The 288,358-nt window shown below is 41.6% G+C and overlaps 1 protein-coding gene across 3 annotated transcripts; it reads left to right on the forward strand.

Annotated features, from left to right (window-relative positions):
* The first annotated feature begins 64,797 nt into the window (after positions 1-64,797).
* On the forward strand, positions 64,798-223,496 carry KCTD8 (potassium channel tetramerization domain containing 8). Of its 3 annotated transcripts, none has more exons than XM_043544425.1 (3): positions 64,798-66,203; positions 76,463-76,563; positions 77,195-77,669. In XM_043544425.1, exons 1-3 carry the CDS (start codon positions 65,333-65,335, stop codon positions 77,195-77,197), a joined length of 975 nt encoding a protein of 324 aa, XP_043400360.1. In that variant the 5' UTR covers positions 64,798-65,332; the 3' UTR covers positions 77,198-77,669. The 3 variants fall into 3 exon arrangements, with proteins under 3 accessions (XP_043400360.1, XP_037753789.1, XP_007069400.1); XM_037897861.2 differs by lacking the exon at positions 77,195-77,669 and adding an exon at positions 222,195-223,496 and having other exon boundaries at positions 64,809-66,203; XM_007069338.4 differs by lacking the exons at positions 76,463-76,563; positions 77,195-77,669 and adding an exon at positions 222,195-223,496 and having other exon boundaries at positions 64,812-66,203.
* Positions 223,497-288,358: the final 64,862 nt, after the last annotated feature.

Here is a 288,358-nt window from a genome sequence, read left to right on the forward strand (position 1 = left end):
AAATCTCCCATTTACTCCATGCTAATTCTACCTCTTGCATGTCTCTTCCAAGAAAACTGCATTTGTTTTCTAATTATCGAGTTTGTAAAGCACACATTATGTATGGAAAAATATGAATGTTGTTGATGTAACTGCAAAACTAGAGCATTTATGCTTATCAGAAAGCAGCCAGCCCAGATCACCACTGTACTGTGTTAAATATATTTTAAATACTTTACTTAGCTGTGATGGGGTGTGCACCACCCTGGCCAGCCCTGATGGGGGTAATGAGGGCCTGAGAGGCCAATTAGGTCACTCAGCATCACCTGAGAGGAGGGCTAGAGTTAATTGAGAGTGCTGCCCATCTGGGGAGAGCTGGGCCAGCACTGTCAAGCCAAGAGACTGACAGTAGAAGGGGGCTATAGAGGAAGGAGTCTATGGTGAGTCCCTGGAAGGAGAGTGGTTGTCAGGAGCAAGCCCAGGGGAGCGTAAGCACTGGGATCCTTCCCTGCAGTATGGAGTCTGGCAAGAGACGAGGAGAGGTGAAGTAGCCACAGGGAGCAACATAGGCTCCAATGGTAAACCCAGAGCCAGGAGAGAGAAGCTAGGGAGGGATGGAAAGAAGGAGCCCAGAGAAATAGCAACAGGGATGGATGTAAGGGGACTGTTGTCCCTTACTAACATTCAGTGGGGGTGTTTTAGTTGCTAGCTCCCAGTACTAAAAGGGGGAAGGGTCGATGGGGAATCGGGACACTGAGACTGACAGTCCCTCGGAACAATGGGGAGAGGCCAGTGCTTCAGGTGAGCCTGAATGACGGGGCGGGCAGGCTAATCGGGGAGTCAGGAGGCCAGGGAGGTCCCATCCTCCCTGTGAGCTGGAATTGCATGGGTCAGAGTGGGGCTGAGCTAAGGAGCAAGCAGGGGCCCAAGCTAAGCTGGGGAACAGAGCTGTGCCAGATCCAGAGGGACCAGAAAAGCAGCCCAGAGAGAGCAGACCCTGTCCTGGGAGCAGAGCTGCAGCCTTAAAGCTAGAGGCACAGCCCAGAGAGCAGACTCTCCCTGGGAGGAGAGCTGCAGCAACCAGAGCCAGAGGGGCCAGAAAAGCAGCCCAGGAAGCAGGTCAGTGCTGGGAGCAGAGTCACAGGAGCAGCCTGCAGAGCAGACCTGTCTTGGGAGCAGAGCTGTAGCAACCAGAGGCAGAGGGGCCAAAGAAGCAGCCCAGGGAGCTGGAGGCGGAGCAGCAGCAGTGCTGAGACAGAGTGGTGGAGCTGGGGCTGGAGCAGTCCAGAGCTGGGTGCAGTAAGCAGTTGGGGAGAGCGAGGGGGACCCTGGGCAGCGGGCCCAGCACAGGGAGATGCCTCAGCCAAGAGGCTCTGCAGGCCAGTCTCCCCAACAGGGCAGGGGTGACACTGGGAAGAAGGGTCCTACCACTGAGAGTGTGTGGCCACCACCAGAGCAAGTGTCCAACCTGTAGCACAGCCAGGGCCTAAGAAGAAGGCCTGGGACTTACAAGGAACAGACTGTGAACTGCCCTGACATTCCAGAGACACTGTTTGTGATGTTCCTGCCACAGAGCAGGTTGATGTCTCCTTTAAGCTCTTCCATTTTTCCTTATTTTTAAAATTAATTGATTAAATAACGGGCATTTGCTTAAATTGTATGTAATGGTCAGTGGATCAGAGAAGTGCCCAGTGCAGAGAGAGTACCCCGCAGTGGGGACACCCTAGCCCCTGTCCTAGGTGTCCACAGCAGGGTTGGGGGTCAAGACCCCCAGGAATCCTGGGCCCAGCCTTGTTGGGGTTATGAGGACTCCGCCAGACAGAGTGGAAGGGGAGCCCTCAAGGGCAGGGAGGCCAGTGGGTAAAGGAAGTGGGAGCAAGGACTCTGATCCTTTCGCTAGCCCACTTCACTGGGGTAGTGCAGAAGCCAGGAAAGTTCCCCACGGTAGCGGGACTATTCCCCCGCTTACATGGGGACTGAGGGCTTGGATTGCTGGCTGTAGGGTCCCTGGGCTAAGGTCTGATGTAGCAGGTAGGCCTGGATTCCCCTGCCAAGCACTAGTATAGTGTTACACAGCCTGAGGGGGTGAATGCTGTCTGGCAACAGCACTTTTGTAATACCAGAAGGGGTGAACTATGTGGTAACCTGGCTGGAGGGCCAAGTTACCAGAAAAAAGACAATTGTAGAGTGAGCTGCTGGGGGCACCTAATGCAACAAGAGCTGCATTCCTAGCCTGAAACACAAGGAGTTATATTAGCGGTGAGTAGCAACCTGGCTACACTAACACATTCTATAACTGTTTGCTACCCTAAATAGCTATAATCTCAGATAACTAATGCTAAATGACTGCTGATCTGCTGACTTCTCCCACTTTCTTGCCTTCTAACTGAAGGCTCACAGGAGCTCCTGTTACCTCTTTAGCATCAGTGATGTACAGGTTCTCACCAGTGATGCTAGATAAACAGTGCTAGAAATGCTGTGCGGGAAGGGAGAGCTAACAATGGCCAATAATTGATTTTCTACTTACAAGCCTTGATTTAACTGTTTAAACAATATTGTACCTGCATGAGATTCCTGCTAGCCCATCTTTAGAAGTCAGTGAGGTGCACAATGGTTGTAGTTTATCTATATTGGATGCCCCTAAGTGATTTTAGAAGAATAACATCTGTGACCATGACAATATGCTCACTGTGACCCTGTGATTTCCATGCACATTTTCTAGAGTTATAGTCCCATCATTAGCTTAAAGAAACCCAGTGACCTTGGTGCTGCATCACTGAACCAAATGAACAATGCAATTCATAGTGATTGCTACAATGTTGCAGTAATAAAAAATTGTGAACACACACTGCAATGGAAAGACTTTATCTGTAATTAAAGAAAACAATCACTTATTTTGCCATAATTCCAAATATAATGATATTGAGCAAGAAGTGAACACAGAAAAACAAAACACACTTTTAAAACACAATAATAAGAGTGGCAGTAAATCGAGTTCTTTTTGTAGCAGCCAAGGGCAGATTTTCAAAGGCACAGGGCAGCTAAGTGCCTAAATACTAGTGAGAGTTGCTGGGAGGTGGGACTGTAATGCCTCTGAGCTTTTTAATACACCTCCACTAATTTGTAGCAAAGCTAGTATTCAGAGAAATATACATTGTTACCAAATGAAAATCCCTGCCAATGCTTAGCAGTTGCATCTCTTAGTTTTCAGTTGATCCAGAGGCTGGCAGAGAGGCTGTTCTTCTAGTCAGATAGTACACTTAGGAATGCAGAGGGGACCAGCAGGAGTGCTCTAGAGCAGTGCTTCTCAAGCTATCTGATGTGGGGAAAAAAATTGCTGGTTCCCCCACATGTGCATGCAGACTGGCAGCTGATGGCTTGCAGACTGGCACCAGTCCATGGACCACCGTTTCGAATAGCACTGGTCTGGAGAGCCTCTAAAGGGTGCTCTGAAGACAGCCGGGTGAATAATGGTTTTTCAGTTCCCTGGGATTTCTGGAAAAATGTTTGTCAAAACTTTTGGGAAAATGTGTAAGTTTTGGCAAATCAAAAAGCTTCAGTTGAATGAAATGTTTTTGTTAAAACTGAAGCTAAACATTTTTATTTTGAATATTTAATTTTTTTAAAATTAAGGGAAACTTCAAAGTTAAAGGGTTTCTAATGTTGTGTTTTGAAAATATCAAAATGAAAATGTCACAATTCAGGGCAGCTGCACCTATATTTTCACCTTCCGAGGTCCACCAAGTGGGCACTCTTTTGAGGTTCCTGGCTCCTTATGGGTAGTCTCTCATGGCTAGAGACCTATTTCTGTCTCCCTACTGACTGCGATTTCTTCCAGGCTATCCAGTTTCATTCTTATACTGCTATCCCCAGCAAGCCAGACTGCCAATACTGGCCACGGTCTATCCTTTGCTCTCTTTTTGAAGGCTATGAAGCTGTAACTGCCCCTAGTTAAGTTATCACACAACTCCTTGTAAGCAAGCACATATATTCATAAGGTGAAACCATTACAGAGAGAACATATTAAAGACCATAAAAACCTATGTGCATTAGCTTACCAGAGATCACCTCCTAACTCCAACAAGGGCTCTGGTCACAGTCAGTCCTTCAAACCCCACCAAGGGCTTTTTCTCTGGTTACCAGTTTATAATGTAGTATTTGATAGGGAGAGGATGTGTGTGTCTACTCACAGTATCCAAGAGGAATCAAATTATCTCACTATATAGCTGAGGAGAGGGAACAGGAGACAGCCTCCTGCCCAAGGGGAAGAAGGAGACCTATTGACTTGAAGTGAAATTCTGAGTGTTAGCCAAGATCTGGCAAAACCCATCAGTAGGGAGAGATTTCATAATAGAAAGAGGCAAATAATAGGGTTCCCCAAGGATCTGTACTAGAACCAGTGCTGTTCAACATATTCATGGATGATCTGGAAAATGACATAAACAGTGAGGTGGCAAAGTTTGCAGACTATTCAAAATTACTTGGGATACTTAAGTCTAAAGCTGACTGCATAGTTAAAAGGGATCTCATAAAACTGGATGACGGGGCAACAAACTGGGAAATGAAATTCAGAGTTCAAAAAATAATCCCAACTATACACACCAAATAATGGGGTCTAAATTAGCTCTTACAACTCAAGAAAGATCTTGGCATCATCGTGGATAGTCCTCTGAAAACACCTGATCAATGTGCAGCTAACAGAATTCCATGCCAACACTCTGATCTCCTCAGCAAGCCAGTCAGCCTAAACTGGCTAGTGTCTGTGCTTTGCCCTATCTTTGAAGGCTTTGAACAGCTGTAATAGCCAGCAGTTATAAAGGGCTGTGTGGTAACTTATAAACATGCACATTTATTCTTAAGGTGAAAGCATTAGAGAGAACCTATTAAATAGTAAAAGAACCTGCATGCACAGTAATGAGTTTATAAGAGATCAACCTCCAACGAAGGGTCTGGTAGGAATCAGCTCTTCAAACACTGCAAAGGGGTATGTGTGTGCTGGCTATTTGTCCTCTATGGCTGCATGTTCATAACAGCCTATGCTTAGGGTTGTCAGGTGTCCAGTTTTTTACTGGAATGCCCAGTCAAAAAGGGACCCTAGCAGGTCTCATCAGCCCTTACTGGGCCATTAAAAGTCCAGTCAGCAGGGCTATGGGAGGCTAGTCCCTACCTGCCCTGGCTCCATACGGTTCCCAGAAGCAGCAGCAGCATGTCCCCACTCCAGCTACTACAGGTAGGGGAAGCCACAGGGCTCTGCACACCACACCTGCCCCAAGCCTCAGCTCTGCAGCTCCCATTGGCTAGGAACTGCAGTCAATGGGAGCTGCAGGGGTGGTGCCTGTGGATGGGGGAGTGTGCAGAGCTGCCTGGCTGTGCCTCTGCATAGGAGCTGGAAAGGGGATATGCTACTGCTTCTGGGAACTGCCAGAGGTAAGTGCCACCTGGAGCCTGCACCCCTAACCCCCTCCCATCCCCATCTTAGCCCACAGCCCCTTCCTGTACCCCAAACCTCTCATCCCCAGAGCTCTGATCCCCCTCCTGCCCTCGGTCCCAGTCCAGAGCACCCTCCTATGCCCCAAACCCCTCATCCCCAGCCCCACATGAGAGCCAGCACCCCCAGCTGGAGCCCTCATCCCCCCTGCACCCAACCCCTGCCCCAGCCCAGATCCTCCACCTACCCTCCAAATCCCTTGGTCCCAGCCCAGAGCACCCTCCTACCCCCCAAACCCTTCATTCCCAGCCCCACCCCAGAGTCTGGACCTCTAGCCAGAGCCCTCACACTCCCCTCCCAAGCCCCTACTCCAGCCCAGAGCCTCCTCCCACAGTCTGAACCCCCTCAGCCCCAGCCTGGAGCCCCCTCCTTCACTCCAAATCCCTCATCACTGTCCCCACACCAGAGCCCATACCCCCATCCAGAGCCCTCATGCCCCCTGCATCCCAACCCTTTGCCCCAGCCCAGAGCCTCTGAAACCATCCTTTCTGGTCGCACCCCAGCCAGAGCACTCGCCCCCTCCTGCACTCCAACCCCCAGCCCAGTGAAAATGATTGAGTGAGGGTGGGGAGAGCAAGCGACAGAGGAAGGGGGATGGAGTGAGCGAGGGCAGGGCCTCAGAAGGGGGTGGGGCAAGGGTGTTAAGTTTTGTGCAAGTAGAAAGTTGGCAACCCCACCTACACTCAGAACTCACACCTCCATGAGTAGTTCGGTCTTTCCTTTATTCAGGTGAGGCCTTTGATACTCAGATTCTGGGAACAGGTAGTCAACAGACAATGGTCCTCTCCTTAGTATGTAGCTTCAAAAGACAGTTTGTGCATAACGAGATGTAGGAAATTTTGCATTCATATCCCCCTAGAGTTTCCCCAGGAAAATGACTTGACACTGTTTGTCCTGAAAGTCCATTATTGTCTGGCACATTGTTCCTTTATAGTCTTTTGAAGTTCATAACACTTCCCAGGGTTCACATCAATCTGTCCCCTACAGAAAGATTACATGGACTCCCTGCCCACAATAATACAAAACTATTCATTTATTACAGAGGACACCAAAGATAATTAAACTTAATTCATTAAGATTTTTCAAGGATATTGTAGGAAATTGCCATATCTGTCACAGAAATTTGATTTTTTTCAGAATTTTTGACCAAAATAATTTGAAATTGACCCGAATTAACAAAATGTTTGATGCTGAATTTTAAATTTTCAACCAAAAAATGTTGGTTGAAAAATTTCACCCAGCTGCAAAAATGAATACAAATACTATTTGTATTTCAATAGTGCTTAAAGGTGCCAAAGAGAATCGGGACCCCTATTGTACAGGATGTGTACAATGGCATATTAAAGTGAAACAGTCCCAGGAAACAATATCCTGAAAATTCGGGGTCATAAATTGATGCACTAGAGTGTATGTGTTCATTATAGAGTAATATGATAGTCGTGCATTAACGTTCATTAGCTCTTCTGAATTGCTAACCTAATGGTGGGAGTCCACTTTTGACACACTACAGAATGGAAAATGCTACAGGCAGTTGTCCCTTATGAAAAGCAGGAATAGCACTTTGGTTTTCATAAGTAGGCGTGATAATGTGATCTTCTCTAAAATGCTCTTGTGCATTTTGCAGAGAGTCAATTTGCCAGAGGAAGGTATTACTAAATAACACTACTGTACTCATCCTTTTTTGTAGATTATACATCTGTTTACTTTTCAATCTTTGTGCAAATGGCATATATAGATCTGCAAAGCATTGCAGAGTAACAACACAGTGATACGTTCCACCTGCATTAAAATTCCATAGTAAGGTGTGTACTGAATAATTGTTGGCACTGCATAAGTAGTCCCATGACTGAAATTGGAATGCCCCTGAGGCTTCCTGTGCTATGCAAGGACCACCTGTCTGAAAAAAAAAAATTAATCTTAAAGGATAGCAAATTCATGAGAGCAACAGTGAGGGTTATATATTTTTTTTGTCTACTACTTCACAGGTCGCTACACTAAACACCACTCTGAGTCCCTTAATGTGGTCACTTACTTGCAAGCTGGCTCTGCATTAGCACTGCTGCTTTCCAGGTTACCGGTTAAGTTATTCAGTGGCTCCTGCTGGAGTAGAGTTAGAAATCAGCCTATAAGAGCAATTGTCCAGAAATGCCCCCATGAATAGATTACGTCTCAATCAGTGAGTTGTCGCTCAAGGGTTTCCCAAAGTGAAAAGGCAAAGACACAATGCACAGGAATAGCCCTCAGAGCATCAGTTTTTTTTATGCTAAGTGCAGAAAATAGCAAAAGTGTTTTCTGAGGCATATAACACCTACATTGCTGTTGACTGTATCCCAGCTTTCCTTGGTGGTTATATGTAAAATGGCACATGTGCACACAGCATGGCTGTGTGTTTCATTACTGAAAGAACTGTATTTCTCTCATCATGACCACATCTCCCGCAATGGCCGTTTTTCGTAAACGCTACAGAAGTATTACTTGATCATTCATTTTATCATATGGGTATCACACACCAACGTGTAGGTGGTGTAACCTAGTGGTCAGAGCAGAACTGGAGGAATGACCGTGAGCCAAGCCAATTGGAGTGAGGAGTCAGAACAGAACCAAAGGGCAGAGTAGGAGACAAGCTGACCAGTGATCAGATCCTGGAGTCAGGAATAAGGGCTTCAGAGGTAGACGGGGACTAGGTCTAGAGCAGATCAGTCAAGGGATGGCGCAAGGGCTGGACAGGAAGTAGGTCTGTGCAGCTGTCGGCATGGAATGCTTTGAGCAGCACTCTGCTGCTGTTGCTACCAGGCTTAAATAAGGATCTTCTGGCCCTTCTGTCCAATCGGGGAGCACAGTCACTTAGTGAGGATTTATTAGGCCCAGCTGAGCTCATTGGGTTACTAGGTTACTATGCCCAGAACCAGATGAGTTCCTGACAGTACCACCCTTGAGGACTCTTTCTAGGGGTCCAATGGCCCTGGTTTATCAAGGTATCTTTGGTGAAATTTCCTCAGGAGATCAGGAGTATGAAAATTTTCTTCTGGTTCCAAGGATCACTACTCTGAACTGTACCCCTTCAAGTCAATCAGATACTGGAACTTCCCTGACCCATTGGGAATTGAAGACCTGACAGACTTTAATTTGCTCCTGCCTGTGCACAATTACTGGGGTGGAGGAGGGTCTACTCAGTCAGGGAAGGGGTTGTTGATGAACATTTGGGGGAAAGAAACATGGAAAACAGAGTAAATCTTGAGAGATTCTGGGAGCTGCAGTTTGGAGGCCGCTGGGTTTATTTGCTCAATGATATAAAAAGAACCCAAGCTTGGTGGTCAAGCCTGGCTGAAGGATGGTCCATTCTCAGGTTCTGAGTCAAGAGCCAAATTTTACCTCTACTGCAAGATGAGAGGCAGCCTGTCACTTTCAGTTCATGTAATGCTTATAAGTTGCTCTAGTGTCTGTCAAGTAAGTGCTCCTTGGATTCCTGGTGTGTTTTGTGGAGGTCCGGGTCTGTGCCTGTCAGGATGGAATTAGGGGTGAAAACCAAAATTTGCAAAGAATGGGGCCCGTTGGGTTGAAGTGTGGGTTGAGTTGTTGTATGAGAACCTGGCCAAACACAGCAGTGGGAGTGGGAATATAATGGGCCATCTTGGTCAGGAGGTCCACTACAGTCAGGATAACAGCATGTGTTTGGGAGCACAGTTACTCCACTATGAAGCTAATCAAGAGGGTAGAACAAGGATGCAGAGATGTGGGGAGGGGCTTAAGAAGGCCCAAAGGCTTAGCTCGCTGGTTCTTTCTATGCACTCAGAGGCTGCGGGACCAAACGTAGTTTTTAACATAAGTGCATAGGGTCAGCCACCAGAAGTATCTAGTGATAAGGTGTAGGTTTTAAATTGGCTGAAATGTCTTGCCATGATCGAGTCATGACACAGCCTTAGCACCTGAACCCAGAAGCTGCCCTTGGGAATGTAGAGATGATCCCAGTGATAAAGGAGGTCTTGTTGCAGATGAAATCTTAAATTCACGGAAGCATTGGTGGTTCTTAGTGTGTGACAGATTTGTGCCTAAAACAGGTCACTTGAAAGCAAAGCATGAACAGTAGTCGTCAGGTGACAAGTGATGGTCCCACAGACAAAGTGGAAATAATTAAGGACAGCGGTGAGGGCTTCCTGCTCCACTTCATGGCACTTGTCCTTGCAGAACAAGGTGTCCACCTTTCTGTTATTAGTCCCAGGATGTACATGACATTAAAGTCAAATCAAAAGAGGAAAAGGGTCCAGTGAATTGGATGTTGGTTGTGTTGTTGTGTTTTCTGTAGATGCTCCAAATTCTTCTGATCTGTCCAGACTTGGATGGGGTGTGGGCCCCTAAAGGAGGTGACACCACTCCTCAAAGGCAGTTGTGATGGTCAGGCGCTTCTTGTCCCATATGTCATAATTTCTCTCAGCAGGAGTCAATTTCTGAGAAAAGAAAGCTGAGGGATGAAGCAACTGGCAAGGGCCTGTAAATTGTGAGAGGATCACAACTATAATGAAATCTGAGGCATCTGTCTCAACTGTGAAGGCCTTTGTGGGGTCCAGATGGGTCAAAATGGAAGCAGAAATAAATGCTTTTTTCCCTCTTAGTGGTTGAAAGCCACCTGCCTGTCAATTGACCAGGTGAACTTATCCCCCTTCTTGAGGAGCAACGCAATAGGAGCTACCAGGTCAGAGAATCCTTGGATGTATCATCAGTAAAAATTGGCAAACCTGAGAAACCACTACACACTATGTATATTTGAGGACACCTTCCACTCAGTGATGGCTGTAACTTTGTGGGGGTCCATGGCAAGTGCTGCCGGAGAGATGACATGGTATAGAAACTCCATTGAATTATTGTTAGATTTGCATTTCTCTGCATTTGAGCAAAGTTGATTTTGGCAAGATCAAGAATGGTGAGCACATGGTGGTCATGGACTTCTTGGTTTTCTGAAAAAATAAGAATAATTTCTAAGTAGATTTCTCAATTGATGATATCCCTGAAGACTTTGTTCATTAAATGCTGGAAAGTAGAGGGGGCATTACATAGACCAAATGGCATGATCAAGTATTCAAAATGTCTATATCTTGTTTGAAATACTGTCTTCCATTCATCCCCCTGTTGGATTCTGACCAGGTTGTATGCTTCACATCTAGTTTTGTGAAGATCCAAGCTGAATGGAGTCTTTCCAGGAGTTTGTTTATGAGAGGAAGAAGCTACCAGTTGCCGAGGGTGATCTTGTTTAGGGCTCAATAATTGACATAAAGTTGGTAGGAGCCATCCTTCTTAGTCATAAAGAAGATAGACACTCCCACTGGGGCCACTGAAGGGCATATGAACCCCTTCTACAGATTTCCTTCAAGGTACTTACCAGAGGGCCTGCAGCTTGAGTTCAGATAGGGCATAAATGCATCCAAAAGGGACCTCCTGTTTCTGGTTGAAGGTCAATTGGGCTATATTAACTTGTGAGCAGGTAGAGCATCCACCTTCTGTTTGTCAAATACCTTGGCATGTTCTAGGTACTTTGCAGGGATTAAAGGCCATTGCTGATGAATCTTCAGTTTGTGACTCTGGATTCATCAGGGACTGGGGAGGCATGCTTGTTGGCACTGTGGGAAACAAGTATAGATAGTGAGTCCCGGATGCTTTGGGGGTCCTGAATGATGAGCCAGGGGACACCAATGATAACCAGCGAGTGTGGATACTCCAAACTGCTAGATCTCTTGGTGGCCGCCAAGAGTAACAACCTCCAGGGGGACTGTCTGTTGTGTGATGGGGTTTGAAGACAGAAGTGACCCATCAATAGACTTGACAAGTTCAGGGGCGTCTTTGCAAAGGATGGGAAATATATGCCCTTCAATGAACTCCTGGTTGATGAAATTGCTGGAGGCACCCAAATCTTCCAGTGCTTCTAAGTGGAAGAGGGAGACAGAGCTGGGTAGTGTGCTGGACAGGGATTGCCAAGATTCTGGCAAATAGCAAGCAGCATGGTACACCGTGAGGAGGAGTAGAGTGCTAACCAACTTTAGCCCACTTACTGGGCTCTGGCATATCTTGACTTGGAGTTGGTCCAGTCTTTGGCTGGGTACCCTGCTGCAATGTGCCTGAGCGTGTTACTGTACAGGCACAGCCCCAATGCCCAATGAGAGTTTTCTCTTTGTCAGTGGAGAGGTGGGGCCTGGCTGGGCTTGGTCAACTTACACTGCTTTGGGGCCTGGTAGGGCAATTGGGGCCTCAGGAGATGGAAGAATTCTGGCCAGCAGGGATTGGGTGGTGTCATTTTTAATTTGGCTTTCTCCATTAGTTGATTTTGTAGTAGGATTGATGATTGTCTAAGGCTCCCAGGCTAGGCAGAGGTTCCACCTGTGCTAATTAATCTTTGATATGGTCACTGAGTCTCTGCCTGAAGTGATGTCATCCACTGGACTGAAGCTGTGCAGCATCTGCAGCCAGACAATGAAATTCCACCACTTATTTGGCGATGGACCTGGCTCCCTGCCTAAGGGTGAGGAGAGCAGCTTCTGCAGTATGTTCTCAGTTAGGGACACTGAAGATGCCTGCCATTGCCTGTACAAAGTTCTTAAATTATTCATGGACAGGACCAGACCCATCTGGGATGGGGAACACTCATGTTCAAGGTCTCTCCATTGAGCAGAATAAGTACTAACCCCACTTATACCCTGTGGATGAGTCCTGACTGTGGCCACAACAGGAACTGAAGACAACATTGGTTAACTTGGCATGATCCCCATCAAACTTATCAGGTAGGGGCAGCTTAGGCTTGCAGAGAGTGGATGCAAGAGTTGAGTAGACAGAAGATGCTGCTTGCACCTGGGCCTGGAGGGCTGCATTCTGGTCACACAGCATGGCAACATGAGCTTGCAGTTCCTATAGACCCCCAATGTCTGAGAAGGTGGGTTGGGCTCTTGCTTGGGGTCCTTCCAGAGGGGAGCTCCATGCCAAGGGGTAGAGTCCCTTCTTACCTTCTACTGGGCTGCTCAGACTGTCACACACTGAGATGAAGGTGATGTGACCTAGTGGTTGGAGCAGGAGTCTTGCCTAATGGTCAGAGCAGAATTAGAGGGCAGAACTGGGGTGCGGTCAGGAGACAAGCCATTGGTACTGTTCTGGCTCCTGATTCTGACCAAATGGCAGAGCTGGACTTGTGGAGACAGGAAACAAGCCAGTGGTCAACGCCAGGAGTTAGGAATTGGGGATTCAAAAGTAGGCAGGGACTAGAGCTGGAGTGGAGCAATGGCTGGACAAGACCCAGGTCTGGAGCAGCTGTGGGCATGGACCACATTGAGCAACCACTGGGCTGCTGTTGCTACCAGGCTTAAATAGGAATCAGTCAGCCCTTTTGTCCAACCAGGGAACACAGTCACTTAGTGAGGGCTTATTGGGCCCAGTGAAGCTCATTGGGTTGCTAGGCAACCACATCCAGAGCCAGCTGAGTTCCTGACAATGGATGAGGAGATTCAAAGACTGTCCCCTACCTCTGGATAACTAAACCTGATGTCTCTCTCTGAACGTTGCTGGATGATATCACAGCAAGGATTTCTTTTGGAACTTTAGCCTATATGTCAATGGAATGCATTCTTGCAGACATGCTCCTCACCTTTAAAGGACAAGTGAGGGGGGGGAGGGGAAAGGGCGGTGTAGATGTTACACATATATAGCATTGGCCTGCTGTCTTTTTCTTGAGCTGTTAGGTTAGTCATTTGACATTGAGGATCGTACAACACAAAAGCTAGAGGACAGCTACAAAGCCTATTTTATACACTGGATATTTACACTTGCAAGATGTAACTACTGCAGCAAAGCACAACCTATTATAGTGCCATATAAATGAAATAATGACAAATATGTTCTTGTATGTATCATGGGTTAAGCACCAGGGAAAGCATGTTGCATGGATTCTGCTCTTGGAAAATGTTATACATGGCAATAATCTTTGGGATATGGTGCTATGTCACTAGCTAAGGTAAAGGAATTGGTTGTGGTTGTTACTTCATTGTTTTCCGGCAATACCTGTGATAGTGGTACTTTGACAAAACAGTTCTACAAATTTAATGGAAGCTACACATATGCTTTATCACCTCTGCATATACAGGTCAAAGTGTGTCGCTGACAATGTTCTAGGGGCATGCATGCACAATGGTTTACATATAGGTATGAATGATATGAAGCCTCTGACATCAGCTCACACATAAAATTCTATATACAGGTGTTTATCAATACTTCACAAAATATTAAGATACTGTCACATTTAAGGAACTATTAATAGATTAAGTGAGGTGGTTTTATTATTAAGGGAAAAGTATGGTGGTTAGCATGCTAGCCTGAAACTGGGACTTCCTGGGACAACACACTTCCTGTGTGACTTTGGTAAGTTGCTTCCTTTCTCTTTGCCTCTGTCCCCCAATAAAAATAGAGATAATAGTACTTTCTTACCTCAGAAAGGTGTTGTAAGGGAAAATGTATTAAAGACACTTAAATATTATTGTGATGTAGGCAATGTGAGTACTATATTTAGTACTGTTTGCATTGTCATTAGGAACAGTCATTTTCATTTGATTATTGTTGATCAGCATACATCTCTGAGTAACAATGCATTGTAGACTTAACCAGGAAGAGATTTTTACTAGTAATTTTGCTCTGCGGTTCAATAACTAACATCTTTCAGTGTCCATAGTCAGCAATAATTTGATACAGCTATTTATCCACTATACACTGTTCATATTCTGACAATTACTGATTTATAGTCTGCTTCCCTTTACCAAAAAAAGAGCTTATTTTCGCTTTGGGCTAGAGCTGGTTGAAATTTTTCTTCGGAACTTTTTTGTCCAAAAATGGCTTTCTGCAAGAATTGCCATTTTTGACACCATTTTTCATCCAAAACCTGAGAAATGAAAATTTGCAGGGTTTAATTGTTCAATTTTTCAAAAAAACCCCCAAAACTTTTAAAGACATTTTCTGACAAATGTTTTTGTTTTCATTTACATTTTTCTGCTCTAGTTCTGCGTATTTTGTCCTTCTTTAAATGTTGTTGTTGTTGTGCTTTATATTATCCTACTTAATCAACACAGTCATGTTTGTTGGTTTCTGTGAGAAATGCTGTCATAAATATAAAGGGAAGGCTAACCACCTTTTAAATCCCTCCTGGCCAGAGGGAAAAACCCTTTCACCTGTAAAGGGTTAAGAAGCTAAAGATAACCTCGCTGGCACCTGACTAAAATGACCAATGAGGAGACAAGATACTGTCAAAGCTGGACGGGGAGGGGGAACAAAGGGTTCTCTCTGTCTGTGTGTTGCTTTTGCTGGGACCAGAGCAGGAATGCAGGTCAGAACTCCTGTAAAGGGTTCATAAGCAATCTAGTTTCTGTTTTGTTTAAATGGCTGATAAAATAAGTTGTGCTGAATGGAATGTATATTAAGGTTTTGCCGAGAGGGATTCTCTATGTTTTGAATCTGATTACCCTGTAAGGTGTTTACCATCCTGATTTTACAGAGGTGATTCTTTTACTTTTTCTTCAATTAGAATTCTTCTTTTAAGAACCTGATTGCTTTTTCCTTGTTCTTAAGATCCAAGGGTTTGGGTCTGTGTTCACCTGTACCAATTGGTGAGGATTTTTATCAAGCCTTCCCCAGGAAAGGGGGTGTAGGGCTTGGGGGGGAATTTGGGGGGAAAGAGGTTTCCAAGCGGGTTCTTTCCCTGTTATATGTGTTAGATGCTTGGTGGTGGTAGCAGTAAAGTACAGGGACAAAAGGAAAAATAGTTTGTACCTTGGGGAAGTTTTAACCTAAGCTGGTAAAAATAAGCTTAGGGGGTTTTTCATGCAGGTCCCCTCATCTGTACCCTAGAGTTCAGAGTGGGGAAGGAACCTTGACAAATGCATATGTAGATCAGAAAGCTTAAGAACTAGTGTGAAAGTTTTACAGATGCCTGATATTTGCTACTACCATAACCGACACTAAAAGCCATTCTATGCATTTATCCTCCAAATCACTCTCCTTAACATATTACTGGTGGCTGGATGCTGCTGTCACAATGGAAATGTAATTAATACACATTTATGGTCTCTAGCGGACCATCTTTACCACAAAATCAACATCAATGCACAGCTCCTCTGTCTATTAGCACACACCACGCACTGCTATGGCAACCATTAGTATGAGGGACAAGGCAACCAGAAGGAGGGCATGAAGGTATGGTTGTGTTTTCGCTGAAGATGTGACTTGCAGTTCATGTACGCATACCCATGCTAGCTTTCATCTAGCTAGCTCCCTAAAAATAGAAGTGAAGAGGTGGTGGTGTGAGTTTCTGCATGGGCTGTACCAGCCTGCCTGGAATCCTGGGTACATACATAATTTCATTTTTTCCGGATCACTGCAGAATCTCTAAGTAATTTAGCACAGTGAGAGTCTCCAGATTGCATGTGTAATGCAGTCTTCCACACCTCTTGTATGCACACAGCACAGAACTTGGGCCACTATCTCTAATAATATTATCGCATACTATTTCCACATTAACCTTCACCCCATTCAGGGTGCAGGTTGCACAGGACGTAAAGAATAAGGAACTGAAATCAATAGGAAGGCTGCCAAAAAAAGAACCCTTCCTCAACCACAAGCACTTGCTGTCTATCCAAAATGATAAAAAAAAATTGTCTATGTAAACTCATTTGATCATAGACTTATTTTTAAACATATCTTAAACATAAATGTAAGTTTTAATATGCTGTTATGGATTGAGTTAAACCTTCTTATGTGTCAGATGTATCCACCAACTTACTATGGCTTTTTACATTTATTCCAAATGTAGTAATGTGGTTGAAATAGTTAAGAGGCCTCCATCCCAAACACAAGCCCATGACTCTGGTCAAAACAAAGGTCTCACCCAGGACCACTCATGAATTTGAATGCTGTGGGCTGGGGCTCAGGGTGTGTGGGGGTGGGAGAGGGCAGAGGGGTGGCTGGACAGAGACTGAAGAGGTGAGAAAGCTAAGCAGACAGTAACAGGAGTAGTGGTAATGTGGTCCTGCAAGAAAGTGTGCTTGTTTGTTTTTTGGTTTTTTTAGGGCACAGAGTGCTGGCTGGAAATGCAGGCTTGAAACAACAAATAAAGAAACTGTATGCTGCTGATCAATCCCTACTATGTTCAGGGAAACAAACTTTATGCATATTTTGTACATAAACAAGATTACATCAAAGAAAATACCTGACTCGATCATCAATTTCTCCTCCTAATGGAAACAACCCTCAGGACCCTGAACTTTGGCTATTGGGTCAAAAGGGGATAAGGATACTCTTTTCAGTAATTCATTTTAAGCTCTCTGTTCAGTGGGTGTAGATCTCATTTAGGTCCTGATTAAGAACCTAGCAGAGTCACTAGAAATCCTTCCACTGGCTTCAGTGGTCTTTTGAGTCAGGCCTTGACTGCTCACCATAAAACCTGTGCAATACATAAATTCATAGGGCTAAAGCCTCAGCTTGTGTAAACTGGTGTATTCCTGTGACTCGAACAGGGCTATGCCAATCAACACCAGCTGAGGATCTGGCACATAGATTCTAATGACAAAAAACTCCTGTGATCATTTTAGTCTGATGCTCTGCATGACACAGGCCCTAGAAATCACTCAGTGATTTCTGAAGTGGAGAGAATTATTCTTCCCTACTACATACGTAAACACTATTAAACACAATTGCTTGTGCTTGAACTAGGGAAATGGGGCCCTGATTTTGCTCTGTTAAATGAGTAAATTTGAACTAAAGGAGTAAACCATACTATTGGATCTTAAGGCTGGAACTGCAAGACCGAAGTTTTTGGCCCAAAGCCAATTTCAATGGGATGAGAGAGCCATATAATTTTATGGACAGCAAAAAATTGCCTTTCAAACTTTCTGTAGACTGGAGAATTACTGTGAATGTCTGTCAAGAGTTTCAGAATGGCAGCCGTGTTAGTCCGTATCAGCAAAAACAACAAGGAATCCTTGTTGCACCTTAGAGACTAACAAATTTATTTGGGCATAAGCTTTCGTGGGCTAAAACCCACTTTATCAGATGCATGGAGTGGAACTTACAGTAGAGAAAATAGAACATACAGCAGAGAGAATGAGAAACTGCAGGACTGGAATTAATTTGCAAACTGGACACCATCAAATTAGGCCTGAATAAAGACTGGGAGTGGATGGGTCACTACAAAAACTAATTTCCCTCTGCTGATACTCAAACCTTCTTGTCAACTGTTTGAAATGGGCCACCTTGTTTACATTGGCCTCATTAACACTACAAAAGTGGTTTCCACCCCTTCTTGTCAACTGTTGAGAATAGCCCACTTCCACCTTAATTGAATTGGCTCATTAGCACTGACCCCCCACTTGGTAAAGCAACTCCCATCTTTTCATATGCTGTGTATTTATACCTCCCTACTGTATGTTCCACTCCATGTATCTGATGAAGTGGGTTTTCGCCCACAAAAGCTTATGCCCAAATAAATTTGTTAGTCTCTAAGGTGCCACAAGGACACCTCATTGTTTTTATCAAGAGTTTGTTTAAAGAGAAGTTGCCACATTTTTAATGGAAAAAAGCTTGAAAGCAGATTCCTTGTGGTTCAGACAGATATTAATCACTAGAGGCAGGGACTTGTAAATAAATTAACTGATACCATATTCTCCTCCACTTTTTTTATCCTTTCTTGAGGTGAGAAATCACCACTGCACCTTAGGGGAAATGGTTTTATTTGGAGTTAGAATCCAAGCAGGTCCTTGAAAAGCCAATAAATAGTAATGAGACGTAAAACAATGTTTGTCCCTAATGAAAATAGTAAGAATATGTGGATAGTTTGTGATTCTTAGCAAAATGAGGTCAGCACTGTGAGGAGAAGCTGTCAGTTTCTAAGTCTATTTGTTTAGTATACTGTAGTACCAATTTATCAGCAATGTAAAGGGAAAAGACTGAGAGCTTGTGACTTGGGCAGAATTCATTATTCAATACCAAACTTTCTCATCACTGAGAGTTTACACAAGATGCATGCTAAATGATGCAGCTGTAATTTTACCTACCAAAGAACTCTGCTTGGAGTTCAAAATCTTCCTTAAAGAGGCATCTGAAAAACCTCCTAGCTACTTCTCTGCAACAAGCATATTGTAATAAACCAGCAGATGGAGCCTAAGTGTGAGCAGCCCATTTCTGGAGGATCAACAGCCTAGAAGGGCAAGAAGTTGGAGGAGTCCAGCCATCTTGGCTGTAGCGTGTACAGATGTGTGGGGCTCTGTGGAAGGAAGGAGAACAGTGTTGCTCTCTGGGTAGGGAGGGGGTGCCTGAGCCTGGGGAAAGGACTGTGATGGACATTGCTAGATGACAGGTTTCAGAGTAGCAGCCGTGCTAGTCTGTATCCGCAATAAGAAAAGGAGGACTTGTGGCACCTTAGAGACTAACAAATTTATTTGAGCATAAGCTTTCGTGAGCTACAGCTCACTTCATCGGATGCTGTAGCTCACGAAAGCTTATGCTCAAATAAATTTGTTAGTCTCTAAGGTGCCACAAGTCCTCCTTTTCTTATTGCTAGATGGGGATTTGTAAGTACTCTGGACTCAGACTCGTGGGTGTCCTGAGGGCAGGTGAAGACCAGGTGGCCAAGGAGCAGCACCTCAGCAGGCCAGGGGCCCAGATGGAGCAGCCACCTCACTTGCTAGTGCATCTTGCCTCTCTGTGAGCCACTGGTAGGATCAGAGTCCTTGTCGGGGGTGAGTTTGGGGCCTCTCCAGAGGTGGAAAAAGGGATTGTGCTATTGTTTCACTATATCACTGTTGCTGTTCCCTATCCCCATTTCGGCGTCTTGGTCTGTACCCCTTCCCTTGCCTAATATTCTTTTGTATAAATGGGTTCAGAACTCTTCTGTGTGTAAGGGGTCTTAGTGGCAGAGGCTTCCAGATCCATTTAAGCAAAGGGAATCGTTACGTGTTCCCTTATTTCCTATTAAAGGCTGTGGGCCAAATGATCAGTGCAAAGACTTACGGACACAACAGCTATGGTTCCACATATCTCCCCCTATGCCCCATGCTGGAAGCCCATTTAAAATAAGACTGTACCTATATTTGGAATAGACCACTCAAAGCCCATTTTAAAATACTGTACCTATATTTGTATTTAGGAAAAACTAATTCTTTCATTGTGTCTGCAACCATAGTGAGCATGAGCCTTGAATTATTTCTGTCGGCTTGATTTTTCTTAATGTGAAACTTAAAAATAATGGACCATATGCTCACCTTTTCTTCACAGCACGGGGGCAAGTACACACACTGTTCCCAGCAATACAGTCCCAAGGAACAGCAGCTATGTGCCATGCTACCCCCTGCCATGTAGCCACAAGCAGCCCCTCTAAGGTAGCAACATAATATTAAATTATGTTGTTGCAGGAAGTGGCCAGCCAGAAAGGGGATGTCATGTTCCCATAGCAACAATCCTTGTGTTTGTAACATAAATTAATACTGTTCACTGCGGCATGAATGCCCCTTTTATAGTCGCTTTCTCTTTTGAAAGGAGAGCACGGTAGAGATGTGATTACGGAGCCCGCATCAGCTTGGCTATCATGTCAGTCATGCTTCTAGAAATGTGAGGGAGGGGAACAGGACTGCATGTCGAAGACAGACTGTCAAGGTTCCTCCCCCACTCTGAACTCTAGGGTACAGATGTGGGGACCTGCATGAAAACCTCCTAAGCTTACTTTTACCAGCTTAGGTTAAAACTTCCCCAAGGCACAAATTAATTTTACCCTTTGCCCTTGGAATTTCCACTGCCACCACCAAACTTTAACTGGGTTTACTGGGAAATGTAGTTTGGACACGTCTTTTCCCCCCAAAATCCTCCAACACTTGCACCCCACTTCCTGGGGAAGGTTTGGTAAAAATCCTCACCAATTTGCATAGGTGACCACAGACCCAAACCCTTGGATCTGAGAACAATGAAAAAGCATTCAGTTTTCTTACAAGAAGACTTTTAATAGAAGTAAAGGAATCACCTCTGTAAAATCAGGATGGTAGATACCTTACAGGGTAATTAAATTCAAAACAGAGAGAATCCCTCTAGGCAAAACCTTAAGTTACAAAAAAGACACACAAACAGGGATAGTCATTCTATTCAGCACAGTTTTTTTCTCAGCCATTTAAAGAAATCATAATCTAACACATACCTAGCTAGATTACTTACTAAAAGTTCTAAGACTCCATTCCTGTTCTGTCCCTGGCAAAAGCAGCATACAGACAGAGAGAACCCTTTGTTCCCCCTCCCCGTCCAGCTTTGAAAGTATCTTGTCTCCTCATTGGTCATTTTGGTCAGGTGCCAACGAGGTTACCTTTAGCTTCTTAACCCTTTACAGGTGAGAGGATTTTTCCTCTGGCCAGGAGGGATTTTAAAGGGGTTTACCCTTCCCTTTATATTTATGACACAGACCTACCACAGAGATGTCCCAAGATCTGAGGGGTTTGCATTGGGATTCCTCTCTGGAGCCTCAGGCTCCTTGTAGGTGTAAACTCTCAACTTCTGCTTCTTCTCATCACCAGATCCTTCTCCCAAAAAGGGAAGAATGAATTACAGGTACTGTATTGTGCAGCCAGTTTAACTGCTGGCCTTTACAGTTTTGTTTTTGTTTTTTTCTTAAAGGAGAAAATGACCCGACAAAAGCTAATTTTAAAGTGAGTTTCCTGGTGCATTTTCAGAGAGCAATTCGTTTTCAGCCTGTATTTCACAGAGATGGAGAATTATAGAAATAAGAAATGGAAAATACATATTAGGCGTTCTTGTTTACCCCTCTGCTCTTGTAAGAGTGTTCTCTACAGTACTGTAGCAGAAGTGGTAAAAGCATGATATCAATATCTTTACTGAAATATCTGAGATGAGATTTTCTACAAAAAGATTAAACTTCAGGGCCTGTGCAGAAGACTGCACAATGTTTGAATGGGTCAGGCTGAATGACTTAGCACTTTCTGCATTTTAATGAACATTTTAAAGTAACACATGGACAACACTTCAGTGACTGCTTTCCTTGTGGGAAATGGTCTCTTAATGCAAAGGATTGTTGGCTCAAGGCAAAGCCTATAGGCACAACAACAAATGGGCCCACACAGAAAACATGCAGATCAGCACAATCACAACCTCGTTATTAGAAGATTTCAGAGTCATCAGCTTGTAGATGACAACATGGAATGTGGAACATGAGAATGTGACAGCAATTCTCCAATTGTTTTTTATTTAGAAGACAAATGAAATGTTGTTGTTGGTTACTTTACAAGTAGGAGTAAGATTTAAAATGGAGCGTGATACAGAGTCTGCTGTTTCTGTAATTTCACAGCAGGGTTATCAAAGACAATTTAAAGGGGTGAAGTTGCAGAGAATCTCAGTATTACTAAAAGCATACTGGGGAGAGTGTTGCTCCCTGAGGCATTATTATAGTGAAGGTAACTTTTATAACTGTAAAGATATATGCTAAACCTCTGTTGCAAAGCCAGGAGTCCGGAGGTTGTTTGGTAGAGTGTGGCTGAGAGAGATTCAGGGGGATTAGCAAAACATAAAATACCTGCAGATTTAAAAAGCAACTAGGAATAAAACCCAAAATAAAAATTAGCTGAACTTTTGGACAAGGCAGCTAATGTCTTTCAGGATGATATTGGAACCTTAAAGCATGTGAAAGCAAAGAATGTGATTGAAGAGGGATAAATTCCTAAATATTGCAAGTTTGTGCAGTACCTCTTGCGATATGGCCAAAGGTAGAGGCAGAATTTCAGCACTTACCGGACTCTGGAATTTTATCCAAGTTTAACTCAAGCACAGGGAACATCCCTATATAGTCAGTAATGAAAAAGAATGGCCATAGCTGTGGTGACTTGAAGGTTACCATTAACCTAGTTTTGGATGTAGATATAGGCTATACTTACTTCATTTACTGGGTGTAGGCATTTCTCCAAAAGTAACCTAGCTTAAACCTACATATGCATGGAGATTGATGACAGACAAGAAGTACCACATAATTATCACACAGAAGGGCTTATTTCAAAATAACATGCAAGTGTTTTCCAAATAGCAGGTGTGGATGCTATTCCAATGAGCCATGGCCAAGGTATTACAAGATATGCCTCACACTCACTATTACTTGGACAATCTAGTGCTCACCTGAGCTAGTGAGGAAGAGCACCTAAGAATCTTCAAAAGTCACTTGTGAAGCTGCCTAAGGTATGGGCTCAGAGTAAACCAAGAAGAATATGAATTTTTTCAAAGTCTGAGTTATATATTGTAGCCATACCATTAATAAAGATAAGTTGCATAAATCATAAGACAGTAATTAATCATTTAATGTTATATAATGTGATTGGATTATGCATTCGTATAGTCATTCATCCTTGCAGTTAATCAATGTGTGGTTAATAGGTTTAACTTAAGATAAGTAAGGTAAGGCTGCAACGTAAGGGTACAGGCTTTAGGTCTGTGAGCAATTTAGCGTGGCCGTAGAAGACCTCAGGTCTGAAACAGGTTGACGTGAGTAGTTGACCGAGGGATAACCATGTACCAGTAAATTACAAGATTACAGGAAAAGATTAAAGTGCTGATGTTCTGGAAACTGTGCAGCAATATGCTGGAAAATATGCTGCACTGTCCAGTTAATACTGCAAGATGCCTAACAGTAACATTTTGGGGAATTCTGTAATAACCTGAAGTTGCTATGGGAACTCATTCTCATAGATGTTAATGAGAATAAGGGCAACGAAGGGGGTAGCCTATGAGAAATGCGGCACTCTAAAATTCATGGGGTGTGGAAGTGCAAATAAGAAAAAGGGATCAACACTTTCGTGCATATGCATGAGCATAGAGGGTGTAAAAGAACCTCAGTTTAAAGCTGTTGCCTAGCCTAAGTAGGCAAGGAACCATATCGGGGAAACATCCAACAGGACAGCCACCTGCTAATCATCTTACTCATCTTGATGTTTCCCCAGGGGATGTGAGTATGAAAGCACGGATGCTGGACCCGTTATGGTTTATCTCTCTCTGCGTATGTTTTAATAGTTGTGACATTGTTCATCTGTACCATAAAATTATTAATAAAAGGGCAGTTGATAACTTGTGAGTTTATTACTTGTGGTCATGGTTCATCCTGTGCTCCTAGAGTGTCCAAACCTAATGCTATCTGTTGGTGATTCTCACCCTGGTAATCCTGTTACACTAGTTATTTGGGAGCTCGAACCCTTAGCACTGATCACTGTGGTGGTCTGAGATACTATGGGTAATACCAACCCATCAGGACTACAAGACAAAGCTAAAGCATCATAATTGCATTCCTTTCTGGTGATAGTCTTGCCTAATATACCAGCAGTGTACAATAACTTCTATGTACTGGACAGAAACAAATGGATATAAACTGGTCATCGGGAAGTTTACACTTGAAATTAGACAAAGGTTTCTAACCATCAGAGGAATGAAGTTCTGGAATAGTTTTCCAAGGGAAGCAGTGGGGGCAAAAGACCTATCTGGCTTTAAGATTAAACTCGATAAGTTTGTGGAGGAGATGGTATGATGGGATAACAAGATTTTGGCAATTAATTGATCTTTAAATATTCATGGTAAATTCATGGTAAATAGGCCCAATGGCCTCTGATGGGATGTTAGATGGGGTGGGATCTGAGTTTCCATTGAAATGGGTTTTTTAAGGAAAATGGCTTTTTTTTTTTGACGATGGACAGTTTTGTGGGAAACATGCAATTTGTCAAAGAAAAATCAGGGTTTTGACACAATATACATGTCAGAGGTTCAATATCTCATACGTGCATATTGGTGTTTTTCTGGAGGTAGCCACTTAAACATATTGCCATTTTCCCAACTTTTAAAACATGAGCTCTACAAATCAACATCAAGCTATGTGTGCATTAGAAAACCAGCATCTTTACATCTTTCTTCACCCAAAAGACCTGATTCTGAGGGTTACTGTGTGATTGCAACGTCATTAATGTCAGTCATTGACACTCGATACCTTTCAGGTCAAGCTCCACATTTAGAAAGTGATACATATTGTGGGCTAATTTTTCAGTGAGTGTGTTTCAAGGAAAATAAATCCCATTGTTATAATGGCTATGTAGTTTACAGAGGTATTTTTATGATGGATCTCTTAGTAGTAATCACTCTCCATTTTTTACTATCATAATGCACACTAAGATGGAACCATTGTTTTCAAAACTCTAACAAATGGCGTGTGTACATAAGTATGTCTCTTTGAAACTGTAGTCAGAAGTGGTAAATAGCCAATTCTTCTGCCTTTATAATGCAAATTGATGGAAGGTAGATTCGCTGTGGATAATTAGATTGATTTTAGTTTTACCACTCTAAATATAGACAGTTTTTTTTTTTTAAATGATTGCAGTAATCCTATGAAATGAAAAGCTGGTATAGAAAGATACTATTTCAGGCTGGACAAAACGTAGCTTAAATAGGCACATTTTTGATCATGAATTATATTTTACATAAAATTCATTTTGAATCAGAAAAACCAGTTATGTTTTGTATCTATTGTCTTTCTTTTGAAAGAATCTCCACATCAAATTCTTCTGTCTTCAGTAGCTTTCACAATGTGCGTTTTCATGCGGAGGGCTAACAAAAATTATAACAAAAAGCAGTAATTTGTATAGCAATTTAATTTTGTTCAATAGAACAAAATAGAATTACTATAAAATCCTACAAAGTGTGTGTGTGTGTGTGTACACACACACACACACACAACTCTAGGTTGTGCTATATTACCACATAACTGATGCCACTTTTGTGTCCTGATGTAACGGTCAGCTACTGTATAAAACCTTTTGGTTTAGTATGTGTTTCCTGTTATGAATTATTGAGACTATATAAAATTTAACCAATTAATTTTTGGATGTTAGCAAAGCAGAACACTAATCAAAATGGCGCTTTCTTTTTTTTTTTTCTACTAAGGAAGTGGCATAGCAGGAACCAATCTAATACTTGTGCAGAACAGCATCTATTTTTAGCAAAGCGGTGTTCACTAAATATAATTTGGGCATCCTGAATGGAATATGTGAACTATTGAAATGTAACTCTTCCATGTTAGGAATTGAAGATTTACCTTAGTAGTGACACATGGCATATTTACTCTAACTTTGGGGTAAGATCTTGATTTTGACCTATGACTTCACTGTCATGAGGTATTAAAGATCTCCACATGATATTTGTATGTTTTCTAAAATAGAAAATATTGACAAAGATAAAATCAGTTAGCAGAACTCTCGTATATTTTTCTAAATAAATCTTATTTTCACTGGGACAGACTGTGCCCCTGAGAGGGGACCCTCTGAGCGGAGGCACAGGATAGGTATTGGATGTTTTCAGTCTGCAGTGTGGGAAAAGTCTCCTGTACACTTTGCATTTGTTTCCTCTTCCCCCATAGACGTTGCAGAAGATACATCAGAACAGGACTTGAGAGCTTCACTCTGGCCTAATGTGGGCTCAACCTGTTACCTCATATCTATCTGGCTGCTTACCTAGATTTTTAACACCTAGTCTGTCAATGTAGCTAGGTGGTAACATGATGAGATAACTGGCTCTGTGGATGAGGGGACAGCAGTGGACATGTTATTCCTTGACTTTAGCAAAGCTTTGGATTCGGTCTCCCACAGTATTCTTGCCAGCAAGTTAAAGACGTATGGGCTGGATGAATGGACTATAAGGTGGATAGAAAGCTGGCTAGAACATCGGGGTCAACGGGTAGTGATCAATGACTCCATGTCTAGTTGGCAGCTGCTATCAAGTGGAGTGCCCCAAGGGTCGGTCCTGGGGCCGGTTTTATTCAATATCTTCATAAATGATCTGGAGGATGGCGTGGACTGCACCCTCAGCAAGTTTTCAGATGACACTAAGCTGGGAGGAGTTGTAGATACGCTGGAGGGGTAGGGATAGGATACAGAGGGACTTAGACAAATTAGAGGATTGGGCCAAAAGAAATCTGATGAGGTTCAATAAGGACAAGTGCAGAGTCCTGCACTTAGGACGGAAGAATCCAATGCACCGCTACAGACTAGGGACCGAATGGCTAGGCAGCAGTTCTGCAGAAAAGGATCTAGGGGTTACGGTGGACGAGAAGCTGGATATGAGTCAGCAGTGTGCCCTCGTTGCCAAGAAGGATAACAGCATTTTGGGCTGTATAAGTAGGGGCATTGCCAGCAGATCGAGGGACGTGATCGTTCCCCTCTATTCGACATTGGTGAGGCCTCATCTCAAGTACTGTGTCCAGTTTTGGGCCCCACACTACAAGAAGGCTGTGGAAAAATTGGAAAACATCCAGCGGAGGGCAACAAAAATGATTAGGGGACTGGAACACATGACTTATGAGGAGAGGCTGAGGGAACTGGGATTGTTTAGTCTGCAGAAGAGAAGAATGAGGGGGGATTTGATAGCTGCTTTCAGTTACCTGAAAGGGGGTTCCAAAGAGATGGATCTAGACTGTTCTCAGGGGTTGCAGATGACAGAACAAGGAGTAATGGTCTCAAGTTGCAGTGGGGGAGGCTTAAGTTGAATATTGGGGAAAAACTATTTCACTAGGAGGGTGGTGAAGCACTAGAATGTGTTACTTAAGGAGGTGGTGGAATCTCCTTCCTTTGAGGTTAAGATCAGGCTTGACAAAGCCCTGGCTGGGATGATTTAGTTTGGGATTGGCCCTTCTTTGAGCAGGGGGTTGGACTAGATGAGCTCCTGAGGTCCCTTCCAACCCTGATATTCTATGATTCGATGAGCACCTTACCTCTGTCAGGACTCCATTCTTCTTTCCATTAGTTACAGTGGGAACATTAGCATGGACAGTGTTGTAATGGCCACTAGAGGTTTAGGCACTGTGTTGTCTTGTCCTGACTTGTTCCAGGCAGGGTCAAACAAGGTAATATTTAAAATGCTGTTAGTAGTTCTCTAAACTAGTGCACCCACTGGTTCTGCCAGAAGTAAAGCTGCACCAAAAGTGGCAATAGTGGGGGGGAAAAAAGGCAAGACACAAAGAAATCCCCACTGCCAGATTGCAGTCTCTGCAGCTCATGGCAGATGTTTCTGGGACTTTAGTAGGAGTGCCTTACCAGTATTCAGAGGAAATTGGGTTAGTTTATTTAATTTACTTTGCAAAGATCTTTCATGTTTTTTCACCCATCAATTAATTGATTTCTTAAAGGGCTGTTGTATGTATTTCCACCAATTCAAAACACAAGTGCATGAGATTTAAATCTGGTGTACTGCCAGCTGATGGACTCTTCTTTCAAGCCATTGGATAGTGTTCATGTCACTATCTCTGGCTAAAGATTGCTTTCTCAGAGCAAGAAGAGTTAGTGAGCAAGATAAAAGTTCTTATGGCTGACCCAACTTGTACCATATACCACCTTGAGCAAGTAGTTTTGCAAGACCTTCTAAATTTTTTTCCTAAGATGGTGATGCCATGCCATATACACCAGTCTATAAATGCCTTCTTCCCCAGGCATGACTCACCAGGAGATGCCAGGTTGTATAGGATGGATGTGAAAAGAGACATGAGCTGTCATATGTACAGGACTAAGCCTTCCAGTTTGTCATCTCAACTGTTTGTGGCTTTTGCAGAGAATAAAAGTCATAATCTTTGCACTGAAGCAATATCTTACTATTATGCCTGTGCCACAAAGGCCTTGTCTACATTAGAAAAATAGTATCCCTATTACAGCCACTGTTAACAATGGTTGAGCTGCACTGGTGCTAACCACAATGTAAGGGATAATGTACGCAGGGCTTGGCTTCTCTCTACTGTGTTGTAAGAATCTGCTCTGAGTCCTCTTTTTTCCGTAATGACCTGAGTGAGCATCAGTGTAACTTTTGCTGGCTGTTGCTCTGATACAGAGTTTTTGTTTTTTCTAGTGTAGACGCACCCTGGGAGTTCAAATCATAATTTTAAAAAATTACTCCCCTCAACTCTGGAGCCAGACTTGATGTTTGTTGGGGACAGTCCTTCAGCCTCTTTTTAACGAGTACTCCTAAAACCTCCTCCTGGGAATTGCTATTGCTTGCTAGACTCAGAGGGCGGAGAGGCAATTTCACGAGGGAGGAAGAATGGCTAGTTAGCAGTAAATGAAGTTGTTAGCATCACAATGACCCTCTCCCTTCTTTAGAATCTTTAACTAGACTTCACTAAGGGCATGGCTACACTTGCAGATGGAGAGCGTTGTGAGTTAAACCTCCCTTCGGAGAGTGCAGTAGGGAAAGCGCTGCAGTCTGGCCACACTGACAGCTGCAAGCGCACTGGCGTGGCCACATTTGCAGCACCTGCAGTGGCATTGGGAGCAGTGCATTATGGGAAGAGGTGCTCTGTGGGATAGCTGCCCATTCTGGCGCTGTGGCTGGTGGGAAAGGGGCGGGAGGGCAGGGCATTCTGCATCCTGTCCCAACGCCCCGTGATGCATCGGTTCGCATCCCAGGATTCCCTTTGTTACCGTCTACATTTGGCGCCATCTTTCAACGTTTTTTGTACTGCGCGCTCTGTCTTTCCTTTCGGTCTGCGGGAATGGAGCCCGAACTGCTGAGGAGTATGCTGACGAGTCTCGCCAGCACGTCACGTTTGGCAGTCGAGTTATTCCTTATGATCCAAAGTGACAGTGAGGACTCCAACAATGATATTGACTCGAGTAACACATATGACACGAGTTTGCTTGTGGCATTCATGGACATGCTCACCACCGTGGAACACCACGTTGGGGCTCGGGAAACAAGCACTGAGTAGTGGAATCACATCGTCATGCAAGTCTGCGATGATGAGCAGTGGCTGCAGAACTTTTGGATGAGAAAAGCCACTTTCATGGGACTGTGTGAGGGGCTCGCCCCCACCCTGCGGCGCAAGGACACGAGATTGATGGTGGAGAAGCGGGTGACTATTGCAATCTGGAAACTGGCAACTCCAGACAGCTACTGATCGGTCGCTAACCAGTTTGGAATGGGGAAGGCAACCGTTCGAACCGTGTTGTTGCAAGTTTGCAGGGCCATTAATCACATCCTGCTTAGAAGATCCGTGACTCTGGGTAACGTGCATGACGTGGCTGGCTTTGCATAAATGGGTTTCCCTAACTGCGGAGGGGCGATAGATGGGATGCATATTCCAATTCTGGCACCAGCCCACCTAGCCTCAGAGTACATTAATTGGAAGGGGTATTTCTCAGTGGTTCTCCAGGCACTTGTGGATCACCGTGGGCGTTTCATTGACATTAATGCAGGCTGGCCTGGAAAGGTGCATGACGTACGCAGCTGCAAGCTGGGACTTTTTTCCCAGACCAGAAGATCACCGTAGGGGAAGTCGAAATGCCCATTGTGATCTTTGGAGACCCCGCTTACCCTTTAATGCCATGGCTCATGAAACCGTACATAGGGAGCCTTGACAGCAGCAAGGAGTGGTTTAACAGGCTAAGCTGGTGCAGAATGACCGTGGAGTGTGCTTTTGGCTGTTTAAAGGGCCGCTGGCGCTCTCTGTATGGGACGCTGGACCCGGCCGATCACCGCATCCCCATGAAAGGAAGGGTGAAAGATTCACTCAGGCATGGAACTCAGAGGTTCAACACCTGGAGGCTGAATTTGAACAGCCAGAGAGCAGGGCTATTAGAGGGGCCCAGCGCGGGGCTGCAAGGATTAGGGATGCAGTGAGGGAGCAATTTGAGGATGAAAGCCACCAGTAATGTCTGGTGCCCTGCACAGGAGTGAAGTGCAGTGGTTCCAATGTTAGTAGGAATCTGTTTGCTACGCTGACTTGCAGTTCCTATTGCTTTCCTGGGCTACTGTATCTTTTACTTTTATTATTGCATTAAGAATGTTTTCAAAGCCAAAAAAATCATTTATTGAAAAGAAAATTTATTTGTTGAAAAGAGACACAACTGCTTGGGAAACAGAAAGGACAAGGGGGCGGGGAACGATACACGCAAATCTGTGATTGTACCCTGTCTGGAGTGCTGTGCAATGAGTGCTGCACTCCAGGATGGCTATACTGCATGGTGACGGGGGTTGAGTGCAGTGGGTAAGGGTCGTAGTTTTCAGGGCTGGGTGGTGAAGCTACAGGTGTGGGAGGCAACTGGTGGTGGTAAGAACCCGGATGATGGGGAAAGTGGGTTGGAGGTGACATGGGGCACAAGGGAAAGAGTTTTGGGACAAGGGCTGCGGGGTGGGGGGGCAGGCGCGGTAGTTCTCTGCATGCATTGCTACGAGCACCTATATTGAGTCCGCTTGCCGCTCCATGATGCTTAGCAGCTGTTCCGTGCTTTGGTGCTGGCGGGCCGCATCTGCTGGCGGACCCTCCTTTCACTCTCCTGCCACTCCTGCACTTCTTGATTTTCATTACTTGAATGCTGCATTACTTCATGCAAAGTGTCTTCTACGTGGCCTCTTTCTGATTCTTTGGAGTCTTTCAGCCAATGATAACACGGATGGCTGATATCTCAAGTTTGCATCTGTAAAGGCAAAATGCAACACTTAACAAAGGCAGCATTGCTCACACCAGAGAGAGCAATGATTCTCCTGTACTTAAGGGCAAGCACAGTCTACACAATAGCATAATTTGCCCATCCCAAAGTGAGCGCACATAACCCCCGGGTTAAATGGTGAGTAAGCACAGGGTCAAGCGTGACTGATTGTTTTATGGCTGTACTGTCCTCTGGGTTTCTGTGCCTTGGCAGCCAAGAGGGGCCCCTATACCGAACACTGTCCCCACATTTTCCACAGGAGTTCATCCTGGAAGATATCTTGCTGCTGAGGGTGATCTGGGAAGCAAGGGAGGGTCTTCTACTGCAATGCGGCTTCCGCCCTGGCCCATATGCAGCTTGCCTGTGTGCAGCAATGGTCCCCACACCCCTCACAGCACAGTGACATGAACAAGTTAACCTGACTGGGACAAGGAGCACAGTGGCTCTCCCGAGAAACCTGTGCAAGCGCATTGCCCAAGTTCTGGATGAGACCTTTGAAGAGATCACTGAGGCCGATTACCGCGATGTGAGAGCACATCAATGCCCCATTCTGCCTCTAGACATGCATGCAGCCCTAACCCTCCTCACCTCAAGAGCCCGCACCGAATAACTTCCTTCCCAAAATAAAAGCTGCTTACCTGGAACCTCCTCTGGTGTTTGTCCTCCCCCAAGCACCGACCGCCGCGACTGGCTACCTTCCTCCTGGCTTGAGAACAGCTCCTGGCTGCACGCATCTAGGGATTCCTGGGTGTCTTCCTCCACTTCAGCTGCTCCTCCTCCTCCTGCTTTGTTGCACTGGGCTCTGAAGTGTGCATGGCGGTCCCTGGAGTGGAGGTGGGGTCACCCCCAAGTATCGCGTCCAGCTCTTTGTAGAAACTGCAGGTCACGGGGGCAGCACCAGAGCTGTGGTTTGCCTCGCGCTTTGCGGTAGGCATTCCGCAGCTCCTTCACTTTAATCCTGCACTGTAGTGCATCCCAGTCATGGCCCCTTTCCATCATGTCCCTTGATATCTGCCCGAAGGTATTGTAATTCCTATGGCTGGAGTGTAGCTGGGACTGGACAGCTTCCTCCCCCCCCCCCCCCCCCCCCAAACACTGAGGTCCAGCACCTCGCCATGTCTCCATACTGGGGCTCGCCTGGCACGTGGAGGCATGGTCATCTGGAAAGATTCACTGAGAGCACTCCACACCTGGCTGAGCAAACAGGAAGGGATTTTTGAAAATTCCCAAAGAATTTAAAGGGCGGGTCTGACAGTTGATCACCTGAAAGCAGGGCAGTAGAGTTCAAAGTGATGACCAGAGAGGCTAGAACAGGCATTGTGGGACACTTCCGGAGACCGATCAGAGCATGCTATAGGACCAGGGCATCCACACTGGCGCTGCGGTGCTCCAGCGGGGGCACAGCAAACGTTATTCCACTCACCAAGGTGGAGTACCAGGAGCGCTCTAGCCGGGGAGTCAGAGCACTCTACATGCCTTGCCAGTGTGGACGGGGAGTGAGCTAGTGTGCCTGGGGCTCCTTTATTGCGCTGTAACTCACAAGCGTAGCCAAGACCTAAGGCAAAGAGGAATTGAGAATGGTCAGAGGAGCAAAGCTTTTATAACCGTGATGTGGAACGTCCTGAACCAGTCAGTCAGCGTATATACATGCCTGTTTATTGCTTGCGGTGGTTCTGGCACTCACTTAGCATAACACATAGCTCCTATAACAGGGATCAAAAGAAGTCTGAAAATTTCAGCCACCAGCAGATAACATTCTTTGGTGTTCTATTATTTGTATGGTGCAATGCCCATAATCAACCCCTCTGTGCTATGCACTATACAGACACCCACAAAGATACTGCCCTGAGGAGCTTGCACTCCAATTGCTTGTTTTACTGATGTATGAGAATCAATCAGATCAGATCCATTTTATGTTGTCATCTCTGCAATGCACCTATAACCTTTCATAGGAAGACCTTCTGGTGTGAGATTATGGAAAGTTTCACCACAAAATAATTCTACAGAGGAAGGCTGATGCTACACTAATAGGCCACGATTTTCAAATTGACTAGTGATTTTTGGGGGTTCACCCATTAAAGTGTCTCAAGTTGGACAATCAAAAACTGAAGCACTTAAAATCACTAGTTAATTTAGAAAATCTTAGCCATAGTCAATACTTTTACTGTATTTATTAATGATGTTGACTGTACATATTGACAACTTGTACTAGGGCTATATTTCCTCTATACTAATTAATGGCTTTATAGCAGCAGGCTGATGCAGAATTATTGCTTGTACTTGACCTGTTACTAATAACTTAATAAATTTTAGTAGTAATGAATTACTACTATTAACTACAGCTGTTATTTCCAATATCTAAAAGCAAACAATCTACAATTAATTCATGCTTTAGAAATTGAATATTACTAGTGATACAGATCACATTATTTTTGTTCTATAACCCTCTTTGGCTCCTTATTTCCCATCTAGTCGCAATAGAAAAACCACTGTTCAGAAGAGTATGAATCCTAAAAGATCCTGCTAAAAAGGTAAATTAAAGTCAGCATTTCATCACTGAGTAAACACAATGCTACTGGTGAAAAGCAGATAGAAAGGCACCAGCGTATGTATGCAACATGAAAACAGAAATATAAAGATGCTCAATCTGATAAAAAGAAAAGGAGTACTTGTGGCACCTTAGAGACTAACCAGTTTATTTGAGCATGAGCTTTCGTGAGCTACAGCTCACTTCATCGGATGCTGTAGCTCACGAAAGCTCATGCTCAAATAAACTGGTTAGTCTCTAAGGTGCCACAAGTACTCCTTTTCTTTTTACGAATACAGACTAACACGGCTGTTACTCTGAAACCTGTCAATCTGATTAGTTTGCTAACAAAGTGTCTGATCAAAGAAAAAGGAACTGGATGATAAAAACAGGGATATTTCCCCCAGATTTTTTTAGTCTTATTTCTAACTCCAAGATCTGATTGTTGCAGGGCAACTCCTTTGCAGCGCTAGGCACAGCGTCATCTGCTGGGGGTGGGAGAAGGGCTGGAGTAAATCAGTCCCACGCTGGAGAGTTTTTATTCCTCACATATGGAAAACCTATTTACAAGGTGGGCCTCAGGATAGGCCCAAGGAGTACTTTTCAGCCAAACAGAAATAAATTCATAATACAAAGAAGGGAATACTTTTCCCTGCCCCCTCTATGGGAGGTTGTCTTAGTGTGCTGCCATCTGGATATCAGTCCTTCCCCTATAGGGAGGAGAGCAGCCTTTCATTGAGTAGAAGCCTCTCCCCCCCAGCTTATCTCCATCTCTCCTCCCACTCGCTCACCAGAAAGGAGCAGGTGTGTTAAAGGTCACAAGCAGCCCTTAACTGGACTCTGATGTCCCTAGTTGACCTGGTGTAACCTCTTTTCAGCTCCTGGGGAAAAGGGTCTTTACCATTCTAGGGCTGATATTCCTGTCGTCAGCCACTCTTTTACAGCTGTCCTGGCTGACTTGTCACCCAAGGGAAAAACATTGAACATAAAAAAGTAAAAGCTCTTCCTTTGTTTTCTTTCTGTGATTAGTTCTCACTGTTTGACTGCTCCACATGTCTTTTATTATTTTTTCCCTTTTCAGTCATTCATTTTAATCTTGGGTTATTTTTGTCCTTTTTTAATGTTTCCTATACACTCGTTTATTTTCTGTTCATCTTCTATGCTTATTTTTTTCTTCTATATGGTTACTGTATTTTTTCCCCCTGTTTTCTACTACATTATTTTCTCCTTTGTCTCCCTCCCCATCTGTCTTTTCCCCTCACTCCATTCTCTCTGCTGGCTGGCCTCCATTGAAAATACTGCAATATATTGTTCACAATATTTTTGCCAGCAAGACTCTATCCCTGACACAGAGGAAAAGTAAGTGCTGCTTGAAGGTAGTCAGGGAGCTGGCACAACACCAGTGAACATAATCCATCCCTGGCAGGAGGCAGACTAGATGACCTAAACAGATTTCCCTACATCTAACTTCTATGATTCTATGGAAACAGTAAGGGAAATGAACAGGATCCAAAACACCCGACAGTGGCATGAATATCCAGCTCATTTGCAGAGGACTTTGTGGTCTCTAGGGAGATCCAGATCTGAAACAAAGGCTTCGCTTTCTCTTACTAATGTTTATTTTGCATTTCATCTTGCATATGGAATAAGAATAATAATAAAGCATCCCCTTTGATTTCTTTAACTAAATGCTTCACTTTTATTAAATGGATGAGAGAGCGTCTGTGCTCAGAATGCCAAAGGGCAAATCCAGTCCCCTCATCTGCTGTGATGGAGATCTGTGTGAGATTTCTTTAGAGATTTCTGTGGAGAGGAACTGGTGGATCCTGGACGTACATCCTCTCTGCAGCACCGATACTAGTTGTGTAACACAGATAGATTAGGGTATGGATGCGCTAGAGGGCCAGGGCCAGAGGTTAAGATAAGGCCCCCAAAGTTTATTTTCTCCTGGACTGGAGCAGCTCCACAGCCACTCCATTCCATTAGGGATGTCACACAGGGAATGGGAATGAATCTGCCCAATATCCAACCCTGTTCCGTGAGTCAGGCACTGCCTCAAGATCTCAGCCCCAATGTAATGACCCAAGAGTTAAAAATACTTTTCACCTTGACCTCAGTATATCTAGTCAGTAGTTTATGTGGACTTCAGGCCATGTGCCTATGTGTTAAAACTTAACCCAATAGTTTCTGAACACACACACACACACACACGCACAAAACAAAAAGCAAAACACATAGCAGAGACTTGCTTGGTATCTATCAGAATTTATGGAAAGGAAGGTATCCGCTGAGTATATTCTTTCATTACGGGATACTGTATGCGATGTGCAGGAGGTAGGACGGAAGAATCCAATGCACCGCTACAGACTAGGGACCGAATGGCTAGGCAGCAGTTCTGCAGAAAAGGACCTAGGGGTGACAGTGGACGAGAAGCTGGATATGAGTCAACAGTGTGCCCTCGTTGCCAAGAAGGCCAATGGCATTTTGGGATGTATAAGTAGGGGCATTGCCAGCAGATCGAGGGACATGATCGTTCCCCTCTATTCGACATTGGTGAGGCCTCATCTGGAGTACTGTGTCCAGTTTTGGGCCCCACACTACAAGAAGGATGTGGATAAATTGGAGAGAGTCCAGCGAAGGGCAACAAAAATGATTAGGGGTCTAGAGCACATGACTTATGAGGGGAGGCTGAGGGAGCTGGGATTGTTTAGTCTGCAGAAGAGAAGAATGAGGGGGGATTTGATAGTTGCTTTCAGTTACCTGAAAGGGGGTTCCAAAGAGGATGGATCTAGACTGTTCTCAGTGGTAGCAGATATCAGAACAAGGAGTAATGGTTTCAAGTTGCAGTGGGAGAGGTTTAGGTTGAATATTAGGAAAACTATTTTACTAGAAGGGTGGTGAAACACTGGAATGTGTAACACAGGGAGGTGGTGGAATCTCCTTCCTTAGAAGTTTTTAAGATCAGGCTTTACAAAGCCCTGGCTGGGATGATTTAGTTTGGGATTGGTCCTTCTTTGAGCAGGGGGTTGGACTAGATGACCTCCTGAGGTCCCTTCCAACCCTGATATTCTATGAGGTCAGACTAGATCATCACAATAGTCCCTGCTGGTCTTAAAGTCTATGAGTAGCCTGGAGTGATGCCAAGCTCATTTATAAACATGGAAACTGGATAAAGTGGAAAATTATAGAGACAATTACTATTAAATGCATTGGCACAATAGTTGTTTTATTGCCTCAATTTGTCAGCCACCTAACATGAAATCCATAGATAACTTGTTTTATTTTTATTTTATTTTAAAACTATATATCTATGAGCACTTGGGACTAGCCACCTGGTTAGAAAAAAAATCACGAATTAAAATAGAAAAGATTCCCCAAATTTAAGGCTAATTTGTGCCATTTAAGTACATACCTTAAGGTCCCAGTCTTAAGCATTTTATTTGCACGTCTTTATGTCTCTTCATCAGCCTGCTCACATTCTCCAAATTGGTACTAGTTACATTTCTGTCTGCACTGAAATAGGGCATGAAATCCCCTCTACCTCACAGCTCTAGAGGCAAGGAACTGCCAGGACACAGTTCTAAATAAATATTATGCTAGGGCTTGAGTCTTTTATTGTGATTTAAGTAGGCTTTTTACTGAAAAGTTGGCAGTGTTAGGCCTTCACTGCTGGGTGTCGGTGTGCAGTTCTGTACTACTTGACAATTTATATGTGTGTGACTTTTGGCTGCAGTACCAGCCTTTCTAGAATTTAAAAAATAAAGTGCCATTGGCCTGGTTCTTCGCCTTTTAATCTCTGCATAGAGTTTATTCTTGCATTTTACTCTGAGTTTTTTGTTCTTTAAGGACAAGATGGAGGGTTGCCTGATGTATTTGTCAAGGGAGTGTATTCCCTTAGGTGGACTACCTTCATCACAGGCACAGTACTTGAGGGTCAGGAGAAAAGCAGCCTTCTTGGATGTTATCCGTCCTCCCACATAGGTAGGCAGGAAGTAGGGGGGCAGGGGTGGGGAAAGGATGGAGCCTTGACTGCACTGCTCAGTGTCGGCAGGGAGGAGAGGGAGAAGTAATGTGAGCCTGATAAAGGGCTGACAGTTTACTCCCTGCCCAAAGCAAGGGGAGAAGCAGAGCCCAAATTGTGACTGTGCGATTCATAATTTCCTCTTTGGTCTGCTCCTGGGGCAGCACACTTATGAGTTGCCCCTTACTCAAGGCAGAGTGTAAAGTGGCAACATAACTCTAAGTAACTAAAATGAATGTAGACTTTGAAAACCAGAAGATATGGATCAGCCATTGGGTAAAACATGACCCTGGGACCAATCAGAAAAAATCTTCAACACAGGGTCATCTTTAGAAAATAAAAGGGAGGGTATCTATTCTTGAATGATTAGGTACTGATTTGTGAAATGCCTAATGGTGAGCAGAAGCCACAAAGTGGTCTCCAAATTGCATGCCAGATTAAATATAATTCTGTATTGTATTTAGCTACTAATAATGCAAACCTCAGAAAAATAAAGCAAGGAAAAAGGATTAAAATACATTCTCTGGAACTGGGAAATTACAGTTAGAATATTTACAGGAAGGAAATGTCTTCCTACAAATAAATCAATACAACTGCAACTATGCACGTGTAACTCATTAATGTCAACGGGAGTCTTATCCCATTGATTGTAAGATATTTGGGGCCTTTTTGTTCAGTGCCTAGTTTAGGGCCTTGCCCTGGCCCATTACTAGGTCTCCTAGGAACTACAGTAATACAAATAATAAGGGATTCACAGATGAAGATGGGTAAACTTATTTTCAGTTCCTCAGGCCCCTGCCCCCTGATCAACACACACAGTCTGTGCTCTAGACCTCCCAAAACTCCTGATCTATTCCTTTTTCTGTCCATCCTCAACACAGCAAGAGTCTTACTATCTCTCTAATCCTCTTGATACTATGACCCTAACTAGATGTCCCTCCAGTTACTTGATTCCCTCATGCTATCAGTCATCTTCACCACACCTGCTAGCATTTCCAGCTGCTTTCCTTACAGACTTCCTCTCAGGTTTATGCTCTGGCCAAACTCTCATGCTTCAGATGGTTCTTCACCATATAGCTGGGTCAAGAACTAAGAGTGGTAAAGCAGGTATAGGGGGAACACAGTTCCAATACCAATGAGGGTATCTGCAAGACTCAGGGATTCAAACAAGGCAAGTATTAATGCAGGATTTGGGATACATTTATTTGCTCTTCTGGTGCTTTCAGTCTTGGTAACTGCACTAAAGAAAAAACAAATTGGGGAGCAAGCAATGCAAAAGTATTACATGCTGTAGCTACACATACATTCAAAGTAGGGCTTGGTCTACATTACAGAATTAGGTTGTCGTAAGGCAGCTAATTATGTCAGTGTCTACACTAGAATGATGCTTCCACCAAAGTCAGTGGCCTGCTACACTGACATAATAATTCCATCTCCATGAGAGGTGCAGCACTTATGTATCGGTGTAGCTAGGGTGACACAATGTCGGTGTTACTTACTTTGGCTGTAGGCTGTCCTTCTTGTCAATTTCAAGGCTGCAATTGCCTGGACTCACAGTGGCAGCTCATAGCTGGAGCTGTGAAATTGACAAGAATGTCAATTTCATGGCTGGTAGGCTCTCTCCCTTGGGCTGTAACCCTTGGGCCTGCGGGGCGCCCCAGCTCTGAGCCCCGCAGGGCTGTCACTGCTCCATAATGCCCCACGTCAGTCAGTGCAAGCGCTCCTTGTGAGGACATGCACCACTGGCAGAAGGAAGGTAATGTGGACACCAAGAGCTGATTGAATTACAGTGGTGGCTGTGGATTGACCTAAATTAAGCTGACCTAATTTTGTAGTGTAGACAAGCCCTATGAGTCTGTGGAGCTTTACTCAACATTATTCTGAGTGAAAATGAAATTGTAAGTGAATGTGAGGGATGGAAAATGTTAAATGTGATGAACACTTCAGTGTTACTGCTAAAGATAGCTGCCTGAATTATTGCTGGAGCTCTGCTATAAGAGACATATAACTTTCAACTACATTAGAAAAGACACTTCATGGGATAATAGGACAAAAAGAGCTTAAAACATAAACTGCTTTAAGCATCATATGTTACTGCTGGTCATCTTTTCAAATTATGCTGACAATACTTTCCCATACCAAACATCAACTTAAGTCAACCTATCTGTAACAAAGTGGCTTGCCCTGGGAGCTGGAGAGCCTGGGCCTAAGCCAATCTGCTATCTTTGAACTGAGAGTTCCCAAAGGACTCTGAAGAGGGGGAAACAGAGGCAGGGTGCTACAGAGTGACCTCTGGCTATGAGGGGGTGCTTGGCAGGCAGCTTTCCCTGTTACGCTATCCTCTGGGTGCAGATTGCTAAGGATAACTACAGAAGAATAGCACAAGAATGTAGGGACAAAATCAGAAAGGCTAAGGCACACAATGAGTTACGCCCAGCAAGGGACATGAAAGGCAATAAGTAAAGGTCCTGTAAATACATTAGGAGCAAGAGAAAGATGAAGGAAAGTATATGTCCTCTACTTAGTGGGGAAGGAGAGCTACTAACAGACAACATCAAGAAGGCTGAAGTGTTTAATGCCTGTTTTGCTTCAGTCTTCACTAAAAAAAGGTTTGTTATGCCCACATACTTAATACAATTAATATTAACAAAAAGGGGGAAGAAATGAAGGTCAAAACAGGGAAAGGAGAGGTTAAAGAATATTTAGATAAGTTTAGATGTATTCAAGTCAGCAGGGCCTGATGAAATTCACTCTAGGGCACACAAAGAACTAGCTGAAGCAATCTCAGAAATGTTAGTGATTATCTTGGAGAACTCGTGCAGTATGGCTGAGGTCCCAGAGGACTGGAGAAGGGCAAACCTAGTGCCTTTCTTTAACAAGGGAAACAAAGAAGATCCAGGAAATTATAGACCAGTCATCCTAACTTTGAAACCTTCAAAGATATTATCAGATAATCAATTTGTATGCCCCTAGAGGATCATAGGGTGATAAATAATAGCCAGCATGACTTCGTCAAGAACAAAACATACCAAATTAACTTAATTTCCTTCTTTGACAGGGTTACTGGCCTAGTGGATGGGGGGAAGTGGTAGAGGTGATATCTCTTAATTTTTTAAAGGCTTTTGACATAGCCGCACATGACATTCTCATAAGCAAAGTAGGGAAATGTGGTCTAGATTAAATTACAATCAGGTGGATGCAATAGTGGTTGAAAGACAGTACTCAGAGAGTAGTTCTCAAGGGTTCACTGTCAAACTGTGGGGATGTATCTAGTGGGGTCCCACAGGGTCTCATAGATCTGGAACTAGTCCATATTTTTATTAATGACCTGAATAATGGAATGGAGAGTATGCTTATAAAATAGCCAGGTGACATCAAGCTGGGATGGGTTGCTTTAGAGGACATGATTAGAATTTAGAACAATCTTGAAAACTTGGAGAATTGGTCTGAAATCAACAAAATGAAATTAAATAATGACAAGTTTAAAGTACTTCACGTAGGAAGAAGAAAAATCAAATGCACAACTACAAAATGGGGAATAACTGGCTAGTGGGAGTGCTGCTGAAAGAGATCTAGAGGTGGTAGTGGCTCACAAATAGAATGAGTCCACAATATGATGCAGTTGCAAAAATGGCTAATATTCTGGGGTGTATTAACCGGAGTGTTTTATGTAAGACAAGGGAGGTCATTGTCCCCTCTACTCAGCACTGGTGAGGCCTCAGCTGGAGTACTTTGTCCAGTTCCAGGAGCCACAATTTAGGAATGATGTAGACAGACTGGGGACAGTCCGGAGGAAAGCAACAAAATGATAAAAACCTGACCTATGAGGAAAAGTTAAAAAACAGAGTATATTTAGTTTTGAGAAAAGAAGACTGAAGGGCCACCTGATAAGACTTCTAATGTGTTAAGGGATATTATAAAGCGGCTGGTGATCAATTGTTCTCCATGTTCACTGAAGGTAGAACCAGAAAAAAATCTGTTTAATTTGCAGCAAGGAAGATTTAGGTTAGATATTAGGAAAAACTTTCTAACTATAAGGATAGTTAAGCGCTGGAACAGGTTTCCAACTGAGGTTTTTAAGAACAGATTAAAGAGCTCTGTGTGACTCGAAAGCTTGTCTCTCTTAGTAACAGAAGTTGGTCCAATAAAAGTTATTACCTCACCCCTCTTAAACACCAATCCAGGATGGTCTAGCTATACTTGGTCCTGCCTCACTGCACGGAGATGGACTAGATGACCTGTTGAGGTCCCTTCTGGCCCTATGTGTCTATGATTCTGTGTGTATATGGTATGTAGTTAAATGGGATTATCCAAATCCTACTAAACAAACCATTGTTATGCAAAGGTTAGTATGTTCCCTAAGGATGTCTGGAAGTTCTGACCTGTCCTAAACTGCACAAGAGCTCAGATCCTGCAGAGCTCCTGATTGTCTAATCTAGCATATTATAGGATGACTATCACCCCTGCAGAGTTTAGGAGCTCTGCAGAACTGGACTGCACAGAGTTCTAGTCCTGAAGGGTTTGTAGGCTCCACATTAATGGAGTTACGTCCAGTGGAGCTCAGATCAACTTGGTGAAGAACGGCACTCAATCTGCTAAAGGGGGAAGGAGCTTGTTCTCCTATCCTTCTTTGTGGCTGGAAGGAGCACAGGTTCCCCCATGCCTCACGCATCCCGACTGGCTAGAGGTGAGGACATTTCAGATGGGGGAATCATGAAGTAGGAAGATCAGCAGGACCTGCTTGCTGGTAGGAAGATTCTTCGGCTTCTAGCCTTCCTCCTAGCAGCAGCCATAGATGATGAGAGAAGAGGAATTTCTTCTCTTTGTTTTGCATGAAGATCTATCCATTCATCAGTTCTGCCTTCCCTCCAGGTCTATAAGGAGATTGGGATGAAGGAGGAAACCCACCACCAGCACCTTGTCTAATCCATGGACAAAAGATCCCAGATGCAACAAAATAGCCCTGTCAACTATTTCTGTTCCTGTAGCAGAGTGGGGATGGAGAGTCAGGGAGGGAGGATGGAAGGAGGAGAATGACAGGAGTCAAAGTGAGAGAGCTGCTGTGGAGGAGAACCAAGGAGAGGGGGGCACAGGAGATTATGATGGAAGAAGGTGAGATGATAACTACAGAGAGAACTGAAAAAACACAGAAAAAAACTAGACAGAGAGAAGGAAAGGAAGACAAACAGCAAACTTGGGAGGCAAAGTATATACAAATATATATTAAATTCCTGTATAGAAAGTCTGGTGCCAAAATATTGCACTAAAATGTTTTGATATAGATGTTAGTGGACATGATCATGTAGAAGAGGACTGAGAGAGCTGGCCTTTGATGGGGAGACCATTATGCTAACAGCTAGAAGAAATCCACAGCAAATTCTCCTTTCTAGAGTGGGACCCTCTGGTTTTGGTGTCTCTGGTGCATGTTTGTTGAATAAAATCTAAAACCTATCTTAAAAATCTCCTAAAATACAGGAAATTGCCTCAGAATATCAAACATGCCCTGGGATAAGACACACCAGACCCCTTAATTTTACTTGTTCATTTGACATCAGTACAGATTCTCCTGTCTGATCAAGTCTAAATGACAGCCTTTATTGGAGAAGAGGCTAGGAGCCTCTTCTGTCTCACCTCTGCACATTGTACATAGACACACGCTCTTGTTTAATTGGCTAGGATCCTTCATGAGATAAAAATAGGGTGACCATATTTCACAGAGAGAAAAAGTGGACCCAAGGCTCCCCCTCTCAATGCTGTTGCTGGTCGCTGGAACCTCGCTGGCACCCTCGCATGCTGAAACGCTGCCTCCCAGCCCTATGCCTGCCTGCCTGTTTCTCCCCGCCTCCACAGGAGGGGGCTGGCATCTCTGCTCGCTTCCCCCCAGCACCCCACTTTTTTGACAAAAGTGGGCATTTGTCCCATTTGCCTCTTGCCAACTTATCAAGTTGCCACTTGCCTCCTTTTGGAAAAAAAAAAAAAGTCAGGACGGATGGGACAGGGCTTAGAAAAGAGACTGTTCCCACCAAAACGGGACATACAGTTATCCTACACAAAAATGCCTTTCAGTTATACTTATTTTGTCCTGATCCTCTTCCCCATGGCACATCTCATCATGGCAATATGGTGCAATACCTCATCTGAGACATCATGACAGCAACCAGAACTAGTAAGGTCCCCTTCTATTCTGATCTCCTACTTCTTTAACCACTGATGAGTTACACAAGAGCTGTGATCCTTGCATAGCTTCTAAGGTCTGCAGAACCATAACTCTGGGGCAGTTCAATTCCCGTCTCTAGGACTGAAGCCTTAAGATAAATAGCAGGCACGTTGTAGTTGGGGGAACCAGCCCAGCAAGGATCCTGCATGTAGATTTCAAAGCCTAGGGGGACCAGCTCCCTTCCAGTTATTTAAAGGTTCCCAGCATCTCACGAGGCTTTGGAAAATGCAGTGTTGGTGGATATAGGACCAGTTTTGTTGTACCATACCAGATTTTCCTCTGATAGTTTGTACTCTAATCCCTTACCTTCTTGTGGATGTAATTGCCTTAGCACTGTACTTCCACCAGGGTACACAGAAACATTAACAACTGTTGTGTTGAAGAGGTCATTCTCTTTATGCCATCAGACATAAAGAACATTCCCCTCACTAATTTATCACATCATTCGCTTTTGTAAACAGGACAAGGGGGATCCACTTTCATAAATGTTGTCTTTTTCCACCTGCTCTTCTGAGTCTTCACTTAATAAAAGTGCTAAGTAAACAGTAGCAGAAATGTTCTTTCTTTGTTTTGTTCAACTATTGGTTTTAAATGGTTTTGTACAAACAAATCAGACAAACGAGTCAATTAGGGTTTTCAAGTTACATACCACTGGAAGTTCATTACTTCAGCTTCATTCAGCTTCTTTCAGTTTATGCCACTGTATAAAATATCCCCCACTACTAAGTGATATGATGTTGTTTCAGCTGTCTTGTTTTTCCAGTGTTCAGGGATATTCCTAAATGAATCTCAATCTCTTTCAGTTATAGTCTTGAGACCAGTCTGGGGGTTTTAATAATTAGACCTTTCCAGGTAGCAGGAAGCATGAGCTCTGCATCCTTAGTTAGCAGCTGTGATCCCAGCTGGGTGTGTTTATTATAAATGAAAATGACTCCTTGAATTTCCATTCTCTGCATGACCAAGCTTGGCATCAGACTCAGTTTCTGGACGTCACTGAAAATAAACACTAAAGGCTGTGAGAATGTTGGATCATAAAGACTTAGATGATATAATGTGCCATAATTATATATTTCTAATCAGGCTATTTATGCTACCAAAGGATCTTTTAAATGAATCATAACTTGTCATTTGAATGTAAATGTAACTTAACTCAGACAAATCTCTGTATAATGAACATATGCACTATAGAGAGTGGAAATGGAGTGAAATATTTATCTGTGGGATGCAGGTGATAGCAAACAATGGGGCATTGTTGACCTGTGGTGGTGAGAATGTTTAGCTGTTCATTTAAAAAAATAATGACTTGCGTTGCAACCTCATTATAAAACCAAGAAAATGTGCTTATGTGGCATAATTCACAATAGCTGCGCAGAACTTTATAGTCCCACTTACACCCAATATTGAAGGTTTAAATGAGATTTATGTCATCCACAGGCTCTGTATTGGCCCTCCACATGGGAGAATTTCATTTATTAGTAATCCGAGATCAGCCTTCTGCAAAATCAAGGGGGCAGGAATTAAAATTACTTTCCACTAAAGTCTCTAGAGTACATTCTGACACAGTTGGAAGATTGTTTTATTGTTTTTTGTTTTTCTCAGTGATATTTTAGTGTGTTCAAAAAGTGATTCCTTTTCTCTTCTCTAATTTAACAGCTAATATCTCACTTTCTGCCCTCTCTCTGTGTGTATCTCCTTGTGCTTTCAGTGCCTTTTTGTCTGATTCATTGATCTTTTGGTTTCAAATGTTTCATTCAAGTGTAGAGAGTCCCCTCAGGTCTAGAAAGGGTGAGGAGTGGGAAAGGAAGTTATTTTGTATCAGGGTTAAATTCTTTAGATGACTATTCTGTGTTACAGCAGAGAACAAATTGGTGAGTACTATATCACACTTCAGAATATAATTTTGGAGCGCAGTGGTGCTGGATTAGTTTTTTAAAGGCTCTATCTCTCAAATCCATGAGTGAAAAAACTATTGATGGCAATGGAAGTTTTGCAACTGATTTCAGTGTGGCCAGGAATTCACCCCATTTCTTTATTCTCCATGCCTATAGCTAAAACTCTCCCTATATTCTGGTAGTTTCTCATCTATACTGCTCCATCCTCCTCTTCCTGGGCCTCTGAGTCCAAATTTGCTCCTCAACAGTCTGTCCCAAATGTTGCCACAAACGGATTTATCTTCCTTCACACAGACCTTGTCAGTCCCCGCAACAAACCTCTCCACTGGCAAATTATTACACATTTAGTTTAAACTCTTCACACTCATTTTAAAAATCTGTTTCAACCTACATTTATTATACAATGTCTTCAGAATCCCTGCATCCCTTACTCTTTTTACTTCGACACCTCCAGATAGATCCTCAACTGGTGTCAATTTAGTGTAGCGCCAATGTCTGTCATTGATTCCAGTGCAGCTACGCTGACTGACTCTGGACTGCAAGTTCTTCTGGGAAATGCTTGGCTCCATTCAACATCCTGTACAATGGTAAGTTCCTTGCTATCACCAAACAAATAATCATCATCATCATGATAATAAAACTAGAGGTTATATAAAGCATATTCACATTGTTTTTAATAAAAAGCTTTCACTAGGATAAAACATGTCTTTCCTTTTTACAGATGGAAAGGTTTAAATGTGTAGAATAGAAAGATGACGACATGGAAGTATAGTGTATCTCATCTTGCATGTTCCTGGGTATAGAATCATAGAATATCAGGGTTGGAAGGGACCCCAGAAGGTCATCTAGTCCAACCCCCTGCTCGAAGCAGGACCAATTCCCAGTTAAATCATCCCAGCCAGGGCTTTGTCAAGCCTGACCTTAAAAACCTCTAAGGAAGGAGATTCTACCACCTCCCTAGGTAACGCATTCCAGTGTTTCACCACCCTCCTAGTGAAAAAGTTTTTCCTAATATCCAATCTAAACCTCCCCCATTGCAACTTGAGACCATTACTCCTCGTTCTGTCGTCTGCTACCATTGAGAACAGTCTAGAGCCATCCTCTTTGGAACCCCCTTTCAGGTAGTTGAAAGCAGCTATCAAATCCCCCCTCATTCTTCTCTTCTGCAGACTAAACAATCCCAGCTCCCTCAGCCTCTCCTCATAAGTCATGTGCTCTAGACCCCTAATCATTTTTGTTGCCCTTCGCTGGACTCTCTCCAATTTATCCACATCCTTCTTGTAGTGTGGGGCCCAAAACTGGACCCATCTGCAGCCAGACTGGGTGTGAATTTAATGCTATTAAATAATTTGCTTTTATTTTAGAAAGAATGAATAGATGGCAGCCAATTAACTCTCTGCTATTGTATTTACAATCAATTTTAAGAAAACATTGAATACTTATTTCACAAGGCAGATCCAAAAATACACAGGGCTATTTTTAACTGCTACATTAATTCATTAGTATTTTATTTACTTTCTATTACTCTTATTTTGCAGCACACAGTATATTCAATAATTTTCTTGAAACATCCCCCATGCTTCCCAGTCCCTCAGTCCATTAGATTTTAATCTTCAGAGCATGTAGCATGTCATTTTGCCATCTAATAGTACATGCTTTGGGGTTTCATCTTTAATGTTTTTCTGAGCTCACTCTTAAACCCAACAAATCTGCCAGAATTGCCCTCCACATTCTGTCCTCCTTCACATTTTAGTCTTGGTTGGATCTGTCATTCTCAATGTTCTTCTTCTTCAAAGTATTTTGAAACATATTGACTTGAAAAGCAATCCTGTTCCACACCACATGCATACTGCTAGCTTCATTTCTGCCACTTAATTCACTTGCATCTATGACTGGGTTAAGAAAATCTCCCATTACTGCTCTGGCTCTCCTGACCTTTCATGTGCTGCTTCATTTACTCAGTCATTTCACAGTCTAGCTGTTCTTTTTGGCGAAGGTGGAGTATAAAATATTCCTGTAACTAGTTTATTCTATGAAACCTCTTCAAATTCAATCCATAATAACACTTCAGCACTAGTAACTATCCATTTCTCCACCAACCTTCCTTTAATGAAAAAACAAATCCAGGTCTATGTCACTGTCTAGCATAGAAAATCATACAGAAGGGGAAAAGTAGAGCCAAGATGCCCATAGACACACTACCATGTCATCCCTTTCGGGGGCAGAAGGGCTTGTGGGACTGTAGTAAGAGGAGGGGTTATGTTCCTCCAGCTTTGTTGATGTTGCAAGGTTGGCACGGATGGTTTGTGCCTCTGTGGTACCCCTCCAGAGTCCCCCTTACCTAAGAGATATGATGCAATTGGCTTGCCATCCTCACCTGTGCTTTCCCTCCTTCCCTGAGATGGAGCAGGAATGAATGCTGAAATGGTCAGTATGAGCTCCCACAGGAATTTACTCATAATACTTAGCCGATACTATATAGTCCTTTCCATCCATAGATCTCAAAATGTTTACAATGGAAATTCTCTGGGTTTGCCATGGGCTGAGGCTCCACAGAGTGCCTGTCTGTCCTACTGCTCAAACCTCTTGCCAATTACTCCCCTAAGAACCTGAAGAATCCCTGCCCACTTGATTCTCATATAGCACGGAGTCTACAAGCTTGGTGGAAGTGCCAGAATGCTGCCGCTTTGTCTCTGACTTGACTGATATTAAGGCGGCTTTCATCCCCTCCCTGCCTAAAAGTGAAAGGGGATTATGCAATCCCACCCCCATTGCTCATAAAAAGGGCCACACTTCCCATTTTACAATCCTGCGTGCTGCATCTAATCTATATTCTGTATTGTTAATAGCCCAGTTAATGTAATCTTCCAGCTAGGTTTAAGTTATGCCATAATATCCCACTTCTCTTCATACGACTAACCCTCTCATTCTCCTACTTACTTTGTTAAACTTCTTTCCATTTTTCTGAAGGCATTTTTACAGCCTTCTATTATTGAGCTTATGTTCCTGTATATTAATATCTATAAATTCCACATTAATTTGTTATATAGCACATTTCCATTGCAACAGTACATTTCGCTTTTAGCATTTTCTTCATTAACTCCTTTCCTTTTACATTTCTTCTATGTACATATTTGCTAGAGATGACACACTCAGTAAAGATTTGGGCTTCCTTGCTAATCTATATATATGCTATTTTATTTATCATGAGATGACCATATCTTCCAACAGTGATCATTCAGCATGCAAAAAATGAGCTGATGGTGCAAAGAGGTAATTCCTAAAAGTCCTTTCCCCCCCATAAAATATGTCAGATCTTGAAGACCTGGCAGGAATTGATAGATTAACTCACAACTGACAGGTGAGTTGGATGCTTATAATGTACTTGTCCTTTTTCTATGAGAGCGTTCTTCTCATAGTTTAGTAATTACTTGCAAGTTAGTCGCAGCATTATATAACTTAATGGTAAAGTTCATTTTAAAATGAGAGCCTTGTTGTCTGAAAATATTTTAACTGAAAATTTGAGACTGTTGTGGGTGTTTATTTCCATTTAGTTTACTTACAACTGACACTTTGCTGTCATGGGGAATAGATAACATACAGCTTGGACTGTTAAAATCCATGATGCCTTCATGAAAATTCTTATGTTTATCTGTTAATCACAGCACACAGAAGTTATAATCTGTCAGTATAACAACAGGAAATAAATGGGAATGTACAATATTGTTCCTGAAATACATGATTCTCAATACTATTTCCCCCCAAGGCTTCTTTTTTCATTCTATTTGGCCCAAAGTCTGGTCTCATTTTAACCCAGTGTAACTCCACTGAAGTCAATGGACTTATTCTGGATTTACACCAGTGTAAGTGGGAGTAGAGTTTAGTCCAATGTATTCCAAAGATTTTGATTATTTTATTCTTATTTATTTATTGTCTTCTAAGTAGTGGAAATGACCAATTTCCAAATCCCACTAGACAGTCCCCTACCACAAATGTCACTTTATTCCTTTTCCTTTGATTGCCAAAATAATTGTAATAAAAACAATGTCAACAGCTCCCTTAGCTGTAAAATCACATTTACATTGTTACTGGTAGATAGCTGATTTTGCTACTCCATGAAGCCTTGTCACTTCTAGCATCCTTCTTGTATTCCAAAGCTATCATTAATTTGTCATTACAATGAATTCTGCGGGTTTCTTTTTTGAATGCAGCACCCTGCAAGATGAAGACATTCTGTCCTGATGCTCTGATTTGGTGTTTCACTGAAACATTAAGAAAAAATATAAAGAATATAAGGAAAAAGCAAAAGATTTATATGTAGATGTTTATAACGAAAAATCAAAAGCCAGTATAGTTCACTATACCATTCTGTCTCGTACAGAGGCAAATAAATACATATTAAGCTCTAAATTATTATTTTATTGTTACATAATAACATACATACCAGATAACATGTTAAAACTGTGCATATCAAAATTGTTCAGGCCCCACTCCTATCAAAAACAGCAAGATAACTGAGACAGAAACAAAGATTTATCTGCCTTCTCAATGTAGTTTCTGATCCTGCAGATATAGATGCACATGAGTAATTCTGCATACATGAATAGTCTCATCGAACTTAATGAGGCTTATCATACATACATACTCACTTATGTGCCTAAAGTATTTACAGAATCGGAGCCATAACCTGGAACTCCTCCTCTTTTGTCACTTATTCTATTAGTCATGTATACATACTCACTGCACCTTTCAGTGTTAATACAAGGCTGTGGCTGACAGATGAAATGCATAACAATCAGGAAATTCCGAGTTACGGTTCCCACAGCAACTTTAGCTTTGCACCTTGCATGCATCTAGTGTGTTTGTGTGTATCTGTGTCCACACCTATGTATGTACACTGTGGTCAAGTTATGATGGATCTGGGGGCCATAACTTTGAATTTCCTGATCTTTATGCATGTAAATTCTCAACTATAATTTTATGTTAACAATGCTAATGTAGTAAATTTCCCTACCTTTTTTCTTAATAAGGAAAAAATAAGGATGATTGCCCAATCCAACAAAAACTTTATATAAGCCACATCTGGTAGGAAGAATCGGCACTCAGTTATGTGGTGTGCAGAATTTGTCACACTTTGACTGCAAATATATGCCCACTCAGACATATCGGGCCTGCTTACCAGAAGTGTTGAGCACTAAAAACACCAAGTGAGCTGTGAGAGCTCAACATCTTAAAAACATAAGAATGGTCCATCAGACCAATGGTCCATCAAGCTCAGTATCCTCTCTTCTGACAGTGGCCAATGCCAGCTGCTTCAGAGGGAATTAACAGAAAAGGGTAATTACTGAGTGACCCATCCCCGGTTGTCCAGTGTCAGCATTTGGCAGTCAGAAGCTTAGGGATATCCAGAGCATGGGGTTGTGTCCCTGAAAATCTTAGCTAATAGCCATTGATGGAACTATCTAATTATTTTTTGAACCAAGTTTTACTTTTGGCCTTCACAACATCCCCTGGCAATGAGTTCAACAGGTTGAGTGTGCATTGTCTTAAGAAGTACTGAGTTTTGTTTGTTTTAAATCTGCTGCCCATTAATTTCATCAGGCAATCCCTGGTTCTTGTGTCATGTGTAGGGGTAAATAACCCTTCCCTATTCACCTTCTTGACAACTTTCACAATTTTATAGATCTCTATCATACCCCTACTTAATCATCTCTTTTCCAAGCCAAACAATCCTGGTCTTTTTAATCTCTCCTTATATGGAAGCTCTTCCATACCTTTTCCAATACTAATACATATATTGAGATGGGGCGACCAGAACTGCATGTAGTATTCAACGTGTGTGTACACCATGGAATTATATAGTGGCGTTATCATAATTTCTGTCTTATTTATCCCCTTACTAATGGTATCTAACATTTGGTTAGCTTTTTTTGACTGCAACTGCACAATGAGCAGGTGTTTTCAGAGCAATATCCACAGTGACTCCAAGATCTCTTTCTTGAGTGGTAACAGCTAATTTAGAACTCATCATTTTGTACGTATAGTTGGGATTCTGTTTCCCAGTGTGTGTTTGCTTTGCATTTGTTAACATTTAATTTCATCTGCCATTTTGTTGCCCAGTCACCCAGTTTTGTGACATTCCTTTGTAACTCTTTGCAGTCAGCTTTGGACTTAACTAACTTGCATCTGATGAAGTGGGTATTCACCCACGAAAGCTTATGCTCCAATATGTCTGTTAGTCTATAAGGTGCCACAGGACTCTCTGCCGCTTTTACAGATCCAGACTAACATGGCTACCCCTCTGATACTTGACACCATGCAAGGCACTGCATTTAGCCATATGGAGTGGAAATCCATCAACCTCATGAAGAAACTTGCACAAGTACAGACAGATACCTTCGTTTCCAAATGCAAACGGATGGACATCATACCAAATGGACTGAAGGTGAAAAATCCATTGCTATCTACATACTGCACTGACCACAGTGAGAGATTATGCCATACACTATCAAAGAAACTGAGGAACCACCTGATCAGCATCCTATACAGCAAACAGGAAAACATCAAAAAAGAGCTCTCCAACCTGGAGACTCTCATAAATAACCAACTTTCCATACAAACGGACTTTACTAAAATAAGACAGGAAATATACATTACACCTCTCTAAAAAAGGATTGTAAGCTGTCTAAAATCCTACTTGCCACATGGGGCCACAACAGTGGTACCCCTAACTCACCCAGCAATATCGCGAATCTATCCAGCTACACACTCAGCCCAGCAAAAGAGTCTGTCCTATCTCGGGGACTCTCTTTCTGCCCTGCCATCCCCACAGACATGATACAGTTCTGCGGTGATCTGGAAGCCTAGTTTCGCCATCTCTGATTCAAAGAATACTTTCAAGATAACATTGAACAGCACACTGATACACAGATACCCTCCCAATAACAGCACAAGAAGAAGAATTCCACATGGACTCCTCCTGAGGCTCGAAATGACAGTCTGGACCTATACATAGAATGCTTCCACCGACGTGCACAGGCAGAAATTATGGAAAAACAACATCGCTTGCCTCATAACCTAAGTGGTGCAGAACACAATGCCATCCACAGCCTCAGAAACAACCCTGACGTTATAATCAAAGAGGCTGATAAGGGAGGTGCTGTTGTCGTCATGAACAGGTTTGACTACCAAAAGGAGGCTGCCAGACAACTCTCCAATATGAAATTCTACAGGCCACTTTCCTCAGATCCCACTGAGGAATACACTAAGAAACTGCACCATCCACTCAGGACACTCCCTACACTAACACAGGAACAAATCAACATACCTTTAGAGCCCCGACTGGGGTTATTCTATCTACTACCCAAGATCCACAAACCCGGAAATCCTGGACGCCCCATCATCTTGGGTATTGGTACTCTCACTGAAGGACTGTCCGGATCTGTGGACTCTCTACTTAGACCCTACAGCACTCTCAGCTATCTCTGTGACACAACTGACACAACTCAGCTAAAACCTCTCCAATGCATCATCAGTGATCTACAACCCATCCTGGCAACGATCCCTCACTTTCACAGGCCTTGGTAGGCAGGCCAGTCCTCGCCCACAGACAACCCGCCAACCTGAAGTATATTCTCACCAGCAACTACACACCTCACCATAGTAACTCTAACTCAGGAACCAATCCATGCAACAAACCTTGATGCCAACTCTACCCACATATCTACACCAGCGACACCATCACAGGACCTAACCAGATCAGTCACACCATCACCGGTTCATTCACCTGCACGTCCACCAATGTAATATATGCCATCATGTGCCAGCAATGCCCCTCTGCTATGTACATCAGCCAAACTGAACAGTCCCTACGTAAAAGGATAAATGGACAAAAATCAGATATTAGGAATGGCAATATACAAAAACCTGTAGGAGAACACTTCAATCTCGCTGGACACACAATAGCAGATTTAAAGGTAGCCATCCTGTAGCAAAAAAACTTCAGGACCAGACTTCAAAGAGAAACTGCTGAGCTTCAGTTCATTTGCAAATTTGACACCATCAGCTCAGGATTAAACAAAGACTGTGAATGGCTAGCCAGCTACAAAAGCAGTTTCCCCTCCCTTGGTGTTCACACCTCAACTGCTAGAAGAGGGCCTCATCCTCCCTGATTGAACTAACCTTGTTATCCCTGATTCTTGCTTGCATATTTATACCTGCCTCTGGAAATTTCCACTACATGCATCCAGCAAAGTGGGTATTCACTCATGAAAGCTTATGCTCCAATACGTCTGTTAGTCTATAAGGTGCCACTCTTTGCCGCTTTTACAGATCCAGACTAACACGGCTACCCGAATTTTGTATCATTTGCAGACTTTGCCACCTCACTGTTTACCCCTTTTTCCAGATCATTTATGAATATATTGAATAGGACTGGTTCCAGTACAGATCCTTGGGGTCCCCCATTATCTACCTCTCTCCACTGTGAAAACTGACAGTTTATTCCGACCCTTTGTTTCCTATCTTTTAGCCAGTTACTGATCCAAGAGAGAACCTTCCCTCTTATCCAATGACTGCTGACTTTGCTTAAGAGCCTTTGGTGAGGGAACTTGTCAAAGACTTTCTGAAAGTCCAAGTACACTATGTGCACTGGATCACCCTCACCCACATTTGATGACCCCCCTCAGATAATTCTAATAGATTGGTGAGGCATGATTTCTCTTGACAAAAGCTCTGTTCATTCTTCCCTAACAAATTGTGTTCATCTATGTGTCTGATAATCCTATTCTTTACTATGGTTTCAGTTAACTTGCCTAGAATTGGTGTTAGGCTTACTGGCTTATAATTGCCAGGATTGTCTCTGAAACCTTTTTTAAAAATCAGTGTTACATTAGTTATCCTCCAGTCGTCTGGCACAGGGGCTGATTTAAGCAATAGATCATATACCATAGTTGGTAGTTCTGCAATTTCATATTTGAGTTTCTTCAGAGCTCTTGGGTGAATACCATCTGGTCCTGGTGATTTATTACTGTATAATTTATCAATTTGTGCCAAAACCTTCCCTATCAACACCTCAATCTGGAACTGTTCATCCATTTTTTTACCTAAAAAGTATGGCTTGGGTATGGGAATCTCCCTCAGAACCACTGCAGTGAAGACCAATGCAAATAATTCATTTAGCTTTGCCACAATGGCCATGTCTTCCTTGAGTGCTCCTTTAGCACCTTGATTGTGCAGCAGTTCAACTGATGGTTTTGCAGGCTTTCTACTTCTGATATACTTACATTTTATTTTTGCTGTTGGTTTTTGGTTTTTTTGTTAGTTGCTCTTCAAATTCTTTTTTAGCCTAATTATACTTTTACACTTGAGTTGACAGAGTTTATGCTCCTTTCTATTTTTCTCAGTAGGATTTGACTTCCAGTTTTTAAAGGATGCCTTTTTGCCTCTAACCATCTCTCTCTTACTCTGTTTACCTATAGTGGCATTTTTTCGTCATCTTACTGTTTGTTTGTTTTTATTTGGGATATACATTTAATCTGAGCTTCTATTATGGTGTTCTTAAAACGTTTCCATGTAGCTTGCAGGCATTTCACTCTTGTAACTGTTCCTTTTAATTTCCATGTAACTAGCTTCCTTATTTTTGTGTAGTGCTCTTTTCTGAAGTTAAATGATACTATAGTGGGTCCTCTTTGGTGTTCTCCTCCCCACAAGGATGTTAAATGTAACAACATTTTGGTTGCTACTACTGAACGGTTCAACTACGTTCACCTCTTGGACCAGATCCTGTGAGCCACTTAGGATTAAATCAAGAATTACCTCTCCCTTTCTGGGTTCCAGGACTCGCTGCTCCAAGAAGCAGTCATTAATGGTGCCTAGAAATTTTATCTCTGCATCCCATCCTAAGGTGACATGTACCAAATCAATATGGGGATAGTTGAAATCCCACATTATTACTGAGTTTTCTATTTTTGTAGCGTCTCTAATCTCCCCGAGCATTTCAGTCACCATCACAATCATAGAATCATAGAAGATTAGGGTTGGAAGAGACCTCAGGAGGTCATCTAGTCCAACCCCCTGCTCAAGCAGGACCAACACCAACTAAATCATCCCAGCCAGGGCTTTGCCAAGTTGGGCCTTAAAAACCTCTAGGGATGGAGATTCCATCACCTCCCTAGGTAACCCATTCCAGTGCTTCACTACCCTCCTAGTGAAATAGTGTTTCCTAATATCCAACCTAGACCTCCCATACTGCAACTTGAGACCATTGTTCCTTGTTCTGTCATCTGCCACTGCTGAGAACGGCCAAGCTCCATCCTCTTTGGAACCCCCCTTCAGGTCGTTGAAGGCTGCTATCAAATCCCCTCCTCACTCTTCTCTTCTGCAGACTAAACAAGCCCAGTTCCCTCAGCCTCTCCTCGTAAGTCATGTGCCCCAGACCCCTGATCATTTTCCATTTTCGTTGCCCTCCGCTGGACTCCCTCCAATTTGTCCACATCCTTTCTGTAGTGGGGGACCCAAAACTCTACACAGTACCCCCGATGTGGCCTCACCAGTGCTAAATACAGGGGAATAATCACTTCCCTCGATCTGCTGGCAATGCTCCTACTAATGCAGCCCAATATGCCGTTAGCCTTCTTGGCAACAAGGGCATACTGCTGACTCATATCCAGCTTCTCATCCACTGTAATCCCCAGGTCCTTTTCTGCAGAACTGCTGCTTAGCCAGTCAGTCCCCAGCTTGTAGCGGTGCATGGGATTCTTCCATCCTAAGTGCAGGACTCTGCACTTGTCCTTGTTTTACCTCATCAGATTTCTTTTGGCCCAATCCTCCAATTTGTCTAGGTCACTCTGGACCCTATCCCTACCCTTCAGTGTATCTACCTCTTCCCCAAGCTTAGTATCATCTGTGAACTTGCTGAGGGTGCAATTCATACCATCATCCAGATCATTAATAAAGATGTTGAACAAAACCGGCCCCAGGACCGAGCGCTGGGGCACTCCGCTTAATACCGGCTGCCAAATAGACATCGAGCCCATTGAGCTCGACAATCTAGCCAGCTTTCTAGCCACCTTATAGTCCATTCATCAAATCAATACTTTTTTAACTTGCTGGCAAGAATACTGTGGGAGACTGTATCAAAAGCTTTGCTAAAGTCAAGATATATCATGTCCGCTTCTTTCCCCATATCGACAGAGCCAGTTATCTCATCATAGAAGGCAATCAGGTTAGTCAGGCATGACTTGTCCTTGGTGAATCCATGTTGACTGTTCCTGATCACCTTCCTCACCTCCAAGTGCTTCAAAATGGTTTGCTTGAGGACCTGGTCCTGATTTTTCCAGGGACTGAGGTGAGGCTGACCAGTCTGTAGTTCTCTGGGTTCTCCGTCTTCCCTTTTTTTAAAGATGGGCACTATATTTGCCTTTTTCCAATTGTCCGGGACCTCCGCCAATTGCCACGAGTTTTCAAAACTAATAGCCAATGGCTCTGCAATCACATCAGCCAATTTCTTCAGCACCCTCGGATGCATTAGATCTTGACCCATGGACTTGTGCATGTTCAGCTTTTCTAAATAGTCCTTAACCTGTTCTTTCACCACTGAGGGCTGCTCACTTCCTCCCCATACTACGTTGCCCAGGACAGCAGTGTGGGAGCTGACCTTGTCTGTGAAGACTAAGGCAAAAAAAGCATTGAGTATTTCAGCTTCTTCCACATCATCTGTCACTAGGTTGCCTCCCCCATTCATTAAGGGTCCCACACTTTCCCTGACCTTTTCCTTGTTGCTAAAAAACCAGTAGAAACCCTTCTTGTTACCCTTCAAATCCCTTGCTAGCTGCAACTCCAGTTGTGTTTTGGCCTTCCTGATTACTCCCCTGCATGCTCGAACAATATTTTTATACTCCTCCCTAGTCATCTGTCCAAGTTTCCACTTATTGTAAGCTTCCTTTTTGTGTTTAAGCTCACAGAAGATTTCACTGTTAAGCCAAGCTGGTCACCTGCCATGTTTGCTATTCTTTCTGCACATTGGGATGGTTTGTTCCTGCGCCCTCAATAAGGCTTCTTTAAAATACAGCCTGCTCTCCTGGACTCTATTCCCCCTCATATTAGCCTCCCAGGGTATCCTGCCCATCAGTTCCCTAAGGGAGTCAAAGTCTTCTTTTCTAAAGTCCAGGGTCCATATTTTGCTACTCTCCTTTCTTCCTTTTGTGAGGATCCTGAACTCAACCATCTCATGGTCACTGCTGCCCAGGTTGCTACCCACTTCTACTTCCCCTACCAATTCTTCCCTGTATGTAAGCAGCAGGTCAAGAGGAGAATGGCCCTGGTTGGTTCCTCCAGTAGTTGCACCAGGAAATTGTTGTCCCCAACACTCTCCAAAAACTTCTTGGATTGTCTGTGCACTGCTTTATTGCTCTCCCAGCAGATGTCAGGGTGATTGAAGTCCCCCACTAAAACCTGGTCAAGTGGTCGGTAGAATATTCCTACTACTATCCTTCTTTATTCTTCAAGCATGGAATTTTTATCCATAGAGATTTTATGGCACTGTTTTGATTCATTTAAGATTTTTACTATATTTACTCTGCTTTCCTTCACATGTAGTGCCACTCCACCATCCACACAACATACTCTGTCATTATATATATTTTGTACCCTTATTAATGTGTCTCATTGATTATCATTGTTCCACCAAGCTTCTGTGATTCTTATTATATCAATATCCTCATTTAATACGATGCACTCAAGTTCACCCATCTTAGTATCAGGGCCGGCCCTTGACCAAATGGTGTTCTAGGCAAGGACCGTCTTTGGCATCCCCCCCTCCATTTGTTAAACTTTTGAATACCGTATTTTTATTGCATTTGTAGTCAATTTCACAACTTTGATGTACAATTTTCATGCACGATTTATCCCTGTCATAAAAGATGAATAATTTGCATGCTAGGATCTGTAAATCTGTATTTATCCATGCCATATATAAGAAAATAAAAATAAATCATTTCCTCTAAGCTTATAGAAACTTTTTAATTTTAAGTATAACTGAAATATACTAATATCAAGAAACTGAACTGTTCACCAACATTGGGTGGACCAATATTAAATCGTGTTGCAGTAGGTGACAGCCTTAGAATGTTAAACCTAGTCCTTTAGTTCAAAAGGTCGCTTTTCTCGCCTTTGCCCTCGGGAACTGAAGCACCGGGTCAGAGAGATCCAAAGACTGACCAATGGCATTTTCAGGTGATAAAATAACAAGTGATGACAGTCGCTCGTCAGCCATCATCAATCAAAGATATATGTTTTAATGAGCCTGAGCTTCGAAAAGCTGCACTCACCACTCATCACTGTGACCAGCAGCATAAGCAGAATCCTCGAAGCTATCCACACATTAGGAAAGGTGTCCTTCAGCTCTGCATCACGAATGAATTGGAGAGCTTGGAGTTGAGTGCTTCCTTTGTGGCAAATGTGACGCATGTTGTCCAATTCGACATAGAGGTTTTTATCATTGACGTCCGAACATTCCCCATGTGTCAGCGTCCAGTGAAGTCCATATAGCTGTTCGCCAGCAGCTTACTAAGGTCAGACAAAAACCTCCAGGTCTTTTTGTGGAGCTCATCTCCTAAGTTTTCCACCATTTCTTTGGCAGCAGCAATGGCATCTCCAAATCTGTTTTCTCTGTAGGCCACAACAAAATCAAGGCAGCTTCTCATCAAAGAAGTAGTGGTCGTGATGTCCATCAACTGAGTTTGTAATGCCTTGCTTACAATGTTTACTTGGAGTAGAATATCATGCCAAACCACAATTGAGATCAGAAATTTGAAGTCAGTGATCTGGTTTGCCAGGCTTTGCACCTTGTGTTGGATTCCAGCCTCGGCTTTACCCAACTGCACCAGTTCCATCAGGGCGTTGTACATCTCAGTCATTTGGTACCTCACTGGCCTTACACTGTCAGTGTGGCTCTTCCAGTGAGTATTACATAGCGGCTTCATGGTCAGATTTTGACATTGTCCATGGGGATCTTCCGCCTGATTGTTGATGCTGAAAACAGGACTTATATCCTTTGTAGTACTCCAAAGAGAGATAGTGAATCTAAAAAAGATGACGCTGCATCTGACACAACCAGGCTGATGGAATGGCACCCACAGGCATGAAGATAGATCTTTGATTCAGCGCAAGGATCCTTGCCTGGAGGCCACTGTTTCTTCTCTTTATGTTTGCACCATTGTCACAATATCGCAGCTGGACTCTCATTTCACTTCATTCTTCTATCTCAGTGACTGACTAGCAACACCCTGCACCTTATATACCCACGAGGGCATTGCTGACAATATTCTAGGAGGTTCAAGGAAAATATAGTTCTCAGAAAGTCTAGAAGGTTCCACAAGATTCTACCAAGTTCCAGAACATTCTAAAAGGTTAGTAAAAAAATGAAGCCACATATGGAATACCTGAAACATTTTACTTCAAACATTCTATTTTCCCTTTTGTCACTAACAACAAAAACAGCACCCGAAGTTTGGTGCCCCCAAGCCCAGCACCCCAGGTGGTCGCCTGCCCCTAAATCTAGCCTTGCTTAATATTTAGACTAAGCATTTGTATACACTTACAAAATTTGTCAATATTTAGTTGTCTGCCTTCATGTGAGGTAACTGAATGGAACTCTTTCATTTGACTCTCTCTCTCTTCAGTTCCTACCGGCACTTTATCAACTTCTATCCTCTCCTCTTTAATTGATCCTCCCCTAAGGGTTGTCTCTGTTGGAACTGCCTGCTCCTCCGCACCTGTAGGTTTCCCTCCACCCCTTTAAAAACTTCTCTATGACCTATTTAATTTTACATGACAGCAATCTAGTTATATTTTGTCTTAGGTGGAGCCCATCCTTCTTGTATTGACTCCTCCTTTCCCAAAAGGTTCCCCAGTTCCTAATAAACCTGAAACCATCCTCCCTACACTGTCTTCTCATCCATGCACTGAGACCATGCAGTTTCGCCTCTAACTGGCCCTGCACGTGGAACTGGAAGTGTTTTGGAGAATGCTACCATGGAGGTCCTGGATTTTAATCTCTTACCTAGCAGCCTTCCCATTTTATAAATGCTTTTGGATCCTGAGAACACATCAAGCTTTACAGATGTAAACTCGCATAGTCCAAGAAGGGAATAATTCAGGCAAACTCATGCAGTCACAATACACCAGAGCTTACTTTATAGAAACCTTTGTAAATGCCTTTGGAACATGAAAACACACAAACCATTAAAAATCAAAACTTCCACAATCCTTGTGTAGCAAACTTCCCAAACTGTTCTTGATTAGCCTGTCTAGTTAAAGTTAACATCAGCTCTATTGCTGAACATTCTTTTTGGAACTCCAAACACAATAAAATGTAGCTATAGCAAAGTGTATAACCATTCTTACTTTTAGAACAATCAGTAACTATGTACTCTACAAGGAAAGTCTCAGTGTTTTTCTCAAAATTAAACGTACATGCTAGTTTATTCTCATTTCAGTCCCAGCAGTGCAATGTAATCGAAATGTATAAAGTGTTATGTAAATTTACAACACTGCTTAGGGTCCTGATCCTGCAGACTCCCACCCAAGTGGCTTTACTCACATGAAGTCCCATTGAACTCAAGGATTACTTCTGTGAGTAAAGTTACTTTACTCTGTGAGTTGCAGAATTGGGCTTCAAATGTTTTATTATAATATAATGTGATAAACATACTTGTGCTAGCAATAAATGAATTGGACAGTAAATGTTGTTGCACTATAATCTACAACTTTGTTGTCATTTGTTGGGATACAACATAATTACCTATCATTTCTATAATTTATTGTAGTGCTAAACTCTGTAGCATATTTATCATTTTGGACTGTTACTGCATGATAAACTTCTCTTCAGGCCTGACCCAGCAAATCTATACACAGGCACAACTCCCACTAACGTGAGCAAGAGCCTGCCAAGGACCAGGCATCTTATTAGCAGGGCATTCAGGATGTATAATTCACTCAGACATGAAGGGTATGGAGTTTCTGTAGTTCCTTTTTGTCCAGAATTATGATCCAAATTTCAATTGCACTTTGTTCTTTGCCTGAAATGTGTAAAGCACTTTATTAAGTTTTTGTTGCTTTATTTTGAAATTATACATGAAACAAAGTTAGTTAATTCTACAGCCTTCATTTATCAATTTAAATTCAAATAAACATATACATGCCATAAGATTGTAATGACCTTGGATTATAACAGTGAATGCATACTAAAATTAGTGTCTTTCAAGGATTTGCCTTAATCTGGATAACTCCTCTGCAGTAAAGTCATTCCTCTTAAAAAGAATTTACTTCCAAGTATTGCAATAGATACTTAACTATAAAAGTAGTTAAAAGCAGAGCTGGCTGAAACTTGAGGAAAAATAATGGAAATTTGTCAACCAGCTCTACTTGATTGAGCAGTAAATCAGACAAAAGCAGGTCTTTTCATTCTTACCATATTCTGTTTCCACTTCAAAACTGGTGGAACTGAGTGCAGTTAAACTGACTTTTAACCACAGGTGTAGTCATGTGAGTAAGGGTGCTAGGTCATGGCAAAACTTCCTCTAGTGCCCTCTCTTCAGTTTAAGCATCAGTCAGAGGCCCTCACTTAATAGAGGCATATGATTATAAAGAAAGAAATAAATAAAAATAAAGTTGTATTGAGTTAGGCCTAGAAGCCCCACTCATAGGCCAGGACCTCATTGTGCTAAGCACTATCCAAACACATAACAAAATGATGCTGCTTCCCTTACTGGGCCTGAGTATGCTGTCTTCATACCATTCATACCAGTTCTTGCTCCTTTGAACTTTTGTCACTGACTCCAGTGAGAGCAAGATTGGACTTTAGTACCTGGAACACAAAAAACCCCAAACATTGAGCCAAGCAGATGAGGGGCAGGCAAGTGTGATCTTTAATAAATCAGTGACTAGCATTAGGTATAAAGATAATTCAAATGACTGAGGCACTGGCAGAGCATTAAACAGAAGGATTCTCCCTCCTTCCTAATAATCCTGAAAGCAAATATTCTCATTCTCAGAGTAATATGTTAACATCTATTTTACACACATCTTTGCATATCTTTTATGTAAGTATTAAATGAAACTTGCTGAACTTGGGGAAACCTACATGGTGAATGATCTAATTTACATTGTTCAAGTTAAACATCTTTAGAAGCCTAAATGTGAAGGCTGTTAAATATGTAATGCTTCTGGAGCCAGAGCACCCTGGAGGCTGTAGGGGGTTTGGGGAGATGCATTACTTCCTTAATGGTGGCTGGAGGCATGACATCAGGCAGGAATAGGCATAAGAAGAGAAGGTAAAGAGAGGGAAGGGTTAGCTCCTTAAAAGCCCTTACCACACTTCAGTCCTACACTGCAACATCCCAGCTATCATGTTCCAGTCCTAGGTCTCAAATAGAAATTTGGTGCAATTGTTAATTGCAAAAACCAGCCTTTGAAATTAATGGCACAACTTTCACTGACTTCAGAGGAGCCATGATTTTAGCTAGGGCAAAACAATGAAATCATTTTCACTGGTGACTAAAAAGGGCCAATGAACAAACCAACCCCCATGTCTCCCAATTACCCAGCCATTTGAACACTGATCTTTCTGACCTTCATGAGCATTTCAAACAAAACATCTCAGAACATTGGAAAGGACAGGGGAATTAATTCCATTTCTGGTGAAACACCCTTTCCTCTAGTTCATTCATTCTCAGGACCACTTATCAGTTTTACAAACCCACACTTAGTGGTCAAAATCACACTAAATCAAGGCTTGTAAAAGTAGTACCAGAAATATTTGTAGTTTAATCTAAACTCAGTCAATCCTACCCGTTCCTTACTTCTGTAAAATGAGAGATTGCATTTTCTTATGGTCCTCTTTGACATTTCCAGTGCAGGCACTTGGTGATCAGTGCCTCCTACCAATTGGGTGAGAAATGCCACCCCCCCCCCCCCAAAAAAAAGATAAAAATGGAATCTACCTGCTGCCTACTGGTTTTTGTACCCAAGCCCTCAAATTCCATTACCTCAATGGAGATCAATTCTAACTCCTTCTACTGTACAAAAATACCTTGAGCCATGACACAACAGTACCACAAAAAACCTAGATGTGGCATGTGGATCCTGCCAGCTGCTGGCTCAAATTCCCAATTTCTATTACCTAAATGGAAAAGGAAAAAGAGTACTTGTGGCACCTTAGAGACTAACAAGGTGCCACAAGTACTCCTTTTCTTTTTGCGAATACAGACTAACACCGCTGCTACTCTATTACCTAAACAGAGAACAAGTCTAGCTATTCCTATTGTACTAAAAAAATGCCCCCAGACCTAGACATATCCAAGCATAACAGGCTGTAAATACCAAGATGGGCACCTGCATCGAATTTAAGCCTCAGAATCCCCAATTCTAATATTAAACCCCTAATTTTAACATACAAATATCTACAAACATATGTAGAAACTCATTTTACACCAAAAAAATCTAGACCTCTACATCCTTTCAGGACAGATTACAAATATATACACTGGGAACACTAGTCCAGCCAGTTTTGGGCTCCCACTTTGCAAATTCCACTGCTTAAACAAACAGAGAACAAGTTTAGCTGCTCCTATACTAACAAAAAATCCAGATGGCAATGCATCCGGGTTCAATGGTGCCACCAAAACCAGGATGTGGCACCTGGATCTTCATGGAAAAGGCAATTTTTGGGGGTCTAAATCACCCAAATTCCACTGCCTAAATAAAGAACATATTTAGCTGCTCCTATTGCATCTTGAAAATCCAGACCCTGATGAACCGCACTGAAACAGCACAGCAAAAACTCAGATCTGGCTGCTGGATCCTGCAAATTTTAGCCACAAAACCAGAAAGAGAGAAGACCTATTGATTCTTCAGTTCCACCAAAAAAAAAAAAAAAAAAAAAATCTGCTGCACTCCCAATACAGCCTGTAGCCTGCTGGATCTGGTTAATATTTGGTTGCATACCTGCAGTTTTACAGTTTTGAATTTAATAGCTGTGCAGCTTCTCCTAGCGGCGCACCAGAATAATTTAGGCAGTAGAATGTAGGGGACTGGGATAAAACCTGGCAGGATCCGGTTTTCCCCCACTCCCAGTAACACCCTTCAGGTTGCCCCTTTAAGGGACAGCTGCTTGCAAAGTTCCAGCCACTTCTCCTTGCTGCTGGGGCTTGACGTCAGCGCGGCTTTCCCGAGCTGCTGCCGCCTGGGGCTGGGAGTTGCTGCTGCTCAGGCACAGCGGGGAGGCAGCGGCGGGCAGAGGCAGGGCTCTTCATACCGAGAGGGAGCTGGTCCCACACACCGCCCTTCGCACTCCTGCGGACGGCGCGGCACGCTAAAGGGGCTGCAGCGCCTTGGGAAAGCCCTCTAGCTGGGGCGCTGGGACAGGCACCCTCTTTGGGGGCAGGGAGCGGGGCCCACGCCTGGGAAGACGCTTCCAAGGGAAGGAGGGCGGGGAGGGGGGGCACTGAGCGGAGCCCCGCCCGGGAAGAGCCCTCCGCATGGGGCAGTGAGGGGGAGAGGCCGCGCCCCGGGGAAGTTCCCTGCAGCTGGGGCACGGAGCCGGGCGCACACGTGGGCCGAGCCCTCCAGCCGCGCGGAGCCAGCCCGCCTGAGCAGACGCGCGCCGTCCGGGCGAGGGGGGCTTGGAGGCGCTCCCTCCGTCCATTGCAGCCATGGCTTTGAAGGACACGGGCGGCGGCAGCGGCATCCTGCCCATCAGTGACATGGGGTCCTCCTCCCCGGCGCCGTCCTGCTCGCCCTTCCCCGAGGTGGTGGAGCTGAACGTGGGCGGCCAGGTGTATGTGACCAAGCACTCCACGCTGCTCAGCGTCCCGGACAGCACCCTGGCCAGCATGTTCTCCCCGCGCCGGGGCAGCCAGGCGGCCGCCAGGGAGCTGCCCAGGGACAGCCGGGCGCGCTTCTTCATCGACCGCGACGGCTTCCTCTTCAGGTACGTGCTGGATTATCTGCGGGACAAGCAGCTGGCCCTGCCCGAGCACTTCCCGGAGAAGGAGCGGCTGCTGCGGGAGGCCGAGTACTTCCAGCTGGGGGAGCTGGTCAAGCTGCTCTCCCCCAAGGTCACCAAGCAGGGCTCGCTCAACGACGAGGGCTGCCAGAGCGACCTGGAGGACAGCAACTCGCAGGGCAGCGGCGACCTCCTGCTGCGGGCGGCGGCCGGGGCCGCCCTGGAGAAGCGCTCGGGCTTCCTGACCGTGGGCTACCGGGGCTCGTACACCACGGTGCGGGAGAACCAGGCGGACGCCAAGTTCCGCAGGGTGGCCCGGATTATGGTGTGCGGCAGGATCGCGCTGGCCAAGGAGGTGTTCGGGGAGACGCTCAACGAGAGCCGGGACCCCGACCGGCCCCCGGAGAAATACACCTCCCGCTTCTACCTCAAGTTCACCTACCTGGAGCAGGCGTTCGACCGGCTCTCGGAGGCCGGCTTCCACATGGTGGCTTGTAACTCCACCGGCACCGCCGCCTTCATCAACCAGTACAGGGAGGACAAGATCTGGAGCAGCTACACCGAGTACATCTTCTACAGTAAGTTGCCCACCTGGCAGTAGTCCCAAGGGAGGCAGGCCCAGGGCTTGGTGTGTGTGTGGTCGGGCAGGCTGGTGGTTTCCTCCGCCAGGACTCAGCCCGATTGCAGTGCCCAGGAGCAGGGGCCGGTTCTGAGCGGGATCTTGTGCATGCCTCAATGCAAAACCCTCCCTTATAAAATACTTTAAAATATTCATTACTCCCCCCCCCCCAAAAAAAAGAAGGTTGGAGGAAGAGACTTGGCAGCATTTATTTAAAATGTAGAAAAGGGCTAGCTGCCGACCTCCCCCCCGCCCCCAGGGGACAGATCAAATCCCACTTACTTTTGCTGCTTCTTTTGCTTTGTGGGGACAAAGCAAGGAAACTACTGCACTTTGGGGTTGGGGGGCAGAGTCCTAAAGCAATCCTAACGGAGGCGCCTTTGGAAGAACAGGTTGTGGTCCCTCTGCTTCTAATTTGTTCCAGTCAGACACTGTTTCCCCTTTCAAAATGTCCATAGGATTGAACTAAACGCCCTGTAGGAAGCAGCAGTCATTCATGAAAACTCATAGCTTTACAATGCAGGTGTGTGAGTATTTATTTGTACCATATGTAAAAAGAGCTTAATCTGGAATTTGTAAGAAGTTGATTCTGAATACAGTGCATAGGGACTGGCTAATAGCAGCGCTGGTGCTTGTTAGGTGTAATGACTGTTAGGAAGCAGGAGAGAGGTTCTGAGTGAATCCACGATATTTCAGATTTTTTTTTATCATACGTCAAAACCATAGTTATCGCTAGTCAAAAGCTGTCGAGAGTAACAACCACCAGCCTTGCTTTTATCTCTCTCTCTTTAAAGATGTACGTGAGTTTGGGAGAGAGCAGTGATGTCTGACTTTGAGGGTTTCACCGTTTTTGTTCAAGTTGGGCTTTGCAAAGATTAAAACAGCAGTGCTGGAAGCAAGGAAGGGTTTTAATATTTTATCGCTACATTTCCTTCCGTTCTCATTAACTGCAAAGTAAACAGACTCCATCTGGGCACATTTTCAGTGAAGGATAGAACTGAACCGTGATGAGAGAATCCACTTTCCGAAGGGCATCAGAGAAGAAAATTCCATGGCATGCACGCCTTAAACAATTCTTTTATAGTGTACCGTGGTATACTTATAGATTTCGTGTCTTTCGAAAATGGCAGAATGACATGTGGACGTTTGTTGTTAGACTGCACGCTTTAAATCGCACCAAGTGCACTGTGTAGGACGATGATAGAGAGCGATTTGGACTAATGAGAACACAGCGGAATAGAAAACACCAAATCATGTGGCAGAGGTTTGTTTCTTTCAAAGACCCAAGAAGCCTTAAACCTGTTTAATGTGTTGGAGAGTTGAGTTGAAGCCTGTGGAAGAGATAATCGTTTTCCCTTCAGTGGCTCCTCCTGGGTTTGTGTGCTTTCATGCTTTCTGAGCACAGGGGGCCTGTTTTAGTAAAACATCTGCCGGGGAGATTCGGAGGTAGATAGAACCGCTTCTAACTTCTCCCCTAGTAAGCCTAAATGAAGCAACCTGTTTTGCGTACAAAGCCATAGCTGGGCAGAGTGTTTAACAGCTTGGCCATCAGAGGAAAATTAATTCCATAACGCATACTACACTGTGTTATGTAGATGGTCAGCACCATCCAGCTGCTGATTATCTTTCAATAAGATATATAACAGTGTGTATTAAACTGATATTTTAGGTCTATAAAATCACACTGCTTTTAACTAAGACGACAAACACTTTGAGTTTTGTTAGGAGGGCTTTCATTTCACTTTTCTGGATCGACTTTGTAAACTATTTTAATGATTAGTTTCCCCCTCTGTGTGTGTGGTGGGGAGATATGCATAGATATTCCTAAATCTATAATACATTTCCAATGGTTATAACTGAGACTGAAAATATCCAAAGTTCTGTTTTTTCCAGAAATAGTTTTCCAAGTATGTAATTATATATTTCTGTGCATATTAATCTAATAGTGATTTTTTAAAAGATTAATATTCAATAAAGCACACTGATTTTTATTCAAATGTGAAAAGACAAACAGAAATATTATGGCTCTATTAATTATAGTTATTAATCCATATTTTTTCTTAGAACTTTAAGATCTGTTCTTGTCCACTGAAGCATTGCAAACTTTAAATATTCATGACAAAGGAGTAATCTTTATTTTTAGTTCGGAATTTTACTTTACTTTTAAATATATCAATTATGGTCTTGACTCTGTAAGCCTCATGTGGGTCATGAGAATCTTGCACATGGAGGGTTTACAGGACAGACCCTACATTAAATTAAATGTCCCCTTAAGGTCAAATCCTGTCCCAGTGAAGACAAGAGGAGTTTGCCACTGACATCAGTAGGAACTGGATTTGGCCTTTAGTGCCTGATCCAGAATTATTTATTGTCCTCAAACTATTTGTAAAAAGAAAAGGAGTACTTGTGGCACCTTAGAGACTAACAAATTGATTAGAGCATAAGCTTTCGTGAGCTACAGCTCACTTCATTGGATGCATACAGTGGAAAATATAGTGGGGAGATTTTATATACACAGAGAACATGAAACAATGGGTGTTAACATACAGACTGTAACAAGAGTGATCAGGAAAGGTGAGCTATTACCAGCAGGAGAGCGGGGAGGGGAAGGGGAACCTTTTGTAGTGATAATCAAGGTGGGCCATTTCCAGCAGTTTACAAGGACAGTAGGAGGGAAAATAAACAAGGGGAAATAGTTTTACTTTGTGTAATGACACGTCCACTCCCAGGCTTTATTCAAGCCTAAATTAATTAGGCTTCAATAAGTAGGCCTAATCACATCAGCCACACTGTCAGAGGCTCATTCACCTGCGCATCTACCAGTGTGATATATGCCATCATGTGCAGCAATGCCCCTCTGCCATGTACATTGGCCAAACCGGATAGTCTCTACGTAAAAGAATAAATGGACACAAATCAGACGTCAAGAATTATAACATTCAAATACTTCAATCTCTTTGGTCATTCGATTACAGACCTAAAAGTGGCAATTCTTCAAAAAATACTTCAAAAACAGACTCCAACGAGAGACTGCTGAATTGGAATTAATTTGCAAACTGGATACAATTAATTTAGGCTTGAATAAAGACTGGGAGTGGATGTGTCATTACACAAAGTAAAACTATTTCCCCTTGTTTATCCCCCCCCCCCCACTGTTCTTGTCAACTGCTGGAAATGGCCTACCTTGATTATCACTACAAAAGGTCCCCCCACCCTCCCCTCCCCCCACTTTCCTGCTGGTAATAGCTCACCTTTCCTGATCACTCTTGTTACAGTCTGTATGTTAACACCCATTGTTTCATGTTCTCTGTGTATATAAATCTCCCCACTGTATTTTCCACTGCATGCATCCGATGAAGTGAGCTGTAGCTCACAAAAGCTTATGCTCAAATAAATTGGTTAGTCTCTAAGGTGCCACAAGTACTCCTTTTCTTTTTACGGATACAGACTAACACAGCTGCTACTCTGAAACTATTTGTAGTTCTTTGTTGGGTGATTTTCATAATATTTTGTTTTGGATTGTGCAGTGTGTTGTATGTTACTGTAAAGACCAGTGCTCTGTTTTACATCATTGGGCGAATTAATCATTGGTGTAACTCCATTGGCTTCAGTGTAATTATATGAGGGATGAATTAGATGTCATTGTAATTTTTATTTTGTTTTGTATTTTTCCATTCTTTTTTATTTGTAAAAAGAAGAACATGTGGTTAATTTTTTTTTAAAAAATGACATTTCAACTTGACAATTCTCCTCCCGTTGGAGGGTATTTTTTTTTTTACCTACTATTGTTAAAAGTAACACCTAAGATTCCTACAGCTGAAAGAAATTAGTGAAAAATGCTTTCCCTATTTTTTCCAGTTTGTTTGGTTTATGCATTTGACAGAGCACTTTGTTCAGAATAATTTTATGGTTTCTTTTGTATAATTAGACCGTTTTCCCTACTGGTTGTCTTTCACACAGCAACAGGGGAGAGGAAAAAGTTTTGTAAAATCACAGAAACTGGCAGAGGGAAAAAGGCACAGTGAACTACCTGAAACTACTTTTAAATCGTTTTTTTGAAACTAACTGTATTTCAGATTGATGGTGTAATTCTGTGCATATTAAACAGAATAGTTTGATTGGTTACATTGCTTTAGAAATGTAAAGGCAAGCTTGTGCTTGGCCCAGGCACAGTATGCAGTGGGGGAATGGCTATCCCTTGCACCCCTGCCTTTGTGCTACTCACCATGAGTGGAAGGACTACTCAGGGCTAATGTATTTGCTGGCACTAGATTCTCCCAAAGGAGGGGAGAAGCTGACAGTGCCATGGTCTCATCCCCTCCTTACCCACAAGCTGAGCTGGCTGGGTATAGGAAAGAGTGGATATTGCAGTCTCTTCAAGTATGGCGCAGCAGCCACACTTCTGCTATGCATGCTGGAACCTGAGGAGGAATTGGGCCTGCTACAAGGGCGATTTCCCCAGAACTCTCACTGAGGAGGCTGGTAGTAGTCATACTGCACTCAACACAGAGCGGTGCCCTAAAGGTACAAGAGCCCTTCATGTTTTCACAACTAAAGCACTAGAATAGTTGAATCTTATTCTGTTACAAAGTTTTGTGTTTGTAATTTTTTTTTCATCTCACATCTGAATGTTAATTTGGTGTTATGTAGGAAAGAAGCCTAATTTCCTGTTACATATTCATGCTTTCATCTTTCAACAACTTAAAAAAATCCTTTAGCTATCTTGTTCATGTTAGTCTCAGACTTACCAGGCTCAGTGTTAATAATTATACACTAATCATATAATAGTCACACAGACCTCAGGATTTGTTGACTGTTTATTTGTCGATTGTGGACCTTTAACTGTTTTCTAGGAATGACAAGCTATACACTGATTACTAAAATATACTGATCCATTAGATTAATGAGAAATATACTTCCAAACAGCTTCTTTAGGGTCAGATCAAGCCCTTTGATACATAGGGAACTACTGATGTAAGTTTGAAGGCAGAATTTCTCCTTTAGTCTGTACCTTGTGTCTCAGCTCTGAAAAGTGCTCAGCAGATCTGCTTCTTGTATTACAAGTCATATCTGTTTGTTTAGTAATCCAAAATAAGTTATTACTTTTTAATTCATATTGGCACTGCAAAGCCCATACAGCTACAGGAGAGTGGACTGCTTTTTTCCCTCTGATACATTGAGTACAATCCCCCCATGAAAGTTAACTTCCAAGTATAAAACAGAATTTATCTGTCTCCCCCGCGTCCCAGATGACAGCAGAGTGACACAGCTTACTATGTATAATGATGCATACACATGGGATTAGGGGGAGAGAAAGAAGGGACCTCCTTCTCTCTGCAGGACACTTCCAAGCTGTCATCCAAAAGTGTTGATTAATTGGCTGGTTTTACATAGTATGTGATCACTATTGCCCTACTCCTCCCGTTGCCTCATTTCACAGGGTGCACCACTCACTGCTGGTCTGGCTCCTCCTTCTGGTTGCTCTGGGGATTAGCTCTTGAGGTCAATCCCCCCTTTGTGGTTTGTATGTCATCATCCTGTCACTCCCTCTGGTCTTTAGCCCCTCTGTCAGTCCCAGGAACCACAGTGTCCTCTTCGTGACTCAGGCCTCCGGCTAGGTCATTCAGTGTTCCTCCCTTCTGGGGTAATACAGTTCCTTCATCCTAGCAGTCCTAGGCACTTTTCCTTTTCACTGCCCCACAGTAGCACTCCCTCGGTGGCTGGCAAGGGAGCCCAGGCCCACCCTCCTCTCTAGGTTCCAGCCCACGGACCCTCAGCTCAACAGTCCTGGGCTTTCCTCTACCAGCCTTCACTGATACTTCTCTGAACGGCTTCTTGCCACACCTGGTTCCCCTTCTCTCTCTGGTTATACCAGCTCCTAACCCTCCTCTCAGCGACTGGCTGCTGCCTGCCTTCCTGCTGCCTTTCCTAGTAACCCCCATCTGTTTCCAGCTACCTGGCTTTATACAGGCCCCACCTGTTCTTGCACAACTGAGCCTGCTCTCAATTAGTTCCATGCTCCCTGGCTCCTCCTCCTTGTGCAACCTGTGGAGTTAATTGGTCTGCTTGGCCATTTGTGTATAGGCGTGACTACCTGCCCTTTCCTGGTTACTGTACGCATCCAGTCCGCCAGCCAATTCCAGTAAAAAGAATAATTTAAAATAGGCTATCAATCCAAATTTATAAGTATTTATTAATGACTTGAAACCGCTATCTGAAAGGATAGATAAATAAGTAGCAAATGGAAAAAAAGGTACTGATAATCCATAAATTTAAAATATGGAAAAATAGCTAAAATGTAAGTAATAGTAGGATATATGGAATGGAGCTCTGGGATCACTACTTGTCACTGAACATAAGCCGCCATATCTGCAGTGGCATATAAAATGAGTTTACAAAAATTTTCTTTAAAATTTTTACCTCTCTCAATTCCTAAAATTTTTAAAAGATCATCATTTCCTTCACTCCATTTGCCACGAGCCATAACCACGAGACCAAAGAAGTGGGCATTTGTACCTCCTGTTAGTTTCTTAATATCTTCCTCCAATTCGAGGTAATAGGCAACCTTCTCTTTGTGGGCTTTCTCCAGACTATCGGCGTTATCCTCCCAGTGAATTGTAACATCCACCATCACCACCACCACAGTATCTCCTTTTATAAAAACAATATCCGGCTTTCTCAAATTTCCTTCTTTAGTTCTCAGCTGAGGTTCTACTATTGATTTCCACCCCAATTTGAACACCTTATCTACTACCACAGAAACTACCCTATTATGTCGTCTTATCCTAGCATCTTTAGTTTTAAAACATTGTCCAGATATATGTGGTATTGTCTCCCTAGCCTTACCACACCATCTACAGGTGGCATTTAATCCTTCTCTACCGCTTGCCAATGTTTCCATTGTAGGGTAAACATTAGCCCTAAGCTGTAATGCAGCAATCAATGAGGAGGATTTAACCATACCAGATCTTTTCAAAATTGAGTTACTAATTACATCATTTTAAAAATACTTACCTACCCCCTGGCACCTCAACCCACACCATCTAAAAAGTCTAAAATCTAAAAAATTCCTCCTCCCTCCATTTCTTAGAATTTGGTGTTGCTGTACTAAGAATCAATATTTTATCAACTAAATTTTCTCCAGCATACATACAGGATAAATCTATCCAATTATCTTTAGACACAATATGTCTTCGCCATTTGCGGATAAGCGTGTTGGGTAATTGTACACTAAATTTGGTTAATGCAAGTCCTCCAGTTCTTCCCCTTGCATAAAATAATCCATCGGTGGTACTTTTTGGGAGATGTAAAATCTGTTTAGCTATTTTCCTAACTAAAACATCCAGCTCATATAAAAGATAAAAAGGGGGCTCAATTAAAAGTAAATTATAAAATAGCCTAGATAAAATATACGTTTGTAAAATCATCTGTTTTGGGGCAGGTTTAAGAGGAGTCTTACTTAAACTCACTCCATTCAATCAGGTTTCAGAGTAGCAGCCGTGTTAGTCTGTATTCGCAAAAAGAAAAGGAGTACTTGTGGCACCTTAGAGACTAACCAATTTATTTGAGCATAAGCTTTCGTGAGCCACAGCTCACTTCATCGGATGCATAAAAGTGGAAAATGCAGTGAGGATATTTTTATACACACAGAAATTGGTCTGTGTGTATAAAAATATCCTCACTGCATTTTCCACTTTTATGCATCCGATGAAGTGAGCTGTGGCTCACGAAAGCTTATGCTCAAATAAATTGGTTAGTCTCTAAGGTGCCACAAGTACTCCTTTTCTTTTTCCATTCAATCAATTTGTCCTTAAGAGACATTCCTCCAATCCCAAGGATCTATCCTCGCCCTCCAAGTATTTTTTGAATTCTCCTGGATGTACATTATTGATAATTTCAGTACCCATTCTCCAGTTATTCTTGGGGTTAATCACATAAGTCTTCTATTTTGCTAGTATGTGAAATCCCTTATTTTTTTTCATATTAACCCGAAGATTGTTTTTTGCAGAAATTAACTAATCTAAAATTCCTAGATTTTTGGCCATCCCTTGATATGACCCACTTAAAATTGCCACATCGTTGGCAAACGCCAACGATGTGACACTATTCCCTTGAACATAAAACCCTGAGCCCTCGGTTTCCAGCTTAGTTAACAAAGGATCCATGGCAATATTAAATAAAATAGGAGATAAAGGGTCGCTTTTTTAACCCCACTCCTTATTAAAATAGACTCACCCAAACCCTTGTAGTGCAGTTATCGTATAGGTCTTCCTTATAATTTCTATAATGTACTCATCTATCCCAAAGCTCCTCAGGCCGGACATAATATGTCCATATCCCACCGAATCAAATGCCTTAGCCAAATCCACAAATACTGTGACTAATTCCTCCCCATTCCACTTTGCTTCCTTTATCAAATTGTCTAAAATTGAGATATTCTCTTCACATCCTGGAAAACCTTTTTGTCTATTGCAAATTTTGACTGCAGATCCTATTGTCAATGGCCTCCAGGAGGATAGTTTCGTTATTTCTTCCTCAATTTGCACTTTGGGAATTAAAATAGTTCTATTTTCTTTAAAAATATCTGGGACCTGCCTATTTAAAAAACATATATTAAAAATTTTCATGAGAATTAAGGAGTCCAGGTTAAAAATATCCCATAAATCATTCACTGTTGTTTTATCTGGGCCAGGAGCACTATCTTTACAAATCTCTCTCAGGGCCTCCCTAATTTCATCCACCAAAATAGTACTCCATAATAAATCATTATCGACTCTTTCGCTGGCAGGGGGCCATCCTATTGTACTTCTATGTCCAATTTTTTCCAATGTATCTACATAATATGCCTCATTATCTTTGAGGGGAATATTACATTTACCCCATTTGGTTCTCCCATAATTATGCGTGCTAATCTTCTTTTATCCTTAACAAATAATTGTTGGTAACATTTGTATCTAGCCTTCTTAGTGGCATATATTCAAATGGTGTTAGACTGTCTCTTTCTATCACCCACCCCTCCATTCCCTTTTCTATTATTATTATTCATCTCCTGTTGCTCCTCATATCTACTTGTATCTGTCTGTATCAGTGAGTTACACAACTTTTCCACCATTGCCCACCCAACACATTTAGTCTGATTTTCCTTTAATAAAATTTCAGTTTCCTCTAGGCTATTCAATATTTGTCCAGCTTTCTTACTTTGTCTTCCTTGCCTACATACCTTCCCCACCTTGTCCACATATGGATGCTTCTTTAGTGGCAAGATTTTCTCTTTATGAGGCAGAACTTCCAATATTTTCTCTTCATTCCTATCTACCTCTCCCACTTCATCGATAACTCTATCTTTCTTAATCTTTCTCTTAGCCAATTCATGCCTTTTATCTGAAATTTGTTTATTAGTCTTTGTTTTTAATTCACTTTCAATACACTTATTTATATTCCTTTTCCCTACATACTTGGTCTCCAATTTAATAAGCAACTCAATGTCATGATCAGTCCAAATTCAAGATCAAGAGCAAGTAGACTCTCTAGTCTTACTCCTAGCCGCTATATTTTCTTTTCTCTGTTCATTTTTAATTGCAGGATGCCTGTGTCTACAATGCTGGCTTAGGCCCTATTTAGTATGGAAAGCCATTGCACAACTTGAGCAGGTATAGCCCTTCACTGCGGTATCCACTTCCCTGGGCATGCACGTGGGGTAGTGGCATGCTCTATTGTGGAATTGAAAGGATTTACCACGCTTTTTGCAGACCACTCTAATGGCCTTACTTTTGTGTACTACATTAATATGTTTTTCCCTTTTTCCAAACGTTGCTAAAATCTGTGGGCAAATGGGACAATTAAAACAATCGATGGGATATTCTAGATAAAAAACTCCATCTTTCCATGAGCTACTATTTAATAAATTTGGTAAATTAATTAAATTATCTGTATCTATATTGTTAAAAACAGTAGTTAAATTAGTATTAAAATGTCCAGATTCTTTAAAATGCGGATCTTCAAATGCATTTAAATACTCAAAACCAGGATTAAAATTGTCCACATCTAAATTATTAGAAGTGTCATTAGTAAAAACCATAGGTAAAAATGATAAAACATCATCCGCCCAGTCCTTATCTATCAATTCAATTTCCTCAACTCCCATTTCATTTTCAATAGGGAGGTCTCTTTTCTCAGACTCGTGAGAAATCCACTCATTAAAAAATGTCTTGTCCATAGGTCCAGCGACCCGAATTACTCCCCTAATATATTTAACACAGCCAGCCGGGGCATCAAAGCCGGCAGCGGGGGCGTTGTTTACCCGGTCCAGCGCCAATCCGGTATGTAAATAATTTTTTTTTTTCCATTGTTAAAAGATATAACCCTTACCAGGGGGAAGCTAACCCATACGTGGGGGAGACTACGCTTACCAAGGGGAAACTATCCTTACCAGGGGAGCAGATTTTTGTTGGGGCTGCCCACCCCACTCCCCACACCGACAATGCTGTGTGCTGTGGACACCCCATCACATCCTACAAAAGTGTTTTTCATATTGAAAGAGTAATCCAAAGTTAGTTCTTTACTTGAAATGATTACAGGCAGCTCAGTACGGAGATCCTGGTTGGTCACTTTTCAGATAAGGCGTACAACTTACATTTTGAGCTGTCTGACTTCTTTGTTTTTCTTGGTGCTTTTGTGTAATATGGAATTGCCTCCACATGCTATTACTGTACCTTCTTCTGGAAAATCTAATTGGTCTTAATGGATTTCACATTTAACATCTGCTCCTCAGTCTGAATTACGGGTGTTGAGAGCATGGTGCTCAGCTGGAAGCTGTCTCTTCTGAGTTGACATGTTTATTATAAGAAAGATCCAGTAATACCTCGTGAAAAACTTTGAAATTTTTTCTGTTTTAGACATTTTTGTTTCACATATAACATTTTCTGCTTTCCTGTTTTCATTTGTTACTAGTGACACTTGCATGGATTTATGTTGCTTATTTTCCACCTGAAGATAGCCCTCTGTGAGATCACTGTGGTTTCTGTGGAAATTGTCACAAACAAGTGATAATGACTTCTTAATCAGCAGGGAATAACCAGCAAGAAGAGATGAAGTTTTAGGAAACAAATACTGTGTTTTTATAAAGATAGTCCTTTTTGTTTTCATAATGGAAAAAAAGAGACAAGAAAAAACACAGTGCACTTTTCCCCTTTTAAAACGTCACTTTGATAAAATATTATGTGAGGTGTCAGCTTCTCTTAAAGTGCCAAATCTACAGCTCAGTACCTAGCATGAGTGCCTGGGGTGGGCTGATCAACAGAGATCTCCAGGGCCCTCTCCAGGCCACAGAGTGGTAGCTGAGCCATTCAGTGGTGATTTCTCTAATCAAGAGAAAAGGCTAAAGTAGCCTCTGTGGACTCTTACGTGGCATCATCTTGGGAGAGAAGACAGGTAGATCCACATAGATGTAGATCTTTTGGATCCACCCTCAGGTAATAAATTGGTACTAACTCCTCCCTCACCGATGTTTGCCTGCATCTAAAACTGACCATACAGCCTGAAAACAATTCAAAATTTCTGATCATGTCAGGATCTAGGCTTGTTGGGTCTGTAAGACAGTTGCGCAGGACCATGGCCAATTTTATCAGTCTCCTAGCTTTTAGAAAACCAAAGCAAAGCAATTTATTGAATATCCTGCCTTGCAGTGGTGACAGCTCACACCTTGATTCAGTCTAAAAATAAATAAATGATGCCTATTCTATCTCTTGTCATTCTTCCCAAACATAAGTCTCTGAATGCAAAGAGATGATCAAACTGGGGACCCGTGAATTGCTGTTCTAGGAAAATTATTTCTTTTTCTGCCACCTTTAACAAACCAAAATAGTATATCTTATCCAGTCCAGCATTCTGGGACATTAATTTCACTTGTTAGTCAAATAAGACGTAGATTTGGTTTATGTATTGATTTCAAACCATGCAAGAATAAAGAATATTAGTATGTATTTTTAAAGTATGTTTTTATAATAAATGAATCAACTATTAAAAACAATCTGAGCTCCTCTTCAAATGGTATGTAATTGTTGCAGTTAAAACTGTAGCATGAACCTTTTAAATACTGTTCTACTTTAATAAAAGCAAGCAAGACCCATGAGCTGATTTTTTTTTTTTTTTTTTTTTTTTTAAACAAGATGTCGGTACCTTCGACAATAGTCATATTTAAAAATAGGGTATGGTCACCCCCTAGGTTGGAGAGGGGTGGAGCTGTTGTGAGTCTAATCTCTGATTTTATTTTTTAAAATGACTGGGAAAACCTTTTCTTTGCATACTGTAGGCGAAGAAAGGTATTAGATGACCAATATGTATGTAAAATCATTTTTATCTGTGGTACTGGAAGCCATGGGCACACTGGTTTTGATGCCATTCCAGAAATGTACTGCCTGAATGTACTGCCTGTGGATGACTCTACTACTGAGAATAAAGCTAGAATGTCGGAGAAGCTGCCTTTGCTGGATTCGTAACATTTGCCGGATCTGTAACATCTTGTAGAACTGCTTCTTGATGTCAGATCACTTCAGTGTCTTTTGTAAGGATTTATTTATCGCGATACTTTCAGGGAAACTTTTTTACTTTTCCATAGAGGAGTGCGCAAACCATATGATATTTTTATTGAAAACATGAACTTTTACTAAACTACTGCTCAGACACTGAGAGATTACTATAAACAAACCAATTTTTTTTCTTGAAAACTTGACAATATCAGATGTTGATTCAGCGACATTTTAAATGGTCTTTAGAAAAATAGGTTACTATAACAAACTTTCACTATATGTTAGCTATCTCTGTACCTGCATGATAGCTGCTGTTCTACTACTGATCCTTCCCTGTGCCGCAAATGCTAAATGTACCACATTATGAAGAGAATCTGTGAGGTGAACAAATATTCACTAGGGATTAGATAGAGTGAGACCATAAATATAAATTTACTCAGTTTGTGATACAATCCCATGGTTAAACATGAGTCCCCCAAAGTGAAAGACTAATGTGTTTAAAGCAACATACCAGACTGATTATGAGGCCACTTTCAAAGATGCTAACAGTGTTTTTGTTTTGAGGTCATTGGAAGACAGCTAAATACAGGCTTCCCCAAGTCTCCTTCCCTGGCCATCCTTAACAAACACTAACACGGTTTGGGCAAAGAGATCATAAATATTAAGAACTTTTTCCCATTTCATCAGTTTAAAGGATAGATCTTCAGCTGTGTCTGAGCTCTAAGATGAGGAGGGAGAACAAAAGTGGCTGTGTGTGTCTTTTACACACCCCCAATCTCAAGGACTGTTCCAGACCAGTTTGGCTCCTGTATCATTCAAAGCCAGTTTAGGACTGGGCTAGATTATTTCAGTTTGTAGCAGTCCCCAGGGTGCTAGTCCCCCACCAGAGCTATGTAAAGGGGCCACAGTATGGGGCAGGATCTGGACCAAAGTTACCAGTCCACCTCCCCACTTTCCAAATTGAACATTCTTCTTGTAATCCTGTTTAATTGTTGAAAATGCTCGTAGTCACTACACGGGATGACATCCTAGTCACGCATATACTCAGACTGATAGATTAATTTCCAAAATGATCCCAGCCTTTATTTCCTTAGAGAGCAGGAATCCTGAAGTCCCTCCAAAACCATGCTCGTTTGCAAACTGGGCCAGGCCCAAACAGGGTTGCCAGTTTTGGTTGGATGTATTCCTGGAGGTTTCATCACATGACATAATCATTAATTAAAGATTAATCTTTAATTCCTGGAAGCTCCAGAACAATCCTGGAGGGGTGGCAACCATAGGTCCAGTGGAAGAGTATGTTACATTTCAACCTTAAAAAAGTTATGAGGTAGTCTGTTAGGTTGAACGAACCAAAGGTATCACAATGTGTTTCTGGGAAAGTGTTTGATTGTAGTTTTGATTAAAAAAATGTGTGTGCTTTTTGAGAAAAAAGTAATTTGTTTTCTTCTTAAAATTCATATGCTGGTTGAATGAACAGAAAAAACCCATATGTCCAAACTGAAGTTGTCATAACTAGCAAAGGGTCAACACTCTTATTTGCATTATCTGTGTACTTGATTTTTTTTTATTTTTTTTTATTTTAATCAACTAAATATCACTGTCCTTTTTAGGTTTTGCATCCTATATAATCATTAAGGATTATAGAATTAATTTACTCATGGATTTTTTCCTTAACTTAAATGAGTCTACTCCCATAAGTAGGATCTAATAATGGCTGAAATTTAGTCCTGTGTAAATGACCAGCAAAAAGCATATGCAACACTTAAGGCCTCAAAATAGGACTTCATTAAGATTTAAGTGGTGTATAGGTCTGTGTTAGTTCTCCCTGCAAGGGGACATTTTAATGCTCATGAGTGAGCGTTTGCATGATAGAATCCAATGTCTATTACTTAATTGGTGTTCTTGCTTGGATTTGACTAATTCTGGAGAAGAGGAAGGTTCAGTTTCTTAATTGTTTTTAATATATAGCCATACCAGTCAGGGGCCAAGCAGTGATAATTTGTTATTTTTATGTTTGTAGTAATTATGTCAATAATTTTTAATTGTTTTTAACTAATATATGGGAACTAATGAATAAGGTCTGTTTCATAAATATGGACAGACCATTTTGGGAGAGTAATATTGGATAGAAGAATACACTGATTCCCACTGCAGAATGTTGGCAAACTCTCACGTGTCATCATTTCTACAAAGACTTTAAGGTATAAAACATGTATATATAGAAAAGTGTCACACCCACACTGACATCAATGAGAATTTCACATGTACAACAAAAGGAGAATAAGCCCGCCTTGTTATCAATAATCATTTCTATCAAACGAAACTTCTCCTATTCTATCTTCCAAACATTATATGTATCTGATTATTCAGATGTCTGTAAAACTGTTTGAGTGCTGCATAACTGGAGATGGAAGAAAAAAGTTTGTGTGTGTGTGTGTGTCACTACAATTCATACTGTGCCAATGTGATGACTTACTTCTTATGACTGGAGCTGTTCAAAACTAAGAATTTTTTGTAAAACAACAACCTCCCCCCCCCCCCCCCCCCACACAAACAAAAGCTTTTTGCTTTGAAAAATGTTGGAATCTGAATATTTTTTTGGCCATCTGTATTTATGACACTTCACTTATGAGGGGAGTCAGTATGGGATAACCATAGATAATTTATCTATCATAGAAGTTAAAGATGGGAAAGATATATTGGGTCATATAGAACATCTTTCTGAAAACACAAGCTAGTGCCCTATTGTACTAGGGTTTTGTTCAATCTAGTTTTCCAATCTACCATTCCATCACTTCCTATGGGAGACTGTTATCCAGTCTAATAGATCTTACTGACGGTATTTTTTTTCCTGAAGGTTACTTTTTAATTTTGTCCTTTTTTTAAAAAAATTTCATTATTCTACTTTGGGTGGACAGAGTAAATCAAGCTGGCAGGAGCAAACAAAAGAAGTAGCCTCAGCAGATACTGCAGTATCATCTGGGGGAGGAGATAGGGTCCAACCTAGGCCTCATCTCCAGGGGGTGACCAGCACCTTCTCTAACATGACACCTGCAGACCAACCCATTGTTGACTCTGCTGCTGTGTTGTATCCCGTCCCCTACTCTTTGTCTGTCTTGTCTATTTAGAGTGTGAGCTCTTTGGGGAAGGCACTGTGGGGTCATATTGTCACAGCTGGCCCATTGGCACCATCGTTATACTTATATTAAAAAATAATACTACTCCTGGTTATATTCTTTGTACTCATTTAAATAATTACTCATCATAGTTGGTATTTACACCCTTCTAATATTTATATTTCTCTCCCTTCCTATTAACAATTTGTTAGATAAGACGTGTATTTAATTCTTTTAATGTCCTCGTACTTCAGAAGCCTCAACCTCTGACCATTTTCATTCTTTCCTGAAACTTCTTCAGTTTTTCCAGAGTCTCTGTGGGAAATAACTAAATGCAATATTCTACTTGCAGCTGCTCCAGGACTATAGAGAGAGGTACTGTTATGCCCCTGTTCTGTCCCATGACACCACTGTGTACACAGCTGTAATTGCATTGGGCTTTTCTGCTGTCACATTGTAAACTTCTTCTGTCTAATCTGCTGTCCATTATTTTCCCTACCTCACTTTCAGCATTACTGCTTTCCAGGTTCCTCCCTACTATTGTGTGTAGTTTTTCTAGGGCTGTCAATTAATTGCAGCTAATGCTTGCAATTACCTCAAAACAAATTAACTAGACTAAAAAAAATCATCATGATTAATCACAGTTTTAATCGCACTGTTAAACAATAATAGAATACCAATTTAAATTTATTATAAATATTTTGGGTGTCTTTCTACATTTTCAAATATATTGATTTCAGTTACAACACAGAATACAAAGTGTACAGTGCTCACTTTATATTTTTTATTTCAGATATTTGCACTCTAAAAAAGATAAAAGAAATAGTATTTTTCAATTCACCTCATACAAGTACTGTAGTGCAATCTTACAAATGTAGAACAATTTTTTTAAATAACTGCACTCAAAAACAAAACATTGTAAAACTTTAGAGCCTACAAGCTGAAGCATGAAGAGGCATATAAATGTTCAGCAAATCTGGCATGTGAATATCTTGCTATGCCGACTCCAACAGTGCTGTGTTTTCACTTTCACGTGACATTGTAAATAAGATGCGGGCAGCGTTATCTCCTGTAAATGTAAACAAACTTGTTTGTCTGAGTGAACGGCTCAAAAAGAAGTAGGACTGAGTGGACTTGTTGGTTCTAAAGTTTTATTTTTGAGTGCAGTTCTGTAAAAACCCAAATAATTCCACATTGGTAAGTTGTACTTTCATGATAAAGAGATTGCACTATAGCACTTGTATAAGGTGAACTGAAAAAATACTATTTCTTTTGTTTATCTTTTTAATAGTGCAAATATTTGTAATTAAAATAATATAAAGTAAGCACTGTATACTTTGTATTCTGTGTTGTAACTGAAATCAATATATTTGAAAATGTAGAAAAACATCTAAAATTTATTATAAATTTTTAAATTGGTATTCAATTATTGTGTAACAGTGCAATTAAAACTGTAATTAATCACAACTGTTTTTTAAATGTGATTAATTACAATTTATTTTTTTAATCGTTTGACAGCCTTAATCTTTTCATATTATTTTCCTCAGCTATATGGGGCTTTTAAATCATTTTTATTGTATTTTTGCAATTTGAATCTCATTTTGAGCTTGATTCTGCTACCGTCCTGTTGAGTAGCACCCTACATCACGAGTAGTCCCATTGATGATAAAATTGTTTTTTCGGTGGTGACAAGTGCCAGTATGGGTTATAATTGGTGATAAACCTCAACCTTCTTTAGGATCCTTATTGCAAGATAATTTGTGATGGCATGGTACCTTGTTTTTTTAAATCTGGGCCACAAATCTTCTTACGTATGGAGTTGCTGATCAGGATTATTCCTGCTTCTGTCTTCTAAAAATTTTCGTCCAGAGCTTGGCCCAGTTCGATAGTTGGTAGCTGAGTTCCTGGGTCTCTTCGTAGTGAGAAGTACCTGTTGGCTGTGTACTTGTTTCACTTCTGCTCTTTCTAACGGTTCTGATCTTGCTTGATATCACATTGCCTCATCATTCCTCATTTCTCATTTGTATCTGCTCTGTGGTTTCAATTTGTGACATCTCTCTTGTGGATTGTTTTTTTTTTCAGCTATGTCTGTAGTTCACAGATAAGTATAGATCATCCATAAATATAGCTTATTAATTGCCTCCTTTGCTGCTCATAATATCTGAGTGTGACCAGTCAGAGTAAAACTCTTTTGTTTGCTCTCTCTCTCTGTTGATGGCTTTGGAGCTGATCCTGTGAAATACTCAGTACCTCTAGCATTGTGTTCAGTACCCTCAGCCTTCATTCACTTCAAAGGGGGACTGGGCCAGTGCTGTGTTGCTGCTATTCTCCCATAGACTAGTGGGTGCGGTGAAGATGCTCTGTGCCGACGGGAGAGAGCTCTCCAATTGGCATAAAAAAACTACTCCTGTGAGCAGCATAAGCTCTCCTGCCAACATAGCGCTGTGCACACTAGCACTTATGTCGGTGTAACTTATGTCGCTTGGGGGGTGGAATATTCACACCCCTGCATGACTTAAGTTTTGCCAACATAGGCAGTAGAGTATACGTAGTCTTAGGTAAGCATATAAATCCTTTCCTGTGATGGGGTGTATAAACCCCACCCTGCCTGTTACTAAGGGGGCTACAGCTAATTGGTGGACTATCAACAGCTGGCACAAAAGCCTGCAGACCAAGCAGAATGGGCTGCTGTCAGGGAGTCTGAGGCCATGCCTACACTACAGCTAGTACAGCTACAGAACATAGATGCTTCCTGCATTGATAAAGGAGGTTTTCCTATCAAGGTAGGTAATGCATCCCCCTTCCCTAGCAGCGGTAGCTAGGTGGATGGAAGAATTCTTTCAGTCTGCACTTACTTTGGGGATTAGGTTGACTTAACTGCGGTGCTTGGGGGTGTGAATTTTTCACACTCTTGACCACTGTAGCTATGTCAGCCTAAGTTTGAAGCGTAGAGCAGGGCTGAGGGAGGAGTTTGCATCACCCACAAACTGGCAGAAAGTGGCACAAGGTGCCGATATTCTCAGGGAGAAAGCATTGTGAAGAATTGCTCTCTGAAAGGGGCCTGGAGGCAGGAAGTGGACCAGAGTCTGAGCAGTGAATCAGAGGAAGCAGACCTTAGCTGCTGAATACAGGGTCCTTGGATTGGAACACAGAGTAGAGGAATGGCCTGGGTTCCTTTTCTGACCTCAAGGAAGGGATGTAAAAGCCCCTGGATACAAAGAGAGACAAAGACTTTTGAGCCCAGGGTGGGACTGAAAGTCTGGGGTAAGATCATTAGACTTGTTTTATTGGACTTATTATTACCCTGGAAGAGGCGGGACTGTAAATGACCTCGTTGGAGGGCTGAATTGTGAGACGAGGTAAGCCATCCTAGGCTCAGAGAGGCTATTGACAGGTGGTGCCAGTTGAAGAGACTGCTATACCATGCTTATCCATGTGGGGGTGCACTGGCTGGTGGGTGACCTACCTATACTTCTCAGAACTTCCTTGAGGAACCAGGAACCCAGTGCGGCTCTCTTCTTATGCAAAGGCAAGACTGAGACTTGCATCCCCCTGAATAATAATACCTGTACCATCCCAGGAGATGCCCAGGCAACCAATAGTCACAGTTTCTTCCCTAATTTTCCCCTTATTCCAGAGGGAAAGGGATCATCTGCTACTGATTATCAAGAGCAGATTACTCCTCCTCACACTTCTGTTAAAGCTCTGCCTGGTAACCCACAACCTCTCCACCCACTCCTTGCCCACCTGGGGTGGGGGGAAGTATTCCTACAGAGCCTGCTCTTCCTTCCCCTGCAGAAAGGGTGTGCAAGACAGTACAAATGTGCCTAGGAAGCTATAAAATGACCAGTTCAAATGGCCGAAATAATGTTCACCTGTGTACACCGGTGTTAAGGGGTTTTTTTTGATTGAGTTAGCTTAACTTGACTGAGCAAACTCACTTGAATAATTCATCATCTTTTTTTGCTCATTTAGAAAAACTGCTTGTTTGCACAATGTTTAGTGCAATGTACAGCCAGTGCTGTTTCAGACCTTTGGGAATTATTGGAGCACAAATAATAAAACATAAAGATACTTAATGTGTTTACTTTTAGAACTTATAAGGAACTCTGATACTGCAGTGGTGAACCCATTGGAAAATTTTAGTTATCTAGGGCACATTCGTACAATGTGCTGACCATTCTTGGAATGAGTGTAACAAATTTCATTTAAGTGAACATCAGTTAAAGTGGCCCTTCTCTGAATGTGCTGAGGTCTACCTGCTTTTAAAATACTTCCTTTTTTCATATACCCTGCAATGTAAAATTTAAAAGATAAAAAATTATGAAATTGAAGAACTGGACTATTCCTTCCCTCCTACCCCCTTATAGATTTAGTATATATGGGTCAAATAAAATGTTTACTGTATTGAGGTATCACTTTACAGAGTTAGAGTAGTAGAATAATATTCCAAGTACTTAATATTGCTTAGTGTTGGGGGAGCCTCTAACAGGACCCATGTGTATTGCAGTGACTTGCACACTAAGGGCCAGTTTTAAGTATTGTGGCAGCTTCATCTCAGAATAGCTTTGCATGTGTGTCAGTCCTAACATTCTATTTATGTAGCCTTTTGTGTTTTAATGTTGTTTTTCACATGCAGAGATTTGGCATGCAATGAGGCATCTTAGTCCCCACTTACCTTAGTTTTGCACCATTGTAACTACAGTCATTACATGGAACTTTCATTTTGGGAATACATTACTTTACAAAAGAGAGCGATCAGGGTTTAAAAACAAATAAAACATTATACTCACAAAGCCAATACAGTTAACATGGTTTAAACATAATTCTAAATAAGTTCAAGTGACACAGATTAAAAATATGTCCTCCTAGTTTAGAGTTTAAAGTTAGTATAAGAATGGATTTTATTTATTTTTACAGCGTCAGCGAGCACACTGGGGACTGGACACTGTAAAATAAATGCAATCTATTATTATATTAACTTTAAAGTCTAAACTAGGAGGATGTTGTTTTTAAAATTCTTTTACTTTCACGCCATGCAACCACATTCGAGTCAATGGGAATGTACAGGGTGTAAATCAGTGCAGAATTTGGCTCATTGTCCATAGTGGATAGGTAAACTGTATTTAAACCCTGTTAAGTTGAACTTCCTTATTTAAAATGGTATTTAAAACCAATTCAGATAACTAGGCATACTTCCAACATATGTGGGGTAATAGCTTGTCCTCTATAGAAGACTATGGGCTACAAACTGTTTTTTGTTAATTATAGTGAAGTGTGGAGAGAGTGTTATTAAGGTTCAGTGATGTTAGGAAGAGAAGCACAATGCAGCCTTGTTATCAGGGGTGGCATTATAATATTGAACTTACAAAGAAATGTTTTTAGTTGCTCTTACTTATGCAACAGTCTATCAAAATTATGAACACTTCTATAGCAACATCTCTTCTCGTGGGCGATGGCTCCACAGATGTGATAATGATAAATTGAACTCTATGATAATTAAATTACTGTTTCAAGATTGCACTTTACAGGCCAGCCAAAGGAGTTAAATAGTTCCCGGTTGGTCTTAGGTTCATTTTCAGGTGGGAAAAGAACTTTCCCTAATCTTTCCTGGCACCATTTATATTCTGTTTTCTGCTGGGATTTAAAAATATCTAAAACTGAAATTAAAGCCCTGTTTTGCATTTGTGGTTGTCACAACCTTGTTATTTTTCCTGGTAACTTTCTGAAAACTGGCTGGGCATGAACTGAGTTTCTGCATGCTCACCTCTCCGAGTAAAAATAAATATTTAAATTAAGTAGTTTGAATAAGTTTACTCTTGTTGGGTCTACTAATTTCTGTACATTCAAACAGTGATTTTCAAAGAGTGAAACTAATACTACAATTATAATGGCAACTACCAATTCACTTTTTGCAGACCACATCAATGAAAAGAGAGAACAGAGTCAGAGAACAAAAACTGCTATTTTAAAAGCACCTTGTAGGACAGTAAAATGCATGCAGGGAAAGTGCCGATTTTGTCACTATTTTTAATCAATATTTGGGCGGGGGTGGGGGATGCTGATTACCGCCCCACTGTTCTACTCTGCATATTCTGTTTCTTGTAAACAGCTGAATTCTGACACTTGTCCTTTTTTTCTGAAACACAAGCAGCTTTAGTTATCTCAATGATACTGGCAAAGTAAGTTGAATCACAAGCTAGAAATTGGCTGAAGTGAGCTGTAGCTCACGAAAGCTCATGCTCAAATAAATTGGTTAGTCTCTAAGGTGCCACAAGTACTCCTTTTCTTTTTGCGAATACAGACTAACATGGCTGTTACTCTGAAGCTAGAAATTGTGATTCTAGTGGGGGGGGATGATGGATAAAAATCTGTGTTCTAAGTAGCGTTGCCAACTTTGTAATCGCACAAACCTGAACACCCTTGCCCCGCCCCCTGCCCTGTCCCTTCCCCGAGGCCATGTCCCTTTCATAGAATCATAGAATATCAGGGTTGGAAGGGACCTCAGGAGGTCATCTAGTCCAACCCCTGCTCAAAGCAGGACCAATCCCCAATCAAATCATCCCAGCCAGGGCTTTGTCAAGCCTGACCTTAAAAACTTCCAAGGAAGGAGATTGTACCACCTCCCTAGGTAACGCATTCCAGAGTTTTACCACCCTCCTAGTGAAAAAGTTTTTCCTAATATCCAACCTAAACCTCCCCCACTGCAACTTGAGACCATTACTCCTTGTCCTGTCGTCTTCTACAACTGAGAATAGTCTAGAACCATCCTCTCTGGAACCACCTCTCAGGTAGTTGAAAGCAGCTATCAAATCCCCCCTCATTCTTCTCTTCCGTAGACTAAACATTCCCAGTTCCCTCAGCCTCTCCTCATAAGTCATGTGTTCCAGACCCCTAATCATTTTTGTCGCCCTTCGCTGGACTCTCTCCAATTTATCCACATCCTTCTTGTAGTGTGGGGCCCAAAACTGGACACAGTACTCCAGATGAGGCCTCACCAATGTCGAATAGAGGGGAACGATCACGTCCCTCGATCTGCTCACTATGCCCCTACTTATACATCCCAAAATGCCATTGGCCTTCTTGGCAACAAGGGCACACTGTTGACTCATATCCAGCTTCTCGTCCACTGAAACCCCTAGGTCCTTTTCTGCAGAACTGCTGCCTAGCCATTCGGTCCCTAATCTGTAGCGGGGCATGGGATTCTTCCGTCCTAGGTGCAGAACTCTGCACTTGTCCTTGTTGAACCTCCTCAGATTTCTTTTGGCCCAATCCTCTAATTTGTCTAGGTCTCTCTGTATCCTATCTCTACCCTCCAGCGTATCTACCTCTCCTCCCAGTTTAGTGTCACCTGCAAACTTGCTGAGGGTCAATCCACACCATCCTCCAGATCATTAATGAAGATATTGAACAAAACTGGCCCGGGGACCAACCCTTGGGGCACTCCACTTGATACCGGCTGCCAACTAGACATGGAGCCATTGATCACTACCCGTTGAGCCCGACAATCTAGCCAGCTTTCTATCCACCTTATAGTCCATTCATCCAGCCCATACTTCTTTAACTTACTGGCAAGAATGCGGTGGAAGACCATGTCAAAAGCTTTGCTAAAGTCAAGGAACAGCACGTCCACTGCTTTCCCCTCATCCACAGAGCCAGTTATCTCGTCATAGAAGGCAATTAGATTAGTCAGGCATGACTTGCCCTTGGTGAATCCATGCTGACTGTTCCTGATCACTTTCCTCTCGTGTAAGTGCTTCAGGATTGATTCCTTGAGGACCTGCTCCATGATTTTTCCGGGGACTGAGGTGAGGCTGACTGGCCTGTAGTTCCCAGGATCCTCCTCCTTCCCTTTTTTAAAGATTGGCACTACATTAGCCTTTTTCCAATCATCTGGGACTTCCCCCGTTCGCCACGAGTTTTCAAAGATAATGGCCAATGGCTCTGCAATCACATCCGCCAATTCCTTTAGCACTCTCGGATGCAACTCGTCCGGCCCCATGGACTTGTGCACGTCCAGCTTTTCTAAATAGTCCCTAACCACCTCTTTCTCCACTGAGGGCTGGCCATCTACTTCCCATGTTGTGATGCCCAGCGCAGCAGTCTGGGAGCTGACCTTGTTCGTGAAGACAGAGGCAAAAAAAGCATTGAGTACATTAGCTTTTTCCACATCCTCTGTCACTAGGTTGCCTCCCTCATTCAGTAAGGGGCCCACACTTTCCTTGGCTTTCTTCTTGTTGCCAACATACCTGAAGAAACCTTTCTTGTTACTCTTGACATCTCTTGCTAGCTGCAGCTCCAGGTGCGATTTGGCCCTCCTGATTTCATTCCTACATGCCCGAGCAATATTTTTATACTCATCCCTGGTCATATGTCCAACCTTCCACTTCTTGTAAGCTTCTTTTTTATGTTTAAGATCCGCTAGGATTTCACCGTTAAGCCAAGCTGGTCGCCTGCCATATTTACTATTCTTTCGACTCATCGGGATGGTTTGTCCCTGTAACCTCAACAGGGATTCCTTGAAATACAGCCAGCTCTCCTGGACTCCTTTCCCCTTCATGTTAGTCCCCCAGGGGATCCTACCCATCCGTTCCCTGAGGGAGTCGAAGTCTGCTTTCCTGAAGTCCAGGGTCCGTATCCTGGTGCGAACCTTTCTTCCCTGCGTCAGGATCCTGAACTCGACCAACTCATGGTCACTGTTCCCCAGATTCCCATCCACTTTTGCTTCCCCCACTAATTCTTCCCGGTTTGTGAGCAGCAGGTCAAGAAAAGCTCCCCCCCTAGTTGGCTCCTCTAGCACTTGCACCAGGAAATTGTCCCCTATCTATGCACCGCTGTATTGCTCTCCCAGCAGATATCAGGAAAATTAAAGTCACGCATGAGAACCAGGGCGTGCGATCTAGTAGCTTCTGCGAGTTGCAGGAAGAAAGCCTCATCCACCTCGTCCCCCTGGTCCGGTGGTCTATAGCAGACTCCCACCACTACATCACTCTTGTTGCTCACACTTCTAAACGTAATCCATAGACACTCAGGTTTTTCTGCAGTTTCGTACCGGAGCTCTGAGCATTCATACTGCTCCCTTACATACAGTGCTACTCCCCCACCTTTTCTGCCCTGCCTGTCCTTCCTGAACAGTTTATAACCATCCATGACAGTACTCCAGTCATGTGAGTTATCCCACCAAGTCTCTGTTATTCCAATCACGTCATAATTCCTTGACATCACCAGGACCTCCAGTTCTCCCTGCTTGTTTCCTGCCCCTTCTCTGAGGCCCCACTCCCCGCTCACTCCATCCTCCCTCCTTCTGTCGCTCACTCTCCCCCACCCCCACTCACTTTCACTGGGAAGGGGGTTGGAGTGTGGGAGGGGGTGAGGGCTTTGGCGGGGTGAGGGCTTTGGCTGGGTGTACAGTCTCTGGGGTGAGGCTGAGGGGTTCAGAGTGCAGGAGGGGGCTCAGGGCTGGGGCAGGGAGTTGGGGTGAGGGAAGAGGTTTGGGGTGCGGGCTCTAGGAGGGAGTTTGCGTGTGGGAGGGGCTCAGGGGCAGGGGTTTGTGATGTGGGAGAGGGTAAGGGTGTGTGCTCTGGCTGGGATGTGCTTACCTCTGGTGGCTCCTGGAAGCAGCTGGCATGTCCAGCTTAGGGACAGCCAGGTGGCTCCATCCGCTGCGCCCACCTGGAGGCACTGCCCCAGCCTGAAGGCACTGCCCCCACAGCTCCTATTGGCTGAGGTTCCTGGCCAATGGGAGGTGCGCAGTCAGTGCTCTGGGTGGGGCGCAGGGGCAGCGCACGGAGACCCCCCTGACTCCCTCTGCGCCTAGGAGCCAGATATGCCAGCTGGTTCCAGGAGCCGCGCTGAGCCAGGGCAGGTAGGGAGCCTGACTTAGCCCTGCTGCGCCGCTGGTCGGATGTTTGGCCTATGAAAATCACCTGGATTGCTTTTAATAGTCACCAGGAGTTTGAGGCCAATTCCGGTGGACTCCCAGCCAATCTGGAGTGTTGGCAACACTAGTTCGAAGTCTATAGAAAGAGACAAGAATGGACACAAAGGGAAGAGTAGCCTAATCATGCTTCTCAGGATTGCTTTTTAGCTCACAAAAACCAATGGTAGTGTCAGCAGTAGAAACAATAACCTAGCTGCCTGGAAAGCCAGATTATAAAAGTAAATTTTGCAAACACCAGACTTTTTTGTGCAAGTTATACGTATATATTTCTATGGTTTTCAAATTCTGGACTTCAGTGACTACCAAGAGAAAATTAACCTACAACACTTCTGTCTTTCTGAATCTGATCACTATTTATGTTTATACATGGCTTCAATCCTGTGTACATGTAACAAATTAAGACTGTGAAAACTTGAATGAATATTGTTTCCTTTTTTCTAGTCTCTAAGTTTCGTGCTGTAGTTTTGATTATTAAATGGGGAAAAGAGTATGGAAAAAACAGATTATTTTTCTGTAGTTTTTGGAAAGTAGAGACATCTGGTATCTAAGTGGTCCAAATCTGTAACTAGACTGTTTTTCAATTAACAACAAGTCTAATTCAAAATTTTCTTTAACAAAAACATTATTTCTGTAAATATGGAAAACAAAAATTGGGAGGCGGTGTTGGCATAGCTCCACTGCTCTTCTCTTTTCCCATTCTGAGCAGTTTCTGTTCTTTTGCTGTTTTTACCTGCTTTCATTTTCATGCAACGTGTCTCTCTGCCTCTTAATTCTGTGACATTGTGTCAGAGAACTTGCAGTAAGAGAAAGCAGAGTGTTGTGAATGCAGCAGTAAAAGTGCTGTGAACCTAGTACGAATGTTGAAACATATTTTAACTAGAGTTTTAAGCTTTCCCGGATGTGCCCATTCTTAGATAGAATTATTCTAAATTGAGCCAGTCAGATGCATTTAGAAAGTCTTCTTTTAATTAACAAGAGACCTTTTTGTACATCTCTGGTACATTGACAAGGGAAGTCGCATAAAGTTGATTTGGAGAGGGCATTCTTGAGTACCTCTTTTCATCTCAGCATTTGTTCAAGTCATCAGGTAGAAAGAAGTGCAAATACTTAGCTGTGCTCTCCCAGTTCAATTGCCCTGGGAGAAATAACTGGAGTGTCTTCTGGGGCATGCTTCGTCAACAGAATTATTAACTAAATCTGATTGTAGAATCTCTGTTGTGGGTGGTATGTAAATCAGAAAGAACTCACCTTCACTTTCAGATTCCAGACTCAGCTTGCAGGGCTTAATCCTGACTGAGTTTGTACATTAAAGTAGTGACCAATGGCACAGTGAGGTAGTTAATTTGAGTATGCTTAAAAGTGAGAGTGCAAGAAAAATTGAAATTTTTATTTATACATTAAAACAATCTTTAGAAGCAAGTGAGACATAAAGATGCAAAATTTTTGCTGTTACTATATTTGGTCTGTTTGAAAATACCGTAGTGTTTGTGGTTGCCGTTTGCTCAGATTTTGTGCAGAAATTCAGCAGGCAGAGCTAAAATGAATAGACTAAAGATGTAACGTGTTGAAAAGAGCAGTGTGTTTTGGTCAGATAATGTTTCAGAGTTTATCTGAAATTTCTTGGGGATAATTATTAATTAGATAACTTTGGGTTGTGGTGTGATTATGTAAGACTTAGCCTATATTTGATAATTCAAGAAAAGATTTTCAGAAGTCCCTAAGTGACTTTGAAGCCTGTCCTATTAAATCACTTAGGCATTTTACCCATAACCTTGAGAAAATCTGGTTATTTAGACATCAATTTTAGCCAAGCCTCAACCCAGCCTGCAGTACCCATGTTTACATCCAGTTACATTCCTACCTACCTTTAAAGCACCTGCAATTGAGATAATTAGGCATCAAAATTGATAGAATTATGCTAATAAATAATAGCATCTACAACTTCACTCTCCTCTTTACTCTCCACTTCACTTTGACTCTTCTGTCCCTCTCTCCCAGTGCAAGTCGCCCTGCCAACCCCATCCTAAGATCATCCCCTTCATCTGCTTCCTCCACACCAGGTCTCATATTATTGAGCATCTCCGGTAGAATTCCTGTGACCAGTCTAACTTCCTCTACTCCATATTCACTCACGTCTCCTTCAGTTCTGCCATCTTCCTTGCCAAACAACTCTGTCTCCAGCTTCATTGAATCTCACACCTGCAATCCCAACTGCCTTTGACTCACTCCTCTATCCATCATCACCTCCTTCCTCTGTTGCTTCCTTCATGTAGGATCTTACTTATCTCTTCCAAGAGAAAATTGACAAAGTTCTCATTGAAAATTTCTCATCGCCTCAATTTGGCTTCTCTTCCCTGCGACTCTCATCTCCTTCTCCCCTACCAAAGATGCAGATATTTCTCATCAGCTTTCATCTTTTAACCCCTCCATTTCGCCTAGTGACCCCCTCCCACCTCTTGGTCTCCCTTGGGCACACTCTCATCCTCTCCCTTACTCTTCTCCTTAACTCCCACTCTCCTCTGTCTCTTTCTCTTCACAATACGAGCATGCTTTAGTCTCTTCCATCTTAAAAAACCCCGCTGTTGGCCCCAAATCCCCTTTTCCTTTCATCTCTAAGTTTATCGCATGTGCTGTTTACAATCCTTTTCTGGAGTTCCTCTCCTCCAGTGCATCGTAGGCCCTCTCCAGTGGGGCTTCTGCCCCTTGTACTCCACTGAAACCGCTCTTGCCAAAATCTCCAGTGACCTCTTCCTGGCCAAAGCTCAGAACCACTACTCCTTCTTCATTCACCGTGACCTGTCTGCTGCCTGTCACACTGTCTATCATGCTCTTCTTGAAATCTGGTCCTCCCTCTGCTTCTGTGACCCTGTTCTCTCTTGGTTCTTCTACTGCCTCCCTAATCACTCCTTCTGCTTTTCAGCTTAAGCTTGACATGGCTAATACTGACCTCTGAATCTTCCCCCCCACTCCCAGGTCGCCCTGCTACTTCTTTTTTGATCACTATAGACAATACCACCATCCTGCCAGTTACTCACCCCAGGGTGTCATCTGTGATTCTGATGTCTCTCTAGGTCCTCACATCCAGGCCATGTCTACATTTTGTCAATTCTCTCTACAAAACATCTCTAAGGTATCTTTTTTTTTTTATGTCATCTGCATAGCTAAAAATCTCATCCAGGCTCTCCTCGCATGTCTCAATTGCAGCAACATCCTTCTCTGTGGTCTTGACAAATGCAGTCCTGCCCTCCCCCACTTGTATCCATTCATGTTGCTGCTGTGAAGACCATTTTCCTACCTTGTTGCTTTGATAGTGTCACCACTCTTTGCCACCAACCACAAGGTCACCCTTCTCTATCACATCAAACACAAGCTACTTGTTTTCACTTTCAAGACCTTTCATTGCCTGTCCGCACCCTATCTATCATCTTCACAATCAAGCTGCTGACTCCGGTCTCCAGTTAGCCCATCACCTGCTTTTTAAAGTTTCAAACAAGGACCTTCATGCTTTCTCTCATGCTGCTCCTCACCGTTGGCTGGACTTCTCCTTACACATCTTCAAAACTAACTCATTATCTTCCGCAAAAATCTTCTTTTCTGTGATGTCTACAAAAACCTTGATAATGGTTAGGCTGCTGGTGCGCTGAGATCACTACCTATCATGCTGACCAATAATGTGTTGTTTCCTTATACTCCACTGTCAGTTAGTTGGTTTGTATCCACTTGTCTCTTGTCTTACCCTCGGTCCCTTCCCCAAGGGCCTTAACAAACTGTGTTTGTGGTCTGTGTCCATACAGCACCTTGTGTGGTGGTGCCTTGGTTCACTCACTACAAAGGCTCCTAGGCACTCTGGTAACACAAATTATAATGTGACCACATTTAATTGTGCGAGTGCCATTTCCCCCCTCCAATTAGTGGAAGCTAGGCTGAATCCTGGCTATAAATCCATTATAAATCAGACCCATATAGCATTCAGGCAGCATATTAATAAAATGCTATTGCCATAAATATGATAAATAAAACCTGCCAAATCTGTGAGAGTACATTCCTGGTGCACCATTTTTTTTTAGTCAGCTTTGTTTTCCTGCTTTGGTGAATGCAACATCTTACAGAAGAAATAGTGAAACTGCTGATCACCACCAGAACTGTATTTGGTACCATTTGCTAATTTAAGGAGAGAGGCCAAGGATTGACCTCTTATAGCTAGTCCATTTGTGTCAGGATAGAGGGTTATTGGTCGGGATGTATGGGGAAAGATTGCATTGTTCCTGCATCTAACCATTTTCTTTGAATATAAGGCGATAACTTAGATCGCATACTCCAAAGACTTACATGCATTCTTAACCATATGCATAGTGAACAGTGCTACTGACTTCAGTGGACAAATTCAAACATATGCAAACGTCTTTCCAGGATTAGGGTCTTAAATCCCAAGGGTTGTTAAGATGGCATTTTTTATGAGCAGTACAATTTCATGAACATTTTAAAAATATAAAATAGGAATAGGTCCTTGGATTTTTAAAAAAAATTAATTCAGTACTTTACTTTATTCACTTTTTAAACTGGAAAGCAGGAAGATAAAAGTTCTTGCTTGTAGGTAGGGAAAGAGGTATAAACAACACCTCTAATTGAATAAACTGAATGGCACACTATTCCTACATCCCAGATCCTGCTGTTAAAGATCTAAAATGAACTTAAATCTGGCTACAAGATATGGAGTAGAGTAGAAAATCTGAAGATGTCTTGCTCCTGGCATATGGTAACCTGGAAAACTCATTTTGTAAATTAAATGATTTGGGGTACTTTCAGACGTGAGTGAAAAATAGTAACTGCAGTTGTTAGTACTGTGGCTGATATGCAGCTATGGATAGACTAATCTTTATTGTGGTTAAAATGCATAGAGTGGTTTGCAAGAGCTGTGTAAAACTGCTTGGTTTCTCTTATTGCAAAAGTCTAAAATCTTCTGCGGTTTGACAGGATTTGCCATCATTTTGCTATTGTTAATGTATTTCAAGAAAAAAAAAAACCTTAAGGGTTTTTTTTAGTGACAAAACTAACAACAAATAGTTCTTACTGTTTTTTATGACCCACGGCCAATATTTTAATAAATAAGAATGTAAAGTTAGGTTTCTAGAGCTATACTTAGGTACCCCCCAAAGTGGACAATTTTCAAAAGGCTGAGTGGAGTTCAGTGGGAACTTTCAGGTGCTCAGCACTTTTGAATAGTAGGCACTAAGTGTTGATTTAGGAGCCCATGTTGAGGCTGCTGTTTTTGGAAAGGTTGGCTCTAGTGAATAGCCAATACTTACTAGCTTCACTCTTGGTGAGAAACTTCACCTGTTTCACTGTTGGCTGCTTCTGTTAATTTTGAAGGTTTAACAACAGAGAAATTATGGCATTTTTACTGACATTCCCACTGTTTTCTAGCAGTGATTAGTTCTCATTCTGTAATTCACTTAATTTAATTGGTCAACAACAGTGAAATTACTGTGCAAGTACAGTGCTGATAAAAGTGATCAACCACATAGTTAGCTTTCCAGTGGAATTGCCATAATGCTACTGCAAAGTGCCATGTAGTATTTGAGTATAACTCAGGAAGTGAAGCGTATTGAATGTTTCACCTTGTAACCCTATAAAAATTACTGTTTTGGAGCTAGTTAATGGATTTACAAGTTACTTATGTGTGTTTATGGTTTTACTGAGCATTTGTCTTTTGAAAACACTTCACTTCCCAATGAAGAAGGAGTAAACTGTCTCAGATAAAAATAACAGGACTAAACTTTATTTAAAACTGTGACTTGAATATTTCCTAAAGTTTAAAAAGTTAACTTTTAATTGTTATGCATTGCTGCTTTTCCTACTTACAGCTAGCACTGAAACAGAAATGTTATTAAAATAAAGAAACTTCAAGAGAAAGGTCTTGCAAGACTTCTGGCCCAATTTCTTAACCATGGAGTTTTGGATAAGCTTCAGCTATTTGTTGGAAAGGAGCCTTCAAACTCTTTGAAATTAACTCATTAGACAGAAACATGGGAACTGCCACATTGCATCAGACAATCCAATCCAGTATCATTTCTGTGATAGCAGCCACTGCCAGCTGCTTAACTGTAAAACTCCAATAATGCAGCTAAATGTAAAAGAAACAGTAATGACATACTAGGGTTCAGGAAAAGGGAGAGGACAGCTTCTTTCTGAACCCACATGATGAATTCATATTATTTACTACTTGTTTTATAGTATCCTTATTGAATCTGGGAACAGCACATGCATACTAAAGGCCTGATCCAAAGCTCATGAAGTAAAAAGTGTGGGATAGGAAAAAGCCACTTGGGTAGGACTGTCAAGCCTCCAGGATTGTCCTGAAGTCTCCAGGAATTAAAGATGAATCTTTAATAAAGATTATGCCATGTGATGAAATCTCCAGGAAGACGTTCACCCAAATTTGGCAACCCTGTACTTGGGCCAAGAAACATATTTCTTCCACACTTACCTCAACATTCTTTCCCCTTTTCATCATTGTGTAGACTTTAATTATCTCTCCATAATCCTGGATAGCTGTGTCCTAACTGATTTAATACAGTATGCTTTGGCCGTCTCATCTATTTTACCTGTTTCATGGAAAAAGAGTTCTGCTTAAATTTGCTCTTGTAGTTTAAACATCCTTTCTCTTAGGATGTGAAACCTGTATTTTTAAGTACTCCATATCACAGCATGGAGATTTTTGGTAATTTCATTTTATCAAAGCTTTTTATAATTTTGAATACATCCTTTTGGATGTCTCAGTCTTGTCTTTTCCCATGAGTGTATAATCACTTTTTTCATCTTTTCCTAATAGCAAGTATAGCAAACTAATATTATTCAAGCCTAGAATCATCCTACTTGCCCTACTTTACACATTTTACAAATATGTGGCAGGCAGCCCTGTTTTTTTTTCACTTTTGGTGTTTTGTTTTATCAATTTTGAGTTGCTTTAATGTGACAGTTCAATTCCTGCCTAAACTTTCCAGCTTAGACACTTATTTCCACCCAACTCTGACATGCTTTCATTTGGTGACTGAAAAGCTATCCACGTTTCTTTTGGGTAAAAAAGAAAGCCTTTCTTCAACTGTGTATGAATCAAATGTGAACAATGCAAAATTCTCTTCAGTGGGTTTCCTTGAGCTGTATTAAGATGACCATAAAGACTGAATGTTACTTAGCATCTGAGATTACAAAAAGCATGTATTGTAAAAGTGTTACTATAGCAGCATAGGAAATGTTGAACTGTGAAGTCAAAGGTACGAAATACTACACTGTTTGATGTCCTATGTTACATGGAAATGTGCATAGGGAAATTCCTATTAAAACAAAGTGGGAGTCAGTTTAAAATAGCCATTTGTCCACATGGAACAGATATCTTTGAAAACAGTGAAAACAATAGAGACTAGGTGATACAAAGAGAGTTGATCTATTCAGCTATACGTTACGTTTGTGGAAGATACAGTCAAAATCCTGACCTGAGTCACATGGAAATGGTCTTGTTTTCCTAGTTCTCACTTGATTACAGAATAAAACTACTCATAGTTTGGTATAATTGGCAGTCTCTACTCAATAGAGCCCCATGGCTGGAATAACATTTGACATAATGAGGAAGAATAACTATTTATTTTCTTGTTGCAGATTGTTTAAAATCTAGATTCTTGAATCATTCTTCTCTCCTGTATGAATAATTCAGTTATTAAAAAATTAAAAAAAACTTTAGCATATGTAGCATGACATAAATCTTACAACTAACATTGCTATTCCAAATGCTTGGACTCCTTTTGAAAATTTCAATCTAAGGGACATAAGCACCAAGCTCCCTTAGGGTCCTTTGAAAATCCCAGATTTAGGGCTTGACTGTGGTCCGATTCAAGTCAATAGAACTCCTTTTGCCAGCCGGTATAGTTTACAGTGCACATAGGAGCTAATGACACTGTCCTGCAAAGACTTGCACACATGTTTAACTTCAAGCACACAAACAGTGCCTTTGGCATCAGTAAGCATGTAACTATTTGAAGGATAGGGTTCTGTGGAAGTCTTGACTACAATGGAAATTCCACAATGGAAACTAGGCATATCCTAAAAGTTAGTGATTGAGGAGCAAGAGAAATCACCACATTACAAAAGTCAACCAAACAATTCTTTGGGGTCAAGAGGAAACTTTACCTAAGTGCAGGTTATTCCATAATTGTCTACCATAGGACTTTTCACATCTTCTGTTGTACTATCACACACACGGCACCAGATAGATGGACCACTGGTCTGATCCAGTTTGCTATTTTCTGTATTCCTACATATACCAACTACCTTAGTAAAGCATCCGTCAAGTGGACTAGATAGTCTTCTTGCCAGCTGGGGATGGAAGAGTGCACTTTTTTTGAATACTTGGGTTACCTGGGGACTAAGGTTGCAAATTTAGGTTGGACATATTCCTAGAGGTTTCATCACATGATATAATCTTTAATGAAAGATTAATTTTTAAATCCTGGAGACTCCAGGGCAATCCTCGAGGGTGGGCAACCCCACATTTAGTAATGAGTCCAACTTGGTACATTATCTTAGCAGCCAAAGGGCAGATGCTGTCATCTGTGGTCAAGTAGATGGTACCCACCAGTTCCATGAAGCATTTTCCCCTCCCACCTACCGTACTGTCTCTAACCTAGAAAAAAGCATGTTTTCTTTTATGCTAAACCCTTCATCTTGGGTTATTAGTTGTATAATTACCATTATAAAATAACCTTGACAGGCTTTAAATTATATGGCCCATGAGTGGCTACATAGATGTTTCTGAAGATGGGATATGTACAACAACTTTCACACTTGTTTAAAACATGAAGGACCTAATTGTGTGCTAGTGTGAATGATACAGTCCCATTGTCATGAATGAGATTTTCATCCTCTTCTGCTAATGCTGAATTTTGCCCAGAATCTTTTAAAATACACTACATTAGATAGCAGGGAAGACTGTTCAAAGTGCAGCAATATGATTTTATTACACAGAAAATTACACTGATTTACAGCCAGTTACCATGAGACACGCAGTAGAAAAACAGAATTCTGTTTTGAAATATGCATAATGAAGCTATTAACTTAAAAAAAAAAAAGACTGCGTTTTGATCTGATAGTTTATTAATACCAGTGTCAAGAAATGCATTTAAAATATTTGGAGTCCTCTCAATAAAACTCTTAGAAACCAAAGTTATAAACATTGAAACTCTATAAATTAGTACATTCAATGTCAGAGTATTCTCTCTTTGGAATACTAGGACTTAGCTGTGGTTTAGTGGACTGAACTAACATCTTTTTGTTAATTTTATTTGGTATGACGGCTAATCTATAGAATGGACTTCCATCCTCTGAAAGCTTCAGGCTTTGCAGTTTTACTAGAATGTTCCCTAACCTGTAATTATGAATATTTTTTCATGTTAGACAAACACAATCACTTATAACAGGGAAGGAGTAACACTTAAAGGAGTTTGATGAGTGTACTAAATTCTAGGGTTTCTTTGGTTATAACTTTGGTTTCTAAAAGTCTTTGACTCTTTTTTCCTAAGGAACATTTCCCCTTTCCCACCCACTTTCTCTTCTTTGTGCCTGTCACTTTCTGAAACAATTCTGTGATAACTGCTTCTCTGTACCCTCAGAACTAACCTCGCATTCATGTCTGTTTCATTTCCTTTTTCTCTTCTCATACACGGCAATATTCCTGTGCAGTCCTGGTAGGTGCTGATGACCAGTGGGATGAACTTTAAGACTTTGTACTTTCCCATGTTATAAGAGTTTTTGAAGCTAATTAGGGTATGTCTACACTATGAAATTAGGTCGATTTTATAGAAGTTGATTTTTAGAAGTCAATTTTATACAGTCGATTGCATATGTCCACACTAAGCGCATTAAGTCGGTGGAGTGCGTCCTCACTACCATAGCTAGCATTGACTTACGGAGCGGTTCACTGTGGGTAGCTATCCCACAGTTCCTGCAGTCTCCGCCACCCATTGGAATTCTGGGTTAAGCTCCCAATGCCTGATGGGGCAAAAACGTTGTTGCGGGTGGTTTTGGGTACATGTCGTCAATCACCCCTCCCTCCATGAAAGCAACGGCAGGCAACCGTTTTGTGCCTTTTTTCCGTGCAGATGCCATACCATGGCAAGCATTGAGCCCGCTCAGCTCAGCTCACTGTCACCGCGGCTGTTGTGCCCTGGGTGCTGCTGACAGCAGACCTTGCAGTAGGTCTGCTAACCGTCGTCATCCACAGCTTCTGCTGCAATTCTGCTCTCCTGGAGACGCCATACCATGGCAAGCATGGAGCCCACTCAGCTCACTGTCACCGCTGCTGTTGTGAGCATTCTAAACACCTCACGCATTATCCTGGAGTATATGCAGAACCGGGCTAAGAGACGCCAGCACGAGGAGGATTTTGATGAGGACATGGACACAGATGTTCCTGAAAGCACGAGCTGTGGCAATTGGGACATCATGGCAGCAGTGGGGCTGGTCCTGGGCATACAGTGGAATGCTGATCCTGGGCCCAGCAAACAAGCACAGACTGGTGGGACCGCATAGTGTTGCAGGTATGGGATGATTCACAGTGGCTGCGAAACTTTCGCATGTGTAAGGCCACTTTCCTGGAACTCTGTGAGTTGCTTTCCCCCACCCAGCACAGGAATACCAAGATGAGAGCTGCCCTGACAGTTGAGAAGCAAGTGGCGATAGCCCTGTGGAAGCTTGCAACGCCTGACTGCTACTGGTCAGTCGGGAATCAATTTGGAGTGGGCAAGTCTACTGTGGGGGCTGCTGTGAGTCAAGTAGCCAATGCAATCACTGACATTCTGTTATCAAGGGTAGTGACTCTAGGAAATGTGCAGGTCATAGTGGATGGCTTTGCTGCAATTGGGTTCTCTAACTGTGGTGGGGCGATAGACGGAACACACATCCCCATCTTGGCACCGGACCACCTTGCCAACCAGTACATAAACTGCAAGGGGTACTTCTCAATAGTGCTGCAAGCACTGGTGGATCACAAGGGACGTTTCACCAACGTGGGATGGCCGGGAAGGGTGCATGACGCTTGCATATTTAGGAACTCCAGGCTGTTCAAGCAGCTGCAAGAAGGGGCTTACTTCCCAGACCAGAAAATTACCATTGGGGATGTTGAAATACCAATAATTATCCTTGGGGACCCAGCCTACCCCTTGCTCCCATGGCTCATGAAGTCTTACACAGGCATCCTGGACAGTAGAAAGGAGCAGTTCAACTATAGGCTGAGCAAGTGCAGAATGGTGGTAGAATGTGCATTTGGACGTTTAAAAGCTCGCTGGTGCTGTTTGCTGACTAGGTCAGACCTCAGCCCAACCAACATTCCCATTGTTATTGCTGCTTGCTGTGTGCTCCATAATATCTGTGAGAGTAAGGGGGAGATGTTTATGGCGGGGTCGGAGGTTGAGGAAAATCGCCTGGAGTCCGATTTTTGAGCAGCCAGACACCAGGGCAATTAGAAGAGCACAGCTAGGAGCGCTGCACATCAGAGAGGCTTTGAAAACCAGTTCCATGACTGGCCAGGCTATGGTGTGACTGTTGTGTGTTTCTCCTTGACGCAAACCCACCCCCTCGGTTGATTTTAATTCCCTGTAACCCAAACCACCCTCCCTCCCCACTTCGAAATAAAGTAACTATTGTTTTGAAGCCATGCATTCTTTATTTTTTTTTTAAAAAGTGAGATAACTGACAAGGTAGCCTGGGTGGGGTGGGGGAGGAGGGAAGGACAAGGCCACATTGCTTTTTGTAGCCACACTACAAATCAAACTGTCTGAATGACAGCCTTCTGTTGCTTGGCCCATCCTCTGGAGTGCAGTGGCTGGGTGCCCGGAGTCTCCCACCCGCCCCACCACATTCTTGGGCGTCTGGGTGAGGAGGATATGGAACTTGGGGAGGAGGGCAGGCGGTGATACACTGTATGCAGCGGGGGTCTGTGCTCCTGTTGGCTTTCCTGCAGCTCCACCCCACACTTCATCCTGTCTATTTGCTCCCCCATTAGCCTCCACTCTTCACACTCCTGCCTCCGCCCTTTGTGCTCACTTAATGCTTTCCTGGCCTCTGCCACTGAATGCCTCCATGCATTAAGCTGTGCCCTATCAGTGCAGGAGCACTGCATGAGCTTGGAAAACATGTCATTGCGAGTGCATTTTTTTTGCCTTCTAATTTGCGATAACCTCAGGGATGGAGATGATAGGGGAAGCATAGAAACATTTGCACCTCGGGCGAGATAAAAAGGGAGAGTAAAATTTAAGATGATACATTTCTGAGAACAAAAGGGAGACACTTTCACAGTGAAGCAAGAAATTCACAGCAGACAGCACATGTGCTTTAGGTACAAGGTCACATTTTGGCTTTTATATTCAGCGCCTGCCGGTATGGTGACACATCACACACGGCTGGGCAACAGAATTTGGTTTCCAAGCAGCCATGATAAAGCACAGGGTACACAGGGTTGGCTTCTTACGCATAACATGTGGGAATGGTTTCAAACTGCAGCGCCATCCTTTCCCATAGCAAGCAATGGGTTGGGTTTCACATTTAAAAGGAGAGGCTGCGGTTTTTGGGTGGATGTGCAGCACGCACCTCCCCGCACCTCACTGTGTGACTATTCTCTGACATGATCCCTTTAACCCTTCCCCCCGCATGGCTATTCTCCGGCACGATCCCTTTTAGCCAAGTGCAAACAGCTCAGCACGAACGGGGTCCTTTTACTGTTCCCTTACAAAAATTCCCCTATTTCATCCAGGTGACCACGAATGATATCACTCTCCTGAGGCTAACACAGAAAAATATAGACTGAATGTTGCTTGAATGCGACGAAAAACCCAGGACCATTCGCTGCCATGCTTTGTGCTGCAATGATTCCAGAATACTTGCTACTGGCTTGGCATGGTAAAATGTCCTACCGTGGAGGATGAAATAAGGCAGCCCTCCCAGAAACCTCTGCAAAGGCTTTCAGAGTACCTCCAGGAGAGCTTCATGGAGATGTCCCTGGAGGATTCCCGCTCCATCCCCAGATATGTGAACAGACTTTTCCAGTAGCTGTACTGGCCACAAATGCATCCCAATTCTTCGAGGCAAATCAAACATTAAACACTATTGCTTTTAAACCCTGTACTGTAGTTACAAATGTGCACTCACCAGAGCTGCCTTCTCCGGCTTCAGGGTTGGGGATCCTGCCTTGGGAGGATATTGGCTCCAGGGTGATGAAAAGGTCCTGGCTGCTGGGGAGAATGGATTCACCACTTGCCTGCTGCTCATTCTCTTCATCCTCCTCCTCCTCTTCCTCATCCACAAAATCCTCCTCCCTGTTGCGTGAGACTCCCCCCTTGCAGGTGTCCATGGACAGTGGTGGGGTCCTGGTAGGGTTCCCCCCTAGAATGCCATGCAGCCGCTCATAGAAGCGGCATGTATGGGGGTCTGATCCGGAGCACCCGTTTGCCTCCTTTGTCTTTTGGTAGGCTTGCCTCAGCTCCTTAACTTTCACGCGGCACTGGTGTGTGTCCCTGTTGTAGCCTCTCTCCATCATGCCCTGTGAGATTTTGGCAAATATATTTGCATTTCTTCTTTTTGCTCGGAGTTCTGCCTACACAAATGCTTCTCCCCATACAGCGTTCAGATCCAGTGTCTCCCTTTCGGTCCATGCTGGAGCTCGTTCGTGATTCTGGGGGGACTGCATGGTCACCTCTGCTGCTGAGCTTGCCACATTGACCAAACAGGAAATGAAATTCAAAAGTTCCTGGGGCTTTTCCTGTGTACCTGTCTAGTGCATTGGAGTTCAAAGCGCTGTCCAGAGTGGTCACATTGGAGCACTCTGGGATAGCTCCCGGAGGCCAATACCGTCAATTTGCATCCGCACTACCCCAAATTTGATCCAGCAAGGTTGATTTTAGCACTACTCCCCTTGACGGGGAGGAGTATAGAAGTCAATTTTAAGAGCCCTTTAAGTTGACAGAACAGGGACACATCCATTTTAAAATTGACCCAACGCAGCTAAATTCGACCTAACCCTGTAGTGTAGACCAGGGCTTTGTCTCTGTTTTTACTTATGGAATGCCTATTTGCCTATTTGAATGCCTGTGTTCATACAGGAATTTTAATATGGAAACAAAGCTTTGAAATCTTCAAAAGTTGTCTATGAGTGTGTGGTTTTGGCAGTGAGTTTAAAAGGGTGACAATAGTAAAGTATACAGCACTTTGCGGGATTTGTAATGCAAGTTGCAGATATGCCACACTTGAAGTCAAAGCCTTCGTTATCCAGTTTGGGGCATGTCTTCATGTACAGCACTACAGCGGCACAACAGCACTGGTGCACCTTAGAGATGTAAATACCGTGTAAAAACAATAACCGTGTAACCACTTAAAATTCTCGCAGTTTCCCGGTTAAACATTTAAACGGGGAACTAGGGGCTGCAGCACCCCACGTTTTAGGCTGGGCTTCCGGGACCCGCTAGGCAGCAGCCGGGACCCCTGGCAGGGTTTGATGGTTAATAGAAACCGATATGCATCAAGCTTATCAGTTAACCAGTTTAAACTTTTACATCTCTAGTGCACCTGCGCAGCTGTAGTGTTTTAGTGAAGACACTACTAAGCTGGTCGGAGAGCTTCTCCCGTCGGCGTAGTTAATCCACCACTCAGAGAGATGGTAGCTATGTCGATGGGAGAAACTCTCTGTCAACATAGCACTGTCTACACGGGGGGTGTTAGGTCAGTATAACTACATCACTAGGGTGTGGATTTTTCACACATCTGAGCTATGTAGTTATACTGCTATAGGTCTCTAGTGTAGACCTGGCCTTAACTCTTCTCTACTTTCTTGTGGATTAAGGGTAAAATTTTCAAAGATGAGTAAGTGATTTAGGCTTCTAAGTACCATTTTGAAAAGTACCTAAGTTGCATTGATATTCATTGCATGATATGCTTTAGGCTGCTAAATCACTTAAGTTCTCTGAAAAATTGACTCTGTATCTAGTTCTTCCACACTGTCCCTCCTTATTATCTCTTCTTTGAAAGTTTTTAACTTAGGCCAGGTCTACGCTACCCGCCAGATTGGCGGGTAGCGATCAGTCTATCAAGGGGTCTAGTCTAGATGCAATAAATCGATCCCCGAGTGCTCTCCCATCAACTCCGGAACTCCAGCACTGCGAGAGGAGCAAGCGGAGTCGACTGGGGAGTGGCGGCAGTCGACTCACCACCGTGAAGACGGTGCGGTAAGTCTCATAGACTCGTAGACATTAAGGTCAGAAGGGACCATTATGATCATCTAGTCTGACCTCCTACACAAACCTCCTACACAATGCAGGCCACAGAATCTCACCCACCCACTCCTGCAATAAACTTCTCACCCTATGTCTGAGCTATTGAAGTCCTCAAATCATGGTTTAAAGACTTCAAGGTGCAGAGAATCCTCCAGCAAGTGACTCGTGCCCCATGCTGCAGAGGAAGGCGAAAAACACCCAGGGCTTCTTCCAATCTGCCCTGGAGGGAAATTCCTTCCCAACCCCAAATATGGCAATCAGCTGAACCCTGAGCATGTGGGCAAGATTCACCAGCCAGATACCCAGGAAAGAATTCTCTGTAGTAACTCAGATCCCACCCCATCTAACATCCCATTGGGCCTATTTACCATGAATAGCTAAAGATCAATTAATTGCCAGAATCATGTTATCCCATCATACCATCTCCGCCATAAACTTATCATGCTTAATCTTGAAGCCAGATAAGTCTTTTGCCCCCACTGCTTCCCTTGGAAGGCTGTTCCAGAACTTCACTCCTCTGATGGTTAGAAAACTTCGTCTAATTTCAGGTCTAAACTTCCTGATGGCCAGTTTATATCCATTTGTTCTTGTATCCACATTGGTACTGAGCTTAAATAATTCCTCTCCCTCCCTGGTATTTATCCCTCTGATATATTTATAGAGAGCAATCATATCTCCCCTAAGCCGCCTTCTATTCTCATAGCTGAAGTTGTGTACCTTACTTCGACTCTCCCACCTAGTGTAGACCAGGGCTTAGAGACTGATTTACCATTATAAATATTGGCCACCACTAGTGCACTTTCTTATGTTTGTCCCTAGCCAGTTAGAATATTCTGATATAGAAAGTTTTGATTGGTCTACATTTTCTGGAATATTCTTTTTTAAAAGATACGGTAGTCAGGTTCGCTGTTTTCCAGTCCCAACTAGCTATCTCTCCTGTTTCGAGTGAAGATTCAAATATTTCATCTGTTCATTTATTTTGCCAGTCTGAATCTGAATCATCTTGGTTTTAGGTTTACCTATAGAAATTGTGATCCTATCTTGTTTGTTCAAGCAGAAAGTAGAGCATAAAATACTGAAGGATGTAGATATTTAAAAGGCACCTTTCAAAGATATTAACTTCAAAATCATGCTTTCCACTGGGCAGTTTAGAATTAAATTTACGTTTGACCCAAGACGACTAGATAAAATGAATTTATCTTTTTAGATGACTGACTCTAAATTAGGTGGCTTATCAAAAAGATACTGCACTCTTTTCTTGCCTTTACCAGACTGCTAAAATGATTGCTAAAGTAATTCATCGGGAATTTTTACTATTAAAAACCCGCTTATGAAAATAAACTAAAACTGAAGGTATAGCTTGCAGCAACTGAAGTATGATGTGTATCTAATAGAGAAATAAACTAGATGGACGTTGGGACAGATCATTGGCTGGTGTAAATTGTTTATAATGCCTCTGAAGTCAATAGAGCTATGCTGTTATGCCATCTGAGAATATGACCCATTAATAGGTATTCTATAGCTGGACATGCAGAGTGAATTTCAGCCTGTGCTATGCTAGATTCTTATGGGGAAATATCCCAGTGTAGCTCTCTCGGTGGTAGCAACAGTGCAAGTGCCAGTGTAGGTCGGGTATTGATGTCTTTACCACTGGGTCACCTACATCTCCTCAAAGTGAGTCCAGATACAGTCATACCAGGGCTGGATGAAGGCAATATGGTGCCCCTAACACAGGGCTCAGCGGTTCCACCTTCAAAGCTCTTCACTATGGCTGGGCCCCCATTTGGATTAGTGGTCAGAGGGGCCTCTCTTCTCTATCAGCAAAGCAGAGGCATGGGACCCTTTTTCCATCAAGGAGTGATAGCTCGCCCCTCTCCCATTGGGAGAATCATAGAATCATAGAATCATAGAATATCAGGGTTGGAAGGGACCCCAGAAGGTCATCTAGTCCAACCCCCTGCTCGAAGCAGGACCAAGTCCCAGTTAAATCATCCCAGCCAGGGCTTTGTCAAGCCTGACCTTAAAAACCTCTAAGGAAGGAGATTCTACCACCTCCCTAGGTAACGCATTCCAGTGTTTCACCACCCTCTTAGTGAAAAAGTTTTTCCTAATATCCAATCTAAACCTCCCCCATTGCAACTTGAGACCATTACTCCTCGTTCTGTCATCTGCTACCATTGAGAACAGTCTAGAGCCATCCTCTTTGGAACCCCCTTTCAGGTAGTTGAAAGCAGCTATCAAATCCCCCCTCATTCTTCTCTTCTGCAGACTAAACAATCCCAGCTCCCTCAGCCTCTCCTCATAAGTCATGTGCTCTAGACCCCTAATCATTTTTGTTGCCCTTCGCTGGACTCTCTCCAATTTATCCACATCCTTCTTGTAGTGTGGGGCCCAAAACTGGACACAGTACTCCAGATGAGGCCTCACCAGTGTCGAATAGAGGGGAACGATCACGTCCCTCGATCTGCTCGCTATGCCCCTACTTATACATCCCAAAATGCCATTGGCCTTCTTGGCAACAAGGGCACACTGCTGACTCATATCCAGATTCTCGTCCACTGTCACCCCTAGGTCCTTTTCCGCAGAACTGCTGCCTAGCCATTCGGTCCCTAGTCTGTAGCGGTGCATTGGATTCTTCCATCCTAAGTGCAGGACCCTGCACTTATCCTTATTGAACCTCATCAGATTTCTTTTGGCCCAAACCTCCAATTTGTCTAGGTCCTTCTGTATCCTATCCCTACCCCTCCAGCGTATCTACCACTCCTCCCAGTTTAGTATCATCCGCAAATTTGCTGAGAGTGCAATCCACACCATCCTCCAGATCATTTATGAAGATATTGAACAAAACCGGCCCCAGGACCGACCCCTGGGGCACTCCACTTGACACCGGCTGCCAACTAGACATGGAGCCATTGATCACTACCCGTTGAGCCCGACAATCTAGCCAGCTTTCTACCCACCTTATAGTGCATTCATCCAGCCCATACTTCCTTAACTTGCTGACAAGAATACTGTGGGAGACCGTGTCAAAAGCTTTGCTAAAGTCAAGAAACAATACATCCACTGCTTTCCCTTCATCCACAGAACCAGTAATCTCATCATAAAAGGCGATTAGATTAGTCAGGCATGACCTTCCCTTGGTGAATCCATGCTGACTGTTCCTGATCACTTTCCTCTCATGTAAGTGCTTCAGGATTGATTCTTTGAGGACCTGCTCCATGATTTTTCCAGGGACTGAGGTGAGGCTGACTGGCCTGTAGTTCCCAGGATCCTCCTTCTTCCCTTTTTTAAAGATTGGCACTACATTAGCCTTTTTCCAGTCATCCGGGACTTCCCCCGTTCGCCACGAGTTTTCAAAGATAATGGCCAAGGGCTCTGCAATCACAGTAGCCAATTCCTTCAGCACTCTCGGATGCAACTCGAAACATGGTGAAACATGGAGAAACATGGTGGCAGCAGGGGATCCCCCCACCTTATCCTTTGGGGTGGCAGCGGGTGCCCCCAGTACTCGTCCTAGTGGCCAGATTGTATTTGATTGGGTGGGTAGCCCAAGCCCACGGCTCCCTTCTCCTACTGCCCCACACAATCCTATGTAGAGCTGGTATAGGTGATGTCCTCAGAGTAATGGATCTTGGATCTTAGATGGATTAGCCCATATTAGGGCTATTATTTCACGCTCTCTGTGGGCTTTGGTTGATGTTTCTACATTGGTTGCACTCGGGTCATGTTTCCAAGATTTTAAGAACATAAGAACGGCCATACTGGGTCAGACCAAAAGTCCATCTAGCCCAGTATCCTGTCTTCCAACAGTGGCCAATGCCAGGTGCCCCAGAGGGAATCATCAAGTGATCCATCCCCTGTCGCCCATTCCCAGCTTCTGGCAAACAAAGGCTAGGGACACCATTCTTGCCCATCCTGGCTAATAACCATGGATGGACCTATCCTCCATGAACTTGTCTAGTTCTTTTTTGAACCCTGTTATAGTCTTGGCCTTCACAACATCCTCTGGCAAGGAGTTCCACAGGTTGACTGTGCATTATGTGAAAAAATACTTCCTTTTGTTAGTTTTAAACCTGCTGCCTATTAATTTCATTTGCTGGCCCCTAGTTCTTGTGTTATGAGAAGGAGTAAATAACACTTCCTTATTTACTTTCTCCATACCAGTGATGATTTTATAGACCTCAATCATATCCCCCCTTAGTCATCTTTTTTCTGAGTTGAAAAGTCCCAGTCTTATTAATCTCTCCTCATATGGCAGCTGTTCTATACCCTTAATCATTTTTGTTGCCCTTTTCTGAATCTCTTCCAATTCCAATATATCTTTTTTGAGATGGGGCAACCACATCTGCATGCAGTGTTCAAGTTGTGGGCATGCCATGGATTTATATAGACGCAATATGATATTTTCTGTCTTTTTATCTATCCCTTTCCTAATGATTCCCAACATTCTGTTTGCTTTTTTGGCTGCCACTGCACACTGAGTGGATGTTTTCAGAGAACTATCCACAAAGACTCCAAGATCTTTCTTGAATGGTAACAGCTATTTTCGACCCCATCATTTTATATGTATAATATGTATTTTCTTCACAACCATGAGGGCTAGAAACTTCATTTTTAAAAATAAAAGTTGAAATGTTATTGCACAGATCTAAGACCTGGTGCCCTAGACATAGGCCTGTGGTGCCTTAATTTGGGCTTGTGTGGTAAAACTACCAGTGCCCTGTTTATCCTATTGCTCTCACTGTTACTACCACCTTTAGAACTGTGTACCACCTATATAGTGACAATAGGATATTTCCTAATAAAGCCTAATGTAAACAAAATCTGTTTGAAAAACACTCTTGAAGCAGGCACACAACATAAAATTAATGAAAAGATGTTAGTGGTAGTCTAGTAGATGGAACTCAGTTCTCAGATTCCAAAGACCAGATACTGTGAGGGTTTTTTGTTTGTTTTTAGAATTACCTGTATATATTGAAATTCTATTTCATTCCTGGTTCTATCACTGACATGCTGTATACTTTGCGGCAAGTCACTTCGTTGCCTCTTTTTCTCCATTTATAAAGCTGGGATAATTTTACCCACCTTTTGTAAAGAGCTTGCAGAATTTTGAATGAACACTGCTGTTTATCTGCATAATATAATTTTTATTTAATATATTAAATTATCAGAATAACTTGGAATCCTCAGATCCCATAGAATGGATAGAATATTTAGAAAGTAAGTGAATTATTTTGGAGTACTTGTAACAAAACAAAATTTCTAGATGATTACAGTAGCATAGAAAAATAAAATCTGATTTGGTCCTGGTACAAAGCCTGTTTTAGGTCAATAGTTTGTTTTTGGGTTTTTTTGAGTTCAGTGTTTTCGGGATCAGAAGATTTCATGATTTCGAAAGGTACAATAGGTTAATCTATAGAAAATTCTTTAAAAGATCCTGCTTATGTACTGGTATTTCAAAGCAAATATTGATTCTGAAACTTTTTGCTATGTATTCCTGCACAAAATACATTACCTAAATCTATAAAAGAAATGTCAAAATACTTCTGCTTTTTGTATATGTTACTGTCCTCTTGCTATTTACAAATATTGAGTCATCTTTTCTCCCTGTATGTCATTTGTGGTGGCATGTTTTACTAAACCTCCTTTGACAGAAAAGTGGTCTCAGTGTCATTTAAACCTCTTTCCCCCTCTATTCCTTTGTTCCCCAAAGAAACACTGCTGTGTACAGCATTACTGGAGAGGAAAGTGACCATATTTTAAACAAGCAGCAGAATCCTACCATATGGATTTCCAAAGCCACTGATACAGCTGGGAATCTAAATATAGTTGTGCTGTGATAAGGGGTGATATTGTGTCTCTGCATCAGCCAAGTAATCTGAAAAAGTGTGTCTCTGGAGTTCTGAAAAGAAGTAAAGACTTACAGAGATGAGATAGGAAGCATGACTGACACTTGGGATAAACGCTCTAGGTTACATTCATCTCTGGTCTTACTCCATTGACTCCAGGAATTAATTTGAACCAGTAGATTAGTAATATTAAATAACTTTGCTTTTCAGCCTAGGTAAGTGTGTGGTTAAATAGAGTTTTACAAGATTGTGAAATGTCATTGAAATTTGTGCATTGTAGGGAGAGAGGTGGAGAGATGGTTCTAAACTTGCCCTCAAACATTGTTCCCTCAATGTCTCTGTATATCATCCCCCCCCCCCCCGTAATGTTAGCATTGTATCATATCAATATTTTTGTTTTTAAATAGTTTACTGGGACCCTTATTTACCACCAAATCACTCCATTTTACACCAGTGCAACCCTACTGATTTCAGTGGAATTACATGATCAAAAAGCTTGTGTAATACAGTGGAGACTACAGGCCTCTGGTCTTTATTTACATATATAGTTATAAGGCTCACATTATAAACATCAGCAAAGCAGTTCATAAATATTAATTGATCCTTACAACAGCCCTGTGAGGTATGTAAATATTATACAGACAGAGCCTGATTCTCCACTGCCTTAAACCACGTGTAGTCACTTACACCTGTGCAGAGCTGGCGCATGCACTACCAGATCAGATGGAATTCTTTGTATGTCCTTTGCACAATGCAAAATGACTATACAGGATGTAAAACAATGGAGAATCAGACCTAAGGAAGTTAGTGGCAGAAACAGAATTAGTACTCAATAGGACAGTAAAGCTGTCCTTCAGTGGCTAAAGAGCGTAAATATCAACCTCAGGGCAGATTGTTAAGACGCAGGTCACAAACCCCAACTGCTTGTGAGTGCTATGCTTAGATTTCACCAACCAATTATCAAGCTCCTCAAGCCCTCTAACAACCTTAACATAGAATCACAGACAGCCCCTTGGGTACTCCGGTCTATTTTGCTACCTAGGCAAGCTTGCCTTTGTAACAGATGGTCCCTTACACCAAAAATCACAATTATATTTAGCCAAAAGAACAGGAGTACTTGTGGCACCTTAGAGACTGAAAATTTATTTGAGCATAAGCTTTCGTGGGCTACAGCCCACTTCATCGGATGCATTCAATGGAAAATACAGTAGGGTGATTTTATATACACAGAAAACATGAAACAATGGGTGTTGCCATACACACTATAACAAGAGTGATCAGTTAAGGTGAGCTATTACCAGCAGGAGAGAAAAAAAAACCTTTTGTAGTGATAATCAAGATGGGCCATTTCCAGCAGTTGACAAGAACAGTAAGGGGGGAAAATAAACATGGGGAAATAGTTTTACTTTGTGTAATGACCCATGGAAAATACAGAAGGACGATTTCCTCCCCTGCAGCCACGCCACCGTGCAGGCAGTGCGGCTTGCGCCCGCCCACCTCCCAGGCTTTCAAATAAGCCTGTCCTGCCGCTCTGAGCAGCATGGTAAGGGTAAGGAGGCGGGAGGGAAGAGGGGTTGGATAAGGGGCAGGAGGTCCTGGGTGGCAGTCAGGGGACAGGGGCAGTTGGATGGGACAGAGGTTCGGGAGGGGGTCAGGAAACAGGGAGCGGGGGGGTTGGATAGGGAGTGGGGTCCCGGGGGGGGGTGGTTAGGGCCAGGGGATCCTGGGAGGGGGCGGTAAGGGGACAAGGAGCAGGGGGGTTTGGATGGGTTGGGGGTTCTGAGGAGGGCAGTCAGGGGGTGGGAAGCGGGAGGGGGCGAATTGGGGGTGGGGGCCAGACTGTTTGGGGAGGCACAGCCTTCCCTATCTGGCTCTCCATACTGTTTTGCAACCCCAATGTGGCCCTCGGGCCAAAAAGTTTGCCCACCCCTAACATAAGGACTCAGAAGCCATTACATTCTATCATGTCAATGAGCTTGCTATAAAGGATTCCTTTAAAGAACCATGAGAAGGAAAGGACTCTGAAGTAGTTTGAATAAAAATTAAAGGTAAAAGAAATATCCTTGATGGAAGCTGGCAGGGCTAGAGCTACCATGTTGCCAACCTCCTCCTTTTTTCTTTGCCTCTTTGTTGTAGTTATATTGATTTTTCCACACTAGATGGCAGTACATTAGCACTTGTGTACTACTGGGGCTTAATTTACTTTTCCCAGCGGAGGGAGAAATCCTATTTCACATTTCCTTTTAGCATTGAGAGCTAAAAGAATTGCTGATACAGGCCTGGATTCTGCTCAACTCCTGTATGGGTGGGCAAAGAAAGGTGCAAATAATTTTCCCTTCTTTGTGCAAGCCAAAATCCAACTGAAGAGTTCAATTCCTGGTGCATGGGGATGGGGCTATAGCTGCATACCTTCCCCACAACCTGCTGCCCAACACTCTTGAGTGAGCATGGAAATTAGAGTAGGCGATGACACTAGTTACAACCTTAAAGACTCCAGCTGCTGCAGATTTTGCCCCACTTAATGCACATAGAACATAATCTAGCGCAAAATCTTTATTCAACACCTGCCCTCCAAATTAGGATATTCATTTTGATTTTCCTGTTCTGGAGCGCTTAAGTGTAGATGCTCCTGTGCTGATAGGAGAATTTCACCTCTGCGAGAGGCGGTAGCTATGTTGGCTGAAGGAGCTCTTCCACCAAGATAGTGCTGTCTACACCAGGCGGGAAGTTGGCATAATTACATTGCTCCAGGGATGTGGATTTTTTAAAATCCCTGAGCAATGTAGTTATACCAATTGGGCGGCTCTAGCATTTTTGCCACCCCAAGGAGCTGCCGCCGAATTGCCGCAGCGGGACACGGACTGCCGCCCCAAACACTTACTTGGAAAGCTGGTGCCTGGAGCCAGCCCTACTACCAATATAAGACAGTAGTGTAGACCTGGCCAACGACAAACAAGTTCAGTGGAGGAAGAGAAAAGGAATAAAAGAAGGGGGCTAGCTGAGTAGTTCAGTGACAATGTATCAATAATTGGGACCAAACTCATACCCTTTCTCTCTGACTCCAAAGGAGCTGGAATGATCATGAGCACAGTTTACTGTGCTTTCAGAGAATAGTTAGCTTTGTTTTCTGGCAGAAATTCTATCACCAGTCAAAGGAATTCCAGAGAAAGCTACATTTAACACTCCTTGGCTGGAGTGATGGTAACTTCAACAACTGTACCTTTGCGGGGCAGAAGGGGAAAAGATTGATACAATGTGGTGTGGGGGAAGAGACAAACACATGAAGGACAGTACAGTGATTAGGGTACCAGCCTGGCACTTGGGAGATCTGTTTTCAATTCCCTGCTCTGCCAAAACTTGGTGTCTTTCAACTTGGAATTAAAATGCTGGGTTTATATTTCCAGTGGGCCAAATGCTGAGGACTTTAGGTTTTACTAAGAATTCAATTGGGCAAATTCCCCGTGAAGTCAACAGGAGCTTCTCTGAGTGGGGAAACAAGTATTAGTACATCATAGCATTCTATGACCTTTTTCCCATTCCAGGTCTTCAGAATTTGGCCCCCAGAGGGCTCATGCCATGCAAAGTTTTACATATAGACTTAGAATGCGAAAAACGGTCACAGAATGCTTTTTTATAGCTGAGCAGTTGCTATGATGCACTCATACAACATATCCTAAATCATAGGATCTTCAAATTAAGGATTCTCTAAATACAAAATTATACATTTAAGGGCCATTGCTGTGTATTGCAACCATAGGCAGAGAAGCTTGGCCCTAGAAGATTAATTAATTTTCTGTGATGATGTCTGGGGAAGGATGCTGGCCTAGATATTAAACAGGGTTGATGCTAGGTCTGATCCCCATAATAGGCCCTTGTGGAGGGTGTACATGGCCTGCTGACCTGATCACAAAGGAAAATGTGAAACCTGTGATTGGTCAGAACTTGTCCAAAGAATTGTATCATTCCATTGCCTGGGATAATATTACTGGCTTTCAGGAGAAGGCCACTCTTCCATATGGTGTTGTAGGTGGCAGATAAGTCTAAGAAAGCTGCCCCAGTCTTGAGTTTTTACTGAAATCCTGCCTTCATTGTGTGTTGTTAAGTCTAATACTTGGTTGGTACAGCTGTGGTCTGGTTAGAAACCCACTTGTGCATTCGGTAACATTGCTGCTACAAGTGGCAAAATCTTTGCCAGTAATATTATCTCTGTGAGCTTGTATGACATGCAGAGGAGTGATATGGGCTGGTACAATGAGGAATTGCTGGTTGAGTTCTCAGGCCCGGCAGTGGTGGTGAACCCTAAGGAATGGATATTAGAGAACGGTGGTACCAGCCATTTCCATTTTTTTGCTGAGGTTTTTAAGAAATTCTGAAAAGACTCCATCAGGTCCTGAGGTTTTTGTGAGGTGAGAGCTCCTTGTTCACCTCCTCAACAGTGAAGGGCAATGATAAGGGGGTTGTCGCCTAATTGATAGGTTTAGAAGTTAATTGTGGATTGATAATTTAGACTGCAGTGGTCTGAGAGGGTTCAGTCTCCAGATTGGCTGAAGTATCAGGATATCATCAGAGTGAGACACTCAACGAGCACATGAGAAACATCTTAGACAGATTATGATTTCCGTTACAAAGAGAACCAAACCCACAAACACTTGCACAGGAGAGAAGCATAATACAGAACGACAGGTTTCAGAGTAGCAGCAGTGTTAGTCTGTATCCGCAAAAAGAACAGGAGTACTTGTTGCACCTTAGAGACTAACAAATTTATTAGAACATAAGCTTTCGTGGACTACAGACCGCTTCGTCGGATGCATAGAATGGAACATATAGTAAGAAGATATATATACACACACACACACACACACCTACAGAGAAGTTGGAAGTTGCCATACAAACCGTAAGAGGCTAATTAATTAAGATGAGCTATTATCAGCAGGTGAAAAAAACTTTTGTAGTGATAATCAAGATGGCCCATTTAGACAGTTGACAAGAAGGTGTAAGGATACTTAACGTAGGGAAATAGATTCAATATGTGTAATGACCCAGCCACTCCCAGTCTCTATTCAAACCCAAGTTAATGGTATCTAGTTTGCATATTAATTCAAGCTCAGCAGTTTCTCACTGGAGTCTGTTTTTTGAAGCTTTTCTGTTGCAAAATTGCCACCCTTAATCTTTTACTGAGTGGCCAGAGGGGCATTGCTGGCACATGATGGCATACATCACATTGGTAGATATGCAGATGAACGAGCCCTTGATGGCATGGCTAATGTGATTAGGTGCCATGATGGTGTCACTTGAATAAATATGTGGACAGAGTTGGCATTGGGCTTTGTTGCAAGGATAGGTTCCTGGGTTTGTGTTTTTGTTGTGTGGTGTGTGTGGTTGCTGGAGAGTATTTGCTTGAGGTTGGAGGGCTGTCTCTAAGCGAGGGCTGGTCTGTCTCCCAAGATCTGTGAGAGTGAGGGATCATTTTTCAGGATACGTTGTAGATCTTTGATGATGCACTGGAGAGGTTTTAGCTGGGGGCTGAAGGTGACAGCTAGTGGCGTTCTGTTATTTTTTCACTTCAGTAGGTAGGTATTGTAGTTTTAAGAATGCTTGATAGAGATCTTGTAGGTGTTTGTCTCTGTCTGAGGGATTGGAGCAAATGCGGTTGTATCTTAGAGCTTGGCTGTAGACAATGGATCGTGTGGTGTGGTCTGGATGAAAGCTGGAGGCATGTAGGTAAGTATAGCAGTCAGTTGGTTTCTAGTATAGGGTGGTGGTTATGTGACCATCGCTTATTAGCACAGTAGTGTCCAGGAAATGGACTGCTTGTGTGAATTGGTCTAGGCTGAGGTTGATGGTGGGATGGAAATTGTGGAAATCATGGTGGAATTCCTCAAGGGCTTCTTTTCCATGGGTCCAGATGATGAAGATGTCATCAGTGTAGCGCAAGTAGAGTAGGGGAGTTAGGGGACGAGAGTTAAGGAAGCGTTGTTCTAAGTCAGCCATAAAAATGTTGGCATACTGTGGGGCCATGCTGGTACCCATAGCAGTGCCACTGACTTGAAAGTATACATTGTCCCCAAATGTGAAATCTGACATCAGGAATCATAACATTCAGAAACTGGTAGGAGAAGACTTCAACCTCTCTGGCCACTCAGTAAAAGATTTAAGGGTATCCTCACACCTTCTTGTCAACTGTCTAAATGGGCCATCTTGATTATCACTACAAAAGTTTTTTTTTCTCCTGCTGATAATAGCTCATCTTAATTAATTAGCCTCTCACAGTTTGTATGGCGCCTTCTGCCTTCTCTGTAGTGGTGTGTGTGTGTGTGTGTGTGTGTATATTCTTACTATATGTTCCATTCTATGTATCCAGTGAAGTGGTCTGTAGCCCACGAAAGCTTATGCTCTAATAAATTTGTTAGTCTCTAAGGTGCAACAAGTACTCCTGTTCTTTTTGATAATGCAGAATGTCCATCACTTGCATTACTTACACCTCCCTGTGGGAAGTCCCAAAGTAGATAAGTTGATCAGCATGTGGTCAACCATCTGGCATGTCCCAGTGCACCCCAAGGCACACAGGTCAAGAAATGGGTTGCACGGATGCCCACTTTATTGTTTTCATATTCATAATGAATTCAGGCTTTTATCCTTATCTGTGCTTCCAGACCTTATTCATATTGGGATTCCTGTCTTCTATAGGTGCATTAGTTAGTTACCTCACACTCATTAGCATTTACACCAGTTATTTGTCATAGCCATTCTGCAGTTAAACATCTGAGAATTTCACTTATACCTATTTCTTAGGATTTGTGCAAAATATCAATAACTGGTACCAACTAGGATCTTGTGGTTTCTTATTTCATAGTCATCAGCATATAGCAAATTTGCTTACTGCAACACTTCATCTAGTGACTCTGTCACTGGCTGGTTAGTTACTTGTGTCAGCCTATCGAGGCCTTCTTAGGTCTTGTTCCATTTGGCTAAACTAGCTAGTTTACAGGCTTAGGGCCTGTGGGTCCTTGTGTTACAGTTTTAATCAATACTTATCTTGTCTATAAAACCTAAATATATCTTATCCCTGGCTAGAGGGGATGAGGCAGGTAGTGAGCTGACTATCCGCAGAACTGTCTGTGTGCTTTGCATTGAATGAACTTGTCCCCTGGTGCTGTTGAGTTCATAAGAAGTGTTCTTGTGATCGCATCAGCTGAGGTTTCCAGGGGACAGTGACTGGAAATAAATGGAAACTGGAACTGAAAGTGACCTGAGAAAGTAAGAGACTTGGAGTTATATGGCAGAAAGTTAACTTGAAATAAAACAGACACAGTATTCAGAGTTCATGAGTCAGGCCCCAAGAAGATCATGAGATATAAAATAAAATAAAATAATAAAAAAAATAGATTTTTTTTTTTGTCTTCTGGTTTTTGAGTCTTTAGGGTTCATATTTTCAAGATGTTCTCTGTTACTACAAGGCTACAAACCCCCTCCTTCAAAAACAGACTGTTTCAAGTTTCAGTCACTTAAACTCATATGGAACAGCTCAATTTTATGTGATGCCTCAACTTACTCACTGACATAAACATTTTAAAAACAGGAATGCTGTAGCCTGACGCTTGGAAAGAATACTGCCATGAGCAGATTTTTTTAAAAGAAAATTTGACTGAACTTGGCGTACTCTTGGGTATATAGGGCATGTAGCTTCTACCTTTTTTTTCAGATTTATTTTCTTTACTATACCAACATCAGGGAAGCTGGAAAGGCAACAAAGAGGAATACAGATAAAGAAATTCCCCCTTTTCTCTCACTGGTCTCTACCGGATCAACTATTCTAACTGAGATTCCAACACTACTGCTTGGAGGCCAAGGGATTGCTCAGCCTGTCTGTTACTGTGGGGTTCACAACCCCTGAAATTCCTTGCAAAATAGGCAGGTGTTTTTGCAGCTATTTCCTGCACTCCACAGAAACACATTCCCTCCTGTATCTTATTGCATGTTTCTGCCAAAGTACAAGACGCAGATGGCTTGTAGTAGAAATGCAACACAAGCTGTATTGGATGGTAGGTCTCAAAGATGCTACTTAAATAATTTATTATTAATTAGTGAAAGTATTAGATGGCTCCAAATCTGTTTTTAAATGAAATACAGATGCTAAATCATGGTGGGGGGGGGAGAGGCTGTAAGATCTCTAGGATAAATTGCTTAAGACAATATTCTTTCATATGGACCAGGATTGGGAGAGCCTTTGGGGTTTGTTTGTTGTGGTTTTTTTTTTTTTTAATATTTGATCAGGAGTGAGCAGATGATGGATTGGGGATGGCTACTGGGTAGAGGCCTTTGAGAAATCTGGAAGAAGGCCAGCAGTGAGAAAGTAATTGAATTCCTTCCAAAAGACAGTGGTTTGTGGCATGTCACTAAAGCTACACAAATTGAAAAATATAATGAAACACGGTACCCAGGAATAAAAGGCAAGGATTCTAGGTAGCCATTGTTCTTCCACATTAATCTCACCAGGTACAACAGTAATAAAAATGCCATATGGGTAGCACAGCAGCATTCTCATACTGACTCCACTAATCAGTGCGAATGGTATGCAGATCAAGTGATGAGCTGTAGCTCACGAAAGCTTATGCTCAAATAAATTGGTTAGTCTTTCAGGTGCCACAAGTACTCCTTTTCTTTTTGCGAATACAGACTAACACGGTTGCTACTCTAAAACCTGTTAAAAGGAAGTCTTTTAATCTGAGTCAGTCAAAGGGACACAACACTCACCCTTCTAAAAATATAATGAAGTCTTGTTAAAAACTGGGGAAAAAAGATGACCATCTTATTAGTATTTTTACACCCAAATTAGCACCATCCAACTGACATCCTGTAGCATTTTTATAACCACAATCCATACTACATTTTCCCAGAAATTGAACAATCTTCAAAGACTATTCCCCTAAAGTGTAGTGTAATACTGATGGGAAAACCCAGAGGTTCATCTAATCCATCCTTGTGCTTTGCCATGTAAACATTCATACCATTTTATTTCTGGGGAAAAAGGTTCCTAGCGGTCTTCCTGAGACAGAAGTCAGCTTTACAGGTTTTTAACTATTGCCTTCTCATTTACCTTCTTCCAGCCTCAAATACCATCTCTATTTGGAGAGATATTATTCTTTCTTTAATTTTGGAGGATTTCTGGTATGGATCCCATCCTGTCCAGGCAATAATCAGTTAAATTTCCCAAATTGCACTTGAGTCTACTTTCTGCGATAATCTGGAAGATATCCTGACTCACCAAGCCTGCTAAAAGCTTCCTCCTCATCAGTATGTCCTTGAGTAGTTTCTCCGGTCATACATACACCTGCAACATCTTTATTTAGCTCTTCTGCTATTTTCCCAGCCTCTGCCTTTTTCATTCTTAATTGGATCTACAGTGTTCTTCCTTTTATCGCTTTCTTTCTCTTGATATGCTTAAACTATTTTATTATTCCTTCCAATGTGATGTCATTTTCCTTTTACTCTTCTGTCTGCAGTTTTCATTTCCTCCTTTATATTCTGACTTTTCTCGTCTGTTGTTGCTTTTGCATCACTCTTTTATACATACCTCATTTTTAATATATCCTACATTACCTTAATATTTTTTCACTGTAGCAATCTTTTTTCTTGTGTAATTATTTCTAAATGGATACATTTGTTCTCTGAATTGAATAACACCAATTGAAAAGTAGCTAACCTTGTCACTGTCACATCGGTTGTAAAATACAATCCAGTGTGGTTTTTCCCCCTTCATTCCTTCAAAATGTTACTTTTTTTTTAAAATGGGGAAAAATGTTGTTTCTTTTACCCTATTTCTTCTCATCCTGTACCCCTTTAACTTGAATAAACTCAAATACAGGCTTCTTGTTCACCGTTCCCTGAAGATTCCTTTACTTTCACTACCTTTAATATTTCCTCCTAGGGTCAAATTCTGTTCTCAGTTGCACTGATGTAGCTCTGAGAGCAGAATCAAATCTGACACATATATTGTTAAACAAAGCTGAGGGTTGCCGCCTTTCTGGTTGTTTCTGTTGCTGTTTGGATTTAAAAACTACCATTACAGTTCCCCTTTGTTCTGGAAGCCCTATTCCACTAAGTAAAGCTGTCTCTTTTGCTTTGTCCATGAATGGTGGTCAGCAACAGACTCTTGTCAAGATACTTTATTTATATCTCCTAGTTGCTGTCATGGACCCAAAGCCTCAACAGCCCCAGCCTGAGGAGCTAGACTGGTTGCGAATCAGATGTGCAGGGGTGGAGTATGAAAGCTCCCCATGGCTAGAGAGCAGCTGTGGAGCTACTCGTTAAGGGTTACTCTATACCACCGGGCCAACTTCCATGGCGTGAGCACTGGGTAATCTGTGCGGTGTCATATATTGTAGCCTTGACTTTATCTGGACCCTTTCTTCTTTTCTTCCTACACACTGTGGACCAGGTATGCAGCCTGGGAGTCCCCCCTGCCACTACTGTGTACAGCAGTTGCACTGCCAGCTGTTTTTACCCCTCTATGTACGAGAACAGATTACGATTTTTTTTGTTTGCAATTTTTCATTCAATTTTTCATCCATTGATGTCTGCAAAGTAATTCTTGGTCTGTAGAGTGTTTGCAAGCAGTTCACTGTGAGTATCTCGTACTCAGAATTAGATCTATTTTTATTGGACACATAGATCACATAAGATGTTTCTCTTCCCTGATTGGATGAGTGTAAATCATAGTGGCCCTGATTCAGCAAAGCAATTAAGCATAAGCTTCAAGTTAATCATAATAATCAGTAGTTCCACTGAAGTCTAGGGGACTATTCATGTGCTTCAGGTGATGCATGGATTTAAGTGCTTTGCTGAACTGGGGCTATAATCATGTGTCTAGTATAAAAATTCGTGATTCTACATTTGAAATTCACTTTCTCAGATTATTCTGCCATATTCACATTAAATACCGTTTTTTGATAATATTCCTTTTAGTATACGGATTTACCAGGCCTTGATCATGCAAAGAAGATGTAGAGGGCATGAACAGATCCGAAGTGAATTTGTTTTAAAATGTCTATGAATATTTGCAAAATCTTATGTGAAAAATGCATCCAGCTTTAGCAGTAACCCTTTTTCAGTGGGTGTAGGACCAAAGGACCTGATTCTCCACTCATTGACACAAGACTAGTGCTGGTGGTAATTCTGACTTCAAGAATGTTTACTCTAGATTTTCACTGATGTAAATAAAAGGCGAATCATGGTGAGACACTCTCCATGGGTATACAGGGTTGTGTGGCACCTCACCATTACCTGCCCTTTGTGTGAAACAGTCTTGTCTGTGCCTGCTGTGAATCAGCTCCCTGAAACCACACCTGCTGTGAATCAGCTCCCTGAAGCTGCACAAGCACTGCCTTCCAGGCCTCCACAGGCCTCACTCTCTCTGTTCAGGTAGCGATAGGCACACATTAGCCACCAAATGCTCGGCATGTTCCCTGCAATGCCCAGCTCCTTATCCACTGAACAACCATTAGACTGTCCTTCCGAAAGGAACAGTATACACCAGTTTATAAGGTTCAACTCAGGATCAACACTTTGCTTAACACCACAGCACTTAGGTATATTCATAGTGAAAACAAGAATAAGTTTATCAAAAAAAAAAAAAGAGAGATTGAAGTGGTAGTGAGTAATAATATTGGAACAAATGGTTACAACTAAAAAAAAATCATAACATACTTTCTAGAGACTAAACCTAACTAACAGGTTAATTTCCTGTCTAAAGAAGTTTATATCACCCCAATTTCTCATCAGTGTTTTCAACCAACCCTGGTTGAGACTCCCTTTTTCATGAAGCAATGCTGCTGTCCCTTTAATTCCTCAGTGAAGGGTGTCTGGGTGTCTTCTCTGTCCACCTAAGTATACTCCAGCAAATCTTTGGTATAACGCCAGATAAGGTTCTTGCTCGCCTGCTGTTTTTCCTTCCTGCTAGTTTTTCTGATGTGTCCACAAATTTTCATTTGCATTCAGTTCAAACTAATAATGGGACGCCCATTGTGAATGAGACCATACTCTGTTTACCTGTAAACAGCTAGCTGGATATGCATCTCTTGCCTGACAAGAAACCCATTGTTCACTTTTGCTGGTGACCAAGCCCCGCCCATCCCGTGAGACAACTTTAAGAGCGTGTTTTCAGTGTGTGTATATGTACATAACTTCCTACACTATCCGTGCAGACATTTCATAATGCTATTGATGACCAGTGTGACACTGGTTTCATTTGAGACCTCACATGATGCTTTTCGGTGAATGTACATATCACACCCAGGAGATCCCTGCAATTCTTCTGCACCCCCTTGGTAACTGGCATTCAGAGGGTCTAGCCTAAGCATTATTTAAGATTTTCAGAACCACTCAGCACTGGCCTAACTTGGTAAAACTCCCATTGACTTTAGTGGAGGCAGAGTTAGGCCAAGTGCTGAATGTGTATGAAAATCATACCCTCCCTAATTTGGATTCAAGACAGCGATTGAATGTTAAATTAACTTGTTTAAAGTGAGTTAATTAGGAGTTAACAGCTAAAACCCGTGGCATCATTTTTAATCCTCAATAAAACTCTGTTTTAATATCAGTTGGCATTTATATTAACTTCCATGTCCTATTAAATTGTTTGTTTTTTAAAAATTCAGAAGTAGAATATTTCACAGCTTCCTCTATACCTGACAGTTTGATGTAGTGAGGTAGGCATGTGCAAATGGCTGAAACATTTTAGTTATATCTTTCTTACCAGCTTTTATATGCCACCTTTTGTCAGTTTTTGCAAACTTTTCTCTCAGAAAATCTCCCTTTCACTCATTGCCCTATTCTGACCTATAGTACCTGAGCACTTTGACCTGTTCTTTAAAAAGAATGTGAATATCAGAATGTATGAAAGACCAATCTGAGTTTTTTTTGTTTTTTAGATCATATTTGTGTTTGTGAGATAAGGAGGGATTTCAAGTTTTTCTTCTCTTCCTTGTGTAGAAAAGACACCTTCCTTTGTTGGTTTCAGAGTAGCAGCCGTTTTAGTCTGTATTTGCAAAAAGAAAAGGAGTACTTGTGGCACCTTAGAGACTAACAAATTTATTTGAGCATAAGCTTTCATGAGCTACAGCTCACTTCATCGGATGCATTCAGTGGAAAATACAGTGGGGAGATTTATATACACAGAGAACATGAAACAATGGGTGTTATCATACACACTGTAAGGAGAGTGATCACTTAAGATGAGCTAATACCAGCAGGAGAGTGGGAAGGGGGGGGAGAGGAAGAAAACCTTTTGTAGTGATAATCAAGGTGGGCCATTTCCAGCAGTTGACAAGAACGTCTGAGGAACAGTGGTGGTGGGGGGGAATAAACATGGGGAAATAGTTTTACTTTGTGTAATGACCCATCCACTCCCAGTCTCTATTCAAGCCTAAGTTAATTGTATTCAGTTTGCAAATTAATTCCAATTCAGCAGTCTCTCGCTGGAATCTTTGAAGTCTTTTTGTTGTTTTGAAGTCTTGTTGTTGTAATATTGTGACTTTTAGGTCTGTAATGGAGTGACCAGAAAGATTGAAGTGTTCTCCGACTGGTTTATGAATGTTATAATTCTTGTTGGTGACATCAGAGGCAGGTCCTATTAGAGTTTCCTCTCTAAGTGGGGTGGCTATGGCAGCAGGAAGCTCTGCCCACCCAAGGAAAGCTGACAGTGGTGCAAAATTCAGGACTTGCAGGGCCATGATATAAGTATTCAAGTTCTTCCAACCTAGCTACGCAGAGGAGCGTAAAAACAATCATAGAATTGGAAGGGACCTCGAGAGGTCATCTAGTCCAGTCCCCTGCGCTCATGGCAGGACTAATTATCTAGATCATCCCTGACAGGTGTTTGTCTAACCTGCTCTTAAACAACTCCAGTGATGGAGATTCCACAACATCCGTAGGCAATTTATTCCAGTGCCAGTTAGGAAGTTTTTCCCAATGTCCAACCTAAACTTCCTTTGCTGTAATTTAAGTCCATTGCTTCTTGTCCTATCCTCAGAGGTTAATACATTTTTTTTTCTTCCTCTTCCTTGTAACAACCTTTTACGTACTTGAAAACTGTTTTTATGTTCCATCTCAGTCTTCTCTTTTCCAGACTAAACAAACCCCATTTTTTTCAATCTTCCCTCAGAGGTCACGTTTTTTAGAACTTTAATCATTTTTGTTGCTCTTCTCTGGACTTTCTCCAATTTGTCTACATCCTTCCTGAAATGTGGTGCCCAGAACTGGACACAATACTCCAGTTGAGACCTAATCAGAACAGAGTAGAGCAGAAGAATTACTTCTTGTGTCTTGCTTACAACTCTCCTGCTAATACATTGGTTGGTTTTAGTGCCGTCAGCCTTAACTAAGTGTAACCTGCTACCTGTGCTCTGAGCTGGCTTGCAAAATTACCTCTACTGAACCATCTGTTTGCCTTTTTTCTTCCCACTTGTTCCATTTGACCCAGATCCACAAAGGTTCTTAGATGTGTAAGCCCCCATTTTAGGTACAACTATGATCTGCAGAACACCTGCTCAGCTGCTGCTTGACCCTATAAGTTTCTAAACTCAATTTGGTGCCTAAATTTTCAGGGTATAAGTTCCGTAAGCAGCTACATTTCTACGGCATAGGCAGGAGAGTCCTATCTCACCCATGAAGCCTGAACCAATAGGTGTGCTCAAAGGCTGCCTACTCCAGTCAGGTTCCATTTAGAATCTGTCCGGAAGTGGTGCCCACCTTATAAGGTTTAGCCAGTGTTTAGAGAACTTAGGAGACAAGGATTGGATGGATCTTAATTGGGATCTGCCAGCTCTGAGTGCATTGGAGCAGGGGGACTGGACCCTGGGTCACCCAGCCAGGGTTGGTGCCCTAACCACTGGATTATAGAGGTGGGAGACCCCTGTTCAAATCTTTTCTCCTTCTGAGGCAGAGGTGGGAATTGAACATGGGTCTCCCACATCCCAGGTGAGTACCCTAACCCATTTATGCAACTTTAAGATTATCCAGTAAAAGTTCCCAAAATATTAAAATTGCTAAAAGTTAAGGTTCTCAGAGTTATTTTCTCTTACCATGTTGCATTTTCTATTCTTTTTTCCCCTAGTTAAGTGTTTAGCTTCATATATTACTGGGTAGCCAGTAAAAAACTTAAACACACAGGATGTGAGATAATGCTTCTGGAAGCTTAATATTTGCATTTTGACTTTGCAAATTTAATATTGAATTAAGTTTGCATTTAAAATCATCTGTATGAAGATGGCAAGAGCGGTAGAAAGTATTAGAATTCAAGAGGAGTTATATGGGGGGAGGAGGCGGGGGAACGAGGAGCATCATACTCAATCATCTGGTATCCTAAACAATCTGCAACAAAAGGCACAACATATTTAATCAGAATAGCGAAAGCATTGTATACATAGCAACTAAAAACAGATCTGACATTTTAATTTAAATATCAGAATAGCCAGTCCAAAAAATACCACAAATAATTACTCTGTCTTGCTCTGAAAATGTATTACTAGGAATCTTCTATTTCAGATGTTTATGTTGAGTGAATCTGACTATTTCACATGGCTGCCTGACTTGCAAGTAGGCTCAGATTGCTTTGCTCCTGCCTTATCAAAGTCAGAGTAGTAGCTTGAGTCTGTGCTGCTCTTGCTGTGATTGGCATGAAGAAAACATGCTAGCATGCCAGCAGCAGAAAATGGGTGAGATACTTGTGTTAGAGACAAATAAGCAATCTAGAGAAGGTCTGAAAGTTTTGTTTCTGACCAAAGAATATAGGGAATTGAGGGATGCAGCTCTGTTTTTTTTTTCCTGTCTCCCCCCGACCCCCGCCATATAGCTTTTTAATGAAGCAATATACCTTATACAAATCAAACTAATAGTACAATTTAAGGCTGTCAATTAATCACAGTTAATTCATGCAATTAACACAAAACAAATTAACTAGATTTAAAAAAGTCATGATTAATCTCAGTTTTAATCATACTGTTAAACAATAATAGAATACTAATTTAAATTTATTATAAATATTTTTGGATTTTTTTTTTACATTTTCAAATATTGATTTCAATTACAACACAGAATACAAAGTTTATAGTGCTCAATTTATATTTTTATTAAAATATTTGCACTGTAAAAAAGATAAACCAAAGAAATAGTATTTTTCAATTCATCCCTTGCATGTCCACTCAGTCCTACTTTTTGTTCAACCAATTGCTAAGACAAACATGTTTGTTTACATTTATGGGAGATAATGCGGCCTGCTTCTTGTTTACAATGTCACTTGAAAGTGAGAACAGGCGTTCGTTCGCATGGCACTGTTGTAGCTGGCGTTGCAAGATACTTACGTGCCAGGCCAGATATGCTAAACATTTGTATGACTCTTCATGCTTTAACTTGTAGGCTTTAAAGTTGTACATTGTTTTGGTTTTGAGTGCAGTTATGTAAAAATAATAATAATTCTACATTTAAAGTTGCACTGTCATGATAGAGATTGCACTACAGTACTTGTATGAGGTGAATTTTTTTTAATGTCATTATTAATTGTGACTATTTTTTAATCATTTGGCAGATCTTGCACAGTTCCAAATCCAACTAACAGCACATTTCCAAAATGTGTTGAAACATGCTATAATTTTGAACTTCATGGTATATGTCTGCTATATCATTAAAATTCTTAATGCACTTGCTTTATTTGATATCCCAAGTGGCAGATGTATTCCATTTTGCCAAGTGAAGCTCAAACACTAAAAGCTTCTATTCCATTAACTTACTTCCATGCTATACAGTCAGATTCTTACTCAAATTTATTTACTGTACCAGGAAGACTAATCTTAAAATCCTTTAGAAACAGCTGAAAGTTCCTGTGTGATACAGTGAAGAAAGGGGTAAAATTCTGAATTTGCTGTCTTCTTTTGAAATCTACATAGAATCATAGAATATCAGGGTTGGAAGGGACCTCAGGAGGTCATCTAGTCCGACCCCCTGCTCAAAGCAGGACCAATCCCCAATTTTTACCCCAGATCCCAAATGGCCCCTTCAAGGATTGAACTCACAACCCTGGGTTTAGCAGGCCAATGCTCAAACCACTGAGCTAGCCCTCCCCCCTGCCTTTTTTTTTTCTTCTTCTTCTTCTTCTTCCATAACACTGAATCTTCCTGTTTTCTGTTTATATTTCTAAAATGCATTTTTTGCATGAGTGGTTTATTAGTTAACCCAAATAAACGTTCATTATCTTCCAAAAGCCATAAGGTTCTGCTTGCTCCCTATCGGGCCTGTTCTGTCATTACTCCAACACTCTGATTCTACTTTGCTTGGACTGTAAGTACAAACAGAATTTGTGAACTGACTGAAGATTCTGAACTGAAAAGGAAAATGAAAAATCTTGCTTCTTCATAGAGAAGTTTTCAGCTGTTTCTAACGGATTTTAAAATCCATTTCCCTTGTAGATGGGCAACATATTGTCTAAAAGAAGGAAAAAAATGGAATTGCTAATAGTTTTCCATAGTAACGTTTGTACCACATTTGCAAAAGTTTGGTTTTATTACAAAATTCGGTAGTCTGTACTGCATAGATCAACTCAGGATTATGAATTATGCTTCCCTTTTTCTGAATTCTGACATTAATGGGAATGCAAATGCCTATCAATATGACATGCATACGAAGGCTACACTATTCAGAATCTATTGTCGTGCACTGTATTGTAAAGTAGAAAATGTGAATAGAGCAATTGACAATCCTGAGCTTCATTTTTTCCAAAAGAAAATCTAAAAAACACATTTTAAGAGTGTATAAAGTCTCAGAACTTAATTTTTTATTTGCTGTCCCATTGAATTCACGTATGTTTAATAATATTTTGGGCACCTACTGAAGATTTGGCTACCTCTGGCCATAAAATGTTTGTTCTGCAACCTAAGAATACAACTTACTCATTGGAGAGAGGTGTCTACTTCCTTTTCAATTCCAGGAAGTGATGCATCTAAAAAAACAATAGCTTCTGTCGTGCTGATTTAATTCTGGTAAGTCCGACATTAGGGACCAATTCTACAAACAGTTAATCATGTGAGTAATCCCACTGAGGAAGAGTTTACAGGACTGGGCCCTTAATGAGTACAACTACCAGGAAATAGTTGCATGCAGCCTGGTGCATTACTAGATATTTTAAAGGGTATCTGTAAGTAGTAGGTAATAATTAATTAATTAATAGTATTTGGCATTTATATATCATAAACTCATTAAAATTTTAGGTTGAATTGGTGCTGATAAATAAGATCTCCATCTTTGCCTAAAACTTTTGAGGGTCAATAAAGTGTGTAAAGGAAAAAAAAACAAACCAAAACCCTTCTCTTCCAAGCCTTTGAAAAGAGAGCATCAGTGCAAAGCAGTCTTAAATCTGACTTAAAGGGACACATGGATTCTCCAGGAATAGGGGAATCCTCATGTGGTATATGGTCTCCATAGACGTTCTTGTGTCCTCGCCCTCTTGCCCATCGGATGTAGGGCGTGGGGGGTGGGAAGGAAGGCATGGCTCTCAGCTAAAGAACACTGTGCTGTGGGACAAGCCATGTGAATGAACCCAGTAACTGGTAGCATAGCTTGGTACCCTCTGAACTGGAATGGGCACAGAATAACCAGACCTAAGAATCTGGTCCCTAGTTACACTGGCATTAGCCTCATCACTCCCATGCTAGTAACCTGATATGTGCCCTTACAGATACTACAAGTAATCCCTGTATAAAGCAAGGACTAGTCACACAACGGGATTTTTGTCAAGTACTGGTACTGCTTGAACCAGATCAGTCTTTTCTAAATTACAGCTAACTACTCAGGGAGCACAGCAGGTGCCAGGGGTTCCTGAGAACTAGAATGGATCTTTACTGTCTTTCTATCAGTGCCGTGTGGTGAACTTTGGAGCAAGTGGGGAGATTTAGGAAGGAGTTGGGAGGAGCTTGGGGGCAGTGAAGGGAACTGAGAGGAAAACAGGGACAGTGTCGGGACTGGGGGAGGCCTGAGGGGAAACGGGTGGATCCCTCCAGAGCCTGTCCCTGCCTGCCTCCTCCCTACATGTGCCTAGCTCCTGCCCCCTGCTGGGAGCTCCACTGTCCAGGCAGCCCTGCTACTGGGTTCCCAACATCACCTATTTTCAGCTCCAGCTCTGCCCTGGGCTCCATTGAATCACCTTTCCCTTTTCCAGAGCCTTGGTCAAAAACACGAGGCTGGACATTGTGTTATATTTTTCAAATGCAGTCACATCAAGTGTGTCTTCCCTTAGCAGAGGCTTCACCACTGCTTTCTTTTAAAGCCTTGGGAAAGTAGCCCTTTTACATCAACTCCTTGACTGATTTTAGGCATTTGTGATATCAACAGCTGCTGATGTTCTGAAAGGAATTTGTAGGGGAAGGAGTCTACAAATGGTACAACAAAGCTGCCAGCAAAACTGAACACTTCTTATTCTGAAATAGGATATGAATTTGCTACAATACATAGCTTGTAGTTTCTGGCGTATTTTTATACAGTTAGCATACATCACTGATAGGCAGGCCAGCTGGCATTCTGATTGTCACTTTACTGTATGTAGAATTAAGTATGAGGTCTGGAGGAGAGCAGCTGACAGCTAGGTTTTCAGAACTTTCTGATAGATGCTTCTACGGCATGTATATTAACTGCTGAAAAGGCTGTAACTTAAACAATTTTCCTGTTTTGCATTGCCACCTTAGTAATATTTATCACCTAGAGTGCTTTATTACTCCAAGTACTATAAAACATGAACCTTCATAACATTCTTGCCATAGGAAACTAATAGTATCCCCATTTCACTACTATACTATTTGCCAAATCCATGAGAGAGCAAGGATTAGCACTCTAGCTCCCACACCTGTGCTTAGTCTATTAAACCATGTTGCTTGTCCTGTCGCTTAATATGGAGTAGCTGACAAAGATGAAGAATCAAACATCAGTCTGTGTTTTGCAGCCTTCATTAGTGGCCATGTTTCGCTTCCATACAACAGAGTTGGTATAATGGTAGTTCTATAAATCCATAGCTTTGTAGCAAGTTTTATGTCCCCACATCCTCACAGAGGCTGCTGAAACGTGGCAGCAGCTCTGCTATATAAATGTCTACATCTTTCAAGCATCCTCACTACCTATGGCACTGCCCAAGTATTTGACAGTTGCCACCTGCTCAAAGTCCTGTCTGGACAGGCTAATACTTAGCTGGTTGTAAATTGGAGCTGCAGGCTTCTTGATGGTAATGACCAGGAACTTCATTTTAACTGGATTAATAACCAGACCAATGTATGCTGTTTCTTGCCTGACCAGACTAGCCATCAGCTGCAGCCATTCACCAAACTGTGCCAGAAAGACAATGTAATCAGCATATTTGAGACCTCAGAGCAGAATGGAGTTCAGCTCAGTGTCACCAACAGCTGTCTCCTCAAGCTTATCCATCAACCAATTAATGCCAATATTAACCAGCAATGGTGACTAGAACACAGCCTTGCCAGACTCCCATGGAGACAGTAAACCATACCATGCATCTGCCTTTAACTTGAATATAGCTTTCCATTCCATTATAGAATTCTTCCATCAATGACTTTTCTATCAATTACACTATCTTCTCAGAACCCATCTTTTCAAAAAAATGTCTCAAGAAAAAGAGCTGATCTACAATAGAATGACCAAGTCTGACGGTGCACTGACTATCCTGGCCTTTGCCAGTGCAACAGACTATATCGTTGATTCGAGACATTAACATGGATGTGAATACTTTCCCTGGAATAGATAACAGCATATATACCTCTGTAGGTGTTATATTCAGCCTTATTGCCTTTTTTGAACAAAGGCAGAATAACACCCTTCTTCAAGGCATCAGGGAGGATATTCATGTTCCAGATGGTCTGGGAGAACCCATGCAGCCAGGGTACAATACTACCTTTCTGCAACAACTCAGGGGTGATATTAAAAACTCCTGGTGCCTTCTCATTGCTGGGTGGTTGTCTGAGGTGCATGTTGGAACCAAGGGCTGGTTGGCTAGTGTGAAAACAGGCCCAGGCTGGAGCATGAGCAAGGACAGTCTGGCAGAACTACTGGGCAATGGTTTGAATCAGCTTCAACAAACATGTTTTTTACAACTGACTTAATATTTGCTGCTATGTGGAGTGGTTTGTCCTTTAACTTCATATAAAATTACTTAAGTTATAATCCGCACTGTACTTGTCCTTCTGTTATTTGAAACCAAAGATACCCACTAAAAATGAAATACCGTGTTTCCATCCTAAATTGAGCAATGGTTTTGGTATCTGCTGTGAGTATTCAGAGAACTGTTCCCAACTGTGATATTAATATTGCATTGTTTATTAGGAAGGTAACTTGCTGGCTTACTTCAAGTTAAAGGCCAGGGTTATGTCCCACTGAGATAATAATGGCATATTTCTTTGTACAAAAGTATTGGTCTAATTATTTTTTTAACCGTACCACGGATCCATGGGGCTGCATACATTATAGTTAATGTGACTTTATTATGCATTTGGCACCAAATTATCATGTTGTTAATATACTTTCAGATCTTAAAACAGCAAGTCATTGCCTAATGCATTTTTATTCTTAAACTTTAACATAAGGACATAGGACACATAACTGCAAAGAATTCTTGAAAGCTGGAATGAATTGTCTCAGAAAAACATTTTTCTCTCTCATCACTAATTTTCAAAGACAGTTGCAAATTAAATGTATGCAACATTAGTAGTTAGATAAGAATTCCCAAGAACATTTTATATTGTACTCTGTCTAAAGTCCACTACTTCCAGGTCATTACATTCATTGGATTATCCTGTAAATGCAGAATCGCTCAGATTATCCAGATGTTGTCATATTAAGGGTCCAAGCAACTAATCAGCCATTGCTTGATTTTTAATGTTTTGACCTTATTCCAAAAATGTTGGCATTAACTCCTAAAAGAAAATGTAATTGAGATACTTTTTCACCCAATGTCAAATTCTAACATTAACATGATAATGAACCAGCTAGTTTTCAAATCCAGCTGCACCCTTCAGTCATATCCATATGTTTGATCGCTGGTGCCATAGAATGAGAAAAATATTTTGGGATCTCTCAAAATAGTTTCAGTATGCTTCCTGTCTCAGACCTGAGGAGACCTAAAGGTGCTGAGCACTCCTGGGAGGTGCTGAGTGTCCCCAGATCCCACTGAAGTTAATGGGAGTTTAGAGTGCTCAGCATACTGCAGGACTGTGCTCAGAGTGATGGATGATATAACGTGCTTGCAGTAGAAAAGAAGGAAAAGAAATTATAATGGGGAGATGAGCCAAAACCCATAGAAATCAGTACAAATTGCTTGACAAGGCTGAAACTTTCAAAAATTAACAAAACACCAGCAACAGCAAAAACAGAATAAAGCAATAGCCATAATACTGGAAAAAATACTTTGGAAGAAACTATTCCAGCCTTTTAAACAGAGAGAAAAATATGCCATGAACTAGTATAATTGTTTAGAAAATGCTAAGTAGCTAAAAGACTGAGTTTGAATTGCTTTGCTATTTCCAGTTTTGTACACATGATATGACAAGAGAACATTCAGCTGCATAAATTTGCCCACAGGGTGGTTCATGTTTGCAATGACCTGCCTAAAGGTTTTGGAGGTGAACAAATTTAGGGTACTTACCACTACTCTATAGATCTAATCTGCAGGTGACACTTTTAATAGATGAATGCTGCCCACCCAAAAAGCTGGCTTTTTCCTCTTCATATTTCTTCTGTGTCAGTTTGCTAGAAGACAGTATACTAAAAATTAAAATAAAATAAAAAAAATGCTAATTTTCAAAGCTATAACTTGCATGTGATTCCAGAAACAGACTTCCTGCTGTGTTTTGATAATGGGATGAAATCTCTCTTCTAGTGGCAAAAAGATATTTTTACTACTAACTTGGAAGTTTTGCTTGCCTTGGGCTTTTGGTGCAAAGTGAATTTTAACCGTTGTTGCAATGTAATTCTCCTGTGAAAAATTGATAAGGCAGTCTATTTCAGAAATTCACTTGAAGTAGATGCACTTTGCAATAAATAGGAAGTAGCGTGAGATTTGAATTTCACAGTTTTTTCAGATCCCTTCCACAAGTAAATATTATTTCTACTCTGATATTTGTACACTTACATTGATTATTTTAAAATTCTCATCCATTGTTTTGAATGGATATTGCTTATATCATATCATATTCCCATGAATTTTAGTGGCAACATTTAAAAAATAATACACACACCTTTTGGCTTTGGAACAATATTTAACTGTAGCAGAAGGCATTATTGCCATTATCAGATCTGAAGCTTTGCACATTGCTTTTCAATCACAAATTTCACCCTTTATCTTGTGCAATATTTTCTGTATCTATTTGTAGAAAGTATTGTGAATAATTATGTGGGAATAGCAGAATCCATTTACAAGACATGTTCATGTTGCTTTTAGGTTATAGGATCATATATGTACTAATATGATGTGCCATTTAAAATAAATGTCATTTTAAATGGTAAGAATAATCATTAATCTTTGAAATATATTGTGAGGTATGACATCTGTTCAGACTTCCATTGTGTTTGAAAAGCTTTACATTTTTTGCTATATCTGTAGGATTTTCATGTGTTTCTGTTCATTACAACATTTGCTGTCAGTTTCAAGTGGCATTATTTCCTGGAATCTTTTGAATTTTCTCCCTAAAATGTCTGTAACTAAATTGTTGGTTTTAATTGATGGTAATACCTCAGTAATCATGACAGGACTTACACTTAGCCAACAACATCAGTGATAGTTATAGCGTTGCATCCAGTGACAGAAACCATGTGAAGTACATATCTAAAAGGTTAAAATCTACATTTTTCTCATGTCTTTGTCAGAGAATACCTAAGTAAGAAAAAAAGCAGTGCATTCTGAATAATAATCTTTTCCTCTGGCCTTTCGTTCCACATAATGTGCTAAAATGATTATTGCCTTCAAAATACCAAGCACTTTTTTCTGTGAAAGACTTCCAACTTTTTTCATCTAATATGTAATGCAAAGGCTACCCTTGAAATGGAAATAAAGTTATACCAGGATTTTTGCCTTAGCCCACCTGTAAGTCAACCCACCTGCATATGTCCCTCTGGACTTCGGTGTACTGTGCAAGCCGATATTTTTATTGTGAGGTCAGGCCATTTTCTTAATAAGACCGCAGTGCCTTCAGTATATTCCCAAAGATTCTTAAAAGCCTTAGCCTTTGTCCATAAGGCAAATGGAAAATTATAAGAATTGCACAACATTTTCAACTGCTTTGATGTTTCTGGTAAGACCATAGGTAGTATTTGTTTTCAGGGCATATGGTAATAAAGAGAAGCAGAAATTTCATATTTAAATATTTAGTCAATGAGAGTTGAGCACTTAACTCCCATTTGTGCCTTTAAAAGTCTCCCTTATTATCATTATGTATGAGCTTTACTGTACTAGAACTGTTGGTAATGTTCAGCTATGGTACCTGTGATGGAACTTCAGGGCAAATTTATGCCTTGGAATGTACACATGCAGATTTCATTGATTTCAGTAGGGGAGGGATGCATATATTCCAGGGTATAATTTACCCCATAGAATGTATTATTGAAAAATTATTTAATATTTTTAAGGAAGAATAATAAACTAATCATCATAACCCAATATGGGCCCTCTATCCACCACCCACGAAAAACACCAAAAGCAGATGTAGAACCATTATATATGGCAGCATCAAGAGAATCAAAGATTGTTGTGGCAAGATAATGGGTAAATTGTACATAGAGCTGGCAGTGGATGATTGGATGGATCACTCAGTAATTGCCTTGTTCTGTTCCTTCTGAAGCATCTGGCATTGGCCACTTGCAGAAGACCAGGTACTGGGCTAGATGGACCACTAGTCTGACCCACTATGGCCATTCTTACGTTCTTAATATTCAAATTGTAGATTCAAGCACAACATTGCATAACCTTTACAAAGATATTTTTGGCTAGCATTTGGAAAAGAGATTTTGCAAACAATACATTAAAACTACAACTGCAAATTTTTCTCAATACAAAATGTCTTTATCAGTAGAACTTAAACCAATATGCTTGAAAATTATGAAGTACTTTGTTTAAATTCTACTGGTAAGCTTTAGCTATCTAAAATCCATCTACATATCCCCTATAATTTTTGTAGAAACCCCTTCGTTAAATTTTAAAACTTGTTTATTTTAGTATTTAGAAAGTTTTGAAGCACCAAAGCAATCTACCTGTGCCATGAGTAAAACTAGTAAAATAATTCAAAATTCGATATTTGAGATTTAATAATTAATTTGGTAAAATTTTGCTTTTCTCCTTATTCATTAATAGACCACACACAAATTGTGCTTTTCTCAAATGTATTTGTTCAAAATAAGTCAATAATTTATATTCATTTAATAATTCTTGGTCTGTAGCTTGTTTGTCAGTAGTTTACTGCAATCGTTCAGTATGTAAATCTGAGCCGTTTTATTTGAACACATAGGATGTTTTTTGTCCCTTGCCTGTAACTCTGAGAATTGTTTCCAGTGTAAATATTTGAGACTGTTTTTGAAATTCTTTCTGTGAACGTTTAAAGACCTATGGCTCCTGGTATGGCTTTCCTTCATAAAATTGTCACAGTATATGATCAGTAGTATTGGGATTCGGTTATCGGGTATTCACTAACAATTGAATATCTTTTCCTTTTAAAAATGAGTAAATACAGTGAAGCTTTTGTTACTGTGGAAAAGGAGTTTTTCGTATAGATGTATCAGGACTGGGGCATGGGCAGTCTGACCTAGTGGTCAGAGCAGAAGTCGGGCGTCAGGCTGGCTTATATACCAGGAAGTGAGAGTCAGAGGCAAGCCAGAGGGCAAACCAGGAGTCAAGTGTCGGGCAGGGTCAAGTTACCAGGAAATCAGTAGGAACAGGTATTGAAGGGGAAGCAGACCTAAGTAGGCAGAACCCAGTTGCATGGACAATGTCCTGTTCCTGTGCTTGGTTTAAATAAGAGTTGGGAACCAATCAGGATCCCCTGTGTTCCACCAGACAGATCCCCGTACAGGAGTCCTGTGTCAGAATTCAGCTTCTATTCTGGCAACTGATTAGCTGGTCATTGGGTGGCAGGTTGGAAGTAACTAGCTCCTCAGAGCTCTGTGGACTAGGGTTCAAGATCTGCAGTCCTTGACATTATCTGCTTCCGAAGGGATGCCCTCAGGTCAACATGGGGCCAAGTTTTTTTTGGGTGATTCCTATGGAACTCTCTCACAAGTGCGGGAGTGTGTACATTTTCATCAGACTCCCAGGTGTGCTCCTCAGGACCATACCCTGCTTAGCCAATAAGATACCCGAGCCTGCGACATTTACGTTTAGAGACCATGATCTTGTAACCTATGTATTACTTGTGGGCCTGTACCTGTACTGGTGGAGGAGGTGGCTGGGTCCTGTGAAGAATAGAGTTTTCTCTATAGGGTTTCAGAAGTGACACATGAAACACCAGGTGCATCTTCAGAGAGCGGGGTAGTTGGAGTTCAAAAATTACTTGATTAACCTGTCACAGGATCTTAAAAGGTCCAAGGAACTGAAAGTCCAGATTGTGGGTGGAGATGCTTTGTGGAGGGCCTTTTTTCCCACTGAGCAGGTGGGGCCTTGCTGTTGATGCTGGTCTGCTCCAGCTTCTTCCAGGAGCTTTTTCAGTTCTTCCTGGGCTTGGCAGATCTGGTGCACTAGGTCTGAGCTAGTCAGGTTGAGAGAGAATGCAGGTAATTGCAGGTGGAATCGGGGATGATACCCAAAGGTGGTTTAAAAAAAAAAAAAAAAGGGCAGAGGATGCTTTGACCTGTAGAAGCATGGTCTGTTTTGCTGTAGGCAAACTCTTCATAATGGAGAAGGGAGGACCAATCATCCTGGTGAATATGATGTAGCATCGCAGATACTGCTTGAAAATCTGGTTGGCCCTTTCTGTCTGGCCGTTGGACTGGGGATGGTAAACATAAAAAAGACGTGTGTGGCCTCCCAGCAAGTGCAGGGCCTCATGCCAGAACTGGATCATGAACTGAGACCCTCAGTTGGAGGTTATGTGCTCCAGAAAGCTGTGGAGCCAAACTCCATTACAGATTTGTAGCTGGGGTGTCTCTTCAGTGGAGGGATGAAGTGGCCCATTTTGATAAAGTCGTCCACTACTGTTAAAACTGTTGTAAATCTGTTGGACTCTGGTAATTCTACAATAAAGTCTATGGTGATGGTCATCCAAGGTCGAGATAGGGAGTCTAAGGGCTGAAGGAGACCACGGGGTTTTGGCATGGGCACAAACGTTGCAGGAGGCAATGAACAACTGTATTGTCACACGCATCCAGGGCGCAAAAGAAGTGGCATATTAGTCCTTGGGTCTTGAAGCCCTCCAAATGTCCTGCTAGGGGAAAAGCATGGCTTAGTTGCAGGACTGCTACTCTTGCAGGTCCTGAGGGCACATAGACACAGTCCCTTACATACACGATCCCTTCCCAGGAGTCATGAGACTGAATATTGATAATAGCTCATTTGTCAGGTGGAATTTCTGAGGCAGAGGCACAGAGTATCAATCTGAATATATTCTGGTGATGAGCTGCACTGAGAAAGTTACGTGTTTTGAGAATGAGGGTTGGTTCCTGGTGGGTTGGTATTGTATCTTCAGGACAGGGCATCTACCTTACCATTTTTGGACGCAGGGCGATACATGATAAAGAAATCAAATCATGAATAAAATAAGTCCCACTGAGGTTACTGTTGTTTTAAGGCTGTCACCCTATGTAGATATTCCAGTTTATGGTCAGTGAATACCTGTACTGGGTGGCAAGCTCCGTCCATTCTGTAAAGATGGCTTCTATCGCCAGGAGTTCCTTACCAAGTATTTAGTAATTTAGCTCTGTAGGGGAGAGCTTCCTGGAGTAATAAGAGTATAGAGTAATACTTGTTTCGGCCCAAGTTGCCGGGAGAGGTCAGCCCCAATTGCCATTTTGGAGGTGTCCGCTTCTACAGTGAAGGCTTGTGTGACATTGGGGTTAGCCAATATGGGTGCTGTAGTAAAGGTGAGTTTCAGCTGACGGAATGCACGTGGGGCCTTGGAAGACCAATGGAAATGGACATTTTTCCAGAGGAGAGCGGTAAGAGGCTTGATTTGTTTTTTGAAAAAATTGAGGATAAATTGTCAATAGAAATTAGCAAACCCCAGTAATCATTGCAAGTCACGTATAGTGTGGGGAGTTGGCCAATCTTGGATGGCTTGTACCTTATGTGGGTCCATCTGAATCCCTTCTGGGGATAAGATGAAGCCCAAGAATTCCATGGAGGCCTGATTGAAGGCACACATCTTGAGTTTGGTGTAAAGGCCATGCTGCCGTAAGTATTCCAGGACTGTTTGGACACGAGTGGTATTCCGTTCAGGGTTGTCGGAGAGCATCAATATGTTGTGTATGTATACTACTCTGTACTGGTCCAATGTGTGTCAGAACACGTCATTTATAAAATGTTGAACGGTGGGCCAGGGCATTTGGTCAATTCGAAAGGCATTACAAGATATTCATAGTGGCTATACCCTCAGTCTGGAAGGTGGTCTTCCATTCATCCCCTTCCCTGATTCATTGTATGCCCCCACAGAGGCAAGTTGGTGAATATACAGGCAGCCTCCATTTGGTCCGGCAGCTGAGGAATTGGAATCGGGGTAGCGGGTAACGATTCCTGATAGTTATCTGATTCAATGAACAGTAGTCCATGCAGAGTCAGAGGCTGCCATCTTTCTTCTTGATGAATAGCACTGGTGTGCCAACCAGCGAGGTCAACTTGCGGATAAACTCTTGGGCCAGGTTGTCCTGGAGGTATTCTTGGAGTGCTGTTAAGTCAGATTCTGATATAGCATAAATCCGTCCAAATGGCATTTTTGCTCCTGGATGCAGCTCTATTGGGCCTTCATAGTCCTGATGTAGATTTAGGATTTCCATATTCTTCTTTTAAAAAACACTGGTGTGGACTTGGTATTTTGACATAGCTTCATCAGAACTGGTACATCTGTGCCGCCTTGTTCCCATCGGTATTGGCTGTGAAGCAGCGGAATTGCGTGGCATAGGCTGTTGGAGCCTGTGCCTGTTGGAGCTTCCTTTGGGCAGCCTCTGCTGTTCGAGTTTGGTGCGTCTCATCCAATAGTACCAGCATGGTTTGGAGGAAGACCTCATAGTTCAACAGTATTGGGCTGTCACACTTCAAGAAGGGGGAGGCTCAGTGTAATGCTTTCCTGGGGAGCAGGCTGATGACCAGGCTCACCTTTGTCCAATCAGTAATATAGGACTGAGGATGCATCATGAAAAGGAGGCAGCACCGGTTTTTAAAACCCCGCAAATTGATGGCAATTACCATAAAACCATTCTGGCAGCTCCAATGGGAACAGAGCTATGAGAGCCATGTCTGGAGTATAGTGTTTTCAGCGTGCAACTGCTTGACTTGCTTCTGTAATAGATGGTTCTCCAAGGTCAGCTGGACGACCCAGGCCTGCAGGGTTTGGTTGTCTGCCAGGCGTCCAGTGCTCCTGAAGGGTTAGTCAAGTCCATTCTTCTGGCAGTGGGCCCACTCTTGTGGCCTAAGTGGCCCGTGCAAACTGTCATGACCTGGGCATGGTCTGACCTAGTGGTTGGAGCAGGAGATCAGAGTTCGAGACAGGCCCCCAGCATTCCATCAATCAGATCCCAGGACTGACATCCTCTGCCAGAGTTCAGCTTCTATTCTGGCAGCTGATTAGCAGCTCACTGGATGGAAAATTGGAACTGACTAGCTCCTAAAAGCCCTGGGCACCAGGGTTCAAGACCTGTAGTCCCTGACAAATTATGGTAGAGGCAAATGAACCCTGAATAGCAGAAGAAGAAGACAGATCAGCAAATCATAGAGACTGAGAGTAAATTGGGTTTTGAACATTTTTTAGAATTCAAGGGAGAAAGCATTTCTCCCCCCGTTCCCATCTTTTCTTCATAATATCAAAGAGAATGCAGCGTTTGGCCTGTTTACTCATCCACAGCAGTGGCACTGATTAATGTCTGATTGGTTCTAGATGAGCATCTGACCTTGAGGATGATAAACAATCTTGCTATATGCTTATACATTTTAAACAGCATCAAGAATCTAAAGGTTAAAAACCTGGTGCTGTGTTAAGGAAAAGTGATAGTCCTCTGCCTTTGAATAGAAAGGTATTTTAAAGCTCTCTAGCCTTGCACACTTAATTATTTATATGTTATGTATATTTTTCTTTTAGATCCAGACATTAGAAATGGAGAGGAGTTTCTGATACTGTCTTTCCACACTAATATTCAGCATTTATCCTTTCAACAAACTATCCTATAAGGGATTTATTTTGTTTGTTTTTGCTTCAACATTTGAATTCTGCACACTCATGGACAAACTGGGAGATAAAGGCTTCCTGCTTCATCTGGTTGAACTGAGTGGTCCCTAACTTCAGTAGGATTACACATGGGCACCAGGTTTGCCTAGATGGCTTTGCATGGTCAGGGCCTAAATGTGGGTCAGAACCTGACCTTTACAGTGTGTTTGAAAGTAAAAACCGATCCTGCACTCTGCTACACAGAGTACCCTCCGTCACTGGTAATTTGACATACCAGTAACATGCAGACAGCTCTCTCTTTCTCAAAAGCACAGACTCAGGCTGCATTTACATGAGAATTAAATCATTTTGAAAAATCTAGCTTTTAAAATAGAAGGCAAAATATTGGAGAAAATGGATTATGAAAAAGAAATCAAGTGTGTGAATCAGTTATGTATGGATATCCTTGCAGCTTAGAAAATCATTGGCCTGGAAAAATATTGGCAATTTGAGGCAATTGTCAAAACATCAAAGGAAGAGCAGTATAATGCCCCTCCCCCCTCATTTTTTAAAGATAACCTACTAAAAATTTGGCATCTCACTTTTTTTTTAACCAATATAAATGTTTATCAGATGAGCTGAATTCTGCTTGTATAGATACAAGAACGTAGGATACCACACTAGTAGAGAATGGGGCAAATTATGACATAGGTTCGTAAAGGATTTTTCATTAAAATTCTCTACAGTGGAAGATTATTTCTGCATTTACTAGACAAGCCAGGTTGAAAAAAACTGAAAATTTAAAAGCAAACATCTGGAATAATATTTTTTGCTGTAGAAGGTAAAATGAAGACATAAATTCCCTCAGTGTAGGGACCTGTCAGTGCGTAAAGCTGATACAGCCGTCCCTTATACGCCTCCTTGTCCTGGCCATGGTGCAAGGACAGCATCATGGATAGAGGGGGCATGGCTGGAGCAATGATGTGCTCTGCCAATTCTCAGCTAATGGATAGTTCCTTGGAGACCTTTTTGGTTACTTCAGCGTATGTCATGGCTGAGATTAGGACTGGAGCTATGCAGGACCAAGAGAATCAGGGTGCTATCACAAGCTGACAGCTCCCTACCCACCCTTGTTTTCCCCATTCCTCCCCCGCCCCATGCTAAGCACTCCTCCGTCATGTACATTTGCTGCTTGCAGCTGATCCGAAAGACTTTAGTGCACAGCAAGTAGTGATTAGTAAACTATGGTTTCATGTAACAGAATTATGTTAATTTTTTAATTCTGTGCATAAGATTTAAAATAAACATTGCGAGATATTGCATGCAATAAAAAGCTTTGTACAAAGCTGGAGGAGTTATTATAGACAAGTTGTTAAATCGGTGACTGTGAGAGACTTCTTTTTGGAGACAGTGTGGCTTAGAGCAGTGGTTTTCAAAGCCGGCCCACCGCTTGTTCATGGAAAGCCCCTGCCGGGCCGGACTGGTTTGTTCACCTGCCGCATCCGCAGGTTCGGCCGATCGCGGCTCCCACTATCCGCAGTTCGCCGCTCCAGGCCAATGGGGGCTGCGGGAAGCGGCACGGGCCAAGGGATATGCTGTCTGCCCTTCCCGCAGCTCCCATTGGCCTGGGGCGGTGCTGCGGACAGTGGGAGCCGCGATCGACCGAACCTGCGGACGCGGCATGTAAACAAACCAGTCCGGCGTGCCAGGGGCTTTCCCTGAACAAGCGGTGGACCGGCTTTCAGAACCACTGGCTTAGAGGATAGGACACTGGAATGGGATTCAGGAAATCTGGGTTCAATTCCTGGCTCCACCACTGGTTTGCTGAGTGACTTTAGTCAAATTGGCCTCAGTTTCCCATCTGTAAAATGAGGATATTGATACTGACCTGTCGTGTAAAATGCTGTTGGGTGATTATGTCGGATGATTTAGTAGTGTAGTTTGCCAACTCTGACTATTTTGTCATGAATCTCATGCTATTAGGTGAGTATTCATTTGATTTAAAGCCCCAGCTCACAGATTCATCTGATTACCTGAGAATGTGAGCTTTTGTTTTTTTAAAGTAAATTTCTTGACCTTGTGGTTGTGGAGAAAATCTTGAAATCATGTATCAAGTGCACCTGAAAGCGTTAGAAACTAGAGGACAAATAAAATGAACCCCCATTTTAAATTTATCAGCCAATCTTGTGATCTTTTTGAGCCCTAACTTATGACTTTGAAAGCTTGGAGTTGGCAATAGTGGTTTAACAATATTTATATTACCAGAAGCTGGTAATTAAGACCCTGATCCTGAAATGTAGTCTACTAGTATGGACTCCGGTGCCTGACATTTACTGGGCAGAGCCTAAAAGAGCATACATTGAATAAGGGCCTGTCTACCCAGGGAAATTCACCAGAATAGTTCCTTGCATGGATATACTATTCCAGAATAAAAAGGACTTCATTTGGGAATAATCACTCTGCTTTGCAAGTACATTAATTGTTTTGGAATGAGGTGTAGACAAGCCCTAAGACAATAAGAGCTAACAATACAGGTAAATGTTATTAAAACTGTCTGCTCACAGTGGCAGCATAGCACTGAAATCTGTCTCTTTCTGCAGAAATGGGAAGTTATGAGTTAAATAATCAGGAAAGGTTAACAATCAGATGAATGGTCATTGTTTCCTAAACGAAATTTCAGGTAATTAACTTCTCTGAACGCCCGAGTGTATGGCTTTCAGCTTTTTCGTGGTGTGAGGAGCTGTGAGTAACATCAATTACGTTACACACCCACTAGAAATCTTGTCTCCAGGGGACCAACTCTCCATTGAGTGACTTCAGTGGGCTTGCATGGGCATAACAGAAGGCAGAATTTAGCCACAGGCTTCTGTTTTTGGTATGTTTCCCTATTTATCTTTTTTTTTTTTTTTGATCCTGGTACTCCATTTATATAGAACACTGGTATAGCAGATTGCAAGCAGCTTGCCCCGAGCAGGAGCAGCAAACCTACTATGCAAATTTGTAGTTATAACTTACCTGAAGCTTCTTTCAATAGCAACCACATTAATTTGTTTTTTGAAACACTATGATTTTAACTGGACAAGAAGTTTTAGGTGCACACTGTAGCAGAACTGGGTGCACGCAGAGATAGGGTGGATAAGTCTGAAAAAGTCTAAAACTTAAGAAATGGCTTTTCAATAATTCTACTAGTGTAATATGCCTCAAAATGGAGGGCAAAATGTTAAAGCACCGAAGACATTGAACACATTTTTTCACACCATTGCAAAAAGTGCAAGAAAAACTGCATCATTGTTGCAAAAAAAAAACCCCATGAAAATGGAATCTCACTGCATATAGTAATAAATAGATCTAAACTTCATTATCAAAAGAATTTGATAAAAGAATTCACTTTCACAGAATTCCATTGTGCGTGCCTACATTGTCAGAACCCAGCCTCGTGACTGTAGAAAAACACATGAAAACAGACAAGAACATCAAACTTTGCTAATCCACTCCCCTTCAGATTTGTACAATAAAGATGTCCTGTCCTTGTTTCCCACAAATATTTAATATTGGAGGCAGTGTTTGTAGTGAGGTCACATACAGTGTCCCCTCCTTCCCAGATCTACGCATTTATGGACCCTGTCTTGATCCACTCCTGCTGTTGTTGTGGTATATGTTTTTCCCATAATGTTTCCTATATTTGTAATAAGACATTTCAGAAATACCACGGTAAAATGAAATGTAATGCATAGTAATTGCTGAGCCATTATAGTGTGTATTCATGTGATAAGAAATCCATATTCTTGCAATTTCATATTGGAATAATATTGGCCAAACTCAGCCCTGGTTTAAAGGTGCACATCTCCATTTACTTTAATGGTATTATGCCCACCCGTGCCGTAGCTGAATTTGGTCCTGTACATTTGAAAATACTTGGGATTTTGGTCCCATTGACATCAATGACAAAACTCCTTATTGATTTCGGTTGGGCCAAGATCTCACCCCAGGTATTTAACAGGTGAATACATCCTTAAAAATAATGATCTTATATTAATGCAAGAATACCCCTTTCTGTAATGGGATGAAAAAACAATATGTAAGGATATTGATTGTGGAAACTTATACTACAGTACATATGTCATAGATTTACATATACTTGTATATTTTCCTCCTCAAGAGTTCTTCCTTTGTGATTTTTTTTTCTGGCTATCTTATACTGAGTATTTGTTTAAGGCAGCAGTTTATGAACACTTGGAATTTAGATAATAAGGTCTTAAGTCTCAAGGTTTCAGCTCATATAGTAAGACTAACTTTACAATGATGTTAAATATTCAAAGTTTAATTTGGAGGATAAGATTTCTGTTTCTCCCGATTGGCTGTAGAGTTACAAAGACTTGTCTGACTTTCATTGTTCTGGCTTTAATGTCTTTGTCTGTTCCACCTGCTGCACTTACAATGCTGCCAAGATATGTGAAATATCAGACCTCTTCTATGTCAGTGCCAGAAATTGTTACTGGTGTTTGTTGTTGTGTGTTGATTCTTATGGTTTTAGTTTTCTCGGTGTTGACTTTCAATCCTACTAATTGTGTGTAGGCCTGGAGATCATTTGAAACAGAAACCAACAGGACAGGAAATTATGGAACGAAAATGGAGATGGCTAGGTCATACATGGAGGAAAAATCTGAATAATATAATAAGACAGGTGCTGGATTGGCACCCCATGACAAAAGGCAATGAGATAGACCAAGGATAACATGGAAACGCACAACAGAAGCAGAACTGAAAACTATCAAATGACATAGGAAGAAGCTAAGACTGCAGTAGGAGACTGGCAAAGATGGAAGGCACAGTGGTGAAAGCCCCATGTTTTACCTGAAATAGAGAGGCTTGTGAGGGTAAGATTTGTGTATTTTATATTACCAACAAACAAATTAAACTATTTTTTGTTTTAAAATATTGGAGGCATTTATTGATATAATGGCTGCAAAAAGATCTTGAATCAAATTAAATATCAATTGGATTTATGTATACCTTTTACTTCTCAGTGTGTAAAATGTGTCCATTTTGTTTTTGTCATCAGAACTTCCTCACTTGAGCTTCAATCTTCTAAAAGTTCTTGGTTGTGGAGAACAGCAAATATAACTTGTGCAGGGTTGAGCTGCGCAACAAGAGACTGGTTTCACCAGCTGGCAATTAAGATAAGGAAATTCATGACCTGTAACTTTTACTGCTTAATTTAATAAATAATATTTTTGTTTTGACTCTGAGAATCAAGGGTCAGATTCTGCAAGGTCCTGAGTAATTACAACTCATACTGTTTTCCCAGGGAATTGAAGGAGTTCAGATCCTCACCAAAAGCCTTGAGCTCCTTACTGGATATGACCCCAAATCTCTGTTATAGCATACTAGAAGAATAAATCTTCCCTGAAAATGGTGTAAATGTCATTCTTGGGAAAGTTTGTTTCTAACAACTTTAGAGATATCTGGAGCATATCAGAAATGAACAATAGGCAGATGAAATAGAGACTTAGGGCCAGATTTGTAAAGATATTTATGCTCCTAACTCCTATTGAAATCAATGGGAGTTATGTACGCAAATACCTAAGAGTCGTCTTCTACTCATTCGAAAGAATGAAAACAGTCATAAGTTAGGAATAGAAATGTAGGGCTGGAGGGAATTCAAGAATTCATCTAGTACATCTCCCTGTGCTGAGGCAGGAAGGATTAAGTATACCTGGGCATGTGCTGATTTTACTTGGAATCCATATATACTAGTCCTTTTTGAGATCTGTTCTAGATTAAAGTATTAACATATTAGACAACAAAAATATGATGTGTGCTAGTATTATTATTACTTTAGAGAGATTTTTCATTCTTGAGCAAAAATGTAGCAAAAGGTAATATCCGTACAAAACAGTGTTAATAACAGTAAGTGTAATAAGCGTAAATACAGTATGATAGTTGTGACTTATGACAATCAGTAAAACAGCTTATATCAGGAATTCTACAATAGGCTTATTGCCGATGGTGAAACACAGCATAATGTTATATCAGGCATCACCAGTGACACATGTAGTCTTCTAAGTTTCTTTTTTCAGCATGTAAGACTTAGCTCTTGATAAGACATGCCGCTTGCTTAGGTTATGCTAGGTTCTGGGTAGAAGGTGAGGTGAGAGTTTGCTCACCAGCTTGGTCTCCGATTAGTGTTAATTTTTGTGGCAAAGTTACTCTGTGGGCCCCATGTATTAGTGCTGGACTGAAATTCCTGAAGGGATTTCTCTGCGTGCCATTTGACTATCTCATTTCTGGACTGACATATATGTATAAATAAAACAAGCTATGGTTACAGCTTACCCAGACTCCATATCATGGATTTGTCCTCCACAGGAAGTCACCCAGCAAGGCCCTGGAATCCTGCAACTGCTCAGTTGCAGGGGTGACACTGGTGTCGGAAGAAGGGGAAACAATAATAGCTCCTTTTACAGAAGTCCGTAATTTTTCTTTGAAAATTTGTTTTCTACTTGTATATAACATAGCAAGCACAGGACGAGCCCTGCCAAAGTCAATCTAGTTGAAATGACACACACACCAATTCAATCATGAGAATTCAGCTGCAAATTATTTTAAAATAGAGATAGAAATAACTATGAAAATCTGCCTATCTCCTTCTCCAGAATGTATGGTAATAGCTTTATTAGTTTATAGAGTTTGAAAAAGATAAATATATTTATATGTATGTGTTTGTGTGAGAAGAGTTTATTGAGAGAAAGCCAAGTCAAAGAGTTCTGCATGCAACTTATGGCCGTCTCCCTTTTGGTAGTGAGTTCCTTTTGTTTTGGTCCACACGGCTGTTGGGAGAAATAGTGGGAGAGAGAAGTGAATTTCTGGTTAAGTGGGACCAATCTCATGGACATCTTTGAATATCAGGACAAAACTTGAACTGGACTCTATTCAATGGGAGCGAGTGCATCAGAATAATGTCCTCTCTGTGGCGTGCATTACCAAGCAGATGGGTCACTGCATTTTAGAACACTGTGTGGCTCTGTTCCTAGATATGTTTGGCAATAACTAGTCATGGAGGTCACATACGTATATTATCACTATAGTCAAGTCTGTGTCTGGTAGAATGAAACACAATCTCCAAGCCAGATGGAAATGGTTATTTTTTGCTACTGAGGATATCTGGGCATCCACTAACGTTGTGGAGTCTCAAAGGCTGCAAACCAGTTGGCGTAATGTTGATTTATTGATGACTTGTGCACATGCATGAATGACTATGCTCTGTGAAAACCTATTCTGGAAGTAGAGTGGGAAAGTAAATGGGTGCATAAGAAACTTGACTGAAACGTCAGTACTGTTGACTTTTGTATAATGCAGTATAAAAAGACTTTGTTATCCAAACAATAATCTGTACTTCAATGGAAAAATCTGTGGGTTGATGGAATTTAATGAGTTATGCTGGATTTACACCATTGCAAGTGAAATCAGAATCTGGCCTTACCTTTATAAAGCATGTTATATTTAATGTAATTATCTATAAATTGATTCTTTCCCTAGATTGTAAACTCATGAGAGCGAGGACCAAGTCTATTGGTGTATTTGTACAGTGTCCAGTACAACATGGCCTAGAGCCCAGGTTCACTGTAGCTTCTTTTCACTGGGTTGATGGCAGATTATGGACGTAAAGCTGGTGTAGTGGCCACAGGAGAATTGTTGCTGAGTGGATGGATTATCTAGTGATGTAGAGCTGGAGTATTAGCGTTAACGTTTTCCACCTCTGTGCTGCTGGCAAAGGAGGTGTGTCAGGGCTTCCCTACATACCACTAATCTCCAGTTGCAGTATTAGCCTCTTTATAGCTGTTAGCTGGTGAAAATTAGACCAGCCTAGTTACCCAGCATCTAGAGACAGGAAAGGATGCATTTGCACATACCCCTTCTAAACTGCACTGTGCTCTCTGGTACACAGTATGTGTGAGTATATCCCAACAGAGAATTTCATATTTTTAAAGTTTGTGTCATATTCTATTCCTATGTAATCATGCAAATGTTCTTTTTTCCTAAAACATAATTAAACCATTTAATAATATGCTTTTATTACTTGGCTTACTGGCAATATCAGTTTTCTGGAGAAGGGGAAGTTGTGGGGCACGAAGGAATTACATTTAGTTAAGAGTGCTATAAAATTGCTTAAATTAACATTTTGAAAGTCACAGGCCCATGAGCCCTGGAGTGTACTGTAATAAATATTGCATATCCAAGTTTGTGAGAAGCTTTGTGGCTGTTGCTCTGCCTTATGGCATGTGGAGGTTAGGAACATTTTTGGAAAGAATGTTCCTGGCCTATTAGGGGAAGGCCTTGATCCTGTCTATGGGATGCCATATTGGGCTTTGTTAGTATTTGCCTATTAACAACCTGGGTGCAGGATGATTGATTGTGTGTGTGATTACTCTATAGAAAGGAAAACAGGGAATAGGTAAGAAAAATAATAGAAAATATCACTTCAGGGCAGTTGAAGTCCCCAGAACTGCTTTGTGGGGACTTAGTACCTGATAGCCTTAGTCACTGATTTTGAGAACCTGCTCTGACATTGCCATTAACTGGGGAGGTGCTCAGTAGCTATAGTGAGGGGGTGGGGCAGGGGAGGAGAGGAACAGACATGGCTATTCCTAGACAAGGAAACAGCTGGATAGTGCCCATTTAATGATTGGTCCTTACTGGAATGGAATAAGGAATACTCCATATAAGCTATACTGGGCGTAAGGAGGCAAGAATGAGTGCTGGACATTTAAGGACAAAAGTTGAAATATAAATGGACTCAGTCACGATCAAGCACGCTAATAGCAACAAGTGCCCATTAGCAGCACAATCATCATTCTTCACACACCATTAAGGGCAACTCAGACTTAACAGGCACTCTAGGGGAAAGTCAATACAAACAAAATTTGAAGGCAAACTCACTCTTAATAATGTCTTGGATACTGTTAAGGCAGCATACTTCCCTGTGTATCTGGTTTATTATGTACACTTGAATTAAGGAATGAGAACACCTGTTGAAATAATACAAAAGTAAAAGGACTCTGCTATTCTTGCCGGGTTGAGAAAAGATGAGTCAATTGTTGGGACCTGATGCACTACTAATTTACTCCATTGAAATCAAGAGTTACCCTGTTGTAAACCTGGAACCACACAGCACTGAATCAGATGCTCGGACTTCTTCCTCAATAATGCATTGTTTTTTTTTCTCTCTTAGATGTTTTCCCATTCATGTCATCTTAAGTCAGGGATGGAGTTGTATGCTTTAGTGCCATACTAACACCTAGATTCCCAGACCTGAAGAAGAGCTCTGTGAACACTTGAAAGCTTGTCTTTCTCACCAATGAAAGTTGGTCCAATAAAATATATTGTGACAGGATCCCTGGGCTGCAGCCTGGGGCTGTGGGACCGCTGTGCCCCCCTGAACTCTCTCCAGCCTGGGCTGTCTCTCGTAATGCCTTGCTAGTGACCAGCAGCAAACTCCTCCAGGCGTTATCACTCAGCACAACTGCATGTGGAGCCCTACACCCAGCTAGATTGCATGAATGCTCCCAGAGCCACTCATGAATCACACAGGGAAAGGCACCAACCCAATCCCCCCAGCTCCAGCACTGTACCTCAGGGATATACCATCTTGCACTGCTCAAGACAAACAATGCAGATTTATTAATTGGTTCACAACTTCATCAGTGGAAAGTGGATATACACCAGCCTTTGCAAAACCTGAGCAGATTTGCCACACACACTTCATACAAACTCACTGGTAAAGATAAACAGTAAAACAAATGTATTGACTACAAAAGATAGATTTTAAGTGATAGGCACAAAGTCAAAGTTAGTTACCAACAGAAATAAAATATATGCAGTCTAAACTCTCATCCCTATTAGACTGGGCAACATTAAGAAGTTTTTCTTGCCCCACTGGATATTTCAGTCCTTATACAGATTTCACCCTTGAAATCTGGGCCAGTTCCTTCGGTTGGAGTCTTCAGAGGTCCTTCTTGCTTGCAGCATAACTGGGTGAAGGAGATAGGCCGAGCATGGGCCCCCTGTGTTTGGTTTTGTATCTTCAGTCCATGTGCTTGGGGAGCACAAGTCCAGGCATGTCTGGGGGTCATTGCTGAGTCTCCAGGAAGGTTGAGCAATTCCCCTGGTGTGGCCTCCCTTGCTGGACAATGGCTGTTGATGGGTTGTTTGACACCCTGCTCAGGTGTTAGTTACTTTCCTTGCTGTTGCCTCTGGGGATCTAATATCTGGCTGATTCCCCAAATTACAGCATTTTTAGTGACAACCATACAATACAATTCTCATAATTTCATATGCATTAATGATATACATATGTGTTGAGACAGGGTCAGCCCAGATGGCTACAGGAGATTGTTAGAAGGCAGATATATTAGTCCCAGATTAAGTAGATCCCTTTTCCCTGGATAAGGTAACGGGGCAGTTCCAGAACAAGCAGGAACTTGCCGGAACCAGTTAAGGCAGGCAGGCAGGCTAAGTAGGACACCTGGAGCCAATTAAGAAGAAACTGCTAGAATCAAGTAGGACAAGCTGGCTAATCAGGGCACCTGAGTTTAAAAAGGACCTCACTTCAGTTGGTGGTGTGCATGCGAGGAGCTGGGGGCAAGAGGCACTAGGAGCTGAGAGCGAGAAGGTGTACTGCTGGAGGACTGAGAAGTACAAGTATTATCAGACACCAGGAGAAAGGTCCTGTGGTGAGGATAAAGAAGGTGTTGGGAGGAAGCCATGAGGAAGTAGCTCAGGGAGTTGTAGCTGTCATGCAGCTGTTCCAGGAGGCACTCTAGACAGCTACAGTCCACAGGGCCCTGGGCTGGAAACCGGAGTAGAGGGTGGGACCGGGTTCCCCCCAAACCTCCCAACTCCTGATCAGACACAGGAGGAGTTGACCTGGACTATGGATTCCTCCAGAAAGGAAGGTCTCTGGGCTGTTCCGTGACCCACATAGTGGATCAGCAGAGACTGTGGGGATTGTTCTCCTTCCTTTTCCCCATGCTGGCCAGTGATGAGGTTATCTGAGTAAAACAGCAGATTTGAGCCAAGAAAGTGGCCGAACTGAGGGCTGCCGTGAATCTCTGAGATGAGCAGATCCGCCAATAAGCACAGGAACTACCAAGGTAGAGGAGGAACTTTGTCACAGTGAATAGAGAAATGACTTTCAGCAGATCATAACCTTTCCCCGATACCTTACAAGGCATGCTTTATATGTAAGATCATGATTATATAAACATGAGGAATATGGGGGTTCCTGGATGTTCCCCCAAGGTATAGAATGTCACAGATATTACCTCACCCACCTTGTCTTCCCAATCCCTTTCCTCTTTTACATCTTTAATAAAACCCATGTCTGATCTGTCATCTGCACTGCTTCTTGGAGCTCTGTACCAATACTGTGTCTGCTGCTACACTCCTTAAAAGGGTCTAGAACAGTGTTTCTCATATACCGGGGTCCCTGAGATCTCCTTGACACAGTTTAGGAAGGCAGGAAGCTGGTCTCTGGTATCAAAAGATAGAGAAACACTGGTGTAGAATACTTCCCTCAGCATCTGGGGGTTAGCTTTAGTTGTGGGAGGTCAGACCATGGTCCCACCTCCTCCCGTCTGCTCTCTGCCTCTTTACACAGTCGGAGCAGTCCCTGCTACCAAAAAAGTGCCACAGTGGCGAAACAACAAAGTAAAAGAAGCAGTGAGAGGCAAAAAAGCATCCTTTAAAAGGTGGAAGTTAAATCGTAGTGAGAAAAATAGAAAGGAGTGTAAACTCTGGCAAATTAAGTGTAAAAATACAATTAGGAAGGCCAAAAAAGAATTTGAAGAACAGCTAGCCAAAGACTCAAAAATTAATAGCAAATTTTTTTTAAGTACATCAGAAGCAGGAAGCCTGCTAAACAACCAGTGGGGCCACTGGATGATCAAGGTGCTAAAGGAGCACTCGGACAATAAGGCTATTGTGGAGAAACTAAATGAATTCTTTGCATTGGTCTTCATGGCTGAGGATATGAGGGAGATTCCCAAACCTGAGCCATTCTTTTTAGGTGACAGATCTGAGGAACTGTCCCAGATTGAGGTGTCATTAGAGGAGGTTTCTGAACAAATTGATAAACTAAAGGAGTAATAAGTCACCAGGACCAGATGGTATTCACCCAAGAGTTCTGAAGGAATTCACATGTGAAATTGCAGAACTACTAACTGTAGTCTGTAACCTATCATTTAAATCAGCGTCTGTACCAAATGACGGGAGGATTGCTAATGTGACGCCAGTTTTTAAAAAGGGCTCCTGAGATGATCCCAGCAATTACAGCCTGGTAAGTCTGACTTTAGTTTCAACCAGTTTGCCCGATACTGTAGTGAAGAACAAAATTGTCAGACACCTAGACGAACATAATTTGTTGGGGAAGAGTCAACATGGTTTTTGTAAAGGGAAATCATGCATCACGAATCTACTAGAATTCTTCGAGGGGGTCAACAAGAATGTGGACAAGGGGGATCCAGTGGATATTGTGTATTTAGATTTTCAGAAAGCCTTTGACAAGGTCCCTCACCAAAGGCTGTTAAGCAAAGTAAGCTGTCATGGGATAACTGGGAAGGTCCTCTTATGGATTGGTAACTGGTTAAAAGATAGGAAACAAAGGGTAGGAATAAATGGTCAGTTTTCAGAATGGAGAGAGGTAAATAGTGGTGTCCCCACAGGGGTCTGTACTGGGACCAGTCCTATTCAACATATTCATAAATGATCTGGAAAAAGCGGTAAACAGTGAGGAAACAAAATTTGCAGGTGACACAAAACTCCTCCAGATAGTTACGTCCCAGGCAGACTGCAAAGAGCTACAAAAGGATCTCTCAAAACTAGGTGACTGGGCAACAAAATGGCAGATGAAATTCCATGTTGATAAATTCAAAGTAATGCACATTGGAAAACATAATCCCAACTATATATATATGAAATGATGGGATCTAAATTAGATGTTACCACTCAAGAAAGATCTTGGAGTCATTGTGGATAGTTCTCTGAAAACATCAACTCAATGTGCAGCAACAGTCAAAACAGCAACCAGAATGTTGGGAATCATTAGGAAAGGGATAGATAAGAAGACAGAAAAGATCATATTGCCTCTATATAAATCCATGGTATGCCCACATCTTGAATACTGCATGCAGATGTGGTCGTCGCATCTCAAAAAAGATATACTGGAAAAGGTTCAGAAAAGGGCAACAAAAATTATTAGGGATATGGAATTGCTTCCGTATGAGGAGAGATTAATAAGACTGGGACTTTTCAGCTTGGAGAAGAGACGACTGGGGGAGGGGGAGAGATATGATAGAGGTCTATAAAATCATGATTGGTGTGGAGAAAGTAAATAAGGAAGGGTTATTTATTCCTTCTCATAACACAAGAACTAGGGGTCACCAAATGAAATTAGTTAGAAGCAGGCTTAAAACAAACAAAAGGAAGTATTTCTTCACACAACGCACAGTCAGCCTGTGGAACTCTTTGCCAGAAGATGTTGTGAAGGCCAAGACTATAACAGGGTTCAAAAAAGAACTAGATAAATTCATGGAGGATAGGTCTATCAAGGGCTATTAGCCAGGATGGGCAGGGGTGGTGTCCCTAACCTCTGTTTGCCAGAAGCTGGGAATGAGCAACAGGGGATGGATCACTTGATAATTACCTGTTGCATTCATTCCCTCTGGGGCACCTGGCACTGGCCACTATCGGAAGACAGGATACTGGGCTAGATGGACCTTTGCTCTGACTGAGTATGGCCGTTCTTATGTTCACTCCAGGGAGCATGGGAACTGCAGTTCTTCCTATTTGGATGCACAAAAGAGGATAAAGATCAGTAGCTGCAACCTCTCCCAGCCCTGTATACCTGCCAGAAGCCAGCCACAATGTGACCCATAACTGCTTCAAAATAAAAAAGGCAAATTTACAGCAAGCTATTTCTTTCAGGTGGTTTGAAGCAGCTAATAGCAATAAGCAATGTCAAACATCAGGCTGCTTTAAAAATGAAAGAGCTGGAAGCAATGGTTTGGCTGTATAATTCCCCCCCTCCCCTCCCCAAATTTTCTGATTGCTTAAATTGACTACGAAGTGAGTCAGTCAGTCTTGAGCCCACATAGTACCTAGTTTTTAAAGAATCCTTCATGCCAAACATTCTTATCTACAGAAGCCTTCATGTGGTTAACCTGCCCCTGACTTTCCATTTCACCTCACTGAAGGTAATAGTTACCTTCACTGCTTCAGAAGTGGGAACGTGTTTTAAAGTTAAACAGAAAGGACTCTGGCAGGCTGAGAACACAGAACCTACCCAGCGTCTTCTGTGGGTATTGAAAATTAAACAAGAATTATATTTTAAAACTTTAAATAAAAGGTTTCTGTTCCATAATCAGATGGCTGTTATATACTGTCTGCAGGTTGCTATTGCCAGTAAGACTTTGTGCTATTTTTTTTTTTTCAACAGCATAGTGATAAGCTCAATTCAATTCAGGAAAGTTCATTTTTTCTGAACTGATTTGAAAAGGTGTCACGTTTAAAAAGCCTGTCACAAATACCTTTTAAAAATATGGAGAAATATTTGAAGTGTCATAAGTAATACTCCCTCTGTGAATCAAACATATACTATAATCAAGTGAATATTAATGGGTTAGCATGAGGTACATATCTCCTATGAAGTACATGTCAGCTAAATGACATCCTTATAGCATATCTATCTACACACAGTATTATCCTATCCATCCATTAGTCTAGGTGTTTTTATGTCCCTAACTCCATAGTGTGCAATCAACTCGCAAACATTTCTTTCCATTGACTTAGTAGGCATTTGTAGTAAATATACTCTGTAATGATTAGTTCAGGCACCTCTAGTTTCAGCCTTGTATGTGAGATCCATGACTCAACTTGCTCCCATTGAATTCAATGGCAAAACTAACCCCCTCAGCACAGGCTAACGCTCTGAGCTAACACTAAGCACAGAACCTTGCAGCATGCCCATAGGGGTGACCATTCAAATACATATCTGCCCTTTTATTTACGAAGGAAACAGTAATTTCAGATGCTATTTTGTCGCAGTGTTTCGTTCTACAAAAAAATCTAAATAGCTAATGTTAAAGGAAATTCACAGATTTAAATCAGCTGAATACCAGGCAATTTACTTGTTACAAAGACACAACTGACTAGATGCTTACACCTCCGATGGTTTCCTTGCAGTGGAACATGAGGGCTGTGGTTTTTTTCCCTTGTGATAAACAGAATTCTGCAAGAAGAACTAGAGGTGGTGTTGGAGGGTGTCTGTTGTCACTTAAATTCAAAATAATCATTCTGTGAACTTGCCACTATATACAGTTTATCATCTCTGATGTCAAGTCTTAAAGGTGGAAGCTTGCCACAAAGTAGTAGTTTTGGTGTTCTGTCTCTTCCTTATCCTTCCAGCAGATCTCAGTTGTTTCCTGCCTCTTCACAATCCATTTTTAGCTATATATTTTCCCCAAGTCATTAATGGATGGGTGTTTGCCAATCCGAGAAGGGGGCTGAAGTGTACTGCTTATTCACCACTTATACCTGCACCATTCGAGTCCATGGGAGTGTTTCCACTGACTTGAAAAGGAGTCAGATCAAGACCTGAGCCTCCATCACAAGAACATTTTGCCCCTGATGACAACGTTCGTTGCTCCTTTGGAAACAGTTATGCTAGATCACTTCCTCCTCCAAGAAGTACTCTGCCCTTCAGTGTAAACTGTGCACTAAAAGCGAAGTGCCACAGAACAAAACAGGTCTCAGTTTTAATGTTTATCCAATTTTTGGAACTTAAGCAAGGACACAGTTTCCGTAGTCATTGTAGCTAGATGGATCTTACCCTCTATCTTGAAACCACATGGAAAAGCAGACCTCAAATTCCAGTTGAAGGAAAAATTGCATTCCACTGAAGTGCTGGGATAAAATTTTCAAAAGCACCTATGTGATTTAGGGGCCTAAGTCTCATCGCAAGTCAATGGGATTTAGGCTCCTACATGCAAAGGTCACTTTTAAAAGTAGGACTTAGACTCTTTTGAAAAATGTATTTTTGGTCTCTTGTAGGCTGGAAAGGAAAGTAGTATCAGTGGAAGAACTTTGCAGCAAACCAAATAGCACTCACTTCAGTGTTTTCAGAACATTACAGTTTGAAGACAAGAGCACAGTATAAGGTGATAAATTATTTAGTAGTAAGATGGTGTCTAGGGGGATAGCTTCCAAACACTCTAAATCTTGATAGGGAAAGGAGGAGAACAGACTGCCTCCTCTCTATGCTTTCCCCGTGAATCATCTTTCTGCAAGCTTCACTTTTATCTCTTTTTTCCTTTCTGGTTCATACTGAAAGATTATCATTTTGCCAGCTGAATAAATGCATTAGTATAGTGCCTATAGACGTTAATGCATGCAGTCACAGCTTTGAAGCAATGCAAAAAATGCCCGGGAACTGTTTAAAAATATCTAAACTGCTTTATATTAAAAGTAGAAATGTGTATTTTTAAACTTCTTGAAAGTGCTACTATAAGGTTCCTGGAATTACAGATGAATTCCATAGTACCTCAGTAGCATGCAGGCCAGTGGGTACAGTAGTGTGTGATTGAACAAATTTCTTGCCATCTGGAATATGACTGAAACACCTGACAATTCCATTCCCTCCAGGAAACTTACAATTACATAAAATGTTTAATCAAAAGTTGTTATACCAAGCATAGCTGTAAAAGAGACATCAATACAGGAATAGAAAATTAAAATAGCTTTACATTCACTTTACTGTTTTCAGGTTTAGAAAAGATACTTTTGGGAACATTCTAAGGTTTACTTCATTTTAGCAGAAGATCATTAAAATAATTATTCAACAAAATCATGTTCTTCAGATAGCTTGCATTCTGCTATGGCCACTAATATTCACAGCAGAGTTATGTTCTGATATTCAGTGATTTCCTTATGTCTGCTGATTTATGACTTTGTTCCATGAAGGTTGCATGGAAATTTACTTTCTTTATATATATTCAGATCCTTTCATTCTTATATTAATCATCTAGTGTACATTTAATTTATATAAATATTGGTTCATATTTCATGTACTGTATGCTTAGTAATAACATGAAAGGACTCCAAACTTGTGAAACTAACAGGCTTTTTATTAAGAGAACTATGTACAGAGTTGCAGCATCTCAGCTCGCATTTTATCCATTTGCACGTCTTCTCCAAACTCTTCCCTCCTGCAATCTAGGCTGCTCGTTCCATGTTCCATGCAAGTTATAACATATTTCCTTCTGACAAATGTTGTTATTGTGTCTTTTGTGCAATTGTCTGCTGACTTGTAGGGGCCAGAGGTTATTAGCAGGTAGCTCATTGTAGGGGCATGGCCTTTATTGCCAGCCCATTGCAGCCTGTTAGGCCTCATAGTCCATCAAGTGTTCGGGTCTTCAAACCAATTTCCCTCTTTGTATCATCGTTATTGGTGTGGGATTTGCTTCCACCTTTTTGTGGCCTTCATTTTGCTGGATGGAGGCCTGTTGATCCTCTGCATTGCTCAAAGACCTCACTTCTTCTGACTCTCCCATGGCAGGCCAACTGATGGCTGAGGCTCCATATGTCCTGGTGTGCCAATGGTCTGTCTCTACGTTGCAGTTGTCTTTGGGGTCATCTCTGCTGTCTCTGAGATTGTAGCTACCGTATGACCCATGTCCTCGTGCAGCTTTCTGGCCCAGAACCACAAAGGTACTTAGGCACCAAAACCCAAATTTAGGTGCCGAAGGTCCAGTTTTAGGAACCACTGCGATGCACAAGCCTCCTGCTTGGCTGCCATCTAATGCTGTAGGTGCCTACTGTCACTTGGTTTATAAATTTTTGCTGTAAAATTTCCCTAGACACCTAAGTTTCTGCCTGCTGCCTCACTCTGTGTGCCTATCTCCCACCTGTGCCCCAGTGTGGCCCACAAACCAGGGGGCAGATAAGCGTTTCTCCACTTATCATGTCTTCAGGGTCTGATCTGATAGACATGACCAGAGTCTAAATCCAGCTGCTGGTGGTTACCTTATAGCTTTTAGTCTAGTAGTTATTAATTTCTTGCCATCTGGAATATGACTGAAACACCTGACAATTCCATTCCCTTCAGGAAGCTTACAATTGTGTAAAATGTTTAATCAAAGCTGTTATACCAAGCATAGCTGTGAAAGAGACATCAGTATGGGAATAGAAAATTTCCTGGGATGTGAAAGAACCAGGTTCAATTCCTCTGCTCCCTCCGTGGTCTCCTCCAGGGCACCTCTTTAGGTCTCAGGCCTCTAGCCATCACCTCTCTGTGGGCAGGAGCCTATCTTTCTCTCCCTTCAGACCAGAGATTTAGAGTTGCAGGCCCCTTGAAGTTCACTGTGCTTATCCCAGTAGGTCTGACTTTAGTCCAGTGCCTGCTGTTCTGTAATTTCCCAGGGACTATGACAGGGTATGCCAGTGACCAGCCAACATTCATAAAACACAGTGTATTTATTTACGACAGAATCACTACAAAGAAAACATAATAAAATAATAAACAGTGTACATGCATGCTAAGCTTACTAGGTGTCACTCATCTTTCACATGGAGACCCTGGTAGGTTCTGACAGTCCATCAAACCCTTCCAGCATGCTTCAGAGGAAATGAATAGAACAGGGCACTTTTCAAGTGATCCATCCCCTGTTGTCTACTCACAGCTTCTGGTAGTCAGAGGTTAGGGACACCCAGAGCAAGGGGTTGTGTTCCTTACCATCTTGGCTAACAGCCATTGGTGGACCTATCCTCCATGAACTTACTTAAGTCTTTTTTTAACTCAGTTATACTTTTGGATTTCACAGCATCCGCTGGCAGCGAGTTCCACGGTTGACTGTGCTTTGTATGAAGAAGTACTTCATTATGTTTGTTTTAAACCTGTTGCCTATTAATTTCATTGGGTGACCCCTGGTTCTTGTATTATGTGAAGGAGCAAAAAACAGTTCTGTATTCACTTTATCCATACCTTCCATGATTTTCTAGCCTTCTATCATATATCCCCTTAGTTGTCTCTTTTCTAAATTGAACAGTCTCAGTCTTTGTAATCTCTCCTCATATGTAAGCTGTTTCATATCCCTAATTATTTTTGTTGCCTTTCTCTGTACTTTTTCCAATTCTAATATATCTTTTTTGAGATGAGGTGACCAGAATTGCATGCCGTATACAAGGGGTGAGAAACCATGGATTTATATAATGGCATTATGCTATTTTCTGTTTTATGCTCTATCCTTTTTCTAATAGTTCTTAATATTTTGTTAGCTCTTTTGACTGCAGGTGCACGTTGAGTGGATATTTTTAGGGAACTAGCCATGGTGACTCCAAGATCTCCTTCTTGCGTGGTAATAAATAATGTAAACTCCATGAAGTTGTATGCATAGTGGGGATTATTTTTTCCAATGTGCATTACTTTGCATTTATCAACATTGAATTTCATCTGCCATTTTGTTGCCCAGTCACCCAGTTTTGTGAGATCCCATTGTAATTCTTCACAGTCCGCTCTGGTGTTAGCTCTCTTGAGTAATTTAGTATTGTCTGCAAACTTTGCCACTTCACTGTTTACTCCTTTTTCCAGACCATTTATCAATATGTTGAACATAACTTGTCCCAGCACAGATCTTTGGGGGACTCCACTATTTACATCTTTCCATTGTGAACACTGACCATTTATTCCTGTCCTTTGTTTCCTATCTTTTAACCAGTTAATGATCCATGAGAGGATTTTCCTTCTTATTCCATGACTGTGTACTTTGCTGAAGAGCCCTTGATGAGGAACCTTGTCAAAAGCTTTCTGAAAGTCCAAATACGCTGTTTGAACTGAATCATCCTTGTCCACATGCTTGTTCATCCCCTCAGAGAATTCTAATAGATTAATGAGGCAGGATTTCCCTTTACAAAAGCCAGCTTGACTCTTCCCCAACATATTGTGTTCATCTATGTGTCTGATAATTCTATTTTTTACTATTATTTCAACCAATTTGCCTGGTACTGAAGTTAGGCTTATAGGCCTATAATTGCCAGGACCTCAGAAGCCTTTTTAAAAATCAGCATTACATTAACTATCCACCAGTCACCTGATACAGTGACTGATTTAAGTACTAAGTTACATACCACAGTTAGTAGCTCTGCAGTTTCATATTTAAGTTCCTTCAGAACTCTTGGGTGAATACCATCTGGTCCAGGTAACTTATTACTGTTTAATTTATTCATTTGTTCCAAAATCTTCTCTAATGACACCTCAATCTGGGATAGTTCCTCAGATTTGTCACCTAAAAAGAATGGCTCAGGTATGGAATCTCCCTCACAGTCTCAGCCGAGAAGATCAATGCAAAGAATTCATTTAGCTTTTCGTCAATGGCTTTCTCTTCTTTTAGTGCTCCTTTAGTACCTCCATCATCCTATGGCCCCACTTTTGTTTGGCGGGCTTCCTGCTTCCTATGTATTTTAAAATTATTTTGCTGTTAGTTTTTGTCTTTTGCTAGTTGCTCTTCTAATTCTTTTTTAGCCTAATTATACTTTTACACTTGATTTGTCAGAGTTTATGTTCCTTTCTGTTTTCCTCAGAAGGATTTGACTTCCAGTTTTTAAAGGATGCCTTTTTGCTTCAAACCACCTCTTTTACTCAGTTGTTTAGCCATGATGACATTTCTTGTCCTCTCACTGGTGGTGCTTTTATTTTTTATTTGTGTATACATTTCTTTTGAGCCTGTCTTATGGTGTTCTTTAAAAGTTTTCATGCTGCTTGCATGCACAATTTCACTCTTGTGACTGTTCCTTTTAATATCTGTTTAACTAGCTTTCTCATTTTTGTATTCCCCTTTTTGAAGTTAAATGAGGTTAAATGTGGCGGGTTTCTTTGGTATTTCCCCCCCTACAAGGATGTTAAATGTAGTTACAGTATGGTCACTGTTACCAAGCGGTTCAGCTATCTTCACCACTTGGACAAGATCCTGTGCACCACTTAGGACTAAATCAAGTATTGTCCCTCCCCCTTATGGGTTACAGGACTAGCTACAGTAATAAAGCAGTAGTCCATGTGCTCACAGAATCTAACACATCTCTGTATAATAGTTTCAAGTTTTCATGCTTCCAAAATTTCATAGCTTTCACATCTCCCCATCAGAAGAGGACAAGGCTAAACCCTGCACCCTAGTGGGTTACAATACAATGCAAGGGGGAAAACTGAGACACCTATTCTTCATAAAAATAAATCTGAAGTTTCCCCGTTCTTCACACTCCTTTCTGTAACGTTCAAACTTTCGCCTAGGTTTGGGGAACTACTCCCTCAATCTGCCTCGCCATGCCCTGCACGCATCTGCATCGCAAAAGAAGGTAAGAGATACTGCCCTGCCTTCCACAGTTTTTCTCTTCTCTTGAGGAATGGGCATTTCTCTTCCTCAGCACAGGCTTACTGTCTCACCCAAACTGTTTGGTGTGTGGAGGGAAACAAAAATGAGGCTTATCAGAGGAGGGGAATCAAACTCTCAGCCTGCCTACTAGCAGAAGTGCTGTGAGGCTAACTTGCTGCACCACTGAAGCTGCTAAAAGAGTTGTTCCTCTAGCAGACCCATCATCGAGAAGCAGGGTAAGGAGCACATTGGGTAGTACTGTGATCCTAGACCTGTGAGCTATGATGGTATTGAATATAGAATGCCAAAAGATTACTGCTTATTTTTAATAAAGAATTACATGGAGCTTGACAGCATAATGACAGCATTTCAGCTATTATTTAAAATGACTTCAGCTTATTCGAAAATACATTTAAATAAGTTAATGTTGTCGGATACTTGCTACAAACATCCTATGAAATATAATATAAAAACACTGCCAAAAGATTGTGCATTTTGACTTTCAAAGTACTCTGTGCTTCCAATGGGCTGAAGCGCTCTGAGATACCAACTGCACACTTGTTTTCAGGAATGGATCTTGAAAATGCTGCAAATTACAAATATGTGGTGCATTCAGCCTTTGCACAGAGTACAGTTCAATAGCCAGTCTAGAAATAGTGCTCTTGTTTTTAGTGCTCATTTCAAATAGTGTTAATCAAGCTTTAAATATCAAGTAATGAGGGGTCTCATGACAACAGATCAAGCTTTGAAAGCCAGCTTAAATCTGTTGACTGGTAAAGAGGGGGGGTTCTGATTCAGAAAAATTCAACTTAGGAAAATTCCATGTGGAACACAACACTTTACTTCTCTCATCTTTTTATCTTGTAATCTGCTGCAGTGACAGCAGCTGTTACAGGGAGAATTGAGAGAGCCTTTCTTAAAGGGCAAGACAGGAATACAACAGAGAAGTTCCAAGGCTGGTTGAGACTTAAGAGTACAGGCCCTGAAAATTGGATATTTTATGCTAATGACCCAATACTATAATTTGCATAATAGTTTAATATTTATGGTGTCGTGCAGAAAGGAGAAGCCATAATGAATTCCAATACACTGGACTTTCTGCTGTGGGAGAGCTCAGCCCAGGTTCCAAATGCCTGGCTTGCCTCCATGGGAAACTACACCAAACCTTCTGGCTTCCAATTCCTCAAACTTTGTGGCGGGTCACTGGTTTATAGGGGTCCAAGTGAACTCCTTTTGGGGTCTCTCTAAATCAGTAATCTTCAATCCCCCTTCCCCCCCCCACCCCCCCGATCATGGAATAGATGGTGGACATGGCCGGGATCTTTACTTGTCTTTCCTCAGATCTGGGTGGGTGAGGCAGTACTATGATTTTCACTCCTTCCTTCCCTTTACAAAGATGGAGGAATGGTGGCTGTGGAGAAATAGGGGAGGGCAAGAGAAGATGAACAGATCCCTTCCCTCATTTATCCCCCATCAGCAATCATGGAGAACAGAGGGGCCTGGATCTCCCTTTCTCTGACTGACAGCGTACTACTGGCTACAGAGGAAGTGGGGTCCCAGAGCCCTTAGCCACTTCTACTCCTCACAGCCAGAGGGAATCGGGAGATGTGGTGGTCAGGATGGAAGGATCATAACAGCCTCCCACCAGAAGGAGGTGTGGTGGGTGGAGGCAGGGGAGGAGGAGGCAGCCAGTTGAGCATTCATGGTAATGCTGAGAGGACCACTGCTTTGAACAGACCCTGCATTGACTCATGTTAATTTCCTGTGCCTATGATACCCACCGCCCCAAATCCTTCCCATGTTAAGATACTACTGTTGTTAGTAGAACAATACCATAGCTTGATCTACCACTACTTGTAAGTTCTTTTCCTAACTGTCGTTGTTTTTCCCTTGACAAATTGGAAGTTCGTTAAAGCCAATCTAATAACAAGTTTGCAGTGTCAACTTAAGAAATACTTAAATTTCACTCATCATGAATTCTTAAAGAGGCAACTAACTTCTTCTCGTAAAACTATTTGCTAATTTAAAAATGAACAAAGGAGGGTACCTTTGGCCTCCTGTTTTTCTCTTCCAGCTCTTGCAGTACACTACTGAAAAAAGCATCTGCACCTGGCTTGGGACATCAGCTGAGAAGTGATTGGTGACTTTTGTTTGGCAGTAGGGTTTTGGGTATTTTCATTTTTACTCCCATCCAAAAGTTGCAAAGACTACTGATAAATTAAGAGAGAGAAGGAAATTTCTATAATTTTGACATACCAGGGTACAATCCAGACTAATGAACAGCTGTGTCATCCCTGCCCTGCAACCTTGGGTACCCTATAATGCCTTGCTGAAGTAGTTCCCGACCTGAGCCGCTCCCAAACAGCCTTCCAGTATGCAAACCACACCCTGAGTGTCTTTGTGTAACTGTCAGCCTGCCAGCCACACTTGGGTTACACTCTGGCTCTCACCTGCCTTGATTATACTGCAGGGTTCCCCAAATACATCCCCAGTCTTAGATTTCTCCCCCCCAGAAATGTATGTTGTGTACAGCACAGCCCTCTCCTGGACAGTATGGATTATATTAAATCCATTATTTCTTTAAGAGAATAATTATGCACACAACTTGTCACTCCAAATTGAGTTACCCAGAGCATTTCAGTTTAAACACACTGGATTAGATAAAACAGTTTATTAACTACAAATAGACTTTAAATGAGTACAAATAATGATACATAAAAAGTCAGAAATTGATATAAAGAAAAATAAAGATAAAACTTTAACTTAAACTATATTGGGTTCAAAGCAAAGTTTCTCACCATATGCTTTCTGAAGACTTACTGACCAAACTCAGTAGGTCAGGATCCCTCTCCTAGAGTCCCATGAATGTTTCCTTTGTCACTTCAGGTGTAGTGAATGCGATGGGCAGGGAGAGGGAGAGGAATGCCTTGGGGTTTTTGTCTCTCCTTTTTATTGTTTCAGTCTCTCGAAAAATATTTTCAGCTGCGCGCTAGGAGACAAAGAGTCTATGTGGAAGGATGTCCGCTGCCCTGTCTGCGGGGGTGGAGGTGGGGAATGGGTATCCACGACCGACTCAGCAGGGATCGTTCCGAAACACACTCAGTCAAACCCTGGTTCTACAACTGGATCAATGTTTAGTTCTTCTTCGAGAGCTGTCCCCGGCGGTGCTCCACTCTAGGTGTTGGTGCGTCCCTGCGCCTTTGCTTGGAGATTTTTACAGCAGTACTCGTACCGGTCACGCATGCGCAGAGCTTGCCCCCCATGCTCTGAGTGTACCTTAATAGTACGCATGCGCGACTGGTCCCCTCGGTTCCTTCTCTCCTGTCCCCGGCCTGAGACGGAGCTCAGCAGACTCGTGAGAAAACTTTTTCTCCCTTGTTTCTCTTACCTTTTTAGATAGTTAGTTATGTAGTGTTAGTTATTAATGTTATCAGTAGTGTGTTAATTTCGCTTAAAAAAAAAAATTCTCTTAGTTCCTGTCAGCGCAGCCACTTCTGACATGCCTGGCTCCCCAGGCTTTAAGCGCTGCTCTAATTGTAAGGATGCCATCCCTCTGTCTGATGGCCATTCAAAAATGCATAAAATGTTTGGGGGAATCCCACATCCCCCAAAAATGTGCCCACTGCAAGCAAACTTAAGTCTAGGGCATGAAAGGACAGGGAGTTGAGGCTAAAGCTGCTCCTGCTGCAGAAATCCCTTCGGGTCAGCTTCAGACCCAGGTGGCTGAATCCGGCTCTGCTCCCACACCACAGCCCCCCTGCCTCTAACAAGATGAAGAAAACTTCAAAAAAAAAATCACCTTCTGTCACCCGCAAAGCGAACTTCGTGGAGAAGGCTTCTCCCAGCAGGTCTATCGCCTCCCTCCCAGCGCTCCCTCGGCTGAGCAGTTTTGGTGCCCCGGGCTCCTTTCGGCTGCGGCAGTAGCGCGAAGCTCCGGTGCCGAGGCTTCAGGCTTCCAGTGGCCTGCCTTTCAGGACGGCACCTCTCAGCACCGTGGTGGAAGCGGTGCCGACACATGCGGACGTGCCTGACCCCCCGTAGGCTGTCACCACTCTCCCGGCACCGACACCCACTGAGCTGGCTGGCAGGCCAAACGACTTTAAAGACACTGGTGCAGAGAAACTTTTCGTCGCAGCAGATTCCTCTCGCACAGCCCTCAACCACACAGAGGAGCTTCAGCACTCCAATTTATGCAGTCAAGTGACCTGCTTGTGTCACCCATTCTGCAGTCACCCTTACTGAATGCCTACTTCTCGCCAAATGCTCAGCCAGGGTCCGAACAGCCTTCTTCCAGTGAGGAGGAAGCTGGTCTCCAGGAGGATTTTTCACCATATGAAATCTCTCATCTTCAGATTCCAATTAATAGAGGTCATAGACACATCATCTCGTCCGACTCTCAGGATCCTGCCCCGTGGTGTGTAAACCCGTGGATGGCACCACCTATGCCCTTCCCACCACAGGTGCCAATATTGGGGCCCCGTGGGCATCCTATCCTCGAGACCACACTCGCTATGCCACTTCAACCAGGCCCAACACCGGCCCAGCACCAGAAGCTTACGAACCTGCCCACTAATGTCAGTCACCCAGACAGCACCATCACAAGTGCAGAATCAGGCACGGAACCTGTTTCTATCCCAGTAGACCCAGTTGTTACGCCTGACGAAACCCTGCTTCCTCCTCCCCCGTCATCTTCAGATGACTTTTCAAAAATGTCAAGACCTTTTCAAAAGAGTACCAGTGAATTAAGAATTACTCTGGAGGAGGTTCCTGAACAGCAGCATGAGTTAACGGACATCCTGCAAGCCTTCTTCTTCTTCTTCCAGGATTGCACTGCCCGATCAATCCAGCCCTTCTGGAACATGCCAAAGCCATCTGGGCAGACTCTTGCTGCAAGCTTACCTACCTGTAAACCGAGTGGACCGCAAGAACTTCATCCCTTACAAGGGCTCTGAATTTCTTTTCACTCATCCAGCACCTAATTCACTGGTAGTTCATGCAGTCAACCAAAAGAACAAGCACCACTCCACCCCAAGCACCAAGTATCCCCGCTCCACCCCCTCCGATAAAGACAGTAAGCATTAGATCTGCTTGGATGTAAAGTATATGCATCTTCCACCCTACAATTTCGAATTGCTAATTATACAGCCGTTCTGGCAAAATATGATCACAAAAATTACAACAAATTCATGGACTTTATTGAGGACATTCCAGAAGCAAAGAAACAACAATTCACTGCTTTAGTCTCTGAGGGACAAATCATATCACGTATCGCTCTTCAAGCGGCCCTCGATGCGGCCAATACTGCAGCAAGATGCACCGCTACAGCAGTAGTCATGGCGCCGAGGGTCGTGGCTCTCTTCATTTCCTCAAGAAGTCCAGACTACTATTGAAGACCTTCCATTCAACGGCAACAAACTCTTTGCTTCTACAACGAACGACGTCCTTCACTCTATGAAGGATTCAGGGCACTCTCCGGTCCTTAGGAATACAACCCTATGACCAGCAGGCGACAATATAGATACCAACCCTACCACCGGCCACACTGCCACCACATATACGCAGCACTTCCAGAGATCACACGACCAACAACAGCAACAACGCCAGAGACCCAGATACCAGCGTCGCTGCCCCAATTCCGCATCAGTGTCTCAATCCCCTCCAACTAAAAAGCAGATTTGAAGCCTTGGTCGAGGGTTTAGAAAACAATGTTCCCACTTCAGCGCTTACACCCCCTGTCCCTACTTTTGGACACCGCCTATGACCATTCTTCCACCAATGGCCGAACATTACCACCGACAAGTGGGTTTTAGAGGTCGTCACACTTGGCTATTGGATCCCCTTTGTATCCTTGCCTCCTGCCCACCCACCCTCCCCATACCTCTTCAGGGACCCCTCTCATGAGCAACTGCTCCTGCAAGAAGTACAACATCTCCTTCTATTGGGAGCAGTGGAGCTTGTGCCTGAACGACACAGAGGGAAGGGGTTTTACCCCATTACTTCTTAACAGAAAAGAAAACCAGGGGATGGCGACCGATCCTCGACCTCAGGCGGCTCAACAACTTTATCAAGAAACCAAAAGTTCAAAATGGTGACCCTTGCCACCATAATCCCAGCGCTGGAGCAGGGCGTTGGTTTTCAGCCCTCGACTTACAGATGCCTTATTTTCATGTGACAATACATCCAGCCCACAGGCGCTTCCTTTGTTTCACCCTCGGCTCGACACTTTTCAATACAGGGGGACTACCCTTCACCTATCCACGGCCCCCCATATTTTTTCCAAGCTCCTGGCCGTAGTTACTGCCCACCTCAGGAAGCAAGGAGTCATAATATTTCCTTACTAGACGACTTGCCTCCTCAAAGCCTCAACACTCGACGAAGCGCTTCGATTCACGCAACTCACCGTCGATTGTTTCCTATCCCTTGGACTACAAATAAACAATGACAAATCCACATTAATTCCCATCCAGCACCTGGAGTTCATCGGAGCACACCTCGATTCCCAGATGGGAATAGCATCTCTCCCATCCAATCGCTTCAACACCATAAAGCAGCTGGCAAGAAAACTTCACAACAGTCCTCAAGGTACCGCTCGAGACTGTTTACAACTAGTAGGTCACATGGCCTTGTGCACTTTTGTGGTCCAAAATGCAAGACTCTACATGAGGTGCTTCCAAGCTTGGTTGGCCACGGTTCACAGACCCAATGTGCATGCCCTAAACAAACTCCTATCCATACCTTTCTGAGTCAAAGACTGTCTCCTATAGTGGACAGTTCCACCCAACCTCTGCTCTGGAGTCCCCTTTCTCCAGGAAGCTCCATCCATCATAATGACTACCGATGCATCCCTCACAGGGTGGGGTGCTCACGTGTTACATCACACAACTCAGGGGCTATGGTGTCCATCTGAAACCTCCCCTGCACATAAATGTCCTGGAACTTCGAGCTATAAGCAATGCCTGCCGTCACTTCCTCCCGTTAATCCGGAACCAATGTGTACGGATAATGACAGACAACATCACCTGCATGTTTTATGTAAACAGGCAGGGAGGAGCTCGCTCTCATTCGCTTTGCACAGAAGCTATGAAACTCTGGAACTGGTGTCTTGCGAACAGCCGACTACCTTCTTGAGGCTATGAATACCACAGTGGACGAATTAAGCAGACGCTTTCCTTGGGACCACGAATGGGAGATAAACGAAACGATCATCACCAACATATTCTGCTTTTGGGGCTACCCAACCATAGACCTCTTTGTAACTGTGAAAAACACAAAATGCCCCAAATTTTGCTCCAGAACAGGACTGGGCAAACACTCCCTGGGAGATGCATTTATGATTCCGTGGCACCGGAACTTACTCTATGCTTTTCCCCCAATCCTGATTCTCCACAGAGTTCTCACAAAAATATGAACAGATCGTGCCAAAGTGATCCTGATTGCCCCAACATGGCCCAGACAACCGTGGTTCCATTCCTCACCAGGATGTCAACTCGACCACCAGTCTCGTTGCCTCTCATTCCGAACCTCCTATCGCAGCAACGCGGCTGATTTCTCCATCCCAACCTGTCCATGCTTCACCTCAAAACTTGGTTTCTACATGGTTCTCCCAAAACGAACTAGCATGCTCTGACGAAGTCCAAAGAGTGCTCCTACATAGGCAGAACACAATCTACTCGCTACCGACCTATCTCCAGAAGTGGAAGTGATTTTCGCACTGGTGCTCAACTAAACCACTTCCTCCTATTCTGCACCTCTTCCTCTTATACTCGACTACCTGTTGGACCTCAAACAATCTGGCCTTTCTTTTAGCTCCATCAAAGTCCACCTAGCTGCTATTACAGCCTTCCATGATAAAATTGACGGTACCTCTGTGTTTGCTCATCCGATCACTAAACGTTTTCTCAAAGGACTTCAATCCCTATACCCAGACGTTAGACCTCCTACCCCTCTATGCGACCTTCGCTTAGTGTTATCTTGCTTACCTTAACAACCATTCAAACCCCTAGCCACCTTTCTATGAAAACAGCATTCCTAGAGGCAATCACTTCTGCCAGATGGGTAGGAGAAATAGCAGCTCTCATGGCAGACCCACCGTATACCCTATTTTTTAAGGACTAAGTTACCCTTCGATTACACCCCAAATTTCTTCCAAAGGTCCATTAGTCATTCCACATCAATGAACCAATACACCTGCCGACCTTCTTTCCTAAACCACAAGCAAACTCGTTGGAATCCATAATGCATACTCTAGACATACGCAGGGCTTTGCCCTTCTATTTGGATAGAACCAAGCCCTTTAGAAATTCTTCTAGACTCTTTGTCTCCATTGTGGAGAGATCCAGAGGGACACCTATTTCTACCCAGAGACTTTCAAAATGGATTTCTGACTGTATCTGATTCTGTTATCAGATACAGAAAGTTACGCCTCCAGCAGACATCAGAACCCACTCCCACTAGATTGATGGCTACCTCCTGGGTTTTCTACGCAAAGTTCCCCTGACTGACATCTGTAAATCAGCCACTTGGTCTTCTGAACACACTTTTGTTAAGCACTATGCCCTTACTCAGGGCCCCCTCTCGGATACACGATTAGGCAGAGCTGTTTTATCTACTGCATTTCTACCCAATCTGAAGTCGCTACCTCCTTGAGATACACTGCTTTTAAGTAACCTAGAGTGGAGCACCCACGGGGACAGCGCTCGAAGAAGAAGAGGAGGTCACTCACCCTGTGCAGTAACTGATGTTCTTTGAGATGAGTGTCCCTGTGGGTGCTCCATTCTAGGTGTTGGTGCATCCCTGCACGTTCGCGCGGAGATTTTTACAGCAGTACTCGTACCGCTCACGCACGCGCAGAGCTGCCCCCCCGCTCTAAGTGTACCTTAATAGTACGTCTGTGCATAGTCTCATTTTTCCTGATGGCTTTCCTATCACCACAAGACTGCTTATCCAATCTGGGCTCTTCTCTACAGGCTGTATCATTCCATGATTCTGTAGGGTTTTGCACTGGCTGCCGTAATGCAATGGGTACTTTTTCTTTTTGGCAGTTTAACTGGCTTCACACGGTGTCAATCTCTATTTTATAAACACCATCTAGCTGTCCATCTTCCTGAAATCCATTTCTGTACTCTCTCTGCTTCACCTCCTAGTCACAGGTGATACCATCCCAGGTCTCTTCAGTCACCCCACTATCTACTTTCATTATGTTCTGGAACTATACTTTTATCAGGTTCATTGCCTGGGCAGTCTTGCTGCCCAGAAGAGGTACTGCCATCTCAGTGGTTCTTAACCTCTTTACCATTGTGGGCCACATCCAATTGTACCTGTATAGCCCTGAGGATGTCACATGAGCCATAGCTCTGTGCTGATTGGTTTTCTTAATTTAATTTTGTATTTCCCCACAGACTTAAGGATATATGGTTGTACATTAACAGCTGGTTAGTCTCTTTCAACCATACGTCTGGTTCACCAGACTGATTCGGATAATGCTACAATTTGTGTCACGGTTTAATTGAAATCGTATCACTTTCTTCCTACTGCATACAACTGTTTTTGATGCTTCCGAGGATATTCTTGCACTGTGCTTACCAACTGTTCAGTCACCTACATACTGCCCTTATACTCACTGTTCTTCTCTTCAGTTACTTTGTATGCGCCTTGGATTTATTTTTCTTCTCTCTGGACAAATACTTGGCTGCAAAATGATTACATTTATCACAGATACAGTATTTTTCCCTCATAAGCCAGACACTTTTCTTTGTCTGAAATGTTTTCTCCCACAGTATTTGCATGTATCTATACTGTTGTAATTTACTGATGTTGTATCTGGTTTTGATTTCTCTTTTTTATGTATTGCATGGACAGTTAATGCTGGCTGCCCTTCCAGGGTTCTGATCCTCTCTTCGGATAGTTCTGCAGCCCTAGATATCGCCAAGCTTTTCCACAAAGTTAAGTTAGCTTCGCTCAGCAACCACTCTCATATTGTGAGTTGTGTATCCCACACACTCTTCTGTCTCTTATTAATGAATCTTTAATATCTCCAAAATTGCAGCTGGCTGCTAGCATTTGTAACTCAGTGCTATACTTATCTGTGCCCTCCCCAGCTGCTTGATCCTGAACAAAGAAATTATATCTTCCACAGTTTATTCTTCCTGGGTTTACAGTGAGTATCATAACAGCCCATTATTGCTTCTAAGGTGCATTGAGCTTGGGATTTCCATGCACAGAGTCTTACTTATCTCTCTCCCCCTTTCTCAAGTCAGGTAAAAACCAGATTTATTTACACAGCATCCTCTTTATCTGCCATAGCAATATTTATATAGAGGTTAAATTCCTCTTTCCAATTCTCCCATGCCTGAACTAAATTCTTAGATTGCAGGTTCAATGTCTCTGGAGCCTTCAGGCCCTCCATTTTCTATTACCAGCCTTGTCTTGTAAAACAAACGGTGTACATCCAGAAGTATTCTGCTCTGTGCAGTGCAGCTCTGCATGGTCTCTTCTTCTGCCTAGGATTCGATTACTGCTGCCACTGTGTTTTATTCTTTGTTGTGTCTGGATCATCTGCCATCTGATATGAGGATAATTTAAAAACTCCAGCTTTATTGTGGCTTCTCCAGCCTTCTGGCTTCTCAGACAACTCCCCAGGAGGTGTCACTTCCAAACGGTTCCCTCCAGGGAACAGCATGCCACCTGAAAGTGTCTGCTAGCACTTTTGTACTGTTCTATAATTGAGTTCATAGAATCAGTTCAGGGTTTTAGGTGATATTCTGAAGTGATCATCTTCCTATCTGGATGAAAAAACAATAAGGAGTACTTGTGGCACCTTAGAGACTAACAAATTTATTTGGGCATAAGCTTTCATGGGTTAAAACCCACTTCATCAGATGCATGGAGTGGAAAATACAGTAGGCACAGTACATGAAAAGATGGGAGTTGCCTTACCAAGTGGGGGGTCAGTTCTCACGAGACAATTTAATTAAAGTGAAAGTGGGCTGTTATCAACAGGAGGAAAAATCACATTTGTTGTGGTAATCAGGGTGGCCCATTTCAAACAGCTGACAAGAAGGTGTGAGTAACAGTAGGGGGAAATTAGTTTTTGTAGTGACCCATCCACTCCCAGTCTTTATTCAGGCCTAATTTGATGGTGTCCAGTTTGCAAATTAATTCCAGTTCTGCAGTTTCTCATTGGAGTCTGTTTTTGAAGTTTTTTTATTGAAGAATTGCCACTTTTAAGTCTGTTATTGAGTGTCCAGGGAGATTGAAGTGCTTTCCTACTGGTTTTTGAATGTTATAATTCTTGATGTCTGATTTGTGTCCATTTATTCTTTTGCGCAGAGGCTGTTTGTTGTAAGAAATTTAAAGAGAAACTCATGGCCTAGGAGCCACCAGGTGGAAACTCTGTTAAATAGTGCTTTAACTCCTTTCATTTGTCAGGTACAGTACTTCTTAAATTAAAGACTAGCAGAATTCCCTAATCACCATCAAATGTATACCCTGACAGGGACTTGAATTCCATCAGGACTTCCTTTTTTACTGGTAGAATGAAGTGGAGATTCCTTATATACAAAAGGCATTATTGTCACTGAGAGTATGTCTACACAGCTGCTGGGAGCCTACTTCCAAGCTCAGGTAGACAGACAATAGCATGATCACTCATTCCTAACTGGGCAGGACCGTCCTGAAATGTACTTCTCAAGTTCCTGTCCTGAGCTGAATGACTCCAAGACAGCATTTGTCCTGGACCGGCAGCAGCCTCTTCCTGGTGGGGCTGAGGTGGGCCTCAGCCCCCCTTCCCCCCCCCCACCCCCGCCATGAGGCCGTGCCCCTGGCCAGGCCAGAAGCCAGAGCTGTGGGGAGCCCCAATCCCTCCACCTGCCCGGTGTGGCATGCCCTGAGGGGTGGGTTCACAGGTTGGGGGCAGAGCTTTGGCACCCCGGCACCTCACCCAAGGCAGATGGATGATCCAGGACTCCCCAGAGCATCCTGGGCTCCATGGGCAGCTCTTACCACTGTCCAGTTCTGGCTTCTGGCCTGACCAGGGGTGGGGCCTCAAGGAAAGAGGAGGAGCAGAAGGCGGGGCCATGGAAGGTGTGGAGCTCCTGCATGTGTCCCATTTTTGCATTTTGAAAAGGTCATCACCCTAACTGATACATGCTAGCTGTGTTTGAACTAGCGCACTAAAAATAGCAGTGTAAGTGGTGGGAGGGGAGCATGGGTGACAGCTCGAGCTAGCTGCCTGAGTGTGCACCCAGTGGGTCCAGGCAGGTTTGTACTCAGGAGGCTAGTCCAAGCTGCTTCCTGTGCTACTCTTGGCTACAGTGTTATTTCTAGTGCACTAGCTCAGGCAGAGCTAGTGCGTGTCTGTCTACCCATGCTGGAAAGCATGCTCCCAGCTGCAGTGTAGAGGTACCCTAAGAGAAAGATGATGTGATAACCTGGTAATAATTGCCAAGGAATGGCAAATGAGAGAAGAGACAACCTTGTGTAGTCCTTAACTTGATTTTCAAAAGAATCTATTACACTGGGTACTAAGCAGTTCTGAAAATCTGACTGGTATTTAGGTGCCTAAATCAGAGCTGAGCTCTCTTGAAAATCTGGTCTCAGTTCCAGTGCTGAGCACTTGAAAATCTGGTCCTGAGCTCTTTTGGAAAACCTGTGTGGACGAAGTTGAATCCATCTTTTTTATTATTATTATTATTATTAATTATTATTTCTAACCAAGGGTTTGATTTTTAGTGATTGCACCCAATTAGCACACAAATCTTTATGATCTAGAAATCGGCCTTCAGACAGAATGCTCATTCCACCCCATGCCAAAATTCCATTGGGTCATAGACTTAGTCTGTATCAGTGATTTTCAGTCTTTTTTCACATAAGACTAAAAATACGCCCTAGTTTTTCATCTGGGTTTGTCCAGATCTTTTGCAACTGCATATTATTGTGGTCATAGGAAGAATGCATACCTGCTTTTGGGTGGAAGTTGTGATAGGGACAGTAGGCGTTGAATAGAGCTTGCTGTGAAATTTTGAGAAAAAAACCCAGATATTTTTGAAATTTGCTTTTTTGGGAAAAACATGCCCCATTTTCTAGTGCTGGGTGTGGCGATTTACTGAGGGTGGTGGTTTTGCTTCCCCCTTTATCCCACCTGTCCTGGACAGCCCTTATTTCCTAGTAAAGGTACGTTCCCTTCAAAATGTGATGGAGGAAGAGGAGAAGAGCTGCAGTAGGGTTATGCTGGAGGCAGGACAAGGGCAGAGCTGGGGTGGGATGGCAGCAGAGGGAAGTGGAGGAGATGAGACTTTTTCTGTAACTTCCCTTATCTTTCACCCCTGAGTCCCAGGACCTACAGGATTTTGTTTTATTAAAAAAAATCCTTTTCTCACTAAGTGGCATAGGACCCATGATGCATCGACTCCTAACCTATCTTTGGGTGGTGCTGCACAGGCTGAACCCACTGTCCTATTTCCATCACGTATACCAGGTAGCACACAGGTTCTCAAACTGAACATCAGGGAATGGCAACAACCTTCCCCCTCTTTATACCTAGATCAGGGAGGTGGTGGGTCCTGAAACATTTTGCTCTTGTAATGTGGGGTCACTGTATGGAAAAGGTTGAGAATAAATGTTATAGTGAATTTTGACTAAAAAGGAATTGTAATTCTAACCCAGCCTACCAGATCCTTTTTTTAAAAAACAGTGAAGTATTATTAATCCTCACCTGGGTGAAGTAGTTTACAGTAATGTAAAATATTCTCCCATTGTGGAGCAGAAATCTGTACAAATACCTTACAAGCCCAAGTTTAAGAGGACTGAAGGATGGTATCATGAGAAACATCTTAAATAGTTATCAGGTTTAAAGAATATCACCCTCAAGGCCAAATGCTTTTAGACCGTAACAGAATTTTTTTCATTTTGGGGATTACGAGATCCTGCACTGCATGATAGAGCTGCTGTTTGAGGCCATCTGGCCCTGTTGCTCTACTGATTTTTCATTGGACATCTAGACTTGTGTCTCTCCTCTTGTAATTAGGATTCTAAAACTGATTTGTCATCTGGTTCCAGTGGAAAAAGACAGAGTGTATCTAGAAAAAATTTTGTTTCTTTAAGGGTGTTTATAGATTTCTTGGTAAACTGTATCTCTCCCCCCCCCCCCCCCCGAATATTTAAACTGTAGAGTCAGCCTGTTTGGTTCTCTCTGTGGCAGCTGTTTCCATAATCCAACTTGATTTTTCCTCTTGATCTGCTATGCTAAAAATACACTCTTCTCATGCCAGCAGAAACTGCATTTTTATATTCAAGTATTGCAATCTTGCATGGTTAGACTTGCTGATTTTGAGAGGAAGTTGATTAAAATATTGCCTATGTCACTGAAGAGATTTCAAAGTCTCTGGGACTTTGGTAACCAGATGAGCTTTGAGTTCAAATATTTTCAGCAAGGTTGTTTTCTGCAATTCTCCTGTATCTCTGTTAGACTCAAATAATACAGTACAGATACCTGGAAGGAGAAATGCTGATTTTTATAGGGTGAAATAGGGGGACTTGAATCTCTCAGTTGCTCTATGAAGGAAGTGAGAATGTTACTCATTCATGACATAAATGTAAGTTATTTCCCTGACAAATCCAGCCACTCTTTCATGAATTTGCTTCTTTCATCAGGTAAAACCACATGGTTGCTACTTTGGAAGAAATGGGGCAAATTCTTTAGTAAAAACCTTTTTTTTATTCATGTTTTTAAAAAATCTTCTATCTTTAAATGATATTGAATATTTGTTATTTATATGCGTTTCATTATTCTTGCCTATTTGGAAGACTTGTGTGTCTGTGGGGATTTTTTTTCAGTTGCAGCTTCTGTTCTCGTCAAGGTTGGTGCCCTGCTAGGCTAAATTTAAAGAGTCATCTTCCATGTGATTAGCGGGAGTGAGGTCCCACAAAGGCAGTCTAGAGGAATATAGTTCAAATCATTGAGCCAAAGTAAAAGCCAAATCACAGAGATAGAGCTCAAAGGCTTTGAGGGTTTTCTGGAAAATTGTTTCTTTCTAAAAGTAGTTACGCTTTCTAATGTTCTGGTTGTCCTGCCTTGATTTTGGAAGGGAGAATAGACCTCTGCAGTGAGGGTTGGATTTGGTGCATATTTTATCATCTTATTTGGCTCAGCTTTTTATTGTGTTTTTTGTTTGTTTGTTTGTGCACTGACTTATGTCATCTGCCTTGTGTGTTTAAAAAAAAAGACTATATTTAAATCTGGAGATAAAGGGACAGATAAATCCTTATCCCCAACTAACATCCCTTTCTACTGCCATAGTGGTACAAAAAAAGGAACCATAAATCAGCCCTAAGAGGCTGATGGGGGTTCCCACAGCATGGAGAAAACCTCAGCTGGTGTAAAGCCACCATAGCTGGCTTTATGCTAGCCTCTGCAGAATATAGCAGTGTATCCAATCCATCACTGCAACTGGCATAATTTACAGGCTCCTTTAAATTACTCCATGGTCCATTTTGTCCACCAGTGGCCTCAAGATTGGGGGAGCAGAAATATGCCACTTTTCTTCTGAAGTCCCGTTAGTTTAGGCTCAGTACATCTGTGGACATAGCCCCTTGTCCTGAGGCAATTTGTTTACCTTTAGCACCTCTCATTATAGGAGAGATGAGGACTCTGACTCAGTTCTGACTTCACCATGAAGTGCAATCTGTGTTCAGATAGACTTTTGGTAGGCTCAGAAGACTTTGCTAAAGTAATACTACATCCCGTTCTTCCTCTGAGTCACTTTCAGTGGTACACAAGTCACTAGAGTGTGCTTGGATGTGCATATTGTTGTTGTTGCTCTTCATTTTTACGTCACCCAAAAGCGTGCTAAGCTATTTACAGTACTATTAAAGATGCTGTCCCTGCTCTTAAAAGATTACAATCTAATTTTAGTTTCTAATTTTTTATTAAAAGTATACACATATGACAGAATAAGTTAAGTTAACAAAATGGGCTGGGAAGGACAAGGGTTTCAGTTGTTACAAATTGTAAGCAACAAAACAAATTCATATAACTAATATCTTTAGTACAAGAAAAACCTTAAATCCAATTTCTAACCATATTTGAGTTATTGATACTTCAGAATTACTGTGAATTAGGTCATCCAGTTGTTCTTTGAACTAGGCCGTGCTGTTACTGATTTGGATGACATGAGCATCTTTTTTTAGTTAATGACTTTTTAAGACAGAGTTAAAATATTTATGTGGCTCTTGAACAGGGGTATGTATTGGTCAAGATCCATTTCTTTTGGAATACCATCAATGTGGTTTATTCCCCGCAAAGTGAGACAGGAATAATAACATTGTGCCCTATGATGGTTTTTTCTAGGGGGTGTAAAACAGAAGTCAGTAACAAGTCACATTGGAAAGCCATATTGATAGTGTTTATGGTTAGTTACCACACAGTGCTGTCCCTTCATGTTATAGGCCACTCTTACAGTCAGCTTACGCCACTTGGTGAACTATACTGGCCAAGACACAGTAGCAGCTAGCTCACTGGTCTCAGACTCTTTTTCCAGTCCAGCATATCTAAAGACTAGAGTTGTTCTGTCACACATAACACTGGCATATGTACAAAACCCTTTTTACGGAGCAGCAGAGCATATGAGGGGCTCTCCAAACCCTGGATTCATCATGATATATCAAAAGCTCCAATATCTCCAGGCTTTCTTTATAAAAGTTTCCTTCCAGGTAACCTATTGAATGGACAGCTGCCAATTTATCAAATCCTTGGCCAGAAGGATTAAGCACAGGCACTGACAAGAAAAGAAACATATAGGAGACTGGCATTGTCATTGGGATGTGGTGTTACCAACCTCAACTTCCTGATACTATTAAATGTCGTATTCCATTATGCCTGCACTCACATCATAACATCTTGTTTTCAGTGGCACATCTCTATTATGCTCTAATTTTACAAAGAATCAAAACATCTTGACCTATAGAGCTTAGCATAGGTTCAAAACAAGAGTTTTAAACAATCAGAAGTTAATACCACCTTTATGATCAAGTTTTACTTTGGACCTGCAAGATGAACTATGTTCCCCTGAATACTCCGTTTTTGTGGTTTTGGTTATAATCAGACCCATGCACAAAACCAGCCTTAAGCAGTTGCAAAAATAGGTTTATAAAAATAGGTCACTCTATAAGAATGGTATAAAATTCATCTACTAGGAATTTTCATTGTTTTTCTCTGGTCATTATTTCACAAAGTTCTGTGAGAACCAGGGCTTTGGAGCTGTGCTCCGGCTCCGCTTCAGCTCCAGGCAAAAACCTGCAGCTCCACTTCTCCGGGCTCCAGCTCCAGGCTCTGCTCCAAAGCCCTGGTGAGAACTCCAAACCAATACACTAACAATTCTTTCAACATAATGGTGAAGGACAATGGGATAACATGGTTTCTTAATTTTGGTAAATAATATCAATCTTGATGATTCTTATAAATTTATTTAGTTACAATTTTAATGTGAATTAACTTGCTCCCTAAAGGTGACATGGCAAAACTGAATTTTCAGGAGGGCTCGGAATTAAGAGACAGAGTTGGGATGGTGAACTTGGGCTGGTAGGTTTGCTCCATGTGTAGGGGTAATCTGGGAAGAGGCATGGAAGTAGGAGAAGAAACTGAAGAGGGCATCAAGTCTGGCATGATTATTTCACAGCTATCTACCAAGTGTCTGATCATTTTTTTACCATAAATAATAATTGTAATTCTTATAGTTAACATTGTATGTAAAGAAGAAAAATAAATATATCTGTCCTGTAAATGTCTCAACTTCAATCAAATCAAGTTCCTTCATAAAATGTTTGATTATATTGACTGATCACAGGGAGGTTGCTTTGTCCTAGCTCAACTAGAGTGTTTAAAAGTACTTCTAAAAAAGCTGTATGTAGGAACTTGTGGGTTTCTGAAAAAGAGGCCCTTTAAAATGTGTCCTGTAGTATTAAAAATAATGTCATTTGAAAGGGATTGTCTGCTTGCTGGAAATGGTGGCATTTAAGCCTCTACAATTTTGTCATGTAACTCCAATATTTTCTGTTTGATTTGTTATTTCTCAGTATAACAGGGATAAGTACAGAAACTATAGATGTGCACACTTCACTGATAACAAGCAATAAAGGCTAAAACTTCAACACCAAGCCTTAACTCACTTAATATAAAATTCAGTAATATAAGCCACTGAAGTTATTTGTATAGGTTTCCAGTATCCGTCATTTCCTTGTGCCTCTTGAGGAGGTTTACTCATAGGTGTGATTAAAACCAACATACAAATTTCACTTAGGACCAGATTCTGCCATCCTTACTTTGCTGGTAGTGATATATGGAGTATGGTACTACTGAACACAAGTAATGGTGGAAGAATCTGTCCCAATATCCATTTTATATGAAAGTGGTTGTAATTATTTTTCTGTAAATGCCATAGTGTTCTCATTGTTATATTACTGATACTTGTTCACTAAAGTTTTGAATAAAGTAAGCACCTTTTAAAACTTGTTTGCTTAATGGGGACATTTTGTAACATAGGTAGGTTTTGACTTGGCTCAAAACTTTGAACGGCAGGAATAGGACAGTGTTATTAAAAATACTGTTGGTTGCTCTTCACCCAAAAAACTATTAGCTCTAAGATTTAACATTGAAAAAAGCTTGTAATCAGCACCCACTCACTACTCCTTTTTGTGTACATTAGTACAAGGAAATTTTGATTGTACAAATGTTCACCTTGTAACAAATTTGTAATTAAAAATACATTTCTTTTGAAACAAAAAAACAAATTTTTCATAGAGGAAGTAGTTTAGAAAAGTTAGGATATCCACATAGGAAACACAAACAATACAATCTAGCTTAGTCAACAAGCGATGTAGCCCAAATATCAAATAAGCAGGCAACAATTTAGAAGCAAGCCAGAGGTTGAAATTTATTCACAAAAAAAAAAAAAAAGGAATTATACTAAATTAAAAATTGAGTTACTGGTGAGTAAAAGTCATAATTCAGTCTGCCTGCAGATAATTTGTTAACAGGAAAAAATTGGCTGCATTCACCAAAGAAATTTGTCACTGTGTGTTTGCTTTGCTCTAGTTGATCCTAATAAAATTTGAACTTGGAACCTTGAAGTGAAAGGCTCAGTATTCTAGGTCTGTGAGTCATCCAGAATCCAACAGCTAAGCTATATGGCTGTGTTCTGTAGATAGAATATGCCTTGTATTCACATTCTAGGAAGGGGACTTTCTAAATATTTTCCATTGCAGAGTGTCCTTTGATTATTTCCCCATGCAATAAGAGGTAACAACAGTAACATTCTTTGCAGAATTTAGGCCATGAAGGCTCTGAAATGTTTTCATATTTATTTAAAGGATGTGACAAATCCATCCTCTTTCACAGCTTTTATATAATGGATGAATTAATTATCATATTTCTTCTTCTCATCCCAAGCATCTTTGCAGACATAGGGAGCCAGCATCGCCATTCATGTCTGTCCAGGGCTTGTTCCTCCATTAAGCCCAGCCTGGTCACGTTCCTGCATATGACGTCTCACCATCTAGTGGACAGTTGGCCTCTAGGTTTGAATGACCTTGGTTGCATTTTCATTATTTTCTTTGGCATACTATCATCAGTCTGTCTACTGCTGTGTCCCCACAATTGTTATATTTATGATTGAAGCCAATCCCATACCCTCATTTCACAATCTACTCTCCCCCTCCCTTCTTAATTTATCTTCAAATCATTTCACTTTATGGCTGCCATCTTCTGAAGAATCCTCATTTCTACTGTCTCAAGCCTTCTGATGCCTGTTTCATTTAACACAGACCATAGAGCAGTACTGTTAGTGCACTGGTTGGATACATTGTCACGTTGGTACCAAACCTAACGTTTTTCATCAGTCCATAATTTTTCATATCCTCCAGTGTAAACATTATCATCAGATGGTAATGCCATATGCCTTCCCTAGTTAACGTACAGTTTTATGATACAAAGGATTTCCAAAGCAAAGTGTAAAAAGTAAACTTCTAGGAATTCACAGTATTTCTCTGTACAGACTAATGATTTAGAAGATGTGGTTTTATAACCATAGACTATGGTGTGCTTCATTGCCTCCAATCTACAAAACTTGTTACAGCTTCATGGACCCTACAATTTTTTATTCAAGCAAAATTCATTAAGCTTTTAAAGTGAAAATCTTCAGAATTCTTCAACTCCTTTCATGAAGGATTAGCAAAATAAAATGGTTGCAGACATATCTACAGAAAAACATAATTCTCAGTCATGAATACTAACTTTAAGCTTTGCATTGGTAATAGCTGTTTTTTCATCACAGAATTTATCTTAATGTGGATACTGATTAGGTAGAACAAATGAATGAATTATATTTTCCTTTTGAATATTTATAGATGTTGAATTTATTTTTATTAGAATACTCATTCATGTTATATGGAGGAACTGTAGATGAATTAACAAAATGAAGTGATGTTTAAAATTCAAAATACTTCAAGCAGACACTAAGTTCAGCATCAGTCCATTATCCCTTTTCTAAACAGGTGTTTATTATCCACATTTTCTGTTAGAAAGTAAAATACTGTTTTGCTTAAAGTACAAAAATTGTAACTCAATTATATAGTAAATAAATACCACACATAGCAGAAGGGGAAACTACATTAATGCCTCAGATACAGAGGTATTCTGGACACTGTTTTGGGCCACAAATTTCTGCTGTTGGGGTAGTCAGTGAGACATACATCTTATGGTTTCAAGTAAATAACATTAAATGTAGTCATAATAAGTGGTAGGGGCCATAAGCATGTATGCACTGTTCTTACAAATTTAATTTTGTATATAATTAATAGGGCCAATCAAAAATGATTAAAATTTTGGACTAAAAATGACTACATTTTTCATTAATTTTTTTTGCTGTTTTTTTAATTGCTGTAATAACTGGTAGTTTTATAAATACTAAAGCATTTGATTATCTTTACCTAAAAATGGAATAAAAGGAAAAGGTTAAGGAAGTGAAAGGTGATAGATGTGAATTAGCAAGGGAGTAGTGGTGTTTTCAATTAATGCAATCACCATATGTAAATTTGCTAAGTCTTTGAGGTACATAAATTATTTAGTAACCCATTAAAAAAGCCTTTTTAAAGTGCCCGTGCCCTAAATCAGATAACAGAGAGAGTAATGCAGGGAAAACCCAATCAAAGCATTTCAGTGGCGCCACTAAACTTACTGCAACCTAGAAGCAGGAGTGTAAACCTTCGTGAAGAGGGTCATGCATAGCTAAGGCAGCTCTGGATCACAATTAAGCACATGTGCACAGTCACACATTTCCCATATATACTCAGCCCTTTTCTACTATGCACTGTTTAGATTAGAGATGCTGATGGGCAAAGGGCTTGAGAATTACCTCTGCTCAGTGCAGATGAGCTGGGCAGTAAGTGTTATTAACTGCTTGAAATCAGTATGCTCTCTGTTTCAGCAAACTGTTTAAATTAATCTTTCCTTTTGGGTAGTTTGTGTGGTTTTAAGATGTACATCAGAGATATACAAATAGCAACTTTCAGTAACTATCAGCAAAGTGTTTTCTCAGATGGGTTACTCTGTCACATATTGATTAGATTTAATGGTGCTGCTACTTTTCAATTATTGTTCTACACAAACTGCTTGAAACAGAATCTAAATGCCAAAATCTGTCAGATATATATGTGCAGTTCTCACTGAACTTGACTGCAGTCCTAAGGTAGAGTTGGGTAAATAATTTTAAAGATTTATTTATTTAATTATACTTTTTCTTTCAGAATTGTCCACAAACATCAACACTTCATCTAATTTATTCATTGTATGAAAATTATTTGCCAATAATTCTTGGTCTCTAATTTGTTTGTGAACAATTCACTGCACAATTTTTGTCAGAACAAAGACAAATTAGGGAAGCTGGTCAGGCTTTTAGGTTGACAGGCTGTTATCCATCCAGGCCCTCAAGGTCCTGGACCAACATTGCTTGAATGAAACATGAGCTAAATATCTTCTTATAAATTTTATTAAGCCACAAACAAAACAAAACAGCAAAAAACAAAAAAAGCTAAGAAAACATATTTCTAAAACTAAGCTAATAATATAAAATCATAATATCATATAATAATATAAAACTAAACTAAGCATAAAGCACTCTAACTACTCAAACCAAGGGCAAATCAACAAGTTAGTCCTTCGTGTTGGATTGGAGTTCAATGCTAAAATTAGTTAAATCCTCAAATTAATACCCAAAACAATCAGTCCTTATATAAATTCTAAGAAGCAGTCTAAACTAAAGAGTTGATTGATAAAATTCTTTAATAGTGAATCTATAAAGTCAATTAAATCTAATTAGAATGTTTAAGTATCTTAAAACTGAAACCAAACTATCGAACCTCTAAACCACAACCTCAGAGCCAAGTATAAATTTTATGTGCTAGCCAAATCTTTCCTTCCCCCTTCCTCTGCTACCAGGGAAGTTTAATAATGCTGATTTACCAGAGATTACATATGACAATCTCATGTCTCTCAGGCCTTTAAAACATAGGACACACTTTGAATAATCTGAAACAGTATTTGGGATTGTTTAAACTTAGGGAACATTTTCAGCACCTTCCCTGTGTGGACTTTATTGGTGTGCTAATATTCATTCATGCATATAGCCATGCTTTCTCGTATATACCCTAAAAATAAAAAGGCTGGAATATCTCCCAGTTAATAAAAACAAAAGCCAAAAATAAAAAAGAGGGAGTTCATGAACATTTCAGCTCTCTGTCTTCTGGACTCTTGTAGAGTAAGAGCTGGAACTGGAGTCTAGAAAGCAGAAGATGCCAGCACTTCTTGCTAGACGGCCTCCTTTGGGTTTAGGGAGAGGTTGGAGTGGTCTGGTTGTTGATGTTATGACTTTCTGTTCCCAAGATGCCTGGTTTTGAACATCCTGGAAAGTTAGTCTTCCCTTGGGTGGCATATTGACCCAAAGGCGAGGCTTCTTGGCCTTACCTCTGTTTTTATAATTTGCAGACTCTGCCTACTCAGCCTTGCAGTGCTTCTCTCCATGGTCTTTGGAGAAATTGAGTGCAAGGCCTAACTTGGCGCCACACAATTTGGTTCAGTTTGGTTTGAGTTAGGTCATAATTCACTAGAGTCAACTTGGAAAAGTCCACTTAAATAAGCAATTTAAAAAATAGTCAGTGTTTTGCATGCCTCAGACTGATATGTCTAACCTCCTCCTCCCTGCCAATAAAAAAATCAAAAATCTGTGGGACCATTTGACCACTTTGAGGAGCTAGCATGGTTTTATCTAGGCGAAAGATCTTAAAATGTCAGTTTCACCAGTTTATGGAAAGTTCAATATTAAAAAATCCTATAAAAATAACTAATTGGATAACAATCAGTCACTCAGTATTCATCATTCAGCAATATTAAAAATAAATTCAAATTTATAATCTGTTTAACGTCCTCAGTTTCTTATTCTTCCTTCCTATTCTGGAGCGAAGGTATAGGTCAAATAGTTTATCTTCTGAAATCTTCATCTTGAGAGAGAAAAGTTACTTTAAAGTTTATCAAGATGAAATCTACCTCCAACAAAATTTAAATTATTTTATAGGTCAGTATTTCCATAAAAGTTATTCTTCTCACATGTTGATATTTATAATTCAAAATGTGAACTGCATTGATTGGACACATCAGCCACATCAAATGGCCATAATTCTTACAATCAGGCTTCTAATAGTAATAGTCATGTAAATTGCTTTTTGTAACCCAGACTGCCACCAGCTGACCCCAGAATTCATCACTGTGAAGAATTATCTTATTTCACAAAGATCACCCACATCTGAAAGGGTCTCATGGTCACCAAGACAAACAAGCGGAGAGAGAGACTAGAAACCCATCCTCCTAAAAATTGTTCAGCTCATTCGCACAGGAAGTAATCATGGAAGTACAAATGGCAATCAAGGCTACTTTCCGCAACTCTGATCCTGTCCTTCCTCCATTGCAAAAGAGAATATAGAGCACCTGGAACCTCCTATTGACAGAGGTGGTCATAGAGGGGAATCGATCACTAATCCTAAAATGTGGAATTACTCTGAGTACTAAAAAACAAAACATCATTTTACACTCGAGCAGTATTTCCCAAACTTGGGACTCTGCTTGTGCAGGGAAAGCGCCTGGCGGGCCGGGCCGGGCCGGTTTGTTTACCTGCCACGTCCGCAGGTTCGGCCGATCGTGGCTAACCCTGGGGGCTGTGGGAAGTGGCATCCCAAGTTTGGGAAACACTGCATTAGAGGCTCAGCAAATTGCTGCTCAGTATATAACCTCTTTTTTTTTTTTTTTTTTTCCTAAGCAGGCCAATTGAAAAACTAGTCTCCAGCACTCCCTGTCCAAAAACCAAAAACTAGTCTCCAGCACTCCCTGTCAGCTGCCAGTAACCTGGATTCCTCTCGGTCAGATCTCATGCTAGAGGATAGAACAGAGACAGTATTTGTTGCTCTGTTTGATGACTTCCTGTCTGTAGACTAGGGATGTAAGTCCATACTCCTCTCTTCAGCGTTTGATAATGTTAAACATCAAATACTCATGTCCTTTTTTCAAGAGGCTGCAGGAATTAACAGAAATATCCTGGAAATACTTAGATCATTCCTCTCAAACTGAAGCCAGAGGGTCATTATAAGCAACTTTTTCTTTGTCACTTGAATGAAGAGCAGATGTCCAAAAGATGAACCCAGGAAAGACTGAAGTGATGCTGGTGTCATCACTGATAAAGTTTGCAGATGACATAAAAATTGGGGGAGTGATAAATAATAGAGGACAGGTCTCTGATTAAGAGCAATCTGAATTGTTTGGTAACCTGGGTGCAAACACATAATGTGTTTTAATACAGATAAATGTAAATGTATGCATCTAGGAACAAAGAATATAGACCATACTTGCAGAAGAGAGGACTCTGTCCTGGGAAGTAGTAACTCTGAAAAAGTTTTGGGGGTTGTGGTGGATAATCAGCCGAACATAAGCTCCCCGTGTGACCCTGTGGCTAAAAGAGCTAATGCAATCCTGGGATGCATAAACAAAGGAATCTCAAGTAGGAGTAGAGCGGTTATTTTACTTCTGTCTTTGGCCACTAGATGGATCCCTGCTGCAATAATGTGTCCAGTTCTGGTGCCCACAGTTTAAGGATGTTGATAAACTGAGAGGGTTTGGAAAAGAGCCAGGGGAATGATTTAAAGGATCGAAAACATGCCTTAAAAAGATGACTTAAAAACACTTCCAAGTTTAGCTTGGGCAAACAAAAGGTTAAGGGGTAACTTAATTTACAATTTATTAGTAGTGACAGAGGCCTATTTGTTGTTTACTACTCTGTGTCAGCAACTCTTGTGAGGGCTGTGATATTTATTGCACATAACACACGGTTGTCATGATATATACCCAAAAGGTGGCATGTAATGTATCATTGGAAAACTAATAAATCATTGATTAATTCATTAATAGTCTTGAGTGATGTATGTATGGGATGTGTACAAGAGTTAAAATATATGCTAGAATTATGTTTTAAAAAAGTTTGGCAAGTAGTCCCATAATCACAATCTGCCTTAGACAAGGCATGTGTATTGACTTTTTTGACCAGCCTGCTCTTCAGGCAGAGACAATTAAGGTGCATTTACAAAAAAGTAAACAAAGCCATGAAACTAGTGGTGGTGGTGCGGAAAATAGCCTCTTAACTATAAAGACCGGGGGTCTGACCTTCAAATGATAAACAATTGAATCAACTGACTGTATACGATATTACTATGTTATAAAAATGTATTGAGTAAGGTCTTTTCTGAAAACCTGTGACACACTGGTGATTACTATCATTGAGAAATGTAGGCATTAATACTATATGAGGAATTATGGATTCTCACTGATGTTATGCTTTAAAGTCTGTGACCAAATGTAGGGAGAAACAGGCTTTCTCCCAGACAGGAGGGAAGGCAGCTATCCACCTGTCTCTAATACAAATTAGGCAGTGTGGAATCAAAACAATGGAAGCCCCATTTACATGGTAGTCATCAGGGGGATGGAGACTGCACTTTCTCACTTTCAGGAAGTATTCCTACCTCTTGAAGCAGGGTCAGTGAGAGGCCATGCTTTGAGAAGACAGCATGGCATCTACTCTCCTCTAGGAGAGAGGAGTCTTGTCTGGCTGACTTTTCAAATAATACATTTCAAGGGTTTACTGGACTATAGAAATAAAGAGGAGATGGACCCCCATAGTTTGCCCCATCCCTTGGGGGATTAAGGCCCAGCGTTTTTGAAATCACAGAACTTTGAGTCATCAACTAAGGGGGTTGAAAGCTCTGGGAACTGAACAAAGGTGAAAAACCTGCTTAGGTAAAAATTGTAACTTGTGGAAGTTCCTTTTTTTAGTCTTGGAAGTGCATTTTTATTTTTGTTTGTAACCCTTTCTGTCTTTACTCCTTATACTTGGTATAATTTAAACCTGTGACTTTTTGTCTAATAAACTTATTTTACTGTGAACCAATTCAGTTCTTTAATTGAAATAAAAGTGTTTGTCAACCCCCAGCTAAACTAATGAGATGCAGTATATTGTCTCTTTAAAGGAACAACAAATTTAATAACTGTTGTGAGTGTTCCAGGAGGGGGCAGGATACTTCAGGGAGACATTTCCAGGGAACTCAGGAGTTGGGGTTCACTGTTTACCTGCCAGGCAGTGTTTGGACTGACAGAGCAGACAAGCTGATATGTCAGGGAGTTGCCACACAGCTTAGCGGTAGCAAAACTCTCACTTGTTGAGGCTGAGATGGGTAACACATTCACTCAGGATTCTGAGAACCCCAGCAGATTGTCACATAGATGGTTTTGGGGAAATTCAGGACTGGGAGGGTGTTTGTGTCACTCTGCAAAAAGTAAGTGGGCGGTGGAAGCCAGGGTGTGACCTGCATGCTTGTGTGCTGGCTGTTGGTGTTGGGTCTATGAGCCATAGCAGTGAAGGCACCCAGAGTTGCACAATCCCTTACTGGTCTGGGTTGAGCCCAGAAGCGTCACTATATCTGCCTGGGGAACAAATATTTAATAATGGGCTCTTCAGTCTTAGTGGAGAAAGGTATAACATGATCCAGTGGCTGGAAATTCAAGTGAGAAAAATTCAGATTGGAAATGAGGCATCTATTTTTGACAGTATGGGTAATTAACCACTGGAACAGTTTACAATCAGTGACAATTTTAAAATCAAGATTGGATGTTTTTCTAAAAGATCTGCTGTAGGGATTGTTTTAGGGCAATGCTATGGCCTATCTTATACAGGAGGTCAGATGAGATGATCTCAGTGGTCCCTTCTGGTCCTGAATCTAAGAAAGAAATGCTTCATTGCCATGCTGAAGATGACACTTATGTGCGTGCATGTCTCCTCAGAAATGTCCATTCTCCATCCTCAGCCCACCCTCTTTCTACCTACCTATCTACCTTTCTATAACAACTGCAACAGTATTTACTCTCATATAGTTAAGTCTAATAAGAGTAGACTTGGACTCCTCAGTGTTGTTGCTGGATCCCCAAATATCCATGTAATTAAAAATGCCCACTTCAATCTGTGACTAGGCAGAAGGTGTCACTCATGCTATTGGACTCAGACCTGGTCAGGGTAATCCAGGTATTTGTGACCTCAATATTTTGATGAGAGCAACTGATCTTTTTTTAGGAATGAAGCCACATACCCCGAAAGACCCTCCAGCTGTTACCAAAACCCAGTATTCCGTGTCTGCTTAGCAGCACAGGTCTCCGTGAAAATATCAGCACAGTGCTCTGCTCTCAACACAGGCTCTCTGTTGAAGACACAGTCCTGCTGAAGGTACCTGTCCTGATATGCAAAGCCCTCCATGTGATTCAGCGTGAGAGATGCCCTCTTCCTCTGTAACCTTGACCTTTTCCAAGAGCTCTCTTACACTGGAACAATGACTCTGTTGCCCAAAAGAGGGAGGAGACCGAACTTTCTCAGGACTATAGACCCCAATGCTGTAAAAGATGAAGATAGTTTTGATAGTAATAAAGTTAAATACAAACCTCAGACTTTTTTATTAGCTTCTCAATCAGTTTTACACACAAGCATTAAAAAAAAAAAAAGAACCTTTAAACTAATCAAGGTATTTTTCTTACAGGCTGAAAGAAAGGAGGAGAGAAAGATTATTATTTCAATGTTTAAATACTTATGACAGTACAGTGCTGGAAGTGACAGGTAGATTAGATTACAAATGGAAAATTCACTTTCTGCCAATATTATCCAATTCACGTGAAGTCACTGTTTCAGCTAACATTTCTATCATTAAAGCCATTTGCTAGAATATGAATATAAAGAGAACACAAAAAAGGGGCAAAAAAGACAGAATGAATTAATTTAAAATTTCCAATAGGTATTTGTGGAAATGTTTCCCCAGTATTTTCCAAGCCCTAATATGAAGGCAGACTTAGTCCATTGGACTGCATTTATGCTCAAGTTTCCAGAGATTCCATAGAAAATGCAGCTGTACAAGGCAGTTAAAGAGAAAGGAAGGTTTTTCCTTTGTACTGTTTCTGCAAAATGTCTGACATACAGTATGAAACCAAAAACCACATCCAAACGAGTGCATGAATGCTTTATGAGGAGGAGAGGAAGATTTATTGCTTGCTTATGACCAGAGCAGGGCCATCAATACTTGTGTGAATATCAGGGAAGGAAAGTGGCCCTCCCAAACAGCTCATGTCTTATCACAATTTCATAAAATTGTTTTGTAAATAGAAAACCACTGAGAATCATTTTACATAAAACCTGTCTTAAATATTGCAATTTTTGTTTGTAATTTAGACTTGAAAAGAACATATACTGTGCACCTATTATGTCTCGTATGATGCTGTGGTTCCCACTGAGACAAACTTTTTCCTTTTGCTTCAGTCCATTTGCTTCATCTATTAAAGACTTTAAACTTGACATTCATATTTGTCTGACATTTTTTCAATCAGACTGAAAGCAGCTGTGTTAAAAAAAAATCACATGATCTTGCTTAACTTTGCTAGCAAAAGTTTAGTCCACATACATGTCTATATTTAATTTCTAGTCACATTTCCAACATAGATTTAATTCAAAACTCCATTTTTATTCTTTGCTCACATTTCCACCCTGGATTTTCTGTTGTTGTGTGTCTCGTCCTCGTCCTCCCCACCCCCACCCCCACCCCCACCCCCTCTTCTGACTTCCCATTCATATCTTTATATACTCCAGTGTGGGGGAAATGCATGGAGAATGAACTAGTTACTCCAATGCTGCAACTGATAGCATGTGGGCAGAACCCTGTGCTCGCATGGAGCCCTGTTGAAATCAGTGGAATTCTGTATGGATGCAGCAGCCCACCCAGATGCTATCAGTTGCAAGATTGAGGCCTAAGCACAGATGTCATCCTTATCAAGTGCACCAATCTTCTGGATTCAGGTCCCTCTTAAAAATACCTCTTCAGTGATGTCAGTAAGAAGTGAGATGATAATTTTTTAAAAACCCACTAAATTAGTACCACCTGTAGATTTTCGTATGTAATCTCCTAATGGTCTTATAATATGAGACACTGGTCTTTTTCCAAACCCCAAATTGTTGAACAGGTGTATGGCATTCCTTAATTTACCCAAAGACTTTTCTTTAGCTTTGGTAAACCAACCCATGAGTGTTTCACAGCAGTCAGCTGATTTTCCTTGAAATTTGTCTTTCATGTGACTTATTGCTTGCTGAGAGAGAGCCTAATTAAATCTAATGGACTGCTGGTACACAGTTATTGGAATATTGACATTTTATCACCAATTAGGCTGTTTTCCTTATCTCATTATCCTGTTAGCTTGCTTTTTATCACTTTACCTTATAGGATTAGGAAATGCTTCTTCCTTTATCTTTTGACTGTTTTTTTTTAATCAAGGTTGGGTTTTTTTTGGCGGGGTGCGGGGGAAGGGAAGGGTTGTTTGTTTGTTGGGGGGAAGGGAAGATAGGAGCTTTATGGGTCAAAAGGTAAGTTTATGAGTCATTAAAATCTGTACTTACGTAACTAGAAAATACAAATCATCCTATATTTCTGTCTTCTATCCTGTAGCTCTACCTCTTTAGTCTCTCTTTTTCCAAAAATATGTCCTTCTTCATGAACTAAACTATTGTATGCTACATCTGCTTTAAACCTGGGAATTGTTTTTCATATTCCAGCCCACTTTTCAGCCTGAATTACATGAATTCTAAAGCTTTGCTCTACTTTAATCCATGGCAGCTTGGTTTTGGTCATGCTGCAATGAGTTCCGCTCCACCACTCTTGCCCTCTTGTACCGTTTCTTCAAATTATAAGTGTAATATTGTCTATGAGACAGATTCTCGAGTGTGGTATCGCTGCTGTGCACATAATCTGCCTTGAAAGACAGGTTAGCACGCTCTGGCAAGATCACCGCAATGCAGTGATCCTCAGATGGCACAGAGCAGGTGCAGATATATCTAATGTCCATCACCCTCCCTGCTGTTGGTCACAAGGGATAAACTGGAGGAAAAGGGGTGTGACTAGACCCCTTTGTGCTGTGCCTGCCCTTTTCTGTGCTTTCAGACAGGACTATTGCAACACGAGGTAGGAGAGCAGCTCTTCGCCTGTTCAAATACAACACAGGGGGTCTGGCCTGCACAGCGCTGCACCAAGATCAGGGTAGAGCAAAAGTCAGCTTAAGCCAATTTTGCACACACACCCTGACTTGGTCTCTGTGCAGTTTAGCCACAAGCTAGTATCTGGCCCATAATTTCTACAGTGCCAAAAGTATGCATGGTGTTTTACAGGACTATGTATGTAAATTGTGGGGTGAAAAAATCAACACTGAAATGGAGGTGGGGAAGATAGGTGTCAAGTAGGGGAACTGGGATCATGTTGCATAGGAATTTGAAAATGGAATGTAGAGCCGAATTCATCCCCAAGGTAAGCAAGTGCTACTCTGCTGATATTGATGGAGTTGCATTTGCTTATAGCAGGGACTAACTAATGTGTAGAGCCCTAATGTCCATAAGTCATTATAAGTGATCTTCATAGTCACTTTTACCCAAGATATAGTATCTGCCAAGTACATAGATTGTTTTGTTAATGACTATGTGCTGTTAACTGGTGAAGTGTGAGGCTCATCTATCTCTTCTGTTACTCTGAATCAATTTTCAGTAAACATTATTGATGAAATTATAGGAAGCCAGAAGCCTGAACATTAGAGAGAAACTGGGATGAGATTGAAATATTTCCTACATGTCAGTAGATTTGCAAACCAAGAACATTATTCATGGGCTAGAGGATTATCGCAAATGTCAGTTCTCCACAAAAGTTATGGAATACAAATGAATGGCCTAAATGATTGCGCTAAATGTCACAGCTTTCTGATTCAGTATTCTCCGATGAAGGAACAAAAACAAACGTTTATGAACCAGTAAGAGGGAAGATTATTCGTTACATTTCTACTTCATTACAATTCTACTTCATTGCTATTGCATTGGTGTCCAAAGGTTCCATTCAGAATCACAGCTCCATTGTGCTTGGCACTGTACAAACACATAGGATGCATTGTCCCTGCTCTGGAGAGTTTGCAATCTAAAAAGACCAAGACAGATGATTGGTAAGAGAGAGTTTAACATACAAGCAAAGAGATTCAAGGAGGAGCATGGGGAATTTTAGAGCTTCATTCTGTAATTCTGGAGTTATAAGTTGGTTGGGATTTGCATGGTGGTAGTGGGGGATACCCTCTAGGGTCCAAGTTACTGAGAGGGGCATTTTGGTTCTAGTAGGTACTAAGGCTGCCCCCTGACTCATCTGTTGCTTCTGAAGCCTTTGTGGGGAGGTAAGGGCTTTAAAACTCTGCCCTGAGTAGGACATATGGTAGACTGTCTTTCCAATTAATTGACCCCCAAATTGTATAGATGGCATGCCATACAGATGTCTTGGAGAAACATGGCATATCATGCAGATGCAAGGGAGAGACATACAAGTTACTTACTAATTCTAACTACACAGAAACTAAAATAAAGTAATGGCTCCACGCTAATTTATGAATTCACATTAAATAACTTGTTTTTACTAACTACTCTGAAATATAGATATTTAATTTCATATTGCTGTCTAGCTAGCAATACACAGATTATTGTGGTGAGGAGTTGGTTCTGAAATGATAGAAAAAGTCACTCAGTATCATAACACATTGTTATGAATGCCTACACTACCTGGAACTGCTTTCTGACTAATTCTCTTAAAGTCCTAGTTTATCTGAGTTAAATTTAGGTGAATAAATGCGTCTTAGATTGTTTTATCTCTTTTAGATGATATTGCAAAAGCTGAGGTACAACTCCTGTTTCCCTTCTGTGGTCATTACCTGAAAGATCCACAGCACTGTTCATAAGACTGAGAATTTGCCATCATGTGCTTCACCAATATTGTTCAGCATTCTCTGCTCCATTTGTCCTCCTGGCTGACAGCCTCTTATTCTAATCTATCTACGTGTTTATATTGCACCATCATGATTTAGTGGGTGTTGGTCCTGCTTTGAGCAGGGGATTGGACTAGATGACCTCCTGAGGTCTCTTCCAACCCTAATATTCTAGGATTCTATGATCATCAGAATATGTGAGCACTATTGTGAGACTTGAAAAATAAGTCAGGATGATACAATCCCCCTCTCAAAAGATGGCTGCATTTCAATGGTGAAGTTTATTCCTCTACACATATAATTCTTAAAGCTCTTTAGAATCTCTCTAGATGAAAGTCTGTATGAAAATAAGGCATTATTATTTATCCTAATTCCCAGTGCAAGACAGGTACTGTGAGAGCCTTATAAAATGATGGAATATAGGGGTAGCATTATGAAATACTTGTTTGAATCAAGCCATATTAAGTTAATAGCAGATTAATTTTAGTATCAAAGTTTAAAAAATATCTTCCAAAGAACACTATAATTTTAAAGATAAGGGGGTGTCAAAGTTCCTCCCCCACTCTGAACTCTAGGGTACAGATGTGGGGACCTGCATGAAAACCACCTAAGCTTACTTTTACCAGCTTAGGTTAAAACTTCCCCAAGGCACAAATTAATTTTACCCTTTGCCCTTGGAATTTCCACTGCCACCACCAAATTTTAACTGGGTTTACTGGGAAACATAGTTTGGACACGTCTTTCCCCCCAAAATCCTCCCAACCCTTGCACCCCACTTCCTGGAGAAGGTTTGGTAAAAATCCTCACCAATTTGCATAGATGATCACAGACCCAAACCCTTGGATCTTAGAACAATGAAAAAGCATTCAGTTTTCTTACAAGAAGACTTTTAATAGAAGTAAAGGAATCACCTCTGTAAAATCAGGATGGTAGATACCTTACAGGGTAATTAGATTCAAAACATAGAGAATCCCTCTAGGCAAAACCTTAAGTTACAAAAAAGACACACAGACGGGGATAGTCATTCTATTCAGCACAGTTCTTTTCTCAGCCATTTAAAGAAATCATAATCTAACACATACCTAGCTAGATTACTTACTAAAAGTTCTAAGACTCCATTCCTGTTCTGTCCCTGGCAAAAGCAGCATACAGACAGCCCCAGACCCTTTGTTTTTCTCCCTCCTCCCAGCTTTTGAAAGTATCTTGTCTCCTCATTGGTCATTTTGGTCAGGTGCCAGCGAGGTTACCTTTAGCTTCTTAACCCTTTACAGGTGAGAGGATTTTTCCTCTGGCCAGGAGGGATTTTAAAGGGGTTTACTCTTCCCTTTATATTTATGACATGCCCCCCAGGTCAACTTTTTTAACAATAGAGCCTTCTTCCTTGATTATGTTTTTTCAGGCATCTAGTAACATGTTCTCAAATTATTCCCATTTATCATTCACGTTTTTCTGATTGCATTCTTCCTCCCAGCTGATTTGGCTCATAATTGTTTTCAGCTTTGTGAAATTGGCCCCATGAAAGCACCAGAAATATGTATTACTGGTCTGAGCTTTATTCTGCTTGCACAGTATAAATGTGATTAAGTCATGATCACTTGTACTTAAGCTATCACTATTTTTTAGTTCTGTGATCAGTTCCTCTTTATCTGTTAGTAGAAAGTTTAATAAAGAATTCCCCCAGGTTGAGTGCAACACTTTTTGAGTTAGGAAATTGTCATCTATAATCTATAATCAATTCCTTGATTAAATGACAAAGAATGTACTCATCCAGATGGCATAGGTAGTAGCAATGCAGAGCTGATTGAGAGTGCTCAGACTTACAGTACCCTGCTTAAACTCCTGTATTTCTTACAAATGAAAAAAATTGTGTTATAACAACCTTGACTAGATAAATCTGGTGCATCTGCGTTCCCACCCAGCAGCATCATGTGGGGTAGCATCATTACCTCCCCCAGAACCCTTTCCTTATCTTTGAGGTAGCAGTGGTAGATGCTTCAACAGACTATGTGGCATCTGGACTTGAGCTGATTTGTATGGAAAGGAGTTTGGCTGTTGAAAGTAATATGTAGGAAAAGGAGGCAGTTGAGTACAGTGAGGTGATTCAGCGCAGGGAGAGGAGACGTGGGTAGGAACCTATTTTACTAAGAAAGGTTAAAGTGGACATTTTGGGTAATGGGCTGAGATTGAATATCAGAAATACCTGATTCAGTAGGGATAGCAACTGCAGCTCCATAGGTAGGTGGTGAGTAAGGATCAGAGCAAAAGCTTTGAAAATAATCACCATAAGAATCATAAGGAAGGGAAGAAAAAAACAGACTCATTTTAAAAATCACATACATGCACAGAACCAAGCTCTCTGAGGTCATGAATCACTCCGTTATCTTTGCTAGGGTTAATCTAGATTCAGGTCAATGTAAGACAGGTCAGAATCTGACTCAATATATCTAAAATTTATCCATAAAAATGTTCCAGAATTGAGATGCTCATTACTCAGTACTACAATAACAGTAGGAAGCAACATACATGATGATTGTCAGATAATTACACCTCCACCTGCTGTGGGAAAGTAACATTTTCTCTGTCATTAGCCTATATTGTATCACATAATGCAGTAAGTAGAGATGTAAAAAGTCTTTCAGATGTGAATCACTGGTTTGTATTTGCACTTTCGATGAACACGATTGTTCTTTTCTCCTTTTATGTGTAAAATTATTCATACTTTGTCCCTCTCACTTTCCTATTCTTACACAAAAACATTCAAAACCTTTAGACAGGTATTTCAGATACTACCTAAAGAACAGTGGAGCTATACGTTCTGTTGTGCCAGTAAGATAGGGCAAGTCTATGCAGGATATCATAATGGAACTCCAAGCTCAAATCAGAAATAAAGTAAAGGAGCATTTAAGATTATGGTAATCAGGATTACCTTCACACATGTCAGAAAATGTGTGCTAAAATGTTTCATAATCCAGAGATTTAAATACCAGTTTTACTATACCACATTTTTGTATAAACAAAGTGATAAATTTATAGCAAACTGACATAACAGTGATGTCCACTTTACTGTTTTTCCCAGTTTCTGACTACAGTTGGAGGAGCAACTAGAAAATCAGCATAACAATGACAGAAGGTGAAAAGGATTTCAAGGACACTACTGGGATTATTGTGAAAAGTTTTGCATGTGAGGAAAAGCCAATGACGTTTGGCTTTTAAATGGTTTCATAACTAAGAATTCCACCCCGGCTGCTGTTCACCGTGTAGTTTTGCTTGTTTTCTAAATAAAAGCTGTGTGACGTGGTGAAGGTGGAACTGAAGGGCAAAGGGTAAATTGGGTTCCTTGCCACGCATTATTATCACAAGATGCATCTTGTAATCCATAGTGCTCACAATCAATGGGGAGAGTGTGCATGAGTCAGGAGGAAGTCCCTAGAGAAACAAAGACAAAACATGAATAGAAACACATCATCTTCCAAATCAGATGTGATTTTCACCTATGGGCATCTGCTCTTTGAAGGGAAATCCTAAAGCTTTCATTTCGTAATCGAAATCCTGCCAAAAACTCATCTCTCATCTCTGACCTTGTTTGGAGCACAAGCAGCTCTGGAGCCCTGCTGTGCATGCATATTTAAGAACACCACAGAAAGCTAACTCTTAACAGGGCATTAGATATAGCATCTCATGCAACAAATGTCAGACTCCATATCCGCACATTGTTCTTCTCTTTTTTTCCAGTTTTGTTTAAGCTCACTATAGTGCTTCTGTGGGTGTTCCTTCCTGTCAGGCTCCAAGGCCACTTTGTCTCACTGTGCCACACGGTAACGGAGGGGGAGGGGTGTCAGTTAGCAGACTAGGGCTCTGTCCCTCTGGTCAGGGCAGAGCAGCACACATTCTTTGGCTTGGCCTCCTGACTGAGGCAGGCAGCTATTCACAGTCTATAGGCCTGACCCTCAAGTCAGGGCAGAACAGTCTTTAGCCCAAAGCCTTCCAGCTTTGGTAGATAGCAACTGCCAGTCTAAGGGCCCTGACCCACGGGGTGAGGCAGAGCAATGAGCAGTCTGTGGTTGCAGCCTTCAGGCTGGAGCAGACAGCACACACAGTCTGGGGCTCTCACCCTCTGGGTGGGGCAGAGCAACAAGCAGTCAAAGACCTTGTCTATACTACAGAGTTGTGTTGACTCAAGTTACGCTGATGATAAAAAAACGAGATAATTGCATGTTCACACAACATTCCTTCAGTCAGCAGAGCACATCTGCAGCTGGTGCTCTAGCATCGACAGAGAGAGCAGTGTGCTCTTCCCCACCTTCTGCAGCTAGGAGTTGTGGGAAAGCAGAATGGATCACAGTGCATCATGGGTACGGGCTCAACATCCCAAGATGGAGTTTTCTCCATCGCATTATTCCATGGACTTCTCGCTGTGTTTCAGGGCATTTTTCAATGGCCCCTGTTTACTGTGCACCCGCCATCTCTGTCTGAATGGATGGATGCTGCACTGCTCTCTACTGTTGTGGTCAGTGTTATGAACAATATTGTGTCTGGTCATGCAGTACGTCGTGAGCACCCAATCTGAACAGGAATCAGAGGCACCTGTCCTGCTCCGTGCCATGGAAAGAAAAAACACCAGATTACTTTTGGCATTCGTGGAGCAACTGCAAATGGTGGACCGTCACTTTTGGGCTTGGAAAACAAGCACTGAGTGGTGGGATCACATCATTATGCTGGTTTGGGATGATGAGCAGTGCTGCTGAACTTTTGGATGCAGAAACCCACCTTCCTGGGAAACCAACCTCACCGCAGTACTGTGGTGCAAGGACACCAAAATGAGAGCTGCCCTCTTGGTGCAGAATCATGTGGCAATCACTGTGTGGAAGCTGGCAACTCCAGACTGCTACCAATCAGTCACGAATCAGTTTGGAGTCGGGAAGTCCACCACTGGGGCTATGTTAATGCAAGTGTGAAGGGCCATTAATCGCATCCTGATATGAAGGACTGTGACTCTTGACAATGTGCATGAAATAGTGGATGGCTTTGTGGCAATGCGATTCACTAACTGTGGTGGGGCGATAGATGGCACGCATATCCCTATATTGGCCCCACAGTAAATCAGTAGAAAGGGGTACTTCTCTATAGTATTGCAGGCGCTTGTGGATCACTGTGACCATTTTACTGACATCAGCATGGGGTGGTCCAGGAAAGTGCATGACGCCAGTGCTCCTGAAGACGCGTACCTGTACAGAAAGCTGCAAGCAGGGACTTTCTTTCCAGACCAGAAGATTCCAGTGGGGGATGTTGAACTGCCCATAGTGATCCTGGGAGGCCCAGTGTACCCCTTACTCCCACGGCTCATGAAGCCTTACAGGAAATGTGGACAGCAGTAAGGAACGCTTCACCAAAAGACTGAGCAGGTGCAGAATGACCATAGAATGTGCCTTTGGCAGATTAAAAGCATGTTGGCACTGCATTTATGACAGGTTAGACCTAAATGAGGAAAATATTTCCATGGTCATAGCAGCCTGCCGTGCACTTCATAATATTTGTGAGTCTAACGATGAAAAGTTTCTCCTGGGGTGGAGCGTGGAGGCAAATCGCCTGGCAGCTGATTTTGAGCAACCAGATATCAGGGGGATTGGAGGGGTACAATGCGGACGCTATTTGAATCAGGGAGGCTTTAAGGTACCATTTTGGCAATGAGTTCCACTAATGTGTCTTTTTATACAGCATTTTGTCATGCTTTGTTAACTTGCCATCTTGCATGAAAATTTTGATGATTCCTTCTTGACCATGATTTGTATTCAGCAAATGATCAAACTGCCACTGTGTATTAATTCTAGCAGCAACCACTGTGTGTAGGAGACCAATCAAGATTGGTTATCTTTTAGAGATTATGTTTTTATTAAATACCAATTAAGAAAACACACAAAAGGCTTGTTGGGAAGGGAGGATAACAATGAAGGGCAGTGTAGGCTCTTATATCTGTGTGTAAGTCCAGCTATCTTTTTGAAAACTGTCCAGAGAGGTGGAGTGAACAGGGTACCAACGCTGGCTGGGAAATTGCAAGGAATGTGTGGGAGGAGTTTGGGGAGGGCATAGAAAGCAGTTCTGTATCGGCTGCAGGAAGGGGGCTGAGCACACATTAATTCTGCCTGCAGCATGCTTAGGAACTTCAACATTTCCATTTGCTCCTCCATCCGCTCCAGGCCCATTAAGATTCCTTCCTGGCTCTCCTTTCTGTCCTGCCTGTTTATTTTATAATTTTCTTTTAAAGTCTTTGCTCATGCCCTGCATTCTGGTTTTTTGGCCTCTGATCATTGGAGCACCTCTTGAATCATGTTTTCCTGGCTCTTTCTTGGTTGCTTCCTTATCTGGTGGAGGTGCTCGGCCAGCGTGTACGGGGTTCCCCTGAAGGCCATATCTGCAGAAGCAAAAGGAACAATAAACGGAAGCATGATTGTTAGTGCATGCACAGCATCAAATAATTATAATAAAATGCACTCTTTTTAAAATACAAATCAGTTTCTCACTGTCCCTTGGCAAGCACACAGCTCGGCAAATGCCCTAAACATGGTGAGTTCGGCCCGGGGGGATGGGAGGGTGCTCAAGATGGGGAAAAGGGTCTTGGTGTTTTTTTAAGGGGGTGACTGCAGGCGACTAGGGACAATATTGTAAATTCTGCCACCATTTTCCACAGATGGGGTCATTGAAGCCAATATCTCACTCCTGAGGGTAAGCAAGGATGCAAAAGTGCATCTCCTGCATGTGTGAGGCTTCAGACCCAGTCCCTTGTGTGCTGCTTTGGTCCCTGCACAAGTGATTGTCGATTGGCATTGGAAAGTTTCTACAACAGGGGAGGGAACAAACCAGCTCTGCCAAGGAACCTTCAGCACAGGATTGGTGACTACCTCCAGGAAAGTTGCATAGAGATCTCTCTAGAGGATTCCCGTAAAATCTCATTGTGCATTAACACACTGTTCCATCACACTGCTTAGCTGCACAGGAGAATGTGAAGCACATGCAAACATAGCGAGACTTGTACATTTCTATCCCTTCACCCTTTTCTAGAATATACAAACCAAAGGACAGCTCTACCTTGTATAACCGAGCAGCATCAACTCAAAAAGATCCCATTGTCGTCTGACTCGACTTCCTCATCCATGATTTCATCCTCGGGGTTGAGTCTGCCGTCCGCTGTCTCCAGCCCCACCAAAGTGTCCATGGTACTCTTGGTGGTGGAGATGGGGTCGCCACCGGGGATGGCGTCCAGCTCCTTATGGAAGCAACAGGTCTTCGGCGCAGCATCCAAGTGATGAGCTGACTCCCTTGCCTTCTGATACGCCTGCTTCAGCTCCTTTATCTTCTCATGGTACTGAGATGTGTTTCATTCATAGCCGTTATCCAACATGCCACAAGAAATCTGATTATAGGTATCAAAGTTCTTATGGCTGGATTGGAGCTGGGACTGCACAGCCTCCTCTCCCCACAGTGCCAGCAGATCCAACAGCTCAGGTGTGCTCCAAGTGGGAGAGCGTTTGCTATGTGGAGTCGCCAAGACCAGCTGGGAAGATGTAATGTGAGCTATCCATGCTGAGCAAACAGGAAGTGGAATTTTAAAAATTTCCAGGCCTTTGAAGAGGGAGGGCCAGAAGCCTGTGTACCTGGGTGTAGGGCAGTGGAGTTCTGATGGCTAAGCAAAGCGGTGAGGCTGGTCACTGTGGGGCATCTCCTGGAGGCCATTTACAGTGACATAACCAAGTGCAGTGTCTATATGGGCACTTTGTCAATGTAACTTTGCAGCAAAAAGCTGTATGCCTCTCGTCGAGGTGGTTTAAAGCTGACTTTTGTTGATAAAACTCTGTAGTGTAGATAAGGCCTAAGGGTTCTGGCCCTCTGGGCAGGGCAGAGCAATAAGCAAATGCAAGCCATCCAGCCTAAGGTGGGTAGGCTGCCAACCCGGGTACTGGAGGTGACAGCAGGGATAGGGGAACTTGGGCCCACCCTACTCCACCAGGTCCCAGCCCAAGGCCCTGTCAGTGGCAGAAGGTTCCATCAGTGGGTCAGCGGGGATCCAACTGGACTAATGTCTGGTATCCCTGGGCTACTTCCTACTACCCCTTCTGAGTGTACCTCTGTCTCCTGGGGTTCCTCCATCTCCCCAGGGTACATGGCCAGCGGCAGTCCCAGTAGCTCCTCTGAGTATTGGTCAGACGGCAGTTCTGACATCTCTGGGTCTTTGGCGGTGTGGAGCTTAGTCTCTGGCGCAGAGCTTGGCAGTGGGCGAGGGATGTCTGCGCCCTTCCCTGGGTCTCATACAACTTAGCTGTAGGGCCCGGCTTTTAAACTTCCTGCCTTGCCTCTCTGCTTCCAGTGTTTGGGGGGGGCCATAGCTGGTTCGGCTCTGTCCACTAAGGGGAGTGGTGTCATCCCTCCCCATAAGGCTCAGGCCACTACACTTATTTTAAGGCTAAAGAAAACCAAATGAAAGGGGTTGTTAAAATAATGTCTGCAGAGTCCAACTCAAATGGAAGGGAACTATTAGAAACAAGGATTCTGATATATTAATCATCATTAATCCTTTCTGTTACATCTGATTGATAGAATTTTAGTCTCTGTTCTGACTATCCTTACTTTTCTCAGCTGGTCAGACCCAAACAGTTTTGTTACATGATATCTACTGACCAGTTTTTGAGCAGCCTGGCTGATTTTTTTTTTTAGTGCCATGACAGTTGCCGGTCAGAAGAAATAATGTACTGCATTTTTATACAGCGATCTTATCTACCAGCTGCACATCATGGCTGGGAGCATGCCGTGGCCTTCTGACCAGCACCCGGTCCCACTCTGCATGCATGCAGTGTGCTGGGACAGACACCAGCTAATGGGGAAGTGAGTCCCCTAGCCCATCCCTAAATCCCTCCAAATCTATATAATTTTCAAAGATCTGAGCTCCTCCCAATGGTTCTCCCCAGCCCAGGGACCTGGCCCCATTCACAGACTGGCTGGTTTTTCTGTGCCTCAGAGGTGGCAACTCTAATAAGTCCATTAAGTTCAGTAGAGTTACTCCTGATCTACATCAAATGTAAGTTTGAGGAGCGTCAGATGCAATGATTCTACAGGGGTTCCTCTGAATGGGTGGGCAAAGGAGAGCAAGAGAGGGCATGTGGATACCCCTCTCCTTTCTATACCACTGCATAGAGTACAGCCAGAAATCTGTGCTTGTGTAAGTGACTGAGGTTCTAGACAAATTCTTAAGGTTTGCGGTTTCACCCATTCTTTCAAATCAGCAAGTGGGTCCAGGGATAGCCACTGGAGGGAACACACACTGGACCTCCAAAAATGAAGTGTAGGGGCCATTTCTCAGTGCATCCACCTAACATCGCTACCTAGGGATTCCACCCATCCATTTCTACCTACCTCAGCACTCTGCATAATACTGTTGTGTATCATTGTTGGTACCTACGCACATCTGCTGGTGGGGATGCAGCTTCTACACCCATGATATAGCCCTGTCTATGCATGGAGAAGCTGTGTTTGTTATGTAAGAGTGTTGAGTGTGGCTTGACAGAAAACTACCTGCTGCAGCTAGGAGCAGGCTTCGGCTTGTGTGCTCTAGTTAGATGGAAGGTTAAAAATAATGGTAGGTATTTAAAACTAGCCCTCCTTGTGTTACTGTAGAAAAAAACACCACCACTTCTTGGTTATGGATGAGATTTCAAAATAGTAAATGTTGCAAAGTGTATGACTATTACAGGAGAGACGAAACATCTGTTTTAATACCAAATCAAACTTCTCTATTGTTTTTGTTTATATTTTGTATTCTTTTTATCCTGTTACACAACTACAACTTAAGAAACCTATCACTGTTGAAATGGAATGAAAATCCTAACTGGTGAAGTGAGTATAGTACTGAATGAGCTTGTATACAATGTAAATGGCTACTTACGAATATGCATTGAGTGGCTCTATTGCAGCATTGCGTTTTTCTCTGTGTCAGTATTCCCAAGTAATTGTTTCACCTGCTGGCCAATCCTCCTTTATGGCGGTCCAAGCGGGGAAAGAAAATTAGACAAAGTAAATTAGTTCTGACTTAATGAAACTGTAGTATAAACAATTACTGACTGTGCCTTTGGACAAATTCAGATGGAACTATTAGAATTATAGCAATAACCTGCAAATCAGTTTTCACTGGGAGGGAGGTTAACTATGGTGAGAGAAAATTGTTGCAGTTTATTTAGCAGATTTTAATGTAAACGTTTTTCTTAAACAGTATCTTTTCTGTTTCCAAACTGATCTTTTTTTCAGGGTTGTTTCCTCTTTTCCATACTTCTTCAATATTGTTGTTCAACACTAATGGAATCTTATAATGAAAAGAATAATATCTACTCTATGCCATGCTTTGCCCCATTGAAATAGTCCTTAGAACTAGGTGTTTCTCCAGTTTGTAGAACTAATGCAAAATTTTATAAATAAATATGGAACACTTCTCTGCAATTTTCACATTCTACTTTCTTGTTGAATTTTTTGTTTACTTTATTCCTACTTTTTGTATAGCTAAATTATATAGATACCATTGGTCTTTATCTCAGTATTGTCAACACAACAGTTTGTTGTGACTTTTACAATATTTGGTGTTTCTCTTAAAGCCCCAGTGCTTGGGGTCATTTGAATATGTGAAAGATTCAACTTTCTTTAAAAATACTACCACTCTGATCTGGTAGTTCTTTACATTCAGTTTGCAAGAATCCCATCCAGAATTTTTATTATTCTTTTAGGTTTTAAAAATGATTCTTCAGAAAGGATTAAAAATAAATTCATACAAATTGTACCATGTGTGGCAAGGCACCTCTTTCGTCTCGCCGGACCAAGCACTTCCCCCTCTGGCGATGGCGGGCCTTGGGTAGATCAGCCCCACACCACTCTGTCAGCATTTGTCCTCCTCCCTTCTGTGCTGCTTTGGCCATAATTTCTGGGTAGGCCTACGGGGTGATCATCCACCAAACAAAAGGGCAATAGTCCCATAAAGACAAGAACAAAGGGTGATACCTTCTCCAGCCTCCTCGCTGGGGCTGGGTGTCTCCCTGTACCCTGCCCGGGAGTGTCAGTCCTTCCCCTAGCAGGCACTCAGGCTTGTCTGCTTCCCCTATGCGGGAAGCAGCCTCCCTTCCTGGAGAAGCTTACTTCCCTGCTGCCATTAGCTTGTCTCTCTCTCCCTCCTGGTTTTAAAAGGTCTCAGGCAGCCCTTAAATGGATCCAGGCGTTCCTAATTGACCTGAGGTAACCCCTTCTCAGCTTATAGGGAAGAGGGCCTTTAACATTCTAGGGCTAACATATCTGCCTTCGCACACCCTCTTGCAGCCATCCGGCCTGACTTTGTCACATATGGCTATTTGCTTTAGAAAACAATCTGTTTTGTTTTAACAAAAATACCATGGTTTATAATAATTTTTACTAAAGCTGATCTTGATTTCTATTTTTGTCACAAGTATTCACCACATAGTTTAGATTAACATAATTTCAGCCACAGTTGTGTGCAAATTATTCAACTTTAACTTTTTGTCGTATTTCATTGGACAACTAATTCACATGTATTGCCTCTGCTCCCGAATTGGATTACTAAAAGTTTTAAAATAGGAGAATAATGAATTCTGGCTCTTTGAGAATTAAATTGGCAAAGTAGAACATCTGGCCCCATGACTGTACACCATTAATGGATTAGTATTTACCCATGGTTTCTAGACAGTGATATCTGAGGGTGAAACTCACCCCCGTGCAGAAGGCACCACTTAAGTGGGTCAAAGGACCAATTTGATATTTGGATGCCAAGCTGGAGCTTTCCCCCTTAAGTTTCATTCTTGGGTATATTCCCAATACCCCCAAGAATGAAACTTAAGGGGGAAAGCTCCAGCTTGGGTATTTCCTGGGTATTTCCTGGTAACAAGGTAGTGTGGTTCCAACATGCAGGTTTGGTTACTAAAAAATTAATTCTGCGAAAATGGAAAAGTCAATCCCCACTAAATATTGAAACCTGGCTCGGGGATATGGCTGATCTCGCAACTAACGAATGACTGGTGGAAAATTCAGATCAATTTGGGATGACTTTTTAAAGGTTTATGATTAACACAGACCCTGAAGATTGCTATGTTGCTTCCCCTCCCCTCCCTTATCCTAACCTTCTTTACTTTGTGTATTATAAGGGATCCAGTATTTTGGTAAATTTGTTGTATTTGGAAACATTAATAAAAAATTATAAATAAAAAACAGAATGCACCACTTAAGTCCTTTCCTTCTCCTCCTCTGTCACAGATGTAGAAGTTTCTCATCTGCTGTCCTGTAACCCCTCCACTTGCCCAATGACAGCATCCCATCCCATCTCCTGATTGCCCTAGCACCTATTCTCATTCCCTACCATACACTTCTCTTTAATCTCTCTCTCTTTGTTCCTGCCCCCCGCTCCTTTCCCTTCTGTGATGGGGTTTACAGACCCTACACTCAGGTAAAAAGAGTGGTAGAATGGTATTGGGTGAAGAAGCTATGGGGCATGATCCCCCTGAAGGACATGCTTAAAAGGGAGCTCTCGTAGTGCGACATGGGGGGAGCATGAAGGAGACACTGACTGCAAGAAGAAAGACAGGCTGCAGCCGCTGAGGCAGAGCAATCTAGAAGGGAAGGACTGGGACTATGAGTAAGGCTTGAAAGGGATCCCTCTTCCCCCTTGGCTAAGAGGGTGAGCTAGGAAGCAAACCTCCTCTCCCAAGCTGATGCATTGAACTACTGAGACTGTGGAAGCAGAAGGCTGGGGCCATACCCCAAATTGAAGGGAAACAGGGAAAGTAGGAAATGGCCCAAGGGAGGCTGATCTGGAGTGGCAGCCAGAAGGGACTGAGCCACCCCTCACATCTCTCCTCTTGGGCCCCGGGCTGGGACCTGGTGGAGAGGGAGAGCCTGGTGGAGAGGGAGAGGTCCTGCATCCTTCCCTCTTCCCTGGCCTCCTGAGAGATCCTGGAGGACTGGGAGAGGCAACAAACTGTGGCTTGGCAGCCACGCCCTTGGACTGCCCAGAAGAGTCACCTCAAGGTTTGGAGAGACTGTTTCGATGCAGCATAACCACTAGGCCTGCTGGCCCCAAGAGAAGCCTCCTAGTCCCTTAGAATACAAGCATGCTTTAGTCTCTCCTGTCTTAAAGAAAACCACCCTTGATGCCACTTGTCTCTCCAACTATCACCCCACCTCTTCTAAGCTCATTGAACGCATTGTTTCTAATCACTATTGAGGTCCTCTCCTACAGTGCCATCCTAGACCCTCTCCAGCCCAGCTTCTGCCCCTTGCACTGCACTGAAACCATTCTCATCAAAGTCTCTAATGACCTCTTCCTCGCTAAAGTTCAGAAGAAGTGCTCCATCCTCATTCTCCATGACCTATCAGACACCTATGATGCTGTTGACCACGTTAGTATTAAAATCTTGTCCTTCCTTGGCTCCCATGACTCTGTCTTCTCCTGGTTCTTCTCCTACCTCTTTAATCACTCCTTCAGCGTGTCCTTTGAAGGAACCTCCTCATCCCCGTCCAGCTCTCTGTGGGATATTTTCTTGATCCCCTTCTCTTCTCACTTGACACCTTATCTCCAGGTAATCTCATCCCCAAATACAAATTCAACTTACCACCTCTATGCTGGTGACTCACAGATCTACCTCACTTCTCCAGACCTGTCTCCTTCTGTCAAAACTAAAATCTCAGCCTCTATCTGACATCTCCTTGTGGATGTCTAGCTATCAGCTCATGTTCAACATGACTACAACAAAGCTCTTCTTCTCCCCACTCCCACTCTAAGCCCTCCATGCTACTTCCATTCTTGATCACTGTGGAGAATAACATCATCTTGCCTGTCACTCAGGGCCATTACCTGGGCATCATCTTTGACTTGGATCTCTCTCTAGGCCCTCACATTGAGGCTTTAATCTAAATCATGGTGATTCTGTATGCATAACATCGAAGATACAGCCTTTCCTATCCATCCACATAGCTACTACTCTTGTTGAGGCTCTCAACTCACATCTGGATTACTGTAACATGCTACACTCATGTCCATTCAGAATGCTACTGCATTCTCTAACCTAGCCCATCATTTTTACCATGTCACCCAACTCTTTGCATAGATTCATAGATATTTAGGTCAGAAGGGACCATTATGATCATCTAGTCTGACCTCCTGCACAACGCAGGCCACAGAATCTCACCCACCACTCCTACAAAAAAAAAAACACCTCCCACCTATATCTGTGCTATTGAAGTCCTCAGATCGTAGTTTAAAGACTTCAAGGAGCAGAGAATCCTCCAGCAAGTGACCCGTGCCCCATGCTACAGAGGAAGGCAAAAAACCTCCAGGGCCTCTTCCAATCTGCCCTGGAGGAAAATTCCTTCCCGACCCCAAATATGGCGATCAGCTAAACCCTGAGCATATGGGCAAGATTCATCAGCCAGATACTACAGAAAATTCTTTCCTAGGTAACTCGGATCTCACCCCATCTAATAGCCCATCACAGGCCATTGGGCCTATTTACCATGAATATTTAATTACCAAAACCATGTTATCCCATCATACCATCTCCTCCATAAACTTATCGAGTTTAATCTTAAAGCCAGATAGATCTTTTGGCCCCACTGCTTCCCTTGGAAGGCTATTCCAAAACTTCACTCCTCTGATGGTTAAAAACCTTCGTCTAATTTCTAGTCTAAATTTCCTAGTTTATATCCATTTGTTCTTGTGTCCACATTGGTACTAAGCTTAAATAATTCCTCTCCCTCTCCGGTATTTATCCCTCTGATATATTTATAGAGAGCAATCATTTCCCCCTCAACCTTCTTTTAGTTAGGCTAAACAAGCCAAGCTCCCGGAATCTCCTTTCATAAGACAAGTTTTCCATTCCTCGGATCATCCTAGTAGCCCTTCTCTGTACCTGTTCCAGTTTGAATTCATCCTTCTTAAACATGGGAGACCAGAACTGCACACAGTATTCCAGGTGAGGTCTCACCAGTGCCTTGTATAACTGTACTAAAACCTCCTTATACCTACTGGAAATACCTCTCCTGATGCATCCCAAGACCGCATTACCTTTTTTCACAGTCATATCACATTGGCGGCTCATAGTCATCCTATGATCAACCAATACTCCAAGGTCCTTTTCCTCCTCCGTTACTTCTAATTGATGCGTCCCTAGCTTATAACTAAAATTCTTGTTATTAATCCCTAAATGCATGACCTTACACTTCTCACTATTAAATTTCATTCTATTACTATTACTCCAGTTTACAAGGTCATCCAGATCCTCCTGTAAAATATCCCTGTCCTTCTCTAAATTGGCAATACCTCCCAGCTTTGTATCATCCGCAAACTTTATTAGCACACTTCCACTTTTTGTGCCAAGGTCAGTAATAAAAAGATTAAATAAGATTGGTCCCAAAACCGATCCTTGAGGAACTCCACTGGTAACCTCCCTCCAGCCTGACAGTTCACCTTTCAGTAGGACCCGTTGTAGTCTCCCCTTTAACCAATTCCTTATCCACCTTTCAATTTTCCTATTGATCCCCATCTTATCCAATTTAACTACTAATTCCCCATGTGGCACGGTATCAAATGCCTTACTAAAATCTAGATAAATTAGATCCACTGCGTTTCCTTTGTCTAAAAAATCTGTTACTTTCTCAAAGAAGGAGATCAGGTTGGTTTGGCACGATCTACCTTTTGTAAAACCATGTTGTATTTTGTCCCATTTACCATTGACTTCAATGTCCTTAACTACCTTCTCCTTCAAAATTTTTTCCAAGACCTTGCATACTACAGATGTCAAACTAACAGGCCTATAATTACCCTGATCACTTTTTTTCCCTTTCTTAAAAATAGGAACTATGTTAGCAATTCTCCAATCATACGGTACAACCCCTGAGTTTACAGATTCATTAAAAATTCTTGCTAATGGGCTTGCAATTTCGGGTGCCAATTCCTTTAATATTCTTGGATGAAGATTATCTGGGCCCCCCCGATTTAGTCCCTTTAAACTGTTTGAGTTTCACTTCTACCTCGAATATGGTAATGTCTACCTCCATATCCTCATTCCCATTTGTCATGCTACCATTATCCCTAAGATCCTCTTTAGTCTTATTAAAGACTGAGGCAAAGTATTTGTTTAGATATTGGGCCATGCCTAGATTATACTTGACCTCCACTCCATCCTCAGTGTTTAGCGGTCCCACTTCTTCTTTCTTTGTTTTCTTCTTATTTATATGACTATAGAACCTTTTACTATTGGTTTTAATTCCCTTTGCAAGGTCCAACTCTACTTGACTTTTAGCCTGTCTCACTTTATCCCTACATGTTCTGACCTCAATAAGGTAGCTTTCCTTGCTGATCCCTCCCTTCTTCCACTCCCTATATGCTTTCTGCTTTTTCTTAATCACCTCTCTGAGATGCTTGCTCATCCAGCTTGGTCTACAACTCCTGCCTATGAATTTTTTCCCCTTACTTGGGATGCAGGCTTCCGGTAGCTTCTGCAGCTTTGATTTAAAATAATCCCAGGCTTCCTCTACCTTTAGATCCATAAATTCTTCAGTCCAATCCACTTCCCTAACTAATTTCCTTAATTTTTGAAAGTCAGCCCTTTTGAAATCAAAAACCCTAGCTGCAGATTTATTTTTATTAATCCTTCCATTCAGTTTGAACTGAATTAGCTCATGATCACTTGAGCCAAGATTATCCCCTACAACCATTTCTTCTATGAGGTCCTCACTACTCACCAAAACCAAATCTAAAATGGTATCCCCTCTAGTTGGTTCAGCAACTACTTGCTGAAGGAATCCATCAGCTATCGCATCTAGGAAAATCTGAGCCCTATTATTATTACTAGCACTCATCTTCCAGTCTATATCTGGGAAGTTAAAGTCTCCCATGATCACACAGTTTCCATTAGTATTTACTTTATTAAAAACATTAAAAAGGGCTCTATCCGTATCCAAATTAGATCCCGGTGGGCTATAGCACACCCCAAGCACTATCCCAGGGGAGGCTCTAATAGTTTTCTTCCCCAATGTAATTTTTGCCCAGACGGACTCAGTCATATCCATTTCATTGCTTCTTATTTCTTTACATTCTATCTCATCATTGATATACAGTGCTATTCCACCACCTTTACCTTTATTTCGGTATTTCCTAAACAGCACCTACCCTTCAATACCTGTAGTCCAGTCATGACTACTATTCCACCATGTTTCTGTTATCCCTATAATATCTGGTTTCACTTCCTGCATCCTTCCTCTGGCTCCGCCTTTTCTGTCACATCAAACACAAACTACTTGTCTTCACTTTCAAGGCCTTTCATAGCCTATTCCCACCCTACATATCATCTCTCATTCGCTATAGATATATCAACTTAACTCCTGCCTCTGATTGGCCCATGATACCTTTCTCCAGCACTCATTTGTTAGATTTTCCAGTAAGCGCATTTGTACTTTCTCCCATGCTGCCCTTCACAGGTGGGAAGAGTTTCTTGTAAACATCTACAAAACTATCTCATTATCCTCCTTCAAACTCTCAGTTTCTGTTGTGATGCCTGCAGAAAAACTGACAACGGTTTGGCCCCTGGTATGCTGATGTCACTGCGTACCATGCTGATCAGTATTGTCTCCTGGTTTCCTTGTACTCCCCCGTCTATTGATCTGAATCCATCTATGGTCTCCTGTCTTATACTTAGTTTATACACTCTTTGGGGCAGGGAACATCTTTTTGTTCTGTGTTTGTACAGCACCTAGCACAATGGGGTCTTGGTCAAAGACTAGGGATCCTAGGCACTATGGAAATACAAATAGTAATAATAAGTCCCATCTAGGCCCTATTTTTATTTCTTAAGTGGGATTTATTTGGTGCAGAGGCCTTGTACTGGACCTGTGTGCCTGGGTCACCTTCAGGTACCATGTAACAATATATATAACTACAAGGAAATATTGTGATATCTCAAATATCGTTGTGGAGTAGCTCGATGACTGTTGACTTTTAATGGTGATCCATAATCCCTTTTCCTTACATTCTGTTAATTCTATGTTACTGCAAATCTTTCAGCTTCTTCCCTTCTTCTGCAAATGTGTGTGTCTTTCTGTTAAATATTTCAGGCCTGATTTGTCACTGTGTTACTGCAGGTTAGTGCCTGTGTAACTCCACCAATTTCAAAGGAGATATAGAGGTGTAAAACTGGAACAACACAATAGTGAATCAGGCCTTAGTCTTTTGGGGTTTTGTATACATTAGATTGACACATTTTGGAACTTAACACATATGCTTTTTTATGTGAGGATAGAATACTATTTGCACACTGACTGTATGTACAATACATCCTTTCTGCTTGCAGTAATTGTTCTCTGTCATTTAAAGGCAGTAACTTTACATATTTTAACATAATCCTTTTTTACTCAAAATGTACATCATAAAAATTGGGTGGGTTTTTTTGGTTTTGTTTTTACAAAATTAATCAAGAGAAAGAAATTGTTTACCCAGAGTGGATGTGTGCTGGACAATCTATAAAGCAAATCTAGCAATTTGGACCTATAGTTATTGGCACATGTTGTTATTGGCACATGTTTATGTATTTTAGGATGTAATGCCCCATTGGTTTCATATTCTGTTTCTTTATTTTTTATATATAAGACCTTAATGATAAAACAAGAAATGGATAGCACTACCAGTGTTGAAATAATTGGTTTGAATTGTATTTCAAGCTAGTGACATGAAAGTTCTAAAGAATCGCAGCACTTGACTGTCCCCGTTCAGTAGTTAGTAAAACACTAAAAGCTCTCAGCAGAAATTTCTGACCCTATGACAGGATCCTTGCAGACTGACAAATTGCCAATATCCAGGGGGCCTGTATTACGGGTACAGAACTACACAAATTTAAGATGGGTATTTTGTGAATTATAGCCCTGTTACTAGTTCTTGAATCCTGAAGATAATTCACTGTGGCCTCTATTTCTTCCAGTTGATTTAATTCTATATCAGTTCTCAATAACTGAATGTACTGCAGGAATTTGATTCAAGAGTGCATTTCCCATTGTTTTGCATTTTCCATATTGCCCACAATACTGTCATTAGTACAATGTAACACTCTATACAGACTGCCAAGATCAGCATTATCTAGGGCATGATTTCTCTAATGTGAGCCATTTTCTAATACCAGAGCCCATGCTTGGTGTGCTGCCAAGTCTCTGTTAGCATGTTTTGACATATGATGCAAATTCATATTAACATAATTTTGTTACACGTGTTTGTAGGAAAGAAAATTATGAAAAATGGAAGAGTGGGTGGTGAAGATTAGGCATTTTTTCTAGGGCTTGTAAAATAATAGCTAACAAAGAAAAATGTGAGAAAACAGCATGGGAACTGAAAAAATTAACAAATAAAAATTGTTTGAAATTATATTTAAAAAAAAATAGGAAAAAGGGTACAATAAGGACGGTGTTGATTTTTGTGTACTGTAGAGTGGTGATTATACTGTCAGAACAAATTACAATAGGACCTTTAACAATAAAGCAGGAAAAAAATTAATACAAGTTCTGAGTAAAGATTTCTTAAAACAAAATATTAGGACCAAGATTCTCAGACATGGATGTCTTAAATTCATATTCAAGCATCTTCGTAAGTGGATTGATTTTCACATGTGCTGAGTAACTGGAAGCTCCCACTGAAATCAGAGGTAACTTGGGGTGTAAATGTGATTAGATCCTTGACTGTGGTGATTCTTGTTTCCATGTAGGGTTGGCTGGAAAATGAGAATTCTGTTCCACAGCCATTGTTGAGGTTTGGGAATTTGTTTTTGTTACGAAGCAGAATGGAAACAAGACCTTTTGACATTTTTTGTGGGAAAAAAACAGGTGTGTGAGAGTGAGAAAGAGAGAGACCCATTCCAGAATAGCCAATAGCCTTGTGTTTAGGGCATTCACCTTGGTGGTGATTCAGAGCAGGGACTTGAATCTGGGCCTCCCACATCTTTCTCTCAGTCTCTCTCGTTGAAGCTATCTCACTTTGGATAAATAATGAAATATTCATTGGTTCAGAGAAAGAGAGACTGACTTAGAGTATAGTGGTTATCGAGCTCACTTGGACATGGAACATCCAGGTTCAAGTCACTGCTCCAGTTCAGCAAGAGCTATACTGGCGTGGGTCTCCTTATTCTATCCTGGACCTGGGAAACTTTCTGGATGGAATTTTTGTGGAACCAGAAATGTTTCTGGGAAAGTTTCAGTTTTGACAGATCAGCATTCTCTGATGAAAACACATTTAATCGAAAATTCCCAACCAGCTCTGCTTGCATATACATGATTAACCTTATCATCAAATTTGATATGGGAAAAGAATTTCCCTTAAGGGTCTGGGGAGAGATGCTGCTGTCCTCTGTCTTTTTCAGGTTGGTGACTTCTTTCTCGAAGTCAAAAATTTTGCAACCGCCTTCTGTTTACTAGAAAACAAGAATAAAATTTGTGTCTATGATGACAATAAGCGTATCTAATTTATTTGTATGGGTGTTTTGAGAATTAGACAGGGAATACTTAACCTTCAAGAGTAAGGGCATGCAGAGAGTAGGGGAGCAAGGTTTTCTTTGCTTAGTTTGTAATAAAATGTTTAATGTCTCATAACCTTACCCCCCACGACTTGCCTTTTTTGAGCCCCCCAGGGGTTGTGACGCACACATTGGGAAACACTGCTCTACAGCACTAAACTAGGGTTGTCAATTAGGATCCAAGTGTGCTGAATTCAATGCACTTCTTGTGCTTGTAGTAGATAGACATTGGTGGATGCTGATTCTTCCTGACTTGTCTTTCAATGTTTCTATATTAAGTGGGTTTATTTTTACATTTTTCCCACCCTCATTTCCTTTCTTCTTGTATCTTCCAACATAGTATTCTCCCAACCCTCTGGGGTGTGTAGGAAACCATTTTGGGAGGAGATACCATGTCAATGTTCTGGCTGTCTGCATCTTCCCAGTAAATCATCTTCAATGTATTTCCTTTCTCTTTGGTTGGATGTGCAATGCTGCAGCTTTCCCTTATTTTTATGCTTGCCTTGTGTAACCTACTTGCCAGGAAATGGCATTTTTCACAATAGCCATAATATTTTTTTTAAAAAATTACAGACATATTACTAATAAGACATAAAAACTAGACAGTTTTTGGACTACTTGTTGATTTCCCTGGAAGATGGTGACTTGCCAGTAAAACAGTTTCACTCAGTGTTTTCCCCTGTAGGTAATGCTATATCTAAGAAAAAACACTCTTGGAAAAGCAATACATCCAAAAAAATATGCATGTGTGATATCCTGAAGAAAAGATTAGATTGGATAATGGTGTTCATTATATGTCCTATCTCATACCAAATAAATTCCCCTCTTTATATATCTAGACAGGATTACTATGTATAAATCAAGAGGTACATGGTGGTAATTGGAAATAAATGAATGAACATCTCCACCCAGATGACTTTCCTCAAGGAGTCCTTATCACCCATGTCATCTTACCTTTTAAAAAAGATGTTTAGGTAAAAGATATTGTAAAGACTGTCTTGATTCCAGGTTAACACCAGATGGAGTAAATATGACACAAGTTTTTCTTTTAAATTTCTTTTGATACAAAGCACTTATCGTTCACAGGCATGTGATCCTAATCTTAAAGATAAATTGATTCATTCACTTCAGATACCACATAACCATTCACACACCATTGAGCTTAACACTATTAAAGGGTAATTTCCCCTGAAGGAATTGTGCCCACTGCAGCAACATTTGTGAGTCTTTCTATCATACCAAGGCAGGTAAAGAAATTAAAATAAAAGGCTTCATCAAGTGTGCAATCACATACATACTCCTCGTTTTGAACTGTCCATATGTTCAAGCAACAAATAAACATTCCTGAACATCTGAACACTTCTGCACATAATAAGAAGAGCTGACTACCACTACCAAAGGTTTCGTTGATGTTAGGCAAGTGAGATCCCTCTCCCCTGCGCTGAGTACAGTAATACAGAACTATAATTATTATGGAAAAATCATTTTGTCCTTTTATCATTTGAATATAATAAAACCTAATGGAATAAATCAAGGGACATATTTTGCCTTTGCCCATTTTCATAATCCTCATGATATTTTTATGATTCTCACCATTTCCTTTAGTTTCTCTACAATGATTCCTTAAGCACTTTACTATTACAGCTTTTGAGTGAGAGCAAACACGAAGGTCACAGTTGGGCTTTTTCTATAACCCCCTCTTTTCACATATTCAAACTGTCTCAGAGATTTTCCTTTTGAGCTGAATGTTTTTAACATGGTTTCACCCAAAGATTATTTTTAAAAACGCAAAATCTGTTTCACATTTTTGAATTACCAGACGGGTAATGATTTATGGTCCCGATTTTCCTTTATGCTAACGCTCCTTTACATTGCCCTGACAGAGTGAAAGGGCCCTAATAACATTCATACCCACTTTAAGACCCCTTTCCTCTCAGAATAGTGTAAAGGAGTCTTAGTATAAATTAGATTTAGAGCCATATAATGTTTCCACTATAGAAAGATCAGGGTGAAACCCTGGCCCCATTCAAGTCAATTGGTGTTTTGCCATTGACTTCAATGGGGCCAGGTTTTCACTCTAACACATGTGCATAATTTTTCTGCACATAAATTTCTTTAAAAAATTGATGAACTTTTGGGAGCAGATCCTCAGCTGTTGTCAAAACTTTTTTTTGATGAAAAATGGCTTTTTGACAAAACAGTTTTCCACAAAAACATTTTCATTGAAAACATTCAGGTTATCATTGAAAAAATCAAAACTCAGCTTTCTTCCAGTTTTAAACAACATGTTTTTTGGTTAAAAAACATATCAGAGTTTGATATTTGTTTTTTTGTTTTTTTTTTCACAAAAGTGCCAAGTATTTATTAGAAGTGTTTCATTTTTTGTCAAAAAAAAAAAAGTGCTGGAAAAATCATTGTTGTCTGACCAGCTCTATTAGCTAACGCTTTGTCTAATCTGTGTATTTAACAGAATTATTTGTTTCCTGATAGGTTTTCCATTACTGTATCTAGGACACATGTGATATGTTGAATATTTTTTATTTTCAAATTATCATGATATTTATTTCCATCTGTATATTTTTCCATGTGTGTCATATTCAGCTGTAACTTCTGTACTGTGGAGGTAATAAGATTCTTCTGCTCCTAACACCCTTTTAATAGCTCATAAAAATAGATAACCTGTAGTGTCTTAATGATCTATGCATATGCTTGCAACTTTTATGAGAACTCTGCAGTATAACAATCTCCTGTAAAAGCAAATCTATTTATAAACAAACAGAAAAAAAACAGAGATATACTGTATGAATAAAAGAACTGTGAGTGGAGGAGAAAGATCATTACCAGTTTCACTACTGTAGACACAGTAAAAACAGCATTTGAAATAAATGTAATAGGCTAAATTATAGAAGCTCAGAGAGGGTATACACTAAACAGAGAAAATCTCCAAGCCAACTCCAGTGCATCTGGAGAGGAAGCAGCCAAATAATTTGGATTTGAATATGCTCACCCTACTTTTGAGTCTGATCTATGAATGTTTAAAAGAAATAAATGTCTGTCCTGAAAAGTAAAATATGAATAAGTGGTAATATTACAATTCTTCTAGTGTTTCCAACTTGACTTTTTTTTTTTTAATTGTAGGAAACAGAGCTTGAGAGAATCTTCCATAACCTGTTCAGATAGTTTGGCTTTTTTCTGTTTGTGAATTTTCCATAAGCAGCTGTTTTTTCAGAATTGTTTAGAGAATATTTTCAGCTAATAATTCTTGGTCTATAGATTGTGGATAATTCATTGAAATATTCATTATCTGAAATTCCATATTTGAGCTGTGTTGGTTAGTTATGGTTGAACATATAGGGCCCAAGGGATTGTTTCTGTTTCCAGTTTGGATGAGTGTAGCTCTTAGAATCAGGTTTTCAGGACAAGTAATTACATTTAGGAATCCAATGTTCATTTTCCATGAATATTTTGTAATATTGCCTTGAAACAGATAGTTTTATCAATCATTTCTGTCAGTACATTTGTTTGATAGAACATACATGGAAAGCAAACACAAAAGGGGGGCAAGAACACAAGCAAAGCAAATTCAATTTTTTTTTAAATCTGAGCAAATATCCATGCAAAAAAATATGTTCACCCAACTCTACTATGAAGTCTTGTGACCTGCAAAACTTCCCTTCTGCCTCTCTGGTAAACAACCCAAGGGAGATGTTGTAGATGTGGTAGACATCACATGCACTAATACTAAACACGTGTGTGATAAGAATCAGGCCCCAAGACTCTCCATTAGTAGCACATATGATGCTGCCTATAGAATAGTATTACTTTGAGTCTGGTGCTTCAGAGCAATGGTGCAATCTACAGAACACATGACTAGTGGATATTTGTTAGAACAAAATAACCCAGAGTTTCCTAAAACATAACCGGAACCCTAGGACCTTTTTTACTTAAGAAAAGGACAAGTTTTGCAAATTGTATGACATTATTCTCTAATACTCCAACCATCTAGTTTTCCATAATAAGCTATTTGGAGTATAATGGCAAAATAGCTCATTTAAACATGCCTGGAGGGATTTATGCACATTTCATTGCCTGCAGAAGAATCCAGGAGAAGAATTTATTCTTGACATAGAAATATATTTCAGTAGGGAAACTATTGTGTTAACTTCCTATTGAACAGAAAGATAGGTCCAGACTCTCAGCTGGGATAACATGATATAGTGCAAGCAAATAAAATGAAGCCACACCATTTTATGCCAGCTAAGAATTTGACCTATAGCTTACAAAAGTGCATCACAAAATAGTGTTAAAAACTGTAAAACCAGAGGCCAATATTCTGTTTAAGCTGCTGTCTAGTTAATGTTTACAATTTTTTCCCCCTTTTTTTAGGACCACCTCAGAGAACAGTGTCTCCCAAACAAGAACACGAAGAAAGGAAGCATGACAAAGTCACAGACAAAGGAAGCGAAAGTGGGACTTCCTGCAATGAGTTGTCCACCTCTAGTTGTGACAGCCATTCAGAGGCTAGCACTCCTCAAGAAAATGCTGCCAGCACCCAACAGCCAACAGCACACCAGCCAAATACTCTAACTTTGGATCGTCCATCAAAGAAGGCCCCAGTGCAGTGGATGCCACCACCAGACAAACGCAGGAACAGTGAACTCTTTCAAACTCTCATTAGCAAGTCTAGAGAAACAAATCTTTCTAAAAAGAAGGTATGTGAGAAGCTGAGTGTTGAAGAAGAAATGAAAAAATGTATTCAAGATTTTAAAAAAATCCATATTCCAGATTACTTTCCAGAGCGCAAACGGCCATGGCAGTCTGAACTCTTACAAAAATATGGGTTATAGTTAATTGCCTCTCTCATGAAGTATCTCTGGTGCATTTGCTGTTTATTAAAGTTGCCACTATCCTACTGCTGTCCTCTTTATGGTCCACTCTGCAGTCAGAGTGATTCCTGCTTCTTATTTCTTTCTGTGAACAGTGGATGTTGGATAGTACATGGTTTCTTAAAAAAAATTAAAGAAATACAAGATGAATCTGGTCTAAACCATTTTATATTAGTAAAACAAAATGTGCATGATCAAGAAAGTTGGTTTTCACACTATAATCATCTGGGATTCATTGTCATTTTGTAACTCATCAGATAAAAAACCCAATCATCAGATCACTGCTCACTTTATGTCATCAGTAAAAATGACTCAACCTTGCTATGGATGGAGAGAAACAGGGTTTTAAATTTGATGGAACTGGTTACAGAACCGAATCCCAATACTCTTTCAATGTTAATGCAATAAAGCAAATATCTATTTTGCATGAGCACAATGTTACAAATAAATCACACAAGAACAAGAGGTTTGTCTGTTGCTTGGGTAAATATTTGTTTAATGCCAAGCCTATAAGCGTAAAATGTCTTGGGGATTGAATTTGCTTTGTTCCAGATCTGTGATTTTTTTGTGTGTACAGTGTTCTGTATGTAAGGATGGTGTAAATATGCCTTATACTGTTTCATTATTGCACCAACATTCATCTATTAGTGCTTGTCAGAACTCTTTCTGTGAAATGCAAGCTTAACAGCAGATTGTGAAAACTGGTTTGATGGTCTGAAAGTTTCTGTTATCATGTTAGCCAACAAAATTGGAGAAAAATAAAAAAGACATTAATGTATTTATTAAAAAGAACCATCTGGTAGATTTTCTCGGCTATCGTTGTCTTCTTTGACTAGATCTAAGGCTAATTGTTACAATTTGTGCAGTGTTTCCATAACACTTCTTCTCTGTTATTGAAAAAAACAAAAACAAAGAAAATATGTTTCAACAGCCGGTGAGTAAATGTTTGGGTGCTAGAGTTTAATTGGAGTTTTTAACAGAGACTCAGTAAGATCAAGAGAGCCACAGTACTGATTTTAAAGCACACAACCAGCTATGCTAAAGATCTCAACCTGGAGTGCACTAACATAATATTTTAACTGACCAAACAGAAAACAGTTCTGACAGCTATTGGAAAACTCCTCTTAAAATATTTGATTCCAAAATGTCAATAATAGGGTGTACTACACATACAAATGATGAGGTTAGTATGAATATTCAACTCTAGAGTAGACAAAAACTGAATTCATAAACCAGATATGAAAATCAATATCTTTTTCAATATAACACAAAGTCTCTGGTTAAAACAAACATGTTTTGAATCAATACAAGTGTTGCTGGAGCTTGGAGGAAAGCTACTAAAGAATTGGCAAATGCGTGCATAATCTTTAAAAATTATTACTACTATTATTATAATCATATATATATATAGTTATAGTTATGAAGATATATAGATGTTCTTACAGCAATGTAAGAAGAGATAATTCTGTTCTTAATGATCATTTCAGCTAGATTTAGTAAATAAGGATTGTAAACATCAGGATCATCCCCATCACCTTTGCAGCCTATAAGTCCTCTGATATAGGTCATTTTTTATGAAAAATTGCATATTCTTGATAGCAGCTCAGCCACTTCATTCCTTCAGAAGGCATAATCACTATGTAAACCTAGTAACTATCAAGTTAAAGGTCTTAGTTATGATCTTTAATGTGCTCCATGACCTGGAACCAGAATGTCTAAAAGCCCATCCAGAGCTCCAGGATGAAGATCATGATCAACAAGTACACTCCTCTGGCACAATGGAACTCTCTCTGATAAGGTAAAGCTCTGTGCAAGAGACAGAGATTTCTTGGGGTCTGATCCGGGACTGTGAAATGAACTCCCCCAGGAACTAAGACCCATCACAAGCCTCCTCGCTTTCCGCTCCAAGTGCAAGATGCATTTCTTTGACCCTGCCTTCTCTAACATAAATACATAGCAACATATATATAAAAAAATTAAAAAACCCAACAAAAATACCAAGAGCACCCCATCAAAAAAATATAAGAACAATGTTTTCAAAAAAGTCCCCACATTCTGATTTTCAGGTGCTCAGTGCACATAACTGGAGCCAAATTTTCAAAAGTATTTCAGCTCTGAATAGCTCCAGTAGTGAAATTTATGGCCAGATGTTCAAAAGAACTCATCCGGTGTGCTGAGCTCTTCTGAAAATCTGGCTTCTTATTTTGGTGCCTAAATAGGAGCGAATTCTTGTGAAAGTCTGGCCCCAGGTATGGACTCTTTGAATTTCTTTTTCGCAATTCTGTCCCCAAATGCTATGAGATCTGTTGTCCGGAGAGACCATCTTTTTCTGTGCCATACTGCCACAGTTAGATCAGTCGAAGTGCTTGAACTAGAGTCCCCAGTGTTCGACGAGTGAGGCATTCATTGTGAGGAATCCTTGACTTCCGCAAATAAAGCGGGTCAAAACTTGGAATTTCTGTTCAATGGGAAACTGACATTTTAAAAAACAATTGTACTGAATTGGAACAAAAGATAAAATGTTCAAATTTTCCACAAAATCAAATTAAATAAAGTTGTTTTGGGTCAATCAAAATGTTTGATTTTGATTTCAACTTTTTAATTTTTATTTCATTATTTATTTTCGATTTTATGTATTCTTTTTGCTTTATTTTATATTAAAATTAGCATTTAATAAATTTTAAGTTATAATAATTGGTGATTTATATTCAGTTTATTTGGTATTGTAATAGATATTGTCATGGATAATGGATATTTTAAATGGTATTCTAAATTCTAACAGAGTCCCACAGGGAGCAGATGTCAGTCCAATTCTATTTAATATTTTTATCAACAATCTAGACAATGATTTAAAATCTTAGCTGGTACAGTTTGCTGATGACACAAAGATTGGTGGGGGTAGTAAATAATTAGGAGGATAAATTGCTGTTACAGAGTGATCTGAATTACCTGGTTAAATGGTCAGAAACCAGAAAAATACATTTTAATTCAGCCAAATGTGGGTTAATACATCTGGGAACCAAGAATGCAGGTTATTCCTATTGGATGGGAGACTCTATTGGAAAGCATTAATTCAGAGAAGGACTTCAGGGTCATCATAAATAATCGCCTCAACATGAGATTTCAGTGCAATGCTGTGGCTAAAAGGGCTAATGAGATCCTTGGATGTATAAAAAGGGAAATATCAAGTAGAAGTAGGGACATTATCTTGCCTCTGTAAACAGCACTGGTAAGACAGCTACTAGAACACTGCGTCCAGTTCTTCTGTCTACACTTCAAGAGGGGTGTTGTAATACTGGGGAGAGTTCAAAGGATGGGCCACAAAAATGATTCAGGCAGGAGCTGGAGAACAAGCTTTAAAATGTGAGGATTAAGGAGCTCAATTTATTGAAGAGACTGTTGAGATGTGATTTGATCACTGTGTATGTAGATACTTACATATGGAAAATACAGTGGGTGGCTTTTCAGACTTGCTGACAAAAAGCATAACAAGATCCAATGCTGGAAGGGGGACAAATTCCACCTTGAAATAAGTCACAATTTCCTAGCAGTTAGGGTAAACAAACATTGGAACGGCTTGCCAGAGGAGGTGGTGGACTCACCATCACTTGGCGTTTTTAAGGCAAAATCTTTCTAAAATATACACTTTTGTGCAGTTTACTGAGCAAAATTATATGACCTATCTACGTGGGTGGGGAATTGGGCTGGTTGGTCCCTTCTAGCCTTGGAATCTGTGAATTTATGAGTCCTCCTGTTCATCCCCTTCCACGAAGGGCCATGGGGACAATGGCATTGCCTGCATTGCCCTCAACATATTCATAATGCTTGTAGCTCTGCATTAAGACAATGAGTAAAATCAAATCTCATGCTTCAGGGTTTCAGACTATCATCTGCAGGGGTCAGGAAGAATTTTTTTCTCTTGGTACACAATTGGCTAGATATATTATGCTGGAGACGGGACACCACATGAATTGATAAACAGAGGCTAGGGACACCATCCCTTCCTATCCGGGCTAATAGCCATTGATGGACCTAACTAGAGGATCACAGTTGTCCCTTCTGATCTTTTAATGTATGAAATTTTGTACACTTTACACACACACACACACAATCTCCTACAAAAGCTGGAAAACACAACTGGAACATATTTGATAACCTGGAGACAATGCTGAGTAAATTCTGAGAGATGCTGAGTGCATTCAACTCACTTCTTAGGAGGCACTCAGAAATTCTGAAGAGATTCTCAGCACTTTGCAGGATCACAGCACTGGTTTGGTTCCCTGTAAAGACAGTGTTTATGTACTACATCAGCTTATATAGTACAGGCCATCAAATATTTTCACTCGTTCAAGATCTGACTTGGAAAAACTTTGTAAACTTCTATCTAAAAGCAATTTTGTTCCTATATACTATTTTCTCCACCCACCTATCCTCTCTTTTTCATAGTTACTAAGGACATTCTTATGATCAGTCTTTTACTTAAGAGCTTCTGCTCTGTACCTGAGGTTAAATTCAGAGTGTAAAAGGTATTGCAGCAATAAATAATGGTGGAGAGGCTGCGAGGGGGCGGGTAGAAGGAAAGGGGGCATGTTTGGGATGTTGCCAGACTGAACACAATCAGAGCTGGTGAAAGAGACAAGGCAAAGTGTAAAGTCAAGTGTGACAGCATAATGAGAGTCCAAGAATATAATAGGCAGCAAGTACATTCAGCATGGTCCAATCAGCCAATGCAGTGAACCATAAAGGCACTTTTCAAAGACAAATGAGCAACTTACTCTAGCAACCTTAGGTCTGCTATCAACACATCTTCCTATTGGTATTTTGCTGGCATCACTAGGATGTGCACAGCCAGTCTACTGTTCAGATATCAGATTGCAATCAAACCCCCCATATGCGCATTTGTACACCATAGAACATTGTAGTTTTCATTTACTTCTGAGGTATAACTTACACATACCTCATTAGACTTGCACTACCCTTTGCCATCACATCTCAATGGGGCCCTGTCAAGGTTCCTCCCCCACTCTGAACTCTAGGGTACAGATGTGGGGACCTGCATGAAAACCTCCTAAGCTTACTTTTACCAGCTTAGGTTAAAACTTCCCCAAGGTACAAATTAATTTTATCCTTTGTCCTTGGAATATCCACTGCCACCACCAAACTCTAACTGGGTTTACTGGGAAACGTAGTTTGGACACGTCTTTCCCCCCAAAATCCTCCCAACCCTTGCACCCCACTTCCTGGGAAAGGTTTGGTAAAAATCCTCACCAATTTGCATAGGTGACCACAGACCCAAACCCTTGGATCTTAGAACAATGAAAAAGCATTCAGTTTTCTTACAAGAAGACTTTTAATAGAAATAGTAGTAAATAGAAGTAAAGGAATCACCTCTGTAAAATCAGGATGGTAGATACCTTACAGGGTAATTAGATTCAAAACATAGAGAATCCCTCTAGGCAAAATCTTAAGTTACAAAAAAGACACACAGACAGAAATAGTTATTCTATTCAGCACAGTTCTTTTCTCAGCCATTTAAAGAAATCATAATCTAACACATACCTAGCTAGATTACTTACTAAAAGTTCTAAGACTCCATTCCTGTTCTATCCCCGGCACAAGCAGCCTACCGACAGACACAGACCCTTTGTTTTTCTCCCTCCTCCCAGCTTTTGAAAGTATCTTGTCTCCTCATTGGTCATTTTGGTCAGGTGCCAGCGAGGTTACCTTTAGCTTCTTAACCCTTTACAGGTGAGAGGATTTTTCCTCTGGCCAGGAGGGATTTTAAAGGGGTTTACCCTTCCCTTTATATTTATGACAGGCCCATAATCTTTCATTTGTTGTACCATAACTATTTCCACTGAAATCAATTCTGATGTGACAATGGGTGAAATCCCGCCTTTTGTGTATTCAAATTTCTGGATCTACTGACCCTGGTTCCCTGCTGTTTCATCACAGCATTCCTTCTCAGAAACAGGGCCCACAGGAGAGGCCCACTGATACAGGAGGAGGAATTGCCAGTAAAAACCGTGGATGATTCACAGGGGACCACCTTGTAGTTCTCTGGGCTTCCATCTGGCTAGAACCTTGCTCAGCCACTCTCTTAGCATCCATTCCCATCAACTGCACTGACTTGTACCACACCTAATCCCCACCCTGCACTCACCACAGCATATACAAGCAGCAGAAGGGAAATACAAATACATTGTAATTTAAGATTAAATTAAAAGAAATTATATTTTGCTGACCAGCTATTCCCGTGACACTCCTCCTGTCCCTGGCGAAGCCTCCCTTCAGCTAAGCTCTATGGTACACGGCACGAAGGGTAGCAGTGAAAGGTGGGGGAATGCAACATTGTAGCCACCTACCCCCCTGGGCATGTGGCCCCTCCCCACCAACTTACTGGAGTTTGACTCCCCTCCACTGCATGCCACAAAGAGGAGCATATGGCCCAAAGAGAGGATTATGCTCCAAGCTCGGCGTGAGAAGGAGCAATGAGTTCTTAAGAGAATAATGTAATATATTCATGTACATATGGTTAGTAATGTAGAATGAGAGAGAGAAATACAGAAAATATATTTAATAACTAAAATATGAGCTACAAATAGACTATTTTCTAATTATTATAGTTCCATGACACCATGCAAATTATCTGACAGCTTCACCTGATCTCTTACAGGCTTCAAGCTATTCACAGGAGATCAAATCCTGAAGTTCTTATCTAGTCTTTACTCAGGAACCATTCATATTGCATTAAATGAGAATTTTGCCTTAGAAAGGGCTAGATACGTACTATAGGATGTGGCCTATGGTGTTTTTAAACTACAGTATTTCCTCATATTTGACTTTAAACCATTTCTAGAGCAGTTTTGTCTGTAAATTAAAGGAAAGTAAACAGAGTAGGAGGGAATGTTATATGTATAACGTTGTATGTACAATATTAGATGAAGTTAAATAATTATTTAATAACATAGTACTTAGCAAGAAGTCACACCAGAATAGATTAGTGCTAGTCACAAGGAGTATATTAAATTAATATAAACAGAGGTGGCAGCACTGATAGGAAATAAATGGTCTATCTACCTTCTGAAACAACATATAATCCTTAAACTAGTGTTGCTTTTATCTACTAGTTGTTTAACAGGCATGTAATTCATTAATGGAATATAACCAATTCATAAAATGTCAAAAGTTTAAACTCTTAGGGCTGTGTGTTGTTTTCAAATTGCAGTGTGGTCAGGGGGAGCTGTGTGCACATATGACCCTTAAATAGGTTTGTCTTGCCTAAATTCTTCAGTGCTATGTATCATAGTGTCTTCTCAGACAATGTAAGCTATATGTACTTTATGTGAACCTTATCTAAAGGCAGCATATAATGGAGCATTTCACCTTTCTCGTGTATTTAGCTAGATTTGTATATGACAGTGTATGATCGCTTCAGAACTGGTGACCCTCCAAATATTCCCATTTTCTCCAACTCTATCTGAACTGCTTTTGAAGCTCAAACTACATTCTCATGTGATTTCATGTTCATATCTGATGTAAAAACATTACATTTCACACAAATAGTAACTCCTAGTTCATCCTTATGGGCTCAGTACTGTTGGCATTGAGCAATCTAGCCCCGACTTAGCAAAGCATTGAAGTATAAGCTTGATTTAAAGCACATTAATAGTCCCACTTAAATTTCTAGCTAAGGCTACTGTATTGGTGAAGCCACTGTAGCCCTGAGGCTACAGTAATCCCTGGGCAGCTGCTGCAGGGAAGAGCAGAAAGAAGATAGGAGGGAAAATGACCCTTTGTGACATCAAAGATTTGGAGGAGTCTTAACATGGCTGAACTCTGTTCCCTCAGCCCTCTGATTATCCTCAGTGGGGAAAATCTGAGCCTCTTCCCCAGCTGATAGTTCTGTTTCTACATCAATGCTCAGCATCTTACAGGACCAAGTCCAAGTATCATGGGAAAAGAGTTTCCCCCTTCATAGGCTTTTACAACACTAGGGAAGCATATCAACATGGACTGCCAAAGCCACATTCTCTTGAAGAGTCCTTAGAAAGAAAGCCAGCATCACTTCTATTCTGTGAATGCTGATCACTCTGAATTTACATAAATAATTGTCTGGAAAGTGAGTATTTTCTTCTCTCCCAAGGACCAATTGAGGCTGTACCTCAAAATGGGGAGAGAACTCTGGACTTTCTGTAGCCAAGCAAACACTTCCACACATAAATAATGCTTGCTGTTAAAATTAAGAAATGGTTTGAAATTCAAAAAACAGATGAGGGTTTAGTTAACCCTATTCTACCTATATTTGTGATACTCTCATAAGATTATCTTTTTTGTTTTATTATTGGAGGACTTGTGGCACCTTAGAGACTAACCAATTTATTTGAGCATGAGCTTTCGTGAGCTACAGCTCACTTCATCGGATGCATACTGTGGAAATCGCAGAAGACATTATATACACAGACACCATGAAACAATACCTCCTCCCACCCCACTCTCCTGCTGGTAATAGCTTATCTAAAGTGATCATCAAGTTGGGCCATTTCCAGCACAAATCCAGGTTTTCTCACCCTCCGCCCTCCCACAAACAAACTCACTCTCTTGCTGGTAATAGCCCATCCAAAGTGACCACTGTCTTCACAATGCGTATGATAATCAAGGTGGGTCATTTCCTGCAGAAATCCAGGTTCTCTCACCCCCTCACCCCCCTCCAAAAACCACACACACAAACTCACTCTCCTGCTGGTAATAGCCTATCCAAAGTGACCACTCTCCTTACAACCTGCATGAAAATCAAAGTGGGCCATTTCCAGCACAAATCCAGGTTTTCTCACTCCCCCACCCCCATACTCACACAAACTCACTCTCCTGCTGGTAATAGCTCATCCGAAGTGACCACTCCCCCTACAATGTGCATGATAATCAAGGTGGGCCATTTCCAGCACAAATCCAGGTTTTCTCACACACACCCCCCCCACACACACGCAAACTCACTCTCCTGCTGGCAATAGCTCATCCAAACTGACCACTCTCCCCACACTGTGCATGACAATCAAGGTGGGCCACTTCCAGCATAAATCCAAGTTTAACCAGAACATCTGGGGGGGGGGGGAGGAAAAAACAAGGGGAAATAGGCTACCTTGCATAATGACTTAGCCACTCCCAGTCTCTATTTAAGCCTAAATTAATAGTATCCAATTTGCAAATGAATTCCAATTCAGCAGTTTCTCGCTGGACTCTGGATTTGAAGTTTTTTTGTTGTAAGATAGCGACCTTCATGTCTCTGATTGCGTGACCAGAGAGATTGAAGTATTCTACGACTGGTTTATGAATGTTATAATTCTTGACATCTGATTTGTGTCCATTTATTCTTTTACGTAGAGACTGTCCAGTTTGACCAATGTACATGGCAGAGGGGCACTGCTGGCACATGATGGCATATATCACATTGGTGGATGTGCAGGTGAACGAGCCTCTGATAGTGTGGCTGATGTTATTAGGCCCTGTGATGGTGTCCCCTGAATAGATATGTGGGCACAGTTGGCAACGGGCTTTGTTGCAAGGATAGGTTCCTGGGTTAGCGGTTCTGTTGTGTGGTATGTGGTTGTTGGTGAGTATTCGCTTCAGGTTGATTGTCATGCACAGTGTGGGGAGAGTGGTCAGTTTGGATGAGCTATTGCCAGCAGGAGAGTGAGTTTGCGTGTGTGTGGGGGGGTGTGTGTGAGAAAACCTGGATTTGTGCTGGAAATGGCCCACCTTGATTATCATGCACATTGTAGGGGGAGTGGTCACTTCGGATGAGCTATTACCAGCAGGAGAGTGAGTTTGTGTGAGTATGGGGGTGGGGGAGTGAGAAAACCTGGATTTGTGCTGGAAATGGCCCACTTTGATTTTCATGCAGGTTGTAAGGAGAGTGGTCACTTTGGATAGGCTATTACCAGCAGGAGAGTGAGTTTGTGTGTGTGGTTTTTGGAGGGGGGTGAGGGGGTGAGAGAACCTGGATTTCTGCAGGAAATGACCCACCTTGATTATCATACGCATTGTGAAGACAGTGGTCACTTTGGATGGGCTATTACCAGCAAGAGAGTGAGTTTGTTTGTGGGAGGGCGGAGGGTGAGAAAACCTGGATTTGTGCTGGAAATGGCCCAACTTGATGATCACTTTAGATAAGCTATTACCAGCAGGAGAGTGGGGTGGGAGGAGGTATTGTTTCATGGTGTCTGTGTATATAATGTCTTCTGCGATTTCCACAGTATGCATCCGATGAAGTGAGCTGTAGCTCACGAAAGCTCATGCTCAAATAAATTGGTTAGTCTCTAAGGTGCCACAAGTCCTCCTTTTCTTTTTGCGAATACAGACTAACACGGCTGTTACTCTGAAACCTGTTTTATTATTGTTAACTATTTCCTCTTCTATGCAATAATTCTTCCCTTAATATTCTCTGCTATGACACTATCTCCATTTACTACACTTGACTATGTCTAGAAATATACCCCAGCACACCTTCCCCAATGATTAGCTTTGATTTGACAGTACATCTTGAATCAGAGGGACAAATTGCCCTCTGGTGTCTGTTTGTTCTTTGTAAGGAGAAATGTAAGTTTATTTTTACAAAATGCGAGTGGGATTTCCAAAATCAGTCAGGTCCAGGTCCTCACAGGCACCTGGGCTCCTAACTCCCATTGATATCAATGGCAGTTAGGCATACAAATACCTTTGAGGATCTGGGCCTCAGTATTGGGCTAACTCTGTCACCACGGATCTCAATGGTAAAACTCCAATGGCAGTAGAGTTAGGCCAGTACTGGGCACTTCTGAAAATCCCATGCTGAAAGTTTAACTTTAAAGACATAGGGCTAGATTCACAAAAGAACTTAGGTGCCTAACTGCCACTTTAGGTGCCTAAATCCCAGAATGAGGCCCCAATAGGATTCACAAAACCTCAGCAGAGCTATCGCCAAATCCTGTAGGCACCAAAACTTGCTTATCGTCTAAATTGCTGCCATAAAACCTCCCAAAGGCCTATGTTTCTGCCTTTGGGCACGTGCACTGCTACTCCCCTCTAGGCTTCTAGGTGCCCAAGCTCCAGAGCAGGGGTCAGTAACCTTCAGCACGCGTCCCATCAGGGTAATCCGCTGGCGGGCTGCGAGACATTTTGTTTATGTTGACCGTCCGCTGGCACGGCCCACCGCCGTTCTCAGTGTCTGTGGTTTGCCGTTCCCGGCAATGGGAGCTGTGACAAGAGGCGCGGGTTTACCCTGATGGGCCACGTGCCGAAGGTTGCTGACCCCTGATCCAAAGCCATACACGAATCATGGGAAAACAGGCATTCCTCTGCCTAACTCGCCTGTGTGGCCCAACGAGTAGGCAAGCTCAGAGGGGGTGGAAAAGCCCCAGTGGTTAGGGTACTCAACTGGGATGTGGGAGACCCCCCACATCAGATCTCCCTCCAACTGAGGGAAGACAGCATCTGAACAGGGATCTTGCCACCTTTCAGGTGCACGCCCCAGCCCCAGGGCTATAAGATATTCTGATGTGGGCCTCCCTCAGTCTCTCCTGTTGAAGCTGACAGGAGTGAATAGATAATGAAAGAGTCATTGGGCCACAGAGAGCGAGCAAGCAAGCATGAGACTGACTCTGTGGTCCAGCTCCCCTCTTCCAATGGCCTTTTAAAATTATTTATCCACAGTGGAACAGTTTTAAGAGGAGAGACTGAGGCCTGGTCTACACTATGAGGTTAGGTCAAATTTAGCCATGTTAGGTCGATTTTATAAGGAATGCGTCTAAACAACCAACCCCGTTCCATCGACCTAAAGGGCTCTTAAAATCGACTGCTGTACTCCTCCCCAACAAGGGGAGTAGCGCTAAAATTGACCTTCCTGGGTCGAATTTGGGGTACTGTAGACGCAGCACTGTGAAATTTGATGGTATTGGCCTCCAGGAGCTATCCCAGAGTGCTCCAATGCGACCGCTCTGGACAGCACTTTGAACTCCGATGCACTAGCCAGGTACACAGAAAAAGCCTTAGGAACTTTTGAATTTCATTTCCTGTTTGGTCAGCGTGGCAAGCTCAGCAGAAGAGGTGACCATGCAGGCCCCCCTCCGAGAATCGCAAACAAGCTCCAGCATGAAAGACACTGGATCTGATTGCTGTATGGGGAGAAGAGGCTATGCAGGCAGAACTCCAATCCAGCAAAAGAAATGCTGATATTATGCCAAAATTGCACAGGGTATGGTGGACAGAGGCTACACCAGGGACACACAGCAGTGCCACATGAAAATTAAGGCGCTCAGGCAAGCCTACCAAAAGACAAAGGAGGCAAATAGTCGCTCCAGGTCAGAGCCCCAGACGTGCCGCTTCTATAATCAGCTGCATGCCATTCTATGGGGGGACCCTACCACTACCCCACCACTGTCCATGAACACTTGCAAGGTGGCAGCCTCACGCAACAGGGAGGAGGATTTTGTGGATGAGGAAGAGGAGGCGGAGAATGCTCAGCAGGCAAGTGCTGAACTCCCTGAGAGAGGTGGGGTTTAGGACACAACCCTCTCCTTGGCACCTCCCAGGGGGGAATTGTTTAATGTGCTGGCTTCTGTGAATGCCATTCTGAGGCACCTCTCTCCCCATTCATTGTACAGGAAGCCCAAGTGCCTAACTCAGGCTTTATGAATCCCAGTAATTTCAAGGCACCTAAAAATTAGGCACATAGATGCTCATCATGCCACACCTAAGCTCCTTTGTGAATCTAGCCCTTAGATCCTAAGTGCGTGTAAAGGCATAGAATTCCATAGCAAGTATTGCAGCTGAACCTACAGGTAAGTCAGTCTTTCAGGGCTCCTAATAATTTTTGTTGCTCTTCTCTGAACTCCTTCTAGTTAATCAATACCTTTTTAGTAATTAGGTACTGACATATGAACACAGCTTTCCAGGTCAGACAAGAGCAATAGAGAGAGAGACTATTATCTCTCTGCTCTATGAAATGACGTCTCTGCATCTGAAATCCAACATTGTGTTGTCTTTTTCATTTACTGCCACCAGGTATTACAAATTCATATTTGTTGCCTGAATTGACCCTATGGGTCTTTTTCAGTATCATTGCTTCCCAATTTCTCCTTCCCATTGGAAATATACGGCATATGTTTTGGATTACTTCCCACCAGATTGCATTATCCCAGGTTCAATCAGGTTTTGTTGTATTCTGTCCATGTTTCTAATATTTCTAGATCTCTTTCTGTTATTGAATTTCATTAATATGCTGCTTATTTCAACTTCCAGCTAATTTGTAATGATGGTGAATATAACCCACAAGAGAGATTTTCAAAGGCACAAAGGGGCGATAGGTGCCCAACTCCATTGACTTTTAGTAAGAGTTGGTCTCCAACTTCTCTTTCTGCCTTTGAAACTCTCTTGCTTCTTTGCAGTACCCATTAAGCTCCTCCCCTCATCTCCACACATTGCCATGTGTCTTTAGCCATTAACTCTCCCGCCACTTTCCACTCCATGTAATCCAAGCTGATTTGGATTAGTTTTACAAGTAAAAATTTCCTAAAGCACAGCACTAAATGCTTTACTAAAAAACAAATAAATTACAGGTATGTTCTCACATTCCCTTCATCCTCTAATTTTGTAATACTACCAAATGAAACAATCACGTTTGTCTAGCACGATCTGTACTTTATAAACCACAGTGCTTATTGCTCATGATTCTGTTACTTTATAGGAGTCATATTCCGGCCTTTTACTGTGCTGGAGTGAAGGATGTATTGAAGGACTCCATGCTGGCCTGATCAAGCCTGAGTACTAGCAGACAGATCTGAGTTATTCTGTGGTCGTGACCCATGGACCTGCTAAAATGGGCAGGGGATCTCACACAAATGCCCATTGCCCATGGATCACTGGCCCTATATATATTCTCCTCCTCTCTCTTCTCTGCAGAGGTGTTGATGAGGCTATCACAGGCTGGAAGATTTGGTCATCACTGTAGAGATTCCCTGGGGAAGAAAAGCAAGAATAGAGGACAGATACGGCTCTGTGGCTTTGAGGAGTTGAAGGTGTCCTAAGGGATGGAGCTCTGCTACTTCTGCCCTCTGTTTGCCCTGGGATTGAGAGATCCTCAACCCCTTTGGTCCTATCTCCCCCAGCTGACAGTTCTGTTTCTGAGCTAGCAGCTACCTCTGCAGGCTGTGGGCTCCCAGCTTATTCCATATCGCCTAGCTGACATTCAGTGGGCAAGATCCTACACAATCTTTTGGTATGTCAGCAGTGGCAAAGCCCCTCACCCCCCAGCATCACCTGCCATACCATGCCATATAAAGCAGTGGAGGCAGTTTCATAGACTCTACCTGCAGCGCTACAAGGTAAGATGCAGGATGTGGTGGCCACATGAATGGCTGCTGCTGAATGTGTCCCTGCCCCCACTGCCCCCAAGAATAGCTGTGGGGCCCAGCTAGACTTCAGAGGCCATGATGGATCTGTACCTCAGAAGAGTCATGTGTCAAGTTATGCACTTGAACTGATAAAAAGACAAGCCTGAAACTGCTATCCTCCAGCATGGCTGCAATCACCTCAAAAATAGCTCCTGTTACAGACTCAGCAGAGACGAGCTGAAGGTGCTTTGTTAAGCTGCTGCAGCAAACGTTCAATTTTCTGGGGAAAGATTATTTGCTTTAACGCAATGACCAGACCCTACTTTACAAACCAATTGTTGCGGGTGGGAGTTGGGGAGGAAAGGGAGCATGAGGTGGGAGAAAACTTTGTAAACCCAAATAACCAGCCTATGTGATGTTATTGGATATGTGCCACCAGCACACAGAAAAAACGTCTCTACCTATTGTAATAATATAAATAATATCACTATAAATAACCCATGATATAAATGCACTGGAGGCCTAAATAAGTTAAGTTATATTATTATTACAATTAGTTAAACATTTCCAGTTCCCCTCTTTATTCATTAAATATTCTCAGATCTTCCCCCAATCAGACATTGGGCTGGATTTTCATTTACATCAAGGCTACTTTACACCACATGAGGAGAGTAACAGGGACTTAAAGGGGGTGTAAATGTAACTGAAATCTATATTGAATCATTTTTACCACCAGATTGGCATAAAGAAGCTTTATTGTAAATGAGAATCAGTGGCACTGCATTTGCATCACTGGAGTTCCTAGGGTCTACACTATTACAAATAATATAGGATAGTAATATAGCCACAGGTGGGTGGGGGTAGAGAAAGAAGATTGCTTTTCATAGACACAATTAGTTTCAGCTGTAATTCTGCACAAAAGTGTGAAATGTAAACTTTTAATTAAGTTTTGGACTATTTTTATTTACCTAAATGTGACCAAATTTCTCGAAATTTACTTAATTGACCTCAGTTACATGATCTAAACCACCACCAGACCTTCAAAAACTAATTGGTTAACCTAAACTGTGAGCAGACACTCACCCACTGTAAACAAGATTTCATTGGGAATAACAATTCACGTCACCCGGGAGGGTGCCAATTTACTAATCTGAGAAAATACACATTCTTTTATATATTAAAAATCATTGCCTGTAAAGATCACTATCTTGGACCTGTTTCTGTTCAGTTCAAGGGAGGCCTCCTAACGAACAGCACATAAAATAGCCTTTAATGGTTAATGCATGATAGACTGTTTCCTGTCCGCTACTTTCTTTTCCTGTCTCACTCAGCTTTCTAGAATTCCTTTGACTTGAATCCCCAGCTTAATGTCTATCAGCTTTTCCAGGTAGGCAGACTTGCCAAATAGGCTGATGAATATACCATCTATATACAGTAGCTGTGATGTTCTCTGCACATTCTAATGCATCTTCTGAGTATTTATTAGATTTCCTTTAAATCTTACCCCACCCCTGAAATGAGAGAAAATTGCACAGGCCTTTCGCTGAAAGGAATCGGAACAATCAAATTGTTATACATCCAGTTGCTTGGGATAACCATACCCAGAGGATTTTTGGAGTTCTTATACACTGTTCTTAAAAAGGTTTGCTAAACGAAACACGTTTCTTAAATCAAAACTAAAAAAAAAAAAAAAAAGTAAAAAAGTCTGAACTTAAACTTTCACTGAGCCAAATTCTTCTCTCTCAGACACACTAGTACAAATTCTGATTAATTCCACTGAAGTCACTGCTGTAACAAAGTAGAATTTGGGTCAATGTATGGTACTGCGGCAGGCATAATCATACCATATCCCTGCTTGTTTGTTCACGCTCCACTCTCCAAATAGGCAACACAAGGTGTTCAGCCCCTCCAAGAGATGAAAAGGCAGCCTTCACATCATTCTTAGCTGCTGCCATTCTCAGATATGTGGAGCTTCCCTAAGTGCAGTATTACAAGCTGACTTTATTACTGCCCTGCTGAGTCTACTTGCTTTCAAGCAACCTTGTAACAAACGATAAGCCCTGGTAAGTAAGATACAAAACCTTTTGTAAACACAGTTGATGATGTATAGTGAAATCATTGGCATCAGCTAACTGGCTGTTTCATTTGATTTGTTTTGTTTAGAGAAGCTGACTGTACCTAAAATGCCAGACTTTCCCTGTAATGTTGCCTCCTCATTCGGATGAAAAGATGGCATGTGTTCATTCCTGTGTGGGTACTGCTGAATGGCAGAAGATCACTTTCTCTACAGGACTAAATCTGTATGCAAATCCAAAGACTTTAAAACCTACTCTCAGTGGCTTAGGTGGTTTCATTCAATACAAACTAAAGCTAATACCCCCTAAAACGTTGTTTGCTAGGAGAATATTTTTATCCTTTGGTAATGAGACTCCCAAAGCCCTGAATGACTGCTGACATTTTTGGCAAGTTTAAATGTTTGGGAGCTTAGCAATCAGAAAATCATCCAAATAATTAAGGATTAATTTTAAACGTGCATTTCTCCTCATTACTATGCACTGCAAGAGTGTACTACAAACATTAGTATCCCGTTATTGGTTCATAATGTGATGCCATTATTGTGTCCCAGCTCAAATTACCATTGTAATGGCTACTAGCTTCCAATATCCGACTCCACTGCAAGATTTCACGAGGGAGGCACGGTTTATGTGAGGCGCCACTATAAATGTCTCGTCATATGCATAGCAGACCAAATTGTGCATAAAAGATTGAACATACTCTGAATGCAAAGTCCCTGCAGCAGATGTTTTCTTTCATGGAGGCCAGAAAGTAGTGGCTTGGGAATTGTCTAGATACAAATATGTTATTGATCCCATAAACAGATCTGTCAGTGCCACTTGTGGTACCTATAGTTATTATCATATACTCCCCGGTACTTATTGCTCTGCTCATTTTTCCTTCACTGATTGCATTGGCACCACTGGAATGTCTGGAGACTTTGTAGGGTTGGTTATTCCCTTTGCAATGCAAACACACCTGAGGAGTCCTCATTTGCAAAGCTCTTAAACTCTGTGTTGTTACACTCTCTTATTCAGTCTGATTTCAGTTACCAGTTGCCTTCATGGCACTGTAATAAAACTTGGTAACCCATTGTCCTCCACAATCTCATCTCATTCTGATTGCCATGTCTTAAAGTTTCCTTCTGTTTAATTCTCATATCAACTGGTACAACAGACCTGTACTACCAAATGCGCACCATGGGTTCTTCACATTCTAGCCCTTTAAGGAAGTTTTTGTTTGAATGTTTTTATTTTTTCTAACTACTTTATTCAGGATTCTAAGCATCTATTTTTCCACCTGTTTATAATTTCCATTACTCATTGGCTAAATTGTGATTAATTTAATCTTTGAAATATATACTAGACCTAATCCATTTTAAAAACAAAAGATAGTGTATTACTTGAATAGAGATGTGCAAATCAGATTACCACTTCATTTCACACAAATATTTATTTATACATATATAAAATACAGATGACTGCTCAATCTATCAGGGAAAATTCTCCATTTAATTTTTCTTTTATCTGTCTCCTTCTGTGATCGCCATCTCACGGTCAATAACTTTCCCCCTCCCATATCACATTCCTTGTCAACTTTCTTCTTTGTAATTTTAAATGAAAAAGACCACACTTTTTTCAATCTATGCATAATTTTATGCATTTTTGTTGACATTAAAACCTGCAGCAATCCCTTCAGATTTATTATTACAGAAAACTAGATCTCTGCCTGCACATTTCTGTAAGTCAGCAATATCAATAAGCTACTTCTTAACCCTTTTATTACATTAACTTTCAATTATTTGTAACATCTGCAATATGCTCTCCATTTTCTCTAAGGTGGTGGAGAGAGGAGCCCTAGCCGGCCGGCTGCGAGGAGCGAGTGGGCAGGGCAGGAGAGAGGAGAAGCCCTGGACCTGTGGGTCTAGAGGAGCGTGGGGGAGGGGCCAGAGAGGAGAGGAAAGGAGCCAGCACTGTGGCCACTGGGCCACAGCACAAGTGAAGTAGAGCCCTGAGCCGGATCAGTGGGGCCTCTGCTGAGCAGGGGCCTGGCACCATTATAAACCTGGTACCGGCCAGGCAGGGACAGGTTGGGGCTGGGGGAGGGGCACCTCTCCCCGCTGCAGCCCTGAGTGCTTGCGTGGTGCTTCATAGGCTGCTGCGCGGTCGCACAGCTTAGTGGGAGCTTAGGCCCTGAGACTTCATTGCCTTGCACTTTTTGGAGTTGTGTGTGTGTGTGTGTGAAAAGCGGGCCTACAATGCTACCAAATGAAAATGGCAGAGTTTTACACCTGCTTTGCACTCTTTTGCACAGATGTAAGTGATTACACAAAGCAGTGGAGAATCAAAGGCTATTGAGTGCAGGACTAAACCCTTTATGCTTAGAAGTTTCGGTCCAGAGCCTCCCAATTGATTTCAGTGGGAGTTAGGCACCTTTGAGGATCTGGGCTTTAGCGCCCAATCTTACAATTGTATCCACTAGAAACTCTAGCTTGATGGGACTGCTCATATAAATGTGCTTCACAGGATCTGGCCCTTTATTCCTGAACTAATTATAACAACCAGGGGGCTGGAAAAAGGGTAATTTCTTTGTTAAAAGCTATTTCTTAATCTGAGTGTGTTTTTAAAGATTCCATATCCACCATTGAAGTGGAAGAAATCCTTCTCTTCCAAAAATTATCTTTATGTAGACTAAAGGCCATATACTGACATGGTAAGCTCCTGCTCAACACTCATAACTGCTATTAGCCCCAGCATGATTTGTAGGTGCTCCACGGATATCCAAACCAGCCCCCATTTAATAATAATAGTGATACCTATCTCTTACCTTTTAACAATAGATCTCAAAACAGTTTACAGCGGAGGTAGGGATCAACATCTCCATTTTACAAATGGGGAAACTGAGGCAGAGTGGCAAAGGGACTTGCCGAAGGTCACCCAGCAGGCTGGTGGCAGAGTTGGGAATAGAACCCAGTCCCGTGCTCTAGGCTACAGTGCTGACTCCAGTGGAGTCAGTGTGGCCTAGTGAGTGAAAGAATGAACAAAATGTGACCAGTGTGTAGTCATGCCATTTAATGCTCTGCTGGATGGTGATCAGGTACTATGGTGATGAAATGGTATAAGAACCTATATAGAACACTCAGGGTATGTCTGTACTACCTGCTGGATCGGCAGGTGGTGATCAATCCAGTGGGGGTCGATTGATCACATCTAGTCTAGATGGGATAAATCGACCCCCGAGCGCTCTCCCGTCGACGCCTGTACTCCACCGCCACGAGAGGCGCAGGCAGAGTCAACGGGGGAGTGGCAGCAGTCGACTCACAGGAGTGAAGACACCATGGTGAGTAGGTCTAAGTATGTCAGCTTCAGCTATGTTATTCACGTAGCTGAAGTTGCGTAACTTATATCGATCCCTGCCCTAGTGTAGACCAGGCCTCAGAAGACCTCAGTCCTATTCCCATCTCCGCCTCTGGCCTGCTGGGTGACCTTGGGCAAGACACTTCACTGCCCTGTGCCTCAGTTTCCCCATCTGGTTGTAAGCAGAGTCAGGATGAGCTCCACTCTGACACCTGGTGGTGAGGTGTGGCAAGTTGTGGAAAAGGACTTCAGGGGCCGATCTCATTTGCATAGGCACACCCACCCCACCTAGAATGAGGCCATAGCTGCCCAAATGGTCACTTTGGCTGCTGTGGGATCCCCAGTGTCTCTGTTATTGGGGCAGGAAGAATAAATTGTTATTACCCTGATTATGGGAACTGTGCTTGGAACTGTACTTGGCCTTTTGTTATGATGGAGGGACTCGCCATCAACTAAGTAGCAGTCGCTAGGCAAGGGTCATGGGTTCCAAAACTCTGTGAATGGAGAAAGGCTGGGAACAGGTATTAATAATTGGTGGCATGGGTCCCCTGGTGAGGGCCTTACATGCTAACTGTACTTTCTCCTCTCTCCACTGTGGAATATCAGAGCTAATTTTGATTCTGTTAGGAGTCTAGTTAAAGGGTGCTGAGCTCACTTGGGGCTAATGGTGCACCAGCACTGAGGCTGCCCTACTACAAGCTGAATTCACAAAAGAGCTGAACTGACTAAGGGCTGAAATCACTGAGTGTTGTGTTAAGTAGTGGGGGAGCCTGAAGATATATTGTGGAGCAGTTTGTGGGACGGCTGGAGCACCTTGTGGACTGGCTGGTGGAGCAGTTCATGGGACGGCGGGAGCTGCTTGTGGGACGCGGAGTGGAGCAGTTTGTGGACCGGCTGGTGGAGCAGTTCATGGGACGACGGGAGCTGCTTGTGGGCCACGGAGCGGAGCAGAGCTGAGCAGAGCTGAGCCGAGCCAAGCAGTTTGTGGGGCGGCTGGTGGAGCGGAGCAGAGCAAAGCCCTTTGGAGCTGCGGGGTGGTCAGCTTCAGATTATGTAAGGTGCCCCTTACCTCTCTCCCCTCTGCCCCCATCTCCACCCAGGTTGGGAGGTAAAGCTCTGCAGATAAACTTTCGAACTCTGGGGCTGCCCTGACCAGGGACAGAGACTTTTGGGTCATTGGACTTTTGGGACTTTGGATGATTTGGGGTTGCTGGACTCAAGAATCAAAGGGAAAGGACATGCCCCAATTTGCTTGGGGTAGGATTTTGCTCATGGGTTGTGTTATGAATCCTGTTGGTGGTGTTTCCCCAACATAATGCCACATTGTTTCTCTCTGTTATTAAAAGGCTTTTTGCTAAACTCAGACTCTGTGCTTGTGAGAGGGGAAGTAATACCTCTTGGAGGCGCCCAGAGGGGGTGGTATATATTTGTCCCAGGTCACTGGGTGGGGGCTCGAGCCGTTTTGCACTGTGTTATTGGAATGGAACCCCTAGATACTGAACCCAGCCCTTGTTGCTGCCAACTCTGACGGGCAGAAGGGTTACATGTAGAAAAGGGATAATGATACAGACCTGCTTTGAGAAGTCCAGATGAAAAGTGCCCATAAGAGCTAGGTATGTATTATTTAAGTAAATGTCAAATCTTTTATTGTGTTTAGTGTTGCAGACTCTGATGCAGGTGTTCCATCCAAGACCGCTTCTAAGACCTAGTCAACACACAGATTTTGTATTGGGATAAATATATCAGTGAAGAGGATGATTTAAAAAAAAATGTAAAAGCTGTAGTGTGGACATAGTTATACTAGTACAAAGGTGTCTTATACTGGTATAACTTATTTCCTGTCCTGTACAGGAATAACTATATTGGTAAACTGGAATAACCGTGTCCACACTACAGAGGTTGTACTGCTTTAACTGTAACTTTTACTTTAAACTAAGAACTATGGTGTGTGGAGAAAGCCCAGGATTTTTTTTTTTTTTAAGAAAAATACATTTTTCAGAGTTTTATTTTCCCCAAAATGTTTAAATGCAAAAATGTTCTTACTAGCAATTTTTGCCATTGACAAATCTATGGCACATGTCATTAATTCCTGGAAAGGTTCCTCGTAAGGTAGCATGGAAAACTACTGTGAAGTCAGCATTTCCTGCAATTTCATACAATGATGAACTGTTTGAGAAAGGAAAACTGCCTATTTCAATCAAGTCATTAACTCTATTTTGTCTAGGGAAAAGAAGCTTTCTGATTGAAATAACAATTTGCTTTTCAGTAAAGTATTGTCTAGCTTGTGCTGTGTTAAAATCAGCAGAATGCAAAATGAAAATGGTACGAATATTGGAGAAACACAAACCATTTATCTTAGTAAAGACTAAGTTATTGTTCCACAGGAACAATTATATTTCAGATAGGCTATGGGGACATATTAGAAAAAATCCATGTGTGAAAACTCAGCAAAGAGTGCTCCAGAGGAACACAAGATTTTTTATTATTATTTATTATTATTAAGCTGGTGAATGGATATTTTAAACGTCACTATTTACTTTTAGAACATAAAAACGGCCTACTGGGTTGGACCAAGGGTACATCTAGCCCAGTATCTTGTCTTCTGACAGCGGCCAATGCCCGATGCTTCAGAGAGAATGAAAAAAACAGGTAACCATCAAGTGATCCATCCCCTGTCACCCATTCCCAGCTTCTTGCAAACAGAGGCTAGGGATACCATCCCTGTTTTGTAATTAAAACTCATTAATGTCTTAGAATCAATCTGATTAATGGGGCAGTCTCTTTGCGAATTTGTTTTCTGTACTGTAGGATTCTGCTGGGACTTTGTTGATTCCTTTTATTCAGCAATAGCATTGGACAAACAATGATGACTATTCCTGCAGTGGTTAAAATACAAAGGCATCGCTGTTAACGTTAACAAGCAACCTTAATTTAAAGTTAAATCCTTTTGTCTGTTAATTTCTTTTTTACAGTACTGGCGGACATGGACTAGTGGTCTGGTCTGGTGTGGCAATATCTATGCTCCACTGTTCTCTGCAGGGTTTACATTTGAATCAGAAAACACAGTTGTGGAGAATATTGGTGCAAATGTGTGTAATTTCTTCATTGATTACTTATGGAGACATACCTTTGTCTCCATAAATAAGACTGCAACTACGGTTGCATTAGCCCTCTTTTTCCCCACCCACCCACCTATAGCTTTGGATAGAAAAAAATGGATTGGACTGAAACTTGCTAAGTTTTCTCTGAAGACAAAGGTGCATTTTTTTTTGTAAAATTTGGGGATGAAACGGTCAAAATCTGTTCGAATTACAGGTCACTAAAAATTGCTCTTGAGCAATGTCTTGACCAATTGCATTCTGACCAATGTCTTAGACTTCAGAGCACCTGAAGCTCAAATAGTTTGTTCCTGCCCAGTCAAAGAGACTATGAGATTGATGCAACATTCCTGAAACTCTGCCCTTCCCCCCAAATTTGGCTCTCAATCCTGTTTTTGCAATTTCAGAACTTATTTCATAAGATGCAGCTGATCAGAATTTATTGTTACCTTTGGGTGTACAGAGAAAGATTTATTAATGGATTTTGTCAGTTGGATCCATCAAATATTATTGATAATACCTCATCTGCTGTGATATAAGAAAGTCTGAACTTTGAATGTCCTATCTTACACTGTAGCTGGAGAATATCTGCCCTGTAGATAGTTATTTCCAGGGTGTACCAGATTTAAAACTATTTATATTTGAGTACTTGTGGTTTCCTTAATTACAAATGTTTAAAAACATAAGAATGGCCATGTGGGTCAGACCAATGGTCTGTTTAGCCCAGTCTCCCGTCTTCTGACAGTGGCCAATGCCAGATGCTTCTGAGGGAATGAACAGAACAGGGCAATTATCAAGTGATCCATCCCCTGTCATCCAGCTCCAACATCTGTGAGTCACAGGTTTAGGGACACCCAGAGCACACCTAATAGCCACTGATGGGCCTAACCTCCATGAACTTATCTAATTATTTTTTGAACCCAGTTATACTTGGCAATGAGTTCCACAGGTTAACTGTGCATTGTGTGAAGAAGCACTTCCTTAGGTTTATGTTAAACCTGCTGCCTATTAATTTCATTGGGTGACCCCTGGTTCTTGTGTTAGGTGAAGGGGTAAATAACACATGCCTGTTCACTTTCTCCACATCATTCATGATTTTATAGACTTCTATCATTTCCCCCTTTAGTCGTCTCTTTTCCAAGCTGAACAATTCCAGTCTTTTTATTATCTCCTTATATGGAAACTGTGCCACACTGTCACGGAGTGCACCTCTCATCACTGGACTGCCGCCTCCTGCTGCTCACTTTGGGGATTAGCTCGAGGCCAATGTCTCCCCGCCCCCGTCTGTGGTTTGCACACCACTGCTCTGACTCTCCGTCCAGTCTGCGGCCCCTCTCTCAACCTCAGGAACCACCACATGCTCTTCATGACTCAGCCCTCCAGCTAGGTCACTCTGTATTTAATTTATCAATTTGTTCCAAAACCTCCTCTACTGAAACAACAATCTGGGACAATTCTTCAGATTTGTCATCCAAATAGAATGGGTCAGGTGATGGAATCTCCCTCACATCCTCTGCAATGAAGACCGATGCAAAGAATTAATTTACCTTCTCCACACTGGTCTTGTCTTCCTTGTGAGGTCCATTACCACCTTTATCGTCCAGTGGTCTCACAGATTGTTTGACAGGCTTCCTGCTTTTGATGTACTTAAACATGTTTTTGCTGTTAGTTTTTGTGTCTTTATGTAGTTGCTCTTCAAATTCTTATTTGGCCTGCCTACTTATATGTTTATACTTGACTTGCCAGAGTTTATGCTTCTCTCTATTTTCCTCAGTAGGATTTGACTTCCAGTTTTTTAAAGAATGCCTTTTTGCCTCTAACTGCCTCTTTTACTCCATTGCTTATCCATGGTGGCATTTTTTTTTGTCCTCTTACTTATTTTTTTATTTGGGGTATACACTTAATTTGAGCCTCTATTATGGTATATTGTTAAAAAAAGTTTCCATGCATCTTGAAGGCATTTCACTCTTGTGACTGTTCCTTTTAATTTCTGTTTAACTGGCTTCCTTATTTTTGTGTACTTCCCCTTTTTAAAGTTAAATGCTGCTATGGTGGGCTTCTTTGGTATTCCCCCCACTGCCCAAAGGTATTAAGTGTAATTACATTATGGTTACTATTATTGAGTGGTTCAGCAATATTCACCTCTTGGATTAGATCCTGTGAGCCATTTAGGATTACATCAAGAATTGCTTCTCCTTTTGTGTGTTCCAGGAGTAGCTGCACCAAGAAGCAATCATTTGTAAAAAGTACAACAAATTTTCTCCTTGATTGCTGAGACAAAGCAAAATATACTACAAGATATCGGTGACACAAGGCAAAAATCACATTTATTAAAAGACAGAGACAATATAAGATGAAATAATACAAGAGACAGGGCGGGCAATGAGAGGGAACAGCAAAAAGAGACAAAGGAAGGCAGCAGGCCCTAGGAGCCCCTAGAAACCCACTAAATCATTTGCTTAGGATGTCAGAAAATTGTTCTGATTGCATCACTGAGCATTTAAAACCCAAGGTCTTTTACAGACCTTCTTGGCCACTGGGTGATCTTTTTATTTTTTCCTAAAGTGCCAAACTAACATATATAAGATTAAAATAAGATCCTTCCTGTTTACACAGGGCCGAGAGTTTGTTAGGAGTATTTTTTTTAGACTGAAAAAGTGTCCTATGTAAAAGTTTCCTCCCCCCAAACAAATATTGAATTACTGCAGCATGACTTCCAGATAAGCTTTGGTGGGCATTACTGGATGAAAAATGAGGGATTTATAACTTTGTTTTAGGGTGAAACTTAGACGTTTTAGGGGGCAGAAAGATTATTTATTTTTAGTTTTATTTAGAACAGTCCATTTAGAAAGCTTTAGATTTTTCCAGTTAACATAAGAGGTTTTTAGCTGGTTTCAGTTTTTTTACCTGCACAGCACTCACCTTTAACTAAACTGAAATTGTACAGTGCAAAATGGGGAACTGTTCAGTACAACAAGGAGCCATAATTGTCAGACTCTAATTAGTGTTAATGAGAGTCAAATAGCTAATCTTGTACACTTTGTCCTGAACATTAACAGTTTTCTCCTAAACTTTGACTGGTATCATTTTCTACTTTCATATACATAAAGAAGTCCAAGGAATTTAGTTTTAAACTGAACCCATATCTCCTGAGTCCCACTCCAGGGCCTTAACCATAATGCCATCCTTCCTCTCTGTTCCCAAGCTCTTTCTTTCTCATTGTTAGATTTCTCCTGATATTCAGTCTAAATTTCTCCCTCCCTACTGTCAACCTGTTGCTCCTCCATTTACTCATGTGTACCTCACGCAATGATTCCCCTCTATGTTACTTATATGCTTCAAATATTTATAGGCTGTTTGCCTATCTCTCCCTTAGTCACTGATTAAACAAGACATACCGTAGTCACTACTGGGTGGCAGCATACTATCACGCTCTCTTTTCCTGGCCTATATATGTCCCAGATAGAGTCACATATTGGCGTTGTTTCCTCTTCTTTTTGCTTCTGTCTCCCGTTCAATGTTTTTCTCTTGGTCTTGACTGGACTGTTGTCTGTCCTCAATCTATTCTCAGTTGCCTACTTCTCAAGCTCAAGAATACCTGGTGTTAGAGCAACTAGATTGAGATGCTTGATAGATGGTTATCTTCTGCTCTTATTACTTTTCTTACTTACTTATTACTTTTCAGTCTACTTTCTTGTTCTACCATACATGTCCCAACAATGCCATGATAGCCCATTCATTGGGTTTTGCGTCTTTGTTTTTTTTCACTGACTTCAACTTCTGTTCAAACTCCCTGTATCTTGCAGAAACAAAATCACATTGCAACTGTGTTTATTCAGGAAAATGTCAGTGTCTGGTAGATTTATAGGACCAGCTCTTAATCCTGCAAACACTTAGGCTCGTGTGTAACTTTACTCACATGAATAGTCCCATTAAACGAAATTCTGCACATGCTTAAGTGTTTGAAGGATTGAGTCTAACATATCATGTGCATCCTGGCAAAGTAAATTGTGTGTGAGTGTAATAAGAGCAAGCAAGAATTAACAAAGTTTCAGTTCCATGATTATGTCAGTAGCAGAAATAAAGTCCATCCATTCAGATTTGGAACCACAAAAATAATGCCATCTCAATTCATGGCTGCCCCTTTTTAAATACCACTGTTAAATCACGTGTAATAAGGTGTAACATTATTGTACCTAGATATTGAGGCTTTTATTTTATCTACCATTATGTATAGCTGACAGCTCTACAGTGTCCACAGAGGGTGAAGTAACCATTGACTGGCAGTCTTAAATCTGAATCTCCTTCATTTATCACACTTATTCTACCATGTACACATTTTCACTATTGTTATAAAATAATAGAGAATTCTCTTGGAAAAACTTTCTCTGCAATTTTTGATCATATATTTTCTTAGTATAGAGTAATTGTGAGTCATATGACATAGTATAGCAAAGTACTGTGATACAGTATAACAAGACTTTCCTTGCAGAATGAAGGTAAATAAGGGCTACAAATGCAATATTGGAAGAAGACTCTAAAACCTTAAAAGCTGGTGGTGTGTGTTAAATATAGTTGTCCCACTGCAATCTATTCACTTGACACCTTAGGGTATAACCTTTCGTAAAAGCAAACATATCGTAAATAAATAATGTAAAATAAAAATAACAGTTTAAAGTTCCACTCCAAAACCTCTGAAAAACCCACTTGCTAAAGAGGACACATGAGAAAAGCGTAGCCTATATAATATTACATACATAAATGCGTGCACGCACACACATATACACACGACATTAAAAGAACATTATTAGGGTTGCAAAGACAAGCACTCAAGAGTTAGGAAATGCCTGAATTAAAATTGCCTGTTTAATTCATTCCCTTTGTATGATACAGTCTTTAATTACATGATCACAGACTATTTTCCCACAGCATGTCTGTCTCATTCAATACACAGGATGTATGTGGGGGGGGCGAAGGAGGGGGGCAGATAATAATGCTTACCTCCTTTGTATAGTGATTTGAGATAATATATCAGTATATTCTGGACATAGAGCTGGCATATCTGGCCATGGCAGGATAACCCTGTTGCCAGGGTGTGATGCTCCCTGAGGGTACCCAGTTTTGTGAGGCACCTCACTTCCACCTGTGTGTGAGGGAGCCTTGTCTGGGCCTGCCAGGCGTCAGCTCCCTGACACTTGTGCCACAGACAACATAAGCACTCCCGTCTCGGCCACACAGGCGCTGCTGCCCCACTTCTGCTAAGTGATAGATATACTCTGACCCACAATTCCTCTGAGTATCTCCTTGAAGTGCTCAGCCCCTTATCCACTGGACACTCATAGAATTATCAGACCCACGGTTCCCAAAGGAACAGTCCACCACAGTTTACCAGTTATACCCTAGAACTCAGCTCCCCTTAACCCGCAGCACTTGTATCTGCTTTCTCTATAAAGAAATGTCAGTTTATTTAACAAAGAACAGAGATTGAAATGACAGAAAACAGAAATACTGGGAACAAAGAATTACATATAAGATAAAATAATACACATTCTAGAGCTTAAACTTAACTAACATGATGCCCTCCTCTCTAATAATGTGCTGCCTACCCCAAAGTCCTTCTCACAGCATATGGGTGAGATCCTTCTTTCATGAGATCAAGCCTGCTGGTAACTTTTCTCCCTTAGGTGAAGGATGCCAGGGTGTCTTCATGCACCCCCATACACATCAGCTCAGACCTTTGATCTCCACCTGTAAAACATGGTTCCCTCTCCCTCCCCACTGTTTACCTCTTCCTGTTAATTTTCCTTCTCATTCCCTACAGGCTCTTCATTAGTATTTGACTCTATATGCTAATAAACTTGTACTGTAAGACGTAAAAGGGTCAGTTAGGGAGACAAGTAACTTCCACCTCCTGTCTGGAGAAGTCTCTCAAACCACGCTACCCACATGTCCCCTGTGCCCTCCTCCAGCTAACATCAAGAGGTACTTGGGTCATAAAGGTGTATCCTACTGTAGCCAGCATAGGGGTCTCTAAATGTTGTTGTCTCGCCTATTGCTGGGATAGGGGGGCTAGCTGGAGAAAAGGGAGTATGGCTGGAATACTTCTATGTTGTGCTTACCCCTCACTGGAATTTCAGCCCCTGGAGGGCCATTAGTTGCTGGGGTAGGTTAAAGCAGCTCACAGGCTGCTCTAAATTACTCTGGTGTACCAGGCTTACATACAGAAACCCCAGGATTAGAGAAAGGCAAAGATGAGCTTTATGCCACTTTTGCTTGTGTTCATATGCACCCCCTAAGTGCGTTATATACAGTTCATCCAGACAACAAGAAGAGCCCCGTTGTCTGTAAAATAGACTCTGGAGAGTTTTTTTTTTTTTTTTTTTAAAAAAGAGGAACACAATTTTTGCATTTTTTCTTAAAATGAATGAAAGCCAGTAGAGGTATCTGAGAAGAAGGTGATGTGGTCATGCTTTATTGTGTGTATAAGAAGCACATATGCTTTCTGTTCATGTGAGAGACAAAAAAACCAGATTTTGAGATTTTGGGAAGCCATAGTTGAGAGAGTAGCAATAGTTAAGAAGAGAAGAAATGAAGGGCTGAATATGGATTTCAGCATAGGTCAGATGAAGAGAGCTGGTAATAGGAAGAATGGCAAACAATGGAGACATGGGAAGAAAAGGACAGCTCAAAGCCTAACAGGATGATGAGCAGGTTTTTGACAGTGGAGGCAAATGGAAGGTCTTTGTTGAGTTAAAACTGGAGTTTTGTTTTTTTCCAAACATGCATCACTGCAGTGTAAACAAGGGCGCATTACAGGGAAACAGTGCACGTGGTATAGTGCTATCAATTTTCATAGCAAAAAGAGCAGGCAAAAGTATTCTGAAACATTTTCACAAGGCATGCAATAAAATGCAGGCATACTTGGCAAAATGTGAGTGCAGTGCACATTACTCTGAGAACTAGTGTAGGGGGAAGATTTGGGGGGTTGAGTCTGGAAATGAGAAACAGAGAAGTAAATTGAGTCTGGCTGTGAGACTACTCAAAATGCTTCCACTTTAGAGAAGAACCCAGGGAGCTTTACTTCTTCCTCTTCGGAGCTTGGCTGAAGTGAGCTGCCCTTTAGACCTTAGCTTTGGAGGTAGCTGATGGCAAAACTACACCATATAATTTGTGGTGAGTTTGAAGTTTGCTTGAAGAAAAACTTTTTGTATTTGAGCCTTTAAAAGGTAGGATGTTCTTTGCATTTACTTTTACATTAAAGCATGCCAAAAAGGTGTTTACATTCCAAATAAGCAGAATACTTTCTTGCTCTGACCAACCTGTACACAAACACTATACATAAAAGTGGCAACATTTTCCCCATAGTTCCTAGGCAGGCACAAATCATAGCCATATTTTCAGTTGATATAGGTGGAAATAATACCTGCAAGGCCAATTGCCCCACATTTCTAAGTCACATCACCATGACGATCTGAAGGTACTTGCACAACATGTTGAATATATCCTGACTGTTGGGTCCTCATTTCCATCAAATATGTCTACAGGAAAAAGAAAGCCTAGCTTTACGGGTGCAGAACTCAATATACTAGTAACAAATGTTTAATCACAGTGTTTGAAGAAGCAGGCAAAAATATATAAAAAAACACTTGCAAAAAAGAGACCATCTGGAACAGCAAGGCCAAGAAAATTGATGCGGTTGGAGGAAACAATAGGTTAGCAGCTGACCTGAGGAAATGTTGGTGAGACATGAAGAGATGCACTAAAAAATAACAGCTTCTAGGGCCCAAAGATATTCAAAGGGCAGGGCAACCAACCAGGTCTGCACTCAACACTCAAGAACCCATAATAGCTATTACTACCAACCTCCCAGATGGGGAGTGATTTGTCACAGCTGCATATAACCACAACCAGGATGAGGGACCAGTTATCTGGTATATATTGTATATACTTGCGCTTGTATGTACATAGAGGACAGTAACTCACCACCCTTGTTAGATCAGACATGCATATGTATTTGAATCAGAAGCACCTCCAGCTGATTGCTGTTTAGGCATAGGATACTATACACAAATGATACTGTATGATAAGTATGATGCATGGGCTGACTCCCTGGAAACTGGCTCACACAGTCCGAGGCAGAACCAAATGCTGGCCTTTGTGCCGTGTCCAAGTGAGAGACAAAGCATGATCTTTCCTTTTGTCTCAAAAGTAGCAGTTCAGAGGATGAGGGAGAGGAGGCCAGATCCTCATGTATAGCCATAAGGTCCTGGACAAATCACGCAGGACTCCTGACTATCCTGATCTGAACCTAAGGGAGAAGTTGCTTTAAATATATACACATAGAAGTAGGAGCAGGGAACAGATACAATTTCCTCCTTTTAATCCTAGGATTCTATGGATGTAACTGAAAAGGTAATAGCACCAAAGTATGGTGCCAACACTGGTGCCCAGATAACAGCAGAAGACACTTTGGTCCTCAGTAAAGGCGTCTTTTGTACCTTTCTGTCCGGAAGTGAAATGGGATGTCACCGTGGCAGCAGCAGCTCAGGATGACATTGTTTCCCCTACAAAATAATGATGAGCAGAAGGGAAGAGCAAGAGCCCAGTTAAAGCTCCAGGGTTGCTATGGAAATACTCCCATGGAGAGTCTGGTGGCCATTGTGTTTTGAGGGCCACTGGAGGTACCTATGATAGCCACATGGGGTTCCAGGAGAACAAGTTTCTGTGCCAATTACTATCTAATCTCTGTCTTAGATATTTCCAAAGTCTCAGTCCCTGTATTATCTAGGTATCTAAGGAAGCCAGGAAGCAATAAAATGGGACAGGAGAAAATATATACAATATTTTTCTTTGTACATATATTTTTTCATTTTCTACAGTGGCCGATTCTCTAAATGTATCAATCATTTTCTATGGTGACCAAAATGTATCAGTCATTCGTATTTTCTACTTTGCTGAAAGTTTCCCTATTTGATATTGGGGTCTTCTGCTCCCTCCCCTTCTAAAGGTTGTACCCTTTTCTGTCCTTCTGCCTCCTGATGGCAAGTGACTCTTCTCCCTGATGGCTCCTAGAAACCTTGTTCTTATACACCCCCCCCCCATTAGTGAAAGAGTAGAGGGGGGTCCATTTGTGGGGGGTACTGCTGTGGGGATGGGAGAGGAGGAGGAGGTGAGAGTCATCTAGGACCAAGCTGCTCCCAGGGAGGCTTTGAAAGATCAAAGAGTTACATGCAACCTTTTGTTCATACAGTCAGTGGAGGGCTACCAGAGACCAAATCTGCCCCTTTTACATTACAGGGTCTAAATCTGCTCCAGTGTGACCTGAGTGACAAATCTCCCTAGTAAATACTTTTTTCATAATTAGGTTTGTGAATATAACAATGTGTGCTCCTAGACAGCTTTAGTCTTCCATTTTTTAATGAAGTGGACAAATCAAAGAGTCTAGGACTCAAGAGGTGAATCATCAAAAGAACATGCCTTCATCAGCAGTTTTACAACACATTTTCTTTAAAGACTAGCAGCTGTGCGTTTGCAAGCAGAGACATACACTGTTACTGGGAGTACCACTGATTTTTTTGAATAGCTCTGACATTACAGCAGCGGTAATCTAATGTGAATTGGGGCCATTACCATGCCAATAAAGTAGACTGCCTTTACAGGCTTGTGCTAGTAGATTTACTTTTATCAGTTTTGTGCACAATGGATCAGGAGCGAAGGTTAAAAATCCATCGGCTCTAGAAAGATTCAAGGGACAAAAGTGGCATGGTGCATTTTCAGTATTCCTGATGTAGTTGGTGCAGCTTATGAAGCTGCTGTTTAAACATTTTCTTTCTTTCTTTCTTTCTTTCTTTCTTTCGTTCTGCTAATAAGCTTTTAGATTCAACATCTGCTACCGGGGCTGCCTATTGCTTCTGGGTGACAGCAGTGAAGACCACCAACCTCTGCTGCTGCTGCCTGGAGCCTACTTCTTTTAGGTTTCTATAGCTATTACTTAATTGTCTGATGGTGATTATTTTTTTCTCCCCCTGCCCCTTTTTAATGGGGATTGGGACTTTAACAGGGTGCCTTGGGCTTGGGCTGAATAGGCTGGGGTTAAGCCAGCCCTGATTATAAGATGAGCCCTAGCTGATGGGAATCAGGTGATTCTGCTATAAAAGGAAGCAGGAAGCTGTGGAGAGGGGTGTTGTCAAGAAAAGTAGTTGGGATTGCTAGAGGAGGTCTGGTAGTAACCTATAGATGCCCGGGAAACAGAAGAATGTGAGTATGTCTACACTGTGTTTTAAAACCTGCAGCAGTGAGTCTCAGAGCCCAGGTCTACAGGCTAGGGCTTGTGCTATGTGGAATTAAAACAGCAGTCTAGATGATGCAGCCTGGGCTCTGAAACCCACTCCTTTCCCTGCAGGCTTCAGAGCCTAAGCTCTAGCTCAAGCCTGAATGTCTACATTGCTGTTCTGAGCACTGTAGCACAAGCCCTGTGAGCCTGAGTCTGTACAACGGGGCACTAATGGTATGTCTGCACTGCAATGAAAAACCTGCAGCTGGCCTGTGTCAGCTGACTCAGGCTCATGGGGCTTGGGCAGAGGGGTTGTTTAATTGCTGTGTAGACATTCAGGTTTGGACTGGAGCCCAAGTTCTGGGGACCCTCCCCCCCCCCCCAGAGAGTGCCAGAGCCTGAGCCTGAATGTCTATACCACAGTTAAATAGCTCTCTAGTCCAAGCCCTGCATCAGCTGACACCGCTTAGCTGCAGTGTTTAATTGCAGTGTTGACATAACCCGTGGCAGTGAGCCTCTGGGTTTAAGACACTGTGTACATATCTTGTGTGGCCATGGAACTGGTGGAAAAACTTCATTTGTTTTGGTATGTTAGAGTTCAGTTTTTGACGAACTCTTGCCAGGCTGGTAAAGAGTGAATTAAAGGATTTTGAACTGGAAATGAGGTGAGCTTTTAAAGGGGCCCAGCTGAAGGGGAAATAAAAGCAGGTGGCAGCTACTATATGACAGGGAATGTTAGTGGTTTCATTTTACTTTAATTTCTGGCACTTGTGGTGGCTTTACAAGGAATTGGGTAAAAGGAGGGAAGATGTTTTGTATTTTATTACATTTGAATTTGCAATATTGCTTGTGTGGTGCCTCCTCCTGGTCACTCTGGGGATTAGCTCTTTGAGGTCAATGCCCCTTCCCGGGGTCACATGCTGTCGGCCCCATCTCTCACTCTGGTGTGCAACTCCTCTCTTGTCCCAGGAACCACGGTGTCCTCTTTGTGACTCAGCCCTCCGGCTAGGTCACTCAGTTTCCCCTTCTGGGGTAAAGTCCTTCAATTCCCTGTCAGTCCCAGAGTGACTGCTGCTGTCTCTGTTGCAAGCTTCCTGGCTGTATAGGCCCCACTTCTTCCTTCCCAGCTAAGTCTGCTTGCAATCAATTCCCTGCGCCCTGACTCTTCCTCCAGGTGAAGTCTGTGGCGTTAATAGGCCTACTTGGCCACCTTAGCCACCTCCAGTCCTGTGTGGGGTGGATACCCCATCATATGCAGTCATTTGACTTAGTTGGAATACTTGGCTTTGAGTCCTTGGTTTTGTAATACCTCCCAAACAGACACAAACCTAAGGAAAAAAGACTGTTACATGGTTAGGGTGTTAGCCTGGGACTTGAGACAACTTGATGGTTTCCTTCTCTGCCATGAACTTCCAGTGTGACCTTGCGTAAGTCAGCTTCTATGTGCCTCAGTTCTCTATCTGTAAAATGGGGATAACACTTCCATACCCCACAGGTGAAGATAAATGCATTATCAGAGCACCTCACAATCTTTACTGTGGAAATGGGGGCCATATAAGTACCTTAGATAGAAGGATGGGGTCTCTTTAGACTCAAGAGTCTATGGATAGACTTTTGCACACTTCTTGTCATAGTCTCCCTTAGGAGCTTCAGCTCTAGAAACTGGAAGATAGGTGTGGAAGGAGCTGGATACCCCTGGAAACCAGCTGGAGGAGTAAAAAGATACTTGTAAAAGGGGAAACATCATCTCATGGAAGACAGAGGCAGCACAGTGCTGGAAGGGCCAGCCCATGGGGGGAACCAGAGGGTTATAGTATGATGAGGGATGGGGCAGCTTATGGGGGATGGGGACAGCAAATTAGGTAGGGATATATAAGGGAATGGCATGGAGAAAAAGGGGGTGCATATGGAACAGAGGCACATAAGGGGCAGTAGCCCCCTACATTAGGAAGGTTGGGGATTCTGGGAGCTACAGCCCCTAACTTGGACCTCACTGACAAGACGCAGAGATTTCCAGGCGGAAGAGAGGCACCTTACCTTCTCTGAGCTAAGGGGCAGGGAGCAGCTACTTACAACTGGGGGGTGGGGGTTGTCAGGAGTTTTACCTGCTACGCATACTGAGAGACCAGACATTGGTTGGCTGCTTTTCCCCATTCCCCTGCTTGTTGGGAAAGGGCAGCCAATCAGGTGGCAATGTTCCCATAGACCTGTAGAAGTGTCTGAAAACCTATAAGTCTACAGATGTGCCAGGTCTGGGAGTGCCTATAGATGCCCGTGGCCACGCAGAAGGATTACAACAGCAGGAAAGTAAACTCCTATTTTATCTCAGAGGAAAAGGCAGAGAAGTCTACAACAGCCTGAAGTTCACCACTGCCCCTCAGCCACCCTGGGAGGCCTGGGGAACTATTGCTCCCCAAAGCGGAACAAAATTGTGGTATGACACTGTTTTTTCGCTAAAGACTAATCCAAAGAAAAGAGGATAGACTCCTGTTACTGATTTATGCACACTGGTTGCTACATGCAATTTTGTGGTCTTGACAGGATAGCATGTGGCACTTGGGATTACCACCTGCAGAAGCAGTTGCTTGAGGAGGGCAATTTCACATTCGATTCATACATAGACTGGCAGCAGAAGCCTATAGCGAAAGGATGAAAACTCTAGGATGCACAATGCTACAAGAACTACATGCAGTGAGACAACAGCAAAGGAGAACAGGTATCCAGGGTTCCAGACTCTTTGTCTGTAGAAGACTGCATGAGCACGTAAAGGAAAAGAGCCCCTCACCAGGACAGCATTGGGAGGAATGGGGCAAGCTGAACCACTGTAGCGGGGTGTACAAAAGCAGAGGAAAAAATCTCTAAAATATTCAGTCAGATTAGTACAGGAGGGGAGATATCGTTACTCTCTTGTTGAGTCTGAGAACATAACAAGTTCAGGATGGCAAAACCACATGTTGCATGCACAGAGGTTGGTATTGACAAAATGTCAATAGGGAAACGCTGTGTGGATAGCAGGGCCTCCTGCAGTGTGATTCCTTGGGGTGAATTGGACTCAAACACGTCCATTACAAACAGCAGGCACAGTCTAATAATGTACAATAAGTGTAAAATAGGCCATAGGAAAGTGTGGCCTCATGGTAACTAACCCAAAAAACAGATGGTATTGACTGAAGTTTGTGCTGGTGGACAGTAAGCACCCCAGGTTCCTTTTGGGCAATACAGTCCTAAAAGCCAGGGATCTCATCAGGGTGTGGTGTCAGATTTCTATAGCTTCAGTGAAAAAAGCAAAAAGGGAAGTTGTATGGTCAATTATTTTTTTATATATAACATAGGGGACTGGGGCATACACTTTGTCAGGGTGGGAGTCAGGCTGAGCATAGCTGAAGGGACATGTCCGGGAAAGGCACTGCAGCTAGTGCTCCTCCTGAGCCCACTAGATGGCACCAGAAGCAGGGAAGCCGGGCTGGCAGCACAGCTCTGCCAGAGGTGGCACAGGGAAGCTGGCTGAGTGCCATCCTTTCCTCACCCACAGCCTCCACTGAGTGTTTGGAGCCCACCTGGGGTGCGCAGAAAAGAGCTCATGACAATGGGGAGCAGAGGCTGTGGAGCCTTGGGGCACTGTGGGAGTGGATGGGAAGACCAGGAAGGCAGCGGGGGCCCTGGTGGATGGAGGCGGCAGTGGGGCCCAGGGGCACTGGATGGCAGTGGGGAGGCTCATGTTTAAAGTGCCTCTCAGAAAGTAGTCACACTTAAATCCCTGTGCGTGCCCCGATCATCAATAGAGAGATGGCTCCTGCTGGGATTTCCCTAAAGTTTGGTTACTTTTCCCAATCCAAGCACGCTCTTCTATAATGCACAGGGTATTAGGTATAGTCAGATTTACATGTGCTTGAAAGGGTCAAGCCTCTTTCCTTATCAGCCCTACTTACTTATCCCTTCTGACTACTGATCAATCCTATACTGCTGTAATCCTACAATTTATATAATCACTGTATATTGAATAGATTTATGACATGAGATGTTCATTAATCATAACATCACTCAATAAACGAATGATGAAGTAATTGATTACATCAGGAAAGGGGTCTTCTGTATAAGGCTTCAGGAGAGATACATGGAAAATTGCAGCTCCCTCAATCCCTAGAGAGCATCCTATCTGAAAGTGACAGGGTTGATTTGCTGACAAATCTGGACTGGTCCGAGGAACTGGTGGTCTAGCTTGCGGAATGGCCTATTCATATGAAGGTGTTTTGCAGCACATGTTGATGCACCTCCAGAGCTACCAGGTAGAGATCAGATATTGTCCAGGACGATTATCGGTGCTAGCTGACACCCTGAGCAGGGCATATCTACCCAGCATCAGCAAGTTGGGGGAAGGGGATCAGGACATTGAATCTCTTAATTTGCTGCACTATCTTCCCACATTCCACAGTGAAGCTAATGGAAAATCAAAGCGGCTATGGAAAAAGACATCCAACTGCAGGCAGTGAAGAGAGTGATAATAGCAGGGTGACAAGAAGCCAAATACTGCTAGGAGCAGAACTATATTTTCAAATTAAAGATGAGTTGAATGTGCAAGGTGGAATCATATTTTGAGGACAACGTTGTTGTCCGACCTCATTACATAAGGATATCATGCAAAAAATACATGCCTCACACCTGGGCGCTGACAGCTGTTTGAGACAGGTTTAAGAGTGTTTATTGGCCGGTTATGAACACACAACTCTGCTCCTTGATATAAGGGTGTGACTCATGCTAGTCATGTGGTAACCACCAGCAGAAAGAAACTCTGTTACCATATGAGCTTCCCACTCAACCATATGAAACACTGGGAGCGAACTTATTTACCATCAGTGAAAAGCGAAATTTGATTACAGTAGACTACTATTCAAAATTTTGAGAGGTTGATAATCTGCTTGATACACGAAACAAGTTAGTGGTTGGTAAAACCAAAGACCCATTTCATGATATGGTATTCTGGATACTGTAGTCAATGACAATGGGACTATTACAGTAGGCTGATTCTTCTGGTTCAGCCACCTTGTTAGAATTTTTGGCGCACATGAATACACTGTCACAGGTTGCATGCCAGTCCAGGCACTTATGGGGCAAAAGACCAAACCCTTGGCACCGATGAGGGGAGACCTGTTGCAGCCAGAAGAATGTGGGGATTGCACTGAGAGGAAATAGCTAAATGAGAGAGAGAGAGAGAGAGAGCAGGCACTAGAGTTTAACAGTCAGCCAAGAACATATTGGCATTGGAGACAGTTAATTCTGTGAGAATCCAGTCAGACCCGAAGCAGTGGATTAAAGTAGCCCTGAGGGGTACAGTGCCATCTAAATCATATGAGGTAACTGAACAAGTGATCTGAAGGAATAGGAGACACTTATGAGCCAGCTGACAACACTCAGACAGTGCCTACAGAGATCATCATAGAATGGAGAGACAGAGAATCATCCAGGGGGCAATCTCACAGGGAGGGAGGAGATTCCTCAGAGAGCTAGCTTGCTAGACTTGGAAACAAGGAACAGGGAGACAGAGAAGTCACTTCCTCCTGGTGTGATCACCTGTTGAGGAGACCAAACTATCTTAAACTATGTAACCAGCTGAGGCTGTGGTAAATATTAGACTCCAATTTAGCTATGGTGGTAGCAACCTCTGGCCAAAGAGACACTAGGTGGAGCTCTCAGTGCCAATTATTTGTTTTTAATGTTAGTGTTTGGAAAATAGGGAGGCACATCATGATCAGTGGAACTGGAGTCAGAGGGCCCATGTTCCCTGGAGAGACTGTTTCTGAGGGGACGTCAGTGGAATGGAACATAAGGAATTAGGTTGGAACCACTGAGCCACATGGACAGACGTCCATAGGGTTTAACGCAATTCCACTTGTTCAACGTAACCTGCATTCAGCCTCGCTCTTTGTAATTAAACATTCCCTGAGTAAACATAGATTATGGAGTGCTCATCTTTCTTCTTACCAAGTTTCATGTAAACAAATAACAAAACAATCCAATATACTGTACTATTTGGTATAGAAGCTGTACCTTTGTTATGCAGGATGCTGAGGAAAGTAAATGGAACAAGATGTGGCAGAGAAGTAATTAAATTGAATTGAAAATGTGGCTTCTAAATTAAGTGACTTTATTTCTCAGGTTATTAATTACTATAAAATTTATACAGGGCTTACTCTTTCAAGGTGCTGACTTTAATGGACGTTCTGGGTACTTGTAGAGTGCTGAGTAAATCCTAGAGGCTATAACACCCTTTTATTTAGGGCCAAAGAAATGAATGTCCAGTTTCCCAAATGTGGAGAATCTGTATCTATATTCATAAATAACATGATCTTCAACTATAATTAAGCCAATGACAAAGAATAACAGTAAAAAGGTACTGTTAAGGGCCTGATCCTCAATCCATTAACTCAAAGAGGTAATCCCCCTGAAGTTAGTAGGCCTATCTGGATGAATAAGAATTGCAGGATCATGTGTGCCTTGTGAACCTTTAATTTAGTCTAAAGATGGCAGATCTTATTGTGATAGTTTAAATCAGGAGTAACTCCATTAATGTCAGTTATACCAGTATAAAGCTGCTGTGAGATAAGTATCTGATCCATTCAGTCTTCATGCCATATGTTCCTTTGTCCAGTATTTCTTTTGAGTCTAAACTTTCTCCTATTGAAGTCAATGGGAGTTTTGTCATTGACTTTAACAGGAGCAGGACTGGACCCTTGTAACTAAAATCTGTATAAATAAGTAAAGTACCCTCCACATTGATGTTCATACTCCAGTAAACTCATTAGAAGAGCTAATCTCATTCTAAGCACTTAGAACACAGTACTTAATAGGAAAAAATACCATCAATCACTTGGTGATATCCCACAGACAACACTACACACATCAATGATGTGTTCAGAAGGCAAGAAGACCCAGATGAAATGATATAGCATCTGTTTTTTTTTCCCCATATAAACTAAAGTGCTGTAGAGATTCAACATACTGTACGTATATAACAGGAAACTACAGTATAAATAATGGACAATTTTGTGAAGACAGCAGGACCAAAAACTAGGAGAAACGCACTTATTTGTTCAGAGAGTTACAGCCCACCCTAACATTAAAATATTGACAGTTTTTTTTAACCTGATGGAGCTGCAATCAGTAGCCAATCAATATACATTACATTATTTGTAACAGGTGTGGAAAGCAATTAAGAATCAAATTTTTTTAGTCAAAATAGTGTAGAAAAAAATACTTCTAAATTTCTATTTCAATAGATCTTGACAGATCTTTCAGAGTAGCAGCCGTCTTAGTCTGTATTCGCAAAAAGAAAAGGAGGACTTGTGGCACCTTAGAGACTAACATTTATTTGAGCATAAGCTTTCGTGAGCTCACTTTTCAGTGGAAAATACAGTGGCTTATGCTCAAATTTGTTAGTCTCTAAGGTGCCACAAGTCCTCCTTTTCTTTTTAATAGCTCTTGAGCAATTTAATGTCAGGCTGAAAGGAAAGTGTTAATAAAGTTTACTTTAGGTATTGACTTTTTATAGAAGGATGGGTCGTTTCAGTTGATGGTATTTTTTTGTTTAGGAGCTCATGGAGAGCAGACAACGCACACATAATGAAAAGAAACATCACCTGGTTATCATTCTGCTGGTGAAAATACTTGTATGTAATAACCAGGGGGTTGATCAAACTGTTACACACACTTATTCAAATGTAACTCCCACTGAAATGTATTTGGTTTACTCTCAGGCAAATGATGAAATAGTTGGAGGCCTCTATTTTACATTCAGGTATCAGAATCATTTGTCATTTAATTGGTGTGTGTTTGGGTAAAAAATAATATCACATTTGAAGGGGGTGGCTGGAAGTAACATTAAAGCACTGGAAGTCAATGGAATAGTATAAAATAGACAGTGTAGCTTTTGCATCTTATATGAATTAAATAGGAAAAATCACCTTGGAGAGTAAAAATCAGAGCAGAACATTATGTCTGTAACATGTAAACATATGGTAATGGAGCAGTTTTGGGAAGCCTTTGAATGGAAGAAAACAATAGCCCAGGTACTTGTTTTAATGCAGTGTTATTGTAGTGGCATTGATCACAGGATATTAGAGACAAGATGGGTGAGGTAATATCTGTCATCGGACCAAGTTCTGTTGGTGAGAGAGACAAGCTTTTGAGCATATACAGAGTTCTTCACGTCTGGAAAATGTCTTAGAATGTCACAGCTAAATACAAAAGGAGTACTTGTGGCACCTTAGAGACTAACCAGTTTATTTGAGCATGAGCTTTCGTGAGCTACAGCTCACTCCGATGAAGGGGTAAAGGACAACGAGCCTTCAGAGCATGCTCCAACCGGAGAGGAAGCTTAAAAGGGAGTACTCAGCTCAGAAGGGGGAACTGGGGTGGAAGAAAGACCTATCCTGAGCATAGATGCTGACTCTGTGGGTGCTTCGGTGCTGTAGCACCCACAGGGAAAAAATGATAGATGCTGAGCATCTACCGACAACCCCCCTATCAGAACCACCTCTACCCCCAGTGCCTCTTTCCCACCAGCAGGCCCCGCAAATCAGTGCTTCCCACTACCTCCTTGTGCCTCCTGTCTGCCACGATCAGCTGTTTTGCAGCATTCAGGAGGCTCTGGGGCAGAGGGGGAAGGAGCGAGGATGAGGTGCACTTGGGGAAGTGGGTGGAACTGAGCGGGAAGAGTTGGGATGGGGGTGGGAAGAGGTGGTGTAGGGTGGGGCCTTGGGGGAAGGTGGGGAGGGGGGATGGGATCTGGGGCTGAGCTGGGGGTCGAGTACTCCCCGACACTTTGGAAAGTCAGTGCTTCTGATCCTGAGGGCTCCTGAACAAGGGTGCTGAAGCAGTTTCCCTGTGGGGAACAGGACTGCACACTGAGCCCAGTTCGGGTGGAAGATTTACTTGTCTTTTCTTTCTTTCTTTGTTACCTTATATTGGACTTGGAGCTGTGGGGAGAGACAGATGGTAGGAAGTGACTCAGGGAGGGTAGCTCCCAGGGTACTCCGGGGTGCTGGATGCTGTTGACTCTCATAGGACCTTGGGTTGGAGCCTGGTAGAGTGGGAGGGCTGGTGCTCCCCTACCAACTGCCCCTGCTGCAGGAGGGGCATCAGCCACATTTCTTATCAGAGGGGGAGTGAGACTGGAAAGTGCAAACCCGAGGTGAAGCTAAAGTCATCCTTGGATGAGGAACTGGGCTGAAAGGCCCTCCCACTGACAGGTGATACTGGGTGCACTACCCACGACCCCCCTGAGAGCTCTAGTACAAAAGGTTACAAGATGCTGTTGCTTAATGTGTATATGATACTACAAGGGAGCTATTCATAGATTTCAAAGCCAGAATATGGATATCAAGTCTGTCTTCCAGCATAATAAAAGCCCCAGGATTTCATCAAGTGATTCCTACATCAAGTCCAATAATTTACAGTTGAACATATCTTTTACAAAGACTTCTAATGTTGATATAAATACTCCAAGTGTTGGAGAATCTACCCTATCCCTGGGAAAACTGTTAATAGAGAATAAGATCTAGTATCTCTAGAAAACTCAGTTTTACCCCCCCCCCCCTTTTTTTTTTTAAAGGGTCAAAATCTGATCTCAGTTGCACGCGCACACCCAGTCAAAGTCAACAGGAATGCAAAAAAGTAAATGATGGCAAAAGTTAGACCTATACTTCAACTTCTTTAATGTTTTGGTTAAATTATTCTTATGATCTGTATAAAAAGTCTCATTTCCTTTCTACCATTCAGAACTTGTTTGTTTACTTGTTGAATGTCAGTAGCTGCTAAAAGTTGTTGTTGTTCTAATGTGGATTCAATTAAATAGCAAGATTTTCAATGGCTTCTCTTCCCAGGGGATAGATCTAAGCACTTGAAAGTGAGTAACCACGGTGTGTGTACAGTAGAAAGTTATCCAATGTGTGTGTTTGTATTGACATACCATAAGCAATGCATCTGTAATGCATTATTGATTAAAGCAGTAGCTATAAATAGCAATGTCTAGTTTTGCTACTGCCTCCAAGTATTAGATCTCTGGTAGCTAAGATGTAATTAGTATATTCATATGGCCTTATAACAAACAAAACTAAGACCAAAGGACACCCTACAAACAACGTTACTGAATGCAAAACTAGCCTCATTAAGCATTTTAATTTCCAAAAGATAAAATAACTTTCATGAGCCGGGCCCCTCCTCACATGCCCTTCTTCTGTCAACATTCAAAACCGCTTTACAGATTTACTAAGACAACTCAGCTCTCATTTTGGTCAGGGAGAGAGAGAAAATCATGCTATCCCACTAAACCTTCTGACAGTTCCGCTGTCAATGCTGTCATACTGGGATATGTACTTTACACTAGAAGTAGCTGAATATAATGTTACTGAAGAAACTCTAGTGGTCTTTTCATAACTATGGATTTATTTATTTTTACCCTACATATGCCTTTGGGCTGTCAAAACTATGTCAAATTCCTGGTTAAGAAAACGAAGTAAATATACTTTGTATAAATTGCACAGAAGTTCTTAGTTTATAATATTTGCTATTTTCTTATTTTTGATATTAAACAACTCAGATTGAATTCTATAGTCAATATTTTTTTCTATTGAATTCCTTAGTTAGCTAATGTGTTCCACATACAAGGATTCAAACCAAACTCTTTCTGTTGTGGTCATATTGACTTGGAATGGAGCTAGGTTCAATTAATATTAACTGGGGGGCGGGGGGAGGTACACAAGCCGAAAAAAGGGAAAAACAGGTTAAAGAATATTTAGGTGTATTCTGATGAAATACACCCTAGCATACTTAAGGAGCTAGCTGAAGCAATCTCAGAACCATTAGTAATTATCTTTTGAGAACTCCTAGAAAATAGGTAAGGTCCCAGAGGATAGGAGAAGGGCAAACTTAGTCCCTATCATTAAAAGGGGAACAAAGAGGACCCAGGGAATTCTAGACCAGTCAGCCTAATTTTGATACCTGGAAAGATACTGGAACAAATTATTAGACAATTCGTAAGCACCTAGAGAATAATAGGGTGATAAGTAATAGCTATCATCGATTTGTCAAGAACAAAATATGCCAAATGAAATGAATTTCCTCCATTTGACAAGGTTACTGGCCTAGTGGATGGAGCAATGGTGTAGATGTGATATATCTTGATTTTTAGTAAGTCTTCTGACACAGTCCCACATGCCATTTTCATAAGCAAACAGGTGGATGCAAAAGTGGTTGAAAGACGGTACTCAAAGTAATTCTCAATGGTTCACTGTCAGGGGTTCCACATAGGTCTGTCCTGGTCTTGGTATTAGTCAATATTTTCATTAATGACTTGGACAATGGAGTGGAGAGTATGCTTATAAAATTTGCAGCTGACACCAAGCTGGGAGGGGTTGCTAGGACTTTGGAGGACAGGATTAGAATTCAAAGCTACCTTGATAAGTTGGAGAATTGGTCTGAAATCAACAAGGTGGAAAAGACGAGTGCAAAATACTAAACTTAGGAAGGAAAAAAAATCACATGCACACCTACAAAATGGGGAATAACAGGCTAGGTGGTAGTATTGCTGAAAAGGATCTGGAGATGATAGTGGATCACAAATTGAATGAGAGTCAACAATGTGTTGCAGTTGTAGTATATTGGAGTGCATTAATTGGATGAAAGCGTATACAATATGCTTATAAAATTTGTGGAGAACACCACAATGGCACAGGTTGCAAGCACATTGGAGCATTAAAATTCAAATTATCTTGATAAACTGAAAAACTGGTCTGAAATCAACAAGACATTCAGTAAAAGACAAGTGCAAAATGCTATACTTAGGAAGGAAAAATCAAATGCACAACTACAAAATGGGAAATAACTGGCTACACAGCAATACTGAAGGAAAGTATCTGGCATTTATAAGTGTGTAACAAATCAAATATGAGTCAACAGTGTGAAAAAGAGAAATGCTGTTCTTGGGTGTATTAACAAGATTGTCATGTAGGACACAGGAAGCAATTTTTCTGCCCTACTTGGTTTGAGTGAGGCCTCCGTTAGAGTCCTGTGTTCAGTTCTTGGTGCCACAAATTAAGGAAGGATGCTGAAAAACTGGAGAAAGTCCAGAGGGAATCAATCAAAATAAGAGGTTTAGAAAGTATGACCTGTGAAGAAAGGTTGAAAGAATTGGGCATGTTTAATCTATAGAAGAGAAATCTCAGGGAGGGACATGATATCAAAGATGTAAAAGATTGTTATAAAGAGGACAGTGATCAATTGTTCTCCATGACCAGCAAGGATACAACAAAGTGTAATCAGCTTAGTTTGCAGCAAAGGGAGATTTAGTTTGGATATTAGGAAAAACTTTCTAACTATAGGGATAGGTAAGCCCTGGAACAGGTTACAAAAGGAAGCTGTGTTTGCAGGTTTTTCAGAAACACCTGTCAGGGTGGTCTAGGTATGCTTAATGCTGCCTCAGCACAGGGAGGGTGATGGACTAAGTGACCTCCTGACTTCCCTTCCAACCCTACATTTCTATGACTCTCTAAAGATCTGGTCCTGTGAAAGAGACTTGAACATGAGCTGCTCAGAAGAATTTCTTTTTTGGGGGCCAATCTCTAAGCCTATCTCACCAAAAGACACACTGGCCTCTAGCAGATAGCAGCAGGCAAGCTGCAGAACATAAATAAATCAGTCTGTTAACTCCAGAAATATCACCAATGAAGTAGGGGTTCTGTAACTTATTTATTTTACTCAAGATGTTGTATGCTAGCTTTTACATCAGAATACACAATGCTATATAAGATACTAGATAATGAAAGCACATTTTTTATTCACCTAGCTAGGGTACATGATAGATAATTTATACTCTCTCTTAAGGAAATTATCCGCTTTAGGGAATGCCTTTAAATATATCAAAGTGGAGGGATCATTACTTTGTCTGTGGCTCATTTAGTATATAATCTCATTTTGGCTCCAACCATCAGTGAATGGTAATGGATATTGATCAGTTGTTTTAGCAGTGGAATAACAGCTTCAATTTAATGACTGTGTAATAACATTATAATGGCCAAGGCTGTGAACAGAGCATGTTCATTATTTCACAAGCCATACAAATCAGCATTAGGGTTTAACATATTTTCTGTATGATTTAATTGTGCACTTAGTTGCACTTTCAAACAAGAAACTACAGTACACTGAGGATTACTTTCTTTTAAGATGCAAAGTGTTGTACAACATAGGTAAACAAGTCTATCTGCATTACTATTTTTAGGCACTGAAAACTGATTGCTTTTAAAATAAATGTACAGTCCTTTGGTTTTTCTTTAAAATGTTTTTTTAAAAATACATTACACTATAACTAAACATGTAACTGACCAAACGTTATTAGCAAAAACATACATATAGTGCTTCCAGCATGGATAGAACTAATCATAGGGCTATAAAAAAAAAAAAAGGGACCTACCTATTACTTATCTTAACAGTTAATCTCCAAATTTACTAGACCTGCTAATATGGCACACAGTAGCAGTCTTCTATTGTCAAGGAACCAAACTTTTCTTTCATTAATTGCACTAAAAGCTAGGAAGTAAAATTCTTTTAACAGCATTACTTCAACTTAAAATTAAGGTTTCTTTAATTTAATCTGCATTAGTATGTACTTCAAAGAAGGAAGAATAGAGGGTGGGGGAATTAGCAGGAGTGGGAAAGCATGAGACTGTCTATGCTAGAGAGCCTCTGTTGGCATAGCTATGCCAGTATAGCCCCCCTGTGTAGACGCAGCCTATGCTGACAGAGGGAGTCTGAGCAGGAAAGCCAGGTACCTGTTGGTGCAAACAGCTGAAAGGAGCAGGCAATATGGGATTGAGGGAGATACTGAGCTGGGAAGGAATAGTTGGAGGATGGTGGAGATGGGTATAAGAATCCATGAGGAGATGGTTAAGTAAAAGGGGACTATCAACTTTAAAGGAAATATTAGATGCTCAAGGAATGCAGGATCAGACCTATGTGGAGCTACGTGAATAATTCCCAACACATGATTTATCTGATAAATGTAGCCTTTTCCCCTCCCTGTGGAATAACCATGAATGGATTATGGTTTCATTCAATGCATTAGGTGAATAACTTTTGGAACTATTTACTATATGAATTGATCACAAATATATGAAATTTAAGCTGTGTGGCCATATATCTTACTTGTTTCTGTTCCCTGACTGCAGAAGGGCCTCATCCAATATCACTGACGTGAACAGAAAGATTCCTATCGATTTAAAAAGGCATTGAATCTGACCGACAGGCACCATCTGGCAATGAGTTCTTAGCATGCACAGGGGTCCATCTGTCTAGAGCTCATTGCAGGATCAGTACCTTAGTGCAAAAGCTCTTCGAGCATAAATACTTATATACATGAACTTAAAATTCAGTTTCAATGAAGATGCAATCAGACTACTTTCCAATTTCTTCCTCCAGATGCTTGGGCTCAATTTCTCAAACATTCATGGAATATGAATGCAAAAGAGGGACAAACATGGCAGAAACAAATGTTAAATTGTGAACAATCATCTGAAACAAAAGTTTTTCACCATTTGCCAAGCTCTATCCTTATAAAATTAATATAAGTGTTTTTTTCCCCTCACCAAAGGCCTTGCACAATCCAGATTTACATAACCTTAGTCTTGAGCTTGTCACCTTTATTGATGTTAAACATGTTACATGAGCAGCTGCTGGAAAGGGCATTCAGGAAGTCATGAGATCTGTGTGTGCTCCTACTGAAAATGTAGAAATATGGTATGATTTGTTTTTCTTTTATCTGAAATAATATCTGAATCATATTTCAACTTCAATGCTATACCATGAATAATTTGTCCATTTAAAGAATATTTGTCATATTAACTTTAAATGCTAGGACACAATAAAATGGCAGAAATACAAACGTTGCCTTTCTTCGTAAAATACGTATGTGTAACAGGGTGGCTGGCCTCTTTAAGGCTGGAGGTCCTGGGGTTAGTCAACCCTGTTTATTAAAGAACACCTGGTTTGGATCAGGTGATTTCCTATAAAGAGAGGGGGAAGCTCAGGAAATTGTAGGAAGTGAGTAAGGTGCCTGCAGGGAAGATCCTGATATCAGGGGAGTTTGGAGACCAGAGCCCAGTGAGAGGAGGCTCCTGTGGGAAATCCTGACTGGGTTTGGGTCTGGAGGCTGAGCTCCAGCTGGGAGGACTGGCTGTGAGAACAGAATAGGACAGAAGACTACCTCTGTTTTGTGATAGAAGATGCTCAGCCCTTGTATTTTGGGACCCTGAAGATAGTTTTGAACTGTTTCTTCTGTTGTTAACCAGCCCCAGGTAGGAATGGTGTTAACCCAGAAAAAAGCCTGTGTGCAGTTCTTATGGGGCTGAGAGTGGGGGGAGAGAGGCAGGGTGCTGTAGAGTGACCTCTGGCCATGATTGGGTGCTCCATATGTGGCAGCCTTGCTACTATGAGTGTCTCTTACAAAATTAGACTCTGATTTTGCAAAGACATGCCTGCACATGTTTAATTTTAATGCTTGCGAGTAGACCCACTGACTGCTTGAACTAGCCTTTTGCACCCAAATACATCACCTTTTTCATAAATCATGTTAGTACTATAGTATATTCACCAATTTAAAAACTGTACCTCTTCATTGGATAATTTGAGTTTCTACAATTTGGGATTCCTTTTTAAACAGGCTGATTTTATGCTAGCTAGACCAGAAAGGTGGTATTGTATTCAGCACCTTTTTATTATATTATGATATTGGCAGGGCTTTGGAGCGGAGCCTGGAGCTGGAGCACGGAGCAGCTTCGGAGCAGTGGAGCTGCAGGTTTTTGCCTGGAGCTGGAGCACAGCTCCAAAGCCCTATTGGTATGTTGTCCAGTCTTGTGCATCATTCCATTCTGTTTTATATCTGAAATGAAGTGGCAATTTATCTGCAGCTGGTCCTAAAATGAATTCTTCATCCTTGTTGTAATTTGTTCATTCATTAACACTGTGAACCTCACTTTCACATACTGATCACTTTATGCTTTCATTGTACACATGGATAAACACTATAAAATAAATTAGAGAGGATTCTAAAAATAAGGGTGAGGTTGTAATAGGAAGACAAACTCTATCATCATGCCCTGGCAAGTTGAACCAAAGCTAGCATAAGTTTAGAACTATGCTTAAAACTAAGTTTAGAACTGTCATGTAAAAGTAGCATTTTCTATACAACTAGCAACGCTTTACTGTAACATAACCCATAAAAACATTTTATTCAGGGGTTTTTGCTTGTGAAATGCCATAAAGCTGTCTGTTACTTTTCTTGAGATTATACTGAATGGAATTGTCTCAGCTATTCAGAGTTCAGGAACGTTACATGATTTCTGGCCAACAACTCTCTGGTTTTACATGAGCTATAGGGGGCTTATAGGATCTGATCTGCATATGCCTTTATCTCTTAATAACTGTACAGCATGCAGATCTGTGCTCTGATTGGATGAGAGCTATCAGCAGGCAATTGGAAGGCAAAGACTTGCATAATACCCTTACAATTATTTTGACTGCTTATTGAGCTATTGTTTTTTTTACTATGATTAGAGTACTGCTTGTACATTAAGAAGAGCATAGAAAACATACAGCCTCAGCCCAGTCCTGAAAGTGACTCTATATGGGTGGACACCTACATCCATGCACATATACATTGACTCCACTGGAGTGACATGTGACTGTAACAGGTGGACTATGTGGAGTGATTCACAGGGCCTTAAATCCATTACATAGCAGTAAATTGTCTTGCTAAACAAGTGAAAAAGATTGGAATAAAAATGAAATCCAGAGGTTCCCCAGTGTTAAATTATTATATATGTAGGGTCCATTAAGTTTTCTTAGCATTTATATAAATGCAGCCTTCCTTTGGGTGGGATGTATTTGCAGGGAACAAACTGGAAGCCTGGTTTTAAAAAATGCAGTAGGAAATACAAAAAGTAATGGATCATTAAAAGTTGTTTACACAGAGATTTGCAGCTTGCATAGTTTCCAAATACAAAAAATTACCAGTAAAATGAAGATATTGGTTTTTATTATGAAAGTCTCTTCTCACTGTTAGAATTCAGAACATGTTAGTCTAAAGTTCTCATGGGAATAAATAAGTACTTATTCAAATTACATTAGTCCTTCAGTTCAGCCTGAGTTGTGGATTACATTTATCTCCTTTACTGGTTTTGACTCCTCCTAGAAGTTATATTCATCACCATGACAGGATCTCATTTTAACAGGGTAGAAAAATGCTGTTGCAGAATTATGGTTCTGAAATGTTGTCTCAGTCCAAATGCTCAGGGTAACTACCTAGGTAGCTATGATCAAATTTAGAAGTAATACATTTAAGTCACTTTCTGTATTAGTACAATCACGGCTCAGTGTTGTACAGAAAATGACTATCAAAACAGTCCTTTCCCCAGACAGGTTCCAATCTAAAAGACAGACCAGGAACATCAGGATGCCCTAGGAGACTCAGAAGGGAGAAGTTACTTTGTATAATTATTCCTCCCTTTCTTAAGGTCTGATACCCATTAAAATTGGTGGAAGAGCTCCTGTTGATGTTTGATAATGAGGCTTCTAAATCGTATAGGCACTCATAAAAAATTTACCTCCACTCACTATAGTTTGTTTTTTCATTTTCACTAGAAATCATACAAGACTAGGTTAGACTCCAGTCTTTTTTTTTTTTGTCTCAGTTCTGATCACTGACCTTTATTTGAGTTTGCTTGCTGAAGCTAGTCTGGACATTCACAAAATTGAGGCCATATATTTTAATCCTATTCTTTTAACCCCCTTTTTACACAAAGGGAGTGAATTTGTAACTTAATACCATATTACTAATTAATACAATCTAATGACTTTTTCCCTCTTAATGTTGTTTCTAATAATTTTCAACATATACGTAATCAGCAAGTTAAATATAGTTACTCCCTGCTATGAAACATTGGGGGTCCCTAAGATCAATAAGGCTAGTTTATGTGTTTCAAAAAATACACTTGCCTTTTTTTAACTTATGCATATTCTTAATAACAATTAAACAATGCTTTATTTTCATTTAAAAAAATATTAAATGCAAGTGTTGCCATCTGAGTGTATACAAACATATGACAATTCCTGATAAATTTGGTCAGGATATACTAGGGGATTCTACACTGTGAGCATTCATAATGAAAAGAGATATGACCCATCCAGTTCCACAAGAGGTGCAATCATTGACTTGTATAAACTATTTCCTGTTGGCAATCCTTAGCCAACTGTACATCTTGCTAGTTCAGTCACTTCTATCTTAATACATCTGTCTATGATAGTGTTCATTGCCCTTGGATAAAGTTATTAAGCCTTGATGCTCATTGCTAATTCTAAAATTCTTTCACATTAGTTCTTAGGTTTTAAGATTATTCAGGACTGAGTGGGTTTTATCAGATTTTGAATTTAGGAATTGTTTAAAATCCTCATAGAAACAATAGATAATAGGTTTCTTAACCCAGGTTGTTTTTAATAAAAGCAAGTCTTTGCAATTAGGGGCTCTATGGCTGTTGGAACAATACACTGGAAAAAGAGTTGCAGCATTCAACAAAGAGCAGTGTTCTAAATAATCCTCCCTACCCAGATGACATTATCTGCTGATAGCTGTAAAACATTCCGCTATTTTCTGACAATGAAGAGCATGCCACTTGATAAGCGAATAGAAAGAGCTTGAGAACACATCATACTAACTGGTTAGGTTATTGAGAATGAACTGAGTAATAGTTTGTTTTTGACATGTTAAAGGCACAGGGTGTTATAAATGGGTCTAGTAAATTTGAGGACTAGTTTAGTCAGGTTGTCCTTACATTTAGATATGCTCCATATAAATATTTCCACTATTTGGATATTGGCTCATAATACTAGTTGTGGTCCAATAGTAGTAATAGAACTAGGGTGACCAGATGTCCCGATTTTTATAGGGACAGTCCTGATTTTGGGTCTTTTTCTTATATAGGCTCCTATTACCCCCTTCCCATTTTTTCCACACTTGCTGTCTGGTCACCCTAAATAGAACACACAATTCTGAAAAACTGGAGACTTTTTGGTTTTGAGAATCATTTACAATATGTTATATTTGCAAATATATCTGGTATTTGAAAATATTTAATGACTATCTCAAACAAAAGAATGGTGTCCTGTGGATTACTCCCAGGTATCCAAATTAAATGATCACCCAAATCATATGATTTTGTTTCAGATTACTGACATTTCTAACTGGAGATAGAAAATGATGAATAGCCAATAGATTTCCAGTTCAGATTTGTGAGACTTTCAGGATTCAGAAACATTGTCATAAATACCTGGAGGTCATTTGAGTGTTCACAGACAGGGTTTGATCCTACATTCATAATGTGTAGGGGAATGTTGTTGTAATTAACTTGTGATCCCAGAAAGAGCTGCAAAATGAATGAGATGTTTATTCACAGATATATTTGAAAATCTGTGTTTTCACTGTTCTAGTTGAGATTGTCCTAAAATTGGTTTTGAGGGAAAACTGAGGATGAGTAATTGAAGCTTTTTTTAAGGAAAGAAAATCAGGAGTCAGACCACAAGAAAACAGACTCTCCTTTTTTTAGGAAAGCCTCCAAAAACAGTTTGTTTTGGCAGGGAACAACAGTGATGTAGGTAATGAGATTGCATTAAAGTTAAGACACTCTGAAGGGCCTCCAATTAATTTGTGTTTTTATTGACACATTCCAGATTTGTGGTGTTCATGGCACTGGCTCTGAAAGTGGCTCTGATTGTTTGGCAGATGTGATGTGGATCTAATCTGAGATTTAAAACATTGGCAAGTTTTAATTTGAGCAGCAATCCAAGCATGTAAAACGAATGCAAAACAAGGGCACAACAAACATGCTTTAACTGGTAACTGGCTTGTAGCCTCGAGGAGGAAAACCTATATTTTGTTCAGAGAACTACATCTACCCTGAACACCACTTTTAGCAGTGTGTACAATATGTGTAGCTACATGCCGCAGTGAAAAGCAAGCTGCATCCACTCATGTCAGTTAATAGCTCCGCTCCCCTGCTGGAGCCTTTCCCCACTGTCTCTCCCCTGCCAGAGCCTTTCCTTGCATTGGGAAAGATTCTGGCAGCAGGACACTGTACAACTAAAAATAGCAGTGCAGATGGGTGAGTGGAAAGCAGTGTAAGGTACATACTCTCACACTTCAGCTGTGTCTGTAGTCTACTCACCTAAGCCATGCCTCACTGACTACACTGCTACTTAAACTCATGATGGGGGGTTACCCAAGTATATCCTCTGCATGCCACCAAAAGAAGCATGCAGTGTAGACATAGCCCTACAGTGGTGACCATGCATTCTGCATAAACAGAGAGATGCAGTTTAAAGAAGGTGGTAAAGATTACAATGAACTTTAGTGTGTACGAGAACTAGAGTGCAGTAGAATTTTATCAAAGAAGTCTAGTAACAGAGAGACTTAAAGCAAAGGAACACTGCAGTCTACTGCTTTCTCAAAAGTGCTGCCCGCTACAGTGAGATAATGTGAAGCAAACGCAATGGAAAAACTCTGGTGCGTTCATTAGAATAGAAAAGCCATCAACCACTAATGCTAATTGCCATTGACTTCAATGGAGCTACTCTGATTTACAGCAGCTAAGGATCTGGTCCAGAGAACGGAACATTCTAACTGTCCTTTAAAAAATCCATACTTAAAAAAAATTATAATAAATGGAGGAAAGATTGTTCCTGTGTTTCATTCTGACAAAATCCAATTTCATTATTTTAATTGGAAACATTCTGCATGTTTCCAATTAAAATAGGCGCTCTCATACTTATTTTAGTGAGTATAAAATGGTCACATTATACAGCATGGCAAACAGTTATAGTGGGTGGCAAAATACAAAGCAGTATAATAACGGGTGCAAACTTGGACAGCTGCTCTTTCTTGGGATTGAGCTGTAAGCTTTTAAATGGTCACCAAAAATAGCTTTATAAGGTTGTTGACATCCCTAGTAAAAGAACAAAATATTTGTCTTTTGTAATGTGTAGTATGGTGTTTCTATTAGATAATTTCCAGATCATTTAATAAATGCAGTCCTAGGCCCAAACCAAGAAGCCCTTAATCATTTGTTATTAAACCCTTACTCAAGCAAAACTCCTGTGAGGCCAAAGCCCAAAGATCTTACTGAGTTATATGGTGGGTTTCCCCCCGGGATGCCACCTGATGTATTGGGGTACCACTGAGCCTGCCTGTTCCACCAGCCTGGGCTCCCTTACACTGTCCTGCTGAGCCAGACCCTCAAGCCTCCAGCGTGCACACACACAGGTAGGGACACACCCAGCTGCAGAAAGACACGGACACTGAAATCAGCACTGCATGGGAAGACTTCAGCTAGGGAATTGCCCAGCATTCCAGTGCACATCTCCTCTGAAGTGTAAACCCCAAATTGCATCATCTTGTGCAGCACAGAGAACTATGCAGCGCAAGCTCATGAAATTCTCCCCCTCACTCATTGTGGAGGAAGATATGCATAGCTTTTGCCCCCACCCCCAGTTATGAATTCCACAAACTGGTTTTAGAGAAAACAAAAAAAGATTTTAAGTGATTATAAGGGCTAGCAAACAGATCAAAGCAGATTACCTATCAAATGAAACAAACACAATCCAAGCGTAAGATACTAAAGAAACTGGTTAAAAGTAGCAATTTCTCACCTAATTATTGTTTCAGGCAGATTGCAATGGTTCTTGAAGGCAAGCTGCTCTTGCTTGCAGCTTAAAACTCCAGGTATTTCTTTCACAGGCCAGATGCCTTTCCAGCCTCAGCTCAGCTCTTTTGCCCCCCCGAGCCTTGTCTTTGTTTCTTAAATGTTTCCAGCAGTCATCCTGGGCAGGGATTCAGTGAAGAATGACCTCTCTTTATGTCACTCCCCTGCCTTAAATAGGTTTTACATATGGTGGGAATCCATTTTTTTTTCCCCAGTGTGGTTACCCCCCCCCCCCAGTGCAAAATACTGGTATTCTATCATGGAGTCAATTACCAAGTGACTTTATCACATTATCCTGCAGTATCAAAGCAGCCATGAGTCAGAGGCTCTTTGTAGCATCCCAGGAAAGCTTCTCAGGAAGGTGGGAGATTAGCTTCTTCAAAGACCTGTTGTTCTCCCTAATGGTCCATTGACTTGTTCCCAGCTAGCAGCCAGACTAATTGCATTTTTGTCTTGTGGGCGTTCCCCAGGTGTAAACACTTTTGTAGTACAGATGTATAATCAATATTCCCAACTTTAGATACCCAAATGACACATGCATACAAATAGGATAATCCTACTCAGAAAAGCCATCAATCTTTCCAATGATACCTCACATGACCTATCATGCACGAAATACATTGATTGTGTCATAATCATAATGTAATCACAATATTACTATGAAAAATATGGGAAGCCATGTCACAGGTTGTATTTATTTTCGTCCTCATTCATGTGCTGATAACTCATATAAAGTCAATGGTAGAGATGGTTGGAAAATAGTCCCCCCCTACCCCACCCCTCCAGAAAATTTAAATTTTCTAGTGAAATATCAAAAACTGAAATATTTTCAACCAAAAAACCCCAGTATTTTTTTTATTCAAAATGGTTCTACAGTTGCTCATGGGAATTGTAATTCAGGTGTGTCTCTTTTATGGGCTAGCTCTGTGGCTAGACTACATTTCCCATGAAGCACCCCTTCTCCCCCCCCCCATGAGGGGAGTGTGACCATCATAGCCGTTCCTGGCAATGGTGCATCATGAGATATATAAAACACAGCCAGGCCACTCAGTCCATAGATGAGTGGGAGCATACGGCACTTGAATTACAATTCCCTGGTGAATAGGCATTTCACAGGTGTAATTGAGGAGGGACTTGTCCTTAAGCGACTACGTACAAATCAGCTCACCACCCCCTGCTTCAGACAGAGCCTGTTTCTCTGACTCAAGTGAGGCACGCAGTGAAGTTAATGGGAGATTTAGATGCATAAACAGAGTAAAATCTGGCCTCAAATAGGTATTAAAATACTTCTCTACATCTTCGGGGGGGGGGGGGTGAGATTTAATTAATGTTTGTACAGAGCTCACTGTTTAAAGTAGTGTTTTATAAAGTATCTGAAATTCCTACTTGTAGATTCTAAGGTGTATTTTAAAATATCTAAAATTATTTCCAGTGAAGTAGTTTATATTTCAGTGTACCCCCACACCATTCTCTTGTACTTATATTATTAAGCAAACCTCTTCTTCCAACCTAGTGCTATAAAAGCTCACCTAGACCCACAATATATATCCATTTCTTCCTCAGGGAATAAGAAGAATAAAATTGAATGGTGCTCATAACTGGGGCATTTAGCAAATGCTTTTGGTAGCAGTAAAGATGAGCAATCTAATGGAACTTTCTTTTGCATCAAGGAAGCTATTGCATTGCTCATCATACTTAGTACTGTCCTAAACCTATTGTTGTTGGATTGTTGGAATGATAGTTATTTGAGAGCAATTGTAGTCAGTGCATGGCTGATTAACTTTGGAAAAATAGAACTGAGACACACAATGTTAAAATTCCATACTTTGTTCTTATGAGGTGGATGGCACTTTCTACAAGAAATATCCTTAACAAGAATGCTTGTATACGTCGTCTTCAATAAAAAAAGCTTGATTTATTTTGATTCAGCAATAGTTATTTTTTCCCCCTCAGATACAAAAATGCAGAGTGATATAATTATTTTGCTTTTTCAATCTCTTATAAACTTCCTTGGATACTGAAGACTTTGCCTACTTTGACAGAAAGACAGACAAATTGTTACAGCAAATCAAGACAGACCAAATGTGGTTGCTATGCATATAAGTACATGTAAGGGACTCCCACAATAGCTGTTTGCTATAGGCAATGTTTTATAGTCTTAATTATATCACCACTGGAAAATCAGTGGCTGTGTATCTAAATTCATTTGCACACATTATGTTTTTCACCCTGAGGAATAATATGGTAAATAATTATATCTGAAAACTAAAACACTGAGATTTATGTCATGCCGGTGTTTGTTTGTTGTAAAATTGACTTCCAACAAGCAATCCAATATCTAGTAAAAGGCTCTGATCAGGCAGGGTTATAATGTCACCGAATGCTGCATTTATTAATAGCTGCAAGTATTTTTCTTCCCTAGTATTTAAGGGTATTGAAAAGCTTGTTAATGGGAATGGAAATGAGCTACAAATGACTATGTATATATTGTAGTGGAATAATTCAGTAATTGCCATTGGTATTGAAACCAAGCAAAGAGAAATGTAAGAGGAAAACATCCCTAACCGTACATTAGAGTGTAGTTTCCCAAGTGAAGTAGTGGGAGCCCTATTGCTGAGCCATTTAAAACGAGATTTGATGAAGGAGGGAAGAATATAGGGACCAAACCTGCATTTGCACAGGGTTGGATAAAATGACCTAAAAAGTCTTTTCCATGTCTAATTTCTATTGATCAGATCTGGAAGTCCTTACTCAGATTCTGTAATCCTTGTGCATGTTGAGTAGAAATTACTTTACATGTCTAGTCCCTTCCCTTATGGAAAAGTATTATAGAACATAGTGGGGATTAAACCATTATGATGATGATGATGAAATATAATCTCTGCTCTCTCCCTTGGCAAGAGTGAAAGCAAGCTAGGGGTGTCCAAAGAGTGACACATACTTCCCAGCCAATCATGGAGTGACAGATATGGCAATTTCCTGCAATATCTTTGGCAGATCTCACTGTATTAATTTTATATATCATGGGCCAGGGATTGTATGTAATTCCATGGGGGAGGGGGATCACAGCCTTCCAGGAACTAAGAAGGGGGGAGGTAGGAGGGAAGTGACTAGGCAAATTCATTCAGATTTTAATATCTCCCAGGAGGCACCACCCCATGGAGATACTTGCATATACTGGATTCTCTAAGAACCAACAGACATTGAAGCTACTTATCCAGAAGTCCCTTCTGTTTAAACTAACTCAGGGCTTTCCTTCTGATCCAGAAAATGGACAGGACTTTCTATCCAAGGAAGGCCTCAATCCTCCTTGGGAAAGACTGGAAGGATATGACCTACTCATGGAGGTGCTTCTTCTGAGCCAAAGCAGTTACAAATTTGTAACCACAGGCAAAAGCCCTTGGTGGGGATTGAAGGACTGACTTGCCAGAGCCCTTGTTGGAGTTGGGGTGAAATTTATTTTTTATTGTTTTTAATGTTTTTCTCTGTACTGATTTCACCCCAAGAATAAATGTGCTTGCTTAGAACAAGCTGTATATTAATTTGTACTTATGGGCAATTATGCTGTTTATAGCCTGTCAAGGTTCCTTCCCCACTCTGAACTCTAAGGTACAGATGTGGGGACCTGCATGAAAGACCCCCTAAGCTTATTCTTACCAGCTTAGCTTAAAAACTTCCCCAACATACAAACTCTGCCTTGTCCTTGAACCCTATGCTGCTGCCACCACCAAGCGTTTTATAAACAAAGAACAGGGAAAGAGCCCACTTGGAGACATTTTCCCCCCAAATATCCCCCCAAGCCCTACACCCCCCTTTCCAGGGGAACGCTTGATAAGAATCCTCACCAAATTGTACAGGTGAACACAGACCCAAACCCTTGGATCTTAAGAACAATGAAAAATCAGTCAGGTTCTTAGAAGAAGAATTTTAACTAAAGAAAAGGTAAAAGAATCACCTCTGTAAAATCAGGATGGTAAATACCTTACAGGGTAATCAGATTCAAAATGTAGAGAATCCCTCTAGGCAAAACCTTGCGTTACAAAAAGACACACAAACAGGAATATACATTTCCTCCAGCACAGCTTATTTTACAAGCCATTAAACAAAAGAAAATCTAATGCATTTTCTAGCTAGATTACTTACTAATGTTACAGGAGTTCCCGGCAAAAGCATCACACAGACCGACCAATCCCTTTGTTCCCCGCCCCCTCCAGATTTGAAAGAATCTTGTCCCCTCATTGGCCATTTTGGGTCAGGTGCCAGCAGGGTTACCTTAGCTTCTTAACCCTTTACAGGTGAAAGGGTTTTGCCTCTGGCCAGGAGGGATTTTATAGCACTGTATACAGAAAGGTGGTTACCCTTCCCTTTATATTTGACACAGCCTCTGAGGGGAAGACAAAACAGGCCCACTTGGGCTGTGTGACCTGCTTGGCAAATCATGTAGGCAGGATCTGTGCAGCCTGGGAAAATCCTAGCCAGGAGGGAAAGAGATGTGTGCCTCTGCCCAAGAGAGGGGACGGCTGGGGATCTGGAAGTCTGAGAGTGGGTGCCCTTGGTGCACCATAGAGGGGGAGATACAGATGCAGTTGCACTCAGCTGTGACACATGGTCCACCTTTGTCTTGGACAGTGTGATTGTTTGCCTGTTTTAGCTCCTCACTCTTCTTAGGCTGAAGCAGAGGACAGGTGGGCTAGTCTTTCTACCTCTTCAACACAGCAAGGGTTTCCTCCCCACCCCCCCAAGTCATGCTGAGAGAAGGAGTGAGATTGCTTTTTATAGAAATGTCTTTTGGGCCCAGTCCTGCTTCCACTTAAAATTATGTGAATGGGGTCAGGCCCTGGCTCAAGCACAGAGAGAAATGGTATGTTTAGCATATTTCCTCTTGGTATAACTTATTTAAGAACACAGTACCTGCTTTTTCTTTTATACTTCAACTGGCATAACTATTTCAGTAGAATGGGAAAAAAAAAACCCCACCAAACCTTGGGGTGGGAGACATACACTAGCTGTCTTAATATAAGCTGCTTTTTCCTTTGTGTAAGGTCACAGATGCTATAGCTGTCTGAGTGTAGGAAATCAGATTTGCATCTTATTATAGCTCACTCTGACAAATGTTAGTTGGTAGGATTAGCTTCCATTGTTGGGCTCTGATTTTATTTTATAAGTGTAAAGCCAAAGAGTCCTCAGCCTATAATGATGTTTGTCTCTTGCAGTATTTGGAAGATTGCTTAGTGATGGCAGTAAATTCCCGAATAAACCACAGGAAAGACATAAGGTAAGAAACCTAATTCAGCCTCCATGGTATCACTGTAAAATCTTAAGAATTCTGCAGGCTCCACTGAAAGGGTGAAGATGAATTGTAAAGCACTTTTCCCCCCCTTTCCACTGCTCTGATCAGGATAGTTGTCATGTCTGAACTTTAACCATGAGATAAAAACTGTTTCTGTGCATGGTAATTTATTTCCTACTATTTGGCATGAGCAATTGTTAATGTATCAGGAGGCCAACAGAGATGGATTGCCTTTATGAAATGTTCATAATACCAGTTGCAGGGAAGTGATCATTAGATTTGCATATGCAAAAGTACAAAGTCCATCTGATATGAAAGTTGGTCACAAATGGTTAGCTTTCAAAACCAAAGCAATTTTTAATGCAGTGTTTTGGGACTACTGCATGTATTAGGACTTTCATCAACATTACTGGAGATAAATTTAATTCAGAGTTCTTGGTCCTCCAGTTTCAAGAGAAGGCAGGGTATGTAATAGTAGGACATTGATAAAATGAGGGACTTCTGAGAATGAGGTCATTCTTTGGTTCTCTGCTAAAGTACTTGGTGTCTGGTGTCTCTGTATTCACACTAAAATTACCACATTAAGTTACAGGGCCCAGATAACATATAAACATAATTTACCTTTTAATCTATTTGCCATATTGGTGCTACTTGTGGATGGATTTTTGTTATGCATCCTTGCAACAGTTAGAGTTGTTGACAAATGGGGACAAGTCGGCATATGTTCCCAGAACTGGACTTAGAGGTCCAAGAAAGAATGTTGAGCTTGCATGGTCCTATTCAGTTTCTCTGATTGCTGTTAACCTGTCTTTCCTTTTCATTGCAAGCAACAGTGAGGCTGCACAGGTCTTTTCAAGCCAAGAGAAGCAGCTGACAAGCTCCATCCAGACCTCAGTAAAACCTGGCTGCAGCTCAGGCGATAATGGAACAATGTCTTCAAAACCCCATATATAAAAGATAAAGACAAATGACTGGTCATAATAGAAATTAGCCTACGAAAATGTTGCTCTGCTGCTGTGTTACTACTTTACCAAAGTTCTCTAGGAAGCACTAGTCACCCGCTTATTCTTCAGCAAACATCCGCAGTGCCTCCGCTGTCCTCTCAGCAGCGGGAACTTGAGGGGTGGCTTACTCATGCTAGCACGCTTTCTGAAAAATAAATGTAAATAGGACACCTACTTGTGTTTGTAAACATTATTGTGATGAGCTGAGCAGTGCACTCGCTTGTCGAGACATGCTTGCTCTCTAGTCGAGGTGAGGGGACAGGAGCCCAGCATTGCAAAATCAGAGTGAGCAGGTGGCAGAAGTGTAATGAGTCTGGAGAATTAGGAAGCCAGTTCTGAAATGGAATGAGAAAAGAAGAAAGTGAAGAGGTGATAAGATAATTACATGTTCCTGCAGATTACTTGGTAAAATGCATAGTAGGACCAAGAGTAATTACTATGTAAGCCACCCTGGTTTTAAAGGAGAGAGAGAATCCTCTATTTAATTTGTATAAGCATGGCAGTTAATTTATAGTTAAACTGCCACTACCTAATATTTACTATGTAATCAAATGACAAGAGTTACTATGAAGTGTGCTGAAGTGGAGGAGGAACATGACATCCATGCTTTGTAGCTTTGAGCATTGCCAAACTAACACTTACAGTAAAGTGTAAGCAAGGGAAATTGAACTTCTTGGACTCAGGAATGATTTTTCAGAATGCACGAGGGATCAATCTAAAATTTAGACTAAGCTTAAAATTCTCTTACTTAAATGACAAGTGAATACAAGCCAAGTAAGAAAGACACAATAACTAAGCTGTAAAAGGCCCCATTTTATCCTTCGCTAAGAGTGCCCGGTTCCAAGTCCTATTCCTGGATGAGATGTGCAGCTTCTATTCCAAATGCTGCTGTTGGGTGGGCAAATGTGGCTCCTATCTGAAATTCAGCTTTCAGAGAAGCCTGTTGCTTAGCACTTACTAGACAGAATTTAGCTTTTTGGGTGGAACAGTATGAAATTCTTTCACTTCTCTCTCTCCCCCAGTAAGATTTCTTATGTTTTTCTTCCTTAAAACCAAATTTTGCTTTTGAGTGACTCTATATCTGCAATAAAATTAGCAGAAGAAAACTGTTAACTCACATTACAAATTACTATGCAAATCATTACAGTTACACTTGGACCTGCTAAGCATTTGACTATGTAATCTGTAGGAACATGAATCCATCATGTTATCCCCATCACTTTTTTGTCTAAGCCCTTATTGAAGTCAACAAGAGTCCACATAGTTGCAGAGGTCTGTCTGCACAGAGGTGCTTTCAGGATCAAGACCTTTTGATTGTAAGCTTCTTACCATGTGTTGTACAGCAGTTAACACAATGGTCTTGATTGCAACTAGGTGCTGCAGCAATATAAATAGTCTTAATTACTAATGATCATCTTGACTTACTTCGTATGTATTGCCCTGTATATTTCAAAGTAACAATTTAAAGGCAACATCACCAATAAATGATTGATAAAAATCTTCATGTATGATGTATCATGATGTGCATGTAAGACAAGTATACATTTTAAAGTGTTTAGTAGTTAATCATATAGCAATCTATTGCTAAGCTTTTATAACCTGAAATATTTGCCACAGTTTATGATTGGATGACAGCATCTCAACATATAGGAGGGAGAACTGTTCATGTCATAATGCCACTTGGGAAATAGAATAGTCAAGTTGCTGAGGTTCAAATTCAGTCCTCCACAATAGTTTCCAGTGAACAAAAGTCCTTGTTCCAAAAATATTAACACCTTGAAGCAAGTCAAGAGAAAATCTATTACTGACTGGGCTTTCAGATCCTCGTTTCAATAAATAGTTAATGAAAAGCTGAGAACCAAAATAAATCATATACATAAATAGAAGCATGTTTGTGTTTTTTTGTTTTTCTTTTTTCTCAATTTATAGCAGAGGGTTTCCACTGGGAATATACACCTCAGCTTTGGGGAGAGATGGATGAATTCACAGATGTATTTGCGTATGCATCAGATACCAGATTACAACTCCTTTGCTGTCAGACACCACTTTCTGGAAAGCACCAGGCAGACCCTATATTTTATTTGAGCCCATTTTTGAAATGGCTCATTTGTGGAAAGAGAACCCCAAAGGGAAAGTAAACACTTTTTTTTTTTTCTTTGTAAAGATGGAGGAAATAGCTAAATAATTTCCAAGCAGAAGTGGAACACTGGGAAAACCAGACCTTTTTCTTGGGCCTCTTAAAGGAATACATATAGAAGTAAGCAATCTTCAATGTTTATTTTTATTTATCTTTATTCCTGTTCACTAAGGGCTTAATCTTGAGTCTACTGAAGTTGATGGGATTTTGGTAAGCGCAGGATCAAGCCTGATGCTCAATCTTCATGGTTGCTTGTGTTATGTGAAAGCCTTCGGACCACCAACCCGCCTATGCTTTTATTCATACGCACCAACCAAATAAGTATTTAGATAGTGCACTATAGCTCTTAGCACCTTGTTTATACACCATTACAAGGAAGTTAAAAATGGATCCTGGATTATAACATTTAGCTGATTTGCTGATTCCATAGTGTAAATATATGTAACCCTTGATTTCATTTACCAGCACAGAGCTCACATGATATGCATTCTGATGACACAGATATTGTGCAAGTAATTTTATTTAAAAAAATAGTCTGAACATTTTGACAAGGGATGGCTTAGTTTTGTAAAACTTTAACCATGCTTCCAATATATTCTACTCAAGGTCACTCTTATTTGGACAAAACAAAGATTCTGGGCAGGATTTTCTACTCCATCCTACCTGGGTTAGGATGTAGTGAAGAGGGGGATTGCAAGAAACCAGTGTCAGCTTCTCGATTCAGTCACCTGCCTTGGTGCAGGCTAGGGCTGCACATGGGATGCCCCAAACGTACTCCACTGGAGACATTAGGCCAATGGAAAGTAAGACTGAGCAGAACCCTGCTTCTCCACACCCTGCCCTCCTTGCTGTACCTTCAGAATGTCCCCAACATACAATCCACATCTTAAATAAGGGGAACAGGTGGTGGTTTGTTGGGGAGATGATAGTGCCATCTCTATATGGTGGCATTCTCCATGGGCTATCTCAGCTACTAAGTAGTGTAAAGTGGCCTTAGTAGACTGGAGAATCTAGCCCTCTGACTTAAATCATTTGAAGAATTCAGAATATCACACAGTACTGGCTCCCTCAGGTTTTTTCAGTAAGCTTGTGTTCATATGGAACAGAAACTTTGAACAGTTGGAACAAATAATTCCACTGCAAAGGGAAAGTTGTGGTGTTCTGTGATGGTGGTTTCATAACTCAGAGTGAAATCTTCAAGACTATGTTCAAGGCTGGAAGTCATTAAGATGACTCCATTGGGAACAGAGCCCATGAGGGAATGGGGCTCATTTGCCAGTCCTGTTAAGAAGTTGCCAAGATAAAATACAGAGGAGGGAGCTTTTCATATTATCTTTCTGCATTGTCAGATATTATGTGAAAAAAATAAAGAAACAATCCAAGAACACTTTCTCTTGGATTGTTTGCTGCAAGTAGAGGTGCACTTTGAATTATTCATGGAAACCTGAACATGAGAAATAGATAACTTAGCTCACCACAGGTAGGTATGATGTATTTGAATGTATTCAGCAGAGTGTTGAATCTGCTCATGTGAATTTGCAGTTATTGTTTCTTAAGCAGTTGCTTATGCTGAATCTCTTATATGGTAGTGTGAATGGGTCCAGAGTCCACCTCCTGCCAGTTGCCATATCAGGTGGTCACCCTGCCCCCAAGTGAAGGACACTCAGCATGGGAGAAGGGGTGGGGCCTCCTGAATCTGGAGCTACTCTTCAACCATTTGCTGTGCAGTGAGGGGTTCACACACCCCATCCCACATCATCACTCTCCGATTCTGTGCTGGGGCACTGTCTTGTGGTCCTTGCACTCCCCTGGCTCTCGGGGGGGGGGGGGGGGAGGGGGGAGGGGATGTCTGCATTTTTATGGTCTTTCCCAGCCCTGTGAAATATCTGGAAGCTGTAAGGTTGCAAGGACAGGTACCAACTCATGATGATGGGGTTGGTATCCTTCATAGAGTATAGCCACTGTAATGGCACATGGCCTGTCACCAAATGAAAGGGGTTTCCTCCAAAATAATACCTTTAGGCATCCATGGCCCATTTTACAGACAGGGCCTCCTTCTCAATGACCTAATAGGATATTTCTCGTGGGAACAGCTTCCGACTGAGGTACAGTGCTCTTCTCTATCAATATCTTGAGAAAGCATCACTCCCATTCCTACATGAGAGGCATCCATTTGTAACATGAACCTCTTGTGAAGTTGGCGTGTGTGAGCACTGGCCCTTGGCTCAGTTTCTCTTTTAGCTCCTGGCATACCTTATAGCAGGCCGTAGACCACTTGATCTTTTTCAGGT

Source organism: Chelonia mydas, chromosome 4 (assembly GCF_015237465.2).
Source record: "Chelonia mydas isolate rCheMyd1 chromosome 4, rCheMyd1.pri.v2, whole genome shotgun sequence".
Taxonomy (NCBI): domain Eukaryota; kingdom Metazoa; phylum Chordata; order Testudines; family Cheloniidae; genus Chelonia; species Chelonia mydas.

Bases quoted from the DNA above. Each gene is read 5' to 3' on its own strand.
- KCTD8 (XM_007069338.4), top strand. From the start codon at position 65,333: ATGGCTTTGAAGGACACGGGCGGCGGCAGCGGCATCCTGCCCATCAGT. The intron at 66,204-222,194 runs GTAAGTTGCCCA...CCCTTTTTTTAG, and splicing joins CACCGAGTACATCTTCTACA to GACCACCTCAGAGAACAGTG.